This window comes from Podarcis filfolensis (assembly GCF_964270895.1).
Source record: "Podarcis filfolensis genome assembly, chromosome: 15".
Taxonomy (NCBI): Eukaryota; Metazoa; Chordata; class Lepidosauria; order Squamata; family Lacertidae; genus Podarcis; species Podarcis filfolensis.
In genome coordinates this window covers 9788765-10013298 of record NC_139618.1, presented here as the reverse complement: position 1 = coordinate 10013298, position 224534 = coordinate 9788765, and the positions used below count along the sequence as shown (strand labels likewise).

Genomic DNA, 224534 nt, shown 5'->3' with positions numbered 1-224534 from the left:
GCTTTGTTTTGTTGTACTATGGTTGGGGAAGACCCACCTTGCATAAAGATGCCCTTAGTTGACCTGTTTGCTATGTGCAAGTTGTCTGCATGGCCACTTTTCATTTTGGAGAAAAAAAGAGTGACTTTGATGATGCTCTAAAGGTCTTTGTGACTGATGTTTCCATAAAATGGCTCTTCCTGCCCCCACTTCCCTGTGTTAAAGCAAATGGATCAAATGGGTGATAGCCTGGTTTGACTCATAACGATCAATCAGATTTATTCCCCCTTAAAGTAGGAATATAGTCTTTAAAAAAAAATGTTTCCTTTATTTCCCATGTTGTCCTGGATTTTTCAAACTGGTGGTGAGTGTATACAGAAACTGTGGATGCCTGTATTCCTACAAATAAATTTTAGCAAACTGATGAGTGTTGTCTTCTCGCATTCATACAATGTGAATTCTGGTTGTCAGGTTTTTTCTGCCTGTCCAGTTATCCACTGCTAATATTGTACCTTTGCACCTGGATCCCAAGTTACACAACTAGAACAGGAGTCATGTTCAAAAGTCACTTTTGACATGCAGGAGAATCAACAGGGTCCAATGTATAAACCCCAACCTGGTTTATACATTGGGGTTACCAAGACAATTTTATTTTCTTTGTAGTTTTGATTTTCTACTTAAAGTAGCCATCTTATGCAGCAACTGATGCATATTTAATAACTTATGTTTTAACTCCTGAAGCTGATTGTTAAGTTGTCCTGATTTTTACTCTTGTGCCAATAAATAAGTCGCATTACAAATGTGGGTGAAATGGAATAGGTCTGAAAATAGCTATCTGGTGCCCAGCATTTCGGGCTTTGTAACCTCCTTTCCAAGATATCTCTAAGGAATTTATTGCATGCTTTTCAGAGTTCAGTTTTGGGCTATAAGTCAAAAGGAATGCCCTTCTCTTGTTGACCTCAGCCTTGGTGCCTTGGTGCATAAATACATCCAGTGCTTTTTTTGTCAGCATCTGAAATAAATATTAAAATGTAGGCAGTGTGTTGGTCTCAACTGAATTTATCTTCCCCCAGCCATGAATCAGAAGTTTTAGAATTTTCGTTGAATAAACGAAAAAGTCAAATACAGAAGACACATTAAATAGCAGTTTCTAAAACATCATTACCCTATCTAGGAATGAAAAACCACCAAGGCAGTCTTCATGGCAAAACAGGAAAATTAATGGAACCACAGGATGAAAGCAAATATTATTTTAGGATTTGACTATTTCCCCACAATTTGCACCCAACATGGGGGAATAACAGTTGTTTCTGCTTGGAACATCATTTCCTGAAGGTAAGCTAACAGCACTAATTCTTGACATGGTATTTCAACAATAATTCTTCTATTATTGTTTTTTCTAAGTATTCTGCCCTGAAGATACACGTTCCAGCAAGCAAGGAGTGGGGAGAGGAATGTACCCAAGAGCTCAATATAATTGAACATGGTGCATGTAAATGAAATAATGCACATTATGCAGAAATTAACAAATTACAGTATATAATCTATCGCATTTCTATCGATATGTATGATAAACACTGATGATGAAGTGTATAAATGGGAAAAGACAGGAGGGGTTTCAGTCCCACACTGACCATTCACTGTCTCATTCTGCCCTCTGGTGGTTAACTGCTTCTTTTAATGGGTTTATTGCTTTTGAACAGGTGAGTCTGGATCCTGATAGCATGTACTCCCCTGATAGCATAGAAACCACCCAGGTCTCCAGTATCTGGAGACATAGGGGCTGACTCTTAGGGGCCAAGACAGTTTAGGCATCTTCAATCTATTTTTTGAGGGGACAGCGCCCCCTCAAATTTCAGAGTGCATTCCCTGACTCCTTGCAATGCTGTGTAATGTCACACTGGGGCCCCTCAATCTTCTGAAGAAGCTGGCACCTCTGTCTGGAGATGTTGGGGTTTAAGGTGGGGTCTTTTATATGCAAGTTGTATGGCCTGCCTACTTACACACACACCCACACACACACACACACACCCACCCACACACACACTGGTACCTTGGTTTACGAACTTAATCCGTTCCGGAAGTCTGTTCTTAAACCAAAGCGTTCTTAAACCAAGGCATGCTTTCCCATACTCCATTTCCAAGGCAAAGTTCACAAACCAAAACACCTACTTCCGGGCTTGCAGCGTTCTTAATCCAAGTCATAAACTAAGCTGTTCTTAAACCAAGGTACCACTGTATATACTCTCACTATTCTGAATAAAGGGCTAACTTAGAAATAAAGGCAAGTGCCTGTTATTATGTTTATCAATTAGACTTCTTAGTCACTTGTTAGCCAAAGGTCTCCAAGTGGCTTTGAAACGCAAATATATATAAAAGCAGAGCGGCAATGGCAGTACCAGGGCCACACTCATACTTTATATTTAAAACAATATTGAGTTTAAAGCTCTGTGGGGGGGAATAAGGGTCTCCTAGCAACTCTCAGCACCCTGAACAAACTACGCTTCCAAGAATTCTTTGCGGGAAGCCATGATGACTTAAAGTGGTACAATACTGCTTAGGGTGCACAGTCTCTGTTGACTGCATTAGTGCTCCAGGAGATCACTCTTTTCCAGGCTTCCTCAACCTTGGCTCTCCAGATGTTTTTGGCCTACAACTCCCATGATCCCTAGCTAGCAGGACCAGTGGTCAGGGATGATGGGAATTGTAGTCTCAAAACATCTGGAGGGCCAAGGTTGAGGAAGCCTGCTCTTTTCCATCAGTGGACTGAACATGCATGAGAAGTTGTGGACCTTTCCCAGATTTGTTTCCATTAGCCAATAGATTGTATTTCAGTCTTGAACCCCCTTGCAGTGTCTCATGGTGGGCACCACACTTTTCTCTCTTTCCCTGGATCTACCTAGTCATGTTCACTTAGTGACTTCTGCCTGCACCACCAATGAGGTGGTAGACAGGCCTACCGCAGAGTTATTCCATCAGTATGCTTGCTTTCTGAAGTTGTTAGTAAGTTTGACTTCTGCACTATATTTTCCCTGCCATGTTCTCTATTCCACCTGGTCTCTGATTTGGTGGCCCCTGCAGCAGCGTCACCATTACTGCCACAGAATCATAGGTATGGGTGAGGGGGTCTTCTTTACTCTTCCAGTGTCATGCCTAGCCCTGACCAGGTGCCAGACATAGATGAACCAAAGAGCCCACAGGTTGAGGACCTTGAGGAACACGCAGGGCCTCCTCAATCCATTGCTGAGGATCTCCTTGAAGGGCCTTTCAGGTAGATCTCTGATGAAGAACCCCAAGAACTGTCAGTGGAGATGTGAGAGCTCCCTCCCAGTCCTTGAGAGTGCTAGGTCCGGGTGAAAGAGCTACAGCACAGAATGTGTCTACAGATCCAGAGTCATTGGTCTGCTTGGGCCTACCCGTGAGTAAGTGATCCCTGCCAGCAGCTCTGGTTAGGGCAACCTTGCAATTTCAAAACATAGACATGCTTTTACCCTTGCAAGACTGACTGTATTGCCTTCAGCTGTACTTGAGGGACGATTCCAACAGATTCCACACACAAAACACTCATGTCCCTGTGGAGATGTCAGCAGTGAATCAGTGGCACATGCCCCCCTGGCATCCACGCTTTACAAAGACCTCAGGAACGAGATTATCACCCCTCTTTTATTGTCCATTCTGGGTCGCCCAACCACTGCCACTGTGTCTTTTCTCCTGGCAGATCAAGAGGAACAGATGACAGCAAAGGTTGCAAGGTTTTTAGCTGGGGCATTCAGAATAAGGTCCACTGTTTGATTGCTAATTCAGGCCCTTAAACTGTGTTTTATATAATCGATTTTTGTTGTTGTTCTGTGTATATAGCAATTTCCTTTTGTTGCCATGGCCTATGGCTGATGTAAATAAAGTTTCATTCATTCATTCATTCATTCATTCATTCATTCATTCATTCATTCTGGTTAGGGTTGTTTTTAGGAGGCTCACTCCTGAGCCTCCCAGTTGCTGGAAACAACACAGCTCTTTGGTTCTAGTTCCCCTGCCTTCATGTATTGTACTTTGTCTGAACTTCCTGTAATGTTGACCTTGGACTGTTACTTGACTTTGTCTCTGGATTATGTTTGGACCAGGAGTGATGCTTTGTCATCCACCATGTTTTTATCTGCAGACCTGTCCTCATTGGTGAGTCATCTTCTGTGACTGGGTCCCTTCCCATGCCAGCCAGTTGTTCTGGAGAACAGATTTAGGTTTCAATGTGAACTGAGTAAAATTGCTCTCTCATCCCTACTCATGACTGAAAGAGATGGGTGGTGGAAAGATACCAGAACTCAAAAGAAGAAAGCAACTTTATTACTATTGCATAAGTGATTAAAATTAGACTTTTTTTATACAGATAAGATATTTACAGTGCTGTTTGGTTAAATAGGCAGGATATATGGCAGTTTCTTCCCTTTATATACTTTGTACAGTGCAATAATATATAATGTGTGTATATATTAAAATAAGTTCTTTTCTTAAAAAAGGTAGCATGCAAGGGACATTATTTCAAAATTTATTCCTTTGATTTTATCTGTACCAAGGTTTATTTGCCACCATTCCCACCTTCCCTGCACTTTTGTTTGAAATAACGTTTTGTCGACATAGGAGGAAACAAACATTGCTGGAATCGAAGCTATGAAAATGGACGAGAGCCCTTTTCACACGTTCAATGGGAGAGATGGTCTATGCTGTCCGAGGTCCAAATCTTTTTCACATTCAGCCAAGGACCTGCATGTAATTGGAAAACCTGCCTGGGAATCTGCCACAGTAGGGCTGTGCACCAGCTTGGGCTGAAGCCCAAACCAAATTGAACTGACTAAGGTGAGGGCTGGTTGCACAGGGTGATCTGGAGATGTCAGCGGGTTGTGGTATCAGGCAGATAGGAGAGGCAAGGTGAGGTGGGAAGAAAGACAAGCTATATTGCAGGGCTCTGTTGTTCACAAGTGCCTTCCCTGCAGGGGACAGCTGTGGAGCAGAGGATTCAATTCTGTGGGGTGCTTTTTTGGGGAGAAAGCACCCTGTCCCTTTGCTCTCAATCAGGAAAGGGGAGAAAGGAGTCTCTCCTTCCCCAGCACCTGACTCTATGTCTAGATTTTTACAAACCGTAACTAAACAGGACACACACCTCTGAATTGATTTGGGGATGGAAGTCTCTGGGTTGGGATGGCTGTGCACAGCCCTATTATACAGAAATACAGGCTGAATTCAGGTCTTCAACTAAACGAGTGGAATTTGAGGGGGCAGCATGACTCTCCCTGACCCCACCATGCATACAATGTAATCTTTAGTTGTGAGAATAGGGCAAAGGCTTTAATGGGGTAACAAACCATTTCCCCCCCCTCCAGTTCTAATACAAAACCCTTATAATTCTTGGAATAAACCAGAACAACCTGACCCGGCGACATAACTATACTCTAAGAAACTATCTTCTATAATAAATAGAAACACTTACAATGTGCTTAAGACGAAGGGTACACTGGGCCTGCCCATGTTTCCACGTCTGACAAAATATCTTTCTAGGAATGTTGCTGAGCATGAGAGAAGCTGGCTGTGATGAGACATTTCTACTCCACCCCCCTCCCCAAAAAACTCATCAATAGTAACCTAGGGTGCAATTAAATTTTAAGTAGACTCTTCTGGAGTCTACACAGGCCTGTAACTGTTCAGGGTCTTGGACGTAGATCCTTCCTAGCTCTGTTTACCTGTATATGCAAATGGTATTGCCTACCACTGAACTATAACTTCTCCCAAGTAGCACTGTGATACTTCTGCAGCAGTGAAGCTCAACTCTAGACTAGTTTGGTGAAGCAAGAATGAATTGGTTTTGCAACCTTTTTTTCACACCTGTGCAGGGTCAGGGTTTGAGCAATGGTAATTGGATTTAACCACATAATGGAACAGCTGGGGCAGGAAAAGTGTATGAATATCTTTGTCTCAGTTTAGGTTTTATAAATTTGCTATTACATTGGTGTCGGACTGTGTTTTGACATCAAACTGGGTTGTTGTTGTTGTTTAGGGGAGGAGGTGTAAAATTACTTAACCCCATGCAAAAATTGTGTTATGATCAAATCTGATCACAATGCACACAGAATATAACGAGAAAGGTTTTCTAATATTCCCAGTGAGGACAAAACTATGGCCAATGTGGAGGAGGGTCATTCACACACATTTCTTTCTACTGTTGATAATAATTTTGCTCCTTAAAACCATTCCCATTTGCTACTATAATTGAATAATACCAATGTGTGTGGGTATGTTTTAGCCATTTATACCATGCCTTAAATGGCTACATTTGCACAGGTGCACTGACTGCCTGAAAAGGAGGCATTTTGTCATTATAAGTATAATTAGTTATATAATATCCATATGTTTACATTTTTATATATATACCTAATAGTTTTTATGTTTTTATTGGGGATGCTAAGTAAAAAAAAGAAGACGACTGAAATCTTTCAGTCAGGCTTACTCCCAGTAAACCTGGTATATCATTGTAGCTTTAAGTTGGGAACTCCTCAACAGACACCTAGGTATCAGAAGTTGTTTGAAACTCCATCTTTGTCACCACTTTTGAGAAATACCTGTTCTGCAGAAATGAAAGTTGCTCCTGTCAATGGGTTCATTCGGCTCCTGGCATGGTTCAGAAGAACATAAGGAAACCTTGCTGGATCAGGCCCACGGTCCATCCAGTCTGGCATCTTGCTCTCACAGTGTCCTACCAGGTGCCGGTGGGAATCCCTCAGGTAGGACCCAAGCAAAAGAGTACTCACCCTTCTTGTGGTTTCCAACAACTGATATTCAGAGCCATAGTTTCCCTGACAGTAGAGGCAGGGCACAGCCATCATGGCTGGTGGCCATCTCTAGCCCTCTCCCTCCATGGATTTTGGAAACCAGTTAGACTTACTCCCAGGTCAGTGGCTTTAAGCCAACTGAACTGAACAGCTGGGCAAAACTCATTGGCTACGACTGCAGCTTCTCAAAAGGAAATGTACATCTACAATGGCCTTCATTTCCCAGATGTACAAAACAGTTTTATCCTATTGAGTGGACATCTCCTTATAAACCAGACTTTGGAAGAAACCTTTTGACAGCTATAAAACCAGGCTGTCAATGGCTTCCAGCCATGATGGCTATGCCACTGCCATTGAGATTGTGCTACTGAATACCAGTTGCTGGAAAACACAGGAGGACAGAGATGTGTGGCAGTCATGTCCTACTTTCAGATTTCTCACAAGCATCTGGTCAGCCCTTGAGAGAGCAGGATGCTGGACTGTCATATATCAGATTACCAGGTTCTGATCAATAAAGCCCCTGACAAACCATTATGGAGTTTTAGGCCCTAAAGAGCCTGCTATTGCGCTCCCCAAATCATTTGTATTTCCTCTGGTTATGGATTGGCATTGTAAAACGGGAGCAAATGGTGACTAGGTTCAGAAACATTTGAATAAGACGGACTAGAGGAAGGTCAACAGACTGACTGTACATTAAATATGAAGCCATTTATGAAGTAGGCGCCTATCACAGCACTGTTTCAAAATGTGGTAGGAAGACTTTGCATTGGCCTTAAATCTCCAGGGTGCTGCATCTGATTTTAAAAAAACCCTGATGGGAAAGGAAACAAACGGGCAGTGGACACAGGGAGTGCAATAATAATTTTAAAAAGAAGCAAAATGGTGGTGGGCCACGGTCTTATATTTAACAAATGAACAAAATCCTCTGGACTGCATAATTTGTTAATTATGCATTTGATTGTCCCTGTACAATCCCCCGCAATGCCAGCGGGGTTAAACAGAACCATTGAAGTCAGACGAAGATAAGCAAAAATGGATGGTTTTTAAGCTTACTATGGTGGTATAGATTTCAATTTCCTGGGAAAGCTGATCCATTAGAAATATATAGATATAGATATAGATATGCTTCAGAGTTTCTGTAAGATAGCTAGCGGCAAAACTGTCTCCAGTTGGTGTCGCATTTTCTGGGTGGCCACAAAATACCGCTGGGTGAATGTGAATCCTCATTCCAATCTCCTGCCACCACGCCAAAAAATCAAAAATAAAAATTCAGGGCTCTTCTGGGTTGTTTTTTATTGCGTTAGGAAACAAAAACCATTAAAGCATTAAGACAGCCCTTTTATGTCCCTGCCAAGAGGATATAGTTGATTTACAGGTACGCTGCTGGCCTGGGGTTCTCTATCGAACCGTCTGTCCTTATCCATCCGCCATTCTGTCACCCATGCGATCTCTCCTCCTTTTTTCCCATTTGTTTTTAAAGTTGATCAGGGAGAAAGTTCACCGGACAGCATGCGCATGCGTGGATCGTTGTTGTTTTTTGTTTCACAGTGTTATATGGCTACTCCATGCCACTTCGGAGGATCTGGTTGGCTGCAATCAACATGACACTGATAATAAAGGCCATAGCAAAAGCGCATATTAAGCTTTTCCGTACACAAGTCTGTCGGTTTTGTTTTTGAGAATGCACTAGGAGAGAGAGAGAGAGAGAGAGAGAGAGAGAGAGAGCATAATGACCTTTTTGTTTTAAAGTTACCATATATTTCCGTCTATAAGACGTCCCCATGTATAAGACCCCCCCCCCTATTTTGGGGGACTCAATTTTAAGAAAATGAGGGGAGATGGCCCAAAGTTGTTGAGCCTCTCCACCCACGAAGCTGTAGGCAGGAAACACCCCCTAGGTCATTTCCTTTGCGTAGCGGCATCGGCTGGTTGGTTAGAGGGCAACTTCCCCTGATGCTGCAGCATTCAGGAAATGATCCAGGGAACGGGGGAAGTTGCACTCCTGCCAGTCAGCACCCCATATCACTCTCCGCTTGCTGCGGCATCAGGGTGTTATGTACTGAGTTGAATAGGATCCAAACTGCAGCAGTCTGATTGGTCCTAGAACAATAGGATCCAAAAGGCAGCAGTCTGATTGGTCCTAGAACAATAGGATTCAGAATGCAGCAGTCTGATTGGTCCTAGAACAATGCAGCAGTATGATTGGTTGGCAGGAACCACCCAATCATGCTCCAGATAGAAGTGAATCCACAACCTGATTGGCTTACAGTAGAATTCCGGAATTAGCCAATCATGTGCAGCCCATTGTGTAAATAATGTATATAAAGCAGATACCTTGAGGGGACTTTCATTCATTCCTCCTCACCACTATGAGCTGAATAAAGAGCATGAAATCACTTTGCGACTCTGAGTATATTTCAAGGGGAAGCTGTGTGCCACCCGCCAGAGTTCCCAGATTGCTCCCTGAGCACAGTGGTGTCGGGAGAAGCTGTGCGCACCCAGCCAGGGTCCCCAGATCACTCCTTGCTCGCTGCGGCATTGGGGGAAGCCACGCACCCGCCAACCAGACAGGCTGCTTCTCTCCCCATGCCACTGTTTGTGTATTGGACGACCCCAGTTTTTAGATGTGAGATTCAAAAAACCTCGTCCAATACAAGGAAAAGTATGGTACTTATCAATTTGATCATTATTGATACACATTACGCAGCATACAAAATGTAGCCCAGCCGTCCATTTTAATTACTTTGATTGGAATTGAGTTGGATACAACCCAGAGTAGGCCCACTTAAATTAATGGACCTACAGTAGCAGTCATGTCCATTGATTTCAATGGGCCCACTCTGAGTATGACTAGGATTGGATGCAACCCATAATTGCAAAGCCTTTAACCATGTGGGTCCAGGACCTTCACTTCAGAAACAAAGCCTGGAAATTTAGAATCTGAAATATGGGTGCATCTCTATGTACCCTCCAATACAATGTGGCCCAAATCTGGGAAGACGCCTTCCGGGTCCGCGCTCCAGCACATGACCCATGTGAAATTGTGTACCCAAAATTCAACTCGAGATTGCAGTGTGAGTTCTTGGTCCAAAATCATGCAAGAGCAAGTCGCCTAAAATTGCTGCCATGCTCTTGTGGGGGGAAACAGGATGTCCTGGTTTTTCTGGGGCAGTAGATGGGCATGTCTCTATGCAAGAATGCCTTAGACTGCCACACAGTTGACTTAAGTTGTCTTGGTGAGTGATCTGAACAAACTGTTCTGCCTGAGATATGCAAGAGAACCTCACCTTCAAATTCTGTTTGACAGTTGCCAGAGTTCTCATTTAAGCTCTCTTCCTCGTTGATTATGATGTTTTCAATGTCTTTCATTGTTAAGTGGTCCTGGAACGCATGGTACAGTATATGTTTCAGCTCCTCCAGAGTTATCCGCTGCATGTCAAACTGTGGGAAGTCAATGAGAACTTAGTTTGAATTGTCGTTCACACACTACACATTACCTTTCACATTTGAATCAGAATAACTACCCCCCCCCCCCCAAAAAAAAAAAACCATGCCAAAGTTTGAGGGCCACATTATCTTGTGGCCAGGCTTCCTGGAGTTACGTGCCAATAACAGGCAGGCAACAGGCAAACATTGGTGGCATAAAGAATGTGACTCTCAACTTTCTGATGACTGTGAGGAATGAGGATGTTGCTTTTTCACATGTAACAGTTGGTCAACTGTCAGAAGTCCAGGCAACTGGAGATATTTAGAGCTTGTAATCAGAATGTGGTTGCAATAAGTAGACAAGTGTCAGCAGTCCAGATCGACTCAGATATTGATGGCTTGTGGTTAGAATGCTCATAAATGGGACAGTTTGTGGCTGAAAGACAGTTTATTGTAAGCTTCAGCAGCTATAGAACTCGCTTACACCTGTTAGTGGTCAGGATGCGGATCTGTCACTTAAGCCACTATGTAAATGCATAGAAATAAAAAATCAAATAAGGGAAATGTTAATAGGATAATTAGGCAGTCGTGATAGACTGTAAACGTTGCAGTACCCAGCCAATGGGAGACAAGGGAGGGAACCTGCACTCCAGGTATAGGAAATATAAGCTTAAAGGACCCCTGAAAGTTAAGTCCAGTCACAGGCGACTCTGGGGTTGCGGCGCTCCTCTTGCTTTACAAGCCGAGGGAGCCGACATTTGTCCGCAGACAGTTTTTCCAGGTCATGTGGCCAGTATGACTAAGCCGCTTCTGGCGCAATGGAACACCAAAACCAGAGCAGCGCATGGAAACACCGTTTACCTTCCTGCCGGAGAGGTACCTATTTATCTACTTGCACTTTTTTCGGCGTTCTTTCAAACTGCTAGGTTGGCAGGAGCTCGGACCGAGCAACAGGAGCTCACCCCATTGTGGGGATTCAAACCGCCGACCTTCTGATCAGCAAGCCCTAGAGGCTCAGTGCCTCCTTTGGACACCTGCTTTTGCAAGAATGTTTTTTATTCAATAAATTCTTTGCTGCTTCACCAATTCTGCTTAGATTTTATTTTGAAGGTCTCAAGACCCACTTCTAACATGACTGGAATGTAGGTTACTGCACAAAGGGAAAAGGTTTATACACGTGCTCCTTTCCATCTCCACCCTCCGTTCAGGCAAGAGAGAGGCATGCCAATGGTTCATGGTCTCATAGGGCTGTGCACAGGATTTGGTCAAATCCTGAATTCAATCAGGGCAATTTGGGATGATTCATGCCCTGTTCAGATCAGGTCAAGCAACTACAAATCACTACAGAGTGGACCAGGTTATCCTGAATTATTTTGTAGCAATCTACATCTCAAACCATTGTTTCAGAAGGCCAGACAGACAGTCTCAAATATGTTGCAATTAGAAGAAGAAGAAGAAGAAGAAGAAGAAGAAGAAGAAGAAGAGGAGGAGGAGGAGGAGGAGGAGGAGGAGGGGGAGTTTGGATTTGATATCCCGCCTTTCACTCCCCTTCAGGAGTCTCAAAGTGGCTAACAATCTCCTTTCCCTTCCTCCCCCACAACAAACACTCTGTGAGGTGAGTGGGGCTGAGAGACTTCAAAGAAGTGTGACTCGCCCAAGGTCACCCAGCGGCTGCATGTGGAGGAGTGGAGATGCAAACCCGGTTCCCCAGATTACATGACTACCTCTCTTAACCACTACACCACACTGGCAGGTAAAACAACACATAGGCAGAACACAGGGCAGGTATCAAATCTGATCATAATGCACAGGGTTAGGGTAGAATGTTCTCACCTTAACCAAGAACACCCTAATCACAGTGCTTGTGGAAGGTGGTGAAATCTTAAAATGAAGAATGTGTTTGGTGGCACTGGGGTGCTGTCATCCACCCCAACCCTCCTTGCAGCCTATCTAGTGCAGAAAAGTCCGCTTCAACTGGCAAAATCTCTAGCAGATTCTCAAGCAGAAATGTTTCCAACTCATCCAACCCAAGCTGGAGATGTCTAGGAGTAGACCTGGAACCTTCTTCCTTTTGTATGCATCATCAAATACATTTTTAAAAAGTGAGCAATTTTTTCATTCATAAGAAGAACCTGCAGGATGAGGCCAATGGCCCAACTAGTCCAACATCCTGTTCTCGCAGTGGCCAACCAAATGTACCTATGGGAAGCCTGCAAGCAGGATCTGAGCACAAGAGATCTTTTGTCTCCTGCTGTTTTCAAGTAATTGGTATAGAGAAGCATTACTGCCTCCGAGCACAGGGTCAGAGCATTGCCATCACGGCTAACATCCACAGATAGCCTTTTCATCCATAAATTTGTCTTATCTACTAATGTCATCTAAGTTGGTGATAATACAGCCTCCTATGGGAGGAAGTTCCATAATTTAACTCTGCACTCAACTATGAACTACAGTCTGGTAGGGTTATATATATATATAGTCAAATTTTCGCATCAGAATGGCAGTTTCTAGCTGCTTTGTTGCGGGGGGCATCATCCTGAGCTGAGCAATTTTTGTTATAAGCACACTACAGTGGTACCTCGGGTTAAGTACTTAATTCGTTCTGGAGGTCTGTTCTTAACCTGAAACTGTTCTTAACCTGAAGCACCACTTTAGCTAATGGGGCCTCCTGCTGCCGCCATGCCATGGGAGAACAATTTCTGTTCCCATCCTGAAGCAAAGTTCTTAACCCGAGGTACTATGTCTGGGTTAGCGGAGTCTGTAACCTGAAGCGTATGTAACCTGAAGCGTATGTAACCCGAGGTACCACTGTATACAGTCGTACCTCATGTTACATTTGCTTCATGTTACGTTCTTTCAGGTTACGTCCCACGGTGACCTGGAAGTACCAGGAAGGGTTACTTATGGGTTTCGGAGCTTGCACATGTGCACAAGTGACAAATCGTGCAGCACACCTGCACAGATACGGCGCTTCAGGTTGTGCTCTTTTCGTGTTGCGAACAGGCCTCCGGAACGGATCCCATTCGCAACCAGAGGTACCACTGTACAAGCATAGAATTGTAGAATTGGAAAGTAACCTGATGTTCATTTAGTCCAACCCTTTGCAATGGAAGAATCACAGTTAAAGAAAGCGTGTTCTCCCTAACGGAGAGCACGTGTTGCGGTTGGGGGAACAGGCCACCCTGCAGTGACTAGGCAAATTTGGTAAGGAACCCAAGCCTTTAAGTGGTTAAATTTGGGTTGCTGGGGAGTTTTGATTGTTGCCAATTTGGAGGAGGGGTCAGAGTCTTTAAATACAGGGGCTAGACGTTGGACGTCCTCTTGGCCGTTTTGCACCGGATCACCCGCCCTCCCTCCCTTTTATAGGGTGGTTTTTCTTGATTGCTTGACCTTGCTATGCCTGTCATGGGGTCGTCCGCCTTGGAGCGGAGGCCTGGTAGGAATTTTGCCATTTGGCTGATTGGCTGGTGCCATTTGGTTTTTGCCTACTGCGTAGCAAATTGTCACAACTTGTAAGGTTGGCGGTTAGGCATTGGTTAAATTGGTTCTTGGAGGGGTAAGTGCCTATCCCTCCAAATGATGCGGAAAGGGAATTCCGTTAAAGGAATCCAGGGGCTTGCCATTCTTTTCGTCCTTGTCCCCGGAGTCGGACTTGGGCCGTGCAAGCCCCACAGGAACATGAGGGTGAGAAGTGAGGGTCTGTGGCTCAGCTTCATTTTCTCACCCAATACTTGTTTCCCACGCTGGCTTCCGTTGGTGTCCGGAAGGCCAGCTCTGTCCTTGAGGGCAAGGACAGATAGTCATAACCAATGCCTAAGCAACCACTCACATTTTTTGTATTTTGAATAAAGTTGTGGCCAAAATTATGCCAAAAACCCTAAACAAAAATTGATGTGTGAAGTGTGAATTTTTTGGGGGGTGGCATTGTGGGACTCAACACGCAACTCCTGACAGATGGCCACCCAACCTCTGTTTAAAAACTTCCAATGAAGGAAAGTCCACCACCTTCCACTGAGAATTTGCAGTGGTTTCCTCAAGAGTTGTACATTTTTCTATAAATTCTATTAAGCAAAAGTATTAGAGATCCTCAGTCTGGGGAGAGAGAAAAAAAACCCCACAATCTTAGGCAATGTAGAGATCAAATCCTGCAACTGTGCAGCTGCTACCTGAAGGCTGCATATTTCAGAGAAAAAAATAAGAATGAGCAAGCTGTTCCCGAAATACCCACAAGAGGTAGCCAAACACAGGATTTTAAAATAACCCACAACTCCGTTTTATGAACGGTGGTTGTCATGAGTAACACTGCTTTTATATTCATTCTAGAAGGAAGTACAATAGAGAAAAATGAAGCTGCAAATTACCTAGCTTACAACTGAACAGGCCAGCCAGGTGAGTGTCACGGAAGACATAGGATTAAAGATGGACCATGCACTGAAACTGTTTGCTGTTATTTTTAGTAGCATCATGTCAGTGAACTGCCTAACAATCAGGGTGGTGTGTGGGTTTTTTTTGGGGGGGGGAGCAGTGGGGGGGGATCAAGCCAACTTGCTTGCTTACAGAAAAATGCTTCCCCCCCACCTTTCTCAGTTGGTGATTAGTATTCTGTGGTAAAGCAGCTGACGGCATGAAAATTGGCAGGTCATGAGTAAGAAGAGAAAAACAATATTCCGGTTAGAACTGCAAGCAGCAAACAGCCATGGCTGCTTTTAAGGTCATCTCGAGAGGGTCCGGGATCTTTTCAATGATGGTACCTTGACTGTAGACTAGATGACCATCCTGGCATTCACTCTGCAAGCAGCAATCTATACATTACGTTAAGTGTGTAGCTTGCCCTTGAAAGTCTGATGCTTCTTTTGAAATGGCAATATGACTGTGGGTTCATACACAACAGGAAGCTGTGGTTAACATTACCTGTGGTTTATAAACCAACCACAAACCATGGTTAACAAGCAACCAAGCTTATATACCATAAAGGTAAAGGTAAAGGGACCCCTGACCATTAGGTCCAGTCATGACCGACTCTGGGGTTGCGGCACTCATCTCGCTTTACTGGCCCAGGGAGCCGGCGTACAGCTTCCGGGTCATGTAGCCAGCATGACTAAGCCGCTTCTGGTGAACCACAGCAGTGCACGGAAACGCCATTTACCTTCCCGCCGGAGCGGGAGATAATACCTATTTATCTACTTGCACTGACGTGCTTTCGAACTGCTAGGTGGGCAGGAGCAGGGACCGAGCAACAGGAGCTCACCCCGTCACGGGGATTCGAACCACTGACCTTCCGATCGGCAAGCCCTAGGCTCTGTGGTTTAACCCACAGCGCCACCCACGTCCCCCTTACCATAGCTAAAGCTAATAAACCATAGCTATGCTGCTGAGCTGAGTTTATACGTTACACTAATGTTGCAGTCAAAAATGGGGATGGCTGTGTTAGTTTTGCTGGTTGTAATGGCAGCGCTTCCCTCTCATTTAACAATATTCCTTTTACACCTGTTGAATTACGGACCTGTGTTTTGTTTTTTGTTTTAAAAAAATCAATATACCACCATGCCACACTAAGTTTAACTTGTACCAGTGGGTGTGGCATGTGACACAACAGTGGATGTCACTAGACATCTCACCACCCTGTACGCACATGGATGATTGTGTTCCTCCACGATTTACCCATGAAAATAATGGGAAATACCTGCATGCCAGAATATGGCCCCAAATTTTATCACATGGCATCTCCCATTCCTAATCTTCAGGTAGGACTGGGAAAGTCATAGTATACGTATAGAAGAACAGAAGTGGAGAGTTGGAAGGGACCCCAGGCACCATCTAGTCCAACCTCCTGCAATGCAGGAATCTCATCTAAAGCATCCATGACAAATGGCCATCCAAACTCTGCTTAAAAACCCTCAAGGAAGGAGATTCCACAGCCTCCTGAGTGAGTCCATTCTACTGTCCAGCAGCTCTTCCTGTCAGAAAGTTCTTCCTGATGTTTAGTCCAAATCTCCTTTCTTATAACTTGAAGTCATTACTTTGGGTCTTACCCTCTAGAGCAGGAGAAAACAAGCTTGTTCCCTTTGCCATGTGACAGCCCTTCAGATATTTGAAGATGGCTATCTTATTTTTTTTATAAAAAGAAGATTAGTTTTTTCCATAACAAACATCATATAAAATAAACATCAATACAATATCACAATGTGGGATTTTTCCAGTCCCGTGACTTCCCTCTACCATCTCCATGGTTCCATTATTTTTGGTTATTTCAAGCATGTCCAAGTCATATTTTCTGTCTGTATATATCTAATTCTTATCTATCATCATAATACTGCAAATGTTTTTAGAATCCTGCTGATGTATCAACTTGTATACAATGCTTTGACATATATGCAATAAAAAATTCCCATTCATCTTTAAATTTGTTATTCTCCTGATTTCTGAGTGTTCCTGTTAATTTTGCCATCTCTGCATATTCCATCAACTTAATTTGCCAATCTTTTTTTGTGGGAATTTTCCCCTTTCCAGCATTGGGCTATCAATATTCATGCGGCCATGACTGCATACATAAATAGATTTTTATAATTTGGGGGTATTTCCCTTCCTGTTATTCCTAATAAAAAGGCTTCTGGCTTTTTAACAAAAGTTGTTTTAAGCATTTTTTTTTCAATTCATTATATATAATTTTCCAAAATATTCTTTATAACTTTGCATTGCCACCACATGTGATAAAATGTACCATCTACCTCTTTACATTTCCAACAAAGATGGCTATCTTATCTCCTCTCAGTCTCCTCTTTTCCAGGCTAAACATAGCCAGCTCCTTCAACCATTCCTCATAGGGCTTGGTTTCCAGACCCTTGATCATCTTGGTTGCCCTCTACACATGTTCAGATTGTCTGAATCCCTGGAGAAGTGCTGCCAGCCAATGTCAAGAATACTGAGCTGGAGTAACGAACAGCCTGACTTGGTATACGGCAGTTTTCTGTGTTTACTGCTATGGTTAAGCTGTGCAAGCTAACCAAGACACAGAAATAATAAATGATTGTTGCAAGACATACAATGCATTCCTTGGGGTTGAATACTGCTCTTCTTTTACTTTGGCCAAGGGGAAAATGGTTGGCCCCCTGAATACATAGCCGGACTGCCCCTCCCTAGGAAAACACAAAAGAGATCCCTTCTGCCCTAAAGGGATACCAGAAGGTCCTAGCACCTGCCTATCTGCAAGAGGTGAAGTTCTGTAATGAGAGCAAACTGTTAGCCATGAAATGGAGAGATGGGTCAAGCCCCTGGTGGTTGACTTGTAGAAAGATCTGCTCTCATATGAGCCATCTTCAATGGTGCATAAGACAGGCTCATTTCTCTCTCTCCTGGGAGTGACAGATGACATTAAAAAGAAATAATAACCGTCATCTGTTTCTCACTATGGTGGGAGGACATGTCCATGAATCATACAAATGGCTTCAGTGTGGTTGGACGACCGTTTTCTGCTTTCTAGCACTGATAGCTGAGTTAGACCTTTTCATTTGATAGTGGAAATGGGACCTGAGACTCTCAGGGTGGCTCAGTTTTGCATTTGCTCTGATGTTTTCTAACCTCCTTTCCAAGATGGGATGAAGAATGGCCAAACAGTTCAGGGAGCCATGCAGGAGTTTGGAATGTACAAATATTGCCACAAGGAGCAAAAGTCTGCACTGCACACTTGCACACACACACTTGCGTGCGCGCGCACGCGCACACACACACACACACTGAAAACTTAGACATCAAAACTTTTACATTAATATTAGGATTCATGTTTGAGAAACCTAAGTCTTAGGGAGAGGTATTTGCCAGCTCTTGCTACCCAAGGTCCTTTTGGTGTGAGATGCCAAGTACAGTGGTACCTCGGGTTACATACGCTTCAGGTTACATACGCTTCAGGTTACAGACTCCACTAACCCAGAAATATTGCCTCAGGTTAAGAACTTTGCTTCAGGATGAGAACAGAAATCGTGCTCCGGCGGCGCAGAGGAAGCAGGAGGCCCCATTAGCTAAAGTGGTGTTTCAGGTTAAGAACAGTTTCAGGTTAAGAATGAAGTACTTAACCCGAGGTACCACTGTATTGAAACTTGGACCTTCTGCATTCAAGGCACATGTTCTACAGCTGATATAATGTCCCTTTCTTCAATATAGTTTGAAACTCTATTAATATACTATTTTAACATTAGCGCTTTGTCATTTGGTCCCCAGGTAGAGTTACACTACATCAAGGTGTTAGTACTAGCATACAAACCCCCAAATGGCTTGGAACACAAGGACCTAAACGAGCACCTTCTCCAACATCAACCATCTCATACCCTATGATAGAGAGTTGAGCCCTAGTTGGTGATGCCACCACCGGGGGCTGCCCAGTTGGCATGGACCCATAACGTAGCAGTGCCTTTTCAGTGGCAGTTCCCCATTTGTGGAATGCCCCCCCCCGTGAGCTGTGTCTGTCTCTTTCACTGAGTTTCAGGAGGAGCTTTCAAACATTCCTGTTTACCTGGGCATTTGATGAATGGCAGACACTGTTCTGAGAACACCCTGACAAGGTCAGCTTCAAGGTCAGCAGGAATGAACTCTTCACTTATCAGCTGGCAATCCAGCACCCAGCAGGATTAAACTTTGTGCTCGCTTATCAGCTGATAACACCCAGTAATGGCAGCTGACTGACAGGTAGGGTTGGTTTCGGAGAAATGGTCTTGCGGGTTAAATTGGATTCCTTGGCAGATCAAGACTGGCTTGTGGGCTGAAAGTTCCCCTGTCCTGGAACAAAGTGTGCCACTTCTGTCTTTTTATGGAGCCAAAGTGCAGCTTGTCATTGACAGGGGAGTAGGAAGGGGTGGTTCAGGGGGTGCAGCCCACCCAGGCTGTCATCCCTGAGGGGGTGACAAAATGGCACACTCCGGGGGGCAGCACTTACTGTGGGGCCTGGCCTGCAGCGTGCCTGAGCCACATGTCTCTCCTGGGAGTGAGGCGGTGGATCGGGGCCCCGTGCTGCCCGAAACGGCAGCGTGGGGCTTGTGTTCGCCAGGCAGACTCCGTGGGCAGCTCACTGCGCCGCTCCCCTGGGTGGATCACCCTGCCCTCACAGCTCCAGGTGCCAGAGCAGCTAGCTATGCCCCTGGTCATTGTCCAACACATTCGTCTTTAATTGAAAGACAGATATCAACCTTATACGTGTAAGTTTACTTTGTATAAATCAAATACTCCCCTACCCCCAACTGGGACATGGGTGGCGCTGTGGGCTAAACCACAGAGCCTAGGACTTGCCGATCAGAAGGTCGGTGGTTCGAATCCCCGCGACGGGGTGAGCTCCCGTTGCTCGGTCCCTGCTCCTGCCAACCTAGAAGTTCGAAAGCACGTCAAAGTGCAAGTAGATAAATAGGTACCGCTCCAGCGGGAAGGTAAACAGCATTTCTGTGCACTGCTCCGGTTCACCAGAAGCGGCTTAGTCATACTGGCCACATGACCCAGAAGCTGTATGCCGGCTCCCTCGGCCAATAAAGCGAGATGAGCGCCGCAACCCCAGAGTCGGCCATGACTGGACCTAATGGTCAGGGGTCCCTTTACCTTTACCTTTACCCCCAATTCCCTATAGAAACTCTCAATCAAAAAACAAAACTACCCTCCCAAGCATTTTTCCTGCTCTAATAGAAAGGGGGGGATGTACCCCTAAATTCCATAAGGAGGAAAAGCCATTTCATCTTCTCTGTCCCCCCATCCTCATCGGAGTACGACTGGAGGACTCTTTCAGACTGCAAAGATTATTCAGCAATCAAAAGCAAAGCAGCCAGCAGACCAAAAATATCATTGTAAACGAACCTTTCCTTCCCAAACACAGGGACCTAGGATGAGATACTGAGCAATTTGCATTGGCAAGCGAAATCCCCAAAGCCGCAGACCAACAGAACATTTTGTTGCTGGGCTATGTTCAGGGCCATAGGGAGTCCCAGCCAGCGCATACTCCAATGCTCAGACAGACATTAATTGAAGCGATTTAAGGTCGCAGGCCCAGTAGACTGGAATACCTTCCCCCCCCCCCCATCCTCAGTTGGCCAACTCACTTAGCTTGGAAATCAATATAACAAAAACATAAGCGTTTCAACAACTGAGAGTTCAATGTTGCCCAAGAGAAGCCACTGGCTTTGGGGACACTGCAAATGCACACTATTTATGGTACATGAAACAAAATATGTACAAACACACAGTTGCTTCTGGAATGCAGAGGAACAATTGCTATAATTACTGTGGCTCGGTGATGTCCCATTTTGTTCTTGCTGACCAGGTATTTCGCAGGCAATCCAACATTTCTCTGATGAAAATAGGGCATCCGATTCTACATACAGTGGTACCTCAGGTTAAGTACTTAATTCGTTCTGGAGGTCCGTTCTTAACCTGAAACTGTTCTTAACCTGAAGCACCACTTTAGCTAATGGGGCCTCCCGCTGCCACCACGCCGCCGGAGCACGATTTCTGTTCTCATCCTGAAGGAAAGTTCTTAACCTGAGGTACTATTTCTGGGTTAGTGGAGTCTGTAACCTGAAGTGTATGTAACCTGAAGCGTATGTAACCTGAGATACCACTGTTTTTCATATACAGACATCAGTCACCTTGAGCCAATTGCAACCTCTCTGTTGAACCTACCTCACAGGAGTGTTGTAAAGAAAGATATGTCCTGGTTTTCGAGAGACAGTCCCGAAATTACAGAAGCCATCCTGGTTTCTGATTTGATCCTGAAATGTCCCGGTTTTCCTTTTTCCTCCCCTCCATGTCTCGGAGAATAATAAAAGTGTTCTCTCTGTGTGTGAGTGTAGGTGCAAAAACAAAGTCCTGTTTCTACTGGAGAAAAAAATACCTGCACTAAATGAAGGAAATAGTGAAGCTGGCATACGAAGCCCTTCTTATAATTTTGGAGGAAAATGTAGCCAATCCTCTTTAAATTCTTTAACTACGTGCTTCTACAGCCAGCCATTTATTTGTTTTTAGGAAACACGGGGAGTGTTGAGTCATTTGCTGTAAATGGAGCCTTACAGTGTCTACTCAGAAAGAAGTCCCACTGTATTCAATGGAGCTTACTCCCAGGTAACTTGGTCAAGACTGGGCAGCCTTACACTGCAATCCTAAGCATTTTTAAGCATCTGTCAGGGAAGCTATAATCTACGTCCTGCCTTGTAGATTCTTTACTGAGAGGAATTGAACTACATGACCTTTGAGGTCCCTTCCAAATCTAGATTTCTTTTTATGGAAAAAAAGAGAAAAACTCAGACAAAAGTATTAAGTGCTGATGGTTCTGGCTCACTGAAGGTTCCAGATTCAATCTCTGGCATCTCCACTTAGGACTGGGAATGTTTCCTGTCTATCAGCCAGTGTGGACATTACTGAACTAGTTGGACCAATGGACTGACTCAGTATAAGTCAGCTTCCTGTTTTAAAATATATGGATGGGGAATATTATTATTATTATTATTATTATTATTATTATTATTATTATTATTATTAATACCCCCGCCCATCGGACTGGGTTTCCCCAGTCACTCTGGGAGGCTCCCAACAGAATTAAAAGCACAATAAAACATAAAACACTTAAAACTTCCCTAAACAGGACTGCCTTCAGATGTCTTTTAAAAGTCAGGTAGTTGTTTATTTCCTTGACATCTGATTGGAGGGCGTTCCACAGGGTGGGCACCACTACTGAGAAGGCCCTCTGTCTGGTTCCCTGTCACCTCACGTCTTGCAGGGAAGGAACCACCAGAAGGCCCTCGGAGCTGGTCCTCAGTGTCCGGGCAGAATGATGGGGGTGGAGACGTTCATTCAGGCATACAGTGATACCTCAGGTTACAGACGCTACAGGTTACAGACGCTTCAGGTTACAGACTCTGCTAACCCAGAAATAGTACCTTGGGTTAAGAACTTTGCTTCAGGATGAGAACAGAAATCGGGCGGCGGTGGCAGCGGGAGGCCCCATTAACTAAAGTGGTACCTCAGGTTAAGAACAGTTTCAGGTTTAGAACGGACCTCCAGAACGAATTAAGTTCTTAACCCGAGGTACCACTGTACTGGGGAAGGGAATACATTGGTCTTGGCTGGGGGGTTTTGCGGGGGGTGGGGGAAGAGACTGCAACTCAGTGGTAGAGCTTCTGGATTGCAAGCAAAAGTCCATCTCCATTTCCATCTCTCCCCAGCTCCAGTCCATCTCCATCTCTCCCCTAAAGCCCCGGGGAGCCATTGCCAATCAGTAGAGATAATACAGAGCTAGGTGTATTAATGGGTCTGGCGTAAGGCTGGTTCCTATTTTTCCGGTGTTCCTAACTAAAACAATTCCTGTAGTCAACTCATTTCCCACCCCCACCCCCTTTTTGCTGTCCTTAAAATAGCCTCATTGAAATAATAACGGACTGCATATGTGTGTTTATGTGTGTTTGTGTGTGAGAGAGAGATTTCACTTTGCATTGCAGTGCTCTCATCTCGGAGGCTATCGCACACATTCCGCGGGAAGCTTTCCAGAAGCTGGAAAGAAGTTCATAAAAATCAGAAGAGCTACACGGCAGAACGAGTCATGCTCATATTTCCATGGTAACCGCCTCATTACTATGCCGGGTGCTGCTGCAGAGAAGGGAGGGCTACCTGAAGCAAGAATGATGCATCCTTAGAAAATTCAAACACCATTTTTTTGGGGGGGGGGGAGAGGAGTTGACAGCATAGCACACGCAAATGGAGCCCTAATGCAGGTGTGCTTGGCTTGCTTGTTATTTTAAAAAAGAATAACCACTGCAAGTGAGAGAAGGATTTAGAGAGGAGATGCCGTGATGGGAAGCAGCGCTACGTATTGCATGCAAACACACTGCTATGAAATCGGGAGAATTTTGATTAATTTTGACATCAGCAACCTGAATCAGCTGAGTGACACTTCACTTGGGTTATAAAAGGCACAGCAGAGGACCATAAAGGCGGGCAAGACCACGTATCAACACAATAAAAGCCCTGGCAGGTATATTATTCTCCTGAACTTAATCCCTGATGTCCTGTGACCCTCTGGGAAATCACCTACAAAACCAAGAAACGACACTTTTAAGGCTCCTGCTTAGAAGTTTCCCATAAATTTTGCTTCAGTTGAATGCTGATTTTTACTCTTCTGTCCCATGTAAGATCAGCAGAATCAACCCACTGAGGAGGTGAGGTGAAGCTTCTGCCTTGAGCGGCAGGAGCCTTAGGTGTGGAGCCTGCCTTTCCTCTTCCGCCGGGGTCCAGTCTGACTCCCCCTCTCTCCTTATAAGAACCTGTATGAATGTGCCCCCCCAACTTTTCTCACAGGCTCATATAAGATCAGTACAAACCGTTAAGCCGGTGAGCATTTAAGGTCCCCAACCCTAATCTGCGGGTTGCCATCTGACTGGATTTCACTTTGATTCTGATTTGATTTTAGGATGTATTTTAATTGATTGCCTGATTTATGCTAATACAGTGGTACCTCTGGTTGCGAACGGGATCCGTTCTGGAGGCCCGTTCGCAACATGAAGAGAACGCAACCCGCAGTGGCACGTCTGCGCACATGCAGGTTGCGATTTGCCGCTTCTGCGCATGCGTGTAATGTCATTTTGTGCTTCTGTGCATGTGTGAGTGGCGAAACCCGGAAGTAACCCTTTCTGGTACTTCCGGGTCACCACGGGATGTATCTTGAAAGAACATAACATGAAGCGGACGTAACATGAGGTATGACTGTATGTTATATATTTGGCGTTACCCACTCTGAGCCCGGTTTTGGCTTGGGAGGGCGGGGTGTAAATAATAATAATAATAATAATAATAATAATAATAATAATAATTATTCCACTGCTCCCACCTACACTGTCAGTGGAGAAGCGATCTCAGCAGAGGCACTGGTTGCCAGAGGGATGTCATGAGATCTTGCCAAAACCTCACAAGACTGCATGAGATCTCTTGAGATCTGGACAGAAGCTGATGCTTTGCTGAAAATGCAGATAAGATAGGAAAAGCACCGAGTTTCACCTCAAGCAAAAATGCAGCACGCACCACACCTGTGTGGTGTAGTGGTTAAGAGCGATTGACTCGTAATCTGGGGAACCAGGTTAGCATCTCCGCTCCTCCACATGCAGCTGCTGGGTGACCTTGGGCCAGTCACACTTCTCTGAAGTCTCTCAGCCCCACTCACCTCACAGAGTGTTTGTTGTGGGGGAGGAAGGGAAAGGAGATTGTTAGCCGCTTTGAGACTCCTGAAGGGGAGTGAAAGGCGGGATATCAAGTCCAAACTCTTCTTCTTCTTCTTCTATATCAGGAAGAGGCTGAGTGACTTCACAGCAGGCTTCTGATATCTTTGAGAGAATCATAGTGACCAGCTGGATATTTACCGTATATTTTCCCGCATATAAGAGAATATTTTTGATAATTTTTTTAGTCAAAAATTGGGGGGTGTCCTTTACAGAGATGGTGAATACACAGGGGTCCGGGCTTTGGCAACCCTAACTTTGGGTGACCTCTGCAAAAAAAAAAACCTCAACAACTTTGGGCGACCTCCCCCCCCAAAAAAAGTTCAAAATTGTTCTGTTTGATATTTAAAATATTGATTTCTTAATTTTGGGTTCAGAAATATTATGTATGTATGTATGTATGTATGTATGTATGTATGTATGTATTGAATTTATATACCACCCTATACTCAGGGGTCTCAGGTCGGTTCACAGAATAAAATCAAGATATAAAACCACAAAATGCATAATAAAAGTAAAAACAATAACCCAGTCTTCTAGGGCATCTTCTAGTCCAGTCAAAAGTGATTATGGGGTGATGTGCTCATCCTTTTTCAGGGGTAAAATTTCTTTCCAGGTGGATTTTTCAAATTTGCCGAAATGTCTGTGGCTATACTTTCTGGATGAGATATTGACATAACTGGTGACTGAAGACTTGCTTTCCTCTTCTCTTCTCCTGCCCCCTCAGCAATGTATCACAGCTTCTACTGTATAGCCTACATATAGTAGGAGTATTTAAAATGAGAGTCGTCATAGCGTCCAATTTTTTGCTTTTCAAAACATGGCAGCCCTATCTTATACATGGGGGCGCCTTATACATGGGAAAATACAGTATAAGGAATAAAGCGGTAGTTCGAGCAATCTGGTCCTGTGCTGTGTATATCCTTATACATGAGCAGTAACACCTTGAACCTGACTCAGTAGCAAATTGGCAGCCAGTGAGCATCCTTCAAGTGCTATATGATGGCAGCAGTAGTCACAAGCAAACTAATCACTATGTCCTGTACCAACTAAGCCCATTGCAGTAATCCAGCCTTGAGGTTGTCAGTGCATGGACAACTGCAGCATTAGCAGCAAACATCTTCCCAATGTAGAACGGGTTACTTGGTATTAAACTTTCTGGATTCTAGCAGGAAGATAAGGTTTATTGGACCAAGTTTATAGAAACCCAAGCCCCTTGACGCATGTTATTAAGCAAATTCTGTAGCCTGATAATGCCCCAGTAGAGACTGGGTTGTATGCTAATCTTATGTCAATTCAATTAACCTCATAGAGTTAAACTAAAATAATAAGAAGAAAATAAGATGAAAAGGAGAAAACAGTTGGGATGACTTAGAAGCTACAAGATCTAAGAATCCTGCATGCATGTCCCTCCCCCTGCCTCCGAATTTCAAATCTCAATGGATGCTGAAATTGGATTTCCTCCAAATCAAAGGGAACACATAATCTTGCAAAGTCTTCACTTTCTAGTCCAGACGTGTGAGAAATTCCCAACGGATAAAACTTGCAAGTTTTAATTGGAAATCAACTAAGAAATTATAAAAGGCACCATTTAGCACTCATGGCTTCTCAAAGAACTGGAAATTTCCATGCAAATGTTATTTCTCAAATATGTTTATAGATCTCAAACAGCAATTACTCTCCTAGCAGTGTCTACTTCATATTAGTAATTCAGCTCTACATTAATCTTTGTTATTCATTTCTCTCATTTATATTCCCACTTTCCTCTAAGGAGCTGAAGGCAGCATACATGGTTCTCTTCCTCCTATTTTATCCTCAAAACAACCTTGTGAGGTAGATTAGGTTTAGAGACAGGGACTGGCCCAAGGTCACCCGTTGAGTTTCATGGCTGAGCAGTGATTTGAACCCTGGTCTCCCAGGTTCTAGTCCAAGCATTCTAACTACAACACTATTCCATAGTGGGAAAGCAAGCATATTTACCACAATAGTCTTCATTGCCCCAAGGCTTTTTTCTGCACTGTACTTCATGTATATGTCACGCAAAAATGCAACATGATACGCTATTGCCTTCTAAATGGTATAGATGGCACAAATAAAATAACACTCACCACCACCACTTCAGATCTAAGGTTTGCTAGTAGAGTAAACTTCTGGCAGAAGCCATTTCTTAACATCTTTTTAAGACGGTGAACAGGAAATATCTCACTAAATAGAAAACTGCTTCTGAGCTGAATAAACATGTATGGGGTCATAAGGTAAAAGGTAAACGAACCCTGGACGATTAAGTCCAGTCAAAGGTGATTGTGGGGTGCAGCGCTCATCTCGCTTTCAGGCTGAAGGAGCTGGTATTTGCCCACAGACAGCTTTGCCGGTCAGGTGGCCAGGATGACTAAACCGCTTCTGGTGCAATGGAACACCGTGATGGAAACCAGAGTGCATGGAAACGCCATTTACCTTCCTGCCACAGTGGTACCTATTTATCTATTTGCACTGATGTGCTTTTGAATTGCTAGGTTGGCAGAAGCTGGGACAGAGCAATGGGAGCTCACCCCGTTGTGGGGATTCAAACTGCCAACCTTCCGATCAGTAAGCTCAAGAGATTCAGTGGTTTAGGCCACAGCGACACCCGCATACTGCACATTGCAATACCTAATTGATTTTTACCTATTTTTTAATGTATCACACACACACACACTAATAGCATTGTATGGTTTGCAAAAATGCAAGAAATATTTCTTTGTGCTGATAAACCCATTCAGAGATGAAAGTCACATGCCCGCCCACACCAAATATAGAAATATCGTTTTTTGCTGCGATCCAGTGTATGGTTAGACGAGGGAATGAGACATTGCATCTACTCCCCTTCCATCTAGAGTGGGGTGGAGTTGGTTTCAATCCTCACAGACTTGCAAAGGATTGTACTGCAGGTGAGTGGAAGAGTCCCCAAAGGAGCACCCTGCTTTCAAAGAAACACACTGTCTCCTCTCCTCCCCAATTGAATAATCTGCTCAGTAACCATGGAGCAGAGGATTCGATTCTGGGGGTGGGGCTGCTTCAGGGGGTGGGGCATCAGGAAGGAAGGAGAGGCAGTCAATGGATAGGAAAGGTGAGATGGAAAATGTTATGTATTCAGTGGTCTGTGTTTGCTTGAGCCTGAATCTGGACTAAGGATTCTGAGCCCCTGTGTTCTGATTCGATACATGATATCCAATCACAGGACATTTCAGGTTTTGGGCCTCTGCCATTAGTCCTTAAACTCTGAGTCATGATTTGCAGCTTGGAAGTTTAGACAGCCAATCACACTGGGAGTGGGAGTGGCCCAGGCCTTCAGAAATGTATATAAGCAGTTGCTTTGTCCCTGTTGTCCAGTTCTGTTAGTTCAATAAAGGTTCTTGCTGTTATCACTGTGTCATGCCTCATGGTAACCCACCTACACTTCAGAAAATCCACTTGCAAAGGAACACCCCACATCCAAAGACATCCACCACCACCACTCCCTGGAAGATGCACTCAGGCAGGGAGGTCATTGGACTCAGATACATTGGGGGGGTGTGTTATAAATGTGTTATAACAATGTGACACCAGATGGCGCTGTAGAGTTCAGTCTTTCAGAAATGTGATTTCCCATTATGAGGTTTCCAACGCATTTTCCTGAAATGTTTTTATATATATATCTAGATCCAGCCCTTCTCTTCTCCTTCCTCTTAAGCCTTTTCACAAAGTTTCCTTCTTTCTGCCCACTTGACTTTCTTCTTTCTGCCTACCTGGCTTCCTTCTGTCAGGGACTGGATTGAACAGGAGAAATGGGAAATGAGCCCTCGGTCTGATCGGCTCCTCTCAGAAGAGAAGGAGGAGTGGGAAGTTTCATCTTCCCCGTCTCCACCAGTTTCAGGAGCAGAGGGAGACAGGGATGATGTCCAGCTGAATGAGGAAATCCCGAGTTATGAGGTAGTGGAGGATGAGGAGGAGGGAATTAGAGAGCAGACAACAGGGACCTCCCTAGAGAGTATGGGAGACCTTCCCAGTCCAAGGGCTAGAAGGTCCCTCCGCATTCACAAACAGAGAATGCAGAGGGAGTGGGAATGTTTTGATCAATATATGGCAAAATATTGCTCAAAAAAAATACACGCTAATATGCTTAGATTAAAAGTACTGGATGGAATAAAAATTAGTAAGGAAAGATAATAAGAATATACAGATGATTTGAGAAGATTGTAGAATGCAAAGATTATTGTAAATTGTATAATGTGGAGGAAATCGAGTGGGGGCAGAGGGAAGTGGGAGGAAGGAGGAAAGAATAATATGACGGATTGAGGAAATGTAAATGTATGGGGGGATGGGGAAGAAATGGTGTTGGCTTTGGTACATCTGTATTGTAATGTAATATGTGGAAACCAATAAAAAAGAAAAGGGGAAGAAAACCCAGAGAATGCAGAGGGATGTGACTCCTGTGACTTCCTGTAGGCTTCCAGGATGTTGTGGGAGATGGAAGAGGAGGGACTCAGAGTAGCCAACATCTCCTATGCATGGAGACATGGATCCTTTGTCTTGTAACCAGATGACTGAATAAAAAGCCATACAATACGAATTGTTTGTTCTTCTTGCCTCTGAGGCTATTGGGGGAGGAGAGGATGCCTGACTCTGCCTGACCACCATCGCTTGACCGGTTCAGGTCACTCTAGATAGCCCAAGGCAATTCAGGGCTATCTACAGTTGACTCAGGGAAACCCTGGATTTTCCCGGAATTGGCCCAATTCATTTGGAGATTTGGTCAAATCAGGCACTCAGCCCTAGTGGGAACAAATGGTCCACTTGCCTGTGTGGTCAGCCATCCTCCCCTTTTTCAAAATGGGCTACTCACAACACATAACAACTCAATCTTTTGCGGGTTTGAATTTCATTAAAAAGAGGCGATGGGCAACTTCTCAGAAATTATAGCAGCAGCAGCAGCAGAAAAATGCCCACTTTGGTTCACTTTCCATTCTGAAGACGGAGATTTACACAGCTTTGAAATAACATTTAAATCAGCTCGAAAATAAAAATAGCTGAGCAAAGATGCTCCTTTTATAGGCCAAATGCAACCGAGGGCATATAATTAATGATCTTGCTTCTGCTGGCACTTCACATTATTGCTTCCCATAGTGTGCTATTTATTTTGCCTCTAGAGACAAGATCAATTCATTTTGATCCACAAACATTTCAGACGGAGAAGGTTATTATAGAAGTTGAATATAATGGATAATTTCCTTTTGTATTTTGGCTGGGGAAATCGTGTGGGTGGGTGTGCCAATACACATCAGAAGTGAGGAACTGGATCCGGCCACCTCCACAGTCCCACCCACTTATCCATCACCTGCTGCCATGATTCCAGGGGACTGACACTGGCCAACATGCAAAGGGGGTTGCCACAACCACCAATCAACTGATTGATACTGGAAGCATGATTGTCAGTTACAGGATGAACCTTAGGTCTCTGCAGAGGAGGAAATGCTTCATTTTTTGGAGCACTGTCCCCTCTGCAGAGATCAGATTTGTATTTGATCTCCCTACTCAAATAAAAAAAGAAGTCCATCACGATAACGAACAGATGGAACTTCTATCTTAAATGGATAGAAACTACTGGAACAAAACACATTCGGTGGAAACTAAAGACGCTATGCCTGTGGCTGAGGATAGTTGTTTGAACCCTTCCAACGGATATGGGGGTGGGTGGGAAGGGAGGGGAAGGAAAAATTGTATGGGAAATTTAAAAACTGGAAGGAAATAATGTATGTAAAAATTCTGAAAGAAAAAAAGAAAAAAAAGAAAAAAAATGTGTTTGTGTGTGTGTGTTTGGTTTTAAGTTCTCTTGTATGACAAAGATTTGCAAATACCATATTGGCCCGAATATAAGCCGTACCCGCAAATAAGCTGCATTAAGGGGAGAGAAAAGGCAATACCTGGGCTGCTCTTGAGGGGGGGGGGACCACACTGCTTTGCCAGCGGCCTTCCCCCCTTCCCCTTCTTTCCGGTGGCTCAGCAGAGGCTTGGGAGTGGCGGGCGGGTGTTGCGACAATGCCCTGTGCCCCCAGGCTGCTTATGGGGGGGGGAGCCACGCCGCTTTGCCAGCAGCGTAAGGTCATAAATCTAACCCACACTTTTAACTTTTCATGGTCGGAATTTGGAAAAAAAAAAGTGTGGCTTATATTCGGGCCAATATGGTAAAACATAAAAAAAGCCCATCATTCTTTAAATAGAGAACATATAAAGAGCCCTGCTGGATCAGGTGAAAGGCCAATCTAATCCAGCATCCTCAAAGCGGCTATATTTTCTCACACCACCTATATCTGATTTCATAAACAGTGTGTGGAAGCTTTTATACCATTACATAGTTTAGCTACTGGGTAGCCTTGGTCCTAGCGGTATCTGATGGAGGCTGGAGGCTCTTCTTGCAAAGAGATAACAGGGTTCCTGTTTAGCATCCTGACCAGTATGTTATAAGAAGATAAGAAGAGCCTGCTGGATTAGGCCAATGGCCCGGGCACAAGAGCAATCACCCCTCCTGCATTTTCCAGAACGTGGTACCCAGAAACTTTGCTGCCTCTGACTGTGGAGTCACAGCATAGCCATCATGGCTAGAAGCCCACAGGTCCTCAGAACTCTTCTCACTAACAGGATTTTCCTCCCCATGCAATTCAGTCTTGTACAGGAAAGCCTAACCGCTGGGCTCTTGCAATTACATTTTATTTGGTAAGGTGAAAAATCTAATTGTAACAGCTACTCAACTGGGCTTTATCCCAAGGTGACAATTACCAGACCAGGGCACCACTTTATGCGTGTTATTTTGCAAATGCAGTCCCCAGCTAATGCACTTGTGCGCACTAACAAGCTTCAATTTTACTAATGAAGAGGAACAAGAGAGAGATGCCTGCCATCCTCGCTCTTCTGCATGGCGCTGATAGAGATCTTGGTGAAATTGGTAAGATCTAATCATAGATCAAAGCTGGAAACCAAACCACATAATAAATTATGGAGGGAGCTGGGGATGTTTAGCGTGGAAAAGACTGGGGTTTGTGTGTGATTTGATACCCTTCTTCAAATATCTGAAGGGCTGTCACATGGAAAATGGAGCAGACCTGTTTTCTGCTGCTCCAGAGGGGAGGACCTAAACCAATGGATTCATAGAATCATAGAAGGTAAAGGTAAAGGACCCCTGGACGGTTAAGTCCAGTCAAAGGCGACTATGGGGTTGTGGCGCTCATCTCACTTTCAGGCCGAGGGAGCCGATGTTTTTCCATAGACAGCTTTCCAGTTCATGTGGCCAGCATGACAGAACCACTTCTGGCAAAACGAGGCACCGTGACAGAAACCAGAGCACACGGAAAAAACATTTACCTTCCTGCCACAGCAGTACCTATTTATCTACTTGCACTGGCTTGCTTTTGAACTGCTAGGTAGGCAGGAGCTGGGACAGAGCAACGGGAGCTCACTCCATTGTGAGGATTTGAACCGCCGACCTTCCAATCGGCAAGCCCAAGAGGCTCAGTGGTTTAGACCACATTGCCACCCGTGTCCCTTAGAATCGTAGAACTGTAGAGTTGGAAGGGACAATGCAGGAATCTCAACACACAGCCCCCCCCCCACTCAATTTGAAATCATACTGGATGGACCCTGCTTAGCTTTGCAAATCTGCTAGCAGTTTTATTGCTAAAAAGAAAGGAGATTCCAGTTGAACATTGGGAAGAACTTCATGAAGGTAAGAGGTTTTTGACTGTGGAACAAATAAGAGTAGGCATGTAAGCAGCACTGTCACAGAGAGCTCATGGCTGCAGAAGCTCAACATTTTTGAGCGTCTCGGAAGCCGAATGATTCAGAACCCGAATGCCAAAAACCTGGAAGTGAATGTTTCCATTTTCAAATATGCCTTGGAAGTTGAACGGCTTCTGAACCGTGGTTCTCTATTTTCTCAATGGACTTTGCCGACCACCCATTGCACCTCGGTTGCCAAATGTTTTAGAAGTCAAATGGTCTTTCGGAACGGATTACGTTTGACAACCGAGGCTCCACTGTATGCTGGAAAATAAACAGTTTAGATATTGCTGTAGGGCATGTGGCAAGCTTTAAAAGGGTATGTACGTTTACTTACTCTCTGACATTGCTTATTACTTATTTATTAAACTTATTGGCAGTGTTTTTACCAAAATAACTTAAAATGACAATATATAAACATTCACACATGAAAACCAGCACAGTGGTACCTTGCAAGACGCAATTAATTCGTTCTGCGAGTTTTTTCGTCTTGCGAATTTTTCATCTTGCGAAGCACGGATTCCCTGGGTATTAACGGTTTTAAGAAAAAGGAAACAAACTCGCAAGACGTTTTCGTCTTGCGAAGCAAGCCCATAGGGAAATTCATCTTGCGAAGCAACTCAAAAAACGAAAAACTCTTTCGTCTTGTGAGTTTTTCGTCTTACGAGGCATTCGTCTTGCGAGGTACCACTGCATTAAAAAAATGCAAATCTAAAAGACAATCCTATTTTTAAAAAGCAGGGTTAGAACGTCTCAGCCATCTGAGGAGGCTATAGATAATTAAAAGCCAAAGACCTAATGAAAAAAAGACATGTTTTTGCCTGGCATATAGAGAAACAGAATAAACTGCTATGTGACTGCAACCTTAGGGCTATGTTGGATTCCACCCCTACTATATATCACTTGAGATCATCTCAGGGGTTTCCCCCTAGACACCTATGAAGACAAACAGCACCACAAGGAAGTTAGCACAGAAGAGCCTGAATTTAACTCCACTCAAAATCTTCATTGCCCTTTTCATAAAATTCCCCAGTATTTGTTTTAGAGTTCCCTGCTGCATTTAGCAGCAGCCTACAGCCCCTCACTGCTGAAAAACAGCTCTCACTTTTAACATCCTTCCACTAAAATGTTCTTCAACATGTAACAAAAACACATTGGGAAATGGGGATCAGGAAAAGAAACATAAGTTCTCAGAAATGCTCACATCTTCTCACTTTGAGCACAACTTTGCCACCAACCTGCCAGAATATGCTGTCAATTGTATTCCCCAGAAAACCATCCCGTCCTTCTGATGACACCAGTTTTGGTCCGAGGATTGTCATGAATTCATCAAAATCAACTTGACCATCCCCTGGAAAGAAAGGCAGACAACAACAACAAGTTTTTATTAACAATACCACGCTAAGAGATTTTTTTTATTAATTTGTGGCACAAATTTATAACACATCTTTCTGCAAATTGCAGCCAGGGGAGCTAAGATCCTACCCACACCATACTTAGAAGCATAGAATTGTAGAGTTGGAAGTGACCACAAAGGTCAACCCCCCCCCCTCAAATGAAGGAATCATTTGCCCAACATGGGGCTCGAACCCACGACCTTTAGATTAAGAGTTTCATGCTCTACCAACTGAGCTTTCCCAGCTTGTTCTAAAGCAGATAGCTCCCCCACAAAGACTTCTGGGAACTGTACTTGTTTTCAGAGTGTTGGGAATAGTAGCTCTATTGGGACAAACTGCTGTTTCCCAGGATATCTGGGGGAAAGTAATGGTGCAGATATGAACTAAGAACAGGGGGAAAGAATTAATAAGAAAATGATGGCAGGAGAAACATGAGGTCTGTTGGTGGTTTGCTTCCCTAGTAGCTTCTTTGCATCTGTCACTAGGTGCCAAGGTCATCACAGATATCAGCTACATGAGAACATCAGTAGATCCTGCTGGATCAGGCCAATGGCCAATCTAATCCAGCATCCTGTTTTCACAGTGGCCAACCACACGTCAGTGGGAAACCAGTAAGTTGGATTCCAACACAAGAAGACTCTCCCCTCCTGTGGCTTCCAGCAACTGGTATTCAGAAGCCCTGCTGCCTCCAGCTGTGGTAGTAGAGCATTGATAGTCATCTCATCCATGTATTGATCTAATCTTCTTTTAAAGCCATCCAGGGTGGTGGCCATCATTGTCACTTGTGGAAGCAAGTTCTCCAGTTCACCTATGGCCACAGCTGAAGACATACCCAGATACTCTGGGCAGCTTCCAACACATATAAACACATTAAACATTTTTAAAAACTTCCCTATACAGTTGTACCTAGGGTTAAGAACTTAATTCGTTCTGGAGGTCCATTCTTAACCTGAAACTGTTGTTAACCTGAGGGACCATTTTAGCTAATGGGGCCTCCTGCTGCTGCCACGCCGCCAGAGCACGATTTCTGTTCTCATCCTGAAGCAAAGTTCTTAACCTGAGGTACTATTTCTGGGTTAGCGGAGTCTGTAACCTGAAGCGTCTGTAACCAGAAGCGTCTGCAACCTGAGGTACCACTGTACAGGGCTGCTGTCAGGCGGCTGTCAGCAACTCCCACAGCTGGTTGCCAGGAACGTACAAATACAAGGGAATGTTTCTTACCATCTGCTTTTTTTATTCAGTATTTACAGAGGGAGGCTTGGAACCCAGCCTCTTGGATAATGGTGTTGTCCTGAGTGACTCTCCACCCCCTCCTTTTCCCCACTTCCTCATTCGTCATTGTCATCACATGGGTGCTGTTGAGGGCCCTCCGTCTCTGAGCTCTTTGCTCTCCTACTTTCAAGGCTCGCCAGGTTCTGGGACAGGGGGTCTGGAATGCTTTCTAAAGACACTGTGTCCTTCAGCTGTCGCCCTCCTGGTGCGTCCACTACCTCCCCCTCTCCCATTATTTCCCGGCTTTCCCCCTCATCTGCCTCTGAGCTGTGATCTCCCTCAAACCCTTGTTGTAATTCTGAACTGTCTTCCTCTTCTCTGGAAGGGTCAGGCTGGGGAGGTGTTCTCCACCATTCCTCCTCCGCTGACAGCTGCCTTCAACTTAGTGTATTTTTCAGTGTATAAGACGTCCCCATGTATAAGACGCCCCTTATTTTTTTTGGACCCAAAATTAAAGAAATCAATATTTATTGAGTTGTTGAGTTTTTTGGGGGGAAGAGTTCACCCCTGAGTTTCTTTTTGAGGGGAGGTTGCCACCGCCAATTGCTCACCTGCCCGTCTGCTTGCCGCTGCCAATCGCCCAACAGCCCAACTACCCCCCTCTGCATTCACTGACAACCCCCCAATTTTTGCCTAATTTTTTTTAAAGAAAAAAAATCTTATACATGGAACGTCTTATACATGGAAAAATATGGTATTTATCTCCTTGGCTAGGGGGTCACATACCCTTCAATATTTATCTGATAAAAATAGGAATGTTCTAAGGAAAAGTGGAACATTCTGGGTTCAAATCAGAAACCAGGACGGTTTCTGTAAATCCAGGACTGTCCCTAGAAAATAGGGACACTTGGAGGGTTTGCTGAAGAAGGCCCACTATGTGAGAGGCCAACACTGGATCTCTACAGCTGCTGTTTCCTTAGAGGCTTGCCTTGGCCCCCAGATTCAGAAGTGGAGTTAGCATATGGAACACCTAAGGGGGGAGGGACTTGCAGATGCTTTTGCTCCATTCATCACACTCTCATCTATTTTGTTGCACCCGAAATTGAAATATATTGCAAGCTGCTCCAAGAATGTCAGTTTGTAGATACAGTAAATTAATGATAAATCATCATATAAAACCCAAACACAATATATACAAATTAAAAGCAGACAGCTGGTAAAGCTAATCAGGAAAAAAAATCAATAAAGCAATGCAGCAATAAATCAACAGCCAGTTAAAAATGTATTTAAACTAAGAAGTGGTGAAAATTCATCGGACTACAGTGGTACCTCGGGTTACAGACGCTTCAGGTTACAGACTCCATTAACCCAGAAATAGTACCTCGGGCTAAGAACTTTGCTTCAGGGTGAGAACAGAAATCGTGTGGCGGCAGTGGGAGGCCCCATTAGCTAAAGTGGTACCTCAGGTTAAGAACAGTTTTAGGTTAAGAACGGACCTCCAGAACGAATTAAGTTCTTAACCTGAGGTACCACTGTACTGGGATAGCTCGCTTGGTAGAGCATGAGACTCTTGATCTCAGAGTCGTTGGTTTGAGCCCCTTATTGGGTGAAAGATTTCTGTATTACAGGGGGTTGGCCTGGATGGCATTAGTGGTCCCTTCCAACTCTACAATTCCATGATTCTATTATTCTAATCCAGTAAAAGGGCCACATCCACACCATATATTTAAAGCACTCTTATATCACCACAATGATCATAAAGGTAAAGGGACCCCTGACCATTAGGCCCAGTCGGGACCGACTCTGGGGTTGTGGCACTCATCTCGCTTTACTGGCCGAGGAAGCAGGCATACAGCTTCCGGGTCACGTGGCCAGCATGACTAAGCCACTTCTGGCGAACCGGAGCAGCACACGGAAATGCCATTTACCTTCCTGCCGGAGCGGTACCTATTTATCTACTTGCACTTTGACGTGCTTTCAAACTGCTAGGTTGGCAGGAGTAGGGACCGAGTAATGGGAGCTCACCCCGTCAGGGGGATTCAAACCACTGACCTTCTGATTGGCAAGTCCTAGGCTCTTGTGGTTTAACCCACAGCGCCACCCGCGTCCCACAATGATAATAGCGTCCTGCAAACAATCCTGGGAACAGTAGATTCCCGCCCCCCTAGTCCCCTCACAGAGCTACAATTCCCAGAGTGGTTTAAAAATTGTAGCTCTTAACAACTCATGGAAGAACACAGAGATAAAAAAAGTGGTGCTCCAAATACTGACAGAGGTTTGAGATGGAGGAACATTGAGGGGAAAACCACATAGGGTTGCCATATGTCCTCTTTTTCCAGGACACATCCTCTCTTTCATGGGCAGTCATAGCGATCCATAGCGAAAAGAAGAAGTTGGCAAATGTGTCCTCTTTTTTGGCTCTTCAAAACATGGCAACCCTACACAGAAGCTAACGCCAAAAAGCTGTTGTAACAGAACATCTCCCAACTCCCTTCTCAGTATACAAAACTTTGTTTTAAACTGACACCTTCCAGTGTCCCCCACCTCACCCCATCCTTCCACACCTGCTTTATTTAAGCTTGTATCAAACTGCAATGTGCGGGTGCAGGAAAATGCAGGAGGTTATAATGGTTTGTCTGCAGAGGGGTAGTCCAAAAAAAAAGGAGGGGAAATCATGGACTTTAAAAACCTTTAAAGCCCTTCACGGCCTAGGATCCTCATACCTACGGGACTGCCTCTCCTGGTATGCTCCACAGAGGACCTTAAGGTCCATAAATAGCAACACCCTAGAGGTCCCGGGTTCTAAGGAAGTTAGATTAGCCTCAACCAGAGCCAGGGCCTTTTCAACACTGGCTCTGGCCTGATGGAATGCTCTGTCTCTTGAGACCAGGGCCCTGCAGGATCTGATCTCTTTCCGCAGGGCCTGTAAGACAGAATCGTTCCACCTGGCCTTTGGCTTAGATTCAGTTTGATTCCCTCCCCCTCTTTCTTTTCCTTTCTCCTCCTATGAAGAGATTGCACCCTAATGTTTTAATATTGTATCTTAATCTTTTAAATTGTATTTTAATCAACTTGTTTTTATTATTGGTTGTTAGCCACCCTGAGCCCGGTCTTGGCTGGGGAGGGTCGGGTATAAATAAAAAATTATTATTATTATTATTATTATTATTATTAGAGTGAAGGTGAAAAGGGATTCAAAGGACGGTTGCAGAATGGAAGAGCAAAATTACATTGGAAATGGGATTGGGAAATTCAATAGTGAAGTTACTAGTTGCATGGAGTGGGAACAGGAAGGATCAATGCATTAATCCAAGGGAATTGATGTGGGTGGGTGGGAACAGCAAGGACTTGGCAAACAGAGTGGGGCAGCCCCTGGTCTGCTATAGCTGCAAAACTAATATCAGTTGAGATCAACTGTTTAAATAACCATCTCAATATGTTTCCAGAGAGAGAGAGAAAAGTAGCATTATATACAGTGGTACCTCGGGTTAAGTACTTAATTCGTTCCAGAGGTCCGTTCTTAACCTGAAACTGTTCTTAACCTGAAGCACCACTTTAGCTAATGGGGCCTCCCGCTGCCGTCGTGCTGCCGGAGCACGATTTCTGTTCTCAACCTGAAGCAAAGTTCTGAACCTGAAGCACTATTTCTTGGTTAGCGGAGTCTGTAACCTGAAGCGTATGTAACCCGAGGTACCACTGTACTTGCAAAGGAGTTCATTTTCAACTAATTTTTGTTTTTCACCCTAATTTTTCAGCCTAATTTTTAGTTTCCATCATACACTTGTGGAAGGTAAATTAATAAAATCAACCAGCAATGCCAACTTTTGCCAGTGCAACCCCCTCTCCGCGTGTTGGTTCTGTGTGGTCAGCAACAGATCAAAATGCCACGAGGAGCAGCAGGGCATTAAGGAGTTTGGACCACACACAACCCATAAACCGTAAGCAATTTAATATGCTACAAAATCGTGTAACAGGAGGCAAAGGTTGCAAATGAGCTCTGCAGCTGTTTTCAGTGTTTCCAGCTATTACATAACACGTCGTTACGGGGGTTATTGTTGCTGAAGGAAAGCAAAATCACAGTCTTGTCCAAACTAGGTTCCAACAGAAGGATACAATGTGTCACAGAGTAAAGTGTTGTGGAGTGGATAATAACTGTATCCCATAATATCCGTTACCCATCACTACATAGTTAGTCACTTTATGTAAGACCAGGGCTGAGGAATTTTTTTGGCTGCAGCAACCAAATCTTTATCTGGCCTCCCCACCCCCCTACCCCATGGTCCAACTTGGACAGGTGTGTGGAACAAGCCACCTGTCAAGTTGTCACAGGGTTGACAGCTAGGGTGGCACCACCCGTTTCCCTTCACTATTAGATTTGGTCATGCATGACACCATTTGCGTACCCACCAAATATCCCAGAAAAAGTGGGACATCCACATTTTTTTCACGCAAGATGGCAGCAGCCATTTTGGGCGCTGTGCTCTCACATGCGCTTGTGCCGTGCTCTCCCCCCTCCAAGCACTCTTTCAGGGTAAGATTGTGGTGAAGGTCATGTGACTTGCCCACTGCTAGGTTTACATATAAGCTAAACAAGCGATAGTTTAGGGCCCCACTCTCTTGAGGTCTCCCAAAACATTTAAAGGGAAAAAAAACTGGATGTACATTTCCAAAATATAAGATAAAAAACAAATAAAATAAAACCTACTGTTAGAGGTATCGGTTGGTTGCTCGAGAGCAATCAGGCAATATGCCTCAATAGTCTGTTTTAAAGCTTTTTTATTAGTGATAAAAACCTTTAGAATGCAGAGCGCCTCTATTCCGTGTCTTGCTCATTCACTGGCAGAATCTGAGAGTGGGCGGTCCTTAAACCTTCCCCAGCAGAGAAGTTCCTTGACGCCCAGTCTGCGCCTCCCCTCTCTGTGCAGAAGCCTACTGCACAAGGCAGGCTTGGGTAGCGGGGGACCTCCCTCCTCCCCGCTTTGCTCAGGCAAGGTGTCCTGGCACCGCCTTGCCTCCTCTGAGCCTTGCATCTCCTCTCCACTAGAGGCATGGCTACCTTCCTCCGCTGAGGAAGTGCTGCTTCCCACGATCTTTGGGGGCTTTCTGTAATCCATCCAGCTTTTCTCTTCTCGCCCCTGAGCCGATGGCAGTTCCCTGACACCTACATACAGCAACAGTGTTTTGTGTTGTGTATGGACCTATTTCTACATGAAAAACAACAATCACAGACACAGTGGAAGGAGGACACTTCTAGGCCCTTCCAGGGGATGCAGAAATGTTGGCCACCCTTGTTCCAAAAGTTATGCCCTGCCTTTCAAGTATAATGCACAAAAACTAAACTCAGTTTTATTTGTGACCTGGTCTGGACAGAGAGGCAGCAAATCTGCAGAAGAGCAGAGCCTCCTATCTTCTAAAGCATCTCTTTCAGAAAGATAGGAAGGACACCTTCCTCCCTTCTGTGCAGGGACATCAAGTCAGATTCTATCAGTCACACGACACTTTGGATTACCAGCAACTGTGTATCATGTAAAGTGACAACGCAGTAAAAGACAATTTACACAGTGGCAGATCACTTGAAAATGCAATGGTAAAAAGAGAATGTGAGAGATATGCCAAAAATAAAATAAAATGAATTAAGGTGGATGCCGACCCACTCCAAATCAATTTGCAGCCTGAACAATTACTTCCCGGTTCCTTATTTGTGCATTTGTTTTGGCTGGAGGGGGGTGGGCTTTATTGTTCAAAGGACCCCTTCCCACCCTCCATGCATGGGCTAGGGCACTGTTTCCCAAACTTGAGTCTCCAGCTGCTTTTGGACCACAATTCCCATCATCCCTGACCACTGGTCCTGCTAGCTAGGGATGATGGGAGTTGTAGTCCCAAAACAGCTGGAGACCCAAGTTTGGGAAATCCTGTCCTAGAGAAGAAGAAGAAGAAGAAGAAGAAGAAGAAGAAGAAGAAGAAGAAGAGGAGGAGGAGTTCGGATTTGATATCCCACCTTTCACTCCCCTTCAGGAGTCTCAAAGCGGCTAACATTCTCCTTTCCCTTCCTCCCCCACAACAAACACTCTGTGAGGTGAGTGGGGCTGAGAGACTTCAGAGAAGTGTGACTGGCCCAAGGTCACCCAGCAGCTGCATGTGGAGGAGCGGAGACGCAAACCCGGTTCCCCAGATTACAAGACTACCGCTCTTAACCACTACACCACACTGGCTCTCTGAGCCAGGATTGAGCAAGGATTGGCCCAGTTTTTTCTGCATCGTGGGAGATAAGGTCATCAACAGCTACTTGTTAATGATGGCTATGTTCTCCCTCCACTCTCAGAGGTGACATGCTTCTGTATATTAGTTGCTGGAAACTACAAGAGAGGAACGTGCAGTTGCCTGCTAACACTTCAGAAGTTACATTGATTTTACATTTGTAGAATGTAAATACCCTTCTGAGTAACATCGTTCTTTTTTAGACTATAGAACAGATCCATATGTCTCTGTAATATTATGCAATATTATGCAAACATGAGGCACTATGGATTTTCACTTTAAATTCCTGGTGGACTCAGTGGCCAGCTTTATTCAGCTGCCTGTCTGCAACATCTGCTTCTCATAATTAATGATTAATCACATTAGAATACAAACTCAAAGTCATTATAAATTACGTTTCATGGAAGTGGTGTTTATTCTGTTTTGCCTTGAGAGGAGTATGAAGCTAATATCTCAATGAAACATTCAATAATCTTGGTTAAGCATATAGTCGTATACTGTTTACACATTTTTTGTTTAATGATGTTATACAGTATATGTTGAATATATTTTTTTACTTATTTAAGCAAGAACATATACTTATATAACATACAGAAAGAAATGAAGAAAAACAATATAATTGAATTAAAATCTCTCTCTCTCTCTCTCTCTCTCTCTCTCTCTCTCAATTTGGTTTGTTTCATTCACTATTCCTTGAAAAAGGATTAGTATTGGCATTGAAGAGTAGTAAAATTTCTTTAGAGAGTAGTCTTATTTATAAATACCAGGCTATTGTTCTTTGGGTCTTACAATATTCCCACTTAAAACTGAAATGTTACTAAGAATTCCAAATATTTCACAGGAGGCATTTGAACAATATGAAACATCAGGAACAGCTTTCTGATGGTGAGAGTTGTTCAACAGTGGAATGAACTATCTCGAAAGGCGGTGGACTCTCAGTCACTAATATTTTCTAAACAGAGGTTGGATGGTGATCTGTCAGGGATTCTTTAGTTGTGATTCTTGCATTGCAGAAGTTTGTTGTTGTATTCATTCATCTTTATTGGTTAATTTTCTTTTAAAGAACAATGGAACCACATGCAATCATAGTGAAAAAACTGCTATCCTTTTGTTGTGCATGTATAATTTTGTATTTTTTTATTATTTTATGTTTGGACGAACATGTACAACAGCATTGCAGAAGTTTGAACTAGATGATCTTGGGCTCCCCAATGCTGCAATTCTATGATTCTATGAATTAATTTCAGAAAACTTTTTATTTTTACTATCAATGCCTGGTGTTTCTATAGCATAAGGCAGTTAGCAGCAATCAGTTACAGGTAGGTAGCCGTGTTGGTCTGCCATAGTCGAAACAAAATAAAAAAATAAAAAAATTCCTTCCAGTTGCACCTTAGAGACCAACTAAGTTTGTTATTGGTATGAGCTTTTGTGTGCATGCACACGAAAGCTCATACCAATAACTATCTTAGTTGGTCTCTAAGATGCTACTGGAAGCAGCAATCAGTTTCTCTTGGTGCTCTATTTTGTTTGGTATGGTTTTATATACAGTGGTACCTCGGGTTACATACGCTTCAGGTTACATACGCTTCAGGTTACAGACTCCACTAACCCAGAAATAGTACCTCGGGTTTGCTTTGCTTCAGGATAAGGACAGAAATTATGCTCCGGCGGTGTGGCGGCAGCAGGAGGCCCCATTAGCTAAAGTGGTGCTTCAGGTTAAGAACAGTTTCAGGTTAAGAACGGACCTCCGGAACGAATTAAGTACTTAACCCGAAGTACCACTGTATTTGGAAAATGTTTTTTTTTGAATACTGGTCCTTGTCCATACCAAAGAGATGGGTGGATGCATGGACTGAATGACTTGTGCTCCAGATATCTGAAGGAGCAGCTCCACCCACACAGAGCTGTTCAGATGTAAAGATCTGTAAGGGAGACCCTGTTAGTAGCACCACTGCCCTGTGATGTGCAAGGGGCAATTTTGATTGAGATGACATTGCCTGTGATGGCTTCCAGTTTGCTGAATGCTGCCTTCTTCAAGGTTACCCATCTCAAGACATTGCAAGCCTCCAGTTGCTGGGTCAGCTACTATGCCTTTTTGCTCAGGCCTTTGATGGTGGAAATTGAAAGGAAGATTTAAAAAAATGACCCTCCCCTCGGCAGATCTATTATGTCTGATGGTTGTTCATTTTTGAATTTTAATCTGTTATGTTGATTCTGTATGTGCCCCATCCCAGGACTGCATGGAGAAGGGCAGGTAATAAACACGTTAAAGAAAGAAAAGAAAATTATCTCCTTGCAAACCTTCCTGGGAAACAGATGGCTGAAGGATGACATATATCAATGAACAAGTGAAACCAGCACCTTGATTTGAGCCTGGACATGGTGGAATAGTCAGTACAGTTAATATAAAATTAGTCCCAGTCATCTAACCCAACCTGAAGGAGAGCTCGTATATCATACTGCAGAACCAAAGGGAGATGAAAGGCAATTCTGTTATGAAACTTCCAATTCCATTACAAAACCTAAAGCACCATAGCTAAGCAGATGTATGAACCTACCAAGCAACACCTGAGGCCAGTGGAAACTGTTTGTCAAAAACCAATGAGTTGTACTTGGAAATGAGCACAGAGTAATCAGCATGGATTGGTACGTTTGTCACCTACAGCATGCATCGAAACATCTGCACCCCCATTAGCTTGTCCTGTTTGCCGAATGGATGGACGCAAATGTTTCGCAATAGAAAATAGCTGCCTTGGTCTGAATTCCTGCTCCTGCTCCTGCTCCTGCCCCCTGCCCACTCCAATTCAGTGGGAAATAAATGTACCAATATATTGTGGCACTCATAATCAAAAGATCCTATAATTACCACTATTTAACAAAATTTAGGTTGAAAAAATGTCTGCAACCAAATGCTCCCCTCCATGAATGTTATTCCTACTCAAGAGGTGACCTATTGAAATTAATGGACAAGACTAACTTAGGTCCAATTATTCCAGTGGATCTCCTCAGAGTGCAATTTATTATAACTCATTCCATTCCTCCTTCACCAGCCTAGCTCCCATGATAGACTGACACCTCCACAGCTACATAGACTAAGCAAGAAAATGAAAGAAGTGAAATATCTGGTCAGAGATTTCTCAGCCAGTGAAGGCTGGTTCTTAAAGGCAAATGGGGAGCTGTCCCACCAACATCAGTCATCTTTCTTCCAAGCCCACCTGCCTGCCTTCTTACTTATAACCCATCTGGGGGTGGTCCTGGCTGTCTACTCCGTCCTCTTTAGTCTCAGTGCTGCCCCTGGTAGAACTCAGCAGGGAGGAGGATGGGGAGGAAACCAGAATGATTTGGCTCTGCCCATCATTGGTTCTCTCCACCTGTCACTGGCTCTTGTTCCACCTATTGTTGGCCTCTCTGTCTTCTGCCCAACCACCATCCACCACTGCTCTCAGCATTTTTCTCTCCTTTGCTTCTACATACTCTTGACATTAGGGAAGTATTCCATTGTATGCAATGGACTGCTAAATTTTGTGCAGATGGAGGTTATGTCCTTTGTGAACATTTATGCAGCTTCATATACTGAACACGGCATATGCAGAGAGAAACTAGAGGACAAACATACTATGTAGAAAGGACACCAGATTAAGTCAATTGGAACCAATAGTTTAATCCTAGATATGAAGAGTTTCATTGTAAGCATGATAAAAGTTTGAGCAGCTTTAGGCATTGTTTCTAGAAGTTTGAACAGACATAAGCATCATGGAGAAAATCATGTTATGCTAATTCTCAGCTCACTTCACTCATGGATTTCCTAACCTTGGTGGTTTCCCCAAAGCCAGTTGCTTCCCTTGCTATCCACCCCACAATTCCTTCAACCAGATGCCCTCTCCACAAATTATGGAGAACCTAGATCAAGCCAGACCTTTGGTCCATCTAGCTCTCCAGGGTTTCAAACAGTGGTCTTTCTCATCTGCACCAGAAGATGGTACTTGGGACTTTCTGCATGGGAATGATGTGAAGAATGCAAAGGAACTACAGTCCTTCCCATGATGACCTAAAACCATGATGAAAGCAAAGAGGACTCACCATCCATGTCAAGGCGCTGCATGATAATTGCCAGTTCCACCTCGCTAGGCATGTATCCCAAGGAGCGCATCGCCATCCCCAGCTCTTGTTTGGAAATGAAGCCATTGCCATCACGGTCCAGTACTCGGAAAGCTTCGCGGATTTCTGCAGCGAAGGGAGAGAAATATTGTGCACTGAATTCCTTTAGGATTACTTTCTGACTCAAAAATAAGGCAAGGGGGTTCCCAGGGGTGAAGATCAGAAGAAGGGGTCCTCTTTGTTGGTCCACTTCCCTCAGAAGTTCCAGTGGTGTTGGCCAAGAAGACAGCATTTCCTGTGGCAGTCCCTAAGTTCTGAAATAACCTTCCCACAAAGGTGTTTTTGATTTCTTTACTACAGTGGTACCTCGGGTTAAGTACTTAATTCGTTCCGGAGGTCCGTTCTTAACCTGAAACTGTTGTTAACCTGAAGCACCACTTTAGCTAATGGGGCCTCCTGCTGCCGCTGTGCCGCCAGAGCACGATTTCTGTTCTCATCCTGAAGCAAAGTTCTTAACCTGAAGCACTATTTCTGGGTTAGCGGAGTCTGTAACCTGAAGCGTATGTAACCCAAGGTACCACTGTATACAACTTTTGGCAAATGCTCAAGACACACCTCTCTGACACCTGAGATGTGCGGTTTCAGCAACCACCCAATTCCTGTGACTGTACTCTGTTTTAACTGTTTTTAATTTTGAATTCTCGTTGTGCTGAGGGGTGGGTAATAATAATTATAACAATACTTTTAAGCCAGTAGCTGGTTACAAATAGTGAACACCAGCAGCCTTCAGGGAGCCAAATGAAGGATTTTTTTCTAAATGATGAGAGAGTGGGTTGATTGTCCCTGATGATTGGCCATGCTGACTGACAGTGATGGTAGCTGTAGCCCAAAGCATCCAGAGAGCACCAGATTGGAAAATGCTTAAAAGTTGTTCATAACCACAACAGAAACTCATCTCAAATGCTTGCTACAGATCAGGAAGTCCAAGAGGACGGCAGCATGTTTGGTAAGCAGAGTCAATCTGGAAGTTAACCATGTGCTGAAGGCCATAGAAGGAGGAGGTACACTAAACACATAAGTTGTCAAAATAAATCCCCCATCTTTGATATATAAGACTAATAAAACAGATTGCTTCGCAGTCTCTTCTCTCTCTCTCTCTAGGAAAGGAGATTGGCAACTCTGTGGCAGAACACGCAGATGCAATGGAACAACGAGATGCAATTCAACAGAGCCATATTTCCCGTGGGAGTCAAACCCATACGCTCCCTTGGTTAAGTTCTTAGCTCGGAACAGTGGCACTCTTCCATCTCTTGAGCGAGTCCTCGAGATCAAGATGAAAAAGGTTTCACTGGGTGAGAGAGACCAAACATGTTTAAAGCAAGCTTTCAGTTCCAAGAACTTGAAGGTGAATATAGTACAGCAGGTTGGGTTCAAGGCCTGCTCCCCAATTGTCCAAATATTATTGGCTTGAAAACACAGATGTGTTCAATGGCTTAACTGTGTATGAATGAACCAAAACACCCTCCCACATTTCCCCCCATTTTTTTTATTACTTATATTTGTTCAGTTCCTCATTAAACAAGTTCTGAAGGCATCATACAAAAAGGAAACCTATCGCCATAATACTCACCCACCCCAGATCCACAAAGAAAGTTAAAAACCCAACCCAGCATAAAACTCAAATACAAAATAACCAACAGAATAAAGCACAATACTAGTCAAAGGCCTTAAATGACAATTTTAGGTTATATTTTAGTGATTAAGATTTAACATATATTTTAACTGCTGCTATATCTGTATTGTCCCTGCAATACCCAATTGCAAATTAAAATATATCCCTATCGTGTTTTATGACTTCCCTGATACTGTATGTGAGCTGGAACTGGTCTGTGACTGAAAGTAATAAATTCAGTTGTACTAGTCAAAGGAGCAAAAAGCACCAAGCAAAGACAGGGACTATGACCACCAAATAAGGGAATTAAAATCATCATGCTCTTTAAAGGTAGAGACAAACAAGTCCTAGTCAGTTTCCATGCAAACGTCCCTAGAAAACTATTGCATAGCTGGTATGAGAGCACCACCAAACCCCCCGGTCTTTTTACATCTACCCTCCAAACTGCAAATTGAGAAGGGTTTCCCTTGATCGTGATAACATTTTTCGCTCTATAGGACTCACTGGACCATAGGACGCTCCTTGTTTTAGAGGGGGAGAACAAGAAAAAAAATTCTCCCCCTCTCTGCTCAGCGTCCCTTCAGCAAAGCGGCAGGAGAAACGGAGCCCTTCCATTTCTCCTCCTGCTTGGCTGAAGGGGCGCTGCGCAGCTCTCCCTCTCCGCTGAAGCCAAGAGAGTCTTCCTCTCCTGGCTTCAGCGAAAGGAACCTGAAGCCTGCGGAGCGCAGTGGGAACTCACGCTGCGCTCTGAAAGCTTCAGACGGCTCTCCAGGCTTCAGCGAAAGCAACGCGAAGCCTCCGGAGCACGGAGGGAGCGCTCCCTCTGCACTTCAGAGGCTTCGTGTTGCTATCGCTGAAGCCAAGGAGCCTGCATTCGCTCCATAGGACACACACACATTTCCCCTTAATTTTTGGAGGGGGAAAAGTGCGTCCTATAGAGCGAAAAATACGGTAATCTCTTCTGGAATTCTTCTCGATGTGAACATACCCTGGGTCTTCGGAGGCCTTTCCCCAGCCCCCAGTCCATCCACTGAGGGGGGCTTGGAGGCAAGAGAGAGGGTATTTTCAGTTGCAGCTCCCCCTCTGTGGAATGCTCAACCCAGTGAGGTCCACCTCTTTGATATCTCTTGGTGCCAAGTAAAGACTTATCTCCCTGCTCCCCAGATTTTCATAGACTAAGGAGGAGGGTTTAGGAATTACCCACTTCCTCTGGGCTCTGTTAACTGTTCTCCCCCCATTTCATCCTCCTCTTTCACCTCCTCATCCATTTCTACCTGGCATTCCATGTGATGCCTTGAGACTCATGACACACATCATAGCCTTGGGCCATCGTCATGTTGCAAGGGAAGCCTGTTCCCTCCTCCATTGCTTCCCCAAGCAATGTCAATTTGAAAGCTACCATGCCTTGAAAAAGCAACTTGAGGTTCCTTGAGCATTTTCAAGGGAAGCCAAACAATAATGAAAAATTCAAATCAGTGGAGTTTGGGAGCTCTGTCTTCACTCATTAAAACTGCTTATGGGGAACAATTATCTTGCAATCTGGTTATGATTATTGGCTGTGTGTGTCAATGATTTAGTGTTGTTCTGGCTTGTTTAAGAAGTATCTTGGATTTTCAAAATGCCCATAGGGAAGCTCCTGTTTAGCTCCACAGCCTGCAAGGGCTTTGATGATTTCCTACCAGGGCTCAATATCATGTTTAGAGCAGAGAGTGGGCTTGGGTTGAGTCACGGCTGCAGCTTTTGAAGGAGTCTGGCAGAACATGCTCTTCGTGACGGAGTTTAGGCTTCAAAACAGAACCTAGAGACTCGGTCCAATGTTTCTAGTAAACTAGGGACTCTGCTGGCCCAAACAAAAGCATCCCTTTTTTTCTAATGTGTCAAGGCTGCCAAGTCTCAGGGTATGACCCAAGAGATTTCGCCTCCTTGTGCCATAGGCAAGGGATTTAACTTGTGGGCGCTCTCTGGGGAAGAATCTGGAGCCTAAAGAATGACAAAGCGAAATCCACACCAACATATAAAAGTGTAATAGAGGTGAAAATAAAATACAGTGATACCTTGGTTCTCAAACGCCTTGGTACTCAGACAACTTGGAACCCAAACACTGTAAAACTGGAAGTAAGTGTTCCAGTTTGCGAAGCTTTTTCGGAAGTCGAATGTGCTCCATTTTGAGTGTTATGCTGTTTTTGCTATTTATTTTGCGTTTTTGTTTTTGCGACTCTTTTTGCTTTGTTTTTGTGACTGTGTGGAACCTAGTTCAGCTACTGAATGATTGATTGTGTGACTGCAGTACATTGTTTACTGCTTTCATTTTCTGGAACAATGGTCTTGTTAGATAGTATTCATGTTAAATTGCTGTTTTAGGGGTCATTTTTAAAAGTCTGGAATGGAATAATCCATTTTGCATTACCTTCTATGGGAAAGCACACCTTGGTTTTGGAATGCTTTGGTTTTGGAACGGACTTCCAGAACGGATTAAATTTGAGAACCAAGATACCACTGTAAAATAAAATCAGGGCATTCACGAGTGCAATGATTTACCAGCGATAGGGAATTGCTATTGGGAAGCAGAGACAATTAGGAAGGGAGGTAGTTCGGTGGTTGAACATCATGCATGCAGCAGGTCCAAGGTTCAATCCGCAGAATTTTCAGGTAGGGCTAGGAAAGAATGCTATCTCAAAACTTGGAGAGGCACTACCAGTCAGCATAAACAGTTCAGACAGCACAGCAGTCCCCATGAAAGCATTGCACGCTCTCTGTCATTTCCACAGAATGAATTTTGTGAGGAGGCAGTAAAAGTATCACTGCACATGACCAGTTTCTCTCCAACAGCCATAACTGTAACTATGGCTGGTGGCAAGGGTGGGGAGAGACATAAAACTGGAAGAAAACACTATGTATTATTTACAATGTTTTTCTGGGTTGGGCAGCACTGCCCATCTGTCTAACATCTTTCTTGGACTCTTCTCTCAACGCTGAGAAACAGCCGCAAAACCAGGCTCTGAAACCTTAAGGTTGGCACTCGCCTGACAGATATTTTCCAAATAATTTAATGAGTCCCGATTCCAAATGAAATTGCTGAGAAAGAATTGCTTTCTGCCACACTGCTAGATACAAACTGGTTCAATCCGCACCACTCAAACTTGCGTGCAGATTGATTTTAGTGATCTACTCAGTTTTTGCCTTTCCAAATTGTTCCGGTGCAGTTCTTGGCTCAAACAAAAGATCAGAGAAATCTGTCAATTGTTGTTTCTCTGAGTTTCTCGTTTTCCAAATCCTAAATTCAGTTCTCAGCATTTTCATCTGAAATTCACCAGCATGTTAGTGTGAATTTCTCCTCACATGCTTTTTTAAAAAAATGCATTTTTTCCTAATATGCACAAACTGATGTGGAATGTGGAGAACTGAATTTTAGATTGGGGGAAAATGAGAAACTGAGAGAAACAAAAAATGACAGGTTTGCTCATGCCTATGCTCATTTTCTGGGTGCTGATATGTTGTCCTGTGAACACCCAGCTAAAAGGACAACAGCCAGGGGTGCCAACTTGAATAAAATATTTTTGGGGCGCGGGCAGGTAAGCCCCACCCTGCATAATTGATTCCATGATGCAATGCAAGCACACCATTTGAATGGAAGTGCCCAGAAACTTTAGGGCCCTCCAACTCCCTCAAATACTGTAAGAACACAGGAAGCTGCCTTATCTACGCCAGCGTGGTGTAGTGGTTAAGAGAGGTGGACTTGTAATCTGGTGAACCAGGTTCGCTTCCCTGCTCCTCCACATGCAGCTGCTGGGTGACCTTGGGCCAGTCACACTTCTCTGAAGTCTCTCAACCTCACTCAACTCACAGAGTGTTTGTTGTGGAGGGGGAAGGGAAAGGAGAATGTTAGCCACTTTGAGACTCCTTAAGGGGAGTGAAAGGTGGGATATCAAGTCCAAACTCCTCTTTCTCCTCCTCCTCTTCTTCTTCCTCTACCAAATCAGACCATTAAGTCCATCTATCTCAGTATTATGTACACTGACTGGCAGGTTTTCAGGCAGGTGTCTCTCTGCCAGCCCTACCTGGAGATGTGAGGGGTTGAACCCGGGACCACCTGCTTGAAAAGCAGATTCTCTGCCACTGAGCTGCAGCCCTTCTGTGATTTCCCCCGCACCCCTGATAAGAGACATTTCCACTGTTGTACAACAAGGAATGTATAATCTCTTGCCTGCCTTATCCTGTTTTAATTAGGAAAATAGCATGGTTGAGGACTCCAAGCACAGCACAAATTAAACCACCACCTCCACCTCCAATCCACTAAGGAATAGAAATGCTCACACTGAAACAGCAGAGTGCACATATATTTGAAAAAGATTATTCTTCCTCCTTCTAGAAACGGGAGATCAGGTAACCTGAGTTCCATTCTTTCCAATGCTCAGGCCGCTACTTATCATCCCTGAAGACAAGAGGAAGGTATCAGTAGGCTTGAGAAATCACAATGGTTTGCAGAAGTATGTTTAAAACAGTGAAGTGAGTCTGAGCATGTTCACTGGTTTTGGAATGCTAGCTGCTTGTTTGGGAATAGAAATCCAGGTGGAAATGGAAGATTGTGCCTGAAATCCTGTACATAGTCACATTTTGTTGCAGCTCCCACTCGTTATCTCTGTCCTGCCCCCAACTATTATTTCTGACGTCGGTCCTGTCAACATCCAATTCACCAAGATAAGCGATCCAGTATGCATGAATATGTCCAAACCTGAAGCACTGGTCTCTTAGCAACCGGAGTACCCTTTGTATTAAAACATAGCTGAAGGGAACCAGCTGCCATTTCCTACAGCCTTACACATACCAAACCGGCAAGTACCTATTAAAAGATTGACAGCCCTGCAAACAATGATTAAACACAATTCCACTATGGACGTCATTTTGTGTTTGACTTACCAGTGCACTGAAACTGGGTACATAAGAGCCCTTTACTCTGTAACAGGTGAAGAGGCAAGCATGGCTGAGTGTCTGGTGAACGCATACAATCTCATCAAGGTTGGGTTTGTGCAGTCTTTAACTGATGCTCACATGCGCTCTCACAAAATGCTCTCCGGCAAAATGACACCCGGAAGGAATATTGATACAATCACACATACAATCGCGTCCTGATTGCTTTGTTTCCCTGGCAGTGTTTCATAATTAGGACATCAGTAAGAGGGAAATGGTGCAAAAAAGAATAAAAGAATAAAAGGGATTGAAAGGCATAGAAAGCTCTACATCAATTTTGGAATTAATTTTGGAAATTCTTCTAGTTAAACTAGCATTCAGATTGGAATTTGAGGCAGAATGAATTTGCATGTCACCTATCTCCTTCTTCAGCTTCCTAGGACTCTCAGAACACCAAGTGGCCTCAGAGATTTCTTCATGAGACCCTTACTGCCACAGTCTGGAAATCCCCTTCTCATCACAGGACCCCATTTCTATTTTAATTTCCAAGGTGTAGGGCTTTCCTACACCCACTTGGTTTTGACCCATAAAGCCTTAAATGGCTCAGGACCATAAAACCTCAAGGACCACCTCTCCCCACATGATCCGACCTGGACCCTGTGATCATCAACGAGAGTGAGCCTTTCCTATGGTGGCTCCCCACTTGTGAAATGCTCACCCCAGGGTGGCTCGCTTGGCACCTTCACTGAATATTTTTAGGCATAAAGTGAAAGCCTTCCTCTTCTCCCTTGGCTAATTAAACAATCTATGGCCTTTGAAACTTGGAGAAGGGTATTGTTTTTGTTTGTTGCTATACTATCTATATGTGTTTTTAGATTGTAGACTGCCCTGTGATCCTCGGATGAAGGGTAGTATAGAATAATAGTAATAATAATAATAATAATAATAATAATAATAATAATAATAGCCTAGTAGTTCTCTTCACCTGATCATGCAATTCTACAATGTTCCCTTACTTGAGGGTCACCCCAAAGAATCAATTTATCTTAGAGCATGCTGCTGATAACGCCAAGGTTGCAGATTCGATCACCATATGGGTCAGCTGCATATTCCCGCACTGCAAGGGGTTGGACTAGATGATCCTCGGGATCCCTTCCAAATCTACGGTTCTATGATTCTGTTTCCCCTCTGGCTCTAAGTGCAGCCACCCCAGTTTTACTCGTGCTGCTCCGAGGCTCTGTTCTCTTCCGCTCATACATTTCCTGGGACCTCTCCCCCCTCATACTCCCACGTCTTGCTTTTTATTCAGCCACTCTGGGCATTCAACCTAAACAAAGGCAAAAGCATATCATGCTTTGGCAAAGCAGCACAGAAATGTGGTTAAGGGCTCTGCATGGAGAGCCACTGGAACAGCAGGGGTCCCAGTTGCTCACTCCCCCCCCCCATGGTAATTCATAGTCTAAGCATTAGGTGGATCTGCCCACACAGGTGATGAAAGTAATGGTAAAAAAACTTCACGTGCTTTGCTCAAGCAGAAGACTACAAGGCTTCCCCAAACTGGCAATTGTGAATTTCGTTGATCTAATATGAAAGGGAACGTAGAACTGTTTTACTACTAGATAGTCTGGAAGTTGTTAGGAGGAGATTATGCCATTTACTCTGATTGATTGCTTTGCCAATGCTATTTATTAGTTCCATTCGCACATTATACCCAATTGCTTTAAGCTGCTTTAAATTTCATAATGTGTAACTTTGTTTCCTTTCCTGTGAATTCTATAACTCTTCGTAATTCAATTTCATACTGTTTAATAATGCCATTAGGCTTTGTTCATTAACAAACTGACTGGTTCAGTTCAGTTACAATGAGCTGTGTGCAGCTTTTGCTGGGTAAGCTTCACTCCTGGTTCCACTGAATTGCTTCTGAGCAAATCTGAACCTCAATTGGAATCCAATGGCCACATTGGCCAGGATTTGGCATGGCATGGGCTGAAGCTGGTTGGATCTTGAGATCAACAGACATTAGGAGAACACCTGAAGACAATTCCAACACAGATACAGGCTGGGGAAGTTCTCTACTTTAAAAGGCTTGTCGTAAGAGGAAGGTCTTCAGTAGGTGCCAAAAAGACAACAGAGATGGCACTTGTCTAAAATTTAACAGAAGGGAATTCCCAAGGGCAGGCACCATCACACTGCAAGTCCCATGTTCCTCTGTTGTACAGGATGGACCACCTGATCAAGTGGTATCTGCAGTGATCAATTGGGTATGTAAGGGATGAGGTGATTTCAAGGATATGAGGGCAACAGCACTGCCCCACTTGAGATTCCCAAAAACCGAGGAAGGGCCATAGTTCAGTGGTAGAGCATGTGCTGAGCAATGGACTCTGTGGGGTGGTGAATGCTTCCCTCTGTGAGGAACGGCTGTCAACCAGCTCCATCTGGTAATCCAGCTAAGGTGTTCTGTGTTCATAGTTTGCCGCAGCTTTCAGCTCGTCTCCCCACACACCCTGCAACAACCTTGAAAACACAGTGGGAATGTCCTTACTGAGATCTGCTCACTTTCAGATGCAACTGCATTGCACTTCAGCAGCTGGGTTGAGTCGCTGCCCTACTTCCACGAATCGCAGCCCAAACCCAGCAATTAAGCAGTTAAACAAGCAAAAAAGCAGCAGTACACAAGCCTTGTAAACAGGCTGTTAAGGGAATAATATTTTTGACTGGTGGCATCTAAAAATATCTTCAGAGAATTCAGGAACAGTACAAATGGGTTCTATTCCAATGAGTGAATCACACCCTCTGCCACACACACAAAAAGTAGGATAGCGCTCTCATCTTCAGCTTAGAGGGGGAAGGATCAACAGTGGACTTAGAAGGCGGCCCCAGTATATGGAGCACGGCTCAAATTGGGGGCAGGGACTAGAGAGGACATTAAGAAAGTCCACAAGACACCCCCCCCCCGCCTGCAGTCAAATAATAGCTTCTAAAACAAGCAGCTACAGGGATCACTAAAGGTACAGGCTCTGTTCAACCTCACCTGTTGGAGGCATTATGCCTCTGAATGCCAGTTCCTGGGGATCAGAATTGTAGAGTTTGAAAAGACTGGAGGATGAACTCTGCTAAAGGCAGGGTGTCACAACAGCATCCTTGAAAGGTGATCGTCCAGCACTGGTTTAAAAAGCTTTGCTGTCAAACTCATGCCAACAGGAACCCTGCTTGAGGTAATATGCATCTGAACACCTGTCACTGGGAATCACGGGGGTGGGGGAGCACTACCGTGCTCAGGTCCTGTTTGTGGGCTTCTCATAGACATCAGGTTGGCTACTGTAAGAACAGGATGTTGAGCTAGACAGGGCTCTTTTCATGTTCTTACAGGGGCTGTCCTATGTCTCCCCTTAAATCAAATCAAATCAATTTTTGTCAGCCTGAGGAAACATCCATGTTCTAAGCCTCAACGACATTGGAATACACGGCACTGCTCCTCTTTCCTCATCACAGTCTTTCAAGCTTATTTTTTCCTGCCTCCCTGAACTGCAGGTGCGCAGAGTGTGGAGTTAACAAACATTAAAATGCAATATTCAAATGAAATGAAATGAATTTGCGCAGATCTGAACAAAAGTAAGTGAAACCTGAATGAATTAAAGCATATAACAGACTTTAAATTCAGAATGCAGCACCCATTTTTAAAGGATTTCCTCCTCCCACCAGTACCTGTAGCCAGTGTGTTTTTTCCCCCTGGGGGGATGCAGGGGTACGCATACCCCTAAACATTTTGTGAATCTAAGTTTGGTCTCATTGAGGGGCAGTATTTTAAGATGAGTAGGAAAATGAGAGTACCCCTAAATATTTTTTAAAGAAAAAAAGCACTGACTGTAGCTAAAAAAATGTGCCTCCTTCAGACTTGTGGTCAGACTTTTCCCCATCTTTCCCCAAAATACATTCCAAGTATTGCTCTCTCAATTCATTTTATAAAGGGTGATATATCGTGATATGAACCTTCAACATTAGGCCAACGCATCAACTTATAATTAAAATTTTAATTTACACCTCAATCATAAGGGAAGGGGAGTGGTTTCAAACATCTGCTTAAAATTTGGTTGGAGGATTTACAGCTGTTGCACTTGTTCCCATCAGCTCCACCCAACCTGATCCGTGGTGAGATGCAAGATGTAAACCAACAATATCTGGAGGGCTACAGATCCCCAATTGCTGTCTTAAAAGAAATCCATCTGAAGAGGCCACATAATATTCTTCATCACAGTGCTTGTTGTGATGGAGATGTGAAGAACAGAGGGCCAGAGTTCTTGGCCTATGTCTATGGCAGAAGGGTGCTAATGCAGCAGTTCAGTTTTCACACTTCGTTTAGAGGCATTATGAAGTTAATTGGACCACAAAGTTGAGTCTAATTGATATTTGTATTGATTTAGCAATCTCCATGTCTCAATCCTGCTTGCAAGCTACACTTAGAAATAAAAGCTCGTCATAATTAAGACAGGAGAGGTAATTAATTGATGTTTATGGCCATAGCAAAATGCCTTGCTCATTCATCTGAATTAAACCAGTGGCCAGTTCAATGCTGTGTCTGACAAATCTGACAAGGATGAACTTTGGAATGAAATTTATATCTCTATCCATTTATATCTATATGTGTCTTAGTTAAAATGTACTCAGGTATTAAATATAGCAATAAGCAATTTCCTTACATTTCTCCCCCTCTGTAACGATGCAATATCATTTTACTTTGTGACCCTAAATTTATTCACAGTCCTCCAAACGCAGCCTAACACACACAGTGTAAAGTAAAACCAACATGTTTCATGATCTATTTCTATTAATGTATTAAATGCCAAAACATACTGCTCAACTTTTGTTCAACTAAGAAACCTAGATGTCTAGCACACACTGCTATTCTCAACACTGTTGTTACCTTTCAAGAACACAAGCAAAGCCTTGCTAGCTCAGGCCAAAAACCCCTCAGGTCTAGTATTCTGATCTCATGGTGGTGACCAGATGTTCAAGAAAAACCCGCAGACAGGACCAAAAGGGCAATGAATAACCCCAGGAACTGGTAATAGAGGCATATCACCTCTGACAGTGAAGGTAGGGAAAAAATAGCCTCCATCAGATCAAGCAAGGCAGACATCAATGCTCATAACAGACATAGATTTGGGTTGGCATATTTTGAACAGCAAAAAAGAGAACGCTCTGACAACTCTCATTTTAAACACCTCTACTATATGTAGGCTATAGAAGCTGTGGTATATTGCTGAGTGGGGCAGGAGAAGAGAGGAGGAAAGCAAGTCTTCAGCCACAAGTTGAATACCAAGTAACCCATTCTACATTGGGAAGATGTTTGCTGCTGATGCTGCAGTTGTCCATCCACTGACAACCTCAAGGCTGGATTACTGTGATGTGCTTAGTTGGTGCAGGACATTAGTTTGCTTGTGCCATCATATAGCACTTTATTTACAGGATGCTCACTGGCTGCCAATTTGCTACTGAGTCAGGTTCAAGGTGTTGCTACTCACATATAAGGATATACACAGCCCAAGACCAGATTGCTCAAGATACCACTTTATTCCTTATACTGTACTTTTCCATGTATAAGGCGCCCCTATGTATAAGATAGGGCTGCCATGTTTTGAAAAGCAAAAAATTGGACGCTATGACAACTCTCATTTTAAATACCCCTACTATAACCACTGAGCCTTGGGCTTGCCAATCTAAAGGTCAGTGGTTTGAAACCCCCTGCGACGGGGTGAGCTCCCATTACTCGGTCCCAGCTCCTGCCAACCTAGCAGTTAAAAAGCACACCAAAAAGTGCAAGTAGATAAATAGGTACCGCTCTGGCGGGAAGGTAAATAGCATTTCCGTCCACTGCTCCCGTGTCAGAGTTCCAGAAGTGGCTTATTCATGCTGGCCACATGACCCGGAAGCTGTACGCCGGCTCCCTTGGCCTGTAAAGCAAGATGAGCGCCACAACCCCAGAGATGTTCGCGACTGGACTTAACTGTCAGGGGTCCCTTTACCTTTACCTTGTAGGCTATAGAAGCTGTGATATATTGCTGAGCGGGGCAGGAGAAGAGAGGAGGAAAGCAAGTCTTCAGCCACAAGTTGAATACCAAGTAACCCGTTCTACATTGGGAAGATGTTTGCTGCTAATGCTGCAGTTGTCCATGCACTGACAACCTCAAGAGAAGAGGAAAGCAAGTCTTCATCCACCAGTTATGTCAATATCTCATCCAGAAAGTATAGTCAGAGACATTTTGGCAAATTTAAAAAATCCACTCAGACAGAAATTTTACCCCTGAAAAAGAGGATGTGTTCTGGAAAAAGAGGACACGTGGCAACCCTAATTGTAAACTGTATCAGCACGTGAGGAAGGCATACAATCCTGCCCCAAAATTCATTCATACTTTTTATGCCAGAAATAAACTTGGCATGAGCTTAACTGCAGCAACTCTCTAACCCCATAAACACTGACTGAAGACCATGCAAAATTGATTTTTTTAAAAGGAGTACCAAACTTAGTAGTTATTTAAAACGTGTAATTTGTTTAAGTTAATGCTAACTGAATCAGAAAAGGGGGGGGTGGGATATGAAAGCCAATTAAGGCATTGCAGTAACTTCAAGAATGTCTTGGAAGGACGTGAAGACACTGGACCAGAGGGGCCACCTCTCCCCCCCACAAAAAAACCATGGAATATGCATTTCAAGCTCTGCTGAGCCACTGGCCCCCCTCTTCCCTTCTTTCATGCAGTTTATTCTAGTTCATTCTGCCCCACAGGTCTACAGTTTCATCAGCTTCCCCTCACTGTCACTCTCTTGCACTAGCAGATCTATACAGTGGTACCTCGGGTTACATACGCTTCAGGTTACAGACTCCGCTAACCCAGAAATAGTACCTCGGGTTAAGAACTTTGCTTCTGGATGAGAACAGAAATTGCACACTGGCAGTGTGGCGGCAGCGGGAGGCCCCATTAGCTAAAGTGGTGCTTCAGGTTAAGAACAGTTTCAGGTTAAGAACGACCTCCGGAATGAATTAAGTACTTAACCCGAGGAACCACTGTATTGTCAGATACTTCCCCAATATATCTCTCACCATAGCGAGAAAGACTATGAGCAGTTGAGCTGTGTGCCTACTCAGTTTACTGTCCAGGTGTCACTGATGGGAATTTCAAGCCCTTCTGAGGCGTCTTTCAGTCATGGTTGGTGCCCAGTGGGACTAGTAAGGTAGAAAGCAGGGAAAACAAGGGAGGTGGAGCCCAGGACAGGAACAGCCAATTAATTCCCCAAGGGCAAACTGAGACTAAGGAGGAGGAAGCTCACAGTCAGTGCCACTTCCTGAATTGGCTGTAAGTAAGAAGGTGGGTAGGGACACGGGTGGCGCTGTGTGTTAAACCACAGAGCCTAGGACTTGCCGATCAGAAGGTCGGTGGTTCGAATCCCCACGACGGGGTGAGCTCCCGTTGCTCGGTCCCTGCTCCTGCCCAACCTAGCAGTTCGAAAGCACGAAGTGCAAGTGGATAAATAGGTACCGCTCTGGCAGGAAGGCAAACGGCGTTTCTGTGCACTGTTCTGGTTTTGCCAGAAGGGGCTCAGTCATGCTGGCCACATGACCCGGAAGCTGTACGCCGGCTCCCTCGGCCAATAAAGCGAGATGAGCGCCACAACCCTAGAGTCTTCCGCGGCTGGACCTAATGGTCAGGGGTCCCTTTACCTTTACTTAAGAAGGTGGGTAGGCTGGGGCAGTGCCCCATTCACCCTAATGAACCAGCCTCCATTGCGTTCTTTTTCTTTAAACCACTCTCTAACCGCGCAGCTTTTCAAATGGAAGTAAGATACATTGGGTTGCATCCAACTAAGTCAGGATTGCCATATTTCAAAAAGTGAAAATTCAGATGTGCAAAATAAATAAAAAAAATCAGTTTAATGAAATTCACCAAGATCTACACTTTCGACATGGGCTGCCATATGTCTGGGTTTTCCTGGACATTTCAGTGATTTCCACCCAGATGCTGAGAACAAGGCTTTGTCCAGGAAATTCCAGACGTATGCCAACCCTAAACTAAGTCATGCTCTGTGTAGACCCACTGAATTTTCAACAGGTCTGCTCCGATTAGGACTAGCATAGGATTCAACCTATATGCACTCTGTGGGTATCAGGAGAACAAACCCCCCAGACAGAAAATGTAAACATGCCAGATCCCCTTTCAGAGATGCTGCCACAAAGTCAATTTTGAGAGCGTCCACTCCACAACAGCAGTATTGTGATAAGTGAGATGCAGAAAAATAATAATGAAAGGCCTGCATTAAAATTGCATGAACACTAATAAATGACTTGCATTTTTTTTAAAAAAAACCCAACAACAACAACCCCAAAACCTTCTGGATGACTCAGCATCAAAAACCTACCCTGTGGTTCTGTGCACAGAGTCCTTTTTAGCAATACAGAGGAAAGTGTTGTCAAGTCACACTGAGTTTAATAACACAAGACTATAAAAAGAAAAGAGTTTGCTATGAGAGGTCTGCTATTGAGATCACTGTGGGACATAAAAAACACTTCCTCCTAATTATATAGGACCTTAGTCACAGGTACAGATCATAGCTTTCAGATGCATATTCAATGATGTGCTAAAATGAGAATGGGAATGCATGGTTAAGCGCTCAGATGATCCCGGCTGGGGGAGCGGGGGGGGGGGGGGAGACACAGCTTGTAAATAAAACATTTAAAAATGGCTGCATTTTGTTCCCCTTGGTGCATTATTCATTTCTGTAATCACCATTTAAGGAAACGGGGGGGGGGGGCTCACAAACCTATAAGAACTGCAGAGTTCTTAGACCACATTCAATGACTTGTATCTAATGCTAGTCTTGTGCAGAGTAGACCCATTGAAAATGAAGGACATGACTAGGGCTGGGCAATATCTGTTTTTCAACATCATGATATATCACCAGCTAAACACTGTGATATACCAAAATATCACAACATCTGAAATAAGGATGGAACTATGTACTGTAGAGGTGAACATCAGGGCTAGGTGATATCTGGCTTTCAACACTGCAATATATCACCAGCTAAGCATCACAATATACTGATATATCATGATGTGTGAAATCAGTATATTGTGATATACTGATATATCATGATGTGTGAAATATGCAGAGGTATGGGCTGATTTCACAGTTTTCCCTGCATCATGATTTTTGTGTAGTATGCACACACACACTCACATCATGATTGGTGATATATTGCCAGGTCGAAAATAATGAAACCTATACCACGATATGGACTTCAAACTGGTTTTGGACGATATATCGATATATCACCCAGCTCTAGTGTGCTCCACATCTAGCTGTCTACAAATCATGCAGTTTGTGGGGGAAGGGCTGTAGCACCTGTTTCACTTGCAGAAGCTTCCAGGTTCGATCCCCGACATCTCCCATTAGGGCTGAGAGAGAACCTAGACTGACACCCCAGAGAGCTGCTGCCAGTCAGTGTGGCCAATATTGTGATGGATGGGCCAAGATTTAAACTCAATATAAGGCACCCTCCTACGTCCCTTATGCAATGTACATAAACAAAGCAGGTTCACACATATAGATTTATAGTTCAACCCAAGAATCCTTCCCAAAATGATTGGTGAAGTAGAGACAGTTTAGCGTTCCCCTGGGTTGGAATTAATAAATGCAAGAAAGGGTGTCCAGGTTGCTTCAAATGCGTCATGCTCCATGTCTCTCCTAGCCAGTCTGCACTGCTGCGTAACTTGCCAGCTGGCGTCAGCAGCCAGACTCTGTAATACCATTCCTTTAGGGACAAACTTCTCATCGACTTTCCAAAAGGGAAAGCTATGAGCAGCTATGAGAAGATAAGAGATTGAATTCTTACAGATTGAATTCTTAGTTTGATCCTAGAGCAAAGCACAAGAAGAGGCCCGAATTCACGTACCTGCCTTGCTGCACCACAGTCCCTATAACCACGAAGGTACTTTTGCAAAAAAAACCCTCACCCTTAAACACTCTCACAAGAGAAGTAGTGACCGCCCTCATCCCTGACATCTCCTCCCTTCCTGATGTAGAATCATAGAGTTGTAGAACTGTAGAGTTGGAAGGGACTTCAAAGGTCATCAAACTCCTGCAATGCAGGAATCACAACTGAAGAATACCTGACAGATGCCCACCCAACGTCTCTTTAAAAATCTCCAGTGAAAGAGAGTTCACCACCTTCCAAGGTAGTCCATTTCACTGTTGAACAGCTCTCACCACCAGGAAGTTCTTCCTAATGTTTTGTTGAAATATCCTTTTTCGCCATTTGACTCCACTAGTTCAGGCCCTCCTCTCAGCTTGCTCCATCTTCCATGTGCCAGTCCTAGAGATATTTGAAGGTGACTTCAAATCTCAGTCACCTTCTCTTCTCCAGGATAAACAACATTCATAAAGGGGGGCTTTGACAAATGGTTGAGGGAGTTGGGTATGTTTAGCCTGGAGAAGAGAAGACTAAGAAGTATCACAATAGCCATCTTCAAATATCTGAAGGGCTTTCACATGGAAGATGGTGCAAGCTTGTTTTCTGCTGTTCTGGAAGGCCCTACACCCAGAATAAGACAAAACAGAGCACATGTTTTCAGGACACACTGCCAGAGTGAGGAAGACTATCATCTGGTAACCCCAGTTTGCTCACCACCAGTGGTGCCCACTGGGGCTGGTGGGGCAGAAGATAGGCATACCAACTGTAGGTGGTGCCAGAGCCAATGACAGGCAGATCCAGCTGATTTTGTCCGATCCTCATTGCTGCTAAGTTCTACAAGGGCTTCAAAATGTTTGTGCTTGACTGGGACAGGGGTCGTGGCCTTTTTTCATCGCCATGAGCTTAGATAGTGGCAACAGCGATTGATACCGCTGTGCTTGGCAAACTGAAGGAGATCCACAAAGGAGGAGGAAGCGTACAGGCATGACCACGTCTGTACTGGTCAGAAGTAAGAAGACAGGTAAGTGGAGGGCTGGCTGGGGATGGGCTGAGATTGATGGGGGCAGTGTCCCAATTGCACTAATGAATCACCCTCCACTGTATACAATTGCAGCCTGCACTCATTTTCCTGAGCAAGCTATATTTGCCTCTGAGCTTCCACACTTCCTGAATAAGCTACTTGCCTCTGAGCTTCCACACTTTCTGAGCAAGCTACTTGCCTCTGAGTTTCCACACTTCCCGAGCAAGCTATTTGCCTCTGAGCTTCCACACTTCCTGAGCAAGCTATTTGCCTCTGAGCTTCCACACTTCCTGAGCAAGCTACTTGCCTCTGAGCTTCCACACTTCCTGAGCAAGCTATATTTGCCTCTGAGCTTCCACACATCCTGAGCAAGCTATATTTGCCTCTGAGCTTCCACACTTCCTGAGCAAGCTATTTGCCTCTGAGCTTCCACACTTCCTGAGCGTCCACATTTCCTGAGCAAACTATATTTGCCTCTGAGCTTCCACACCGTGAGCTTCCAGAGAAAGGGCTTTGGGACCTGCTTTGTTGTAATGGCGATCCAATTAATTTCACCATTAGCTTGTATAAATACCAATACTGTTAGCCCTGGCTTTGCCTTTCACCCACCCATCCTGGCCCAATGGGCTGCGTGCATCATTGCAGCTTCCCAACTCGCCCAAAGCCCACCTAGGAATTATGCGATTTCCCCCCAACATATTTATTATCCTCTCTCCTCCTTCCTTTATCCTTTCCAACAATAGCCCATTATTATAATGCCTCCTGTAGGGGTGACTCAGCAGTGATGATCCCATTCACTGTTAGATATATTTCCAATCTGTGAACTGCATTTTTAGCCATTTGCAATATTAAAAGGAGCAAAGGGGGGCATTCGAGACAAAGGAGTTTGCATAAACCTGTCTGAGGCAGTGCAAGAATTGCCAGGCGTTTAAGCTGAAGTGGTGTTCCGGCTGCCTGAATTAATTTGCTCAAACGTAGACATCATTACCCATATGGCACAGTTTTAAATAGAAACCCTTAACGCACCTCAGAATCCTCCCAAGACACCTGTTATGGATGGCATGTCAGTTTCAACCTGGCAATTTACTCTTGAGTTACACAATTTAATATCAATTAAAAATCACCTCATTGTGTGTTGATTTTTTAAGAGTTCTCTTTCAAAAGGTATGTGTAGGGGAAAGGCAAATCAAAATCCAAATGCTTCCATACTACTACAAATAATAAATGGCACTGCTAGGACTAACTTTGTGATGAGAGTAATTAGCTCTGGAGCATAGTATTCCAAATGCTATCACACCATAGATTTGTATAATGGCATTACGATATTGGCAGGGTTCCCCTCCCCCAGTTCCTTTCCTAATGATTCCTGGCATGAAATTTTCCCTTTTCACAGCTGCCACACATTGGATTTAGGAGTCACCTCCAAAATCTAGCAGCCAGGGTAACAAATGGACAATGGGGTGTACCTATGCCAGGAAACAAAACCAATTCACCACTGCGAGCTGGCTCCAGGAGGAAGAAGAAGAAGAAGAAGAAGAAGAAGAAGAAGAAGAAGAAGAAGAAGAAGGAGGAGGAGGAGGAGGAGGAGGAGGAGGAGGAGGAGGAGAAGAAGAAGAATGGGAGGAGGAGGAGTTTGGACTTGATATCCTGCCTTTCACTCCCTTTAAGGAGTCTCAAAATGGCTAACAATCTCCTTTCCCTTCATTCCCCCAAAACAAACACTCTGTGAGGTGAGTGAGGCTGAGAGACTTCAGAAAAGTGTGACTAGTCCAAGGTCACCCAGCAGCTGCATGTGGAGGAGTGGGGAAGCGAACCCGGTTCACCAGATTACGAGTCCACCACTCTTAACCGCTATACCACGCTGGCTCTGCAGCATGGAGAACTTGCCCAATCTTGCCCAGGAACTTGCCCAGTCTTGTCAAGGCTTATTTTGAGTAACCTGCATAGGATTCAGTGCCGGATTTACGTATAAGCTAAACAAGCTATAGCTTAGGGCCCCACTCTCTTGCCCCCCCAAAAGATCACTATTAATATACTTCTTCTTAATTGTATTTCAGTTCAACAATTACTTTGATAAAATACATGTTTTGTTATGTGCAAATGGCTTTAGATACCTGTTAGGTCCATAAATTACCATATAGCATATATTCAACACAAAAAACAGTGACAATTTGTTGTTGAGAAAGGACAGCTGGACATATGGGACCCCATTACTTTCAGAAGCTTAGGTAAAGGTAAAGGGACCCCTGACTGTTAGGTCCAGTCGTGGCCGACTCTGGGGTTGCGGCGCTCATCTCGCTTTATTGGCCAAGGGAGCCGGCGTACAGCTTCCGGGTCATGTGGCCAGCATGACTAAGCCGCTTCTGGCGAACCAGAGCGGCGCACAGAAATGCCGTTTACCTTCCCGCTTGAGTGGTACCTATTTATCTACTTGCACTTTGACGTGCTTTCAAATTGCTAGGTTGGCAGATTTGACTTAAACCCCCACCACCACCTTTTTCGGGCCTGTGGGCACATTCTGCCATAGGCAATACCAGAAAATACCAGAAAATGTGTTTGGGGGTGGCTAATCACAAAAGGATTCCTGCGGAGGACAACTCCACACACACATAATGCCCCCCCCCCCAATCAATTCCTGTTGAAGGAACTCTCAATCTCCTCTTCTCTTTTCTACCAGCAGAAATCCACTCCACCATTTATCTCCCCCTCTCTCCCACAGGAACATCACCCCGAAACGCACAGAAATAGATCCCGTCTCAGAATTACCTGCACTAAAACTCTCTCTTTGTTTCTCAGAATCTCTGCTGCCTCTTCTCTCTCTATGGGCTGGCTAAGGAATCAAGACCCCCCCTCTCTGTTTACATAATCTCTCATGCCACCAGTGGGTGTTCAGGGTTCTTTCAATTATTAGCTGTGTGACATTTCCAGTTTATAGAATGATTTTTTAAAAAACCATATGAAACAGAACGCTAACAAGTCATTAGAAGTGTGGGGCTGTAAGTGGCTGGTGTGGGTGGGTGCCATTGCAGGATTTGCATGCCATGCCCACAGCAGGTTCTGAACTTCCCAGATGCCCCGATTGGCCAAACAAACAAACCTTAGCAACTTTTCATCTAACCACTGCACCACACTGTTCTATTCCATAAGCCAAGCAATAAGTATTGCACATGTTAACCACTAGGTGGTGCCCTCTGCAAACAATTAAGTCCCCCACCCCCCAAAAAATATGTTTCAAAACAACGGTATCCAGTGTCTCATGTCGCAGGTAGTTGGTGCCACAGGATTTAATGGGCAATAAAAGCTTGAGTAATTTTTAAGCGCTGCTTGGAACTTCACAAAATGAATTAAGGCTTGCCTTCCCTGACAACAATAAATAATGTCCATTAGTAAGCTCTCACCAAAATTGGAGTGAGGTATACGAAATGCCCGTTTAAGAAAATGAGTGAAAATGGTCAGCACGTCCATTTTCAATATTCTTAAACTTCCTATACTTGTGGCAATTTTTATCGGAGGCATGTGAAATTTGGCATATCTGCGGATGCCATCAGTTAGATCATGCATGGCAAGTTTCAAGTTACTAGCTCAATGGTTGCCAACTTTTCATAAAATGTATATACTGCTTGACTGTAAAAGCGGTTTACAAAAAAGAATAAATCAATAAAATCATAAATAAAACAGTTTAAAGCGGCTATTTAACACACTCAAATAGTAACTAAAACCAGTGATCGGCTAAAAACAGATTTAAAACACATGTGCACAGTAGGCTTGTCTAAATGGACATGTTTTGAGTAGGTACTAAAAACAGTACAGCGAAGAAACCTGCCTGATGTCAAAAAGCTAGGAATTCCAAAATGTGGGTGCTGCCACAGTAAAATATCAACTTCTTACAAATGCAGAATGAATATTATTTCGTACCTCTAACAGTGTCATTTTTGCAGATCGAAGCAATGGACATATATACAGTAAAACGATCTCACAAGTAGACTGGTCCTAAGTTGTTAAGGGCTTCATATACTAACAGTAAAGCGTGTTCTCCTTCATGGAGAGCATGTGTTGCGGTGGGGGCCGCCAGGACACTCCAAAGTTGGGGGCAGGCTAATTGATCGTTGGCCACTGATGCAATTGGGGCTTCCCTTGTTGTTGGGAAGAAGTTAATGTTGCCATTTGTTGATTGACAGCCAGAAACGCTAAAACTCCTTGCACGAGGCTAGGGCTTCCTCTTTTCGCCCGTGCATTGGATTGCCTGTCCCCCCCTCCCTAGAATTAGGGTTGTTCGCTTTGACCTTGCTATGCCTGTCATGGGGTCCTCTGCTCTTGGGGCAGGGGCCTGGTAGGAATTTTGTCCATCTGGCTGATTGGCTGGGGCCATTTGGTTTTTGCCTACTGCGTAGCAAATCATCACAACTTGTAAGGTTGCGGTTAGGCATTGGTTTATGGTTTGGTTGGTTGAGGGGCATGGATTGGCTGTGCCTGCTCCTCTAATGCTGCTGCTGCAAGGGATTCTGTTAAAGGAATCAGGGGCTAACTATTGCTTGTCCACTCTGTCAAGGGGGCTCGGGCCATAGCAATGAGCTCCTGGTTGCATTTGGGGAGGGCTGAGGGCAGATTCCCTGCTCCATCGCTACCCCCAAGTGTATTCCCCTTTTCTGACTTTCGCATCGTGCGGAATGTCAGTCTGTCCCCCATGGTGGGTGCAGATAGCCGCAACCAATGCCTAAGCGACCACTCACATTTAATAAAGTTTTGGCCAAAATGATGCCTAAAACCTCAAACAAAAATTCTGTGTGATGTGTGAGTTATTGGGGTGGCCCTGGGGACCTTGACACGCAACAAGAACTTTAGAAGCTTTAGACTAGGGTTGGCCACTGTTAAAATAGGATGCTGGACTAGATGGGCATTGGCCTGATGCGGCAACCTCTATGGTTGATGGGACTGTGCAGGGGTCAAAAGGGGCCTGGGCTGGTAAAGAAGTTCATGAGGTATAGTGCAAAAAAATTAATAAGGAACTAAGATTCTCATAGATAACTGGCATGGGCATGTGCAGAGTGCACCTATCTTGCCATTAGGGAACTTCTGTATCTAATACGACAATTCTACAATACAACAGTATTCTTAGACTTAAGACACAAACTCACAAACCTCCAGCCCAGTATTCACACACTTGTCAAAGCCCATCAGGTCCATCCATCTCATTAGAGAAGGTAAAAAGTATGGTTTCATTATTTACACTTGCTTTACTTCCTTATTCCTTCCTTCATGGTGCTTGAGCGCTAAGAAATGTTGATGATATATTGATATTCCTTGACTTTATTTTGTTTACATTTGGAAGGATTTGGGTTGAGGCCCATGGAAACTTTCTAAGTTCATCAAGGAGCCAAGAAAGCCACCAGTTTGGGAAGCCTTGACATCAAACTCTGAGGTTTACAATGGCTGAACCTGTCCTTGGTTTGGGTTGGGTTCCTTTGCACCAGTCACCTTAGCTAAAGGGGCAGCTATGTGCTGTTTAAACACACCCAGCTCACCACAGTGGACAATTCAATGACCTGGGTGCAGTGTGCTGTATCTTTAAGCCAGCTTTAGATCAGACAACTCATCACCTAGATGACTGACCTTTGTCAACTGGATTGCCCGAGCGCCTTGGCTGTGCTGCAATTTGTTCCCAGGCGAGAGTGATCAGTTCTGCCCTAGTTCACTCTCAGCTGGGTCCATTTGTGCCCATGCTATACTTCTTCAGAGTGTAAGGAGGGGATCACACGAGTGAATTATTATCTTTACAAAGCAATCTCCATCACGTAGAACATTGGAACGTCAGGGGGAATGGGTCTCTCTTAGGCTTCTTGCAGATGTGGCAGTTTTATAATTTTTATTAATGACATCTTGAAGCAATTTCACAATGAGAGAAAGAGAGAGAGAGCACAATTGCATATGCAAAAATCTTTCAAAACCAAACACAGATACCTACTAAGATGCAAATCTTCACTGAGGAATCTTGTTAAAATAAGAAAGCCTCCCACCAGTGGCATTGTATAGTCTTATACTCCATGAGCTTAAGGGATGTGGCAGGTGGGGGTACTAGGCAGGGACATATCGTGGGTTGTGTGAGCCCCGGGCACACAGAGTAGGTGCTCACACGCGTCCCCAGTACAGCTGGTGTTCCTCTCCACCCACCAAGGGCCACACCAACTAGCTGGGCTCCCCCCTGTGTGGGCAGGCAGGCAGGCAGCTCAGTGTGGAACCACTTTGCTCTGGTATGGGTGGGGTTGCTCTAGCAGTGGCGGCAAGGGCTAGGATGGCACCCACTTGGGCAGTGCACACGCTTTTGTGCCCACCCTGGGCACCGGTAACTGACACTACACTACTGGTACTAAGGAAGGCTGCTGAAAAAGAGTACACCACCCTTTGAACTGGACCCTAAACTAAACTTTCATTCGGTGAAGTTTGGTTTTGAGACTCTGCACCATTTGACACGGGAGAAGGCACTTAGAGACCCTGCTGAGCCCTTAAGCTTATGGGCTGCTCTGCTAGCAAGAAATATAACACAGGTAGTTATAAATAGAACAAAACTACTGCTAAAAAGTTCAAGAGAGAGATCATCCTTCTAGTTTTTGTATTGCTTCAGCCAGTATTTAGGGGAACAAGCATTCTACCCATGCATGCTGTTACAGAGATTTCAGAGAATCCAAATCATCTTCAACACAAATGGAACTTTCCACCTCTCATTTTTAAGCGCCCCTAGGAAGCAAATGTTTTCAGCTTAGCTGAAAGACTGGGATATCACCAGGAAGCTATGATTGCAACAAAAACTGTGCTAGCAAAAAAAATGCATTGGGAATTCCCATGAGAAACTGATTGTCTAACAGGTGAAGAAAAACAGACTATTAGCAAAAAGCTCTAGCGACATTATGCAAAAAACAAAACAAAACCCCACACGTACACAGATACTTCATGCAACTCAAGCAGGGGGGTGGGGTGGGGACAAGGCAGAAACCAATGTGCTGAATTCACACTCACAGTTTTTATAACACAACTATCAGAGAGAGCATCCATTATGCCTCTTTCCACTACAGAAACGCTTTCATTCAGAAAGACACATTTCCGTTCATAACCAAGTCTACAAGTTGAGCCCATCTACAAGTTCAGAAGAAGGACGTGCCACTGCGAACCCTGAACTGAGCATTAGTGTGTGTGTGTGTGTGTGTGTGTGTGTGTGTGTGTGTGTAACAGGTGTCCCTTAAAGAGAACCCATTCATACCCAAATTCTCTGTAAGATTAACCAGAATGGAGGAAGTCAGCTCTGAAGCATTGCCTTCACATCTACACACCTGCCCTGTCTGAAAGTAAAAATTAAGAAGGGGCTGGCCATGCGCAGCTCTCATGTCCCACCTCACTGGATTGTTGTCTAATACTAATAAACAAATTGTGTAAAACAGGGGTGGGGAAACCTGTGGCTATCCAGATCTTGCAGAACTACAATTCCCAATAGCTACAGCTCACATGGGCAAAGGCTGGGAGGTGATGGGACCTGGAGTTCAGCATTATTTGGACAGCTGTTATTGTTTAGTCGTTTAGTCATGTCTGACTCTTCGTGACCCCATGGATCAGAGCACACCAGGCACTCCTGTCTTCCACTGCCTCCCACAGTTTGGTCAAACTCATGCTGGTGGCTTTGAGAACACTGTCCAACCATCTCATCCTCTGTCGTCCCCTTCTCCTTGTGCCCTCCATCTTGCCCAACATCAGGGTCTTTTCCAGGGAGTCTTCTCTTCTCATGAGGTGGCCAAAGTATTGGAGCCTCAGCTTCACGATCTGTCCTTCCAGTGAGCACTCAGGGCTGATTTCCTTAAGAATGGAGAGGTTGGATCTTCTTGCAGTCCATGGGACTCTCAAGAGTCTCCTCCAACATTTGGACAGCTACAAGTAAATAATGCATCTCAGGGAGGTCAAGGAGTCCTGGCTGCCCCTGATTATGAAAAATAGCATCAGAATATAAGCATAGCTCCCTGGGTCAGGCCAAAGGCCCATCTACTTCAGCATCTTGTTCTCACTAGCCAGATTCCTGTGGGAAATCAGGGAGCAGAACGTGGCACAACAGCATTTTCCCCTCTTGTGCTTTCCAGCAACTGGTATTCGGAAACATTGCTGCTTCAAACTTTGGGGGTAGCCGTTAAGAGCCTTCTCCTCCACAAATCTGTCCAACCCTCTTTTAAAGCCATCCAAGTTGCTGGCCATCACTGCCTCCTGAGGGAGCGAGTCTCATAGTTTAAATATGTGCTACATATAATAATAATAATATTTTTTTATTTATACCCCACCCATCTGGCTGGGTTTCCCCAGCCACTCTGGGCGGCTTCCAACAGAATATTAAAATACAATAACCTATTAAACATTAAAAGCTTCCCTAAACAGGACTGCCTTCAGATGTCTTCTAAAAGTCTGGTAGTTGTTTTTCTCTTTGACATCTAGTGGGAGGGCGTTCCACAGGGCGGGTGCCACTGCCAAGAAGGTCCTCTGCCTGGTTCCCTGTAGCTTGGCTTCTCGCAGTGAGGGAACCGCTAGAAGACCCTCGGCGCTGGACATCAGTGTCTGGGCAGAATGATGGGGGTGGCCTTCAGGTATACTGGACCGAGGCCGTTTAGGGCTTTAAAGGTCAGCACCAACACTTTGAATTGTACTCGGGAACATACTGGGAGCCAGTGTAGGTCTTTCAAGACTGGTGTTACGTAGTCTCGGCGGCCGCTCCCAGTCACCAGTCTAGCTGCCACATTCTGGATTAGTTGTAGTTTCTGGGTCACCTTCAAAGGTAGCCCCACGTAGAGCACATTGCAGTAGTCCAAGTGAGAGATAACCAGAGCATGCACCACACTGGCGAGGCAGTCCGTGGGCAGAGAGGGTCTCAGCCTGCGTACCAGATGGAGCTGGTAAACAGCTGCCCTGGACACAGAACTGACCTGCACCTACATGAAGAAGCCCTTTCTTTTATCTGTCCTAAACCTTCCAACATTCAGCTTCATTGGATGTCCCTGAGTTCCAGTGTTATGAGAGAGGGACAAAAACCTTTATCTATCCACTTTCTTCATGCCATGCATAATTTCCTAAACTTCTATCATGTTGCCTCTTACTCGCCTTTTCTCAAATTCTGCAACATTTCTCTGTAAGGGAGTTGCTCCACCCCCTTGATCATTTTTGTGGCCCTTTTCTGAACCTTTTCTGACTCTACAATATCATTTTTGAGGTGAGGCAACCAGAACTGTTCACAAGTTCTCCAAATGTGGTCGTATCTGTCAGTTTGCATTTCTTAGTGCAGAAAGTATTGATCTGATACGTAGAGATCTTCCTTATTCTAATTAATTCAAGAGGGTTTTGGAAGCTTCTCTGTGTGAAAGAAACAAGCAGAAGGTTTGTGATGTTTGGGTTATTCCTTCAGAGAAGCTCAGTACAACTGGTTTAAACTGGTTCTCTTATCTCTTTCTGTCAAGGTCATGCTGACTACAAAAGTAAGGCCAGAAGGAGCCTGGGTTTCACTTTCTCTTTCTGCTGTGGTGTTCTGTATATATTATGTACAGTGTTAAGGTTTAGACTTATAATAAGTTATTGTAAGCCTAAGTTAAGTCTGCTGCAATTGGATTTCTTATGGACAGTGCCAATCCTGAATGTATTGGATTTGTGACCATTATGCTCATTTGCCTTCAGTAGCAGGAAAGCTCTGCTGGATGAAATACAATTGCCTCTGGTCTATTTTTGGGAATCCTGCAATGTGTTTTAAGTTTTTATTCTGCTAACTATACAATGCAGTCTGCTCTGGATCAATACTGAGTAGAACTCCATGACAATACCATACTCTAATGGCACGATGATATTGGCAGTTTCCTTTTCAATTTCTTTCCTAATGATCCTTAGCATGAAAGCTGCCTTTTTCACGGCTATGGCACACTGGGTTTACATCTTATTTGAGCTGTCAACTGTGACCCCAAGGCTTTGCTCCTGGCCTCTCACCTCCAGTTCAGACCCCATGAGTGCATATATGAAATTAAGAGGGTTGGGTTTTTTTTGTTCCAACATGCATCCTCTTGCAGCTTCCCAGTTTGTTGATCTGAGAAAGGCCAGTGGGAGGAGTTACCTTATGCCATCTTCAATTGAACTTCAATAGATGCATGGGAAGATGGAATCAAGTCCCTGTGATCAGCAATCTCACAATTATTATTCTTTTAAAAAGTTAATATTCTAAATTTTCAGACACACTACCGAAGTAACCATTTTCTGGCCCATCCCATGCATATCTTTCAACTCACAATTTGCAAGGTCATAAGGATTTAATTTTTAAAAACGGAGTGCCATGATTCTCCAACTTGTTGGTGAATCATCCTTACCGTCCAACTCTTCCACTGAGATGTTGGCCAACTGCTCACTGTCACTGCCAGCTGAGAGTGACCGGTTCAGATAGTTCCCCTTGTACAACAGCCCAGCCGTGACATGGTGGAATGGCATCTTCTCCCTAATGGGAGAGAGAAGAAACTATGTGAGATCTCCTTTGGATAGCAGTCCAGGCTTCTTCTGGAAACAAAGCAACAACTAACTCTGGAATGAGTAATAAAACAAAGGGTGAATTAATTTGACGGAATAATAGAGATCTTGAAGAGTTAAGGTGGTTGAACACCACTGCAATGCTTTTTATTTATGTTCTGAAATACTGTGTTCTCTCTTTCCCAAGGGGACCTCTAAGATAGCTTACAGAAATGTGAACACCAAATATTAAATATGTAACACATAGCATCAAATATCTCCACTGCATCCGCATCAGAAATACTGCTTTACATATGGATAACTTCAAGCCATATCCTTCCACATCCCAGGCTTAACTTATTCCCAAAACCTTTCCTATAGACCAAATATGTATTGCTTGTCAAATGGTGAGCAGCATTTGATGCAAATGGGCTTTTGTCAGGGGCTGGGCAGAGGAGGAATGGTGGAGACAGCCTCCCCATCCTGACCTTTCCAGGGAGGAGAAAGAGGAAGACTGTATAGATTTGCAACAGGGGTTTGAGGGAGACAGCAGCTCAGAGACAGATGAAGGGGAAAGTTGGGAAATCCTGGGAGAGCCAGAGCAACACCTTGCTGACACGTTGTCCTTCGAAAGCATTCCAGACCCTCCATCTCCCAGAACCTGGCGAGCCTTAAAAGTAGGAGAGCAAAGAGCTCAAAGACAGAGGACGCGTAGCAGTACCCGTAGAGGAGACAATAAGAATGAGGAATAAGGAAGTGGGAGAGACTGGGGGTGCAGATTCACTTGGGACAACACCATTATCCAAGAGGCTGGGTCCTATAGCCTCTCTGTGTAAATATTTAAATACAAAAGAGCTATAAGAAACTTTTCCTTGTCTTTGTACTTTCCTGGGCAACCAGCCGGGAGCCACTGACAGCATCCTGACAGCTTTTATTGGGAGGGTGTTCCATAACTGTTGTGACATAGCCAAAATGGCACTGGCTTTTGTGCCCGCCCACCTCATCGGTGACTCACAAAATGCGAGAACATAAGAACAGCCCACTGAATCAAGCCAATGGCCCAACTTGGCCAGCATCCTGTCTCACAGGAGCCAATGAGATGTCTTTGGGAACCTGAGCAGAAGAGCATTCTGCCTGCCAGTCACTCCCAGCAACTGGTATTCAGAGGCATACAGACCCTAACATTGGAGGTGGAATATAGCCATTGTGGCTAGCAGTCATCCACAGCTTTCTTCTCCATGATTTTGTCAAACAGCTGGAGAATCACAGTACCTGTTGGGGCTGCAGAGACCAGGAACTCCCATGTCATCAGCACCACCAAAGTGACCTCTCTGGGGTGCAAGCCTGGGCAGTTTGTATAGAGGTCTTGGGTTGTCCATACAACAAGACCCCCTCTCAGTCTCACTGATGTGCTCCAAAGAAAAGCATAGCAATACATTTGGCACCAGCTTGGCTGCCACAGTTGCTGGAAAGAGGAGTACAAGATGCCATCCAACCGTCTTAGACACTCCACTCTGAATTTGTTCAGGGTTTACTCCTTAGACTTTTCTTCTCTCAAAGATGTCTCACAAGGTATATTACTGCACTTAATATATATTGCAGATGGGAACCTATTTAAATAAATCTTAAGCTTTAACCTGAAGGCTGGGTTACTGCAATGTGCTCTATGAAGGGCTGCCCTTGGGTCTGGTCTGGAAGCCCCATCTGGTGCAGAACGTAGACTGCTGATGAAGGCATCTGGAGAAGTAGTAGTGACACCACTCTTAACGCAGCTGCACTGCCTGCCCATCTATTACCAAGCCAGGTTCAAGGTCCTTGCATTAATTTTACAAAGCCCTAAACAAGTGAGGTCCATGGTACCTCAAGGACTACCAGAAGCTTTATATTCCAGCTTCGTCACTGAGATCATCTGCAGGAGTGCTGTTGGTCATCCCTTGAGCTGGCAAGGCTTTAGCATTATGAGCCCAATATTTTTGGAACACTCTGCTAATAGAGATTCAGTAAGTGCCTTCTGTTTTAACTTTTAAATGACTGCTGAAGACATTTCTGTTCATAACTATGCAGGCAACTAAGAATACATCTTTCCACAGTAGTTAGCCGATTTCTGATTTTAACTTTTTAAATATGGTTTTGAATGGATGGTTTTGCATACAGTTGTTGTGAACCATTCTGATATTTTCTTATTAGTGGTTTGTTTCTTTGTTTGTATGTGTGAGTACACACACACATAAACTACACACACACACACACACACATATATATGCATAAAACATTTGATTCCAGTAGAAGTGCTCGTTTATTTTCATTTACACATTACGAAAACTGCAGCAGTTTTCTTTGCTATCAGATCCTTCTCCAGTTTCCCTGCCACAGAGAGTTAAAGGCCACTTTGCATCCTAATCTATCAAAACTGCACTTCCAAAGCACCAACTTACTCATCAAACGTCCTATAGAAAAGAAAAATCAATGCACCTTTTGCCAAGTCTGAAATACCGGATAGCTTTTGGCTTGCTTGTTTTCCTACTGGACAGAGTGTTCCAAAATTGTCCCATCTTATCAGCAATTGTCCCATACAAAGCATTTGGATGTAAATTAAATCAGTATCTTTCCCCCCTGAACTTGCTGCAAAAAAACATTACAGTGAAGGGTTTTATTAATGCTAGTTTATTAAGTTAAGATATGGCTTGAAACCAAACGCTTAAAATTCAAGACGCTCATGTATACTGCATTGGAGATCTGATTCAAAGGAACAACTAAAATCAACCCCCCAAAATCCATTGCCTTCCTTCTTAGTATCTAGGACCCCTTGGGTTACTAGCTGCGATAAGGAACCACAACCCAAAGTCTCAAGATCATCAGTTTCAAAAGTTTTGGGTCCAGGCTAAAGAGAAATGATATGGTGCATTAGCCTACTCATGAGCAAGACATCCCCAATAACTCCTGCACTGCCAGTTGTTGTTGTTGTTGTTGTTGCAGACCCATAGTATAAAAGGCCTTCTTCTTAAGCCTTCTAGTTGCTAGAGACAACAAGGGTATCTCTCTCCTCGGTGCTTTGCCTTGCTGTGTCTTGCCTGAACTCCCTGTGATATCAACAGCAGAGTGTTGGCCGACTTTGTCTCTGGAACATGTTTGGATCTAGACTGATTCTTCATCCTTGACCTTGGTTTAATTGGACTCTGCTGCATATGCCACCCAGCCTTCAATGCTTGAAGAAAGGCATATATCTTCTGTAACCCACACCCGCCCACACTTCCCCCACCACTACCACCACATCCTGTTCAGCTGCCATGAAGAGCAACATGGTCCTAGACCTCATGGAGGGTACTGAGGGAAGGAGGTCATGGCCCCCACAAGGCAGCCTTATAAAGTTGTAGCCTCACCCCAGTGTCCTACACCAGGACACAGCGTATTCTGAATCCACATACCCCATTGCATCCCAAAACGGTGGGGGCAACCTTCCTCCATTTGGAGGAGCACCATCCTCACAAGACTAATTCCTTGTTTGAAACACATGCTTGGAATGTGGTTCTGAATATTGCAACCTGCCTGGGCTGATCTTCCCAGATCCCTTTTGAAAGTGACATTTGAAGACCTTCTAATCGAGTTAATGCAAGCCTTATCAAGCTTCTGTTGCTGTCATGGGAATGTTGGGGGTGACCCTGGTTTGAGCGAGGGTCCAATTTGCACGCAGAGAAGTTCCTTGCTAACCCAAGGTCATCTCTCTCGTCCCCAGAAAACTCCATCAGCAAATGCAAAACCTCAAAGTCACTTCAATGCTCTTGCAAACTAACACTTTGCCAAGCACACGCACACCACTGCAGCAAGATGCCAGCTTCCCAATTTGCTAGCTGCCAGAAGAATGGTGGTTGAACTCCAAGGCGATTGGTGACATGCCAGAAGCTGGACCTCAGGGGGCACACAACCCTCCATCAGGGTGTGAGGTGAATGTGACAGCATCGAGAAATAAAGTGAACAGCGATCCTGAATTCACCTTTGGTCTGATTCTATCCAAAGTGGATGAGCAGGTGTTGGAAGCGGGATACACAAATACAGTGGTACCTTGGGTTACATACGCTTCAGGTTACATACACTTCTCGTGACAGACCCCGCTAACCCAGAAATAGTACCTCAGGTTAAGAACTTTGCTTCAGGATGAGAACAGAAATCGTGCTCTGGTGGTGCGGCAGCAACAGGAGGCCCCATTAGCTAAAATGGTCTTCAGGTTAAGAACAGTTTCAGGTTAAGAACGGACCTCCGGAATGAATTAAGTACTTAACCCGAGGTACCACTGTACTGGTGTAAGGTTGGCAGGTGCATTCAACGAAGGAAATGCCACAAAGCGGAAAAGAACAAAACACTCCTCCAGAAGCATCAGGACCCTGATCAGGTTGTCCTCCTAACACCATTATTTTCAAGGGCTAAACTAGACCAGAGGACCACTGTGTCCTTGCATCTTAGTGACTGCTGAAGAGTGCATGTTGCCAACCTAGGTTCTGGAATCCCCATGCGCCTAGACAGGTTACTGGGAGGGAGAGGTGACAAATTGTGCAGAACATTAGGGGGATGATGACACAGGCACGATGGTGTGATGGCGCATGATGTGTGAAGTCAGGACATCAGAAGGAGCCAGGGGGCGGAGCTGAACGCACCAGTAGAGTGGCTTCAATGGTCAACGGCTCCTCCTCTTTCACACCCAGCCTCCTTCTCCTCCTGCTTCTGCCATTGGCTGGGGACTGCTTCCTCTTACATGGCATCAGCAGGAGGAGAAGCCACTGAACCTGCACTGTGCTTCACTCGGCTCCACAATTGGCCTCCTCTTTCTCCTCCCACAGCAACCACTGGCTAGAGGCTTTCCCTCCATGGTAGCAGGAGGAGGAGCCAGCCACTGAAACCATGCCATACTCAGCTTCCTCCACCCCCTGGCCATTCTGAACATTGGGGGGGGTCATATGGGGGGCCAAAAGAGCTGGGCCGCTAGGAGCTGGTGCCTATGCTGGGAGTTTAGGATTGGAATTGTAAGTGACCAGTGCACTCTTCTGAGGTTCTGGGGGAGGCTCAGAGAGAGTGCAGGCTGCTGTTACATTCTGAGTAAAAGACGGAGGTGAATGGAGGCATTCTGGGGCAATTAAAAGTAATTGTGTGAGTGCATCCCAGGTTCCATTCTGTCTGGGGACCCACTGGCAGCATTGCAGGGCTGCTGTGTTGCAGCTGGGCAATGAAGAGGACTTGAAAGGCTCTTTTGGGCTTCACCTCCTTTGAGCCCCATGGCCAGGGCCCAACTGTCTTCAGTTCAACGGACACCTTTCTGGGTTAGTCAGAGTGCAAGTGAAAAGTTTTGCAAATGATGTATTTGTGTGCCAGAGAGAGAGAGAGAGAGAGAGAGAGAGAGAATCAACAGGATTAGAATAGGCATGGAAAGCTAGTTTGGATTTGATATCCCGATTTATCACTACCCGAAGGAGTTTAACACTTTCCTCCCCAACTAAAATCCTGGAAAGATAGTTTAACACTTTCCTCCCTAGCTAAAATCCTAAGGAAAATCTCCATGGCCATTCATTTCCTCCCAATGCAAATATCAGTTTTAGAGAAGGAATTCTCTCAGGCAGGGCAGCAACACGGGAGGAAACAGTTAAATTCACCTTCCTTGCCTATTTTATGTCAATTAATTAATTAATTTTTTTTATTCCAACCGTTTATATACCCATTATCACCATGGTCTCTAAGCCACGTACAGCAAGGTTAAAAGATACAGACAAGATCAGTTCTGTGAGAACTAACCATAACATTGCAAAACTTGCTTAAAATGCTTGCTGAAATATATCACCTGACACCAGAAGTTTGTCCAAAACTATTCCCAGGTATCGGAAGGTTTCTAAAAAAAATATGCCCCAGTATATAGCAAATCCAGACCCTTCTTCTGAGCAGCAATATCTCATCCTCACATGGAGACTCCTCAGCCATCTATCTAGCTGGCCCTGCACATGAAACAGGTAGCATTTCAGAGAAATCTACTTTGAAAGTATTCACATTGTATTTTGGCTTTTGGCACCAGACCTCAACATTTTCCCATGTCATTGGCACCAATATCTACCATGGCCACCAACTTCTTGCCTTGGCTGACATATAGCCCCACACAATACAGACTGGCATAATACAGTGGTACCTTGGTTTTCAAACAGCTTAGTTCACAAACTACTTGGAACCCAAACACTTGGAACCCGGAAATGAGTGTTCCGGTTTTCGAACTTTGCCTCGGAAGCTGAGCGTGCTCCTAGGCAACGCCACCTGTGTGGCCATAATTCAGCCTCCGCTGCCAGGGGAAGAAGGCACCGGCCGCAGGAGGCCTAGCAGGCCACACCATGGCCCCCATCCTGCCCCCAAAGTTGTGGAAGAGGTGCCGGCTGCAGGAGGCCCAGCAGGCCACACCGCGGCCCCAAACCCTGACAAGGAACACTTACCTAACCAAGAGTGAAGTCCAGCGATGAACCTGCTAGGAAAACAAAGTGAGCCTGGGCCAAAGAGCATCAGCCCTTTACCAGCCCTCACCCCATCCCCAGCTGATAGCAAGGTAGCCAGGTAAGCCCACCAACTGTAGGTGGCAGTGGTGTAAAATAAAAGCAAGGGAAGGAATGGCAGGAGAGGAATCACCGATTGTGAATCTGGAAGAGGACCCTGTTTATTGCTTTCATTTTATGGATCAATGGTCTTGTTAGATAGTAAAATTCATGTTAAATGTCTGTTTTAGGGGTCGTTTTTCATCTTCTGGAACAGAACAAAGCAGAAAAACAGAAAAAATAAGGGGGGAGCGACTGTTTATAAGATTTGTTACATTTAACATAGTAAAAAGAAAACCTTAAATTTTCTTGTACCGTGTTATAGAAAAGTCCATTTTTTCAGCAAAACATTCATAATTCTGACCCAAATCATATTAGAAAGAACATTTTAAGTATGACAAACTTCTTACACACATTCTATGCCCTAGTGAGGAAAAAAGTCTTGTAATGTGCTGAGTTTGTCTAATTATTACACTTATAAAGTTGCTTCTGTGTTCACCCTTACGTGTACTTCTATTGTTTAAACCCAGAATGGAAGTTGGATAGCTTGCTCTGCAAATCTGATAAAAAGGACAAAGCATGGCTTTTGAGTCACCACTTTCTGACTGCAGCGCCTTCACTGAAGACAATTAGCTGCTACTCCATTACTCCAAAGTGAAGTGAATTTAGGGTGGCTTTGCTCAAGGGCAGGTACAGGGGAAGAGGCAGGGAGACACAATTTATTTTGCAGCAATCTCTGAAATTCTGAATGGGTGAATTCACCGCAAGCATGTTAGACCTACAGAACAAACAAACTCAGAAAATCAATGTGAGCATTGTTGAAAGTTCCCAAAGGAAGGAAGTCAAAGCTTGAGTGATGGGGCCAGGGTGGGGGTGGGGAAGGCTTGGGAGGGAGCAAAAGATTTCACAAAACCACACAGTCTCCATTCAACTCTTTCCCTGGTCGTACTATTAATTTCCCCCTGTTGCTCTTCTCTCTCTCTTTCTCTCTCTCTCTCATTCTCCCTTCCTTCCTTTCCAAGACCCTTTGATGCCTCTTTTTTTTTTTTTGCCAAGATGAAACTTTACTTACTTCTCCTGCTCACACTCTCACAGCGCCATCTTAAAAGCCAAATCAGAGTGAGGGCAAAAGCGAGAACAGAGTGAGGGCAGCAAAGCATTTCTCCCTGACAGTCAGAATAGGAATGGAAGGATCCATGGCTGGGAGGGAATCAACAGCATAAAGACTCCTACCCACCCCCAGCCTCAGCAAAAGCACAATACAAAACAAAACCTACACACTGAATACTTGCACGCTGGGAAGAAGACTAGGCTAAACATTTTCTCCCTGCTAGAATGTTCAGCAAGCTTTTTGTGTATGGAGGGGCATCCTGTCATTGGAGCCCCAACATGCAATTTGAAGTTAGTCATGCAGGCACTGGTTCTCCACCTCAGTGAGAACTAGGCCTCAGACATTTATGGGTATAAATAAATTACATTCAAGGGACTGTCTCCAGCTTTGTGATCAAAGGAACACAGGAATCTGTTGTTGTTGTTTAGTCGTTTAGTCGTGTCCGACTCTTCGTGACCCCATGGACCAGAGCACGCCAGGCACTCTTGTCTTCCACTGCCTCCCGCAGTTTGGTCAGACTCATGTTTGTAGCTTCGAGAACACTATCCAACCATCTCATCCTCTGTCGTCTCCTTCTCCTTGTGCCCTCCATCTTTCCCAACATCAGGGTCTTTTCCAGGGAGTCTTCTCTTCTCATGAGGTGGCCAAAGTATTGGAGCCTCAGCTTCAGGATCTGTCCATCCAGTGAGCACTCAGGGCTGATTTCCTTAAGAATGGATACGTTTGATCTCCTTGCAGTCCATGGGACTCTCAAGAGTCTCCTCCAGCACCATAATTCAAAAGCATCAATTCTTCGGCGATCAGCCTTCTTTATGGTCCAGCTCTCACTTCCATACACCACTACTGGGAAAACCATAGCTTTAACTATACGGACCTTTGTTGGCAAGGTGATGTCTCTGCTTTTAAGATGCTGTCTAGGTTTGTCTTTGCTTTTCTCCCAAGGAGCAGGCGTCTTTTAATTTCGTGGCTGCTGTCACCATCTGCAGTGATCATGGAGCCCAAGAAAGTAAAATCTCTCACTGAATCTGTTGTATACTGAGTCAAATCATTAGATCCATCTAGCTCAGGATTGCTGACCCTAACTGACAGTGGCTCTCCAAGATCTTCCCAGCCCCACCTGGAGAAACCAGGGGTTGAACCTACAAGGCAGGTGTTCTGTCTCTGAGCTACAATTCTTCCCCATTCAGCTCCCCTGTTGAATGCTGAACACTTCAACAGCGCAAGAATCCCCATCCCACCCAAAATGAATCCATTCTGAGCACCAAAAGCACTAATATTCAACTAACATCTTTTCTCCTTTCTTGCAGTAGCATTTCAATCCTTTAATCTCTTTTTTCAAAAGCAGGATGCACTTAATGAAAAGCAATCATGTTGAATGGCGCATTTTCCAGCATACCCCCTCTTGTATATACGCCAATAATCTCATTACGTAAGATTTCTGTGCTTTCTTCGCAAGACGCTAACGAAAGTCAAAAGTTGTGAGCGACACCAATTCTCATCAGAAGTCAGCTGTCAGCAAAATACCCATTTCCCCTGGCAATGGTGCAACTGCCTCTATCCCCTGTCAAAATGCAAGATCATTTATATTGTGACTAATGCACTCGTAAATTGACTTTCACTGTGATCCAAAACTATTTGGCAAAGGAAAGTATGTGAAAGTGGGGGAGAAGAGATTATAGAATTGTAGAGTTGGAAGGGACCCGAGGGTCATCTAGTCCAATGCCCTGCAATGCAGGAAGATCAAAAGATACATCATATTTCCAACTAAATAGAAAGCAAAACCCATCCATAGGTTGTTAGCCTGGTGAACAGATTTTATTTTTCCTCCTTTAAGAATGCAAATTGTTTGCTTGACTTAAAACACTGTTCGTGGACCATTCCTATGTACGCACACAAACTGGACACTGGACAGTTGTTGTTTTCTAGGTAAAGGTAAAGGGGCCCCAGACCATTAGGTCAGCAACCAAGGTTAGATCCATCCACACTATACATTTAAAACACATTCAATGAACATTTAAAGCACATAGTAAAGGTAAAGGGACCCCTGACCATTAGGTCCAGTCGCAGACGTCTCTGGGGTTGCAGCGCTCATCTCATTTTATTGGCCAAGGGAGCCGGCGTACAGGTCATGTGGCCAGCATGACTAAGCCGCTTCTGGCGAACCAGAGCAGCGCACAGAAACGCTGTTTACTTTCCTGCCAGAGCGGTACCTATTTATCTACTTGCACTTTGACGTACTTTCGAACTGCTAGGTTGGCAGGAGCAGGGACTGAGCAACGGGAGCTCACCCCGTCACAGGGATTTGAACCGCCGACCTTCTGATTGGCAAGTCCTAGGCTGTGTGGTTTAACCCACAGCGCCACCCGCATCCCATGTTGTTTTCTGGTTACTTGCAAATGAGAAGAAACACGAATGTTATTAAGGCATTTAATTCCATGTCAGTGGCTAACCACTGTATTTTCATCAGCCTTTAAAAAAAGGAGGAGGGTAAAGAAGAAAGGGTTTAACCTGGAAAGGCAATGGACGTAAGTCTTCAGCCTGAATGAGAAGCACTTAAGTTGTGAACTTAAAAACAAGTTCATTTCCCTTTTTGGTACTAAGAACATGGTGAGATCTTTAAGGACATTGCAAGTACATTTCATTGCCTCTCTTCAATTAAACCATCTTTTGCCATGGACGAAAAGCGTCAGCAGAAATGGAATACTGGACAGAAACATGCCATGCAGTGTAATGAAATGACTTGTTTATTTTATGGCATTTATAACCCAATATTTCCTCCAAAAAGCTCAAACTGATGTACATGGTCCCTTCCTCCCATCACAACCCTGTGGCTGAGAGGTAATGGCTGGCCCAGTGTCACTCAGTGAGCTTCATGGCTGAGTGGGGATTTGAACTGAGATCTCCCAGGTCCTAGTCTGACACTCTAACCGCTACAACACTCTGGCTCTTTTCTCTTATAAGTTTTGAATGTATCCTGCTTTGCACAGTGACAACCAAATGCTATTCAGAAGCCTGCAAAGGAAGGCATCAAAGCAACAGCCCTGTTACACTGTTGCTCTGCAAGTATTCAGTGGAATTCAGAGTAAAACAGAAACTAAAACAGATCCTTTCTCTGTCTTCTGGACAACTTTAACCAGTGGGTGGGTCATCCACCTGACAATCACCATATATCATTGTGACATCAGGTGCCAACTTAAAAGGGGCTCACAAAGCCCATCTAAAGGCTGAGCTGACTGACACCAGGAGCCTGTTTCTAAGGAGAAGGCTCTCAGCACTCATCAGCTGATTCCAAGTACCAGGCTTTAAACATTAGAAAAAATGGGGTCACCATTACAAATCATGGTGGACCCTTTAGGGAGTACAGACCCTAGACCAGGCTTCCTCAAACTCAGCCCTCCAGAGTTTTTGGCCTACAACTCCCATGATCCCTAGCTAGCAGGACCAGTGGCCAGGGATGATGGGAATTGTAGTCTCAAAACAGCTGGAGGACCGAGTTTGAGGAAGCCTGCCCTAGAGTCTGCCTGCCCACATACCCTCCAACATTTTTCTGATGAAAATAGGGACGCCCTACTCAATTATTATGATTATTATGATTATAATAATTACTGCTACTACTATTTATACCCCACCCATCTGACTGGGTTGGCCCAGCCACTCTGGGCAGCTTCCAACATATATAAATACATAATAAAACATTAGACATTTAAAAACTTCCCCATACAGGGCTGCCTTCAGATGCCTTTGGGGTCTGATAACTCCATACCCTCTAACATCGCTCTGATGAAAATAGGGATGTCCTACCATATCCACCTCCTACATTTCTCCAATGAAAATAGGGACGTCCTAAAGGAGAGTGAGGCATTCCAGGATCAAATCAGAAACCAGGATGGCTTCTGTAAATCTGGGACTGTCCCTGGAAAATACGGATACTTGGAGGTTTTGCTGAAGAAGGCCCACTTATGTGAGAGGCTAACATTGGGTTTCTACAGCTGCTGTGTCCTTAGAGTACCTGCTACTTCCCTTCAGAATGGAGAAAAGAATTTCTACCAATCTACAGGGGAAGTAAGTTAAGCTGGCAGACCTGTCATTCCCCACATTTTCCGTGGATCCTTTAAAAATTTTATTTTAGCCAACATAATACCAATTGTCAATCTTCTAGCTTTGAGGTTCAAAGCTTGACTTTAGTGATGAGCAGTGTTTGCTCTGAAATACTGCAATATCAAATGAATGGCACACAGACAAAGTAACAAACAAACAAATAAATAAATAAATATTTTTTAAAGCCAACCAAGTCCTAAATCTTCATCTTTTGACACTTCCATTTGAATCACAGTTCCCCTGCTGTACTACTTGAACTTTAAAAGAAAAATCAGGTGCCACCATCCCTTCAAAATTGTTCTCTGTAAAGACAGGTAAAAAAAGCAGATACTTTGCTTTTCCCAAACAGGAGTGTACAGACTACATAGACTATAAGATTTTGTTCGGATACCAATTTGGCGCTTCAGAATAGCAGCCCACAATGACCTGAGGTGGCCCAATTTGACTCGGGGTCTACCTGAGGGTGCTGTACGTTTTTTCACCTCCCTTCATTATTTGATTTGTGCAGGATTTACCCCTTAGCCTTTTATTCTGCTGAAGATATCCCGCAAGGCAGCGAAGGTTTAGGATCAGCGTTTTCCTTCACATGGATTATTCAATATGACCATCCACAAGAATCTCAATAACTTATTGTTGCAAGCCAACTGAACACTTCACCTAACATAACCTCTTCTCCCCGCATCCCTCGCGTCATACACAATTCAGCATAGAATCCTTCGGAATCAGCTGAGGACATAAGCTTTCTGAGCAAATTTTCCTAATGGTTGAGTAAAAATTAATGTGCCGTCATGAGTCAGTTTTTCAAAGCAGGACCCAGATGTATTCAAACCATTGCACAGTTGTTTAAACCAAACACAGGCTGTGCCCATAACACTGTGCGTAGAATTTAAAAGGCAGTGGTGTTTACAGATGCTCTATCCAATTAATATTTTCTATTTGACTTCCTTTAGTAATGCTTTCTTTCGAAATGTTTAAGATCTTTTCTTTCTTTCTTTCTTTGCCCACTTTGCTGTGTTAAATGTGCATTATGTAGTTGACCTCTTTTGTAATGATTTATTTTGAAATCCTTAAGACAATATTTTAGTTACCCATAAATTGTGTTGCTTTGAATGCGTACGTATGCCATGGCTGACTTTCTTCGGTATTTTTTTATTCTGGACTGTTTCATTTGACGTTTTAATGTGTTGTGAACTGCTTTGAGGGTTTTTTCCCTTAAAAATATAAAGTGGTATAGAACTGGTATTATTATTAATAATAATACTCCTGCAAAAAGAAATCAAATCAAATCAAATCACAGCACTTGACTAGAATGGAAAGAAGTAAACCAAAGCAAGGAATATGGAATCTACAGAAGTACATGTGATCAGTGTAGCTTTAGCTGTTAAAGAACTACTGCAGTGTGCTCGTGCGAGAGTGAATTTTCACTGGAACACAAGAAGAAGCCTTATCCCCGGTCAAACCCTCCGTCTATCATGCTCCGTAATGGATACACTGAGTATCTGACAGCAGCTCTCCAGGGTTTCAGACAGGAGAGTCTAATGATGCTTCTGGTAGACCCCAGCATCCTTAAATGCAGAGCATATACCGGTACACTGTAGCACCGAGCCACAACTAGAGGCAGGGGAGAAATTGGATCCGGTTCATATTGAAAGGTGGAACCCAGCTAATTTGAAACAGAAAAACAACCATCCTTCAAAATCCACACTTCTGCACATTTTGCCAAGTGATGTATATGAAATTGAATATGCATGGGGTTAAGCGTGCATACAAGGGCATATATTAATGAATCCAGCTTACAGAAATGCATTAATATATTAGGAGAAAGTACACTGCACAAAAAGAAATGTGTGCAAAGGTGTGTATGTTAGGAGAAAGTTCCAGAAAGGTGCTGGTGAATTTTCATGCGGGCTTGATATATATTTTTTAATCACAGTCTCATGTGGAAATGTGGAGAACTGAATTTGGGACTTGGAACAAAATGGGAAAACCTAAATTGATTTGCCGATTGCTTCCTAAAATTCACATTGCCCTTTGTCAGGCTGGCAGCTCATAGACTCATGTGCTCTAGTTAGCTCCTTCAATATCAGGAACAGTCTCAATTTTCCAAAGCCTACCCCTGATGAACCACTCAGGCCCAGCATCACCCAACACTATCCTGAGAGACAACTGCCTGGATCTCACCACATTGTCTGACTAGGATGTGAGAAAGTGGGTCATAGGACCTTAGGACCAGTCATATCTGAGCTCAGTCTCTCTCAGAGCTGCTGTGGGAATAACAGAGGTCTTTGGAGAAAAGGTAGGGTAGAAATATAAATTCAAACACATGCACACAGGTGTGGACTCGTCCTAAATGCTATTGATGTAGGGGGCAGTTTGTGTTCATGCCATTATTACAGGCTTCTCTGGCTGTCCACTGCCAGGCACAGGATACTGGACTAGATGGATTCCATGTGATCCAGCAGCACTGATCTTTTTAACAGAGAATGCTCATCTTAACAATTAGGCCAGGCTTCCTCAAACTCAGCCCTCCAGATGTTTTTGGCCTACAACTCCCATGATCCCTAGCTAGCAGGACCAGTGGTCAGGGATGATGGGAATTGTAGTCTCAAAAACCTGAGTTTTGAGTCTGAGGAAGCCTGAATTAGGCTAAACCATTTGTTTTCAACCAGTGTGCCATGGCACCCTGGGGTGCCTTGAATGATGGTCAGGGGTGCCGTGGACAGCACTGGCCTCTGTCCCTCTTTCTTTCTCTCCCTCCTCTGATGCCCTCTCACGTCTCTGCCTCCCAAAGGCTTGCACAGCTGTTTACTGCAGCAGCCCTGGCTATAAGCTCCACAGGCGAATGGTGCCTCTGGGGGCCCCCCTCTCTTTGGAGCAAGGGGGCAGCTCAGAGACCGGGGTGGCGGCAGCAGCTGCCCAGAGGACTCCCAAGGAGAGGGGAGAGGAGAGGAAGCTGAGGGAATACTCCACAAGGGAGAGTGTTTGGAAAAGGGTGAGGGGCTGCCAGCTTTGCAGGCAAGGGCTGACATAACTGGGCTCCTGAGCCCTACAGGGGTTCCACAGAAAGAATGTACAGTAGTTGGTTAAGGGAGCTGTGGACTCAAAAAGGTTGAAAACCTCTGGGCTAAACCATTCATCCCTCTAACCCCGTATAATCATCATTATCATCATCATCATTTTATAAACTTCCAGCTCATTCAATATATAGATCATTAAAACCATTAAGACATCATAAAATTATAAAAACATAAAGTACAGAACAAATGACTAACAACGAATCAAATTAAATCTCTGGAAATGAGTGGCGAAACTCATTGTGTGCAGGCAGCAAAATATCAGACTTGTGGGTGCCTGCCCAATTTCACTGGGGACTGCGCCAGCTCCAAAGTGCTGGTGCCGCTATGCTAAAAAGCTGTGGGACAGTCAGGAGGGCTGCTTGAGATGATCAAAGTCAACTGACCGGGGTATAATACTACGCAATTTCAAGAGGATCTGTTTTACTGGATCAGACTTGTGCCTGCATCTACACGCCAGACTTCTCCCTGGCATGCCACTCTCTCTTCCCCTACATTCCCTAGCACCCCACTCCCCCCCCCGGCTCCCCTCCATCAGACACTCTTTTTGTCTCTCTGCCACCCAGATCTCTCCCCTTTCTGTTCAGCTGCTGATCTGAACATTGGAAAGTACTTAGAAACAAAAGCTCTTCCTACTTCCTCCTTCAGCTCTTGGTAGGATTTAAAGGATAAGGAGAGTTACTGCTCTGGCCATCCCTTGATGGAGACACTGATCAAGGCTTTCATTGCACCCATGGGTGCCATGCTGATGACCTCAGGATTAGGCACTTTTTTTGGAGGGGGAGATTGACATATGTCAACAGCATACATATGGTAACTATATCTGTTGCTCTGGAGGGTAGGACCCCAACATTAGGAAGTTTGGGAAGTGGAACAGACTCCCTCAGGAACTTTGGGAAGTGGAACAGACTCCCTCAGGAGGTGGTGGACTCTCCTTCCTTTGATGATTTTAAGCAGAGGTTGGATTGCCATCTGTCATGCGTGATTTAGTTGAGAAGAAGAATAAGAGAGTTTGGATTTGATATCCTGCTTTATCACTACCCAAAGGAGTCTCAAAGTGGCTAACATTCTCCTTTCCCTTCCTCCCCCACAACAAACACTCTGTGAGGTGAGTGGGGCTGAGAGACTTCAGAGAAGTGTGACTAGCCCAAGGTCACCCAGCAGCTGCATGTGGAGGAGCGGAGACGCGAACCCGGTTCACCAGATTACGAGTCTACCACTCTTAACCACTACACCACACTGGCTCTGGGGTTCCTTCATTGCAGGGGAACAGACTCAATGACCCTCTGGGTGCCTTCCAAGTCTACAATTCTATGATTCCATATGGGACTATAGTTCTGTGTGGTGAAGGGGTGGTGGTAAATAATCTTATACAAATAAAACAATAAATAGATCCCAGACTTTACAGGCTGAAGGTCTGAGGTTCAACCCTCTGGCATCTCTCCAGTTAAAATGATAAGATCATCAGTGAAGGTGAAACCTCTGCCTGAGTCCCATACTGAGCTACATGGACAAAGAGGAATCCTTTCTTACACCAGGTCAGACTTTGGACTAGTCACTGTCTTTCAGAATTAACTACCTCCCAGGACTGTTATAAGGATTGCACCATGTGGTGCTGCCCTTGGGTCGGCTCCAAAGCTCTAGCTGGTGCATAATGCAGTGATGAGATAACCAATGGGGGCACATAGAATCATAGCATTGGAAGGGACTCTGAGGATCATCATGTCCAAACGCCTGTTATGCAGGAATATGCAGCAGTCCCATATAGGGATCAAACCTGTGACCTTGGCGTTATCAGCACCATGCTCTAACCAACTGAGCTATCCACCTGGATGGCTGCCAACATGTGACACCATGGATAAAACAATTGCACTGGTAGCCCATCTACTACTGAACCAGGTTCTTGAATTAATTTACAAAGCTCTAAGCAACTTAGGTCCCTCTAAGCAACTTAGGTCCAGGGTCCCTCTGAGACTACCTGAACCCTTATACCCCAGCTTGATCACTGAGAGCATTAGCAAGGGCACTGCTGGTTGTCACTGGAGTTGGTGAGGCTTTTTTTTTATCCAAATCAAGTCTTCAGTGCTAGTGGCCTGGTCCCATGAAGTGCTCTTCCAGTAGAGATTCAACAAACGCCTTCCACGATAACCTTCAAACATTTGCTGAAAACTTTTCAAGCTATGCAAACAATTAAGAAAAGAAACATTGTCCATAATAGTTAACTGGTGATCCGTAGGACTTTTATTGCACTATAATTGCTATTCTTTTTTTCTTAACCAAATTGCAATATACAAATATTTTCAATAAATTTAAAAAATGAGACTGGGTGGGTGGAAGAATCATGTACGTTGTCATGAGTTCCCTGGAGGAAGACTGAAATCAAAATATAGCCTATGAGTTTAGATAAAAATAGTTGCATAAGGAACCCTACAGGGCAAGCAAATTGCAGCAGACAACTCAATAAATGGGTCAGGGAGCTCTGAGTTCAAGCCCCACCTCTGTTGTGGACTTACTATAAGGCTCAGGAACATAGGAAAATGTCTTAGAATTAGTGAAACCAATGCTCTGTCTAGTTCAGTAATCCCAACATTAACTGGCAGTATATCTCCAGGATTTCAGGCAGGATTCTCTCCCAGCCCTCCTTGCGGGTTTTGGGAATTGAAGCTAAGACCTTCTGCATGTAAAGCAGAACTACAACCCTTTGGGAACACCAGTCTTTTCTGGTCTGAGATCTGTACAGTGGAACAACTGCATTGCCTCAAAAGATTGTCTTCTCTGCAATCATCACATAGATCAGAGATGGGAAACCTATGGTCCTCCAGGTACTGTTGGTCTACAATACCACCATCCCCAAGAATCAGTCATGCTGTCTGTGGTTGAAGGAGTCCAACAACATATAGAGGATTACAGGTTCCTGTCCCTGACATAAATGATAGGTGTTGGCCTGGAACAAGGTTTCCGAAACTTTGATCTTTGGCTGTTTTGGGACTACAACTCCCATCATCCCTAACCACTGATTCTGCCAGCTAGGGATCATGAGAGTTGTGGTCCAAAAAAGCAACCAGAGATCCAAGGTTGGGAAACCTTGGCCTGAAAGAAGAATAAAAACCACAAAGACAACTCAAGAGTCACAACAGAGTGAACAGGCTTTTATCCAGAAATGGAAAAAGGCTTGACGATGAAGAATGTTGGAGAACTTGAAAGCTTGTGACTTTTTTTGGTTGGTCCTAACAAAGATGTTGGGACGCGGGTGGCGCTGTGGGTTAAACCACAGAGCCTAGGACTTGCCGATCAGAAGGTCGGTGGTTCAAATCCCCATGATGGGGTGAGCTCCCGTTGCTCAGTCCCTGCTCCTGCCAACCTAGCAGTTCAAAAGCATGTCAAAGTGCAAGTAGATAAATAGGTACTGCTCCGGTGGGAAGGTAAACAGCGTTTCCATGCACTGCTCTGGTTCTCCAGAAGCGGCTTAGTCATGCTAGCCACATGACCCGGAAGCTGTATGCCGGCTCCCTTGGCCAATAAAGCGAGATGAGCGCCTCAAACCCAGAGTCGGCCACGACTGGACCTAATGGTCAGGGGTCCCTTTACCTTTACCTTTAACAAAAATGTTGCCCTACTGTGGGTTTTGGAAACATCTAGATGGTAAAACATTTTGAAAATTCCAAAGTGCTGTGGGAAGACACAGTGATATGTGGCTGGGTACATGACTGGAGCTGGTTCCTGGAAGAACTGGGAGGTGTTAATAGCATCTGTTCATTGGAACACTGTGATGCAAAGAAGGCTGTTCCAGAGAAGAGCAATGTTCTCAAGACAAACATACAGCCTAGCAAACCTATATTCTTTAGGAAAACTATTAAACCATGAAATAGCTAAGGATTTGCATTGTTAATTCAACAAAAACTACAATGATCCCTAGTATCCATTACCTAAGGTAGAGAAGCAAAAGCAAAATGGGAGCACAAGGCAGAGGCTGGAGATGGTGCAATAATAATTAGGACTTGACATTCATACTTGACATTCAGGTAGTTTCTCAGAATGCTTGAAGCATACACATTATCTTGCTGCAATCCTTAAAACAACCCAGCAAGTTAGGTCAGCGTCACTGTCTCCTCAAGGTAGCCAAGGCTTATCTGTGGCCTCCAAGTTTATGGAGGTGGAGTAATTTGACCTGAATTTCCCTATTCAGAGCTCACCCACCCAGCATCACGCCAGCTCCCCAAGTTTAAGTGGGTCATCATGAACACCCAAGATGCAAAAATATGAATTGATTCCGGATTCAGTGGCAGAGCATGCAGTTTTGGGGTAGTAGGTTAAATTCTTGTGGTATTACACTGGTCAACTCTGGGAGTGGACAGAAAAGAAAAACTTCAGAATGTTCCTCTCAACTAAGGGTCTCTAACTAGAATTCTATCATCTATCTATCTATCATCTATCTATCTATCATCTATCTATCTATCTATCTATCTCCCACACTTCATCCCAAAGGGGCTCAAGGCAGTAGACCCATCAACAATAAAAAAGCACTTTTAAACGCATTCTAAAACCAGTTAAAAAGCATTCTCTCAACCAGTGATTTCAGGGTTGCTAGGAACAATACATTTTATCCATCAAATTCCTTTCAAAAGTCAACAATGAGGGAGACACACACACACACACACACCACCACCACCACCACCACCACCACCACCGAAGAGGACACTGAACAAATGGGGAACCACCACCAGAAAGGCCCTGTCACAGGCCAGCACCAAGCGGGTAGCCCCCAGAGGTGGCACTATCAACAAGGACTCACCTGTCAATCATAGGGTCTCAGGTAGCTGATATTGGGGGAGGTGGTCTTGCAAGTACTTGGGTGCCTATTGATGTTAAGTGCATTGCTGCCAATCACATTAGGGTGTTATGTGTATTTAATATCTAGTAAGTAAATAAGTGTGTGTGTGTGTGAGAGAGAGAGAAGGGGGGGGGAGACTGCTGTCTTGCTGGCAGCAATCTCCATGAAAATCATACACACACCACAATGAATTATTAGGATTGTGAATAGATGCCAGTAGGAGCTTTTTCTTTTTCTATAGAAGTGGACCATTTTTGCAGAGTACATATACAAAGAAATGGTTACAACTGCCCCTCCTCATACTCTGCCATCTCAATAAAAAAAAATCACCCCCTGAACTTACTACTAAGTAAACTAACAGCCCAGACATAATTGGCAGTGGTGAATTTGCAACTTGTGTATTTTTTTTAGGCATTTATTTTGAAGCAACACCTTTTGAAACAACCTTTAGGGCTGTAATTCTATACACCAGGTATCTTCAACCTTTTCGGACCCAGAATCAACTTTTAACCCAAACAGGTGTTTGCAGACCGGACCCATTTCTTAACCTTTCACCATATTTTTGCATGGTGGTTGTGTTCCTATGGCGACCAACCTTGGATCAAGCCTCAGCCCACCAGTGGCTCCCAACCAACCTGTTGAAGACCAGTGATGTTCACGCTCACCTAAATTAATCCCCACTCAGCTCAGTGGGATTAACTCCCAAGTAAACACATCTGTTGAGACGGAAAAGTGTGACTGTCCAATCAAACTTATATTCAGCATTTCAGGATAACAAGGTTGCAAAGATAACACTTTGAGTGCCTACGCCAAAAAAAGGTGCTAGATTGAGATGAAAGCATTATTAAAACTTCTCTAATTTGTCCATTTCTCTAATTTAAGGGGCAACTTTGAATATTTTACTTCTAGCTCCCAAGCGGAGAAGCTATTTGCATTGCCTCCCCACCCCTTTGCATAGATACTGTAGCTCCTAAACTTCCAATAAAATGAGTAGGTATTTGGTATTCCTGCATCTTGGGCAGAAATGCCATTTGTGCAAACAGCTGCAGGCACATCTGTGTGGAAAGCATGAACTCTCTGAATAGAGAGCATGCTCTGCATGCCGAACGCCCTCACTGTCTATGGGTACAAGGATCTACAGTCCCAGGATTTGACTTGAGAGCACAAGAAGAGTCTTGCTGGATCAGGCCAAAGACCCATAGAGTCAGCACCCTGTTCTCACAGTGGCCAACCAGATGCCTTTGGGAAGCCCACAAGCAGGACATGAGCATAACAATCTTCTCTCCATCCTGTGGCTTCCAGCAACTCATATTCAGACACATTGCTGTCTCTGACAGGTAGGAAGCCTGGGACCTTTGAGACAGCCCTGTGGTTTGCCTGCCTGCCAAAACAGCTTGCTTCCTGAACTGTATTTCTGCTGTGTACAGAGACCAGCCATGAATTAAACCTATTTGCCATAAGGAAGAGAAATGAAACCAAGAAGCAAACCTGCAACAGGTCTTGAACCATTGCTCAGAGATAGAGCACCTGTTTTTCCCCCACGTAGAAGGAAGATTCTCTACCATTGAGCTACGACCCTTCCCTAATCTAGAAGGATTAGTAGACTGACTTGCCTGTATAAATGCAGCTGACCTTCCAATGCTCATTTTAAATTGAGTCTGCACTAACCAAGAGCCTTGGAATACCTAATAACAAAGTCTCTGTGTAATGTTCTCTTGGGTCTTTGCATTATGCACAAATTAAGGCCCGTCCAGCTTTAAACACATACATAAATTGACATGCAGCCTGACATCCTGTTGATTACTTAATATTCCACCTTTCCTGCCTATTCTCACACTACACACTTTACCCCCCCCCCAGTTTTCTCCTGAATGGACCTACCTGATGCTTAGCAACTTCGTAGTTATTTTTGGAACCCAACCATCTTTCCCAGGGCGCTCAGCCCTAGTCAAGCAAGGTTTCCATTATGAGAGAAGCCTCAGCTCTCCTGCAGTCCTGCAGAATCTGTGCATCTTGGACAAGGAGGGAAATTTGAGAGGGATGGAAGGGGCGGTAGTGAGTGAGAGAAAGGACAACACTGAGATGTTGTTGTTGTTTTCCTTATGGTCCACCCGATGATCTCCACAGCTGGTTGCCCAGGGAAAACATGCTGGTGTGTGAGGAACGTAAGAACCTGCTTTCTACTGAGTTGGGTCCATCTAGCTTGTTGTGGGTCCATCTGTTTAGTCTGACTGGCAGTGGCTCTCCTGTCCCAGCCCTAGCTGGAACCGCCTGGGGATGAGCATGGACCTTTCTGCAAGCAAAACAGGTGATCTACCACAGAGCCAAGGCCCTAAGCAATTATGTTTTTATTAACTAAACATAAAAGAGAGAGACAGAGGACTACAAGGAGACCACTTTTCCCATACAACCACTCTCACCCTTCCCAAATAAGAAATGAACCCTTCCTGTGACTACTGTCCCTCATTCCTCTGCTAGCATCTTATACCCAGGACACAGTTTTAAGAACAATAATCTCTTTCCAAGGTAGGAATCCGAGGGGTACATTTTTCATGTGACACCTAAGCATTTCCCTGAAGAGCAAAACCTCCCAACGCTAGAAGACGAATGCCAATTATGGAAGGGAGCCTTCTCTTAAACCCAAAGCCCAAGCCACACTAAAGAGAAGGGGGCTCTCTCCCTACTCAGAGGAGACCCATTGAACTCAACAGGCATGGCAAACTTAGGTCCATTCATTTCAAGATGGTCTACTCCAAGTAGGACCAACATGGGAAGCAACCAGGGGGCACTGAAAAGGAATCACATTCCAGATTTTTTATTATTATGATAATCTTGTGGCCCCTTCAGAAGAACCAACAGCTTGCTGTGGCTTCCTTGCTCATGCTGATTTTATGTAAGCATCTTCCACACCACACACGGTAACCAAAACCCACAGAACAGCTCTCACTCTGCTTCCGAGGACGCCGCTCACACCCAGCCCTGGAGGGGAAGAATGTCAGCGGCCACCAACACAGCAGACCCAAGCCGGATCAACTCCATCGCTCCTCCGCCACCCTCTCCAGCGCCTTTTGCTCGCTAACAGGTCTCTCCTCATCAGGATCTCTCCCACCCTCGCCTGTCCTTCAGAAGCAGCTACAGCAGCAGCAGCTGCTGCTGCTGCCCAGAGCCGTCGCGAGCCCCCGAAGCCAACCTGCTCGCTCACCTCCACCGCGGTCCTCGCGTGCCCGAGCGAAAAGCATCGCCGTGCGCTGCGCTCTCTTGGGCACGTTTGGAGAAGGAGCCTTGCGCGCACAGGCGGCGGCGGTGCGCCGAGGAGGAAAAGCAGGGCGGGGGCGGTTGGGTCTTACCTTCCAGGCAGGCGGCTCTGCTGCTCCTACAGGTCTGGATCCCGCCGCCACCTCAGACCTCCCTTCCGTCGTGCTTCCCCCTCTTTCTCCGCGTCTCTCCTTGCCTTCTTTTCTCCGCCGCCCCAGATCTCTCACCCGAGGGAGAGAAAGAAAGAGAACCCGCGCCGGCCCCCCAGGGGGTCTCCAGCAACCTCCGCATAAAACCTCCCTTTTCCGAGGGACAGCAGCAGGGGAGGGAGGGAGGGGGCGCCCAGCTCGCTCCAGCTCAGGTGCGCCCAGCTGGTCCCCACAGGTGCCCGGCCGGTCCCAAACGCGCTGCGCTCCGGGACAAATCTACCCAGCAGGTGGCCATGGCAGACGCCGGCCCCACCCGCTTCCGTGGGGATGGGGGGGGGGGAGCGGCGACGCACCTTTGCCCAACGGCAGCTCAGCCACCCAGCACAAGCTCCTTTCCGTGGAAGCTTGGAAAGGGGGAAAGAAATCCTGTTCTAAACAGCCCACCCACCCCCGGCGTGCGCGCTTTCCAGCTCCTCCTGCCTCGTCTCGCCCACGCTAAAACTCCAGCACGAGAGGAGGAGGAAAAAAAGCAGACGGCTGGTCCTCGTGGTGCCTGGACGCCGGGGTCTCACAGTAACCCGTTCCTTACCAGGCATCAATCACCAACCTTGTCTGTAGATCCCCCCCCCATAACCTCTGCGGAAATGCGAAAAAGGAGGGGAGGGTCGTAGCTCAGTGGTAGGGCATTTGCTTTGCATGCAGAAGGTGCCAGATCCGACCCCTCCCCTCCCCGCATCTCCAGGTAAGACTGAGAATGTCCTCTGTGCTTTGTATGTTATGATTCAAAGACCTAACAATATGATACCCAGAGACGTTGCTATTGAGGTATATTGAGACCCTGTATATGGGGCAAACGCTCAATTGAAAACGCTCAATTGTCAGCTGCATTAGTACTGACAAGTCAGTCCACAAATCCTTCTAGGGAATGGCTGCAGCTCAATGAGTAGAGTATCTACTTTGCATGCAGAAGGTCTCATGTTTGACCCCTGGTGTCTCCAGGTGGGGTGGGAAAGACTCTCTTCCTGAAACCCTGTACAGCCAGTCAGTGTAGGTGATACTGTGCTAGGTAGACAGATGGTCTGACTTTCTCCAAGGCAGCTGCCCGCATTCCAAAGGATTTGAAAGCACACACATACACCAACAAGGAGATTAGTAGTTGCAATCTGATTTCTATTAGTCACTGGGTGCTTCCAGACCATTGCTATGTTGCGGTGTGGTTCAATCACCTCTTGGGAAACCCAAGTCATGCAATTAAAGCTGGTTGCTCTCCCACCTTCCAAAAACCAGTCTGACTTTTTGCAAGATGGAAAGTGATGGGGGAAAGTGTGTGATAATTCTTGCTTGATGCATCTAACCTCCCCACAAACAAATCGGGATCATTCTCAGTAAAGAAGTCATCTAGAGGCAACCTGTATTCCAAGATCCAACATAGAATCATACAATCATAGAGTTGGAAGAGACCACAAGGGCCATCGAGTCCAACCCCCTGCCAAGCAGGAAACACCATCAGAGCACTCCTAACATATGGTTGTCAAGCCTCTGCTTAAAGACCTCCAAAGAGGGAGACTCCACCACACTCCTTGGCAGCAAATTCCACTGTCGAACAGCTCTTACTGTCAGGAAGTTCTTCCTAATGTTTAGGTGGAATCTTCTTTCTTGTAGTTTGGACCCATTGCTCCGTGTCCGCTTCTCTGGAGCAGCAGAAAACAACCTTTCTCCCGCCTCTATGTGACATCCTTTTATATATTTGAACATGGCTATCATATCACCCCTTAACCTCCTCTTCTCCAGGCTAAACATGCCCAGCTCCCTTAGCCGTTCCTCATAAGGCATCATTTCCAGGCCTTTGACCATTTTGGTTGCCCTCCTCTGGACACGTTCCAGTTTGTCAGTGTCGTTCTTGAACTGTGCTGCCCAGAACTGGACACAGTACTCCAGGTGAGGTCTGACCAGAGCAGAATACAGTGGCACTATTACTTCCCTTGATCTAGATGCTATACTCCTATTGATGCAGCCCAGAATTGCATTGGCTTTTTTAGCTGCCGCGTCACACTGTTGGCTCATGTCAAGTTTGTGGTCAACCAAGACTCCTAGATCCTTTTCACATGTAGTGCTCTCAAGCCAGGTGTCACCCATCTTGTATTTGTGCCTCTCATTTTTTTTGCCCAAGTGCAATACTTTACATTTCTCCCTGTTAAAATTCATCTTGTTTGTTTTGGCCCAGTTCTCTAATCTGTCAAGGTCGTTTTGAAGTGTGATCCTGTCCTCTGGGGTGTTAGCCACCCCTCCCAGTTTGGTGTCATCTGCAAATTTGATCAGGATGCCCTTGAGTCCATCATCCAAGTCGTTGATAAAGATGTTGAATAAGACCGGGCCCAAGACAGAACCCTGTGGCACCCCACTAGTCACTCTTCTCCAGGATGAAGAGGAACCATTGATGAGCACCCTTTGGGTTCGGTCAGTCAGCCAGTTACAAATCCACTGAGTGGTAGCATAGTCAAGACCGCATTTTACCAGCTTCTTTACAAGAATATCATGGGGCACCTTGTCAAATGCCTTGCTGAAATCATCTTTCCCGTTGAATGGTATTATCATTTTTGTTCTTATTTGTACTGCTCCTTCTGGAGAATATTCCAGCCAAGCTCATGTCTATTCTTGAAACCAATGCAGAACAAACAATTAAACAAATGGCATACAGTGCAAACCTATGAATGTCTACAACGACTTCATTGACTTCACAGGCTGTTATAATCCAGACTGGAGATACAACTGCAACTGTCCAGGCTCATGGGACAGAGTCTCACAACTAAAATACTTTGCATCACATGCTTAGAAACATAGAAAGCTGACTTACATTGAGGGAGACCATTGGTTCATCTAACTCAGCGTTGTCCACACTGATTGTCTGTGGCTTTCCAAGGTTCCAGGCAAGGAAACTTTCCTAACCACTGAGTGCATTTGTCGACCCTTTACTCATGAGCTAACTCTGGGGTTATTGATCTCTCAGCATTGGAGAACATGGGCACCAAAAAGTCTGTACCTCATTGCTCTTTGGTCTAGGTCCAGACTTTTTGGTGCCCATGTTCTCCAATGCTGAGAGATGGCTCCACCTCGTCCTTTGACAGCTCCACAGGTTCTCCAGCAGGTCTACCACCAGAGGGGCCCTGAAGGGGATTCTCAGCACTGTCTGTCAGAGACCCTACCTGCTCCTGAGGATCTTCGAACTGTGGGGTGTCTGGTTCATCCTTAGAGGATTCCATGTCTGGCACCAGGTTAGCGCCAGGTATGATAGAGGGGAAGTAGAAACTCATTTGGCGTTCAGAAGAATGGCACCCTCTGGGTCACTCTCACTTCATTGAACAATGCAGCTAGTAGTTAAATAATAATTTACAAAATATAACAGCTACCACTTCCATTACTTGTTACAGTAAGCCTCCCATCCATAGACTGCAAATGATTGTTCCACCCAGCCAGGAATATTCCTGAAAATGCTTCTCCACTGCAGCTTGTGATTAGGCCCAGACCCACTTAGTTTCATCAAGCTTGTTGCATAATTTGCTTTCAGACAACACTTTTGGCTCAATAACTTATTCCTGCAATGTGACTAGGAACTAAAGTGATTTAGAAATGGCATGCTGTCCAACATTTCTCAGATGAAAATAGGGGCATTCTATTCTACAGCAGGAAGCTCCTCCTGCATCTGATCTCTGCACACACACAGATGTCATATACACATCTACATCTGTCACCTTGAGCCAATTAAAGCTTCTCCATGAAAACTACCTGATGGGATTATTGTAAAGCAAAAATGTGTGAGGGAAGGGATCATGTACAACATCTTCAGCAGATAAAGGGAATGAAATAAAATTGTAGCTGTAAGTTGCCTTGAGTCCCTCTCAAGGGAAAAGGTGGTATATAATACTAATACTAAAATACTAATACTAATACAGTGGTACCTCGGGTTAAGAACTTAATTGGTTATGGAGGTCCGTTCTTAACCTGAAACTGTTCTTAACCTGAGGTACCACTTTAGCTAATGGGGCCTCCCGCTGCCGCCACGTTGCCGCCGCACAGTGTCTGTTCTCATCCTGAAGCAAAGTTCTTAACCTGAGGTACTATTTCTGGGTTAGTGCAGTCTGTAACCTGAAGCGTCTGTAACCTGAAGAATCTGTAACCCGAGGTACTATGGTACTAATAGTAATGGAAACTGTGAGAATATTCAGGAACATAAATCCTATTGAACTCAGTGGGACCCAGTTCTGAGTAAAAATGCTTCAGATTGCAGTGTAAGGCTGCACAATCTGTACTCAATAACCTGGGAGTAAGCTCCATTGAATACAGTGGGGCTTACTTCTGAGTAGACCAAATAAGGCCCCGTTTACAATAAAGGAATCAGCACTCCAAGCGTTTCCTAAGAAATGGCTGGCTGCCGAAGCATTTCAATTAAAGAATTTAAAGTGGATTGGTGATGTTTTCCTTCAAAGTTATTGGAAGGGCTTTGTATGCCATCATACCATTTCCTTCATTTGGTGCAGGAATTTCATTTTCAGTATAAACAGGACTCCATTTTTGCACCTACACACACACACACACACACACACACACACCCCTTTTAATTGTTCTCCAAGATGTGGAGGGGATGAAAAAGGAAAAATGGGACATTCCTGGATCAAAACAGAAACTGAGATGGCTTCTATATTTCTGGGACTATCCCTGAGAAATCAGAACACTTGGAGGGTCTGAAATGGTTCTGTACATGGCAGAGCTGCTCCCTTGCTGGATGGAGGGCAGGATCAGTTCTGGGCAAGGCCAGCAGAGAAGATCTGATTAGTTTCAGTTTTGTATACAGTTGGGTAGCAGCAACTGCTACCCAACTGTTACACTGCTAAGTAAAGTTTGTTCCTTCTAATCCAGTCAAATACTAGAATTTTACCACCAGGAGATTGATAAATTTGATAGTGTAAGAACCACACACATAATGATTATTATTATTTTTTTTAAAATCCCCAGGATCTGGCCTGAGTAAATGGGAATGATCACCTGGCTGAAATCAAAACAAGGTGATTAATGCATGTAAATTGGGAGTGTGATAAATAAAACTTTATTCTCCCCTCCTTCTGTTTTTCTGTGTCTAATGCGAGATTAGACACAGGGAAACAGCTACATTCCAGGACACCAGTTGGGCACATGTCGAGCTGGTTTCTCTTTGAAAACACACACAGAACATAATGTCTTTCTGGCAGCCTACTGGAAACCGAATCATTGTTTGAGATGTGGGATCAACCAGCATATCTTTTTGAAACAGTTTGATTTTGATAAGCATGGGAGAGGTCTGCACCGGCTGCAAGATTTGGTCTACACCCTGATTCAAGGCTTCAGAAACCAGTCCACCTTGATTTGTGGCATTTCATAGACTGCCCAGTTTGGCTTGGGGTCCATCTGATCCTGCTTTGTCTCTCTCCCAGCTCTTCACAATTATGATGCCTTTCCCTGCATAACATTTCCCCCTTTTTGATAGAATACAGTGGTACTTCGGGTTAAGAACTTAATTCATTTTGGAGGTCCGTTCTTAACCCAAAACTGTTCTTAACCTGAAGCACCACTTTAGCTAATGGGGTCTCCTGCTGCTGCCATGCCGCCGGAGCATGATTTCTGTTCTTATCCTGAAGTAAAGTTCTTGACCTGAAGAACTATTTCTGGGTTAGCGTAGTCTGTAACCTGAAGCGTCTGTAACCCGAGGTACCGCTGTATTAAATTTGCAGTCACACTAGCCTCTCAAGGAACAAACCCTGGCAAATTAATGGCAGATAGACCCAGGGTCTTTTGTGCTGGGCACCATTAAAGTTGATTCTTAAGTGGGAAGAACAATTAATACTACACAGAAAGCAAATCCTATCATCACCATCATAGAATCATAGAATCATAGAATCAGAGTTGGAAGAGACCACAAGGGCCATCGAGTCCAACCCCCTGCCAAGCAGGAAACACCATCAGAGCACTCCTGACATATGGTTGTCAAGCCTCTGCTTAAAGACCTCCAAAGAAGGAGACTCCACCACACTCCTTGGCAGCAAATTCCACTGTCGAACAGCTCTTACTGTCAGGAAGTTCTTCCTAATGTTTAGGTGGAATCTTCTTTCTTGTAGTTTGGATCCATTGCTCCGTGTCCGCTTCTCTGGAGCAGCAGAAAACAACCTTTCTCCATCCTCTCTGTGACATCCTTTTATATATTTGAACATGGCTATCATATCACCCCTTAATCTCCTCTTCTCCAGGCTAAACATGCCCAGCTCCCTTAGCCGTTCCTCATAAGGCATCGTTTCCAGGCCTTTGACCATTTTGGTTGCCCTCCTCTGGACACGTTCCAGTTTGTCAATGTCCTTCTTGAACTGTGGTGCCCAGAACTGGACACAGTACTCCAGGTGAGGTCTGACCAGAGCAGAATACAGTGGCACTATTACTTCCCTTGATCTAGATGCTATACTCCTATTGATGCAGCCCAGAATTGCATTGGCTTTTTTAGCTGCCGTGTCACACTGTTGGCTCATGTCAAGTTTGTGGTCAACCAAGACATCATCCCCCCCCCCCGTTATTTCCCACATAAAATCCAAAACATCTGCAAATGTAACATCAAAATAGGATAAAATCACTGCCACTGATTTTGAGCTTGACCTGTTGCTCACAATGAAGCTTTGCTTCTGCATTCTCCCCTCCCTGTCCTTAAGCTTGGAGACATATGTTCTGCTTTTGCAAAGCTGCTTTGTCCCCAGAGCTCTAGGATTGGTTGATTCTTGGTAAATCATTCCCTCTGATACAAGCCAGACCTGTCAGTTGCGAAGCAGCTCTGCCTCCCACTCTCCTGATCATAGAACTAGAGACATAAGTTCTGATTTTGCCAAGTTGGTGGTTTTTTTTGGGGGGGGGGGGTTGAATTAAAAGGTTTTTTTTTTTAACTTTCCAGGTAAAATTGTTCTCTCTGATTGCAAGTTTGACCTGTCAGTCACAATGGAGCCCTCCCTGTACCCTCTCCCCCACTTGGCTCATGGTTTGCTCTTTCCCCCCATCAACCCACCCTGGAGCCATGACTTTATGGTAAGCTTAAAGGTATTACCTTCTCTTTCAACCGATGCTTGTTTGCAGCATTTTTATTTTTATTTTTTGAAACCTGGATCACCGAGGAATCACAAAGCACTTCAGAAATCAATTTATGTTGCCTTCTACAGATGCCACTTTACCCGTCATAAATGCGTGGTTCTTCTGAATGCCCTCCTTGCCCTCCAACTCAAGAGTCATCCTAATATGTTGCACACTCCATGTCTTACACCATCATGTAGGAAGCAGTACAATAAAACAGTCACCTCTGTGCACCGATATATATCCTCTGTATATCAGTATGTTGACACCAGTTTCCAGCCCCTCTCATTCTAAAGACAACCGAAAAAACAAGCTTGTTCCATCTTCCATGCATGACAGCCCTTTAGATATTAGATGATGGCTATCATCTCTCAGTCTCTTATCCAAGCTAAACATACTGTATATTTATCACACAAGATTCTGCTCAGTGTTCTGACACTGAAGAAGTCTTGACAAGTGATTACAGAAGATGGGGACTTCTTGGTGGCAGCACCTTAGCTGTGAAGCTCCCCCTAAGGATAGTTTGGACTTCATTGATGGCTTTTATGGGCAATCACAACATTTTTAAAAATCATAAATCTTTTAATGGTATGTATGACTCTGTGGTCTGTTTTAATTTTGTTGAGTTTCATAGTAGTTTTAATATTCTCCTTTTTTATTTTCACAACACTGTAACAGTTGTGAACTACACTGGAGCCTCTTATGGGTCAGGAAGGAAACAGAAAGATCTGAAAACCAATATGCTAACAAATTAAGAAATTTAAAAGATATGCAAAACTGGGAATTCCCAATGGAACACGTTTGCTTTGGAAATCACAATGGATCCTTCTAAGGAAAGATACCTCATAGATTGCATATTTAGTTTCAAGGCTGGACTTGTTTTGATTGAGCATCACATGATCATTCTGAGCTGCTGAATAGCTTATCTCATATCTATTGGGGTTTTCTCTCTGTGTAGATTTTGTTTTAGTGAATTATTTATTTCATTCATTCATAATACTTGCACAATGTCCTGTGCAGTGTATCAGTAATTAGTCATTGCTCATCCCTGCTCCTTTGCACTCACCTAAATGCTCTCTCCCACTTGGCTGTATGGAAAAGAATGTACAGGGTACCTTCTGGTTGCAGATGAGAATACTGCTCGTTGAGAGTATTGTTGCCTGTTCTCTGAGGTCTTGCAGAGAGTCTCTGTTAGTGGCCTCCTATGTCTCAGACAGTTCATAACAGCTAGAAGCTGTGCATTCAGTGTTCTGGGCCTAAGCCTGTGGAACTCCCTCCCAACTGAAATAAGACAGAAACCCTCCTTGCTGAGCAGCAGGTGTATGACTAAGACACTCTCGCTCCAGCAAGCATTTTAAGTAAGTGATAATTTTGTTGTTATTTTATTGTCTCATTTTCTGCAGATTGTTTTTATGTGCACCAATTAGAAATGCACATAATTAAGCAGTATACAAATGCCTTAAATAAATAATAATGATGATGCCTTTTTCAGCAGGAGTCAAGGAAGTCAGAACCATGGACAGCTCACTTTGGCCCTGCTGGCTGGAACAAGCAGGCAGGCAGGCGAGGGCTGGCTGGTGACACACTGAGGTTGTGGGAGACAGTATCCCATTTGCCCCAATGGACTAGCCTCCACTGCCTTTTTTGCTTTGTCCCCCTATAGAATGATTTGCTTCCGGGGGGCGGGTTATCATTAGAAAATCAAGAAAGAGAAAACAAATCATGAAACTAACCAGTTGGAAAATTCCAGCTCTCTGTTTCTCTGCAAACAGTCTTCCAGTATCCTCTCATTGGAAGTGGGAGAGTCTTCCCTTTGGTCCTCCTCTGGTTTGGGCTGACCCTCTCCATGTTGTGCTGTCAGCCTCATTGGGCAGAAGAAAGGTGGCTGTTCCCGGGAGAAGCTCAAGTGTTTCAGGACAACATCAAAGGCAGCAATGCGACTCTGAAAGAAATGAGACTGGAAGTTAACTGCACAGCTTGCACCAGTTTATAGTTTATTTAAAATAAACTATTTCCCCCTTATTATTCATGCTGCCCTCCTTCTCCACCCCTTCCTTTACAAAACAACAACAATTAATTTCTTCGCAATAGCAGGACGAGAGCGAACCACTGCAACTGTGCAGCAGATGTTTGGAGAGTCATAAAAGCTCAATGCTACCAGAGTATATTTGTTTGTAAATGGCCCGCATTTATGGATATGGCCTCAGCTATTTACAAGTCATAAGGAATTATTGCTGGAATGGCATTTTATTTGCTTGCTTTGTAAATGTCACATTTGGAGAGGTCGCTCCAGCCAGGGCTTCATTACAGCAGAAGTTGGTGCTGAAATTTGGAACCGGGGGAGCCTTAGGAATGCTGCATTTCCCAGGCTTCCCAAAAACTACTACCCACAGTAGTAGTTCAGCATTAAAGAGGAAGCCTTATTGCTGCTGCTGCTGCTCCATACTTTGGGTACGTACCTTTCTTTATACACTTTGCTTTGTATATTCTGTTTTATTATACAACGTGTATGCGGGTAGCTCAATTCTGTTATTACTCATTGGTTGTATGCATTGTATTGTATTTTCAGCTGATGAAGACTATCACGAAACAGTAGTATCATTCCTGTGATGGCCTAGGATTCGAACTCAGAGGCTGAACCTGAGGAATCCCAGCCTGCACAGGAGTCCCCGCCTCCAGAACCAGCTGAGCTGGGGCTGGGGCCTGAGCCTGAAGGGTCCTCACCTGTGCTGGATCCTCAGGTGCAGGCACCAGCTGAGACTGCTCTGGCTCCTGAGGTGATGGAGGACCCATTGCCTGCAGGTGCTCCACGCTCAGCCCCGTCAGGGGAAGCTGAGGTTGCCTCTGGGTCTGGTAACCCTCCAGCCTCTTCTGAGCTGCAGAGGCTCAGGGCAGAGAGACGGAGGGAACTAAGTTCCCGCAGGAGGAGTGCTTGCCTCCAGGCCAGGAGAGGCGACTCACCTGTGGACCGGGGCTGCCCTATGCCTCGGGGCAGATAAAAGCCAGCCAGCCCCAGTCCCAGGTTGCGGGAGCAACATTGTTGGTAGCCTGTTCCTGCCTGACCCTGCCCTGCTCTTCTGCCAGAATTCCTGACCCCACCCAACTCCCTGCCTTGGACCCAGCTTCAGCTTTGACGGACAGCCTCCATACCACACCCTTGACCTCGGACTGGACTCAGACCTCGCTGCACGGTTTAACCTCGGGACCAGCACAATTCCAGAAACACTGTCCTTGAGACTTTTGGGACATCTTCCATTGAAACTTTTCAAAAACTATTGAGAAAACTTTTGAGACATTTTCTGTTAAAACCTTTGAATAACCATTGTGAGGCTGACCTCTGGTGCCTATCTTGAACGTTCTGTGCCACTAGTCTGTTACATTGTATATATGAACTCTAATAGATTTATTTCTACCTTTTGAATGATATCATTATTCTATTATATATGCTTTCACAGTTATTAGCCTACGTGGTGTGTCTATATTTCTGTGACTGCTCCATGCTTAACAGAAGATTCTGTTGAATCCCAAATGCCTCTGTGAAAGATTATAGGCAATGAACGAATGTAACGACTCTTTATCACTGTGTGCCCCCTCCAGCAACTATTATCCTTTGGTAGGGACAAGAGAGAAATCCACTTTGGTTCATATTTAAATGTGAATCTACCTAATTCCCACTTCCTGAAAGAATACTCAAGCTGAAACACAGACATCCTTCAATATTCGTGCTGGTCCAAATTTTGCAATGAGATTCTCCAGCCAAGTAATATGAAAGTGCATTTTAAAAGTACCTGTATTCATGAAGACAAGGTACAAAAATACATTATTTTGGGGGGAAACTGCTTTGCAAAAATATGTATATTTAAATTGCTTATAAAAATGTGCAGATTAGGAGATATTTGCACTAACATGTTAATGAACATCCATGAGGACTATGCATTGGTACATTGCCTCTGAACCTGGAGAGAACTAGACTTGATTTCTTTATTTGTTAACTTTATATCTCGCCTTTCCTCCCAAAGGAACCAATGGCAGCAAACAACTAGTGATGGAAACAATAAAAAGCCATTAAAAACAATTCCAATATAGAGGCAAGCTGAGAAAGATCTTGGCTTAAAAGACTCCTTAAAAGAAGAAGGTCTTCAACAGATGATGAAAAGAAAACAGAGATGGCACCTGCCTAATACCCAAGCGGAGGGAATTCCAACTATCCAACTATCCACAACACCAAAGGTCTGATTTCTACATTGTGCTAAAAAGGAACGAAAGAAACTCCTGATAAGATGGTGTCTGCAAGAGGCCCTCATATGCAGGGCACAGTGATTGACTGGGTATATGACAGGTAAGATTATTTTTCAAGCATCCTGGTCCAAATTTGTATAGACCTATCAATTTGTATAGACCTATCAATAAAGATGGTTGGATGAACATTCCTTCATGACATTGGGGCCCTTGGGTGCTCAACAAGAGCACTAAGATAAAATATTTCCCTGGCTGCACCACCTCCAAGTTGTATCCAGGGAAGAGGATTTTTATTATTACCATTATTATTATTATTATTATTATTATTATTATTATTATTATTATCATCATCATCATCATCATCATCATCATCATCATTATTCCTTTCCCATTTAAAGGCTAACCAACCCAATTCACATTTTCTGAAGCAATGCACAAACCAAACCACAACCTTTCTTCAAAATTTGTGCTTCTCTGAATTTTTCAAAACAGTTCGTCAGCGGCATAATACATATAAAAAGACATAGACTGCTGGAAAGTGTGTATATCATACAAATGACAAAAATGCATTATATTAAGGAAAATTGCTTTGCAAAAATGGTGGGTATTGGGGAAAATTGCATGTAAGTGTGTATATATTGAGAGAAATTCACACTCAGATGCTGATGAATTTTCATGAGGAGCTCTTTAAAAAAAACACAAACTACATGTGGAAATGTGGAGAACTGTATGACTGGGAAAATGATAAATTTCTATGCAGAGTTTCCCAAAAGTCAAAAGCAAGGATTCCTGCAAAAACGGTGCTGGAAGAGTACTTCACCCCATGGGACCAGCGAAACTAAATGTCTGACTTCTAGTTGTGGCCAGTTATGTCTCTGTAACATGGGACAAAAACTAATGGTGCTACTCTGGATAATCTCAGTGATCAAGTCGGGATATGAAGGCTGAAGTGGTCCTTGAGGGATCTTGGTTCAGGTTGCTCAGGGCTTTATATATCAACACAAGAATCTTGAACCTGTCCTGGTAGGATATAGTCAGCCAGTGCAGATGTTTTAGCAGAGGTGTCATGTGTCGCCATCGGCAGTCTAGCTGCTGCATTCTGCACCAGTTGGAGCTTCAAGACCAGGCTCAAGGGCTTCCCCACATAGAGCACATTACAGTAGTCCAGCCGTGACGGGATTGTAACGCCTGTCACTTGGCAGCAGTCACTACACCAAGGAGGGGAGAGGAAGGATGCAGGCCCAGTCCATTGGTGCTGCAAACTGACTGGCATCTTTCGTTTACCCTCTCCTTGAACTTTTCCATCCCAGCTGGTCATTAGAACAGCTTGCAACTCAGAACGTGAAGCTGAGTTTGCTTATTTCCTCCTCCCTCCTCAAACCACTTCCCTTTTGTGTTGTGCATGTTTCAAGGAAAAAAACAATGCTGTCCAGGGTTGTAAAGACTGCAGAGAGAATAATTGGGTGCACTCTTCCCACCGTGGATCATGCTTCCAGGTGCCATAAGAAAGCTGCAGAGATAGCGCAGGATAGTACACACCCCGGAAATGATCTCTTTCAGCTTCTGCCTTCTGGAAGAAGGCACAGGGTTATAAAGACTAGGACTAACCTCCTGAGAAACAGTTTCTACCCAAATGCGATTTTGGTTTTAAACGCAGTGTAAGGAGTCTCTATGGGAGTATATTGTATTTAAAAATGGGGTACCAGAGTTTTTAGGGGGCTAACCAGGTTGGGATAGCAGGCTTATTGGGTTTTGAATGTTTTATGTAGATTTTTCCATTTTGTTGTTCTGTATGGGACAATAACAATAAAGATTATCATATCGTATTATTATATTGTAAACATGAACTGCTTTTTGTGCTCTGGGAAGAGTGACTGAAGAGTGTGACAAACACACTCCTGTAGCCCAGTGACCTTGATCACACATGCACAGTTCACAAGTGTCTCGGCCTCAGCCCAGTATACCTGAAGGAGCGTCTCCACCCCCATTGTTCTGCCCGGACACTGAGGGCCTTCTGGCGGTTCCCTCATTTCGAGAAGCAAAGCTACAGGGAACCAGGCAGAGGGCCTTCTCAGTAGTGGTGCCCGCCCTGTGGAACACCCTCCCACCAGATGTCAAAGAGATAAACAACTACCTGACATTCAGAAGACATCTTAAGGCAGTCCTGTTCAGGGAAGTTTTTAATGTATGACATATTAGTGTATTTTTGGTATTTGTGGAAGCTGCCCAGAGTGGCTGGGGAAATCCAGCCAGATGGGCGGGGTACAAATAATAAATTATTATTATTATTATTATTATTATTATTATTATTATTATTATTATTAGTGTCTTATTGAGGTGTGTGCATACAACTAGTGTTTGCTGTCAGTGCAAGGTTTTCCACTTGTGGGACATTCTCCCTTCTTCCCCCACCCACTGCATGCCCCCTCCCCAAATCTTGGGGTTCCAGCAACCCTCCAGAGCAGAAGGGGGCATGAGGGAAGGAAAACAGGGCAATCCTACTCCCAGGACACTTTACTCAGTGCTACTTTGGATACAACCCACAGTTTTTGTTCTTCTGCATACTGCAGGATTCACCAAAACATGCTGACACCTTTCTCCTGCTTCATAGTGACCTCACTATGGCTCTAATACTATTTTTGAAAGAAGAGGACATAGAAGTGAACAGTCGCTTCCTATCAAAAAGACAGAGGCTAAAACAAAACTTCGTAAGTCACCAAACTGGCGTTCAGGGAAGAAATGCATCTGTTCAGACTTTATAACTACGAGCTCTCCTAACTACAAGCAAACCCACCACCAGGCACACACATTTTATAATACAGAGACTTCCTCCACAAAGCATTTTTTTAAAAAAACCATACACACGAGAAAAGGAAACTTAAATATTCTCTTTAAAAGTAGAAGACCGTATTATAGATACCTTTCAAATCCTGTTATCGCAAAGAAAGGATTTAGACCTCTTTTCTCCTAGTGAAATCGCTTTCACAGAACCATGCTGTCTGCTTCCAAAAGCAATTCATGTAAGGCAAACTTTAGGATGACTATACCTGCACTCATTTGCTCACCTGAACCTACTGTAGCCAGCCCAGAGGTCTAGAATTTTTATCAATTTATCACCAGTTGACTCTTTTTTTTTTTTTTTTAAGGAGGAGGAGGGAGGAAACAGGCGATGATCTCTACAATGCTTTTCTTGTTTAAGAACTGACTCTCTCTCCCCTCCCCCAACCCCGAAGCAGTGTCGCATGAAACTGTTCGGAAGCTGGACTGGGTTACACAGTGAACCAAGCCAAAAGCTAAATCAGCATTTCTTCAGCCTTACATTCTTTCAACGGCAATTAATTAGAATCTTCTACTGCTTAAGAGCTGGGAATGAGTCTTGCTAAATCACTAGAGCGGCTAGTCGAATGAGGAGTGGTTGAAAGAGCCTGGGTATGATATGCTGCAGCACAGAGAAAGATCAGGGGAGGCATGGTTGGTCTTCGGTGTTAGGACAACTACCACCCAGTTGATAACATTTCCTTCACTGGTAAGGTGATTGAGAGGACGGTTGCCAGAGAGTGTCAGGCAAACCTGGGGGAAGCTTCTTGTGGTTTCACTTAGAGGTTCTGCTACCGTCAAGTGATATATGCATTTTGTTAAATAAATCAAATACAGTGGTACCTTGGGTTAAGAACTTAATTCGTTCTGGAGGTCCGTTATTAACCTGAAACTGTTCTTAACCTGAGGTACCACTTCAGCTAATGGGGCCTCCTGCTGCCGCCGTGCCATCGCCATGCGATTTCTGTTCTCATTCTGAAGCAAAGTTCTTAACCTGAGGTACTATTTCTGGGTTAGCGGAGTCTGTAACCTGAAGCATCTGTAACCTGAAGTGTCTGTAACCTGAAGCGTCTGTAACCTGAGGTACCACTGTACAGTGGATGCTTGGGTTGTGAATGTGATCCGTGCGGGATGCACATTCACAACCCGCCGTGTTTGCAACCTGCAACGGCGCGTCTGTGCATGCACAGGTTGCGATTTGGTGCTTCTGCACATGCCCAACTGCTGAAACCCAGAAGTAACCTGTTCCGGTACTTCTGGGTTTCGGCAGTCCGTAACCCAAAAAAAACGCAACCTGAAGTGTTTGTAACCCGAGGTATGACTGTAAAACTGATTATCTAGACCAGTGTTTCCCAAACTGGGGTCTTCAGCTGTTTTGGGACTACAACTCCCATCATCCTTAGTTAGCAGGACCAGTGGTCAAGGATGATGGGAACTGTAGTCCAAAAACAGCTGGAGACCCATGTTTCTGATCTAGACCCATCTCAATCTAGCTTCATAAGAGGAGACTGCTGGATCAGGCCAAGGGCCCATCAAGCCTGGTATCCTGTTCTCAATGTCCAGATGCCTATGAGAAGCCCGCAAGCAGAACGCGAGCACAGGCACATGCTCCTCTCCTGCCGCTTTCCAGCAACTGATGTTCAGACCTGTGGCACTGAAACAGCCTTAGCCACCTTGATTGATTACTTTTATCGGGAGAAGTTCAAGGGGAGTGTAAACAAATAATATTTAGATTTTCTAGATATTGTCGTCCCCCCCATTTAATTTATTTTTACTCGACACTGGAAACAAATTTCCCAGCACCCTCTGAAAGAGAATGTGATGCTCAGGCTGATAAGTATGTGGAGAAGCAATGAGATACCATGTGAATTTTGCATTAATTTTACTCTCTGGTCTTTCTGTTTGGAACATCTGTGTTTTGCCTGTGCTCAGAACCCAACGCTATTGGTACTTAACCTGCTGGGCAGCTCCCTTGCCTTCTCAGAGGGCCAGAATGGGACATTGGCTCATGGCTTATGTTCTTCACCGCTAACAATTGTCCTACATGTTCCAACACATTTTCCTTTCACGCCATGTTATGGAAATAGATCCAATTTTAGGACTATTAGAGAGTTCTGAATCGCTGAACATGAAGGCCCTGAATTCTCCAAAGGGACTGTGCCTGGAACAGCTGTTGATTCTCGTTTTAGTGGTATTTGGAAGCTGACGCTGCTAATAAAGCTTGAAATTGCCCTAGTTTAGTCACATCATTGAGCAGATGTGAAATTCCCTTAACACGAAGTCGAGCATGAAAAAGGTGGAGAGGGGATTCAAAGCAGGAGGAAAACGCCTGGCTCACAGGCACTCACTTGTCGCTTCAACATGGGTAAAGACCTTCCTCTCCAAAGTATGTCCCACTGTGACTGTGTACAGAATGTCTTATAGTGGATTTACAAGCAGTATGGTGACAAGGTTCAGGTGTAAGAAGTAAGGAGCCAGAGACCTGTGCTGTTTCCAGAAACAGGAAGGCTCAAGGAGGAGACCTTACTCTGGTATCCTGGACCAAACCCCAACCATAACTGCTGGAACCAAGATGAACCAAGATGATAAAGGGTCTGGAAATCAAGTCTTACGATGGACTGTTGAGGGAGTTTGGTATGCTTAATCTGAAGAAGAGAAGACAGAGAAGCGATATGATAGCCATCTTCAGTTATCTGAAGATATGTCAATTATCTGAAGGCATGGAGCAAGCTTGTTTTCTGCTGCTCCAGAGGGGAGGACCCAAACCAATGCATTAAAATGACATGAAATGAGATTCTTCATCACTTTCTGATGGCAAGAGCTGTTTGACAGTGGAATGGACCACCTCAGAAAATGGTGGACTCTTCTTCATTGGATGGCCCTCTGCCAATGATTCTTTAGCTTTGATTCCTGCATTGCTGAGAGTTGGACAAGATGACCCTTTGGATTCCTTCTGACCCTACAGTCTTATGTTTCTATGATGATGTTTCAGAGACAACTTGCAGTCAAAGAGACCCAGAGTCCCCAGGCGCCCTTACTCTTGCGTAGGGATGAGTGAATCTGTTCATTTCCATTTCTCTTTTATATAGTCTTACGTCTAGTACTCCACACTTCCACACCAGTTTGTGATTTGTTTATTTTAATGTCCCCATTAAAATGCATCAGCATTTTAGTGAGAATTTTTCCTAATCCATGCATGTTTGTATGCGATTTCCCCCAGTGTCTACTACATCTTTGCAAAGCAATTTCCCCTATTAAAATACGGCAGGATAGCAGTGAAAGCCCATTGATGTGACAGTTATATATCAAAGAAGCATTGAAGAAAGATGGCAGGTGCAATTCTGCTGTGAAAACTATTGTGCTAGTTTTCCTGATTATAATGCCAGCACTTCTGTCCCACTTTCTAATGTCCCTTCCACATGGCAGTACTTGTTGTGCTATGGAACGGTGGCCTTTTGATCAATATACGACCACGTGATGCTAAATTGTAAGCAGTGGGAAAGAATTGTATGGCACCATACAGCCCCACATTTTGTTGTGTGAAATTACAGTGCAGAATTCACACACACCCGATTTTCTGACTTAACGAGGTTGCAAATTGATTTTTTCCAGAAACAATTAACAAGGAAATGCATGCTAAACATCTGGTAAATTCCACTAGACTTCCAGAAGTAGCTTTTATGTCCTGTTAAAGGTCGCATAAAACATGGAAATTAAGATGTAAGGAAACACTGGAAAGATGGAGTAAATTGCCTTCTGAATGCAGCCAGAGAAATTGCAAGAGAAGCAAAATGAAATATTAACAATAAATATGCTGTTAAGCTCCCAGAGTCTCTGTTTCCAGGGAGTACCAATGACGAAGTATAGAAACCAGAGGTGGCAAGAGATTGTGTGTTAGAGCAAAATGACAATTAAAAAAAGAAAGAAAAGCAAAACGCTGCGAGTCGCCAGAGTGTGTCATTCCCTCGGAAGTACTTAGATAACTCAAGTATGAAATTGTTGGTTTTTAAAATAAAATATCTAAGTATATCATAAGAAATCAAAAGGGACCTTGCAGAAGTCCTGGAGACTGCAGAGCAATCAGCTGTCATCCCAGGTAAAACTGCCAGAAGGGGCTGTTGCACCATAATTGTTATTCAACATACAGAAGAATAATCCATGCTGAGGATGAATTCGGCATGAATTCACCAGGCTTTTATAATTCTTTGAGAATGTGGAACAAACATGTAGATGTGCAGCTGTTGGGTAGAAATGGTATAATCAATCATTTACCAGCTCTGAAGACGGCTTTCATATCACCTCTTAATCAGACTCAATCCATCCAGCGTGGTCTGGAGCCAACCCCCCACCCCCCACTGCCCATATTATCGGTAGAAATTGCTTCCATTAATCTGATTTGGGGCCTTTGTCACACAACTGCAGTGTCAGATAAGATTCTGCAAAGGAAGACTCTGAAGATCTTGTGGGTATATGACGTACGCAGTCATTTATCTTTGGGAAGCTTTCAACCTACCTTATGTGTTTCAATACTTATTATTTTTTATTAATTACATTTATTTATTATTTATATACAGTGGTACCTTGGTTTTCGAGCATCTCAGAAGCCGAATGTTTTGGTTTTCAAACACCGAAAACCCAGAAGTAAATGCTTCTGTTTTCGAAAACACCTCAGAAGTTGAACGGCTTCTGCTGGGTTTTTCCCCCTTCAATTTTCTCCATTGATTTTGGAGACCGTCCTTTGCAGCTCGGTTGTCGAACCTTTCGGAAGTCAAACTGTCTTCTGGAATGGATTACGTCTGACAACCGAGGTACCACTGTATTAAATTTACATGTCACCCTTCCTCTGAAGATCACAGGGCACTTTACAGCATAAAAATACAAACTGAGAACACAAAATACATGAAAAACAAACACAAACCAACCAACCAATAACCCCACCTCCCAGAAACACCTATAAAATGCCATAGATGGTTTAATCTACCAAAGGTCTGCTTATAGAAGAGCATTTTTGCCTGGTGCCTAAAGCTATGGAATGAAGGTGTCAAGCAAGCCTCTCTGGTGAGAGCATTCCACAAATGGGGAGACACTACCAAAAAAGCCCATTCTCATGTTGTCACCCTCTGGACCTCTTGTGGAGGGGGCACATGAATAAGGGCCTCCGATGATGTTCACAGGTCCAAATCAGTTTTGTTACATTTACAATATTATGATTTTGAACAACAACTCTATGCTAAATCATTTTTATTGATTTTTCCAATTTTTTACCAAATAAGCCACATTAAAACAAATTTAATACATTTTTTCCAAAAACTGGATTCCCACACTCTGTTCCTGATGTGTCCAGAGGTTCTTTTTGTTGCTGCATTATTTCCCTAGTTATTTCTAATTCACATTTTTTAAACTTATTATCTTTAACCATCAGCCCTGCACGTACAATATTTAACATTTACAATATCTCCAAGTAAGGTTAGTCAACTGATTATCGGTCCACAATGAATCAATAATTTTCATTTCTAAAATACTTTCCCTTCATTCTGCGTGTATGGAAGCCTAATAGTTCACATTCACTAGATGTATAGCAACTGTATGAATGAGAAAGACTAAGTGAAGGAAACATCATTCTTTGGAAGATAAAATGGCATTTCACAGGAGTGCTCTGCCCATTTGTCCAGAGGCACCCAAAGGTTTGAATATGGTGGGTTGTGGTCACATAGCCTTATAACCCAGCAGAATGTATGCAATCAAGGCTTCTGCCTAGTTGCCATTAAGGATGGGAGAGAAATTTGATTCAGTTCACATGTAAAGGCGAACATTTAATTTGCACTTACTGAAAGAAGTGAAGTCAGACTCTGTCATCCTTTGAAATATCTAACCAATACCTTGATTTTGCAATGCAGTTCCCCATCCAAGTATATACAGTATCTCCAGTCAACATTGTTTTAAACTACTTAAGAGTCATTTGTTTTTCAAGCATTATATAAAATTTGCTCAATAAAGCAACAATAATGAGCACAAGGGTGCATACACTGGTGTAAAATGCACATATAGTGTAAAATGTGTATAAGTGAAAATAACATACACATATGCAGTGCTTTTTCTGGGGGGGATGCAGGGGTATGAGTACCCCTAAACATTTTGTGAATCTAACAGAAGAAACTAACCTTTTTAAAATTAAAAAAAAAATAGTTTCTCCTCCAGCATGGTGAATCATCATTTTCATTGCGACCCCTGATGGCGTCTTCATTTCCTTTCCCGGTGTTTCATGAGTCCCAGACGGAAGCGAGCATTTAATGTGTGAAGCAGTGTGGAATGTGGATGTATGGTGTTTTACTGGTGAAAGTTTGGCCTCAATATGAGTAGGAGAATTGCTAACTCTTTTTCATCAGAGGAATCAGGAAGATGTTAGTGCTCACAGCCTCATGTGAATGTGGAAGTTACTGTGATCTGTCAGCTGTGTAATATGAGGTAAGGCATGTTCTTTGTACTTTTGTCCCTTTACTGTATTTATTTTCCCCAATTTTGAATTATAAAATGGTGATTTTCTTGAGTCAGAGTGAGGGTACCCCTAAACATTTTTTTTAAATAAAAGAAGCACTGCACATATGCTTTATATTTGTGGGATTTGTTTTCTTTTGCAAAAATGTGTATATTAGACAAAATTGCATTCAAATGTAGATATTAGGAGCAATGCATGCTAAAATGTTGATGAACTTTTATGAGACCTTTAAAAAAAACAATTCACAAACTGATGTGGAAATGAGGATAACTGAATTTAAAGAGTGGGGAAATGAGAAACTAAAACCAACATACTCTACCATCCCTAATTGTTGTGTAAGAAAGCCCATAGCAGAATATGAGAACTCTGGAGACAGAGCCATTTTGGGGTGGAAACCTCTACAGCTCCCCAAGAACAAGTGTGGCAATTCCACCAGCTTCTGCCTCCCTGCCTCCCTTTGTGCCACTATGCTTGCCACCTAGCTAGACGCAGCAACTATCTTTGGAAACAATAACATGTGTGCATGTGTGGTATGATTGAAAGCTCTTGAACAGATGGAATTAACTGAGATCTCTGGTGCTCTGTATCTCTCCCCTCCAATCCCAGGTTGCATTCATGACGCTTTTTCATCCTTCTCCATCCTTCTCCACAACTCCCAGATCAGACACGTCTGTTGTGAGGTGTGATGAACGACACATTTTGCTTAAAGATGTTCTACCGTTTCATGAGCATTTTTAATTCATAAGTCTAATTTAAACTGTCAGCCGTCAGGCTGATACATAGGATTCGTTTGATATATACTCCTAATTCAGTGCAAAATATTGTGACTATAAAGAATAAATCTATGACATCTCATTCCGATCTTTTTTTGTTGTGCCTAGGCAAATACCTTAGCTTTCAAACAAGGCCAGGTTACCAAATAGGCAGAGCAGGCACCAGCCTATGGGCCCCACACCTTTTAGGGGGCCTGCCCCTTGGTTTATTAAAATTGTTGGCTGGTAGAATCAAAAACAAATTAGGAGAATTTGCGAGGGGGTTTCCTGAGATTTCGACTGCCTAGGGGCCTCCGCAGGGTTTAATCCGGCACTGCTTTCAAATATGGTGTGATAATGTGAAGGTTTTTCCACTGGCAGAGGAATGGGGGGCAGGGGGGAGCACACTGCTCCCAGCACCATTGGGGAGGGGGTACCATCGCGGCCACACCCCCGGAAACGTGCCACATACCCCCCCCACCGCGCTGGGTGCCATGCCCCCGCAAGCGGCGTGCCACACCACTGGGACATGTGCCAGCCACGCCCCCATCTGCTCTCCGCCCCCGGTGCAAGAGCATGCAGCTTCGCCACTGGGTTTTCATCCCCCCCAACTGAGTCTGCTATTTGCCCTGTTTAAAAAAATGTGCACCTGCAAGTGTCATTTGCATAACAGGATATGAGTAACCTGCAGGATCAGGCCAGTGGGCTATTTGGTCCAACATCCTGGTCTTGAAGTGGCCAACCTGATGCCATTGTGGGATGCCAAAAACATTTGCTGGGGGGTGGGAAGGGTGAAATCTGGGAAGTCGGGCATTTTGAGTCCTCATCTCATCTATCTTGGCCATATTTCATGTTTAGACAGAATCTCAATTGCAACCATGCACACAATGTTTACGAAGGCATATCTATTCTGTTCTAATTTAGGAAACGTTTGACTCTCACAGTAAACAACAGCAGCAAGATACCTCGGTCCCTGCGATTTCCCCAGTCAGGAGCATGGTCTGTGTGCCATCTGTTCCATACTCTTTCTCCCCCCTAAGCTTTACATGACATCCTCAATGAATTATAGCTCAGAACATTTTGAAAATGTTCCAAAGCCCCATATCAATTAAGATGTAAGAGCCGATAATAAACATGAGACCCTGGGGTCATCCTCCATTAAAACCCTAGAAATACTAGCTTCCTGATTTAAGCACTTCAAAAGAAGAAATAATTTTAGAAACTGGTTAGAACTTCCAACACATGACTCAAACAGCACACAAATTATTATTATTTTAAGCCATGTTCCCAAGCTCCATTTTAATTTATTTGCCCAGGTCGATTTTAATTTTTCTGTCAGGTGAGGATGTCTCAATACCCACCCACCTTCCAGCCAATTCCTTTTTGTCACTCAGATTATATGAGCACAGAATGCAGAGTTTAATTAAAGAGAACAAAAGACCTAATTTATAGCCATGGCTGATTTTGAAAATGACTATAATCCTCAGCATTCTCAGAATCCACGGTAAATAAAAGTCAGGCCCCTGTAATCTAAATAGATCTATCCATCTGCCAAGCTACTTCAGCCTCAGATTTAACAGAAGAAATGGAGTTGCGTTTTGTGATGTTGAAATTAAAGACCCTGACAACATTCAGAAAAAGTCATCTGGGAACCGCACAAAGCCTAGCTCAAGTGTGGGGCCTACTTTTAAATTCCTGGAATTCCCAAGCCGCATAGTATTTGAACCCTAAAATCACCCTTCCCCATGGGCCCTCATCTTACGCGGGTGGCACTGTGGTCCAAACCACTGAGTCTCTTGGGCTTGCTGATCAGAAGGTCAGCTGTTTGAATCCCTGCAATGGAGTGAGCTCCCATTGCTCTGTCCCAGCTCCTGCCAACCCAGCAGTTCGAAAGCACGCCAGTTCAAGTAGATAAATAGGTACCGCTGCGGTGGGAAGGTAAATGGCATTTCCGTGCACTCTGGTTTCTGTCATGGTGTCCTGTTGCACCAGAAGCAGTTTAGTCATGCTGTCCACATGACCAGGAAAGCTATCACTGGCTCCCTTGGTCTGAAAAGCGAGATGAGCGCCGCAACCCCATAGTCGCTTTTGACTGGACCTAACCATCCAGGGGTCCTTTTTTACCATCCCCTTACCCCACCTCCCAAACATTATCTTCCCCCTTTCCTTAAAGTCTCACATGGCCTGGAATAAGGATGGATAAACCTTTCAGTTTCAGTTTCTCCCAGTTTCTCATTCTTTCCTATCTGCATTGCTGGGGATTGAACCAGATAACCCTTGGGATCTCATTCCAACTCTACAAATATATGCTTCTATGATTCCATGTTCTCCACATTTCCCATATCAATTTGCTATTTATTTATTTATTTATTTATTTATTTATTTATTTATTTATTTATTTATTTTAAAAAAGAAACCATCACACACACAAAAACCATCACCATCATTTTAGTGGAAATTTAGCAGGCTTAGAAAATAAACTCCTCTCTGCCAACCTCCCATTTCCTCCAAAATGCTGTTCCCCATAAAGCCTTAGCAGGGCAGGTGTAGGTAAATGTCCATGTGTGCAGAGAGAGGAGGAGAGCAAATTGTTTAGTCCAGACTCCCTTCCTGGTAAGCTGGTAAGCTGAATAATTGGGGAAGGGCTGTGGTTCAGTGCATCTACCTTTTATGCAGGGGGGGGGGGTGTTTCCAAGATTCAATCCATTTCATCCCCAGGTAAGGCTAAGAGAGACTCCTGCCTGAAACAACATCTGGAGGGCCAAAGGTTCTGCACGCTTGCTGAAGACAGACAAAACTGTCAATTTTGCTTCTCTTAGTTACGGTAACCATTTTCCTGAGCTTGAAGTTCAGTTCTCTACATTTTCACACTACCTCGCAAAACCCTTATGAAAATGCATCAGCGTTTTGGCATTATTTTCTCCAAATAAACTTTTTTTTTTTTTGCAGTTTTGACAAATGTACACATTTTTGTAAGTGGCTTTTTCCGTAATTTAATTCATTTTTGCATGTTATTTTCACTAATATCTGCCTTTATAAGTACAGTTTTACAGCATGCATTTTTTTCTACCCATTATTGGACTGGAGCTGCAAAATTCGGAGGGGAGCGAATTTTCTGGCGGATCGCTGTATTTTGGTTTGTTGTTTCAGAAAGTGTGAATTGGGTGAGGTTTTCTTTAAATGGAAGCTGGTTCAAGTATGTCTCCCATCCCTAAAACAATGCACCTCCCTGCAACTATTTGTTTGTCATTCCTTCTATCTGACCTCCTTCCAGCCCTCCCATAATTCATCCCTCGGTTCCCTCCGTCATACAGGGAGAGCAGGCCTTGTAGCTCTGCTAAGATGAAGCAACTGACAGCTCTTCCGCCACCTTTTTCTTCTGGAGTGAAATGCCTGAGGCAAAACACAGATTGTTACCTGACCTGCTTCTCGGGCCTGAGCAGGAGCTAAGACTCTTACCTTGAAAGGCATTCGGCCTACAGTGCACCTGGCCATGATCTCTGCATGAACAAGCAGACATCAGTGGCATGAAAGGAGAGGTGACAAAATAGCTCCTTTGTCCCCTTCCACAGAGGGTGTGTGTCACCACCACAAGCGGCCTGTTCTGTGGCACTGCCTTGTTCTGTGCAGAATTCATACTTGAAAGGTACTTGGCTGCAACCTCTTGCAAAAGAGGGCAATGTGAGTGTGAGAGGAATTATTAGCCAAAAAATGAGGGGGGGGGGCAACATAATGAAAGAGAAAGCCACAGAAACCCAAGTGACAATGACATGCCATAAAAAAATAAATGCTATATGGCTATAAGGTTTATTATTTATTGTGGATTACAATATTTTATATATGCCAGGAAGGAAGGAAGGAAGGAAGGAAGGAAGGAAGGAAGGAAGGAAACTGTGAGACCTTGGGCACTAATCAGGGGTCCGCAAACTTTTTCAGCAGGGGGCCAGTCCACTGTCCCTCAGACCTTGTGGGCCGGACTATATTTTGAAGAAGAAAAAATGAACGAATTCCTATGCCCCACAAATAACTCAGAGATGCATTTTAAATAAAAGCACACATTCTACTCATGTAAAAACACATTGATTCCCAGACCGTCCGTGGGACAGACTTAGAAGGCAATTGGGCCAGATCCAGCCCCCAGGCCTTAGTTTGCCTACCCATGAACTAACCTGTCCCGTCAGTGCAACCATTTACACTTGCAAAATGGGACTTTCACCCCTTCTCTCACCCCTGAATAGTCTGCACCTTCCTCAAATATGCTCCGGGAAGTTAGGGGAAAACCTTAGAATAGATTTTGGGGAGTGCAGGGGTAGAACATTCCAGTCCTAGACATTTTGGCATCTGAGGCAAACCACAAAATGGTGTCCCCTGCCTTGCCAGTGAAGATGAAGTGAATTTCTACATCAGGAAGAAAGGGGAGAGTGAAAATCTACATTGGGAGCAAAGGGGCGGGTGGGAATAAAGATCTACATGTGATGCATTCCTCAGAGGCCTGATCTGTTACCCCATGGATCTTGCCTGAGGTGTTTGCTTCACCTTGCCTCATGGGCAGTCCATCCCTGCAACCAGAAATTCCTGCATAGATGGAATGTTTATGTAGCACCACATTGGATTTCTCCCACTGAAAGGATTAAAGGCTGCAATTCATAAGCTATTCTCCAATTTGATTCTGAAGAAGCAGGAAATGAGATATGATCTTGGAATTCTCATCAAATATTTTCTGCATTGTTTGGTGAACTTCTTTGTTATATATTTGCTAGAGCTTGGAGAATTATATTTGGACCCCACAATTTTGTATTTTGTATCCATGCAAGCTTACAATGCATAGTTGCTCGTGTTTAAATAATCATGATTTTTGACATCATATCTGACCATACATTTAAAGCAGCAGCCAATGGCTTTAAACAACCATGAATCCAGGAGACTGTAGTTTGTTAAGAGTGCTGGAAGTTGTTAGGAGACCCCCCTCCTAGCCCCTTCAAAGAGCTACAGTTCTCAGAGTTCCCTGAGAAGAAGGATTGGCTGTTAAACCACTCTGCTAATTGTAGCTCTGTAAAGGGAATAGGGGTTTCCTAACAGGAATCAACCCTGAGTGCTCACTGGAAGGAGAAATCCTGAAGCTTAGGCTCCAATACTTTGGCCACCTCATGAGAAGAGAAGACTCCCTGGAAAAGACCCTGATGCTGGGAAAGATTGAGGGCACAAGGAGAAGGGGACGACAGAGGACAAAGATGGTTGGACAGTGTTCGCGAAGCTACCAACATGAGTTTGACCAAACTGAAGGAGGCCGTGGAAGACAGGAGTGCCTGGCATGTTCTGGTCCATGGGGTCATGAAGAGTTGGACATGACTAAACAACAAAACAGCATTCAATACCCTTAACAAACAATGGTTCCCATAGAATACTCTTTTGGGAAACCATGACTGTTTAAAGTGTTATGATACTGCATCCAGTGTATAAAACAGATAGGGCCCAAATTTCATTGAATTAAATGAAACTTGCTCCCAAGTAAGTGTACATACGTCCTCAACTTCCCAGACCTGTGCCCAGGGGGAACTCACTGAAATATCCAGGGAAATCTGGACATATGGCAACCCATATCAGAAGTGTAGTTTTTGTGTATGGATTTTCACTTTTTGAAATATTGCAACCCTAGTACATTGGATTGCAGACTTAATATGCTTTTGGGGTGATGACTAGTGCCATCCCAATGCTAAGGCAAAGGACAAATTGCCCTCCCACTTCAGGCATGTAAGCTGATGGGACTGGTGGTTGATTCATCCATTAGCACTGGCAGCCAAGTACATAGTAGGCTAGCATAGGAGGTGCTTGGTAGCTCACATGTTAAATACAGCTGTATCATCCAAAGAAATCCACAGGCCCCGGGAAAGTGCTAGGGGAGAAGCTCTGATTATACTGCCCTACAAACATGCGCATACCAGGTTCAATCCTTGCCATTTCCAGATAAGGCTGCGAAAGACCATCAGCTGAAACCTTGGAGTGCCACAGCCACTCTGCATAGACAATAACTGAGATAGATTGGCCAAAGGTCTGATGAGGTATGGCTCCTAATTCCAGAATTAAATTGCGTAGGACCCCAGAGTTTGTTTTAGGAAACTGGTGTTTGTAACAAGACCCAACCGCAACATGCATTCGCTCTGTGTATGTTTAATGGTGGCTTGGTTGATGAAGCATACACAGTAAAATTTCCCTGACCACAGAATTGCACCAGGCAGTAGCACCCATGAGCAGAGCATCGCTGCACTTAGATTTCGGCTCCGGAACCTTGAAAATGAAATAAAATTAAGCCCTGTTCTAATGTGACATAAATCTGTAATGCATTATTGGTTTGTGTGCTAAGGGAATTGAAAGCAAGTGTATGTAAGTATGAGAGAGAACGAGAGAGCATGCTGCAGATTTTTAACTCTTCATAGAATCATAGAATTGTACAGTTGGAAAGGACCCTTAGGATCATCTAGTCCAACCCCATGCAATGCAGGAATATGTAGCTGTCCCATATGGGATTCAGCCTGCCACTTTGGAGTTAGGAGCACCACACCCCAACCAACAAATCATCAAGTGGATAGATCTGAGAAGAACTGCCGCTTTTAATGCCCCCTTCCCTGCCTCTACTCTCCATCTGAGCTGTGCGGATGAGTCCACTGGAGCAAATGGGGCACTGCCCAACGGACCTCAGTCTGCCCTCAGCCATCCCTCACAGGCCTGCATTCTTACTTACAAACAGTCCTGGCAGCCATCTTCCTCCTCCTTGGTCTCCGTGTTGCCCTTGCGGAACTCAGAAAGGAGGATGAGGATAGAGGCGAAAATAGAATTAGTTGGCCCTGCTTGTCATTGGCTTTTGCTCCCACTACTGTTTGAGCTCCTTGTCTTCTACCCCACCAGTCCCAAGGGGCACCAGCCACCACTGAATCAAGGAGAACTTCTACATTCGCCTAGAAATTCCCCAGTGGAAAGACAACGAGAAGCTCATTAAGATATAAGAATGTTAATGGGAAACCATGAGATGGAAATGAGGGAGTGCCAATCAATGCATAATTTAAGAACAGTTCAGCTGTAGGGAACTAAGAATTAATATTTATTTATTTATTTATTTATTTATTTATTTATTTGTTTGTATTTGTTTATGGTCTGCCCTTTGTCATGTGTTTCCCAAGGCAGGCTATATTCAGGTCAATGGAACACATAAACCATGTTATACAGGGCACTTCTAGACTGCCACTATTTTCCAGTGAGAATCACCGACCTACTGGAAGATTCAGGTTGTGAAATTCCAGTTGATTGGGAGGTGTAATGCAACAAACCCGCTTCCCCAAAAATATCTTGCTTTCTGCAACAGAAAATGTGCACTGGAAATTGTAGGATAAGAAACACTTGCTTCGACACAATGGCATCTAACCCTCCCGAAAACAAATCAAACAGAATGCTCATTAAATAGCGAGCATCGTTGTCTAATCTTCCTGCAAACAAATCAGGATGAATGTTCGATGGACAGGTCATCTGGAAGTGCCCACAATATTCTTCCATAGTCATATGTCTGTGCTGAGAACAGGGCTCTTGGAGGAAAAGAATAATAATCCACTGGCCGATGTGGTTAAATGCTCTTCTGACACAGTGCAACGACTAAGAGGCAATTTATAAACACATCCATTACTACTTTGCAGCAGTGACTATTCTGTACAAAACACCCCTATAGAAAATGCAGAAAATTTTACTGCTGCTGTGTTAGATTTATGAAAAATTATTCATAGTAAGAACCCAATTAATTGATGAATTGGGGCACAGGGGTTGAATATAGCAAATTTATATAGTTTTATGCCTGTCCAAAGAAAAGAAAAAAACACAAGACTGAAAATTGCAAGGGATTTCATTTATCAAAAGTATGGTGATGGTCATTTATTTGGCTTCTTTAAAAAAGGATTAGTTGCATAGGTGATAGGTTAGGAATGATGCGGTATGCATGTTTTTAAAATTGGGCTTTCATATTCCGGGATGATACACCACCAATCGCATGATGCCTGTGAGGTAAATGGTGAGATAGCCGGCAACTGAATTTCCCCTTTTGACCTGGCTGGTCCCTGCTGTAGATCTCTAGTGCTGGCACACATCTCCCTTTGATCTCATCTCGCAAGGTGTGCTCTCTCAGAACACTGAATGGGTAATCATCACAGCTTCATCACCTCCTACCATGAGTGACAGGTCTCAGGCTAAGTGGAACCACAGAAACCACAGCATGAAACTGAAGTCAAATGTTGCTCTCCCCAGCAGAAAGTTACATCCCTCAGGTTACAATTCAAGAGGTGACATATCTTCTCCTTCTCTCAATCACTGGACGAGAAGGAGGAAGGGGGGAGAGCCAAGTTTTCACATTTTCTATCTTGAGAGCAAAGGCAGAAGCATAATACGAGGAAAAGGAATAAGATACGCAGGGGGGGGATGTTAACCTTCCTTGCCTGCCCCCCATCTGCACATACATGGATATATGTCAGCTGCAAAGCCCCCACCTCCCCAGATTTTAGAAAGATATCTTACCTAGTCAGGATGTTGGGGAAGCCTCTTTCATAATCCATGGTGTGATGATGGCTGTGGTTGGTTAAACTGTTCCAAAGGAGCCAGAATGAGTGCAGCAACTTGCAAAGACAGAATATAGGACAAGCTTAATTAAAAGAATCTGGAGGCTGCCTGTCTCCTTTTTTTAAAGTAACTGATACCATTTAAAGAGCTAAACTCCCAATTTGCTACAACATCTCCCCGAAGAGCCATCTCCTGGCACCTCAGCCCGTCGAGCCTCCAAAATCCAATCCTGCCGCTGTTGAGTCAGTAACGCGAGTAGTAAAAGCAACGGTAGTAGTTTACTCAGCGGCAGCGAGCAACAAATTGTAAATCAATAATACGGAGTGTAAAGCACAGTAAGCAAAGATGCTGACGAGCAAAGAAGATGCTGCATTTCTGGAGCGGAGATGGGAAAAAGTAGTTTGTTAACTGTGAGATGCATGCCCAAGTTTATAATAAGATCACCTCCTTTCCCCTCCAATTGTGTTTGTGTGTGTATATATAGCACAGCAATCTGCTTTTTCAAAGCAGGCCTGTAACACTGAAGAAAGAAGGCACAGTGGTACCTCTAGTTACAAACTTAATTCGTTCCAGAGGTCCGTTCTTAACCTGAAACTGTTCTTAACTAGAGGTGTACTTTCGCTAATGGGGCCTCTTGCTGCCACTGCGCTGCCGGCACACAATTTCCGTTCTCATCCTGGGGCAAAGTTCTCAGCTTGCGGTAACTCTTCCAGGTTAGCGGAGTTTGTAACCTGAAGCGTTTGTAACCTGAGGCATTTGTAACTCAAGGTACCGCTGTACTAGGAAAGTAGTTATTGTATCTTCCCCTTGTATACCTTTCCTCTCCCTTTCACAAATCAGATATTTTACAATCATTGCAGCTGTAAATAAACAAATAAATGAGCCGAAATTCATCCAAAGTCATTTTGTTTTCAGCGCAGACAGCTGGGACTGGTTTCCTTCTCAGAATCATATTGTGTTCTTTCTTTTTTTTAAAAAAAGGATTACTATAAAAACCACAATTTTCCAATACAGTGGTACCTCGGTTTACGAGCTTAATCCATTCCGGAAGTCCGGTCTTATACTGAAACCATTCTTAAACCGAGGTGCACTTTCCCTAATGAGGCCTCCTGCCACCGGCGCCCTTCCAACGTTCGGATTCTGTTCTTAGACCGAGGTAAAGTTTTTAAACCAAGACACTATTTCCAGTTTTGCGGAGTTTGTAAACCGAATCGTTCTTAAACTGGACCGTTCTTGAACTGAGATACCACTGTATTTATTTTACTGTCTGAATGTTATGGGCTCAGAGTAGAATGGATTTGCATTGGATACTACTCTAATGAAGCATGGTCAAAGAATGTCTGAATGTGCCTGTTTTCCCCTTCTGTCCAAGTCTCTTTGTCCTCTTATTTATTTATTAATCATTAGCAATGTCAGCTCTGCTTTTCAGGTGCAAAAGATCCGAGATCGTCTTGCAGAAGGTTGATAGAACTGAATTTACAATGGAGAGACATATTTAAGTCCATACTCTCCAATGTTTCTCTGATGAAAATAGCACGTCCTATTCAATGATGATGATGATGATGATGATGATGATGATGATGATGACTGGGTTGCCCCAACCACTCTAGGCAGCTTCTAGCATACAAAAACATAATAAAGCGTTACACATTGGAACAAACATCCCAATACAGAGCTGCCTTCAACTGTCTTCCAAAGGTTGCATAGCTACTTATCTCCATGGCTCAGGGGGTCACATAACTCCACACCCTCCAATGAAAATAGGGACATCCTTAGGAAAAGAGGGACATTCAAGGATCAAATCAGAAACCAGGATGGCTTCTGTAAATTTGGGACTGTCCCTGGAAAATAGGGACACTTGGAGGTTCTGTAAGAGCAGTAAAAATCTTTCATTAACACACTATTACTGCATCAAAGGTACATTGGAGAACACGCTCATCAGACAGACAAACAACTGGGAGGGGGCCCTGTGTTTACATTTAAATTATATTATTTTCTTCTAAGATTACATTTATAAATTAGCACTTGGGGATTTTATGCAAATCCATGTCCTTTCAGTTGCATTTCCTTGTTTTGGCACTATGTAAGTAGTCAGTCTCACTCTTTTTATGACCGGGCCTATCTTAGATGTTTGATATTGCTTCTGGTTGGGAGATGAGAAATGAATTCTCAAATGGCAGCAGTCCAGGAGTGAATAAAGTTCAGGATTCTAATACCTCGGGCAGATTCATTGTTCTGAGAAACTATCATCTACAACGGCAAGCCTGAAAGACTGTATCCCATCTCTTAGCCTGCAATGTAACCACTCTGCCAACCTCTCAGTTATAAATGGTGTAGGCTGTGAATGCCAAGTCAAAACTCAATTTCATCTCAGTTCATAAACCCCCACTGCAAGGCCTTGGTTTAATCAGCAGATTTTCAACTGAAGGATAGCAGAAAACAGTATTCAAAACATGCCAAAGGAGGGCAGAACATAAAGATATAAAAAGAGCCCTAATGAATCAGGCCAATTGCCCATCTAGTCCAGCACTCTGTTCTCACAGTAGTCAACAAGATACCTGTGGAAAGCCTCTGAGCAGGATCTGAGCACAGGAGCACTCTCATTTCCTGGGGCTTCCAGCAATTGGAATGAGATCTCACATTCATTCCAAAGGAAGCAAAGGAACAGGGTCAAGTTCAAGTAGGGATGGGTGAGACATTCAATTCAGTTTGCATTTCATGGTGAATCTCTCAGATTTGCACTCCCTAAAGTGGGAACTGAAACACTGTCATCATTTGAAATGTGCGGTTATCTGAATTTTGCAACAAAAAAGAGAGCCTATATTGGGCGGGAGGGAAGTGTTTCAGAAAACAATATATTTAAGCAAGCATTCTCCTGAATTTGGATTTCCTGATCTAATTGCTTTGGATTTTTCAACTGTTTTAATTTTTATGATTTTTACTGGTTTGTTTTATTATACCTTTTAATTACGGATGTTTTAATGCAATGATAGAAGTGTTTTATTTTGCCTTTTAAGTGCAATTACTTTATAATAGTTTTTATACATTTAAACCAATTAGTAGCCATTCTGGCACCTAAGCTACACCCAAACTCATCAATTTATTACAGGATCAGTTTTCCATCATCTCAATGCATCTGTCTTGAACTATTTTCTAGATTACTGTGGTTTGATATACAGCAATGTTGCTTATAATGACATCCGCACGGCTGCATTTTGCTCGTTAATATAAAAATACTGCTCTAGAAACATGAAGAAATATTTCTTTTTCTCCCAGCAAAATGAGGACCAAGTTGCAGTGCTGGCAGAGACGGAATAAACCTGGAGACTTGAACCTTCAATTCCCATTGGATTGGATTGCTTTCTTTTCAAGAATCTACAAGGCAGTTGGCCGCTCTCAAGTGGGCATCAATTTTTAATGCCCCCGTTGGCATTTGTGGATTTATACATGAGAGTGTATGTACTGATAGGATCTGAACCGGCTGTGGCTAACCAGAAATGAGATCTTGGGTTTATCAACTCAGTCTGCAGTGCAAGCGGTTGAAGAAAAGTCAACATGAGCAGAGGCATTGCAAATAAAATAGCCAGTAGTACCAATATGCTTTTTATATGGTGTGTTCACGGCAATGTTTTCAGCAGCTGCTAAACCTTTCAGGTAGCCTAACTAGGCATGTATTTTCCTTTTGAATCATTTTTTTTTTTTTATTGAGGTTTTCTAAAAAGCTACGAACAAGCGATTCTAGCTTACTAAGTTCAGACCGACTGAAATTAATGGACCCAAGTTAGTCATCTTCCTTATTTTCATTGGGTCTACTCTGCACAGGAAGAGCAACAAATGCAGCATAAAAATTGAAAGAAATTTTGTGCAACCCCAGAGAACCTGGAAGTAAATGGTCGTATGCAATATAATAACGTGAAATAAATCATAGAATTATCATGGAATTATATAATTGTGAAGTTGGAAGGGACCACATGGGTCATCTAGTCCAATCTCTTGCAATGCAGGAATTTATTAATTTTTTTTGCCAAAGGTGAGGTTCAAACTCATGATCCTGTGCTTAAGAGTCTCATGCTTTACCAACTGAGCTATGAAATAAAGAAATAAAGAAAACTAGCATTCATGGTTTCTTTCCGAAGGGACAAAGATGTCACACGTGGATGCTCTTTGAACTTTTCATATATGCATAGTGCCCATTTCAAGCTTAGACCATGCTAGAACCTTTCTGAACTCCAGACGCTGCCATGCCAGGTATCAATGATGGCCCTCTTTAAATGTTTTTGTCCTCTAGACTATATGCAGGAATGGAAATAAGAAAATAAGAAGAAGCTGCTGGATCAGGCCAATGGCCCATCTTGTCCAACGTCCTGTTCTCCCAGTGGCCAACTACTGTGAGAAATCTGCAAACAGGACCTACCTGAGCAAAAGAGCTTTCTCCCTTCCCTTGACTTCCACAAATAGTTTTCAGAAGCATTTCTGTATTTGATTCTGGAGGCAGAGCATAACCATTGCAGCTAGTAGCCACTGATATCCATTGGCAAGGATGACTGGATCTGTTAATTTGGTTCTCACATGTACAATCTTCAGTTCTGTTCTTATGTTCTAACCTCCGTGATATGTTACTGAGTGCTGATGGCATGGTTATGTCACCAGGTGGGAATATACTGGACAGTATAACAGAAAACAAATGAAAGCTTTGGCTGCCCGACGGCCACCGATTCATAAACCTAACTTCATTGGGATTTTTGGAGGCCGACAACATTATCTGAAACACTAATGCAACAAAAGCCTTCCTTTTTAATGGAGAATATTAAATCACAGAAATAAACCTCAATGTGCTCAAGGTTTTAATATCATTATAACTATATTTGCCATTCCCTCCCTGATGCTATATATTTCATTTAGATTTTTCACATTATATTTTATGGCCCACTCAGTAAGTCCATTAAACTACAGAGAAATGTTGCAGAAGCAGGAAGGAATCAATTTAGGCTCATCACAGCAATATGTACAATGCCCAGAAAAGCACCCGAGAAAATAGCATGATATTGCCATTTTTTAAAACATATATTTGGCCTCCTCTTGAGATACTACCAAACTTGGCATGATGGTTTTCAGGGTGGGGGGAAAGCCAGTGAAGGGAGCTGAGAGCTGTTAGGAAGCCCCATTCCTCTCACAGAGCTACAATTTCCAGAGGTCCCCGGAAAGAGGGATTGATTGTTGAACTACTCTAAGAATTGTAGCCCTGTGAGTGGAACAGGGGTCTCCTAAAAACTCACAGCATCCTTAGCTAACTACAGCTCCCAGCGTTATAGGAATTCTAAGGTCTCATATATAAAAATCATATGTTCATAAATTTACAAGGCAAACACATACATAAGTATGTGTTCAAACTACATGTCTGAAATGGTAGAGGAGAGCAATCCTGAAACCATTTTGACTCTCCCAAATTGATCTCAAATATTTCTCTGCAAGGAGGAAGGAAATGGGAAAGCCTTCCCATTGTCTCTTTACTCACAAATCCCGTTTTAAGGGCATATCTGTGTACGAATAGGGTGAGCCTGTGACCTGGATTCAGGAACTGAGTATTTACTATCACAAAAGAATGGCCAGGATGCCCAGGTAAAAGCAACCTTTGACCATTATCAGGTATCCTGGCAGACAGGTTTTCTGCTGTAGACAGTCCTTTCAGTGATGTATGTATGATGTTTTGGAGAGCTACAGGGGAGGTAATTTTCAAATGTCTATATAAGAGCTTGCACACCATTGTTCTAGGTTACTCTCCTCCCTCTCTGCGTAGGGTGAGCGGAGGACGCTGTTGCAACAGTTTAATAAAGTCCATGCTTACTAGCTGCTTTGCTTCTCAATATTCTCTGGTTGGCCTCTGTTATTTTCTCCTAGCCATGGAGAACCTACTTAAGGACTCTACATGGGCTCTTGGTTAACCCATAAGGGAAAAAAGGAGCAGCTTTTTCTTATAACACCAGGCTTATTTTAGAAAAGCCATGAGTGTTAAAGTAGTCCAGTAGTGTTTTAATTACATGGTATGAATGTGGCCATCGCCTCTCAAAACACACATTTTTAAATGCATCTTGTTGCAGTTCTTCAGCTGAGAACTTTATTGGAACATTGTGGAAGAACAAAGGTGGAACACTGGTTTGGGAAGTACAGATAAAAAGCCCAGTTCATGGCTAGAAATGTGCAGATATTGAATTTGTCTCTTGAAATACCAGGAAGTGGACCTGAGACCTTATGCTTACAAAGCATGATATCTGGGTTAGCTCAGTTGGTAGAGCATGGCATTCTTAATGTCAGCATCATGGGTTTGAGCCCCACTTTGGGCAAAAAAAATTCCTGCATTGCAGGCGTTGGTCTAGATGACCCTCATTTTCCCTTCCAAATCTAAAATTCTATGATTCTATAAGCCCTACCACTAAGCTATGTCCCTCCATCTGCAGCATAAGGTTGAGAGCACTGATGCATTGTTACAGGGATGATAGAAATAAATCTATTTAATGTGTGCATTAATGAGAAGCTGTTACCTGAGGACACGCTGTTTCATTGACAGCATGATTAAAGGGTTGTACAAATACAATAAACATTTGTATGAAAATTAGATTGTAACTATCCATTTACCAAAAAATCAGGTATGAGCAGTTCAAAAGATCAAAGCAGTAAAACACTGCAATGCACAGAATGCCTCTCATAGTTAACTATGGGCTGCACCTGATGAGATGTCTTTCATACAAAGGCAATTTTATCAATGACTTCTTAAGAGGAAATGGCAGGACACCTTTAGATTTATCAACAGAGATAATCTAGAGAAGGGGTAACCAACAAGGTGCTCTCCAGATGTTGATGGACTATGACATCCATTTTTCCTGGATCATTAGCCGTGTCAGATGGGGTTGATGGGAGTTGTAGTCCAACAACACCTTGAGGACATCACATAGGCTGCCACTGGTCTAGACCAGACTTCCTCAACCTCAGCCCTCCAGATGTTTTGAGACTACAGTTCCCATCATCCCTGACCACTGGTCCTGCTAGCTAGGGATCATGGGAGTTGTAGGCCAAAAACATCTGGAGGGAGGGCCGAGGTTGAGGAAGCCTGGTCTAGACCATATTTCTAGCATTTAAGTGCCTCGAAACTGGCTGGCTGTGAAAAAACAATGTATATTAGCAGAGATGGGTCTTTATTTTGGAAGAATTTCAAAGGACTGTAACTGCATGGTGCTACAGACCAATATTTAATAGAGTATTTGACCCCTTCTTTTCAAGATTAACCCAATACCACACATAACTGTGAGTTTAGATTATGTTTGATTGGGATTTTCTTAAGGAACATGCTTGTCTGTTTCTACTTAAAACTTAAACCCCTTTTAAAAATCGCCTTCCGTTAATCCCAAATGTACATTACATCAAAGAAAATCCCATCATTCCGATGGAACTGTAGCTAATGTCTCCCAGCAGAGTTTTCCATTAACAAATGTGAAATTACACCAATTCAAGTCACAGGCTACAGAGGAAAGATTAACTGTTTGTGCAGCTGTTACCCTCTAATCGAGAACTTTGGGGAATTCATCCGACTTCCCATTCTACTTTCTGAAAGAGGTCTCTGTGATGCCTCCTGGTCTGCCTCCTGGTGACCCAGGAACCAGAGGAAGGTGGTGTGTTGATCAGCCATTCAGGAGAGAGAAAGTGGAACTTAGATGCTGACAGTTAATGGCCAGATAGGGACCATTTGGGAGAGAAGAAGCCTAGGTTTTGTTTGGGTTAGACTGGGACCAGGGAATACAGTTAGGGACTTTCTGTCTTGAGTAGGCAGAAATAGCCTCTCACTATCTGAGTGGACTCAGATAGGGTTTATCTGTCAGTGGGATCAGATTGTAAATTGTCTCAGAGATTGGGATTTTCTATGGGCAGACAAGGTTCTGTCTACCTGAGGGGAAGGTAGGGTCTGTAAGGGTCTGGGAGTGTTTTACGCACAGCCATCCTAGAAAGAATTCCAGCAGTGAGCCTCCAGGTAGGGAACGGCTGCTCGGGAGACAATTTTCATTTGAACTACAGTGAAGTGGCTTCTTCTAAGAAATGAGAACCAAAACTTATTACACCTGGTACCATCATTATCAACCTTTAAGACCTGGGTGAAGAGGCAACATTTAGTTTTTAATTGGGATCATATGGTATTATTATTAATAATAATAACAATCAATAAAATATACACACACACCACCTACATGACAAAATGACACCCTAGGCTGTTGTCCCTTCTTATGATATCGCCAGATAAGCACTTTTCATAAATAATGTCATTTTATTCAAGTAGTGTTGTTTTCAACCTTTGCAATTGTATGTCTTACCATTTGTATGTTTTACCGTTGTCAGTCTCTTCGAGGCATTTTATGTAGTAAGTGATGAATAAATGTAAATAAGAACAGCACAGTACACATGATTCATACATTGCAAGGTTTCTCCCATTAGGGAGGAGAGGAGAAGAAAAGCAATGTGTGTACGACGCATAAATCCCATTCCTAGCAACAAAAAAGAGCAGAAGAGTAATGTTGCAATTACTTGGTTCATAATGTAACTTTGTCCTGCTGATAATATTTTCAACAGCCCTGTTCTGCCATTCATTCCACCTTGTTACTGGCTGGCAGGGTGCATTTGTAGCTCAATGGCCAAAAGAGGCAGCCTCCTATTTAAGGGCTAGCCAACCACCTCCCACCCACTTCTCTTCGCAGCAGCACCTACACTCCCTCTCTACGTGTGATTTATTTGCTCACTTACAGCCTGAGTAGGAATGTTTGGCTAACACATGTTTTGGATTGTGGGTTGATTTTGTCTCCTAAGTAAAGGTAAAGGGACCCCTGACCATTAGGTCCAGTCATGGCAGACTCTGAGGTTGTGGCACTCATCTCACTTTATTGGTCGAGGGAGCCGGCGTACAGCTTCCGGGTCATGTGGCCAGCAGGACTAAGCCGCTTCTGGTGAACAAGAGCAGCGCATGGAAACGCCGTTTACCTTCCTGCCAGAGCGGTACCTATGTATCTACTTGCGCTTTGACGTGCTTTTGAACTGCTAGGTTGGCAGGAGCTGGGACAGAGCAACGGGAGCTCACCCCATCGCGGGGATTCAAACTGCCAACCTTCTGATTGGCAAGCCCTAGGCTCTGTGGTTTAACCCACAGCGCCACCATGCTAAATAGCTGGTTGGTGGCACTAGATCAGGCATGGCCAAACTTGGCCCTCCAGATGTTTTGGGACTACAACTCCCATCACTCCTAGCTAACAGGACCAGTGGTCGGGGTTGATGGGAATTGTAGTCCCAAAACACCTAGAGGGCAAGTTTGGCCATGCCTGCACTAGGTGGTCCACCATGTTACTTAATTTGGTCTTTAATTTGGTAACAGTGGGTGATTAGGTGCAGGAAGGGGAACAGTTTTGTTTCAGCCCGCTGATTCCCCTTTAGCATCTTTCAAAGTGATGGGTTGGACCCAAAGCTTGCTACTGGAGTTCTGGAGCTGGATAGGGGCCACCTTTGAGGCAAAACTGCCTCATCTGTTTGGTGCTATGGGAGTCCAGGGGATGGTGATGCAGCAAGGCCTTCTTATTCACCTTGGCCTGGGAAGAGGGAGGGGTAGGCTGCATAGCCATTTCCTGAAGGCATAACTTTTATACTATGCAACTTGTAGAAGACATCTGAAGGCAGCCCTATATCAGAAAGTTTTTAATGCTTGAAATTTTATTATGTTTTTATATGTGTTGGAAGACACCTAGAGTGGCTGGGTAATAATAATAATAATAATAATAATAATAATAATAATAATAATAATACATAATGGCCACTTCCAGAAATATAATGAAACACTGAAAAAACTGGATGGTCATTTCTGAGTTTGCTTCCAGAAAAAACTAATTTGCAAATAACACTGAAATAAGCTCTAACTTTGAGCTATACTCTGCTATATTTCCAGAAATGGTATTTAAGTTGTGCAAAAGCTCAGATATAATCCGCATATTAACAGTTAGCGAAACATCAGGAAAATGGAACAAACCGCCATGCGAATGCAGCTTACCTTTGATATCAAAGACCTATGGCCTCCTGACTTGGCTAGGCTGAGTCTAACATAAGGTCAACAGCTTCTATTTTCCTTCGCTTGACTGGGACGCGGGTGGCGCTGTGGGTAAAACCTCAGTGCCTAGGGCTTGCCAATCGTATGGTCGGCAGTTCGAATCCCCACGGCGGGGTGAGCTCCCGTCTTTCGGTCCCAGCTCCTGCCCACCTAGCAGTTCAAAAGCACCCCTAAGTGCAAGTAGATAAATAGGTACCGCTTTATAGCAGGAAGGTAAATGGCGTTTCCGTGTGCTGCGCTGGTGCTGGCTCACCAGAGCAGCTTCGTCATGCTGGCCACATGACCCGGAAGTGTCTCCGGACAGTGCTGGGCCACGGCTTCTTAAGTGAGATGGGCGCACAACCCTAGAGTCGGACACGACTGGCCCGTACGGGCAGGGGTACCTTTACCTTTGACTGTTTAATCACAGTTACAGATAGGTAGCCGTGTTGGTCTGCCATAGTCAAAACAAAACAAAAATTTCTTCCAGTAGCACCTTAAAGACCAACTAAGTTAGTTTTTGGTATGAGCTTTCGTGTGCATGCACACTTCTTCAGATACACTGAAACAGAAGTTGGACTTCCATTTCATGCGGCTCAGTGTGGTGCCTTCCATAGTTCCAGTTACAGATAGGTAGCCGTGTTGGTCTGCCATAGTCAAAAAAAAAAAATTCTTCCAGTAGCACCTTAAAGACCAACTAAGTTAGTTCTTGGTATGAGCTTTCGTGTGCATGCACACTTCTTCAGATACACTGAAACAGAAGGCAGACTATGGCAGACCAACACGGCTACCTATCTGTAACTGGAACTATGGAAGGCACATTGAGCCGCATGAAATGGAAGTCCAACTTCTGTTTCAGTGTATCTGAAGAAGTGTGCATGCACACGAAAGCTCATACCAAGAACTAACTTAGTTGGTCTTTAAGGTGCTACTGGAAGAATTTTTTTTTTTTGTTTAATCACAGTTTATCTTCATCTGGAGGTACAATCTGCTAGAGAGAGATTATCCTATCACTCAAGGAAAGCGATTATCCTATCTAAGGGTGATGAAATTGCTGATTGAGCAACTTGGACATTTCCTGGTAAATCCATCAATTTAGGAAATGCCCATAAATAGCACTAATTGGAACAGTTGATAAAGACACTCTTTGACTTTTAAACCCTGCTTTAATTTGCATTTGCTAATAGATGAAGCTAACCTAGAAGTATTCCTTGGTTAAGAGTTGGGTATTTAGCCAACAGTCCTATGGCAGAAAGTGTAACATATATATATCTACTCTACCTTTGTCCCCTTTCTGGTCAGACAGCCCAAACTCCAGTTATCCAAACCCTGGTATTCATCCAGCTAGATGGTTGCAATGCATTATATATGGACTGCCCTTGAAGACATTCAGACACTTCAGTTATAATATAACTGGTGGGAACTGTTACCATGTTTGCTCAAGAAGCTGTGTATCTGATACACATCTGAAAATGATTCCAGTGTCCTGTAAGTGTTTCTAGAAAATTGGAGTATTAGTCTGGTACTAGGGAACCACTTCCCACTTCAGGACAAATAGCTATACATCTGGTAGAAATGGTTCAGAAAATGAGAACCCAATGAACAGGAGCTATGTGTGGAAGCTTAGGATCTTTGGGATAGAGCAGGTGAAACCCTACAGACATTGCTGAACTACAACTCCCACCAGCCTCAGCAAGAATGGTCAGTGGCTAGGGATGGTACAGTTCAGAAGCAGTTGGAGGGTCAAATGTTTCCTATACGTGGTTGAGAAAGCAGGAAGAAAAGACAAAACTGGCTTCAGGGCTTAATCAAGAAAGGGAGTTCATTAACAAACAGACCAAGAAACATTAACTTACTTGATCAAGTTAGAAGTGACTTTAGATGCATCTTTGTATTTAACATACACATTAGTTTGAAATGCAAATATCTCTCCCTGGGGGTCCGATAGTTATTGAGGTCACAGCAGGTGGGAGGGGGAGTTCAACCTTTTATTTCTATTCTGTCGTACTAATGAAAAGTTATGCCTCCAATGCTATTTACATTTCCCCATTTTGTGCTGGGGGGGGGGTTCCTAGAGAGAGGCCACAGTATGTGGCTCTCATCCACACTTTGCTTCTTTCACTCCTGAGAAGGCTTCAGATTTAGCTTTCAGCCAAGGTCAGATCCATCCACACTATACATTTAAAACACATTCAATGAACATTTAAAGCACATAGTAAAGGTAAAGGGACCCCTGACCATTAGGTCCAGTCGCGGACATCTCTGGGGTTGCGGCGCTCATCTCATTTTATTGGCCAAGGGAGCCGGCGTACAGGTCATGTGGCCAGCATGACTAAGCCGCTTCTGGCGAACCAGAGCGGCGCACGGAAATGCTGTTTACCTTCCTGCCGGAGCAGTACCTATTTATCTACTTGCACTTTGACGTGCTTTCGAACTGCTAGGTTGGCAGGAGCAGGGTCCGAGCAATGGGAGCTCACCCCGTCACGGGGATTCGAACTGCTGACCTTCTGATTGGCAAGTCCTAGGCTCTGTGGTTTAACTCACAGCGCCACCCCGTCCCTCTTTAAAGCACATAGCTCCTTCCAAAAAATCTTGGGGGCTGTAGTTTGCTAAGGGTGCTAGGAGCGGTATTTCAGCAATAGGAAAACTACAATTCCCATGATTCTTCAGGGGAAGTCATGTGGTTTGAACAGGTGTTTAATGTGCTGTAGATGTGTTGTTTATTTATTTCATATAATTTACACACCTCTTGATTGTGAGAAACCTCAGATAGGTTGACAAAAGATAAAACAGTAAAATCAAGGGAAAAAATGACAACCCTGCTTTAAAACATACAATGGTTAAAATACTAAAAAACAGATGACCTCAACTTTCTAAACATCTGGGTAGACTTGCCTAAACATGTATGGTGTGGATCTGCCTTCAGATACCATCCCTATATAGCTACAATAGGAAGGAGGTCTCCAATCAGCAAGGCTCACTGGGAGTTCTCCATGGTGCTGACTTCCCTGACCTCCACTTATAAAGACCTGTGGGGGAAGCAGTTCAGCCAAGCATCTCCAGCGTGCAGTTGACCTATGGAGGCTGTTCTGTTAGGGTGAGTGGGGGCACTGCCCTACCAATGCCAATCTGCCGCCAGCTAGCAACTATTTCCCAGCCCTCTTACTTACAACCAACACAGGAGGTGGTCATGGCTGTCAGCTTCCTCCTTAGTCTCAGCGTTGCCCTGCTAGAACTCAGCAGGGAGGAGGAGGAGGAGGAGGATGGGATCAAAGCTAGAAGTACTTGGCCCTACCTCTCATTGGATCTGACTTTGGCTCCCTGCCTTCCACCCCATCAATCCAAATAGCCAGCAGTGGAGTTAGCTCTCTTCTGGGAAAGGTTCCCAAACAGGCTGACCCCCTGAGGTTTGCTCTACTGATCCTGCGCACCCCAGACAGATTCAGACAGCTCACTGAACAGTAAAGCTAAAGGGACCCCTGACCATTAGGTCCAGTCGTGGCCGACTCTGGGGTTGTGGCGTTCATCTCGCTTTATTGGCTGAGGGAGCCAGCGTACAGCTTCCAGGTCATGTGGCCAGCATGACTAACCCGCTTCTGGAGAACCAGAGCAGCGCACGGAAATGCCATTTACCTTCCCGCCGGAGTGGTATCTATTTATCTACTTGCACTTTAATGTGCTTTTGAACTGCTAGGTTGGCAGGAGCAGGGACCAAGCAACGGGAGCTCACCCCGTCATGGGGATTCGAACTGCAAGTCCTAGGCTCTGTGGTTTAAACCACAGCGCCACCCACGTCCCTCATTGAACAGTAGCACCTACATTAAAGGGGATCTTCATAAGCCACCTGTGATATGGTATGGGGAAGCTTAGCATAATAAAGGGGTGGGGAGGGAAACCAAGTTAGACTGGGCATATGTCATTGAGTGAACCTTAAATAGCTCTTTAAATGCTAAATATCCCTTTGGGTATCTGCTTGTGCAGAGCGTATATATACAACCACATTCACACCATACATTTAAATCACTGCTATACCACTTTAACAGCCACAGGTCCCCCAACGTATAATGGGAACTGTAGTTTGTTAAGGGTACTGGGAATTGTTTGGAGACCCATATTCCCCTCACAAAGCTACAGTTCCTAGAGTGGTTTAACAAATGAACTCTGGGAATTGTAGTTCTGGGAGGGGAATAGGGGTTTCTGAGCAGCCCTTAGCACCCTTAACAAACTACACTTCCCAGGATTCTTGGAAAGAAACCATGATTATTGCAGTAGTATGGTAGTGCTTTACTTGTATGGTGTAGATGTGAATGTGGTTTTCCAGATCAAGTGCTTTAAAGACTTCATGCTTGAAAAAGTTTCCACAACTGGGAGAAGATGCATCTGATTCAAGTAAACAATCAGATCAAATGGAATGTATTTTAAAGGGGCAAAAAATCAAGGTTAAATAACGACTCCCCCCACCCTCCATTTCCAAATTATCCCATGATAATTATCCACGAGGCTCCTTCTCTCCATGTAAACAACTATTTATGTGGGACATGCTCTCAGCATGATACATGTGCAAGTCCTCCCAGCGTCCAATATTTCAGTCTTATTTTGTTTTAAAAAGCAGCAAGACGACTCCTGTCCAAATCCTTCCCAAGGAACCCAAAGTAAACACATATCTCAATAATGAAAGTGGTCATTTTCACTGGGGGAAATTCCACCCAAATAAACAGAGGCTACAAGTCTGATTGCAAAGATGCAGGTGCCCAATTTCATTTGTAAAACGATACCTCGTTTCAAAGCATCCCGGAGTGGGTTTTAGAAAAGGTGAGGTCAACTCACCCAGTTCACCTGCATCAATGAACTGCTAACATATCCCCCCAGAAGCACACCAGTAGGATGGGGGGGGAGAGTAATAGGGATAGACTACAGTTCTCCCCCCTGAATGCAGCTAGGGGGAAAGGCAGCTTGCTCGATCCCAAAGGTGGCAAAGCACTGCAGCAGAACTAGAAAAAGCATATAAATCTTACCTTATGGGGAAAGGAGGCAGATAGACTTAATCTGAAGGCACCTGAAGAGAGTTTTGGACCGGATCCTAGCTGTAGTAATTGAAAGGGCCGCTGGCGTTCAGGAAGGGATCCTGGTGGTATTGGCTAAAAATAGATTTGGATGGTCTTGAAGGAGCCGAGGCTCTGCTTGGAATAAGAGAGGGTAATCTTAAAGGCACAGAAGAGGCTTTTGAAAGTAGAAAGGTAGAAAAACAATGCTTCAACATGAAAGGAGTGCAAGAGTAGATGTCTATGAATACCAGTTATGTAATACCGGCTACTGGAGGCTGCAGGAGGGGAGAGTTGTTGTTGCGCTTAGGTCCTGTTTGTGGGATTCCTGGAAGAGGCTTCTGGTTGGCCAATCTGAGAGCACAATGCAGAGCTAGAGGGGCTATTGGCCTCATCCAGCAGCCTCTTTGAAGTGAGTGCACATGCTGTTAGCTACTATGCATATGCATCCTGTAGCTTCTTACTTGCTTGATGCAGTTTCCCACAAAACAGCTTCCACCTGATTTGCAAATGTAAGCTGTGTGGGGTTTGCCTTTATTTACTGCATTTATAATAATAATAATAATAAATTTTATTTGTACCCCGTCCCCCGCAGCCAAGGCTGGGCTCAGGGCCTACTTTTTTTCTCCAAGGAGCCCAAGGTAGCCTCCTCATTTAATCCCCACAGCAACCTTATGAGGTAGGTTAGGCTGAGAGACAGTCAGAGGCAGAGCAAGGTGGGTGTGGTCCGCCCTGGGTTTCATCCCTGAGGGTGGGTGACATCACCTTGGGCGGCAACCCCCTGGGACGTGCGCCGTTGCATCCCCATGGGCGGCTAGCCCACCCCGGCGGGCCACTACGGGTGCCGGAGCAGCTAGCTCCACCTCTGGAGACAGCGACGGGCTTTCATGGCTGGGTGAGGCTTTGAACCCTGGTCTCTCAGGTCCCAGTCCGACACTCTAGGCAGCCATTGCACATGTGCAGAAGACAGCCCATGTACAGATGAACTGGAGTCAGGTGGGGTTGCAGGTGCCGGGAAACAAATCAGTTAATGTGCAATTGGGTGAAGACATCGTCATCCCTTTTCTCTGGCGTGCACAACATTGTAAAAATCCAAACTGAAATAATGAAGAAGAAGAGGAGGAGGAGGAGGAGGAGGAGGAGGAGGAGTTTGGATTTGATATCCCACTTTATTTGTTGTTTATTTGTTTGGTGATCCAACACCCCCCTTCCATCACAACCTTGAATGTTACTCTGTGCATGGTTTTTGGACTTAACCACACTTCCCTTTGTTCAGCATCTTCTTCTGCTTCTCCTGTGCCAATGGACATTTGTTATGATTCCGTGGGAAACAACCAGTTTCCCTGGAGAAAGCAACAGGGCTAAAGAAAAACCGTATGGACCTGTGCTGAGGAAGCACAGAACAAGCGGAAGTAAGGATGAGCCCTTCGACTGCCAATGGAGGAAGTGTGTAAATGTGGTCAGGGGGCAGGAATATCACAACTATCTTCTCCACTGCGATTGTGTTGTTGTTCCTTCCAGTAGTGGTGAATCATGCTGGACCCATCAATACCGTGCTATATTGTGGAGTGCTCCTCTTCCGGAAACTTGTTTCAGCCTCCACTTCAACTCCAGTTTTCTGCCCTTCCCTAACAGGCACTGAGTATTCAGTACCTGCTGATCTTCATTGGGCTGTGTTTTTTGGGGGGATGGGGTGGGGCAGTTGCTATGGAATTAAAATTGGCCACAACTTCATAAAGTTTCAGATGTAGGGAGACCTTGGCTCAGGCATTGGGCGTTTATCCTTCCCAGTCTCCAGCTGGGGATCTGGGAGACATCAGGGTTATCCAGAATGTGCAGGGATTGGGCTGGCTCTGGAGAACATATGGAGAACATAAGCAGAGAGCCCCCCCCCCATTTCGCCGCCATCTCAGGGAAGAGCAATGACAACCTCTCGGCGTATGTCCAGTGCCTCCCCTCAATACCCCTTTAACCCTAGGATCACTGCCACAAGGGGGGGCGTGGGTCACCACTTCACCCCCCCCCCCCATTCTGTAGCATGATTGCTTACAGGATGGAGACCTTGCTGGCATGTAACACCAGCACTGAGAGATCTGAACTAGTTGCTGGTTTGCTACCAGGCCAAGTTCAGTATGTTACTATTAGTAGACAAAGGCCTTAAAGCTTGGGACCAGTTTACCTGAGAGATTGCCTTATCTCATATATGTCCACTTGACCATTTCATTCTGTTACAGATGTCACATAATACCCATTCTGCATTTGTAAGAAATCAATCTTTGTGTGGCAACACCTGCAATCAAGTTGTGACTGAATCTAACTACTACTGCTACTACTGCTACTACTACTACTACTACTACTACTACTACTACTACTACTACTTTATTTATACCCTGTCCCGCTGGATGGGTTTCTCCAGCCACTCTGGACAGCTTACAGCACATATAAATTCTTCTTCTTCTTCTTCTTCTTCTTCTTCTATAAACTAGAACCACACTATTTTATCTATCCCTTAAAACACAAAAAAATTTTCTACAACTCTTCTAGATTATTCTGTTTAATATTCATTACTTGTTACATTTATATCCCAGCTTCCCATAAAAAAGTAACTAAAACATTTAAGGACAGAAAGACCCTTAAAAATCCACATGATGTAATAAGAATTAGCACAGTAAAACTGTGTGCAAAACATATTAAGAGCATATAAAATGTCAGAAAGAAATGTCAGCCAGCTGAAAACATAATTAAATTAAAAAAATGTAGCTTAAAACAGAGCTCAGCAGAGATTAACGAGCACTGTATATTTAAAGCACAAACACATCACTTTAATAGTCATGTCTATCCTGCCCTCACCGAAATCCGGGAACTGTCTTTTGTTAAGGGCGCTAAGAATTGTTAGGAGATCCCTATTCCCCTCACAGAGCTACAGTTCCCAGAGTGGTTTAACAGTCAGTCCATCTTCTATGTGAACTCTGGGAATTGTAGCTCTGTAAAAGGCAATGGTACATGCAATTACAATGCAGAAGTACAATTGAAAGGGTTAATCCCAAAGGGAGTACAATTGGTAACTTGGACTAGGGGAGAGAGAAGAGGTTTGTGCTCCAGAGGGAGAGATTCTGCCATTTCCAGAAACTTAGAGAAAAATGCTAACTCAACAAGCACAGGCTTTTAAAGCGTGTATAGCCAATTACAGGAGCAGAAGGTGGAAATAAATATGGCAAGAGATAGAAACACGTTTGATTGAAGCGATCTACAAAGAAGGAACAACTGAGCTTTGAAGGCAGCTAAATAAGCTTTCTTTCAGCCTCTGGGAAAATAATTAACACCTCAAAATCAAAGGAGGCCAAGTTGGAGTATTTAGCATAGCAAAACAACACTGCTAACTAGCCTTATCCTCTCTCCTTCCTCCTCTCCACTCCAACGAAGTATGGGTCACATCAAGGATGGAGATTCTTTTGGTGTGGGCACCAGATCTTTCTTTGGCCCTTGTGGGTCAACTTTGGCAACCTCTGTCATTGACCAGCAGGTTGTGCCTCTCACTTTTCACAATCCCTTCCATTAGTTTATCTGACAGCCAGGTTCTTGGAAACCTCAGTGCTAGGGGCATTGGCAAACAGTAAGCATAGGGCTGTTGTCTTTGTCAACGACAGTGTTCTCGAAGCTACAAACATGAGTCTGACCAAACTGCGGGAGGCAGTGGAAGACAGGAGTGCCTGGCATGCTCTGGTCCATGGGGTCACGAAGAGTCAGACACGACTAAACGACTAAACAACAACAACAAAAGCATAGGGCTGACAAAATGCTCAAGTTATAGGAAGAGCAGAAAGAAAGGTGTCTTTTGCTAGCATCAGCTGTGAGGAAAAGTCTAACCATTAGATTAACAGAGGCCATACCTTTCAACATTTTTCCAATGAAAATAGGGACGTCGTATCCAAAATGCTTATAATAATTATTTGACTATTTATACCCCACACATCTTACTGGGTTGCCCCAGCCACTCTGGGCAGCTTCCAACATAATTAAAACATAATAAAACATTAAACATTAAAAAAACTTCCCTATTCAGGATTGTCTTCAGACAGCTTGGCGGTTGGATAACTCCATACCTTCCAACATTTCTCCAATGAAAATAGGGACAGCCTAAGGAAAATGGGAACATTCTGGGATCAAATCAGAAACCGGGACGGCTTCTCTAAATCACTGACTTCCCTGGAAAATAGGGACACTTGTAGGGGTATAAATAGTAAAATTATCATTATGGAATGGGACGTCCCTATTTTCATCGGAGAAATGTTAGAGGGTATGTCCTTGGTCTCTCTACAGCTTTTGATATCAATGATAGTATTCTTATCTAAAGTATCTTTACTCTGCTTTTCAGCCCCAAAGTGTCACAGAATGGCATATAAATCAATAAAGACAAGGGAGTCCTTGCCTTCATCCTTCTTCTGGACTTGGCAGGAACTGTTTGGTGGTGGCTTCAGTTCCACCTGCTGGATGGGTTCCAGAAGGTAGCACAGTACTGAGGGACTGCAGCTCTGTCCATAATTTTTGTCCTCCCGGGAGCGACTCACAGGAGATGTGGTCTAGGGTGTGAATCACCAGCATGGTACCCCTGAGCTCTGAAGAGCTCTTGGTGTCTTCCCCAGGCACCCACAAAGTCTCTGAGCTCCCCCTCCCCCCAAACTCACTGCCTTCAAATCAGAAGCCGGGATGGCCTTTGTAATTCTGAGACTGTCCCTGGAAAATTGGGGCACTTGCCTACCACTTTCCTTCTCAGATCAAATCAAGGTTCTAGCTTTTGCCTTTAAACCCTTAATGATTCGGTACCAGAAGATCTCAGGTATCACCCATACACCCACACACTCCTTTGTTCCATTAGAGAGGCACGTCTTTGAGTTGCATTGTAGCTGAAATGAAGTGTGTAAGTGTCCACAACAAAAGCTACTTTGTTACGGGGCTCAGGATTCAAATCAGCATTCTGAAAAAAAGTATGTGTTGTTCCCAGACTGCCTGCTTTTATGTGGTTGGTGAAGACAACATTATTAATATTAATATTAATATTAATAATAATAATAATAATAGGGGGGAGGCTTTGCTTTTGCTCTTCCTCTGTCCATGATTGATTATGTCTCTGCCACTGCTGATATTGTTGTGGGTTCATTTGTTTTAAATCTGGGGCAACCCACCTTTTATACCATTGTAAAAAGGTAGACTAGAAAGAGATTGATAGTTAAAAAGAAAAAGAAAGAAAAAGAAAGAAACCTAATATGTTATTACTGCATATAACTGTAAATGAATTTTTAAAACCAATCCCCTAGTACTGATGAGGTCTGACTCATGATTTTTGAAGGCATATGTCTTGTAATGCTGCATTAATCATAAAGACAGAGACATTTATTTTTAAATAACAATGATTCAACTGACAGGATCCCTGCATGATAATTGCAAGGGTTCCATTATCTCTCTCTCTCTCTCTCTCTCTCACACACACACACACACACACACACACATATATATATAAGCTTCAATGAAACAAAATAGGCAGCGATCCTGTGATTTAGATTGAAAACAGCAGTAGGTGTTGAAGGAGAAGATAAAAAGGAAGAGGACTAATGATGAATGGATATGTGTGCCTTGCTTCAAAAGACCCAAACTGAGCTTTGAATCTTGGATCTTTTCTTCCCGAACCCAGTTGGGAGACTAGAACTGTCTTGATGGTCATTTACTCTGCTCATGCAAAAATGATCTAAGATCCTCCTGTTGCCTTGAGAACATAAGGCAAGCCCAGCAGGATCAGGTCCAAGGCCCATCTAATTGTTCTTTCACTGGACAGCTAGAGGCCTACGGGAAGTTTGCAAGCACAACAACACACTCCCTTCTTGAAAATCCCTGTAACTGACTGTAGGCTGTGCGCGTTTTCACCTCTTTTTTTTTAAAAAAAAATATTTTATTAAACAGTTTCAACATAACAATTTATCAGTTCAAACATTCAGTTACATTATTTTTTTCCTCCCCCACCCAGGACTTCCCTCAGCTCCCCTCTCTGGTTTCTTTACACATATTATTCTCTGCATATTATAAAATTATACATATCCTTGCCTTGTCTATCATATATTCAACTAATAAATTTGTGTACGTTTATTCAAAACCTGCCAAGGAGTCCAAGTCATTTTGTTATCTTTTTAAGTACTTTGTGAAAAGTTCCCATTCTTCCTTGAAGTCATGATTGTCCTTGTCACACAGTTTATATGTCAATTTGGCCAATTCTGCATAGTTCATCCATTTTTCTTGCCACTGTTCTTTCGTCGGGATTTCCTCGTTCTTCCATCCTTGTGCTAACAAGAATCTTGCCACTGTTGTAGCATACATAAATAATTTTATTTTTCTTGGCAGGTCTTGTCCTATAATCCCTAACAAAAATGCTTCTGGTTTTTTTTACAAATGTCATTTTAAACATTTTTTTCAATTTGTTATATATCATTTCCCAAAATTTTTTAACTTCTCTACATTCCCACCACATATGATAAAAAGTACCTTCTTTTTCTCTACATTTCCACCATATATTTGACCTGGTTTGTGCTTTTTCACCTCTTGAGGCAAAATGAGAAATGCTGCCTTGCCCTGCTGGGCAGTGGCGTAGCATGGAGGAGGGCCTGGTGAGGGCCATTGCCCTGGGCACATTTTTTTGAGGGGGCACTGTGGCATTTGCCCTCCTAGGTGACATCATGCTGGGTCATAAGGAAAGGGTTAAATGAATGTGAAGTGATTGGCCAGTGGGAACCCAAGGGGAGGAGTTAGAGTTAGTGTTGTTAAGGAGTCAGTTGGGTGTTAGAGAAGAGAGAGAGAGAGGATACATCTGTGGGTTGGGATAGTTTGATGTGAGTGAGTGAGAGAACCTGTTAGGAGAATGTCATTTAAACAGTTGATATAATCAGTTAGTAGTTAATAGGAAGGTATAGGCCGGTAAAGAAACTAAGATTAAGAAACTGACAAGAAAAATTATCTGAAACCATAAACTTGATAAAGCTTATCAAATAAACTTGTTTATTTGGTTTAATGTTAACAACTGTCTGGACTCCGTGTGTACCCGAGAGAAACGGGTAGGTGGCAGTGAGAAAGCAATCACAGTGGTGGCACAGGGATCAATAGACCGTCAAACGTCCGGGGACCCTGTGTGATCACCACAGGCACAAGCAGGTTCTCTCATTTGAGGGAAGCCACACCCGGGCCAGGCCTTTAGGGCTGAGGTGACAGTGACAGTGTCAACAACACCTTCTCCTTAGGGTTGGCCCTGAGCTGGCTGAGGAGGGGGCACAGCCACCAGATGGCTGCAGCTACACTCCCAGGTCAAACCTAACCCAGGGGCGGAAGCTTTGGAGGGAAGCTTATCATGGCTTCAACCAGGGATGGAGGAAAAGTTCAACTCAGTTCACATTTAAAGGCAAACCCACTTAATTCACACTTGCCCAAAGAATACGCAAACTGAAATGCAACCATCATTCAAACTTTGCACCTCTTCTCCAGCCAAATAGTGTGTATGTAAAAAAATAATGTACTACGGTAAAGTGTGGGGGGGGAAGGAATGTATATGTTGAGTGAAAAAGCATCAAAAATGCACTGTATTAGGGGAAATTGGTTTGTAAAAATGTGTATATTAGGCAAAATTGCACAGAAAAATCTGTATATGGGGGTCAGGAATCATACTAAAATGCGGATGAAGTTTCATGAGGACCTTTTAACAACAATAACAACCTGGTGTGGAAACATGGATAACTTAATTTAAGATTGAAAAAAACCTGAGAAACTGAGAGAAACTGAAATTGACAGATTTGCTCATTCCTAGTCTCAGCTGTGGATGTTAATTGTCTTGTTTATAATAACTTCTCTTTGTTCCAGTATCCTCATATGCATCGTTTGTATCTTTAGTTTCCTACTCCTCTTCCCTCATATCTCTATAGTTTCAGTATCTAAACCTGTGGGCAGTACCCATACCTCTGACTTTCATTTACACACAACACCTGCCTTGTGTGCCAAATAATTAACATAAACTCCATTTCTTTTCTCTGAAAATCGCAATAAAAAGGGGAAAATAAATTAAGAAATAAAGGGTGATTGGAAGCACTCGTGGTCTGCTGTTGCGATGGGCTTTTTGATAACCTGTTGTAAAATCCTGGCAAACTATTTGAAGCACAGTAAGATTCGTCTGCTGAATGTAATGCTCAATAAAGATGATTTAGTATAATCGCATTTGAAAATTAAACAGTCTTTCAAAAGCCACTGAAGGTGTGGTGAGGAGAGAGTAGATCTACGAAAAGGGTAATTATTATATTATGGATTTTCTTTTCTTTAACCAAGGCCTTTTAAATTGTCCTGTCAGGAACCTTTCCTTCTTCAAGTGGGACTTCTAATGTTTGAGTTTTATGTCAACATGATAATTGAATAGTCATTAAAATTCCAAGCCAGAGAGACAGAGAGAGAAAGGTCAACAGAACCGGTTGACTGAGTCCATGCAGCCTGCAGAGTTATTTTATTCCCCCGCTCCCGAAGGCTCTCTGCACTTGCTTGGCTTGGCTTTTTGTATCACATTAAAATAAACTGTCCTATAAAAGCGAGACAAACAGCTGCTGCCCTGCGTGGAATCTCTGTATATAAAGAGCTAATTGTCAATGGCCAGTCTAGTCCAGCATCCTGTTCTCGCATTGGCCAGCCTGCATACACAAGAATACTCCCCACTCCAATGATATCCAGCAGCTGGTATCCAGAAGGATTATTGCCTGCAACTAAGGAGAAGAGCATAGTCATCATGGCTAGAAGCTACTGACAGCTTTAAACATGGTTCTGAGGTGGCCCAGTTCCCAGGATGCCTTCGCCACACGATCCTTGTGAACATGTAATAATAATAATACTAATACATTTATTTATACCCTGCCCTCCCTGGCCAGAGCCGGGCTCAGGGCAGCTAACGCCAGTAAAATTACAATAAAAACAAAATTGGGGAGGGGATTTAAAATACACAATTTAAAATGCAGCCTCATTTTAATAATAGCCCATAGATCAAAACCATAAGGGGAGGGAAACATAAGGGTCAGACTGAGTCCAAACCAAAGGCCAGGCGGAACAGCTCCGTCTTGCAGGCCCTGCAGAAAGATGTCAAGTCCTGCAGGGCCCTAGTCTCTTGTGACAGAGTGTTTCACCAAGTCGGGTCCAGTACTGAAAAGGCCCTGGCCCTAGTTGAGACCAATCTAACCACCTTGAAACTTGGGACCTCCAAAATGTTGTCATTTGTGGTCCTCCACGTAAATCAGCCTTCCGTTACAAACAGGTACTTCCTGCCTGCATTACTACTGTCATCTTTGTCTCTGATCATCACATCTGGTGATTCTAGATACGGATGCTGCATTTTCAGGTTGGCACTCGTTCAGTCAAAGAATCCCATACTCCAGCATCTGTGTGTGTCGCTGCCCTCTTCATGTCAAATTGAATCAATCTCACAGAGAGACACAGCTACAAGGGAGCGATTCCCCCCTCTCTACACATCCCCCCCAGTTATTTTTAACTTCTTTAACTTTTGTTGAGATCAAATGGCTCTTCTTCATGATGATGCTCTGGAGAGCTGTGGGATTTTCATTAGAACATCTCCCTAGTGCAGAAGAAGGCGCACTTAAATGAGTTCACTTTCTTCTTCTTTTTCACACTACAGTTATCATATGGATAGGAAAAAGCTTGAATGATGCATAATGCTCTCACCCCCCCCTAAAAAAAAGGTTGGGAGGGAGTGGTGGACTTAATTGTGCTATATAAAACACCCGGCTGCATACGGAAGGCTGTGGCATCACATTCACATGCCCAGAGCACGCTAATAATGCTATGCAAGGACTGATATTGGAGAGTTTGCTTAATTTCTGGCTCCACCGATCACTTTTCAAAGCAGATTATGTCCAAGCAAGCAGCCACATCAATGCTTTCAGTTGTCTCCTCTGCTCCACTTCCATCTGCCATTTACATCATTCAGTCTTTCTTACCATTTGCCTCCTAAAGGATCAGCCATGCCCCTGCCCATCTGCCACGTCCATCACGATCAAAGCTCTGCGTCTTTTTGTAGCATGGGATGCAGGGAATGGTGCATTTTGCATGATGACTTTTCTGCCTCCTGCAGGGGCAACAGATGTCCCATATTTCAAGGGGCAGCCTTTACTGAAGAGCATAAAATGCAGAACATCATAACTCCAAATGTACTCTGTGGCTTGACAAGAATACCTTTGGAAAAAAAATCATTAGGCTGAAATGGAAATCTGTGGGGAGAGGACAAATTTAGGATTTCAAGGGATTTATATCACCTCTAGAATCTTATTAATCAGTGCAATTTTGCTGTCCTTGGAGAAATACAAAAGGGTATGCCCTCTCACCACAAAAAGAAGATGGCTAGTGTGGCCGTTGTTTATTTGTTTGGTGATCCAACACCCCCCTTCCACCACACCTGAGGACAAGAAGATCCATCTGTTATTCATATCTTACAGATGTGCAAGTGAGGCAGAGAGATTGTGGCTAGACCAGAGGCCACAGAGTCAGCCAATGGCAGGCAAGAAATCTGAATTGAGCTTTCAATGCATGGGGCAAAACTATTTCAGCGGTGGTGGTTAGTGCCATTGAAGAAGCAGGTGGAAAGTAGACAGTGGGTGGAGTCAGAGCCAATGATGGGCAGAGCCAATGATTGCTAGATTGATCCTTATCCTCCTCCTACCTGCTGAATTATGCAAGGGAAATGCTGAGACAAGAAGAAGAAGAAGAAGAAGAAGAAGAAGAAGAAGAAGAAGAGGAGGAGGAGGAGCAGCTTGGATTTGATATCCCACTTTATCACTACCCGAAGGAGTCTCAAAGCGGCTAACATTCTACTTTCCCTTCCTCCCCCACAACAAACACTCTGTGAGGTGAGTGGGGCTGAGAGACTTCAGAGAAGTGTGACTAGCCCAAGGTCACCCAGCAGCTGCCTGTGGAGGAGCAGGGACGTGAACCCGGTTCACCAGATTACGAGTCTACCACTCTTAACCACTACACCACACTGACTAAGGAAGAGGAAGCTGACACCAAGGCTTTTGGGAACTGGATTAAGTTGACCCATTTGCCAGAATGAACCAGCCACCACTTCATCTCAGTTTACACATATACATCCCTTTTGGACATACAGACGAAACTCTGGCACAGGTGAAAGCAACACAGCTTCCGCATACATTTTACACTCCATTACCAGTTTGCTCCTTTAAAATTAAATCAGACTAGACACTCCTTTAGCATTGCAGGCTGTTAAAACGTGGGCTTTCCAGAGCATGGCGACTGCATTTTACTCAGCTTTATATGTCTCTGATTATCGTCTTTCAACTTCTATCAGCATAAAAGCTTTAAAGGGACTGCCAACCTTCCAAAGGCTTACAGCCAATAGAGGAGAGGGGAGGGCTTTTTTTATTTCTTTCCTGGAGCTGGACCAATAAGCAATGCTGGTTTCAGCAGCCAAGAAGAGGGTGAATAGTACAGGGTGTTCTGATTATGAAATGAATGCTGAGCAAAGGGATGTTTTAGGTGAGAAAAGGAATTTGGGGGCTCTTTGAGATGGACACAATACAATATTATGGCACATGCTTTGCCTGCTGAAATTCCCTTGCTGATATTGCTCTAAGTGGAGGTTTTGATCATATAGCTTCCCATTTATAGTACACCCTGGGTTAGATCTTCCATGTGCCCTTTTAACCCTTGGTGCTCTCCCAGTAGCCTCAAATATATAATCTTTTATATAAATCTGAGATAATCTCATTTAAGTTGACCTTGGGTTGGTTGCAAAGGCTTTTGATACATTGTTAGTAGTCTCACCGGGTCACCATCGTCTTCTCTCCCCCCATCAAGACAAGAAAGTCCTTCAGAAGTCTCTGTGATGACAGGTGGGCAGAGAGAGGGGGGCACTCCTGGGAGATGCATGGCAACAGCCTCACCAGGATATATTTCCTTAGATAAAGGATCACAACTGGCCCCTGGACCTGAGGTTCCGTATCCCTACGCTTAGACTGACTCTGCCCAATGGTAGCTGGTGCCCATTTGGACTGGCAGAGCAGGAGTCAGGGAGCCCAACTGTAGGTGCAGCCAGAACCAATGACTGGCAGAGCCAACTTTGGTTTCCAATTCCTCCCTGCTGAGTTCTACAAGGGCAACACTGAAATGGAGGAGGAAGTGGAGGAAGCTGACAGTCAGGACCACCTCTGGACTGGTTGTAAGGCAGGGAGATGGCTGGTCAAGGGCAGGGTGAGATTGGCAGGGCATTGCCCCATCTGCCCTAATAAAGCAGCCTTCACTGACTCTGCTCATATAGACACAAAACAGGATGTCTGGGGTGGTGGTGGTTCATGTTCCAGTTGAGCATTGTTTGAGCAACAGAGTCTTCCTGAGTTCTAGTATGCTCCTGAATTCTTGGTTATTTTTCAATTTTGCCTCCTGCTTTGTTTTCCAGCTCTTTTAACTTGTTTTTTGGCCCTTCGCTCATGGCTTGAACTTTCCTGATTGGTCTTTTGATCCTGGCTGCTGCTCCATCGCCATCAGTTTCATCTTCATTTTTGTTCGACTTTCTAATCCAAGCAATTTACAGCACATTTCAGAATGTAAATAGAACTATATATGTACCATAAAAACAAGCGAGCCCCACAAGCGCAGGGAGCTTTGGCAACACACCAGGAATGAAACAGTGTCAACACCAATATCTCAGCCTATCAAAAGGCTTGGGGGTGGTGAGGCAAGTTTTCCCTAGCACCCAAAAGTCAGCAAAAACGCCAGTCAGGTCTCACCAGAGAGAGCATTCCAAGGAAGGGGAGCCACAATAAGGCACCATATTTTCACAGGAAAACTTCTTTGCTCCTGGGGAAAAATTAAGGATTTTTCTGCATGAGAGCACAGTGGTCTTGTGTGTCTATTTTGCACCTGAGTCAACTGCATTCCTCTGGCCCAGGGCTTGGAATTATAGAATTATAGAGTTGGAAGGGACCTCAAGGATCATCTAGTCCAACTCCCAACAATGCAGGAACATGTAGCTGTCCCATACAGGAATTGAACCCGCATCCTTGGCATTATCAACAACGTATTTTAACCAACTGAGCTAAAGACAATTGCTGGATCAGGAAGGGATTGCTGGTGTTAATTGGGAAATGGCCATAGCTCAGTAGTAGTGCACCTGTTTTGTATTCAAAAGGTCTCCAGTTCAATCTCCAACAAAGTAGGGCTAGGAGTATCCCCTGCCTGAAACCCCCAAGAGCTCCTGCCGGCCATTGTGGACAATACTGACCTAGATGCACCAATGGCCTGACTCAGTATAAAGCTATGTAGCTTTTTAAAATGTTTTGCAATTCACTGAACAGTACTCTGGCTTCTGATCAGCCCTGACTCATACAATTACCTTGGCTTGAGATTTCCAAGTAAGAAAAATTCACATCACGCAGGGGCTGGGCATGCACTGTGCAAATGTAATCTAGGTGGAATCAAGTCACGAACCTTGAAAGACCAGCTCCATCAGCCCTTCTCCCATCAGCTGCCAATTCTGGTTTCTCTCCGTTTCTCAATTTTCCAGGCTTAAGTTCATTTCCCCACTTTTTTTCTCTCTCTCTACACCAGCTTGATACCTTTGTAAAGATCCTCATGAAAATTCACCAGCATTTTAGTACAACTTTCTCCTAATATCATATATGCAGTTTTTTCTAATATACACATTTTGCAAACATGTTTCCTTGACTATAATGCATTACAGGATGTAATCTTCATGGGAAGCATGTGTTATTATGTGTTTTGTATCCTGCTACATGCATTTTTTAGACAATACTTGACAGGAAACCTGCGTTGCAAAATTCAGAGGAGTGTGAATTTTCACATAGGTTGTGTTTCAATTCGCATAGTTTCAGAAACTGTGGGTCAGGTAGATTCATCTTTAAATGAATCAAAATTTTAAACTGTATCAAATTTCTCTGCCATCCCTGTCACCTAGCAGCACCTTGAAGACTGCAGGGGGTTGGGGAGAGAGAGTGATCTGAGGCAGGGCTGGCGTATCACCTCTGCTGAGAGACCAGCTCCCTTTGGCTACCCCTCTCCCTGACCCATTTTCATTCAAACTGGCTATTTTTAAGCATCACTGCAAAACTTTAAGAATTGATGCTTGAGTTGTCTTTCCTTTTTTGCTGTGCCTTGTAAGATTGTAAGCCTGAGCAAAAGGGACTGTCTTGCTTTTTACTGATCCATATGCAAGGAGCTCTGACAGCCTCGTTTCAGCTGAAGGGTAGGGTAAAAAAAATGGCTTTTGCTTTAAATAAATAAATAAAACGTTAGGTGGTTGTGGGAATTAAATAAAATGGAACTCTCCAGGACCAATTGTTCAAAGGGGGTAACTTTGCCTCATAAACAATGGACCACTTTTAAAAGATTGTCAAGTCAACCACACATTAAAAAAAAAACACACACAAGTGGCATGCCTTCATGCTACAGTTCCCATATTGCAGCAATGTGCAATATTTTTTTAAAAAACTCATGAAAATCAACAACATTTTAGTGCATGTTTCTCCCAATAAACACTATTATTTGCACTTTTGACTAATGTTCACATTGTAATTTTCTGCAATAGGATGCATTTTTGTATATTATTTTCACCCGTATTGTCATCTATCTATCTACTATCTATCTAATGCATTGTTAAAAGATACTTTGCAACTCATTTCATCAGAGGGAGAGACACCCTTGACACACAATATAAGTCACGGACACTCCTTGAACGTTCAAGTTGTCAAAGTGCTAAATAAAACTGCTCTGCCAGGAAGATACCTCCTTTGATTTGTAATAACTCGAGCCTTTGACAGCTTCCTGTGCAGAAGGACATAAGAAGAGCCCTGCTGGATCAAGCACTCTCCTCACCAGTGAACTGTTAATCAGAGGCATACTTCTTGTGACAGCAGAGGGAGAACATCCCTATCCAAGCTAGTAGCCACTAATAGCCACATCCTACATGAATTTCTCTAAATTGCCTCTAAAACTGTTCAAGGTGCCCATCACTGCCTGGGAGTGGGAGCAAATTCTGTTGTTTAACCATGTGCTGTACTTTCTTTGGTCTGTCCTGAATCTTCCAGCATTCAGCTTCCTTAGATATCTCTGAGTTCTTCTGCTTTGAAAGAGGGAGAAAAGCTTTTATCTATCCACTTTGTCCGCACTATGTATAATTCAACTTATCTAACTTGTCCCCTTTCTTCTGGAAACTAGAAAGTCCCAAGTGTTGCAACCTTTCCTCATGTAGGATTTTCCTCATCTCATTTTTAAAGGAGCCATCTACTCCAAGTATCCAATACGAGCTCATAATGCTGGTTCATGAAATGAATACTCTCTTACGTATAATGAAAAAGTGAGCCCTGTTCAAGAGACTGCTATGAGGTGGGGCTCAAATTCTGAAACTTCGTCCCTAGACATGTATGTTGACGTGATGGTGCCTTTACTATCCTATTCTCCAATGCCCAATGGCTTTAAATCATATCTAACCCTTTTCACTGCTGTCTGCTTCTCCAGATTTTGCAATGCCAAGTAATGTGTACAAAAAGGCACAGGATCAGGGCAAGCAATGCACAGATATGCCTTGTATTGGGGGGATAGCTTTGAAACAATTGGTATATTTGGCTAAAATGCCCAACAATGTGCTTGTTGGGATAAATTAAAATGCAGATAGTTTTCAATGAGGATTTAATAATAATAATAAGAATAAGAATCACAAACTGCTGCAAAAGTGTGGGGAAGTGAGTTTAAGATTAGATAAATTAGAGGCAGAGTGAATTGAATTTGACAGGCCCATCCATCCCTGTTCTCATGTTCCACTTGTGGGTTTGTGAGACACATCTGCTCAGGCACTGTGGAAAACAGGATGCTGGACTAGAGAGGTCTCTTGTGTGTTCTCACTGCAAACCAGTTCTTCCAGAATGTAAGCAGTGATTTATACAAAAGTGATTTAAAAAATGAGTATGATATTCATCCCAGAAAAGTTCAGCTCATGAAATTCCCAATAGTGAATTATCCAAACTCCTCCCTCCCTTTGAGATCAAGTAGACAGATACAACGAAGAAGAAGAGGAGGAGGAGGAGGAGTTTGGATTTGATATCCCACTTTATCACTACCCGAAGGAGTCTCAAAGCGGCTAACATTCTCCTTTCCCTTCCTCCCCCACAACAAACACTCTGTGAGGTGAGTGGGGCTGAGAAATTTCAAAGAAGTGTGACTGGCCCAAGGTCACCCAGCAGCTGCATGTGGAGGAGCGGGAAAGCGAACCCGGTTCACCTGATTATGAGTCTACCGCTCTTAACCACTACACCACACCACACCACACTGTTTTTTCTTTTTCCCCAGTTTTCAACCTAACTTCAGTGCTTTGTTTGCTGGAATGAACAAAGATGAATATCTGGAAACTTCCTAACACAGACTGACCATTCAGAGCTCTTTCTCCAACTTTCATAACATTGTTATGTCCTGGAGAATGTTTTCTTCTACCTGATAATTTGAATGATGGGCTAATAAGTGTATCAAGTGAAAGCCCAGTTTACTGGACACACAAGTAGTGACTGAAAATTGATGTCCTGCATTTGAGAAGTCTGTAGAAGGAGTTCTGCAAAGTTGCAACCAGAAAGCATGGAGGATCTGAAGTATCTATCTTCAGTTAAATCTAATGACTTGAAGAAGAAAAATCACAAACTATGGTGGCATGTGCATCTTCACCCTCATCACTCAATCCCACCCTCGTTTCAAAATCTAGGGGGCAAACTGGACACTTAAGGCAAGAAATTGGTTGTGGAGTTATTGGTTGCCGAATTACTCATCTCCTCCAAGGGGCAGAGAATCAAGTTTCCCCTGTGAGCATTAGCATCCAGGGACAGAAAAGGGCAAAGTGAATTAAGTCTGAAAACAAGTCAATGGAGTAAAAGTGCTGACTTTGGGGAAAACAAAAAAAACAAAGCACTGTTTGCCAATTCCGAGTGCAGCCAAAACTCATATTGAACAGCTTTCCCTTGGAACAGTACCCTTGAATGCTGACTCTCCAAGGATACTCACTGTCCTATGTCCTGTACATGCCTTTCCAGCCAAATGCTAATGGAAGGGAATAATAAAATCAAGATAAAAGGAGGTGACAATCTCTTTGATGGCCTGGATGCCAGCATCTCAGGGAAGTCCAGTCGGACTTTGGGAGCGGGGGCGACGAACTTGTCCTTTTCGAGCTCTTGGATTTACCTGCCAATAAATGTTAATTTGAGCCCTGGTCAACAACTGTTTTTGTTATTTATTAAATTTGTATATCGCCCTTCATCTGAAGATCACATAATAATAATATAATAATAATAATTTATTATTTATACCACGCCCATCTGGCTGAGTTTTCCCAGCCACTCTGGGCGGCTCCCGATCAAGTATTAAAAACAGTACAGCATTGAATATTAAAAACTTCCCTGAACAGGGCTGCCTTAAGGTGTCTTCTGAATGTCAGATAGTTGTTTATCTCTTTAACATCTGATGGGAGGGCGTTCCACAGGGCGGGCGCCACTACCGAGAAGGCCCTCTGTCTGGTTCCCTGTAGCCTCACTTCTCGCAATGAGGGAACTGCCAGAAGGCCCTCAGCGCTAGATCTCAGTGTCCGGGCTGAACGATGGGGGTGGAGACACTCCTTCAGGTATACAGGACCGAGGCCATTTAGGGCTTTAAAGGTCAGCACCAACACTTTGAATCGTGCTCGGAAACGTACTGGGAGCCATCACAGGGTGGTTCGCCACATAAAAATACAAAATGCAAGCATAAAATACAAGGTAAAATGAAAGCAAAACAAACCTGTAGTGGCCTTCCCACAGAAACATTTGAGAGGTCATAGAACATTCATGAGCCAACACCTGGTAGAAGAAAAACGTTTTTGCCTGGCACCTAAAGATATGAAGAAGAGAAGAAGAGTTTGGATTTGATATCCTGTTTTATCACTACCTGAAGGAGTCTCAAAGCGGCTAACAATCTCCTTCCCCTTCCTCCCCCACAACAAACACTCTGTGAGGTGAGTGGGGCTGAGAGACTTCAGAGAAGTGTGACTAGCCCAATGTCAGCCAGCAGCTGCATGTGGAAGAATGGGGAAGCAAACCCGGTTCACCAGATTACGAGTCTACTGCTCTTAACCACTGCACCACGCTGGCTCTCATATGTAGTGTTGGTTCCACCTGAACCTCTTTGGGGAGTGCTTTCTGCACAGCAGAAGAGCAGCATCGGAAGCTGTTTAACACTGAGTCAGACCATTGGTTCATCTAGCTCAGTATTATCTACACTTATTGGGAGCAGCTGTCCAGACGGGGCACATTCTCAGCCCTACCTGGAGATGCCAGAGTTTGAAACTGGGACCTTCTACATGCAAAGCAGATGCTGTACTTCTGAGCTATGGCCCTTCTCAAGGCTTCTTTTGAATGCCAGGTTTAAGTTATAAGTAGATATAGACAGACAGACAGACAGAAAAGCTAAACAACTAAGTTTTGCACAGAATTGGCCCATTGAAATCATTATTTTCAACATGCCTACTCTGAGGAGATCTATTGAGCACTGGATAAAACCCAATGGCTAATATCCAAACTAACATATTCTACCAGATCAAGGATTCATGCCTGCTCAACAAAAGGTCCCCCATTTCCTCTGATTACACATGGGTCCCCTGGCCCCAAACATTTTGGGAACCACACTTTGTCAATTATCCGGGGCATCCTGTTTTTTGGGGGGCATGCTCTCATGCAGGAGCACAGCATCCAAAAATGTGTGAGATTGCAGCCAACCACGAGTCTTGCATGAGATCACGGTGCCCCCAAACATGTTTTTGGTGCCATGCTCTTGCAGGGTCATGTGATTCATGTGGGAGAGCAGCCCAGAAGACGCACATTCCAGTTTTGTGCTGGGACATGTTGGAGGGTATGGTGGCACTATTCACATCACAAAAACTACCACAGAGATATCAACATATCCAAAAGTAGGGTTCCCACAGCTTGGCTTCTCAAAAAAAACCCGCGGGTCTAATTGGTAACCACTGATCTAAAAAGTTTAAAAGAAGACTTCCACTTTCCCACTCCATTTCAAACTTCTTATTTATGGAAAGCCAAGTAGGGTTAGAAAACCTCAAGTAAACTACAACAGCTGGATTCTTTGCTCTAGTTTTCTTTTTACAGTTTCTCAACTGGAACAGCTGGAAATCAATTGGCTTTTCTGAAGCTTTATTTCCTGACACACATTTCTCCAAAGATAGTTGCTGCTTTGGGTAGTGCATTTATTCAAAGGAAGTGGGGAAAGCTCTGTGATTTGAGTGGCTGAAAAGGGAGACAGACAGACAAAATAGATTAAGCAACTTTCCACCAAAACGACTTATTTATGGCTACCTCAAAATAATACTGCTTTGCTTCAGCAGGTGACAAACCCTTAAAATCCTAGTACTTTTGTATCATTGAAATTGCTTTTCTTTCTCTCTCTGTTTTTGGAAGAGAGGTCAGAATTGTGTCAAAATGCTTTAAACAAAATTCACAGAATTATAAAATCATAGAAACATAGTGTTCCAGGGGGCTATAGAGTTCATCTGATCTAATTGAACTTCAGTGCAGGATGCAACAATAGCACCCATCCTGACTCCTATTCTTGGACACATCCCTTGGACTTTTGGCTCAAGGAAAATGGAACACTTATTCAAAACATCTGCACACAGCACAAGCATTAGCACTAGACACACAATACATGATTCATAAGTCTACTACAGAACTCTTAACATTCCTAATACGTAGGTAACATTCAACATGTCCCTCCTGCTCTGCTTTTAAAATGTGGGGAGGAGCCAGTCATTCATGCCAGTGGTGTAGCATGGAGGGAGCATGGGGGCAGTTACCCCGGGTGCAAAATTGTTAGGGGTGCAAAATTTCAACACCCACTGTTAATGTCTTCTCCATGCAAACCAGGAAGTGACATCTCCAGACAATGGAACAACTCTTCTTTTCTCTGTGGCTGTGATCTCCTGGGTGACACAGACGCCATTAGGCAGTTGAATGCATGTGCGTATTCTGTCTGTTTCCCTACCTCTCTGCAGTCCTGGACTCTGGCAACCCATGCTACGCCACTGATTCATGCAATCCAAAATGAGAAGAATGTGCTTGCAGGCTTGCACTCCTACAGAGAGGAGTCAGAGTCTGAATGAGAAGTCCCAGAAACCACCACATTCTTGGCAACACGACCTGAGCCCTACCTTCTGACTCTCCCTTTGCCACCTCTTCAGCTGACCCTGCCAACTTGCCAGCCACCTCCTCAGTTACCATGGAGATTTTGTTTGCAGGCGGTGGAGTGGAGTCTGAACCAGATGGCTCACCCTTCCTCATGTGATGAAGTGGACACCTCTACCAAGCCTATGCTTGAACTCTCTCCTCTTTCACCCTTGGGCTCCTCCTCCTCATCCTCTGAGAGATATTGTCTTAACCCCAACTCAGCAGGTGCTGTGGGATCAATGACAGCATCCCTGACAGATGGTAATCTGGCCTCTGCTCAAATTATTCCAACAAAGAGGAGCCACTACATCCCGAAAGAAAACAGAACAATGGAGGAAACTGAATAAGGAGGGAATGGAGGAAAGTGAATATGTAAATTCTGTTTCAGACTCAATTTCTGTTTCCTCTGCCTTCAGGCCATGCCTTAACATCTAGCTTTGCTGTCCCAATTTAAACCTATAGCAGGATAGAAAACCAAGAATCTTGCAAGCGGTAAAGGATCAAAATGCTGATCCTGCTCATTCACAATGCTAAGATTTTCATGCTACTGTTTTCAATTCAAAACCAAGAAAATAGTTCTGTACAATAAGCCATCAGTGGCAGCATAATAAAATATGACAAGCATAAAACATTGGCAATTGGAGGTGGGGAATGCATCAGCTAATAACTAAGCACATCGTATATATGCCTTTCGGGGGGACTGATCACATTTGTAAATATTGCAATCAAATCTGTTTGTTGCTTTGAACAGTGTTCATCCTAAACATTAATTTTCCTTAGTGAATATATGACTGGGGGGAAATTATGTTTGCCTTTTCTCCTGCTATGAATTGCTATGTTAAATGGAAAATAGTTAGATAGAGCCTTAAGAAATGGTGGTTCCTTTAAATCTGTTACTGCAACACTGGTTTTTAATTAAACCATTCATTTAAAAGCCACATCCAATCAAAAATCCAGAGTCATGAAGCACACTCTGTAACACTTTTATGGGAAGCTCAGATTGATCTAGACATCACAAACTTCATAGGCGCCAAGACCAGGGAGCAGACTGTATTTTAAATGCTGCATTCACATTTTAATTATAGGTAGCTGTTTTTGGCAAATTGGTTTTATTCCTTTTATCTTGCTGTAGCTTTTATTTCCTTGTGAACCACCTTGCTTATTCCTTTTTGAAATGAACAGTGCTATGTAAATTATTTTAATAACTAAGAAAGGAAGTACTGTATACCTAAATACCGTATTTTTCCATGTATAAGACTATATTTCCCCCCATTTTTTTCAAGTTTGAAATTGGGGGTCATCTTATACACAACTAGTGCATATGGGGGATTTCTTTATTTGGAGTCCTAAAAAATAGGGGTCGTGTTATACACGAAAAAATACAGTAATCCATTTTTATCTATCTACTCACCAGAAAAATCAGTACCTTATTATATGAGTACAGTGGTACCTCGGGTTAAGAACTTAATTTGTTCTGGAGGTCTGTTCTTAACCTAAAACTGTTCCTAACCTGAGGTACCACTTCAGCTAATGGGGCCTCCCACTGCTGCTGTGCCACTGCCACGAGATTTCTGTTCTCATCCTGAAGCAAAGTTCTTAACCCGAGGTACTATTTCTGGGTTAGCAGAGTCTGTAACCTGAAGTGTCTGTAACCTGAAGTGTCTGTAACCTGAGGTACCACTGTACTGCATTAGGCAACATTATTATTATTTTTTATATATTCTTTTTATTAATTTCAATTCATTATACAACACCAAACATTAAAATAACAAAAAGACAAACAGAAAAGACGAAAAGTAAATGAAAAACATTACATAACATAAAACACCAGCAAATTAAGTTTATAATAACTAAATAACTAAATAACACAACAATAATTGACTTCCCTTCAACTCGGTTTCGGAATATGTTACAAAAGGTTTTCTATCTGCATTAAGGCAACATTATTATTAAGATGGAGCAAGCTTGTTTTCTCCTGCTCTGGATGGTAGGACTTGGACCAATGGCTTCAAGTTACAAGAAAGGAGATTCCCACTAAACATCAGGAAAAACTTTCTGACAGAAAGAGCTGTTCGATAGTGGAATAGTCTCCCTTCCGAAGTTGTGGACTCTCCTTCCTTGGAGGTCTTTAAGCAGACGTTGGATAGCCATCTGTCATGGATGCTTGAGCTGAGATTCCTGCATTGCAAGGGGTTGGAACTAGATGACTCTTGGGTTCCTTCCAGCTCTACAATTCTATGATTCTATTTGCAACACATTCACAGATTTGTAGGGTTTTATTTGCAGTTTAAAATGTATCAGAAAAATTATGCCCTGTTCTTATAAGACATTTTTGTACAGTGGTACCTTGGTTTACAACCATAATCCGTTCCAGAGGTCTGACTGTAAACCAGAATAGGTTGTAACCCAAGGCACACTTTCACCATGGGGCTCAAAAAAAATATGGGTTGTAATAATAATAAAAAGGGACATGCACTTCCAGGTTTGACGTGGTTGTAATCCAAAACGGTTGTAAACCAAGGTACCACTGTATGCGGGGTTCAGGATTGAACTCTTGCTCAAGTGCAATGAGTTAAAATAACATGTTATGTTATCTAATATTTGCATTTTCATACACCCTCTCTCCTAATATAGAAATTTTTGTACACATTTATTGGCTGCGGTACTGCATTGGTTTGGCTTAGCATTAAGTTCAAAATGTGCCGATATCTTAATTGTGACTCAAAAGCAAGGAAAATCCCACCACTGGTTTTTACACGCTAAGGTAAGTATTCCTAATAGAAGCTTTGTGGGGATTAGAGAGGGATCAGGTTAGAGATCTGAGGATTCTAAAAACTGCTTACTCAAAAGAGAGAAAATGTTACTGTCAACTTAAACATTTCTAACAGGCCTTACTAGAAAGCAATAGTAGCTTTTTCTTCACTTCTGGAAGACAGCTCTTTAAAAGCAATCATGTTTGCTGCGCAACACATGTTAAAATGACAGAGCTTGTGTTGGTTGGCAGGAAAGAAAGAACAGAGGATGGATCTAAGATTCTTTTCTCCATCCGTATTTATTCCACCTTTTAAATATGTATGTACACTTTTTATTCAGATCATTAATACATCAACTACAAAAAATTCAACTAATTTTTAAATTATTTTTAATAGGATTCCAAGTATGTAAGTATAAGAAATAACAACATGTGCAAAACAGAAAACAAGCTCAAATATATTCCCAGCACGGGATGGTTATAAGGTCATAGATAAATCACAATAAAAACAGTTTACCTGGTATATGGCATCTTGCAAATTCAGTAAAGTAGCCTGCAGTGGTCTCTCTACCCTACCAACCAAAATGTACTTATTATTTAGTCCACCTTTAAGGAAATGGTACATATGCAAAATCCAGCCTTCTATGTTAAAAAAAACCCAGATTTTCTCATATATATATATATATATATATATATATATATATATATATATGAATATGATTTTCAATTTTATACATTTCAATAATTTTGCAATCATTTTAACATTTTGAAACTCGGCTTCTTTCCCCCCTCTTTCTGCGGTTCATACACACACACACACACACACACACACACACACATATATATATATATATATATTTCTGCGTATTCCAAATTAACTTAACTTACTCATTTATCCATCTACTTTAATTAAACTTTTATAAAACTGCAGGTTATTACAATAATCCTGCCAATGTTCTTATCTTTTTACAGTTTGTTTGTAAATATTCAATAAACCATTTCCATTATTTTATAAAAAGTTTGTTATTTCTTATTTTTTTCTGGTAAGTTTAGCTATTTGTTCATATTCCATATGTTTTTGTATCCATTCTTCTTTTGCTGAGACTTCTTCTTCTTTCCATTTTGGGGCAAGTAACATTCTTGCTGCTGTAATTTCCAATTGGAATTAAACCAAGGTAAAACCAACCTGTTGATATAAAATCCCAGAACAATTATGGAACAAAACTGTTCTGTTCCACTCATCTCCATTTCTAACAGACATTTGATCAGAGCTCGCTGCAGGATAGGGAAAAGGACTGTGTGCTCCAAAGGCAGAAAAGTTGCTGTGAAAGATCCCCACCACTCTGAAATGTCATAGCTATTTTCATCCTAAAATGCCTTTATTCACACCAAGGATATCCCCATCCCCACACAATGGGAGGTGTTATCTCACTGCCTAGAATAGCCAGCTTATTCTAACATTGCGTTAGATGTGAATTCCAGCTCTGGAGAAGGTTAGCAGTGGAGAAAGGACAAAGTCCAGGGGGCAGCGGCAGAAATACATTTCCTGCTGTATTGTGGCAATAAAAATGGTCAACCAAGTGTGTGGCAGCTTTGAAGAATCCAGGGCTGCCTCAGTCCAGTAAGGGAGAAGTCTGGATGTGCCTGGTAGGCCATGTCAATAGTTATGTCTGCTGCCTTCAGAATCCCCATTTATCAAGTGATTTGATTTAGCCACCTGATAGCTGGGAAACCATGATGTCCCCTATAGCAGAAGTACTTCTGCCTGGTGTTGGTGGGAAGTGACACTTTCCCCCTGGATCGTGTCCAATAAATTAATGGTGGCTGTAGAGTCCCTGAGAGGAAAAAGCAACAGTGTCTAGAAAGGTCCAGCTGCTACAGAGTGAATAGACTCTTAAGGGGCAGAAAATCCATATCCTCCCTAATTCTAAATTGAAAGAGATCAATACCAGCTTTCAACCAAAGAGTGAGAGCTTGAGGGGAGGAGGAGAAATGGGAAATTGTTTACTTCTTCTCTCTAGCAAGAATGACAGGGATGGATGATCCGCAGTAGCTAAGTTTTCAGCACAGTTTATGCAGGGGATGGCCAATGTGGTGCCCTCTGGATGTTTTTGAACCACAACATCCATCGCCCTGCCTGGGGCTGATGGGAGTTGTAGTCCATCAGCATCCGGAGGGGCAGAGATTGCCCATCTCTGGTGGCAAATGCTGAAAGGGTAAGAGTATCTTTCCTGGGAGGGAATAGGGTAAAGTAGGAAGTTGTTGGCATCCATCAGTCTTGAAGTGACAAGCCTGGGCAGTGTGTATGGAGGTCCTGGGCTGCCCAGATGACAAGACTCTCAGCCTCGCTGATGTGGTTCAAAGGAAAGCAGAGCAATACCAGCTTGGCTGCAGGAGTTGCCAGAAGGAGGCATACAAGGTGCCATTGAACCGCCTTAGGGACTCCAGTCTGGATTTGTGTAGGGTTTACTCATTATCCTTTTCTACTCTTGAATATATCCTGCAAGATAGTGGAGGTTTAGGATTCAGATTTAAAAAATTATTATTATTTTAGGGTTTTTTTAGTTTTTTTATTCAAAATTAAAACAAGACATATTATCCAAAAATATATCATCCTTGTTTCCCCCCCCCCCATATTTTTCCTCCCTCCCCCTCCCACACAAAACCCACCCACCCCCACCCCCCGACTTCCCTCAGTTCCAGTCTTTGGTTTCTCTGAGACTGCTGTTTTCTGCATGTTACAAAGTTGTATAGATCATCAAACTATTTAGCTGATTATTATCAATAAAAAGTTTGTGAGTGTTTATTCAAAACCTGCCAAGGAGTCCAGTTCGCTTTGTTGGGTCTTCGGATACTTTAAAAAGGGTTCCCATTCATCTTTAAAGTCACAGTTATCCTTGTCCCGTAGCTTATATGTCAGTTCTGCCAGTTCTGCATAGTCCGTCAATTTTTCTTGCCATGATTCTTTAGTTGGGGTTTCTTCAGTCTTCCATCCTTGTGCTACCAGAACTCTCGCGGCCGTTGTCGCATACATGAAGATGTTTTTCAGCTTTTTTGGCAGGTCAGATTTCCTTCTCCTAGATGAGCTCCCTTCCCAGGTTGATGAGCTCCACCTTATTTCCCTCTACAGCATGTGCAGAAACCGCCTTCTTGACCATTGGACCTGCTATTGGTCTCGCCACTCAATCTGTCCTTAACTCACTGAGCTTTGAGTTCCATCAGCTACCCTCACCTGGTTTAGCTGGCCATTCAAAGCCATTCCTGGGGTGTGGCTGCTGTTGCATGCTGACAGCTTCTAGTAGCCACGGGTGAGAGCTGAGTGCAGGGTGAGGATCAAAAGTGAACTGAGAATGGAAAGCCTTCTCCTCCTTCCTCTTCCTCCCTATAGCACACAGAGATGAAGTCAAGAAATTCAGTATTCAAGAGATCTTCTCTTGCACAACCAACTCCATTCATCTCCTTCCTACGCACAGGGAAAAAGAAGCTCCTTCTTTATTGTAATAAGGCAAATGGCCTCATCACAGAGAACAGGATGGGAAAGAGGGCTCTTCTTATCTTCTTATGGCTCCCTCAGAGCCCCACTTGCCAAGGAACCATCAGAAATGCCCTTTAGCTCCCAATTGTTCCAGGTGTGCCTTTACCTGCCCCACACTTGACATCATGTATGGCATTGGGTGTGAATGGCATGGTGGAAATGACATAACTGGGCTCACAGGCAGGTTTTTTCTTTTTAGCAGGAACCTGGGGGAACTAAGCTCCCTTGCCCTTTAAAAATTAAATTATTATTGTTGTTGTTTGGGGGTGGGTGGGACTGGAACAGATACGCACCCAATGTCTGAGCCAAAAAACCACCTGTATCTGCAATCAATAAAGTTGCAGTCATTTCTAATCCAGATCATTGTCTGCTTGAGTTTATTTATCAGACCTATCCATTCTGAAGGAAATCAGCCCTGAGTGCTCACTGGAAGGACAGATCCTGAAGCTGAGGCTCCAATACTTTGGCCACCTCATGAGAAGAGAAGACTCCCTGGAAAAGACCCTGATGTTGGGAAAGATGGAGGGCACAAGGAGAAGGGGACGACAGAGGACGAGATGGTTGGACTGTGTTCTCGAAGCTACCAACATGAATTTGACCAAACTATGGGAGGCAGTGGAAGACAGGAGTGCCTGGCGTGCTCTGGTCCATGGGGTCATGAAAAGTCGGACATGACTAAACAACAACTACAACATTTAGTCACTGAGATGGTGTGTGTGCCATTGCAACTGCGTCTGCAATAAACAAGCAAGCAAGCAAACTTTGTGATGAGTTTCCCCACCTTTTTCCAGAAAAAAGCACTGCTCACAGGCTATTATTATTATTATTATTAACTGAATTTATATACCGTCCTATACCCAGAGGTCTCAGGGCAGTTCACAGGCTATGCACAGTCCACAAACATGTGGTCAGCAGTGAATGTGATAGAGTGCCCAGTGTGATCAGGTGTAGACTTGTGCACCGCAGCCCTGTGACCCCCTCAAACATTATTTAATTGCATGATGGGGTTCTCCCACTACCACGACCTTGGGAGAAATATTAAGGTCCTGTAATAGGGTCTATAACTACATGAGAAATGTAAATAATGGAAGGATGGTAGCAGAAAATGAACCAGTTCCAATCTCTAACAGCAAATGGGCTTCTTATGGTCCTGGCCATAAACCTGGATCAAAGCCACAATTCCTTTTTAATGGCTCACAGATTTATGGTGACAAAGGGAAAGATGGGGGTCTGAATTGTACAAGTTGCAGATACTGAAATAGCAGTGCTTATTGCAACTCATACTAATTCATCTGTTGGATCCTCAGTTAAAAGGGGCAGTTATCTAAGTATTCTATCCCAAAAAGATTCAAGATGTACTAGCTGCCAGTTGACCTACAAAAAGGAGAAGATTAAGCATTAAAACTGGATTTTTCTTTCTTTCATCCTGGCCAAATGCTAAAGACCCTTTGGGGATGGGAAATGCTAGCATCAGCCGAAATTCAGATAAAAAAAATTATTTTAATTGCTCCGAATAAATGCCTCCACATATTATTGAATGTAAAGAAATCAATGGCTTAGATCCAAAGTTCTTCCTGGCTCAGCTTTCTCCAGGGGAGTGACCGATTTTCATCTCCCCATTTCTGCAGTACATTGCGAACTGCCAAAAATGGGATTCAGAGGGTTCATCCAGAGTGACTTGCTGGGGGCTCAGAGACGAAGATGGAGTGATTGATTGATTGATTGATTGATTGACTGATTGATTGACTTCCTCATATGCTTCTTTTCCACAATGAGCCGTGCCCAAAGCAATTTACAGCAAACATTCAAAACATCAAAATGCAGAGCATTTGAAATACAGATATCCAAAATGCAGAATATGTCACTAAATTTAAAAAGCGTCAAAAAATGATGATTTGGCAACCACAAGAATCAATGCAATATTCCAAAGGCAAGGAAACAAGCAAACAAAAAACAATCTAGGCTTAGATGCATAGCAAAACAAGAGTTAACCAGCAATAAAGTTTATGGTACTGGTGTTGCTGCACTCCAAATAACCTGGCTGAAATACAGTTCAGAGGGGAGGGGTAGATGACATATAGATGGCTCCCATGTCTTTACTCCAGAAGAGGCTGACAGCAGCAAAAAAACAAGGGGGGGGGCAATGATGGAAAGTCTATTTCCCAGCCTTCTGGAAGTACCAACTGCTAGTGCAGGTCTCTTGCTTATGTTGTTCATCTTTTGAATCCAAGTTGTATTATTCATTCCCCACTTCACCTCCCTTTTTTGCATATATCCTGTGCATAAAGCTCCAATTGACAATGGTTGTAGAAGAAACCAGTATTTACAACTGGGTGTTTGCTTTCCCCCCTCTAAAACCATCCTTTATAGAACTGGCTAACCTCCTCACCTTTCTTCTTTCACTGTCAATTTCATAGCAGATAGCAGCTGTTGCAATAAAAAACTTATTGCAGCTCAAACCCGCAGCAAACTTGTTTCTTACAAGGATGATATATTGGAAAATAAATCTTTGGACATGATTAAAAACAAAAGGTTCTATTTTTTTATATATAAAATAAAAGCATTTGCCAATGAACAGTGAACAGCAGAAAGTTTTTGGATTCTTGAAAAAGTTTGATCTCCAGCACAAGTTTGGACTCCAGAAGAACGGGTTGGGAAATGAATGAGAGTGGAGCAATAAGGATATGTTCATACTGGGGATGTCAGAAAATTCTGACAAAAACAGAAATGGAAGTTGTTAGCGCTCACTTATTCAGCTCATGTCCAGAATGGAAATCAATCCAGCAAATGTGACTGGCATTAGCTGTTGCTTTCAGTTCACAAGAGAAACATAACTGATAACATTTCCCCCCGTATTTGCATTGAAATGAAAGAGGTGTCATAATGGAACAACAATGCTACCTGAAATTATGCTAGTTATGTATTTTTGTTACTGTGGACAATAAGCTGAATAATGTAGGCTTTGCAATGCCAGATTTATGTATAAGCTAAAGAAGCTATAGCTTAGGGCCCCACTCTCTTGGGGGCCCCCAAAAAAAATTAAAGGAAAAAACAACCTGGATGTACATTTCCAAAATATAAGATAAAAAAACCAAATAAAATAAAACCTACATAAAGCACCAGTGTTTTGTTTTGTATTGTGTAGGCTCCTATGATGTAAGTAATGGGCCCCGTCTGCTAGCCTACTCCCTAAAATATCACATATAAAGGGCCCCATTACCTTCAGTAGCTTAGGGGCTCATCAAACCTAAATCCATCCCTGAGGCTTTTGGAGAAGGTGAACTGCGGTGGAATGAAAACCATGCTGCATGTGGCAGGAACAAATTCTGTATACAACACTAATGTCTCACATCAAATGTAAGACTCTATAACCTGAATAAAGAGATGGTGCATGTACTTTTGTAAACCAAGAAAATCTTTAATACATATATTTTTAAAGGAAAATGATTCATTCTTACATTCCCGGTGAGCACTAAGTTGCCATGATATTAGTGTTTTCCCATCCACTAGGGTTGGGAGAGAAGTTCATTTTTTCTTCTCATTTCAATGTGAAACTGCCTAATTCACACTTCTTGAACCAGTATGCAAACCAAAACACAGCCATCCTTAGAAATTCAGACTTCTCCGAATTTTGTGATGAAGTTCTGCAAACAATATTTACAAAAATGCATAAATTAGGGGAAACGGTACATAAAATGCATGCAGTGATCTCTGCTGATCAATTTTACACAACTTTGTCTTATGTCAGTTTCCTTTTCATAGTGATGTTTTCAGTGGCATCACTCTATTTACTTTGAATGTCGTAATTATAACTTTAGGAGGATTTTGTTCTTTGTTAAGGCCATCCTGAGATCTTCACAAAGGGCGTTAGGGCATAAACAAAATAAACAAAATAAACCAGGCAAGTTTGATTCCTGACATAATATTATTCTGCTGCTGTGGACAACTTTCAAAAACCCGCCTTCTGTCCAATTCTATCTGATTTGCTTCCCATTTGGAGTGTGGGGGGGGGGGAGAAGCTTATTGACAGCTGAAACACACATATTACAGCACAAGCTGGGCTGCATGTAATAAGATACCTCATAAGCCATCAAGAAACAAACGCAGGTAGGTGAAATGTCAATAAAAAACGAATAAAACAGATCAAAAGAACAGCTGGCTGATATAACTGCAACATTTACCGTTGCCATTACAGTCAACTTACGAGGCCAAAGGCCTTTATGAATAAAATATATGTTTCCCATGCCAGGAGCTGTTAGGGCCTGAGCAGCATCCTGAGCAGCTGCCAGGGATGGAGAACCTGTAGTTCTTCAGGTGCTGTTTAATTATAACACTCAGCATCCCTGACTATCAGTGACTGGGACGGGTGGGAGTTGGATTCCAATAATATCTGGACCAGGCATAGGCAAACTCGGCCCTCCAGATGTTTTGGGACTACAACTCCCATGTTCCCTAGCTAACAGGACCAGTGGTCAGAGATGATGGGAATTGTATTCCCAAAACACCTGGAGGGCCGAGTTTGCCTATGCCCGATCTGGAGGGTTACAGGTTCCCCATGCCCAGCATAGGTTTTTCAGTAGTAAGCTCAGCCAGGCCCTGTAGACGCTGCTCAGCCAGGCAGGCCATTGGATCCCTCTGCAAATTGGTGTTTCCTGTCCTAGCTACAACTTGTTTGAGTGTCATGGGCTCCCTGGGCTTTGGTATGTTTCTGTGGTCCTTGGTTCCAGGGGAATTCTAAAGCACATACACGTATGCTGAAGATCCTAGATTCTTTTCTCAGCATCTCAGCATCTTCAGGTAGGACAGGGACCTCTTTGAAACCCTGGAGAGTCGCTTTAAATCAGTGTAGACAACACTTAGCTAAGTAGGCTAATTCAGTATGAATCAGCTTCCTAATGTTCCTATGATTCTGACTTCCAGTTCATTTCTCAGCCCTGCTTTCTCATTTGCCCTTTAGTTTTGACTTATTTTTTGGTCCTCAGTTCTGGTTTGTCCTATGGCTCCTAGCTTATCAATGGGAAAAGTGCTGTTGACTCAGGTCCTGCTTGTGAGCTTCTCATGGGCATCTAGTTGGCCATTATGAGAACATGGTACTGGACTGGATGAGTCTTTGGGCTGATCAAGCAGGGCTCTTACTGCATTCTCAATCTGTTCCTGCCAGTGGGAGGGAAATAATCAGAAATGGTGCCATACTTTTTTTAAAAAATGAATATATCCTAAGCTGACTGTTATAGCCACTGTAAACGTTGCAACCTCATCAACTGATTGCTCTGTTCATTTGAAGTTTTACCTACCTGTGCTTATGTATTGATTGTTATCTTGTATTTTACCATTAGCCACCATGTGCACCATCTGATAAAAAGCTATTACATTTCACAAGTAAATAAATGTAATCCCACTGCTATTTCCAAACTTCAGTGAATATGGTTAACTTGGGTACATGCAAGTTTCACTGTTCCATAGTAGAATGGCAGGGGTGGTTGATGGGGTGAAAGTCAAGAAGACCAACTTTAAGTAGATCCACAGCCCATCACAGGTCAAGCCAGCTAATTCTAGTTTTGTCCCCATCCCTTTCCCTGCTGAGTTATAAGGGCAACACTGAGATGGAGGAGGAGGAGGAGGAAGAAGAAGAAGAAGAAGAAGCTAACAGCTAGGGCCATGCCTGAAAGTAAGAAGACAGGCAGGTAGGGGCTGGCTGATGGCAGATTGAGATTGGTGGGGTAGTGCTCCATTCACCTGAACGGACCAGCCACCATTAGCCAACTGCAAACAGGAGGTGCTTGGCTGAACTGAGTCAGGACCATGGACAACTCCCAGTGGGCCCCATTGGCTGGGGCCATCCTTCCTATTGTAGCTGGTGGGGGCTGGCTGGGGGCAGACTGAAGTTATTGGAGCAGGGCCCCATTCATACTAATGGACCAACCCCAATTTGTAAAGCAAGACTGTTCTAGTCAGTGGATCTCAAACCACCAGATTTTAGTTCAAAACCAGAGCATGAGCATGATAGGAACTGTTGGCTCTTTCTTAAGAAGTTTATTCTTGCTACTTCCCAAAGTGTTACTTCTGCTGTTAAAAAGAGTCTGACAACATTATCCATTCAAAGGCAATTACCACTTCCATTAGGGAAGTGCCGTATTGCATATGTCTTCATCAGAAGTCCCAATCTTGTCTTAATACTCCTCCCCCACACCAGTCACTATTTTTTCATAATGAATTTATCTAAGATAATAAAGTGCTTGCTGCAAACTGCATTTTCCCTAGACAGTCCTAATTGCAAGGGGGGAAAGATAGATGCTTTGCAAGATTAATATGGCAGGATAAAATATAGAACATAAAAGGGAGGGAAAAAAGTACAAAGAATGCTAAACGCAAGAAATGGAAAGTAGCCAAAAATCAATCCATTCCCTCTAATATGGATAACTCTATCACTAATTTAGAATAAAATTAATTAGGCAGATGCTGGGTTGTCACTTCCTTTACCCTGGTAGTAATTTATATGTTGGAGGCACAAATCAATGAACAGTGTGGGGCTTTATCATTCTTGGCAAAGAAGTGGGAAGTTTGTGTTCCACCACCTCCTTTGGAATTGCTTTGGAGACACCAGGCTTCATTAGGTTGTTCATGTGAGACAGGATTGGGAGAACTGTGGCATCCCCGAGGTTGCAGAATGCTAACTCTCAATAGCCCAAGACATCATGGCTAATGGTCAGGGGTGGAGGGAGCTGTAGTCAACATCAAGGTGTCTGTAGGTTCCCCATCCTGGAATGTTGAGGAGGCATTCAACTGAATTTTGTTTAGAGCAGACCTTTTGAAACCAATGGACATGACAAGGTTAGGTCAATTAATTTTAAGTCTCATAGAATTGCAGAATTGGAAGGGACCCCAGCCCAAGGGTCATCTAATTCAACCCCCTGCAATTCTGGTCTGCTCCAGTTAAAACTTAGGCATTTTTCAAACACAGCAAGAGCTGTTGGACAGTGGAACAGTCTCCCACAAGAAGTAGTGGACTTCCCTTGCTTGGAGGTTTTTATGCAGAGGTTGGATGGCCATCTGTCATGTATGATCTAGTTGAGTCTTCTGTGTTGAAGGGGATTGGACTAGATGACACTTGGGGTCCCTTCCAACTCTACAATTCTATGATTCTGTCATTCAAAGCAACATTGATTGCAGCACTTCACATTGCTCTGAAAAAAAACACCAGACACAAAAATATAAAACCATCCCTGTGGAATCTCTGTCTGGTATATATTAAACTTTATCCCGAACAGATTATAGTAAATCAGAAATGCATTACTGTAATGCTTTTTCCTGGCTTTCTTTCTTTCTTTCTTTCAAAGAAAAGGAAAGCCATAGCAACCTTACTAAAGAGGTTTCTCAGTGGCTCATTAAGAGTGACATTTGCTGAGACAAACTTAATATCAATGGCTAGACTGGATTGGAAATGGGACGAGCGTCACCACCTCCCTTTTTAGTACACTATCAGTTCAAATGTCTCTACAGCTCCTGCAGATGTTTACTCCATAACCTGTGCCTCGTTTCTTTATTTCTGCCCTCCTAACACAATTTACCTTTGCAACAGTGTTTCCTGAGCTTAAGTTGGGGGGTTTTGGACCTTTTTTCAGCCCAAAGACTACATTATGCTGCCACACAATACTCATTCCACATTTGTAAGAACTCAGTCATTTAGTGTGGCAGCACCTACACTTTGGAACTCCCTGCCTATTGATATCAAGCAGGTATCTTCACTGTGGTTTTTCAGTGCTGCTAAAAATGTTCTTCATTTAGGCCAGCCTACCCAGATGCTTGGGGACGTGGGTGGCGCTCTGGGTTAAACCACAGAGCCTAGGACTTGCCGATCAGAAGGTTGGCGGTTCGAATCCCCATGATGGGGTGAGCTCCCGTTGTTCGGTCCCTGCTCCTGCCCACCTAGCAGTTCAAAAGCACGTCAAAGTGCAAGTAGATAAATAGGTACCACTCCGACGGGAAGGTAAATGGTGTTTCCGTGCACTGCTCTGGTTCGCCAGAAGCAGCTTAGTCATGCTGGCCACATGACCCGGAAGCTGTACGCCGGCTCCCTTGGCCAGTAAAGTGAGATGAGCGCCGCAACCCCAGAGTTGGTCACGACTGAACCTAATGGTCAGCAGTCCCTTTACCTTTACTCTACCCAGATGCTTGGAAAAGCTGGTGAGAATTTTCATCTGTTTTAGCATTTTAACTTTTTGTATGTTTTAAAGTATTGCAATTTTCCCCTTGAATTTCTTGTTTTTATTGGGGGGTTTAAAAAAAACAACGCACACACTTCGTTTTTGTTTTTACAATCAAGCAGTGTGTACATTTTATGAAGCAAGTAAATTCCCTTCCAGACCACCTTCAAAGAACCACATTCCAGTGCTGGGCAAGATCAGAGATTAAAGCAGGCTGAGTCACAAATGTAATGTTTGTGCAGTAGGCTCTCTCATCTTTTTCCTCCATTCACACAGCAAGAGGTACTGTATTTACTTCAGTCTAATGTGCCATCGAATCTAATGTGCACCTCAATTTTCAGAACCTTGAAACCAAAAGAAGTATTTGCTGGCAAATGTTAATATGTCATCGAATCTAATGCACACCTTAATTTTCGCAACATAATTTGGCCAAAAAAGGTGAGCATTAGATTTTGGTAAATACGATATTATCCAAGTTCAACAATACCTCCCAGCCAGCAGGTTGCAGTGAGGGGAGTGACCTGGGAGAATGTTAAGGGCCATATACCTTTAAAATGCCTGTGGCATACTTCTCTTTTTTAATAATATTTTTATTGAATTTCCATTTTATAATATTTAAATGCATCCTTAATACACTCTTTACTTATTTGCTCATACGAGCTTATCAACTTCCCTCTCTCCCGCCTCATAGTTTTCATAATTCATTAAATACTTCTCAATTATTTTTAACAGGGAAGATTAAGCTAGTTAAAAATTAATAGCTGAATGTTTATCAGAGTTAAATAAAACACAAAACATTATGTAGAGAAACTTACAAATGTTACGTTGGTCACCTAGCCATTGACAGAACAATCCTCCATAAATTTGTCTAATCTTCTTTTAAAGCCATCCAATAAATTGGAATACACAACTCTTTCAGAAACAACTTAAGACACGTGGTGGATTTGACATCCTGAGAGAAGTTCCAGAGATCACTCTTTTCTCTTGGTTGCCTCCCTGTTCTGGTAACTGTGGGTTTGTTATTTAATGCACTGAAGCAGATTTATTGCTCTGACGGTCAAGAAGGCCGACATAGAAGGGAACACCTGATCTCATCTCCTGACCCACGTCAAATTAAGGATTAGTTGAGTGTTTGAGAGGGAAAGAGAGAGGGGGAATTAACTCTTCAATGAGATTTTAATTACTAGAAGCACAAAGTGACTGCCTTCACCAATTAAAAAGGAAGGGGGGGGGACAGCTTCTGAAAATTGGCTCTGTGCCAGACTACATGGTTCACAGATGCCAGAAACAGCTCTCAAGCAAACAACCCCAAATATACTGCAACCTTTGCGCTGTTTTTATGCTGATCTGGTGGTATTATGGTTCAACCTGCCGTCTAAAATGAGTTATAAATTAGGACTGTGCACAGACCACTGTCAGGGTTGGAGTCAGGCTTAGGCCAGTGACAAAAACAATAAATCACCCAAGGCCAGTGCAGTTAAATACTTATTCAAGGAAGCAAACCACAGCTCAGGCCCAGTGGTCTCAGCAACTCTTTCTAGGAGGCCTTGCCCCTGCTGAAGCAGTTGTGAGGACTGGAAGGTCCCTACCTTCTCAGTGTCCACTAGGACAGGGCAGTGGCGAAGCAAACAAATTGGGCGCCTGGGACAGCGTGCATACCCTGTGCCCAGGGGTGGGGCCAACCATCCATGGGGTGCAGCAAACCAGGGCAGGACGCTCCATGGGGCCTCCGAGCATGCCACCTCCCACTCAGCCACCCTACAGCTGAGGGGGAGGCAACAGGTGGATCATTTGGGGCAGCAAGGTGCACAAGGTACCGCGTCACTCCAAGGAGAGATGATTGGCTTGGGTGTGCTGCAGGCCCCTGGTGAGTGCTGCCCGGCATTTTATCACCCCCCTCAGTGGTGACAACTGGGGTGGCCTGCCCCCACTGCACCCCCCTTCCTCCACCCCGGGACAGGGTCTTTCCCACACGGTCTCAGGCTGTGTCTGTGCAAAACCACCCTCTGCTCTGCCTGTTTCATTTCTCCCAGAGCGGAATGGAGCTGATCGCATCAGGAGGTGGAGACTCCCTGGATTCTTCAGCAGCCTGTCTCCACTTTGCCTCTTGCCCTCCTCCTCCAGCTTCTGCTTCAGTCTCAGAGTTCAAACTGCTAATGTTTAATTAGGCTTTTGAACTAATAAAACATGTGGGATGGGGGCATCTGGCTACACCAGCTGCTGGTGGTAGGTATCTCAGAGTCTACTCAAATCCAAATGTTCAGAGAGAGAGAAAAAAGGGGGGGAACCAAGGGCCACTGAAGAAGTGCTCCAATAGCCACCTTCATTTGTTGATCCCCTTGTAGAGAACTTCAGAGCTTCAAAGGGCCAACCCTCTGGCCAGTCCTCCTCTTTTCCAAAGTCTCCCACCTGGTGCATTTCCTGAACCACTGGACTAGTGATGGGAAGCATATGGTGCCCTAGGAGAATTTGCCCGGAAGGACCAGGCTCTCACTCTACAGGCCCTAGTGGTTCCTCTGGGACCTCCTGTTCATCAGCCTTAGGCTCAGTGGTCTTCCTGTCTTCTGGAGTCAGCTCTGATCCCTGTGCTTGCAGCCTCCAGCCTGTGTCCAGACCACCACACGGGTTGTGACACCAAACGCCAAGCAATTCCTGGATGATCAGGATGGCTTGACATCGGAGAAGTTCAGAATGAATTGTCTTCGCCTATTTTGTCAGCAAGCAAACAGAGCAGGGAGCCAGCTTGTTTCTTCAACCCCTTCTCCATTTGATTGCTTTGATGCTGTTGCTTGGCAACTAAAAAGGGGAAAAAAATATGTTCTGGTGTCAAGCCTACTGCATGTTATACATATGAACACCCTAGTTTGATGTGCAGCTCAGTACCCTTATTAGGGTTTAATTAGACTGCCTATCAAAACTAACCAACAAAACAAATCACTATTTGGGTTCCTGAGTGGCACAGAGGGCCATTACATTCCCTTGTCAGAGAAGCGAGATGTGGAGAACAAAAATACACTCTCAGTTGTTCATGTGCTCCTACTACTGCTGTTTATGTGCCACGGACAGTTCTTATTTCTTATGGTACCCAGGAGGGATATTTTTTGAGATGTTCTCATAATGAGAAACCTTTTCAGGTCTTAACATAGGAAGCCTTAGACCACTGATCCACGTTGCTCAGTACTGCCCACACTGATTGGCAGCAACCCATCGAGTTCTCACAGAGGAACCTGCAAGTAGGATATGAGCACACCAGCACTCTCCCAACCTGCAATTCCCAACACTTGGGTTTCAGAGGCATTACTGCCTGTGATGGTGGAGGCCACGGACATTTCTCATTTTGTCTCGGCTCTAGTTATAAATATACAAAAGTCCATTTTCTTTTTTTACCTGGGAGAGCACTAGTGAGCATGTCATTACCTAATTTCCTCAAAAGAACATGTTGCCTCAGGTCGAAACTACTAGCAACAAAGGCATTGGCCAAGCTGCAATTCTTTGGGGGGGGTGACTTAAATAACCTTCCCGGTCTTTTGCAGAGATTTCCGTCTCCCTCTGTCCTTATGAGTGATACATAAATGCCTCTCAAGGAGGCCATTTCAGCGTAGCTAAGGCATTCAGCAGAGGGTGACTTAGGCCAAACATGTTTTGGTGACATATTTATTTAGAAATAATGATTATTCAAGTAAGCAGCATAAAGGAAATTTGGAAATGAGTGAAAGATCCAAGAAATAAGTCATTTTCTTGTTCCCTTTAAGGAACAAGCTCTTTGTAGCTGCGTGTTCTCCTGCTATGTTTGCAATACACATAAATTCTCTTTCCTTTCTTTTACATCACTATGCCTCATTAAAAGGCGCTTATAATCACAAAGACCTCACTTCCAAGGCTATATTCCAACAGAGTTATCTCTCTCTCTCTCTCTTTTTCTCTGGCTCAGTTCAGATGTTATGCTCTACAGTTTGCAGTGCAAGCTATGGTTTGGACATCAGGAGCATGCCAGAGCCTTGTGCACAGTCTTCTTCATGCCCATGTGCAAAGTCTAGCCATGTTGACACTATACATTTAAATACCACTTTAAAAAGGCATGGCTTCCCTCAATGAATCCTGGGAACTGTAGTTTGTTAAGGGTGCTGAAAGCTGTTCCTCTTGTAGAGCAAAATTTGCAGAGTGGCTTCTTCCCAATGGAACTCTGGTGATTGTAGCTCTAGAGAGGAATAGGGATATCCTAAGAATCCTCAGCACATTTAAGAAACTACAATTCCCAGGATTCTTTGGGGGTAGTCATGCCTATTTAAAGTGGCATAATACTGCGTTAAATAAACTGCTTTTGTAAACCACTCTGAGGGTTTTTACAATCAAATGACATTAAAAATCACTTAGTGGTGCAGCAATAAAACTGCTAGAGCATTTGCAAAGCTTAGCAGGGTCCAGTATGGTTTCAGATTGGATGGGGTACCATGTGTTGAAATTTACTGCTTGCAGGGGGTTGGACTAGATGATCCTCAGGGTCCTTTCCAACTCTACATGATACCATTTAGGAATAAGATCTGAATCCATGCAAAAATCAAAATATTTATCCAAGGTTTCTGTTTGTTGTTGTTTGAGTATTTTGTTTGTTTGTTTGTTGTTTGAGTATTTATTTCTGTATGCATTAGTTAGCATAATGGATCAATAGTTGAAACAAGGGCACTTGAAGATCACAGTAGAAGCATAAATCATCTCTTAAGTTTTCAACCACGAACAAGAGTGTAAGGAGATTGGTTCCCTCTTCAAGGCAGCCTTCCCCATCTTGGTGTGAAATATACTCAGAGTCGCAAAGTGATTTCATGCTCTTTATTCAGCTCATAGTGGTGAGGAGGAATGAATGAAAGTCCCCTCAAGGTATCTGCTTTATATACATTATTTACACAATGGGCTGCACATGATTGGCTAATTCCGGAATTCTACTGTAAGCCAATCAGGTTGTGGATTCACTTCTATCTGGAGCATGATTGGGTGGTTCCTGCCAACCAATCATATTGCTGCATTGTTCTAGGACCAATCAGACTGCTGCATTCTGAATCCTATTGTTCTAGGACCAATCAGACTGCTGCAGTTTGGATCCTATTCAACTCAGTACATAACACCCCTCCCCTCTAAGTTCCAGTCCTGCCCGGGAGGTCGCATTCATAGTCCTTGAGGTACGCCGGTGGCCTACGTGTGCGTTGCGGCCTGGGGTGTTCCCTGGTCCGGGGTTCAGGTTCTGGCTCATGTTCCTGGGCCTGTTTGGTCTGGTGCAACCGGTTCGCTCAGTCGTGGTTCTGGTTCCGGTGTCCTTTCGGCCTCGCGGGTCCTCTCTGTATTTACTGATTCTGCCTCTCCTGCTGGCCCCTCCTGCTCTATGGGCTTCACTGCCCCTCTGTTCCCTTGGGACTCCTCTGACCTTTCCTGGTTTTCTCCCGGGAATCGTCGCCGTATCTGGTCGCAGTGGCGGCGCCAGCATTGCCCCCCATCCGTTAGCACCTCGTACGACACGGGACCAGTGACCCTGGTGACTGTGGCGGGTACCCATGCTGGGCCTGCCCCAAAATTCTTTGCGTACACTGGGTCCTGGGCCTCGAAGGTCCGGGGGTTCCTGCCTTCCCCCACCACTACCTCATCCTGAGCTCTATCGGGGTGAAGGCGGTCCAATCTGATTGCAAGGCGCCGACCCATTAGTAGTTCAGCGGGGCTCCGGCCAGTCGTTGAGCTGGGGGTGCTGTGTTGTGCTAGGAGGAATGTGGCAAGGCGGTACTCCCAATCCCCTTGCGTCATGCGGCGAAGGGTGTCCTTGGTGGTCCGCACCATGCGTTCTGCTTGGCCGTTGGTGGCAGGGTGGAATGGCGCCGAACGGATGTGGCGGATGGCGTTCTGCGCTGTGAAGGTTTGGAATTCTCCTGACGTAAATGCAGTCCCGTTGTCTGAGACGAGAGTGTCAGGGAGCCCGTGGGTTGCAAACAGCCTGCGTAGTACCCGGATGGCTGCGGACGTAGAAGTGGACGGTACCAGTGCGACTTCCAGCCATTTGGTGTAGGAGTCCACCACTATGAAGAATGTTTTCCCCTGAAAGGGGCCAGCGAAGTCCACATGCAGGCGTGACCATGGTGCTCGGGCGGACTCCCAGGACTGGACTGGGGCCCTTGGGGGATCTGGGTGGGATTCTTGGCAGGCCTGGCAGTGTTTGTTTTTTTTTATAATATATTTATTGAAGTTTTCAAATAAAGCATATATTAGATAAGCACCACTTATCATTGTCCATTTAACATCTCTCAATTGTTACATGGGACTCCCCCACACCTCCCGCATACACTTACATCATTATTAAATTAATTTCAAACAAATTATCATTTAACTCATCTTAATTAATAATCTTAATTTGGTTTGACATATAATTCAGCCTTAAATCTAATTTAATGGTAGACAATTGTCTGCACTGGCATCCAATTCAGCACTCAGCCAAATTACAATATTTTTGTAAATAAATCTTAAATTTCCTCCAGTCTTCTTCCATCCTTTCTTCTCCCTGGTCTCGAATTCTGCCGGTCATCTCGGCTAATTGCATATAGTCCATCAGTTGCATCTGCCATTCTTCCACAGTGGGTAGCTCCTGAGTTTTCCAATTCTTGGCAATTAATATTCTTGCTGCTGTTGTTGCGTACAAAAAGAATGTTCTGTCCTTTTTTAACACACTCTGGCCGACAATACCCAGGAGAAAGGCCTCTGATTTCTTAGTAAAGGTGTATTTAAACACCTTTTTTAATTCATTATATATCTTCTCCCAAAAGGCCTTCACTCTAGGGCAGGTCCACCAGAGGTGAAAAAATGTTCCTTCATTTTCCTTACATTTCCAACATTTGCTATCAGACGAATGGTATATTTTAGCCAGTTTAACAGGGGTCATGTACCATCTATACATCATTTTCATCACATTTTCCTTCAACGCATTACATGCAGTGAAGTTCAGCCCAGAGGTCCACAACCTTTCCCAATCTTCAAACATAATATTATACCCAATATCCTGCGCCCATTTTATCATTGTTGATTTTACCATTTCGTCATGTGTGTTCCATTTCAGCAGCAAGTTATACATTCTTGAAAGTACCTTAGTCTTAGGTTCTAACAGTTCAGTTTCTAACTTTGACTTTTCCACTTGGAATCCTAGCTTTTTGTCATTTTTAAACACTTCTTTAATCTGGGCATAGTGTAACCAGTCTCGCACTTTGTCTCTCATCTTTTCTAAACTCTGCAATTTCCAGTTGTCACCATCCTTTTCTATTATCTCCCAATATTTTGGCCAGTTGGCCTCCATATTGGCTCTTTTCCGAGCCTTAGCCTCCAGGGGTGACAGCCACCTCGGAGTTTTATTCTCCAGTAAGTCTTTATATTTTGTCCAGACATTAAAAACTGATTTTCTGACAATATGGTTCTTGAAGGCCTTATTTATCTTAGCTTTATCATACCATAAATATGCATGCCATCCAAACGCATTATTAAAACCTTCCAAATCCAAGACATCCGTATCTTCAAGAAGTAACCAATCTTTTAACCAGCAGAAAGCTGCAGCTTCATAATACAACTTTAAATCTGGCAGGGCAAAGCCCCCTCTTTCTTTCGCATCTGTTAATATTTTAAATTTGATTCTGGGCTTTTTGCCCTGCCAGACAAATTTAGAAATATCTTTCTGCCACTTCCGGAAGCACTCTGTCTTGTCTACAATCTGCAGTGTCTGAAACAAAAATAACATTTTTGGCAATACATTCATCTTGATGGCAGCTATTCGGCCTAACAAAGAAAGTTTTAGTCTTGACCAACTATCCAAGTCTCTCTTAATCTCTGACCAACATTTTTCATAATTATCTTTAAATAAACTCAGATTTTTTGCTGTTATGTTTACCCCTAGGTATTTAACTTTTTTAACCACATTTAGTTCTGTCTCTTTCTGAAGCTGTTCCAACTCAATATCTGTCACGTTTTTCCCCAAAACTTTAGTTTTTTGCTTATTTAACTTAAATCCTGCCACTCGACCAAAGTTTTGAATCAGTTGTAGTACTCTTTTCAAACTAGACTCCGGCTCCTGTAATGTCAGAACTAGGTCATCTGCAAAAGCTTTAAGTTTATATTGTTTCGCTCCGAAGGCCTGGCAGTGTTTGACCCAGGCCTCTATCTCTCCGTCGATCCCCGGCCACCACACATAACTCCTGGCAAGGGCCTTCATTCTTACTACCCCTGGGTGTGTCTCGTGTAGGGCTGTGAGGACCCTTTTGCGGAGGGGCTGGGGAACAACGACCCTGCTTCCCCATAACAGGCACCCCTTGTGGGCCGACAGTTCATGTTTGCGGGTTGTGTAGCCGGCGAATTCTGGCCCGGGGCTGCTGCTGGGCCATCCCCTCCACACCCAGTCCAGGACCCGGGAGATGACCCTATCTTTCTTGGAATGGTGTGCAACTTCTTGTGCCTGAATGGGGCGGTCGGGAAGCAGCTCCAGGCTCATAACCTCTTGTGCAGGTGCTGGGTCGGGGCCTGTTTCCGGTAGTGGTAGCCTGCTGAGGGCGTCCGCATGGCCCATCGCCTTCCCAGGGCGGTGAATCAGTGCATACTGGTAGCTGGCAAGGAAAATTGACCACCTGAGGACACGAGGAGACAGCACTTGGGGGGTCTGCTTTTCGGAGGCAAACAAGCCAAGCAAGGGCTTGTGGTCAGTCACCACGGTGAAGGGCCGCCCGTACAAGAAATCATGGAATTTTTTTACTCCCTTCACGATTGCCAGACCCTCCTTGTCGATTTGCGAGTAGTTCCGCTCGGTTGCGTTGAGTGTCTGGGAAAAGTATGCCACCGGTACCTCTCTTCCATCCGGGAGTTGGTGTCCCAGGACAGCGCCAATGCCATAGGGTGAGGCGTCGCATGCTAGCACCACCGGCAGCCTCTCGTCGAAGTGTGCCAAGACCGAGTTTGAGACAAGCAAGTCCTTGACTGCCTGGAATGCGGCCTCCTGGCGCTGGCCCCACACCCAAGGGGCCCGCTTGTCCAGGAGTCTGTGTAGGGGCTCCGCTACCGCCGCCTTGTGGGGAAGGAAGGAATGGTAAAAGTTCAATAGTCCCAAGAAGGCCTGAAGTTCAGTCTTGTTCTTGGGCGCTGGGGCATCACAAATGGCCCGTACCTTGTCCCCAGTCGGGTGGACCCCTTCTGCGTCCACCATAAATCCCAGAAAGTCCACCTGAGGCACTCCTAGTAGACATTTTTCCCGCTTCACCTTGAGACCCGCTGTCTGGAAACGGTGCAGAACGGTGCGGAGGCGGTCCTCAAACTCCTCTGGTGTGGGCCCGGCAATCAACACATCATCGAAGAAGGGGGTGACGCCAGGAATCCCTTTAAGGAGAGAGTCCATTAGATTCTGGAATATGCCTGGTGCCACGCTGACACCGAATTGCAGCCGCTTTACCCTGAACGCTCCTCTGTGCGTCACAATCGTCTGTGCCTCTGCTGTGGCCTCATCTACTGGCAGTTGTTGATATGCTTGGGCCAAGTCCAGCTTGCCAAAAATTTTCGACCCAGCCAGGGTGGCAAGGACATGGCTGACCACTGGCACTGGGTATGCATGGGCCGTGAGGGCCTTGTTTATGGTACATTTGTAGTCTGCGCAGATGCGGACCGAACCATTCGGCTTGACGGGTGTGACGATTGGGGTTTCCCAGGGGGCATTAGGCACCGGCTCCAGCACTCCTTGCTCCACGAGTCGGTCCAATTCCTCGTCTATACGGGGTTTCAGGGCGAACGGGACCCGGCGGGCCTTGAGCCTGACTGGTCGTACTGCGGGGTCAAGCTGTAGAGCAATGGGGGGGCCCGTATACTGTCCCAATTTCCCATCAAAAACCCCCGGAAATTCCTTGCATATGGCGTCCACGTCCACTTGTAAGGTAGTGTGGTTCACCCCGGTGACGGCTAGCCCCAGTGGTCCAAACCATGCCAATCCCAGTAAGCTAATGTAGGGGCCCTTGACCACAAGCAAGTCCAGTTGCCGCGTCCGCCCTCGGTATTGCACCCTGAAGGTCCCCACCCCCATTGTGGGGACCTTACGTTTCTGGAAGTCCCGGAGGGTGAATGGGGCCGGCCTGAGTTTGGGACCCCCAGTAGGACACAGTTTCCTTAAGGTCCTTGCCGAGATTATGGATAGAGTTGAACCCGTGTCAAGCTCCATGCGGCATGGGGCCCCCTCTATCTGTACCTCTACATAAATTTTCTCTACGTTGGGGTGGGGCAACTGGTATACCTGGAAGTCCGTGAGCTCCGTCGAGTTGCCTTGGTGTGTTGGGCCCCGGGACCTGGGGCTCTTGGATTGGTCATCTGATGCCTGGCGTCGGGTGGGCCGAGCTCGACACACCCGGGCGATGTGTCCCAATTTTCTGCACTGCCTGCACTCTGCGTTGCGGAAACGGCAGGTCCTCCTCTCGTGACTGTCTCCACAGCTTGCGCAGTTCCCTGCTTCTCGTCGAGGCAGCTGTGGTATGTGGGCTGCTTGAGTGCGCTGCTGTACTCGGTGCACCTCCTCCCTGTTGGATCCTGAGTCGTCGGTGAGGTCTTCGTGGTGGACCCTCGGTTGGGACGGCTGGCTCGGCCATGCCTCTTGCGTCGACCTCTCGGCAGCTTCCGTTGCCAGGGCCTCCTCCAGAGCGACCTGGAACGTTAGGTCCTTCTTAGCGTAGAGGTGTCGTTGCAGCTTCTCATCCTTCAGGCCACCGACGAGGCGGTCACGAAGCATGTTCTCCAGCTCTGAGAAGTTGCAGAACCGGGCAGCTTGGTGGAGAGAGGTCACAAACCCAGTTATGGTTTCCACAGGGGCTTGCCGCTTTGCATAGAAGGCATTTCGACGAGCCACCACAGAGGGCTGTGGCGAAAAGTGCCCCTTCAGCTGTTCCATTATTGTTTTGTATGGAACAGTAGCGACGTCTTCGGGTGCAAGGAGAGCCCGGGCGATTTCAAACGTCTCCTCTCCGCAGATGCTGAAGAATATTGCCCTCTTCTTGGCGTCTTCTTCATCGGTGACCCCTTTGGCTTCTAGGAGGAAGGTGAAACGGGAGGCGTACGCTTCCCAGTCTCCAGATGCTGGGTTGAACGGCGAGAAGCTGCTGTCAGTTGCCATTCTGAGTTCCTTGTGTCCCGGAGCTGAAGCCTGGATACACGGTGCGAGGCAGCGGTGCGGCAGGTGGCGGTGCTGCGGTGCTGTGTGTGGCAGTCAGCTCAGCGGGATCCCACCTTCGTCGCCAGTGAAATATACTCAGAGTCGCAAAGTGATTTCATGCTCTTTATTCAGCTCATAGTGGTGAGGAGGAATGAATGAAAGTCCCCTCAAGGTATCTGCTTTATATACATTATTTACACAATGGGCTGCACATGATTGGCTAATTCCGGAATTCTACTGTAAGCCAATCAGGTTGTGGATTCACTTCTATCTGGAGCATGATTGGGTGGTTCCTGCCAACCAATCATATTGCTGCATTGTTCTAGGACCAATCAGACTGCTGCATTCTGAATCCTATTGTTCTAGGACCAATCAGACTGCTGCAGTTTGGATCCTATTCAACTCAGTACATAACATGGTGCCATCCAGATACTGAGCTTCAGATCCCATCTGCCCCAGCCATCACAACCAATGGTTCAGGATGATGGGTGGTGAAGTTCAACAATATTTGGAGAGTACCATCAGCACTAGTTATCGTGACCGGTGGTCCAGGGTGATGAGGGTTGCAGTTGAACAATATCCCTAAGCCCTCACCCACAAATTCAGAACAATTACTTCTGAGCACATCTGAATGCATTCTGATTAAACACACACACACACACACACACAAACAAACAAACAAACAAACAAACAAAAAACAGCAACAAGCAAATCAACTCCCAGCATGGAGAAAGCTTGCATATTCGAGGAAAGAGTCCAAGCTGAGCCTCCACTCTTTCTTATACACAGTCAGGATCAGCAGGTACCGGAAGCTTAGCTGAAACACGTGGAGGTTCGCAAGAATAGGTCATTAGGGAATTCGCATGCAGAGATGTACCCGCAACCTGCAGTCTCGATGCCTCTGAACAACAGCTGCTGAGTGAAGGCAACAATTCTGAGAGCTGAAAAGGAGGAGAGTTAGATGGTATCAGGAGAAGATGCAGCTGGCAGTCATGTAGGTCTTGGCCTTTGCATGGGTTTTGTCTCCCTAAACCCGGAGATTCCATGTGCTTTGAAAATTTGAATAGGAGGGTTACATTGATTGCATAGGAAATCTCTGGGTTTAGAGGGGAGAAAGGGGGTGGGCAGTGGTAGTGGGAAGAGAATACTGCTTGGATGAGGGGAGGAAATGAAAGGAGACACAAGGGGTTCACATTAAGCCGAGGGATGGATGTTCCTAATTAGGTTCAGGTTCACAATGCATATGCAGTCTGCTACTAAATTTGAAATCAAGGCTCTGTCTAGTAAGTAATGGAAACTAGTCCTCTCCTCAAAGAGAGCCAAGCAAGGGGGCGGGAATCCCATCCCATCACAAGTTAACTTGCTGGACTTTTTGCTTCTCTGGAAGATTATATATATACTCTTGCTCTTCCATTTTCTTTTTTTGCAATCTTTTGAGCAGAGGCTGCTGGAATAAAGGATTATTTATGGAGCAATTTGCCAAGAAGATAGTTTCTTGGAATTAAGTTATTTTACATCCTTGACATGCTGCAAAGCATTGGAAAAAAGGAAGGGTGGGGGGAATTAGAACAATGAAAGACATTACAGCACTAGATGTATAGTAGCCAAAGATGGAATAAGTTGCTTAGCAAATCTTGGGTTTTCAGAGCTTTGAAGCATCTGTACCCAAAGTTTCCCAGAAGGCATGCCAAAGTAAATTGTTATGTAGCAGAAATGTCATTCTTTGGGCTGTCTGAGTTAACAAATGCTCTGGTAAGTTGGAATAGGACAGGTGTAATGGAATAGAGTTGCAGGAAATAAGCATGGAAGCATCTGTTAATTTCAGTTTCTCATTTTCTCTGGATTTAATTTCAGTTTTCCATGTTTCTGCAATGGATTGCATTTTTTAAAAAAACAAACAAATTTGTCAATATATTAGTATGAATTTCTCCAAATAGACACTTTTTTTGTATGCTTAATACAAAAAATACATATTTTTGTTCGGGCAATTTCCCCATATCCAATGCATTTTTGGTATGTTATTTTCACTCATGTGTGCACTTCTATGCACACTTTCCCCTAACGTATGATTATTATTTTTGCACACATTGGTTGGTTGGAGACATGGATCGCAAATGCTGGAGAAGTGCAAATTTCAAAGAATAGCTGTGTTTTGGTTCCATTAGGAGAGCAGAAATAAAAAGGTGAGACATAACGTATGGGATAAACTAGGGCCATTTTATTAAGTGCAGCTTAAGAACAAAAGAATGATAGAACTCAATTACTGGTACTTCTAAACATCCAAGCTGCTTAAAAGGAACGAGAGCATGGTGTCCTGTTGTAGGGGGCATCTTTACGTTGGAGGGAGAGAAACTTTCAATTGAATCGTTTGCTACTTTAAACAAAAGGATAGTACATGAGAGATTTAAAGAAAGATATCTCACAACACCTTATCCCCTATGTGTCCAGTCGGTCACTGCAATCTGTGGGAGACCTTCTGCTCCAAGTCCCAAAGATAGCAGGAACCTACTGCACAGTAATTTGGAGCAGTGGTGTAGCATGGAGGTAGGGGGGCATGGTCCTGGATGGAAATTTATGAGGGGGCACAACCAGGCACCCCCACAACAGGCTCCCTCATTGAGGCTGGAGGCATGGGAAAGTAAGCTGCACTCAGGCCGGACCTTCAGGTTGGAGGTTGCAGCACTCCCTTCTCATTGTGGCTGGTGAAGGGACATCCACATGCATTCTGCTGCTGGGCCAGCTGAGAGGGAGGGAGAGGGTGCCACTACACCCACCAAAGAGGTAGGGAGGAAGAGGAAGGTGGGAAAGCACTGCCAGAGCCACGTGCATTGCCCAGAGTGCCTCACTGCAAGGACAGGAGGGCAAGACGACACAGCGGCGCTCCTGGCTTCACGTTTTTCTGCCTTATCTCTGCTCCCAGGTTGGGGCCTTGTTTAGACTGCCTTGATTAGACACTGGCTGGCAAAGGGACTGACCACTGCTCAGTTCACCAGGGGGGTGCAACACTTGCCCTACCCCGGGCACCAGCAACCCACGCTATGTCCCTGACCTGGAGCTGGGATTTAAGTTTGGCTGATCTTGCTCTATGGAACTGTCTGCACGTTCCAGAAGCAGCCGAAGACATTTTTGTTCCAATAAGCTTTCTCAACAGGATGAATAGGTCCCTGCCATGGGCGTCTACTTTGTATTGATTTTGAATTTCTCTGCTGTTATTCTCTGTGCTGTTTTTAAATGCTTTTTTATTGCATTTAGTGCATTGCCTTGAGACATGAGTGTGGAAGGTGATCAACAACAACAGCAATCTTGGTAGAGTATTAATAGGCTAAATGCTTAGCTTCCTCATTGGAAACGCAAGGAAGGTGGAAAAAAATATATTCTCTTATCACAAGATGATTAATACAGCAGTATGAAAGTTGCAAAGAAATGTCACATCGACCCAGTTACATTGCTCAATATATATAAGGGTGCTAAGAGCATTGGTAGCTGGGATTTCTGTGGCTTTAAGTGAGCCTCATTTCAGCTCAGGTGGAGTAGCTTGGGTTACATACGAAACAGATTGCAATGATAAGGCTCAAGTGAAAGAACATTAAAAAAAAAAATAGCCTTATGGGTGAGTCAGACTTTCAGTCGCTGGGGCCCACATACAGAAACACAATAATAGCAGATTGCTGGTGCATTTCCAAAAAGCAAAAATGTCAGCAGTTTTTAGTACCTGACTTAACACACTTAATGAAAAACAAAACTGTATTAATTGCCGTGCATGATATAAAACAGGAGGATGGAAGAGCAGTATTTAATAACTGCAGTCCATGGCTATTATCAATCACTTTAACAACTGTGCTATTCTAAAAAAGATATTAGCTTCTCATTATTTACCCAGAGAAGCAGATGAGGAACAGTGAGATCTCTTCCCAAGGGAAAAAGTGGGAGCTAACAAGTGTCAAGAATTAATTTTGCAACCAAAGCAACGTCTATCCAGAGGGCAGTATCTGACAAGCATTGTCTGAGACTGGGAAGAGAGATGTACTCCCTTCTGGTTTTCCAGTTTGTGATGAAACCATACATACTACTGTAGGCAATATCCTCAAATGCCCCATGTCAATCAGGGACAAATTACAGGGTGAGATGATGTCATGCTACTATGTAGCCAGCTAGGATTCACCAAGTTGCTTACAAGACACATGGATGTGGTCCCTTCGTCTGTTGCACAATAAGTGACTATGGTTGGTGGGGAAGTGCCATATATGTCATAATGGACCAACCTTCACTTGGAGAATATGTAACAGTCACGCTATAAATGAAAAGCTGTTAATTCAGGGGAAAGTCCTGCAAAAAAAGAAAATGTGGAGGCTTCACTGATGGACGTATCAAGAAAGCATGCAGAAAGAAATTCTCTGAGTAGGATGCTAATGCATCACTCGGCAAAAGGAAAACAACAGATGTCAACTAATAGCTGTGTCTTGCTCCAATAACATTGACAAATTAGTCTTCTAAATAACCCTTTGTAGAAGCATCTAAGGATGCCGCACAGTTCAGCTTGACAAAAATATCGGTAATTAGACAGCCATTAGCAGTGGCAAACATGTGGCATGCTTTCACCTATCATTGAATTATCAGCCAAGACCAAGAGATGAGAACAGGAGTAGGAAGTGCTTTCTTACTGCTTCTCGTAATATGTGAAATGCATGATATTGGGACTTGAAGACCATGTGGAAACCACAGAAGTGACCCAGAAGATTTGTTCAACAGCACAACACAAAGTGTTGGGTTGGGTCTATACCCCATATGGCAGTGGTTCTCAACCTGTGGGTCCCTAGATGTTGTTGAACTACAATTCCCATCACCCCTGGCTAGCAAGGCCAGAGCTCAGGGATGATGGGAGTTGTAGTCCAACAATATCTGGGGACCCACAGGTTGAGAACCGCTGTCATATGGGGAAAATACTCTGTCTCCGCTCACAGGAACTCATAAGTTTTATGTTGGGGGGGGCAGGGAATATATATTATGAACAACTCAGGATTCAAGCATCTAAAATGATTTGGCAGACACTCCTCCATCCATACAGCAAACCCTGGTTCTATATAAGTGCTGGAATAGATTCTTGCATCAACTGCCCACATAAACTTGTACAGGGATGTGCCACACTTATTGGATGGGAACCACCCTCAACCATTCTTGGACCAAGTAGGATTAACACAGTTGCAGATTGTCACCGGACAGGTTGCCTGGAATGCTCATGAGCTGTCAAGAGGTGGGTGTCAGGTGGGAAGTCTGCAGAGATCTGCTTCCACAGCACACTCCTCACAGGGAACACACTGGGGAAGCAGAAGCAGCAACAGCAGCAGCAGCAGGACTGAATTCTCCATTCATCCTCAGTTGAGCAGAGGATTCAATCCTGCAGGTGGCTTCTTCCCTAAGAAAGGCAGCCCTCACTAAGACAGCCAGTTAAACTCACACTACATACCACAAAGGTGGGTTGGGTGCCATGACCAGAGAGAAAGACAAGGAACAGATGAGTGGTCTGGTTTTAAAAAACCTCCACCCACCCCTCCCACTGGCAGGAATTGCCAGCTTCTGGAGACATGCCAGTCTTCTAGTTCCACCCAGGATGTGATCCTGCCCAGACTCTTTTTCAAGCTGGATAGAAGAGTGATCTTCTGAAACAATATGAGGACAATACTGAGCACTGAGTGGTAAGATGGTCACGTTTAAACATCTAAAGGCTTTTCACATGGAAGATGAGGGCAAGTTTCTTTTCTGCTGCCCCAGTGGGTAGGACCCAAATCAATGAATTAAATTACAAGAAAGGAGATTCTGGGTTCATCAACACTTCTGTTTGTCCCATGCCTAGTAAGCATGAGTCCAAGTGGTTTTCGGCTTGACCCATGCTTTCTAGGCATGTGTCCAAGTGGCTTCTCCCTTGCTCTGCTCATGTCCCTGAGAAAACCTGATCTTTAGCTCTCAATAAGAACAAACAGCCATCTGTGGAAAACCCAGATTGCTGTTTGCTCTGAGCACTAAAGAGCTGTTTCCCCTGGGGGAAGGCAGCAAGACAAGAGGAAGTGTGGATGAGCCCTCTGACTAAACCTTAGGAAGAACTTTCTGACTATAAGAGAAGTTTGACAGTAGAATGCATTACCTTGGAAGGTGGTGGATTCTCCTTCATTTTAGGTTTCTAAAGATTCTTCAGCTGTGATTCCTGCATTGCAAAGGGTTGGAGAGATGGTCCTTGGAGTGTCACCCAGCCGTACAATTCTGTTTCTATGATTCTATAACCACTTAAAGGTAAAGGTAAAGGGCCCCCTGACTATTAGGTTCAGTCATGACTGACTCTGGGGTTGCGGCGCTCATCTCGCTTTACTGGCCGAGGGAGCCGGCGTACAGCTTCCGGGTCATGTGGCCAGCATGACTAAGCCGCTTCTGGCGAACTAGAGCAGTGCACAGAAACGCTGTTTACCTTCCCGCCGGAGCAGTACCTATTTACCTACTTGCACTTTGACGTGCTTTCGAACTGCTAGGTTGGCAGGAGCAGGGAGCGAGCAACGGGAGCTCACCCCGTCGCGGGGATTCAAACCACCGACCTTCTGATCAGCAGGTCCTATGCTCTGTGGTTTAACCCACAGCGCCACCCACGTCCCATCCTTTTTTTCCCTTACTGTTCAGTTAAACTGTCACATTTAATGAGTTCTTTTGGTTCTTCTTTTCTTTTATGGCATCGACCTTTGACAGTTACCCTTACAAGTCCATGCTTATTATGCACCCCTGTGGCCAATTTATTCAGAAGAACTGGCTTCAGGCTTCCCTCCTAGCCACCTCTTCTGACCAGAGGAAATTTGACCTTGATCCCAGCTGCTGCCACCATTTTGGGATCTCTTCTTTTGCTGTGAACAATTAGGAATGGTGTGGAGGAAAGAGAGGTTTTTCTCTTGCTCTAAGTAGGGATTAGGGCGTGAAATTGATCCAGCTCTTATTTTAAGGCCAAATTTATGAAATTCTCACTTTCTGAAACAATATGAAAACCAAAACACAGTCATCTCATCCTGCAAAATTCATGCTTATCTGAATTTTGCAATGCAGTTCATGGAAGAGACAAATTCATGGAAGAAAAGGCGATCTGTGACTGTTGCTATTGTCAAAGGCAGTGTGCTCTGAACACCAGTTCTTGGGAATCACATGTGAAGCCATGGTTGATAAGTCCAATTCCTGCTTTGAAGACTTCCCATGGTCATCTAGTTGGTCACTATTGAAACAAGAGGATTTGACTAGATAGGTCTTTCGCCTGGTTCTGCAGGACTCTTCAAGTGTTCTTACTATTTGAATAATTTAATTATTTAACACCCACTGTATTGTGAGGGGAAAGCCCCTAGAGGGTTAATTTATGTAGGAACAGGAAGCTAAGTAGTCTTTCAGAGTTATCTGCTTCTACTTTCTCTCCATGTTTCCGCTACGCTTCTGTCATAATCAGCAATGCCTGATGGTAATAAGTAAAACATCCAGTTTAAAGTTTACAGCCATGTCTGCCTTAAATGTGAGTAAAACCCATTCTGCAGTAACACTTATGTCAGAGCACCTTTTTTTAAGGGTAAAAGAATGAAATGAAATTTAAACCTCAGCTGCCTAATATGTGCTAAATTCCCAGTGCCCAAAAATTGTCTGAGGTTCATCTCCCCCCCCCAAAAAAGAGGCAGAAGTATGCATCCAATTTACATATTTACTTTTGAAAAGTGGTGCCTGTTCTCAGATGGAGGGAATGGAGAAGTGGAAAAATCTCAAAGTCAGAAGCTGGGAAGACATGAGGATAGTTTAATTAAAACATTTGGTGGGGAGGTGTAGTTAGATAAAGGGTAGTGGAATCATCAGAGCATTATTATTATTAATAATCTCCTCACAATTCAACTGTGTGGTTGTTTCGCTCCAGGACCAAAGCCATACCAGTGTGAATCTTTTCCATCCTGCCTCAGTAATCAAGTGGGAGAACTTGTTCCCTCTTTTCATTATTCTGTCCTATATTCATCCTTACTTTTTGCTGACCAAGTATTATGACTCAGGAAAACGAAGGGGGGGGACCATTAAAAAACAGTTCTGGGTTTCAGAAAAGGGATGTGGCATGAGAAAAGTAGAGGTGTCAGAAAAGAAGCGAACAAGAGTGGCAAATATCTCACCTCCTAAAATAGGCCAGGAAGCTTGCCTCTTTCAAACTAGACAGCTACTATGGCATCAGGGGTGGCGCTGTGGGTTAAACCACAGAGCCTAGGGCTTGCCGATCAGAAGGTCGGCGGTTCAAATCCCCGCGACGGGGTGAGCTCCCTTTGCTCGGTCCCTGCTCCTGTCAACCTAGCAGCTCGAAAGCACATCAAGTGCAAGTAGATAAATAGGTACAGCTCAGGCGGGAAGGTAAACAGAGATTCCGTGCGCTGCTCTGGTTCGCCAAAAGTGGCTTAGTCATGCTGGCCACACGACCCAGAAGCTGTACGCCGGCTCCCTCAGCCAATAAAGCGAGATGAGAGCCGCAACCCCAGAGTTGGCCACGACTGGACCTAATGGTCAGGGGTCCCTTTACCTTTGCCTATGGCATCAGGGAAAGTCGAGGTGTTAGATCAGGGCCACATTCACATTCATACATTTGAAGCACTATGATGGATACCACTTTAAACAGTCATGGCTTCCCCCAAAGAATTCTTGGAGCTATAGATTATTAAGTGTGCTGAGAGTTATTTGGACACCCCTATATCCTCTGGTTCGCCAGAAGTGGCTTAGTCACGCTGGCCACATGACCCGGAAGCTGTCTGTGGACAAACACCGGCTCCCTCGGCCAGTAAAGCAAGATGAGCACCGCAACCCCAGAGTCATCCACAACCGGACTTAACGGTCAGGGGTCCCTTTACCTTTACCATTCCCAGAGTTCGCTGGGAAGAGGGATTGGATTGATTAATAAACTGCTCAGGGAATTGTAGCTTTGTGAATGGAATGAATAAACAAATAACGTTGTAGCTCTCTGAAGGTAATAGGGGTCTCCTAACAACTTTCAGCACCTTTAAGAAACTACAGTTCCCAGGATTATTTTGGTGGGGTGCATTGACTGTTTAAAGTGGTATGGATTGCTCTCTCCAGGGAAATTCACCTGGCACCTTCATTATATATTTTTGGGTGCCAGGCAAAAACATTCATTTTCAACGAGGCCTTTGGTTGATTAATCTTCTACAGCAATGGTTCCCAATTAAGGGTCCGGTGACCCCTGGGGGTCTGAGAAACGTACCCAGGGGTTTCCACAGCCCCATCCTTTGCCTTTATTCTGTGAACCACCCTGAGATCTTATGATGAAGGGCAGTATAGGAAACAAACACAAACAAACAAACATCACTTTAAATGTACAGTGGTACCTCGGGTTACGTATGCTTCAGGTTACAGAATCCACTAACCCAGAAATAGTACCTCGGGTTAAGAACTTTGCTTCAGGATGAGAACAGAAATTGTGCGGTGGCGGTGCAGCAGCAGTGGGAGGCCCCATTAGCTAAAGTGGTGCTTCAGGTTAAGAACAGTTTCAGGTTAAGAATGGACCTCCGGAACGAATTAAGTACGTAACCAGAGGTACCACTGTACACTTCTAGCCAGGACTCGAACTTACTAAGCAGAAAGCATGGGCAATCAGGAGGAAGATTCAGCAGCATGAAGCATCCTCCTGCCTCTATTTGCATCTCAGTGGAGCATTTGGGGGAAGGGGGACACCAGAGACTCAGGGTCCTGCTTTATTTTCTTCCCCTAGTGCTATGCCTTGCCCCCCAACACACAGAGGGTCAACTCTACACCAGTGGCCAACCTTCAATCACATAGCAACCTTATGGATTGTGTAATAGAAGTGGCATAAAAGGGTTGTTCCTAGAATGCTCTCCCAAGAGCGTCTTACCTGGAGCCAACTTTAATGCCCCTTTAGTGCCTGGGAAGAACTTTTTTTGTTTTTCCATGCCCCTTAATATTTTTAACACCACTTCACGTTATTTTCCCATTGCTGATTTTATTCTAGTCTTGTAATGGGTGACAATTATTCTTTAAAAAAGAATAAGCCTGTTGTTATATTAGTAGAATTGGTTGCCAGCAGCTGATTTGTGGCTGAGTTGGATTTTATTGCTGGATTTCATTGCGGAGCTCGTTTCTGGGTCGGTTTTATTGTTGAATTGTCGATTCTGGTTGTGCTTCTATTTTCTGTTTATACTCTTATTGCAAGTCGCATAGGGAATGTTTTTTAATTAGGTGGCCCATAAATGGAAATAATAGCTGTATAATAAATAAATATGTTCATTGTCCATACTACGGAAGAAGCATCTTTTACCTCTGAGTGCAAGTGTAAAGGAAACATGCTGATAAGAGGACTCTTATTTTTTATCTCAACTATAATTGGATCATATTTCAAAAAGCCTGGGTGAGAGAGGACAATTTCTCATTTCCTGGTGTATTAATCATGTCCATTACAAGGGTTAGTGGCATATGGGAGAGTTATCTATCTCAATTTCATTTCTGCTTTCTTTTCTGAACATCCAGTTGACCTTCTTGGGTGAAAAAAGAAACCAATATTGAGTCTGCTTATTGGGGCTACGTAATGTGTGGCATAATGATGAAAGTTTACACTTTGAGACAAGCTTTTAATGATTTCACTCGCAAAGAACCTATAGACCTTAGTAGCGCTGTAAATGGCATACACATCATACGGATGAAAGAATTGGTGGGAAATTTTAAGCCAGCCCAGATTACTTCATTATTATTGCTATCACCTCTGAGTTTTATTTAGGCTGCAGTTTTATACCAGGGTGTCCCAGGGAACATAATATCTTCACCTATGGTTTTCCAACCGGTGTCAGATCCTGTGGCCCAAAACCCATTGGAGCAATTGGGCCCAAAAGAGGCTGTGCTAAGGGAGAACTGAGAAGCATCTTAGACTTTGGGATGCTGAGAATTCTGACAAAAATGGAAAGAGAGTAAAAAAATTGCCAATGTCTGCTTATTCATTTGATGTCTGGAACAGAAATCAAGCCAGAGAGTACAACTGTTGTTCTCAGTCTGCAAATAATATGAAATTGATTACATTTTTCATTTTCATTCATTTTATTTTAATAACTCACAGGCCTCTAAATATAACAAAATCTCAAAGTGCTTCACACAAATTACAATCGTAAAATCACAAGCAAAGAGTCAGGGTACGTAATGTCAGTAAATCCAGTAAAACATTATCCAAAACAATAATACTGAATCCCCCCCCCAAAAAAAAATCCACTGTGTTCTTTTTGCATTGAAATGAGTGGAGTGGAATAATAAAATGACAACATAAATTACATAATTAATTACATAAGTACTGTAGTTTTGGAGACTCTTGAGAGTCCCATGGACTGCAAGAAGATCAAACCTCTCCATTCTTAAGGAAATCAGCCCTGAGTGCTCACTGGAAGGACAGATCCTGAAGCTGAGGCTCCAATACTTTGGCCACCTCATGAGAAGAGAAGACTCCCTGGAAAAGACCCTGATATTGGGAAAGATTGAGGGCACAAGGAGAAGGGGACAACAGAGGACGAGATGGTTGGATAGTGTTCTCGAAGCTACCAGCATGAGTTTGACCAAACTGCGGGAGGCAGTGGAAGACAGGAGTGCCTGGCGTGCTCTGGTCCAGGGGGTCACGAAGAGTCGGACATGACTAAATGACTAAACAACACGTAGTTTTGCCACAGCAGAGAGACAAATACTGTAGGTTTTTTTTTGTTTTTGCTTTTTGGTGGAAGTTAAAGTACAGCAGAATGGAAACAAAGGGATCCAAAGGATCAAAGCTGTTGAGGTCCCCTGACATGCTCCCATTCCAGGAAGAAATCTAGACATGCTCAAGAGCATGTCTAAACCTCTAGCACTCCTCTCCCTCCAATTGTTTTATATTTCCCTTTCCACTGTAAACAATCAAACAAAATATGGACTGTCAGGTTTAGCACTTCTCCCACTCAAGTCATGACACACTGGCAGTTCGACTAGTTGAGGTTTATTATCAACAACAGACTTTCAGCAATCCAAGCTTGCCACAACTCATACCTCACTGTCAGAATCAGTTGACTCAACTGGCTTCTGGCCCCTTCCAAGGCCAGATATACTCCAAGCCCGCCACCGCTTCCTGCTGGTCTTCCTTTGTTCTAATCACTTGCTCCACTTCCTACTTCTTGGAGACTCAGGTGCAGCCAATTCCTCCTCCTCTGTAGTTGAATCCAACCCTCTACTACCACATGCATCCTGCTCCTTCATCTCTGTGCTGCTGTGAAAACTTACAGGCAGCAATCCAGAGCGAGAAGGGCTTATCTCACTTTCATGGTGTGAATGAACCAAGTTTCTGTTTTCCTCTGCCTCTTCCTCCCCCTCTGCAGAGTCCTCTCTGCCAGCCATGTCTCTGACATGGACAGAAACTCCATGCTCCCTTTCACCCTGCTGGCTTGAACTTAGCAGGGCAGAGAAAGTGGCAGATAGCAGAATGACTGGGCAACTGAGTCAGGCTTGTAATAAGCCTTTCTAAACCTCTGAAGCCCTCAGCTAGTGCTTAACATGGCTGCATGCTAGTGCCAGGCTTGGTAGGTTGCTGGAAGCCTGGATGGTGAGAGGGTCTGGAAATGGAGTCCCATGTGGAACAATGGAAAAAGCTGGGTATGTCTAGCCTAGAGAGGAGAAGGTTAAGTGCTCCATAGGTTGACCCAGTGTGCAGCGTCTGTGAAAATGCAAATCCCATGCTAGGGATCATTAGGGAAGGAACTGAAAATAAAACTGCCGATATGGCGATGCCGTTGTACAAATCTATGGTGCAGTTGCATTGGAATACTGTATGCGGTTCTGGTAGCCGCACCTCAAAAAGGTATACAGAGAGGATATAAAGGAATAGTATAGAGTTGGGCAAAGTTCAGAAACAGGCAAGATCATGGAGATAGACCAACTCCCCTAATGAGGAAAGGTTGCATCATTCTGCTAGGCTGGCAGAAGCTGGGGCAAAGCAACAGGATTTGAACTGCCAGCCTTATGATCGATGAGCCCAAGAGGCTCAGTGGTTTCGACCACAGCACCACCCGCATCCCTGCTTAAAGTAGTATCAGACCACTTTGAAGAGACACATGATGCTCCACACTTTGAAGAGACACATGATGCTCCACACTTTGAAGAGACACATGATGGGGTCACGAAGAGTTGGACATGACTAAACGACTAAACAACAACAATGCTGCTTCACAAAGAATCCTGGGAACTGCCGTTTGCAAAGGGTGCTAGAGACCCCATTTCCCCCTCACAGAGCTACAATTCTCAGAGTTCATTGAATGGGGGGATTGATTATTAAACCACTCTGGTTTACAAGTCTAAAATATAAAAATTGCACACAACTGAAATACACAACATAAGATTTGCATCAAAGCATTAAAACGTCAATAATTTAAACAGGAAATAAAGCAAGACAGTAAAAATGCATAACAGTTAAAATGTTGTTGTTTAAAAAAGTTAAAATAATTAGTTCAGAGATATGCTCAGGGGTATGCTTTCCTAAAAGGGATGCAGGTGGCGCTGTGGGTTAAACCACAGAGCCTAGGACTTGCCAATCTGAAGGTCAGCGGTTCGAATCCCTGCGATGGGGTGAGCTCCCATTGTTCGGTCCCAGCTCCTGCCCACCCAGCAGTTCGAAAGCATGACAAAGAGCAAGTAGATAAATAGGTACCGCTCCGGCGGGAAGGTAAACGGCGTTTCCGTGTGCTGCTCTGGTTCGCCAGAAGCAGCTTAGTCATGCTGGTCACATGACCCGGAAGCTGTACGCCGGCTCCCTCGGCCAATAAAGCGAGATGAGCGCCGCAACCCCAGAGTCAGCCACGACTGGACCTAATGGTCAGGGGTCCCTTTACCTTTTACCTATGCTTTCCTAAACAGGTACAGTGGTACCTCTGGTTACGTACTTAATTCGTTCTGGAGATCAGTTGTTAACCTGAAACTGTTCTTAACCTGAAGCACCAGTTTAGCTAATGGGACATCCAGCTGCTGCCACGCCACCGCCATACGATTTCTGTTCTCATCCTGAAGCAAAGTTCTTAACCTGAAACACTATTTCTGGGTTAGTGGAGTCTGTAACCTGAAGCCTATGTAACCTGAAGCATATGTAACCCGAGGTACCACTGTGTGTGTCTTCAAGAGCTGGCAAAAGGGCAGGAAAGACATTCCACAACACTGGTACCACCAGTGAAAACGGCCACCTCTGTGTTACCACAAGCCAAAAATAATTAACCTGTGGCAAAATGTATCATAAACACACCAAGCACTCATATATTCTGTGAACCGCTCTGGGTATAGGGCGGTATATTATTATTATTATTAACAACAACAACAACAACAACAACAACAACAACAACAACAACAATAATAATAATATATTCTGTATTGCTTAAATATTTTCATGCACTTACTCTTGAAGTGCTTTGCCCTTTACATTTTAGCTCCCAGTCAGCAAGTCTCATAAACAAACCAAACATATTTTCATCAATGATGTTACTTGGATTGCCCTCGCCTGTTGTTGAGCCAGAAGATAGGGAATGCTCCATTAACCTCTTTGCAGCTTCTACTAAAAAAAAAAAAAAAAAAATGCTGTGGATTTTCCCTGACCTTTGGCTGCTGGCCTCATTATAACCAGTTTTTGTCAATTCCCCTCACTTCTCACAGCTGCTTAAACCATCCTGTCCTTAAAAAACCAGGGATGATTGACAAATGTGGGAAGAAAAATGTAGAATTCCAGGAAGTAGCTTGCTCACAAATATTTCTCAGAAATATTTGTAAAACCTGAGCATGTATATCACCATAAAACCACTCGGTTAATTGAGACTCACAGAGTAGAAAAACATGGTTAGGATGATGGTGAAGCCAACGGATTGTTGTTTCTTCTTTTTAAAAATGGAAAGCTGCTGTGTCTGGGCAGATATATGGCCATTAGAAACTCATCCATTAGGGTGAATGGGGTGCCCACACATCACCCCCAGTTTGCCCCCAGCCAACCTCCCCCCATACCTGCCTTCTTACCTACAACCAGGGCAGGAAGTGACCCTGCATTCCAGCTTCTTCTCCTCCTTAGTCTCAATGTCACTGAACTCAGCAGGGAAAAGGAAGATGGGGACAAAACTAGAACTAGTTGGCTCTGGCTGACATTGGCTCTGGCACCACCTACTGTTGGGCTCCCTGCCTTCTGCCCCACCAGTCTCAAAGGGCACCAGCTTTGTTGGAAAAGGCTTTGTTGGAAAAGATCCCCACAGACTCCTACATACAATTACAGTAGTTCTAGAGTCAATCCAATTTCCATAACTCTCAAGAATCAGAAATGTGCTTGCTTGGTGTCGGTACACCCCTCAAATTAGCTGCACTGTTCAGTTTTGCATTAATCCTTCCCACTGGAAAGGGGCTGTCCAGCTAACATTGCAGGGATCCTGCTAATTTAATTCTGTTCAGATTTCTCTTTTGCTCCATTCATCTCCTGGACAGTCCTGTATTCAACCTTGGGCTGTCAGCAGGGCAAAATTGCTTCTTGGTGATTATATGTTGCATTGGTAAATTCTTACACTTGGAAATTTAACTCTTGAATGGTTCTTCAATGCTGAATCCTTTGTTTCATAATTTGTATCAATAATTATGGTGCTGATCACCATGAAGGGGCTCAGTTGATTTTCCTGGCGAAGAACAAGGGGCCCCATGAGTTGTTGCCACCCGTCTGTCTCAAGAGACAATGGAGTGTGCCTCCAGGGGTGAATTCAAATCACTGGAGAATCACAGCGGCTGCTATGGCTGCAGAGACCAGAAACTCAAAGCTGCTGCCTCCCACATTGTTTTTGCTGCATTAGCTGCACCAAAGTGACCTATATGGCCAGTGTATATGGAGGTCCTGGGCTGCCTTTCTCATGAATGAGTATAGCTGCAAGGTTGATGAGCTTCACTTGTCCCTTATTTTCCTCTAAAGCACCATGAGTCCTCCCCATGAGTATGGATGGGGAAGATCACACTTCTTGTCTGTGTCACTCACAACATGTATTCACCCACTGTCCTGTTTCTGCAGTAATATGATTTTTTTCCTTTGTTTTTTTTTGGGGGGGATCCACTCATTTCCCCCCACATTGAAATGGGTTTGAAACAACAACCATTGAAATATGTAATTTCTCTCAAAATACACATTTTAAAATAAGAGTAATCCCACCCTTCCTCCTGAAGGAACCCAGGAGAGTAAACCTGTTAATGCAATTAAAAATTCTTATTAACAACCGTCTAAGAAACATGTTTAAATTCCTAACAAAAACACATCTACTCTCAACACTATTAAGCCTCACTCCAAGGGTCTGGAGAGCAGGCCTTATGAGGAAAGGTTGAAGGGGCTGGGCATGTTTAGCCTGGAAAACATTTAGAAGACATCTGAAGGCAGCCCTGTATGTTTTTATATATATGCTGTAAGCAGCCCAGAGTGGCTGGGGAGACCCAGCCAGATGGAGTGGGTATAAATAATAAAATTATTATCATGGAAAAGAGGAGACTGAGAGGAGATATGTTAGCCATCTTCAAATATCTCAAGGGCTGACACATGGAAGATGGAGCAAACTTGTTTTCTCCTGCCCTGGAGGGTTGGATTCGAACCAATAGTTTCAAATTACAATAAAGAAGATTCCAACTAAACATCAGGGAGAACTTTCTGACAGTAAGAGGTGTTTGACAGTGGTATAGTCTCCCTCGGGAGGTTGTGGGCTCTCCTTCCTTGGAGGTTTCTAAGCAGAGGTTGGATAGTCATCTAGGAGAAGGAAACAGATCCTAAACCTCCACTGCTTTGTAGCTACTCGCTTATACACCAACACAAGAGTGGGGAAAAGAGGGTTAAATAAGTTCTTCCCTTTGTTTCCATCATCCTCTGGGAATTAGTGGCTAACTTCTTGTGTGGGAAGCTTCCCATCTTTGTGGAGGCTCCCTGGACACTTTAGAAACCTGGCCGAAATGTTCTAAGGCATCTAGTGAGTCTTCACACGTTCAAGAGGTCCCCGGTTTCAGAATTTGGCTCTTAAATGCCTATGAAGGTGGCAGGACTGAGAGAAGGGCCTCCACCCAAGATCTAAGGTGCTGGGCAAGTTCATATAGAAGCAGACTGTCCTTCAGATAGCTTGGGCCTAAGCTTGGTTATAGCTCCTAACCAGCACTTTGAATTGTGCCTGGAAACAGACTGTTATCCAATGGAGCTGTTGTAACAGGATGTTTTAACTGGTATTCTTTTAGGAATGTTTTTGCATTGTTTTTGCTTTTAAGTACAGTGGTACCTTGGGTTACATACGCTTCAGGTTACATACGCTTCAGGTTACACACTTCGCTAACCCAGAAATGGTGCTTCAGGTTAAGAACTTTGCTTCAGGATAAGAACAGCACAGCGGCAGCAGGAGACCCCATTAGCTAAAGTGGTGCTTCAGGTTAAGAACAGTTTCAGGTTAAGAACAGACCTCCAGAACGAATTAAGTACTTAACCTGAGGTACCACTGTAGTTTGCTGCCCTGGGCTCCTTGGGGAGGAAGAGTGAGATATAAATTTAATACACAAATAAACATATAGTACATTTGGTGCATTAATGTATGAGCATGTGTTTCAGAACTGTGCTGCTGTAGGAAAGATTATTTCAGCTGATCTATTCTCTCATAGAAGAAGAAGAAAATCAATGGGGGATAATAGATGGAGAAATGGAATGGGCAGAGGGTTAATCCCCTCCTGTTGGCACCATGGCTCTGATTATAATTGGCCTTCCCATCACAGTTTAACCTTCTAAAGACCTGCAGGAGATCCTATTCAAAGATCTTCTGTGTCGTGGCTATTTTAGCCCTGACTTGACCCTTGTTATGATGGAATGTGGAAACCCCACAGAGTGTAAAACAAATCCAGTATAACAAGGCAATTATTAAAGCTGCATCTTTGAGAATGGTGGTAGATGGGACCTCTGGGTACCAGTATAAATTGCAGGAGATATTGGCACCTGTATATGGAATACAAATACTCCAGAGGAGAAATCTGACAGCAGGAGCTTGTACTACTGGATTACACTTCCAGCAATTACATTCTGAGACCTAGACTCTTTGTTCTATGATTTAGGTTTCCTCCATCCCTCTCTGTCAAGGGCAATGAAGGGAAGATGTATGCTGACTGTGGGCAGGGAAAACCACGGACAGATGTGCTCTGCATTTAACTAGTTGGGAGTTAAGATCAACCTGCTTCCATTTTATCCATAACTAACACAGATTAGGATGATCAACCTTCAGCAGGCCTACACAGAAGTAAGGTCTGCACTTATCATGCTTGATGGTACCAGGGGCACCAGCTCCTGGGGGCCAAGCCCTTTTGGGCCTCCTCAGTATTTTGGGAGTTGGGACTGCCTTCCCCCACCATGTCCCAAAAGTGCGGAGGAGAAGCATGAAGCAGCTCCAGGGGTTGCCTCTTTCTCCTCCTGCTGCTGTGGAGAAGGAGGGTCAAACCAGCCTCCTGCCGGTGGTGGCACCAGAAGAAGGCAGAAGAGGAGCTGCCGACCATTGAAGCCACATGGCTGCCACTTTCGGCTCCATGCATTGTGTCATGCATGTGAGGTTGCCTGCCCCATCACCCTTGCAAGCTGGTGCCTCTGGGTGATACTAAAGAGAGAAAACTCCTTCAGCCCACCATTTTCTGATGGTCACCCTTCCACACCCAATTCAGGAGCGAATCCTCCACTCACCAGCTGGTGTGCAGAGGATTCAGTCTTGCTTGTGTATGTTTCCTCACCCCATACTACTTTTTTTTTTTTTAGATTTGCCTTGAGAGAGTCTTTAAACCTCTTTTGTTGACCACCAGCATTACACTTTCCATTTTTAAGTTCAGAATAGAGTAGTCGCTCACAAGGGTCATAGGAACATGCAAGCTCACTTACCACGACAAGGTGATGATCCAGCAAGTGGGCCATGCCCTGTAAGGAACATGTGAAGTGCATCTGACTCTTCTTTCTGCTTGCTGCTCCATCCCCCAACAGCCTCAGAATTCTCCAGGAATCCTGAACCAGCTTGGGGTGGGGTTGGGATCTGGGGTTGTCACCACCCAACTGTCAGTTTGCATTTCTTAATGCGGAAAGTATTTATCTGATCTGTAGAGATCTTTCATATTCTAATTAATTCAAGAGGGTTCTGGACGCTGCTCTGTGTGAAAGAAACAAGCAGAAGGTTCGTGATGTTTGGGTTATACCTTCAGAGAAGCTGAATACAACTGGTTTAAATTGGTTCTCTTATCTTTTTCTCTCAAGGTCATGCTGACTATAAAATTTGGGCCAGGAGGAGCCTGGGTTTCACTTTCTTTTTCTCTTCCTTCTGGTGTGGTGTTCTGTATATAGTGTTAAGGTTTAGTCTCCTTACAACAACTTATTTGTAAGTTTAAGTTAAATCTGCTGCAACTGGATTTCTTGTGGACAGTGCCAATCCTGAACATAGCTGTCAACGTTTCCCCTTTTTTTAAGGGAAATTCCCTTATTCCGAATAGGATTCCTTGCAAGAAAAGGGAAAAGTTGACAGCTATGATCCTGAATGTATTGGATTTGTGACCATTATGCTCAGTAAAGCTCTGCTGGATGAAATTTCAATTGCCTCTGATCTATTCTGAGGGAATCCTGCAACGTGTTTAAGTTTTTACTCTGCTAACTATACATTGGAATCTACTCTGGATCAATACTGAGTAGAATTTCAATGATACCAACTTGGCCAAAGTCCAGATCCCCCTGAATCAGCCCAAATAGTTTCAGGGTTTGGCCTAACCCAGTGCTCAGCCCTACACAGCAATCAACTGCAATGACTGGGCCAGCCCCTATCTTTCCACCTAGCCTGCCTCACAGGGCTGTCGGGTGGATCAAAGGGGGAGGGGAAGAGCCCCACACACACCACCTTGAGGTCACTGGAGGAACTTGAGGATATAAATGAAACCAGCAAGGAAATGCTTCTTAGGACACAAAACATCTTTGCACACCAAAGCATAACAGCAGGGGCGGGGGACATGTTTCAAGCACTGTGGTACAGGGAAGCAAATTTCTAGTCGCTGATGCCCTTCTGAAGGGTACCAGGTTGACAAAATTGCTACCTGGGAAAGAAAAATCTATCAAATAAATTACCTTACAACTGTCCCCTGCAAGCGGCTAATCAATAAGGTTCTGCTCCATCAGGTGCCCGAGTGGGGAATTAGGCAACATTAATGACTGTCTATGGCAGTTAAAGAAGACAAGGGCAGTTATTTATCTGCAGGGGAGCAGACAAGGGGAGGGGTTTATTTTCAAGGGCATGTGTGAATGCACATATATATATATCACTGCAAGACAAATCTTACACTCATGCGGGGCATTTTTGTTTCCTTCGGACAGCGAATGAAAGCACCAGCGTTGTTTGAACGAAGCATATAGAGAGACCTTTTTCTTATAACGATAGATTTCAGGCATCACTCACAGAAAATGATTGGCAAGTACTGTAGATATAGGACAGACTAGAAGAAACATATTTCATTTTTTATGAACTGATGGGATTTCGGGAGCTTCCAGAGGGTCACACTTCTTGGGTCACATACCAGCAACCAGAAGTTCATTGGGAGCTCTTACACAATATACCCTCCAAAATTGGACATTTTATTTTATTGCAATAAAGAAAGTGACTGCAATGAAAAGCATGGGATAATGTTCACTTGATGCAACTGTATCTAACCTCCCTGCAAACAAATCAGAATGAATGTCTGGAAGTGACAACACTGTCCCAAGATGTGGAGTTTTCTGGGTTTGATGGCTTTGGAAAATGTGATATATTGATGAAGTACAATAGGCCTATCAATGACGATTTAGCTATCATAGCTCAATAGAACCTCCATAATCAGGTGCTCTTGTCTTGAGTTTACAAATAGTAGGAACAAAGAAGAATCTGGAGGCCATCACCACCCACCGCTTCCTAGATGCAGCTTTAGGACATTCAAGTAAAACATGGCCCACACACCCAGAAAAAGACTCAACAAGTCATCATCTAAACAAGATGAAGATCTGCAGCTAATGATGCAAGTGCAGGCAGGTATGGATGCATTCCTCCAATCACCTGGGCATGTTTACACTGGCGGTCCCCATCCCAAAGAGGAGGATGGAAAGCAGACTATATCCTGTTCCAAGGGAGCCCTGGGCATGCGTATTTAATCTATATAGATGTGGGTGGTGCTGTGGTCTAAACCACCGAGCCTCTTGGGCTTGCTGATCAGAAGGTTGGTGGTTCGAATCCCCACAATGGGGTGAACTCCCGTTGCTCTTTCCCAGCTCCTGCCAACCTAGCAGTTCAAAAGCACACCAGTGCAAGTAGATAAATAGGTACCACTGCAGCGGGAGGGTAAACAGCATTTCCGTGCAATCTGGGTTCCGTCACGGTGTCCCGTTGTGCCAGAAGCAGCTTAGTCGTGTTGGCCACATGACCCAGAAAGCTATCTGTGGGCTAACTCTGGCTCCCTCGGCCTGAAAGTGAGATGAGCACCTCACCCCATAGTCACCTTTGACTGGACTTCACCGTCCAGGGGTCCTTTACCTTTATTATTTCATCTATGCACCCCACCCACATTTTCCAGAATCCAAGGACACACACCCCAGCCATGCCATAATGGAATATATTTAGAGAGTGTGCTTCACCCAATGATGCCTTAGATTGCTTATCTTAGACATTATTGCAGCCCAATTACTGCCTGCACTAAAATGCTCATCTTGGAATAATAACAGCAGCCGACAATGGAAAACTATTATTAATAAGCCAATAAAAATTCCAGGTACTATGGAGTAGGCAAAGAGGGAGGGGCAGATGGACAATCAAGGACAATTTCAATTAATTGAAATTCCACCCCTTGAAGGGTGGGAGGATGAGTGCTGCAAGAGGGGAAGGGAACTGGCTTGAGGAGCAGATGATTAGACCCATGGCCATAGAAGTCTCACAACTAGCCCCTCCAACTAATTCATGATTGGGTGAGCTAACTTTGTCTCCCTTTGGGATGGGAGTGGCATTGCTAAAGAAATCAATCTGTTATGGGGCTTTTACAGGCTGCCCATTTAAAGAAGTTTTCCCATCTAATTTTTTTTATTTTAAGAAAATTCAAAGCCTTCAATTTTGGCACACTTCTTCCCCCCCCCCTTCAAAGCATACTTCTAAGCCAAAAGCTCTCTCCGGTCTTCTCCTTTTCTGTAGCTCAAGGTCAACTATAATTGCACTGTGGATGTACGTTTAAGCTTAGCAGATCCTCCCACAATTCCTTTCATAGAAAATAGTTTCCAAAAAATAAAATTAACATTCCTTTCTCATCTTGAAAAATCTTTTATGAACAAGGTCCTTGACACCTCCGGCTAATTCCTAAAGCATTGCTGTCTCCTGCGCTCTATATTTCAGATGTGAAATGTCACAGGCCACCCCAATCTCTGCCGAGCAGTAGCAAGTTTCAAGGAGTGTCGGGACTTAACTAGGGTTTGTGTTTCCTTGGGTAAAATGAGACAAGTGTCTTAAATATATATATATATGGTTTAGTCACACATATTTACACATGAGTTTTATGGAGAGAGAGTTCACAGCTTTTACATCTCAGGAGGGATTTGTCCTTCTCAGGAGCACAGCGTTGGATTCAGAGACATCCTAAGCAACATCCCTGCATCCCTCTGAAATAGCCAATCAGCAGGATTCAGAGGCATCCTAAGCAACATCCCTGCATCCCTCTGAAATAGCCAATCAGCAGGGCTGTTGCCCTTCGGTCCCCACATGGAGTTTTTTTTTGCAATTGTTTTTATTGATTTTCATATTATATATTTATACTTTCTTACAATATTAGTAACCTAAAACTCTCAGGATTACCACTTCCCTCTACCCCTCTTCTGGTTTTCTTGTTTCCACACTATAATATGTACACATTGATTTATATCAGCATGCTGTTCATATCTATACATGGTTCTTTCTACAGTATATTCTCATACAGAATGCTCAATCAATTATATGTTGTAAGGTTTATCTCAGACCTGCCAGTGTTCTTATATGTAAACAGTGTTTCTCAAGAAAAGTTATAAATTTCTTCCAGTCTTTTTGGAACGTCTGGTGGTCCTGCTCACGAATTCGTCCCGTCAACCTGGCTAATTCTGCATACTCTACCATCTTTGTTTGCCATTCCTTGATAGTTGGCAGATCTTGATGTTTCCATCCTTGAGCTTTCAATACTCTGGCCACCGTTGTCGCATACAGAAATAGTTTTTTGTCTTCTTTTGGTATCTCATCCCCAACCATTCCTAAAAGAAATGCCTCCGGCCTTTTAGAGAAAGTAGATCTAAACTTTTTTTTTTGAAGTTCATTGTATATACTGTCCCAAAATGCCTTTTTTTTTTTTTTACACAGCCACCACATGGAGTTCTGCCCACTTCCTCTTTCCCAGCAGAACTTGCGTAAAACCACTCCTGTTATAAAAGGACACCTTTCTTCTTTTGGTGACATCACGCACCCCTGTTACCCCTGGCAACATGCCTCTCTCAATTATTCTGTTTCTGTCCACTTCTCTGCAGAGGGAAGGACAAGAATCTGCATGGTCAATTGCTCTTAATGGCACAGTACTTAGTTCGCCTTGTGTTCTTAATGGCATTGCTATCAGCCTGTATTTTTCACTGGTCTGGTATCTTCCCTCCAAAAACCAACTAAATTCTACTCCTTTACTAAATTCAGGGTCATGAGGAGTCTGCCCCCCCCATAAATTCATAACAGAAAAACGGGATTTTCGATGCCCCAGATTTTGATGATGATTTTAAAAAATATATCATATTTTTAAAGGATGGGAGGGTACACAGTACTCTGGATATCAAGAAAATGATAAAATACAACACTGGTTTTCCATTTCTGGAATTAGGCATGACACACCAGAGACAACTGAGTTTAAAACCAATACAGAGTTTGTCTCATAAATATGGCTGCTTCGATCATTTTGGCCAAGGTAGTCCCTCTCCAGCCCTTCCTGATGAGTTTTTCAGTGAAATGTTGGGATTCGCTAAGCTTAATAAATAAGATTATGAGTAGGGTTCGAGAATTTTGATGAAAACAGAAACAGGAGAGGAAATTGCTGATTTTGCTTATTTGTCCCCCATCTGGAATGAAAACCAGTCCAGGAAATAAGAGCAGCATTTGCTGTTATCGCTTTCAGTCCACAAACAGTACACGACTGATTACTTCCCATCACCATTTGTACCAAAATGAACAGAATGAAATAACGTTATGGGAACATAAATCATCATCATCATTAGAATTAGAATTTATATACTGTTCTATAACCGGAGGTCTCAGGGCGGTTCACATAATGAAATCAAAATATAGAACCACAAAGTACATAATCAAAATAAAAACAACAAGCCAATACCCCCCCCCCCAATTGGTGTAGGATGTCAATCAAATCAGCCAAAGACCTGGTTAAAAAGGATTGTTTTTGCATGTCACCGAAAGGTGTATAACAAAGGCACCAGGTGAACTTCCTTGGGGAGAGTGTTCCACAGATGGGGAGCTACTGCAGAGAAGGCCCGTTATCAGAAGTAAGTTACAATGATTTGCCATAGCAGACAGAGAAAACAATAGAGTAGGTCTGGGCAGAGGACAAACTACAGCGTAAGAAACACAGAGTGGAATGGAAAACAATGCCTTCTTTCATCCCTGACAAGCAACACATGGTAAAAGATGGAGCAGCATTTGCAGAACAAGCAACACAGGGAAGCAGCTCCCCCACCACTTCTATTCAGAATCCCTTTTCTGCCTGTTTAGAGATCCCTAGCAACCCTAAACGCCTACTTCTATTGCCTCTGCAAACTATAAGAGTGCTCTGGTCAGCATTTCGCTTGCCTGTGTCAACTTCAATTTCCTCCTGAAAGCTCTGTCAAAAAGAAAATTGAATGGTATGAACATTGAAAATTGTTTGATCAGCCTCTGGTAGCTCTCAGAAGCTTTCTGTGAGCTCACTGAAGCTCAGTGGTAGCACAGGTGGTGTGTGTGCAGAAGGTCCCAGTGTCAATTCCTGGGCAAAATATCATAGGAAACTGTTTTTAGACCATCAGAAAATTTGTCCATGTGACTCAGTATTGTCTATCCTGATGGGCAGTAGCTCTCTAGGGTTTCAGATGCGGGCATTCCCAGTCCTACCAAGAGATGCTGGGGATTGGATCTGGGACCTTCTAGCTGCACATCAGATGCTGTACTATTGATATAGGAAGCTGCCTTATAAAGAGTTGGGCCATTGGTTCCTTGTAGCCTTGTCTACACTGATCTATAGTGACTTTCCAGGGTTTCGTATCCAGAGTCTTTCCTGGAGACACCGGGGATTGAACCTGTGACCTTTTTCATATGATGGATCTGTTCTACCACTGAGCTATGGTGCCACCACTTATCTCCAGTTAAAAATCTTGGAGTGCTACTGCTAGTTAGAGTACACCATCCTGGACTAGAGAGATAAAGGGTTGGACTCAGGATAAGGCAACTCACTGAATGGCTGGAGCAGGAAAAGCATTGTTGAGGCACCTTATAATCTTCTTCTTTGGTGATGACTTGTAGTTGAGTAAGATTGTCTTCCATAAACATGGTTTTAACAGTGAGTCCATAAGTGACTGTGGAGGCCAATTCACAGTGGGGGACATAGGTTGGGGGGGTTCAGTATGGTGAGGGTTTGCCAAGTGCGCCTTCCTCTTAGCATGTTTCTCCCTTTCATCCTGAGTTTGAGCATCTTCAAAGTCCATGACACCTTTGGTAAAGGCTGTTCTCCAATTGGAGGGCTTGCAAGCCAGTGTTTCCCAGTTGTCGGTGTTTATACTACTTTTTTTTTTATATATTTGCCTTGAGAGAGTCTTTAAACCTCTTTTGTTGACCACCGGCATTACGCTTTCCATTTTTAAGTTTGGAATAGAGTAGTTGCTTTGGAAGAGGATCATCAGGCATCTGCACAACATGACCAGTCCAACAAAGTTGATGTTGAAGAATCATTGCTTCGACACTGGGGATCTTTGCTTCTTCCAGTGTACCACATAATACAGTTACAGTCATACCTCATGTTGCATCTGCTTCAGGTTGGGTGATTTCGTCTTGTGTCCTGCAGCAACCCGGAAGTACAGGAACGGGTTACTTCCAGGTTTTATCGCTCGCGCATGCGCAGAAGTGCTAAATTGTGCCGTGTACGTGTGCAGACGCAGAGCTTCTGGATGTGAACACTTCGAGTTTGCGGGCGTGCCTCCGGGATGGATTACATCCACAACTCGAGATTCCACTGTTTTGGGACTATTTAAGAGAAACACTTGAGAATAAGTCTGCAAAAGTTGTGAAATCAGCATTGTTGTGGTGTGTACTGGAACCTGCAACAAAATGTTTTAGTGCTAATTATAAAATTTACCAGTGGGACCTGTGACAAAATGTTGCTGTGTTTCTGTACTTCTGCAAAACATGGTATTGCCCCCATGCATAGAAGATGTGTCCTTTTAGCTACAGACACACTTGGAAAATTGGGGAAAGCATGCATGGTTTAATTGTAAGCTTACAACATCTTCCCAATATAGGTAGGTAGCCTTGTTGGTCTGCCATAGTCGAAACAAAATAAGAACTTATTACCAAACTTAAAACCATGGAGAGACCTGGTCTGAATAGAGACACTGGAGTCTTATCTCATTATACATGATAAAGCTATTTTTGGCCATCTCATCACTTGATTTTTCCTGTAAGACCAAATGCAGTCGTGAACGGTCGTCAACTGGTTTACCACACCTATCAGCCAATTACCCATTCCCACCACCCTTCTGAGTAACACCCCTCCCCACCCTCTCACAATGTATAAGGGTCTGGTAACTTTTGTTTCAGTGTATCTGAAGAAGTGTGCATGCACACGAAAGCTCATACCAATAAGAAACTTAGTTGGTCTCTAGGGTGCTACTGGAAGGAATTTTTTTAACATCTTCCTAAATCAGCATGGGTGGGGGGGATAAAGAACTAAGAGGAAAACAGGGAAAATAGGTATATATATTTCCCTGATGCCCTTTTCTCATTTTCCTTTTCACACACTGCTAAAGTAGTAATTAGAGTCAACCAGCCAAACAGGGTCATCTGTAAAAGCTGCACATTTAACTACATACCTTGTGCCATGAAAAGTTTAATAGGATTGCTTGGCAGAAAGTCAATGGGTTCATGATGGGCTTTGGCCAGCTGTTAAAATCACCCATCTTACTAGACTTTTGACTTTAAAAAAAGCATCCTAGGAAAATGTAACCCACTGCTTTATGCCACTTTAACAAAGCTAGATACGCTCAGGGGGAAAGTTGAGTAACCACCATTATGGCCAACTAACTTATATTACTTCAAAACATTTGGGTTGACTCCTTTCTGTAGCGTGAGAACACTTGGAAACAGGTTGGTGGTGAAGTTGTTTAGTATATGTATTTGGAATGATGTGTGGAATTCCTCAAAATGAGACATGTCTGTCTATTTATGGTGCTTTCATCTTGTTTTTCTGGCTCTTATTTGAAGATCACAGTGGACGTTTTGGTGGAGAAGAAGTCACAGCAGCTAGATCCATCAAGACCCAGCTTAAGAACGAGAGAAAGAGAATGGCTACAGCTAAGATTTTTGTAGAGGACTGTGCTCATGTGTTACCCTTCTATTTCAGTTTTTGTGATAGGGAGTTAATTTGTGTTATGAAAATGTCAGCAAACCAGACACGATCTGAGCCTTCAAGGGTTATATTTTACAGGCATGTGTCTTTTAAAGCACAACCCAATTCCGTTGAGTTCTGTGAGATTTAGTCTCGGGTAGGAATGAGTGAGAAATTCAATTTTGTTTGCAATTGAATGAGAAGCTACCAAATTCACACTTCTCAAAACCAATAAATTGAACCGAAACACAGATAACCTTTGAAATTCACACTTCCCTGAATTTTGTGATGCAGTTCTTCAACCATGGTGTACAAAAAATGCATATGCTGTGGGAAAAGGATGCATAAAATGCATGCAATAATAGCCTGGGAGTTCTCTTGGATTCCAACCAGTCACCTGGTATCTCAAGTGTCTTTTTGTCAGGAGTTCAGCCTACACTCGAGTAGGACCCTGGTAGACCAACCAACACTGGAACACTTGGAGATCCGCAGAATTTGCACACCTTGCGTGACAGACCTCAGCAATTCAGCATTTTGGCTAATCTACTTTATTTACATATAAACACACACGGAGCACTGCAACATGGCTCCCTCTCTCTCTAGCATCAGACAGCAAAGAGAGAAAGAACAAAGGACAATAGTCCCACTTCACAGAACACAGTAACACAAACATCCTGATTCTGTCACTTCCCACTTTGTGGAATCAAAACATATACTGTCATGTGAAAGACAAAAATCCCATGACTGCAATCATAGATCAGGAATTCTAACACTTTTGTGGCTAGAAGTGCTTCTGCCTAGCTTACGCTAGTTTGCTAGCTATGGCTATTCCTGGATTGGGAAAGCCTGGCATTAGTTCTCCATGTCTGGTAACCTCCCCCTGGACTGCATTGATGACAGAAGCCCATTGAAGCCCTTGAAGACAGAATGCAGAATGCAGCTGCTAGGATGGTTAAGTGGGACAACCTGATGGGACCATGGAGCATTGCTCCAAAAAGAACTGCATTGGCTACCAGTGAGCTACTGATACCAACCTTCTAGGATCCTAAAATTTGCAGGGGAGGTTCTATTGGTGGGAGCACCTTTGGTAACCGCCCAACTGGAGTTTGTCCATAACAAGATCTTCTGCTTGGTGGTTTTCCATATGTGGACTAATTTCTTTGGGAAAGTGAATCTTTCTCCCTCATTACTAACATTCAGAAGTAATTTAAAACCAGTCTTCTTTACACAGACATTTGATGGCTAAACGATACTGAAATTATACAACCTTGAAATTGTTAACTGGTTGGGTGTGTGATTGTTTTAAATTGCTTCAAGTGTGTGTGGTGGTGTTGGGGGGGTGTTCAATGGTGTTGTTTTAACTTTTTGTATTAGCTGCCCTGGGCTCCTTTGTGGGGTGGAATTGCTTGTCAAAATGTGTTGTGTTGGCATCCATCTGTCTCAGGAGACAATGGAAGAGTGTGCCTTCATGGGTGAAGTCAATTCACTGGAGAGACAGGGACTGCTGTGGCTGCAGAGACCGATACAGAAAAGACATGTTTTACTGCAGCTGGGGCAGATGAAGGAGTCTGGTTGTGCTGATGGAGGTGTACCGTGTCATTTCTTCTTTCTGTACATGTACAGTGATATTTCCTCATCTGGTCACTGCTATGCATACACAGTCTGTTTCCAGGCACTGTGGTCATTTGCAAGGGATTCCCACACAGCAGGGTTAATGTTGCCAGTCTTCGTGTCTTGTATGCGGACATCTTTGTGACACAGAATTCGTCTGACAGTGGTAGACCCTCCAAGTGTCCCTATTTTCCAGCGACCGTCCCAGATATACAGAAGCCATCCTGGTTTCTGATTTGATCCCAGAATGTCCCACTTTTCCTTAGGATGTCCCTATTTTCATTGAAGAAATGTTGGAGGGCATGGAGTTAACCAGCTGCCAAACCATCGGAAAGCAACCCTGTACAGCAGATTTTTTTAGTGTTTACTGTTTTATTATGTTTTCATATATGTTGGAAGCCCCCCAGAGTGGATGGGAGGGGCATAATAATAATAATAATAATAATAATAATAATAATAATAGGATGTCTCTATTTTCATCAGAGAAATGTTGAAGGGTATGCAATGGTGCCTGAAGATAGCTCTCTGTGGGGATCCTGCCAGCTTTCATTCTCTGGACATGACCAAGCTAGCATAGATGTCATTGAGACAGAAGTATGAACATGCTGAGAATGTAGGCTTGGGAGAGCAGGTCTTTGTTTGAGACTCTGTCCTGCCTTGTGATGCCCAAAGTCTTCCTGGCACAGTGTATGTGGAAGGTGTTGAGGCATTGCTCCTGGCAGGTGTATGTTGCCCTTGTCTCACTGCCATAAAACAGCACGCTCAATATGCAAGCCTCGTACACCTTCATTTTGGTATTGGTTGTTAGCGTCACACTTAAATGTGTTAGCCAAAATGTGTATATTAGTCAAAACTGCATACAGGAAAGGTGCTCATTAGGAGGAATTCACACTAAAATGCCAACCAGTAAACAACACGAATTGCTGCAGGCATGCAGAGAAGACCCAAGTTCTAGACTCTCCTGGGACCTACTTTTGCAATCTGGGAAGGAGGCAGTGGGTTTGAGGAGACCACCATTTTAGCTCAATCATGCCATCTCAGGGAAGGGAGAGACAGACAGGCTCCATTGGAGCCCATCAAGAACCCATCGACTTTCTGCCAAGCTGTTCTATTAAACTTCTCAAGGTACAAGGTGGGAAGTTAAGTGTGCCTGTTTTACAGATGACCCTGTTCTTCCGGTTGACTCTAATTGCTACTTTAGCAGTGTGTGAAAATGAAAATGAAAATGAGGAAAACAGCACCGGAAAGAAATACCCATCTCCGTTGCTTTCATCTTTGCCCTTATTTTTTTCCATCCTAGTTTTATTAATTATTATTATTATTATTTAGAAGATATGTTAAGCTGACAATGAAACCACATATAATACTCTCAGGTCTCCAAGTGTCTGTCTGCCTGTAGCTGAAACGACATCTATCTTCCTGTGCAGAAAAGGTATTAGCAGGCATCCTGCCAAGGCTTTGTGATGTTTTGAGGAGGTCTTTCTCTCAGTCCCAACACATTCAGTGAGGGCACAAGAGAGAGCCTTCTTGGTGGCTGCTCCCAGATTGTGGAACGTTCTTCCATGTGAGGCTAGGCTGGCCATTGTCTCTGAATTCCTTTCACCAGCAGGCAAAAAGCTTTTGTTTTGGTAGACCTTTGGCCACTAACAGGCAGCTGTCTTTGGAGGGTGAGTAGTTTTTTGTGAGCTTTTAAATGGTTTCAAGTGTTTTCAGTGATGTTTTAATAGGGCTACATTTTTTAAAAAAAGCATTTACACCTATTAAGTAAGTTTTAATTGTAACTGTTTTAATTCTCAAAGAGAGTAGGGTTGCCAGCTTTGGTCAGGCAAAATAAATGGCAGGTTGGGCAAAGTACGGGACAGGTTAGTGGGTGAAGAAGGATTGGGGTGCTAAAAATGATGAATCGCTTTCTGAAAAGAAATCTCTCTCCATCGGCACCAGAGCAGGCCTGTGCTGCTGAAAACCGCTTGCCTCGCTCACTGTCTCTCTCTATATGCACAAAAACGCTCTTTCCCAATACCCCCACTCTCCACCTGATGGACATACCAGGCCCATGCAAACCCCCTTATCTCTTGCCCTCTGACTCCGAGTCTCTGTCTCTGACCCACCTGCCTCTGCCTGTGCAAAAACTCTCTCCACCAGGGCCATGCAACCCTGCTCACTCCCTGAGTCTGGCTTACCCCACCCATTCTGCCCATGCAGAAACTCTCTCCCATACCAGACAACCCCTTTCTCTTACTCTCTGGCCTACAAAGCCACCCCTCTGCCCATTCAAAATCCAAAACTCCACCATAGCAAGCACGTGCCCTACAAACTCCCTCTCTCACTCTCCGTGACTCACCATTTGCCCAAGCAAAATCTTCACATCAACTCAGGCCCTAGTGTTACAGGAAATCTCTCTCTCTCTCTCTCCTCCTGGCCTCTGCACACATCCCACAATATCTCTTGTTCTCTCTCTCTTGGCTCTCCTCCACATGGACCCACCCTCTGCTCACACAAACTCCTGCTCAGGCTCTCACCCTCCTCCTCTCACTGGACTCACCCTCTGCCCATGAAGTTTTGAGGATGTTGATGAGAATGAGCTTGGATATGTGAAAAGGCATCCCATTTGAAGTCCAAATAGGACAAGGGACACCTTTCCAAATAAAAAGGATGATCATGTTCGTCTAGGGATGGGTGGCATCCCCAGGTGTGAACCATCCTGTACCCTGGACTGGGGGGGGGAGCAGGGTATCAACTGAATAAAAAAAATAAGCACAGCACCCACTACCGAATGGTCCACTCCTTCAGTGGGCTTCAGTTTGTTGCGGGGTTTCAGAAGACCCTCCTGACAGGTCTCTCCAGTGTCTGGCTATGATGCTTCTGGCTGCTGAACGTAGGTGGGTTATGAGTTCTTTGTGGTGTAAGTGGGCATTATTGTCTTGGAAGATGTTAAAGGAACACAAGTGAACAGCAAAGAACCTGACACCAAACCCTATAAATGGTAAGTAAAATAGAAACATCGCTACCCAACCCCACCTCACACCCACCCATCTTTCCCCCCGTTCCACCTCTTTCCCCCTTTTCTTCCTAATGTCTCAGCAAATGAAACTGATTTGTAAAAATGTTACATGGGGAGAAATAATACGAGAGAGAGACATTGCACACACTTTTGTAAATAAAAAAAAATCTTTAATAATAATAATAAGAATAATAAAAGACCCTCCAAAGTCAGGGTTTTCCATGGTCAATTCACTCATTCCACAAAGTCAAATAACCCACATGTCTCCAGGAGGAAGCTGCTGCAACTGTCACCATCATCTAAGTGACCTTCCTTCCCATTACAAAACACGTGCGCTATAGGGCCCAAAAAAATAAAAATAGAACATTCTCCCATTGTGTTGCAGAAGGTTTGCATTCTAAACATGTCCAATTTGGAGATTGTGATGCAGCTAGTTTGAATGCATGCTGTGATTCACACAGCATAATGCTATGAGAAGGTGATGAAAGATAGCAGCTGAGTACAATGGGGAGTTTTCAGATCATTTCAGTTTTCCCTGAGCGTATCAATATTGCCTGCAACCAATCCTGTCTCTGCACCATCCTTAAGAATGCCTGGGCCACCTACTAGTATTACCCCAAAGACTCAGGCAATTAATCAGAAGATTTTGCAAAATGTGAAACTGTGGAAGGCAAGCATGGGTCTGAGTTAAGCATACACAAGAACAAAAATGTATATTAATAACTGGAAGTTTACAACCTTGGGTGAGCTGTCTTGACATAAATCAATAGATAGGATATCCAAAGAGAGTAAGGGAACAATTCCTCCCCCCACATTCTCATTCTTGGAGGAAAGGTCGATCATGGAATGGCAGTAATGAAAACGAGCCAAGGGATTGCAAATGCTAATGTTTGCTTGTTGAAAGGTTTGGGGATACAAGACAAAGCTACAGGAAGGAGGGAGGGAGAGATGTGAAGGTCTTGATGTTATTACAGTCTAGTTTATGCCACCTATCACTGAACTTCTAGGATCTGGCCTCAGCTCTGCCACAGATTCATAGCAAACCCTTGGGCAAGCAATTTATCCTACCTTTCAAGTGATTATAAAAACGTCCCTCCACCTAGGGGATGAATAATTGCCCAGCATTTTGGGAATCTGTACTGGAGGAGGGAAGGCAAGCAGAAAGCATTATTTACGGTAGCAAGTATGTGAAAAGAAATGTTCGCCTTCAAGGTGGCGGCAGGGAATCTTGAAATTATTAAACGAATAGAATTATTAGGGGCCTAAGAAAAAGGACATATTCTACTTTCCCACAGAAGCTGCAGCTAATTCACTTTTGTCAGCTGCATTTCAGAATGGATGAGTCTTCAGCTTGTCACCACAAATTGTCTACTGTTCCTCCTGAGCCTGGAGAATTCTGGAACTTGCTTATGATTATATGTATGCAGGAAGAAAGTTCACTGGGGCTCAGCCACATAGCTGTACCAAAAGCAAAAGTTTGTAGCCACATAAGTTATGCTGAGAGTAGACCGCATATAAATTAATGACCCTAAGTTAGCCAGGTCCATTAACTTCAACAGGTCAACTCTGAGTAGGTGGATGCAACCAAAGGTTAGCTTTTTGTATTTTTATGAGATGCTCGTTTCCAACCCATATATAATTACCCTTGTAAAGTTTTGCATTCACTTAAAGACACTAAGCAAGCAGGCAATGGGGTGAGGGGTTGACAACTTTGCCTTACAACCAGCTTAATTAAGTGTGTATTACGCGATGACATTGTGGATTCACAGGAGAAGAGTAACATAACCACACATTTGTCCCAATGGAAAGGAATTGGGTGAGAGAAGCATGATTCCATGCCCGACAGAACTCCATTATACACCTTTCCCATGAGCAAAGCCTAAAGACGCCTTCTCCAACCTGCCATCTTCCAGATCTGTAGCTTCCATCAACCCCAGCCAACATGGCCAATGCTCAGGGATGATGTGAGCTACGGTCTAAAACATATGGAGGGCACCAGATGGGGAAGGCTGAACTCAAGCACTTTGAACTCTGTCCTCCTCCCTCCAAAAAAAAAGGGGGGGAAGGCAGGTAGGACTGCAATCCTGAGCTAGGAGTTACTCCCACTGAATTCAATGGTGGCTTGCTTCTGTATTGGAAGTGTGGGTTGGGTGATACAATAAAAGGTTTATAAAAAGTTGAACGGTGCAGGAAAAGTTTCACCCATGGGGAATCCAGATGAATTAAATCCACACATCCCAGGAGATCAGACCACAGAAAACCAGACTTATTTTAAGTGGTCAAAGGAATGGAGTAACTCCATTTGAGAAAGGTTGCAGCGTTTGGGACTCATGGACACCCAAAGAAGTTGAATGTTGGGGGCTTCAGGACAGATGAAATAAAGTCCTTTGCACATCACATGGTTAAAATATGGACCTCTCTTCCACAGGAGACAGTGATGGCCACCAACTTGGCTGTCTTTAAAAGGGGATCGGCCAAATTCATGGAGGAGAAAGCTATCCATGGCTATGCTCTGCCTCTATGGTCAGGGGCAATATTGCTTCTGAATACCAGTTTCTGGAATTCATAGCTTGGGAGAATGTTTTTGTTCTCAGGTCTTACTTGTGAGCTTGCCATCCATGTAGCCACTGTGAGAATGGGATGCTGGATCAGATGGGTCATTGGCCTAATCCACCAGACACTTCTTATGTCCTTACACTTATTTTTAACAATTGAGCAGGACCTCAATTTCTGCAAGCACTGGCGGTTTTATTGCTGATTTGGTTTTATAGTATTAAACCACAATGGAATATTTTCTGACTATCAAGTGGTATGTAGATTTAGTGAGCAAACAAGCACATAAAATAACAAAATAGAGGGGAAATACTAACAAGCTGCAGTTCTGAGGAAAGCTAACCCTGGAAGCAAGCCTAATCTTTACAGAAAAGGGGGAAATGATCTTTTTACGTATGGGATATTTAATTCCTCTTGCTACTAAGTCTTATTTAACTGCTCAAGTCTCCACAGTCGCCTTTTGCTTAATTGATTGGATTTTAGACACAGAGCCAGATACTGTAAATTAAATAAGGTTTACTCAGCTATCAGTCCACAGAGTGCACACTACTTTTTTTAAAAGAGTCCATAAGCGGCTTCTAATTGATTAAAAGGTTTAGTTGCTTAAGCTTAGGAAATAAAGTCCAAGAGAGATGCTGCAAATCTAGGATGAACATTTTACAGGTGCAGCTTAATTGTGAACCAAAACTTGGTCCCTTGTGATGTGGGTGTCTAATGAACCTATTGGCAATCCAAACAACAGTGTCCAAATCCTGCTTTCACTTTACCTCCACCCCCACCCCCCATAATGAAGCTACAGTAACTGGGCTGCACTATGCACCATAGCTCCATTGAATCACTAGTCTGGTCCCAGATTTCAAGCTTCCCAAATGAGCATTGTCTTCTGTTCATCTGATTGTTCCAGAATCACCCCAGATCTATGCACCTGAAAGGTGTGCCCAAGAGGCCCTGTTTGTGTGCCCACAAGCCAATGAACCTTGGGGTCAATAAGATCAACAGCAAGTAAGAGGCTTTCTTTTTCAGATCCCCTCGAACCAGAAAGTACTGGCTGCCACTTTTCGGAGGGGCCAAATAAATATTTGTATGCAAACTTAATAAACAACAACAGCAATGGTAGAGCATCTGCTTTGCAAGCAGAAGGTCCAATGTCCAATCCACAGCATCTTCTGGTAGGACTGGGAAAGGCTCCTCATCAGAAACCCTGGAAAGCTGTTGCTAATTGGTGTAGAAAATGACTTTCTGCAGACACTGTTTCTTCCTTTGTAACACCAGTATACTGGACAGGAACAGACTCTATTCCAGTCCAGAACAGGATGACCTGAAGCAAAGAAAAGGGTCCCTTTGTCTTACAAAGCTGCTATGGAAGGTGAGTTTGAAAAAGTGTGACCTACCACTCAAGGGCTGGTGAATGTGGCAGTGTTAATGTGCAAGCATTTGTTTCGAAGAGCAGTTCAGCATCCTGGTTATGTTCATTAAAGCAGACAACTATGCTCTCATCTCAGCAGAAATATATATGGCTCATCACACCTATGTACAGGTGTGAAAGGTATATACCTTTGAAAGGTATGTATAAACTTCCCCCCTTCACTGATCTCTTGAAAAAAGAAGTTGAATGCTGGGGGCTTCAGGACAGACAAAATAAATTTCTTCTTCAGGAAACACATAGTTAAACTATGAAATGCAGTCCTACAGAAGGCAGAGATGACCCCCAACTTCTTCTTGTTGTTGTTTAGTCATTTAGTCTTTGTGACCCCATGGACCAAAGCAGGCCAGGCACTCCTGTCTTCCACTGCCTCCCGCAGTTTGGTCAGACTCATGCTGGTAGCTTCAAGAACACTGTCCAACCATCTCATCCCCTTCTCCTTGTTCCCTCCATCTTTCCCAACATCAGGGTCTTTTCCAGGGAGTCTTCTCTTCTCATGAGGTGGCTGAAGTATTGGAGCCTCAGCTTCAAGATCTGTCCTTCCAGTGAGCACTCAGGGCTGATTTCCTTAAGAATGGATGCGTTTGATCTTCTTGCAGTCCATGGGACTCTCAAGAGTCTCCTCCAGCACCATAATTCAAAAGCATCAATTCTTCGGTGATCAGCCTTCTTTATGGTCCAGCTCTCACTTCCATACATGATTATAGCTTTAGCTATACAGACCTTTGTCGGCAAGTTGACCCCCAACTTAGATGACTT

General features: G+C 43.9%; 1 protein-coding gene across 5 annotated transcripts; it reads right to left on the bottom strand.

The window, feature by feature from the left end:
* Positions 1–4298: 4298 nt before the first annotated feature.
* Positions 4299–141642, bottom strand: CALN1 (calneuron 1). 5 transcript variants are annotated; one of them, XM_083588003.1, is made up of 8 exons: positions 141495–141642; positions 126330–126427; positions 105209–105417; positions 73137–73261; positions 45190–45333; positions 33481–33593; positions 10085–10238; positions 4299–8483 (listed from the first exon to the last, which is right to left on the bottom strand). In XM_083588003.1, the coding sequence occupies exons 3-8, from the start codon at positions 105340–105342 to the stop codon at positions 8356–8358; spliced, it is 798 nt and encodes a 265-aa protein (XP_083444129.1). In that variant the 5' UTR covers positions 105343–105417; positions 126330–126427; positions 141495–141642; the 3' UTR covers positions 4299–8355. The 5 variants fall into 5 exon arrangements, with proteins under 5 accessions (XP_083444129.1, XP_083444130.1, XP_083444131.1 ...); XM_083588004.1 differs by lacking the exons at positions 126330–126427; positions 141495–141642 and adding an exon at positions 110635–110951; XM_083588005.1 differs by lacking the exons at positions 105209–105417; positions 126330–126427; positions 141495–141642 and adding an exon at positions 96285–96951.
* Positions 141643–224534: the final 82892 nt, after the last annotated feature.

Excerpts from the sequence above, each read along its gene's own strand:
- CALN1 (XM_083588003.1), bottom strand. The coding sequence starts at position 105,342 with ATGAGGCTGACAGCACAACATGGAGAGGGTCAGCCCAAACCAGAGGAG. Across the intron at positions 33,594-45,189 it reads GCAGCGCCTTGACATGGATG|GGGATGGTCAAGTTGATTTT; the intron begins GTGAGTCCTCTT and ends CTTTCTTTCCAG. Across the intron at positions 8,484-10,084 it reads CTGTCAAACAGAATTTGAAG|TGCATTCTCAAAAACAAAAC; the intron begins GTGAGGTTCTCT and ends TCTCTCTCCTAG.